Here is a 280,516-nt window from a genome sequence, read left to right as displayed (position 1 = left end):
TGTTTTGGCTCAGCCATTAGAGCAGAATGTTATTTCCATAGTAAAAGCAAGCTCCTATCTGTAAACAAAAACAGTGTGATAATATATGCTGAGGGCAGAGGATTTTTGTCTCAGATGAAACAAATAGAACTCATAAACAGGAGAGAAGCCAGTCAGTGAAAAAGGAGGAATAGAAAAGTTAAAGAACAGCTGTAAATGATGCATAAGCAAAGACAGTATTTACCTAAAACTGTCAAGAAAAGCTTGAATAAAATATAAGGTCAAAAAAACCTCTCTGAAGAAATTGTAAACTGTAATGGAAAGAGCTGAAATCTCACAATGTAAGAAGTCATTTGGAATGTAAAAGGACACAGGACAGGGCTCCCTCGGTGCAGGTACACCAGGCAAACACTGCCCTGGGGGCTCAGGTGAGCAGGGGCAGCTGAAGGCACAGATGTGGAAACTCCTCCTCGCTCTCTCACTCTCACCACGAGGCACAGCCTGGGCCGATGGACTCCGACGCACCACCCTGCACTACGGGAAAGGTGGATTTTACCCTCCTGGGGACCAAAGCCCAGGCAAACCAGGGAAGAACCTCCACTGAGCAGGAGGATGAACACGTGTCCCTGCAGTGAGTACCACTAGCAGGGCTCTACCTTCCACCAGAACACGCTCCCAAAGGAGCTGCCCCGGACAGGATGCACAGGACATTCCCAAAGGGCAAAGGGGGATTTCTACAAGGAGAGACTTCAGAGCATTCACAGTGCTGGAAATCACATACACGGGATGAAGAGAACAGAAGTGAGACAAGCTCAGCACACTTAGAGGGGGTGTGTAGTATTTTATAGCCATTGTTTTGCATCATTCCCTCACCTAAATCAAGAACAGCTGTGACAGAAATAATTCTTTAAAGTATGAAAATAAGGAAAATAAGGAAAATCATTCTACTAGTTCTGAGCATTTCTGAATACTTTCCAGAGGAACTCTTGCTGGAGTGAAGGTCAAATTGTAACTGTAACAGTAGTCTAAGACAAGAAAATCTTAAAAGTCTATGAAAACGTGGAAATTACATCAATGCATGACTGTATTTCATAAGAATCCAATACTACCATTTCCAGTCCTCAGAAATGAGGAATGGATGTCACAATTTTCACATGAAGAAATTTAACCAAGCATATTTTCTAGACCTTCACACATGGTAGGTAAGTGCTCTTATCCCTTACAAAAATAAACATCAGGATTTGCTCTTCCACAGGACCTCTGCTTGGCAAATGCAGACCCAGTGTCCACCATCTCCCCCATCAGTGAAGAAGCAGAGACCTAAACCACTTAAGCTATTTCTTCATGGCCATCTTGTTGAATTTTGCCGTGGCATTCCCTGGGGTTCTCTCTGAGGGAGAGAGAAAAATCCCCACTCGTGGGGCAGCCTCGGTGCTCTGGCCAGACCGCTCTGTCCTCCCACAGGAGCCACTCCAGATCCCCCAGGCTGCTCCACAGCTGGGGGTTGGATCCTTCTGGCTTCGAGCTGGGCTTGCACAGTTGGTACCACCTGCTCTAAATTCTTCAGCCCTTGTTATCTCTGCAGCAGCTCTTGGCCTTTTCAAAAGCTAATTCAGTGAAGAAAGAGGAAGGGACACTTTGTGCTTCATGTTTGAACTGCAAATTTGTTTTCCAGCTTTTCAGATTGATAGTTTTGATGATATTTTAAGAGCTCACAGTGTGACACGTTGAACTGTGGGTTCCAGCTGCAGCTGTCACTCACAGAAACCCAAACTCTGCTTCAAGTCAGAGAGCAGGGGTATAAATCCAGTGTAGTGCCAAGGACCATCATGGAATTACTCTGCCCACAGGTGACAGAGCTACTCTGAGGTAGTGTAAGAACAGCAGTAAAAGTTCACTGTAGCTCTTGATAGAGATAAACCCCAAACCACTAAGCCCAAGGAAGACTCCTGTATTTTTCTTTTATCCCACTTCTCCCAACGTCAGCATTTTTAGAAGCACATGTTTTTAGTGCTCAGGATGCCATCAGTGAAATTATGTTGTAATAGGTACAGAAACAGCTGAATTTATAGTCTTGTATTTAAACAAGACTTAAACTCACTGTAACTTCCAAACTTTTCACAGGAGCTAATCAATTTGACATGAGCAAGTGCCCTCGGATTGCTGCAGTCAGGAGACATGGGTATGGGCTCAAACCACTCTGAAAGATCCTGATATACATTACAGTTACAAGAAAATCTGAATTTGAGCTTAGAACCCAATTTCATAAGTCAAACCCACTGCTGATCCAAAACCAAACTTGGATAGGTCAAATTTCCAGAAAGTTCTACACTCCCTTTGCTGCACAGGTAAGCAGACTAGTTTTTATTGCTGTGGTCTTTTTCAGAGTAATTATTGAACAGAGAGAAGAAAGTTAATTATGGTTTGGGTTTCTTTAACCTGGAAGAAAAAACAGCAATTTTGTGCTACTATGAGAAAACTGCCCAGTTGTTTTCTGCCTTTTCTTATCCTCCACCCTGCCCAAGCTCAAAGCACCGAGACATGGGGTAGGGGGAGGAAGGTATTTTTAGGTTAGATGTAATTTTCCCTTCCTCTCTGGAAAGTAAACAACAACAGAAGTTTGTGCTTGTCTCAGTTATGAGTAAAAAATAAACCAGGGCTTCATAATAAAATCACCTGGCATTTAACAGACACTGATCTCCCCAAAACACACAGAAAATGTGATGCCCCAGAACCTTATAAATGGCAAACAGGTAGGATGGAGGAAAGCAAAGACTTCATCATTTTTTTAAACACAATTACATATTCCAAGATCAGAAAGCAGCAGTGGTCACATATACCTACATTACAATGCATACACAGAGCCTGGTTAAAGTGTGTTTTAATATTCATGTCTTATCAAATATGTAAATATGAATTCTCAGGGAAAACACACCTCATACGCTCTAAGCCAGGCCTGCGTTACCAAGATAATGCTGAACATCTATTTCTGCATTTCAAATTATAAAAACTTTGAAACTTTTCCTTGTTCTTTACAAAATAAGTAGTTTTCTACTTTTCATCCCCCAGTTCTATGTGTATTTAGAGACATCCTAGTTCCCTGCCAAAATCAGTGGTGGCTTTAAGACTTCTTAAGGAATGTAATAGGTCTGGAAACTCTTAGTAGGCTACTAAATCCCCCTGTAAATCCTGGCGAATTCCCAGACTGCCCATTCTCACAGGGATACATGGCCTAATTACAAACCCATTAAACGCTGTGAGTTCAAGGGTCTGCTTTAACCCTGCAATTATTTGATCCTCCTCACAGTAAAAGCTTCAGTGAAACAGAGACAGGCAAAAAGAGACAGAGCCAACAGAAGAGGTAAAAGCAGGATCAGAGAGTAGGCAAACTGAAATATTGAGGCAAGTGAATGGCAGTGGAAAAAGACTAAACAGGGAGGGAAATAACCCTCTGGAAAGGGGAAGACTTTCAGCTCCTGGGGGAAGAGACCACTGCCGGCATTGTGTAAGGGCTGCCCAGCCAGGGCGAGGGGAACAGAGGCGCTGAGTTGGCAATGCCAGGGCACCTCTCTGGTACTGAAGGAATGGGAGCAGCTCTCTATGGCTTGGCAGGGAGCAGGGATCCCTGTGGAGCTCCACCTGGCACAGGTGTGCTCATGCCTGGGCAGCAGAGCGCAGAGCAGGCATTTAATACTTGAGCTTAACTGTAAGAATGCTCGGACATCTGCAGCTGAATACACAAAGCACGAGCACCTACCCGAGGGGGCCCATTTCCCAGGGCACAGCCATGTCCTGGCTCTTGATGTCACCCATGAAGTTTCCAGAAGCTTTGACACAGGCCCAAGGGAAGGCAGGACAAGTTCTCACTGAGAAAAACAATAGAGATTTGTTTTCCCATTTTCGCATTCACACATACAGCACATTTGCCCTTTCATATTTTAAGATAGAAAATCTAATGCAAAGCATTCGGAAAACCTATTGGTTTTCTCTCCCAGATCTGCTACTACCACAGTGCGACCTAAGAAGGATGTCTTGGAACAGGACAACTCTCCCAGTGTTCTGACAGTCCAGAGTCAGCACTTTTTCCTCCCCATTTTCCATATGTACTTGTGCTATACAAGCCTTGTACTTTGTCATTTGGGATTAAAAAAAGACCAGAAAGAGACATTTAAGTCATGGACTTGGTTCAAATGATCTCATGTGCAGGGCCGTGGAGCCAGATAATCTGTGACATTGACACACAACCCATTTTTCTTGCTGACTATTTGCTTATGTCATTTGGGTGGTGAAAAGAAACTCTCATCCAGGGTGCCAACAGCAAGAAAGAACGGAAAAATGGGACTTATTTTCCACCAGGCCAGGCAAGGTGTCACTACCCACTGCTTTGTTACGTTATGGCTGATTGTTTTCCAGTGGCCTAGACACTACTAATGAATATTTTTAATCTGTCATCCTTAATTTAAACATTTCTTTCCTCTCTTTTGAATATCTCCCAGCCTTAGCAATCTTCTTGACTGTAACTGTACTCCAGACTCCAGCAGACACAGCCTGTGGTGCTGAGTATGTTTATCAGCCTTGCAGTCCATCAGTGGCTCGCTGTAGTAATAGACTATGACACTGAAAACAATCACAGCCCTTGGCAGGGATAACCTGATTAGTGGCTGTACCAGGCTGGACATTCTTCCAGCCTGCTGAGAAAACACACACCTCAGGACCTGTCCCTCAAAGAGTTCCTCTTTCCTGCTAACAGCCTTCTCATCCTTCAACCATCTAATGCGGCCAAAACAGCACAGATATGCTGGATGCATGTACCTTACACAATGCCCTCACACAGCACTGCCATGCCCTACTAGTTATATTTAGCTATGAATAATTTTATATTCTGAACAGTAATTCAGAGTGTTGTTGGACAGGATACTTCAATAAAGACATAAATACAAAAAGGTCACCACTTCACTCCACTGACATAATCAGGATTTTTCCTTTGCTTCTTTGCTGTACTTTTAATTTCCCACTAACATATCTGGTAGATGCCATGTATTTGATTTAATATTGATGGGAGATCCCATACCTTTGATTAAGTACTGACATTCATTGCATTCGTGAGGAAGAATGAGGCCTGTGTTTTTCAGAGGTGCTGCAGCTCTGTGAACTCAGCTTTACCTGGTCTCTCAACATGGCCAGACTGTCACACTAGAAGAAAAGTGGACCTTGAGCATCCACCAAGATGCTTTCACCATCCTCACTTCTGTAGGTAGTTTAGGCACTCCACTGGACTTCTCCAACCATTCAATGCGCCTTTACAGCAAACAGCAAAAATACTTATTATTCTGATACTTGATGATGAAAAGATTATTCTATCATTGAGAAAATGGGTGATGTTCATCTCATTATCTTATAAAGAAAAGACAAGACAGAGTAAGTCTGCAATCCTGTTATCCTGAGGGCTGACGCTGCCAGAGTAGCTTTGGAGCATGTTTTACTCTGTAATGTTCCCCTTATCCTTTCAGCTGATAACCAACCCCCTCCTCCCCAGCTTCCAGATTCTGCCATATTCTCTACTTTTTAATAATTAAATAAATAAATATATAAAATAAATAAAAGTGCTACAAGTGCATCACAAAGATATTTGCTGCAGAACTCTGGGCTCCTCCGATGCTCTCAGAGTATGGAATGACTGTAACACACTGTGATTGTGGCTTCCAGCCTCAAATCCTCTGCAGAGCTGAGCAAAGCTGCTCAAGTAACAATTCCTAGACAACAAGTCATCTGTAAACTATCACATGGACCCAAAAACCTATGCTCCTTTATTTGTCAACTTTAATTATTTTGTACAGACACCAGGCATTACAATTCAGCTTCAAACAGCACCATAGTCCAACCTATTATCAGCCTTAATCTTGTTACTGAGTAGCTCAGTGAGCTACTCTCACTGAGCCAGGAGAAACAGCGACCAAGCACACGCTTTACAAGTCCCTGATTCAAAATACTCCCCACAGTCAGGGTCCCCTGCCTGGTTCAGTCTTTGGTCTGTGCTGCTACTAAGTTGCTGGCACTTCCTGTGCCAAAGCAGCTCCAAACACACCCCACAGGATCATCCGACTGCCCCTGTGCCAGCCCCTCCCTGGCACAGCACTCCACTGCCCAACCACGAGGCTCCTGGGCAATGCCAGCTCTGCAATAGAGGCACCAGGACACTACTGGATGCAAGGCCTGAGAGTAATAAAGATGGTGATTACACCAATAAAACACAAAGTTTAGGCTTTTGAGATGACAGCATCAGCAAACACTTCCAAAAGAGAAATACCTACATTTAAACATGAACCACGATGGCAGGAAAGACCAGAGCTGGAGCAGCAGGGCTGGTGGTCATGCTGGGGCAACAACACCACTGCTGATGGCTCCTGAGGCTCCTCCTGCCACATCCACGTCCCTGCAGCAGCTTCCAGCACATCCCTGCAGGAGCTCCCAGCTGGGGATCCTGAGGCTGTGTTGGGATGAGCTGCAGGCCCCTGCCCTTCACCAACACCTGGCCGCTGCCAGGGCACACCAACACACGGGCACTGTGAGGGTGCAGCATTCCCAAGAGGTCAACACCCACTGTGTGGGCTGTGGGAGTCCAGCCCACTTGCAGCCCCCCAGCCCCCACCTCAGGCAGCCCAGTGCACAAGGCTTCAATGTTCTGGACTCCCAGCTGCTTTGGATTCCCAGTGCTTTGGAAGCTCTGGTGTGGATCTCCAGCGCCGCAGAGCCCCGGTGCCACAGGGCCCCAGTGCTGTGGAGCCCCAGTGCAGACAGCTGCTTGGAAACACTGCAGGGTGTTGATTCCTTGGGTTTTGCATGTCCCTAGCAGTTCCTGCTCCAGTTTCTGCTGCAGTAAAGGCCTCTCTGTGCTTGTGCTCTTTTTTTTCTGAAAGCTGTGGTTTTAAAGCTAACCAGAAAAGTGTGACTAAGCCTTCACAACTGTATTAGCACTGCACAGGAAACCTGTGGTTAATGTATCTCAATTCTCTCCTCTCTTTTTCTTCTGGGTTTACACCATTATCAGTTATCATGCCATTTGCATATGGTACATGCAGTTTTACATCACCTCTTTTGACAATATCACCCAGTATTGTCCCAGTAACATTTAACACAATGGTTTCTGGTATGGCTGCAGAGATTCAGGACCCCGAAGAGCATGTTAGCCAGTGCTAGCTGCAGCAATGTGTGTGGCTCTTAGGCAAACTCAAAAACAGCCAAAAAAAAAAAAAAAAAAGAGGCAGCTTTTTAGGCTTTTCAGCCAAGTGTTTTATCAGGCTTGCAAACACCTGCAAATCAGTTGCACTGCAAAGCCTGTTGCCTAACAAAGACAAAGCTTTGTAATACAATACAATTAGACCTGAATAATGTAGGCACTGAAACAAATATTTTGAGACCTACACTGTTTGCTTGCCTGAATGAGAAATTACCCAGGCTTGGATGCATTACAAACCTACAGAGAAACACAACCAGACTCAAATGAGGAAATACTCAGTGTGGTAAAACTTTACCACCTAAATTCTCACAGTCCAACTGCACTGAACATGCACAGGGCTAAGGAGGGAAGGCAGGAGGTTCCCCATTTTCCTCTCCTATAGCAGAGGACATGACGGGGAAGGGATCAGCAGGATTGAGCGGGGTGGTCAAATTCACACAGCAGCATCCATGTTGTTTGTTCCATGAACCCTAGCTTTGCTGCTTTGAAAAGAGAGCTTTTCCAAAAGGAAATAGATACAAGTATCAATAATGTTGTTTCACAGTACTGTAAATGAGTCCTAATGTCCCAAATGTCACACAGAGGTCATACTGGGAATGAGGTCTTACTGTGGTCATTTGGACCACAGGAGAATACAATATTGAATGGGTCATTGGCTTTTCTTCACTCTGTGAGGAATTCCAGGTGAGCTGCTGAGATGCAGTTTGTTTTTCTGAAGGCTGGACGGTGAATCCATTTTTGTATGGATTGTACTTGTGAGCACAGGTTTTGGAGCAGCTTCCTTCCCTAGCCAGATTTTTAGGGGATAGTACTGCTAAGTATTGCTATCTCCTCTCAAATTAGCAGTGAGCAGCAGTCTTTATTTTTCAAGGACATGGATTTAACAGTGTGCTTTTCCATATTAACTCCCTTTTTTTTCATATTCTGACTCTAAATTGTATGTTGAATGTTATTTGGTTCTATAAATTTACCATGTATTTGTTTCAACCTGGTCCATCAGAAGTCCAGAGAAGTCCATTGTGAGCAGCAGTGCCAGACCCCTCCAAACTTGTCCCTAAAGGATGAAGCTGCAGACTCTTCCTCCTCCTCCTCCTTCTCACTGCAAGCAGTAAGATCACTTGAGCAGCACACCTCAGCAAGAAGTAAGGACAAACTATTTACTCTTATCTCTAAATTTGAGGGTAAATTGTTTCTTTCAGTTGTGGTGTGAACTTTCTGTTGTTGGTCTGCCTTTTTGTTTCTTATCTTGGTGAAATCACAGTCCTAGCAGGGGAAGGTGAGTAAGAGGGAAGCAAACACATGGTGTTTAACCGGAATCAATACAAGGGCAACGTGCTCCTTGGTTCATCTTGGCATGGGGGGTTTGCCTTCAGGAATCTGTAGGGCATGTCCATTAGCAGAATGAAGCTATAGGTCTGTCATCCCTAAAATGATAGGGTTGGAAAAGCCCTCTAAGACCATCGAATCCAACTGCCAAGGCCACCAATGACCATGTCCCCAAGTGCCACATCCACACAGCTTTTAAATCCCTCCAGGGATGGGGACTCCACCACTGCCCTGGGCAGCTGTGCCAGGGCTGGACAACCCTTTCTATGAAGAAATTTTCTCTAATATCCAAACTAAACCTCTCCTGGCACAACTTGAGGCCATTTCCTCATGTCCTATCACTTTTTATCTGGGAGAAGATAAGACGCCCACCTCACGATTGTCTCCCTCTGCAAACCTCACTTCTCCGAGTGCCCACTGATACTATTCTCAAGAAGCATGTCACACTATTGACTTGCTGGGAGTTTTTCCTAAGAAAGACCCAAACAGGAATCTCAGTGCTTGACTCACAGATCACACCTCTCACAGCCTGTGTCACCAACGTCTGCTCTCTCTTTCCAAACACGAGGTTCGACAAGAACAGAAACTCTCTCACTGCCTGTCAGGTACGTTAAGTCCTCTTTGGGCTATTTACAGATTGCCGGAGGAGTTTCTTCATTTTCTGTCCCTTTGTGGTGAATTAGGCAGTTCTACGTTTTTTGTTCATCTAAAATTTTTGAAACAAGTCCTTTTATGCCATTTTAGTTCAGTCTGTTTACACATCACCCTGTGCTTCCCAAGCTTTGTTGCAGTGAAGGCTGCAATAGGCATCTGGTTACAAAATTACATGTATTTTTAATGCCTTCTCTATTCTTACTTTGCTTGGTGAAAATTGCTATTGGTTAAGGCATCAGGACATGGAGCAACCTGCAGGAACACATGGCTTGTCCCAGGAATCGGACTGGAACTCTGTAAGAATTACTGCAGAAAGGGTGAAACTGAGATATTTATGATAATTTGAACACTGATCCTGGAAAGGATGTAATCAGCATTTCCCTCACTCCTCTCTGTAAGAAAATGCAGTGTTTTTGTTCTCTAGATCTTCAGAATTTTTTTTCTTGCCCATTTTTGAGACTTCTATTGCTTTTTTAGTAAATAAAACCTCATTCTTCAGAGGTTCATGTTGCAAAAGTGCTTCATTTTAATAGCTAATGCCCAGTTATCATTTTCCCCTCTTCATTGCATCTGCCCTGCGGATCACTCACTGGGCTGTTCCATAAAGAAGTGGGGATTCAGTTTTCACCTTTCTTGGTAGGAGGAGGTTACCCCCCTTAAGCCGCAGACATTTTAGTGTGTGTAGCTGGTAATAAAAGATTTCAGAAATTCCTGCCATGTCTGCCTCAGAGGTAATAAACCTCTAAAGGAAGGCAGCAGAAAGGAGCATGGTGTCTGGTTTGAGTGAGAGGAATGACGGCAACTCATATTTCTGCTGTTGATGTTTGTCACTCTCTTAGTAAAAATGAAACTTAATTAAAATGAAACTTTGTAAAAATGAAACGAATATCTTTTGATACGCAGTTGGCTGGGAAATCTTTTGACAGAGCTCAGAGCTGCCTCTCCGTGCAAGAAGTCACAGCTATCTCCCTCCCGAGGAGAAATCACTCGGTGAACGAGGATGTAAGATCTTGCAAAGCGTATGTGACTGCATTAATTTGACAAAGGCGATGAGTGTGCGTGGAATCAGGCACCGAGACGCAGACATGCAGCCGCTAACATTCCCCGTGCATCCTCTCCCTCCTTCTCCTGAACCGCCTGGGGAGAAATGAGAAGCCGGCGCGGGCGGGCAGGTGCAGGGGCCGCTCCATCGGACACGGCGCTCCTCCGCCCCGCCCGGCCCCGCGCCGCCGCTCCTGCCCCCGCCGCTGCCCCGGCGCCGGGGGAGGCTTGGCGAGGTGCACAGCGTGCTTCGGCGGGGCGGGGGGGCTTGTTTGTTTGTTTCCTGCCCCATCCCATTTTTATGATCGCGAAGAGGAAGAAGCCTTCAGGTCAGCCGGAGAACTGCTCGTCCGGCGGCCGGCGGACAAGGGCTCCTTTGATCGGCGGCGGCGAGCGGCGGGCGCGGGCAGCGGGGAGCGCCCCGGGCTCTGATGACCCGGCGATGCGGGCGCCCCGCGGCCCCGCCGCTGCCCGCGGGCGCTGAGCCCCGCCGGCGGCCGCCCACCACGGCCCCGCCAGCCCGAGCCCGAGCCCGAGCCTGAGCCCGAGCCCGAGCCTGAGCCCGAGCCCGAGCCTGCGCCGCCTCCCCCCGGGACCCGCGGGCGCGGACCCGCCGGCTCGGGGCTCCCCCGCCGCCTCCGCCCGACGCCGCCCGGGGATGTGCGAGGCGGCCCCGCGGCCGGACCCCTGCGAGCGCCAGCGGGTGAGTGCGGAACGGGGCTGCGGGGCGGGACGGACGGACGGGCGGACGGGACCCCGCGTGGCTCCCTAAGCCGGGAGCTCCCAGCCGGGAGCGGTGCTCCCTAAGCCGGGACGCTGGGTCTGGGGCCAGCTCACCCTCGGGGGGCCGCGGGCCGGGTTCGGCCGGGGCAAGCACCCCGGGGCAGCGCCCCAAGCCACCCTCGGCGGGCAGCGGCTGCGGCGGGAGCCGAGCGCCCTCCCCGCCCAGGGCGGCCCGGCCCGGCCCAAGGCGCCTCCCCGGGGGCCGGAGGCGCGCTCGGAGGGCGGCGGGGCTGTGCCGGGCTCCGGGGCTGTGCCGGGCTCCGGGACTGTGCCGGGCTCCGGGGCTGTGCCGGGCTCCGGGGCTGTGCCGGGCTCCGGGGCTGTGCCGGGCTCCGGGACTGTGCCGGGCTCCGGGACTGTGCCGGGCTCCGTGCGGCGGAAGAGGTTCAGTCTCCGAAGGCTGCCCGGCGATGCCCCGTGGCACCGCCCGACCGGCACGGGACAGGCTGCACAAGTTAGTGAAAAAATAGTAAAGTATTCCCGTGACGTGCTGCATTTTCTGTGGAGGCGACGCTGGGAAGCAAATAAGCACAAACCGATTTTAACAAACCCATCCCAAAACCAGAAGCCAATGCATTAATTAATTCCCTGTGCCATCTAGACCAGGATCCGTCGAAACATCTTCAGCTCTCTGTGGTGTCTAAGCTTCAGCAGGCAGAGCAGAGGGGATCACGTAAGCACCAGGATAAGCGTAAGAAAACCACAATACCGAGGCTTGTATCTGCTTAAATTATTCCTACAGTTTCGCTGTGCTTGCAGTAGCACATAAAGCAGCTTCTACCTGGTGGTCGTTAATGCAGATGGGCTCAACTCTCTAAATAACTAGAAGTAAAAATTACTCAGATGCCTTTAGACACGAGGAGCGCTCCTGCAGGAACAGAAAGATTAGCTCGCTTGGAAAAACTTAGATGACTGCAAAGAACGTATTTGCACATGAAAGGTACAGTGTTTCCTGCTGCTCTGTGGAGCTGTTTTCAGTGCTCAAAGTCACCACCAGAGTCAGGAGATAAGCATCATTGCTTCGATGAGGCTCCAAGTACTCAGAGGATTCTGGAGACTCGGCAGTATTTAGCCCATATAAATAACATTTTTTTGCTGCTTAAAATGACTGGAAGTGAGAAGGGGATAATGGTTAATTTGCTTTTTTATTACCTATGAAGTTTTAGCTCATAGTTAATGCAGGGCAGATTTCTCATTCCTTTGCACAGTTCATTGGGATTTCAGTCCTGTGCCTGAGAAACCACTGGCTCATTTGACCAAAAATCTTGTTCTTCAGAGAAAAAAAGCAGCTCATGAGGCACGTGAAAGTAGTTCTGATGGTCCCTGTAGGTGCAGAAAGACAGAGGCTGGGCCGACCTCAGGATTCCAGCCTCCTGAGCCATGGAAGAGCTGCAATTCTGGCACAGCCAGTCGCCTCCTGAATCTTGAAGTCCCGGGAGTAGCAACAGAAGGGCAGATGAGAAACACAGAAATAAAATGTCCTCTTGTTTATGTAGAGGAACAGTGTGAGAATGTCCAGTGAGCCACCAAGACAAGTGCTGGTAAACTCATGGAACACAAAATCTCTCTTTACTTACATCTGTAATACTGGGTTATTTGACATCTTCAGTTTATTAGTAAACATACACTTTAGTGACCTGTTTTTGCAGCAGAGGGTCCGCATTCTAGGGGAGGTGGACATCAGAGGGAGGAAGAGATTATTGGGAACTAATGAATGTGAATTGGGCAGAAGAGGGAGGTCCAGTGGAAAAACAAAGACTGGAGATGTGAGAGATTGCAGCAGTTTGAGGAGAGTTTGAGTTGGGATGAACACAAGTCAGCAATACAGCTAAGCCAGTTTAAAACAGTGAAGTTCAGAGTATTAGACTTAACTGGATGCAGAGCCTGAGAAGGGTCCCTCACTGACTTAAGGAAGGGTGACCTTTGTGTGAGGGGTCTGGTGAATGTAGTGTTCCCGTTATTTATCCCAGTGAAATTTTCATGTTCTTTCCCATTGAATGGAAAGGGTGTGTACAGCCTGTGGATGTATAGAGCTGATGTGTATCCCAGGAAATGCTGTGAGGGATTTTCATTGTGAGATACTGAGAAATACATTGCTGTGTGTGTAGGGACTGGAATCTCAGTTGGCGGAAGAGAGTCTGGGCCTGGATAAGTAGGAGCAGGTGAAGGGAGAGCACAGAGCTGCCACCAGCAGCACTGCAAAGGTGGCCCAGTTACCTTTGAAGAGCAACAGAGGGACAATGTCCAAACGTACTGCATGAGCTGCACGAGTGAGCGTGAGCTCGCTGCCACCGGCATTGCGTGACTCCTGTTTCCTGGTGCTCTAACCTCCAAAGACAGGCCTGCTTGCAGTTCTTTAAAAATTACTGTGAAGACTCCCTGTCTTCAGTGTGAATTTGACAGGCTCCCAGCAGAGCCTGATTTTTTTTTTCTATTTTTAGAGCCAGCTGTAAAGCTGTAGTCAAGAACTGCTTACATAATATTTTAGAAGTGACAGCAAAGCACAATGGCATATTTTGACCTTTGGCATTAGATAAGTAATTGGCAGGTTAAGTTAATTTTTATTCAAGCAAAGAGACTTGCTTTTTACTGCTTGTGAACTCCTGTACCTCCACACAAGATTAAACCTCACGGGTACGTTTTAAAAATAGGTTTTGATTTGTTGGCCTTCCTTTTCTGTGTGGTGTGAAGGAAGCTCCTCCAAGTGAAGGAACTCCACTCTTCTGCTCTCCATCCATGACACGAAGTGCATGGTACGTGTGTGTGTGTGTGTGTGTGTGCACGCCCAGGCCTGGCAGAGGGCAGGATTCTTCATTTCCTGACTGACAGCCCAGTAGTATTACAAATAATTGGAAAACTCACCTAGAAAACACCTTTGTTACAGTGCAATTGAGGAGCCGGTTTCAAGCTATGACTCAGGGTAAGTGCTCAGTGAATATTCCCTTTTCCATTCCAGACGCTGGGTTATGGGCAAGTCAGAAAGCCAGATGGATATAACTGAAATGAATACTCCAAAACCGAAGAAGAAACTGGGATGGAGTGGCCTGGAAATAGGGCTGGCTGTGGTCGTGGTGCTGCTGGCCATTGTGGCCATCACCATGATTGCCCTGTATGCCACATATGACGGTGAGTACACAGGGACTGACTGCATGCACAAATACGTGGGAACAGGGAAGGGGTTTAGGATGTTGGCTGAAATGTGGAGCTGCATCCACACGTCGCTGGAAAAACTCAGAAACTGCGTGTTTCCAACTGGGACTGGGTAAACCCATTTGTTCATGCAAAGTTGTGGTAAACACAAACCATCTGCTTGTTCTGACTTAGGAATACTTCTGTTTGTAATTAATGCTTCAGTAAGCAAAAATCCCAACAAATTACAACATTGCTGAAGAAAACCAAACTCCAGGTCTCCTTTGTGTTTTTTCTGTAGATGTATGAAAATCCTATTTTTTCAGGCTGTTGCAGTAAGGACTCTCAGAGAGTGTAGTCATCCTGAGAGGTTTTGTGCTTCAGCAGCCAGAGCAAAATAATTTCATTCAGGGGTAAATATCCTGATAATTTTTGGAAAAGATAATACAGAGAAGCTAAAATTTCCATCTAGGGTCAAACTAGAATGTTTCCTTATATTGGGAATTAAGTGCTTTGTTTGATTTTGAAGTACTTAATAGATTTGTTTAAGCTTTTTACTGATGTGTAGTTCAATTATGGGATGGGAAAATGCCACTGCGGGGAAAAAAAGAGTTTTATTTCCAAGGTCTCAAAAGGAAATATTTTCATGTTCCTGAATCCTGTATTTTGTTTAGAAGACTTCAAAGTGAATGTCTCAGAATTTTCATATAATTCCTTGAAAAGTCCTTTTGTCATTGTAAAGTATTGCTAAATTCAAACTGGCTTTGTAATTCTCTCCAGTCCTTGTGCTATTTTTCTCTAAATTGCTTCTTTGTTATAAAAATAGTATTTTGCCCACTTCCAATTGATAGGACATTTTCCTCTTATGACTACAAAAATTCCACATGATGAATGACTAGCACTGAATGACCCTAAAGGGTTGAAGATGATGATATTTTGAGAGCCTGGTCCTATAAATATTCCCTTACTGAGTGTAAGGTGTCTGTTCCTATTTATCTTAATGTACACTACGATTAAATTGACTGTCAATGAAAATATTTACAGTAGATTTTATTATATTGACATTGAGTAAAGAATTAAGAAAATGACTGTATTCTCTTTTAGATGGGGTTTGCAAGACACCAGACTGTATCAAATCAGGTAAGAATGAAAATACATATGTTTTAAATTAATTTATGTGTTTTTAAACCAAATTATTACCACGGAATGCTCCTATCTAACTGCAGACAAGTATGGCACATAGAAGCATGTGCTCTGCTACCCCACGTGATTTTCTTAGCATAGTTCTTCTACAAAAGTAAAATCTTGTGCTATGATGTTGTCAATCTTGCAGTCATCCTCCATGTCCAAAAGATTCTGAATGTTATAGTCTGACAAGCTACTTCATCCTTCAGTAACAAGTGCATACGAATTCTTGTTTACATCCTGATCTGAACTCTACTGGAAAGCTGCTACAAAGCATCAGGGAAATGCTGAGTCCCACATTCTGTATCCACTCAGAGTAGGTGAAAGGGTTATTATCCCTGCCTTCCCTTTCCCCTCACCTCTGGTCCTCTTGGCCTTTCTGTTTTCTCTTCCAGAGCAATTAATGCTGCTTCCCTTTTTTGCCTAATTTATTTCTAAATCATGGAATGATAGAATCACAGAAGGGTTTGGACTGGAAAGGACCTTAAAGCTCATCTCATTTCCTGCCATGGACAGGGACACCGTCCACTATCCCAGGTTACTCCAAGCCCTGTCCAGCCTGGCCTTGGACACTTCCAGAGATCCAGAGGCAGCCACAGCTGCTCTGGGCAACCTCTACCAGGGCCTCCCCACCCTCCCAGGGAACAATTTCTTCCCAATACCCTGTTTTCACTTAGAGACATTAAATATCCCTGTTTATAACACTTCCTCCACCTCAATCCTAGGCTCAGGAGCAGCCTCTCTTGGCCCTCAGAAGACAGGAGCATTTACCTGTCTGTGCCAACACAGGTTTCACAGGGGCTTTGTGCTAGCTCTTCTTTCTCCTTTTCTGCCCCTTTCCAGCCTCAGCTGACAGCTCTTCATGCCCTTACAGAGTCCTCTCCAATGCAGGAGGAGATCCCAACTCTGCCAATGGAGGATCACCTGTTGTGTCTGAACACCCCCACAACAGGACTCTTTTGGTTATGTTTTTCTGGGAAGCTTCTAAGATGGGACCCCAGCAATCCTTCTCTTGGTGTGACCTTGGGGCAGTTGTTCATTCCTCTTTTGCTTTCTCCAGCCCTGTAGGATAACTGAGCTCAGAAAGGCTGTGGCCCGGTCACAGAGGGTGCCAAGGCACCTAAAAGAGAAGCTCATGCCATGGCCCCTTTCCCAGCACCCCACTGTGACCTGAGCTTCCTGAGCAAACCCCATGCCTGTTGTTCAGCCTTGGTAGCCTCCCATGAGAAGCATCACAAACATCCCAATGGCTCTGGGGTATCTTTTGTCACGAGGAACACATAACTCTTATGTAGGTTCTCTACATCATGACTGGCCCCTATGGAGCCTAAGAAAGTTCAGCCCTGGGAAGGGGGTGAGGAGTCACAAAGGATTTGACAGTCAACATGCAAGACAAATGTATGTGCTTGCAAGCAAAAGTGTATGGGATTTAAGTGCAGTTGTTAAAAGAATCCCAGGTACACAGCATCCCATGGGAGGCTCCCAAAAGGTTCTGATTCGTAGACACCATTTAGACTTGCAGATATACCAGAAACAGCACAGGAAAGTCAGTATATTGGTTTCCTTACTTCCATGGGACTACTGGTTTCAGGTCTCATTTTAGCAGCTTGGGTCGTTGCCGCACATTTCAGCCCTGTTGGTCACCCTGGGAAAGCCCCAGATCCCAGGAACTGCATCCTGTCATCAGCATGCGCCAAACATAAGGTTTATTTCAGGTGGCCATCACTGTCTTTTCATTCCACTTCCAAGGTGTTCTTCTCCCACCATGAAAGCTCATGCTGTGGTTTGGAAAATGATCCAATTAGTTCTCTAGTGGATTGTTTTTAATCTCTGATGATGCTCATTTTCAGCTAAGTACACATTGCTAGAAGGAAGTTCAGACAGACTATGTGATGATGAATGAACTCCAAAAGGAAAAGCAGGAAAAGTTCAGAGAAATGAGGCATAATGTAGCGAGAAGTGCCTAATTAATGAAACAGAAAAATTTTGCTCTTTTATGCTTCTGTTAAAAGCTTTAACAGCATTTAATCACTGGAAAGGGATAAAAGGAAGATGCTGACAGAATTGATGGTTCATTTGAGAGAAGAGCTGCAAATAAATGACCAGAAGAGAAAAAATATAGTAAAATAATGAATAAATAAAGAAGAAAAAAATGTAATGAGAAGTCATTGGTTACCCAGGGTAAGATACCAGTAACTGCCTGGCAGTGTTATCCATGGATTTGTGAGACCCACTGCAATGTAGCACAGAAAGATACCATGCAATTTGTACATTTGAGCATTTTTTGGATAAGCTGACACACTCTGCTAACTTCCCTGAGCTCAGGCAGCATGGCCTGATGGAACAGGGGATTTTGATCTCTGTTTCTTACCTAGGTAAGCACATTGTGTTGCTCCTGAATCCTCCCCAGGTCACTGGTTGCTATGCCAGATTATATTAGTTTATTTGTAAGCTATTAAAGCAACAGCTGACAATCAGGAGTACTACAATAAGATTAATCATTACAAGTAATTGATATGAAGCTCTACATTCTTGGTGGCAGGTAGGAATTGAGTAAACAAGTGACAGTAGGAACAAAGCCAAACACTGGTTTGTCACAGCAACACTGAGCAGTAATGAAAAGTACACCATGTGTTACCTGTATTCATGTAGGTATCAATTCACCTGGATTAGAGATAAAATAAAAAAATATTCATATCATAATCACATTTCCTTGATTTTAGTCTATCTGTGGTATCAACCAAATAATGAATGGTTATCTTGGGGCTCAGGTGTGCAAATAACACTCTTGAGGAGAGTATTCTGCATGGTCATACTTAATGTATGTACTTCACATACAGGCCTAATGAAAGACCACAGTTCCCACAACTGAGCTCTTTCTGGTACTTTTGCATTATTTAAGCTTCAAGTTCTGATAAAAGTTGGATAGCTAATACTGGCTGGCCTGGACCTTGGAGCAGGAAAGTGATGAGAGATGATTATTTTGATGTGACACGAGTAGGCACAATTACCCAGGTGCTGACTCCAAGCAGAGCAACCCAACTGCACAGTTCAAGCCAGGTTTGATATTAGACTGTTAATGATTTCTCAGATTTAAGCAAGATATGGATTTCTCCTGGGTGTTTTGTTGTGAGGTTTTCCCCGAAGTGACAAGACAGCGGATAAGGGCCATCTTTTCTTGGTGGCAGAAGATGTTTCTGTCCTACTGTTACTGTTTGGCAGGGCTGTGAATGAGCCAGCTGGGCTGTCCACTCCTGGCTAGGAAAGTCTGTGCTGCTGGACTGACACATGCCAAGGTCATCCAAGGGACAGTGATGCCCTTTAGATGCTGCCCCAGCCTGGCAGAGAGATTCAGAGGGATACCCTTACAGCAGGAGATGTTAGAAATAATAACAACTTTCCTCTTTCACAGCAAATAGGTGGAGTTAGGACAGGAATAAACTGCAGCATTCAAAACACTCCTCTAAATTAAACAGTGCAAAAAAGACAGAAACCAGTACCAGAGCTTCCACAATCCCAGAACTCTTGGGGCTGCAGCGAGTGTCACACTTAGTAAAAACATGACTGAATATCCCAATCTCTGGCTGTTGGCATGATCCTGTATCCCTTTAATAGAAGTCACCCTGAAGCCATTGACTTCAGAAGGGAAACCACCAGGTATGAGGCTTTGTATCTATTTCCACAGCAGGTTTTATGCTGCTGAAGGAGTCTGAGGTTGAAAATGCACCTGTCCATGGCTTTTTACATCTTGCAGGCACTGGGACCACCAGATGTTGGCCTAGGATGTAATACTCCTAAGGCAACTGAAAAATGGAGGCAGGCAAGTCAACACAAACACCACAGACTGTCTCTCCATTTCCACCAGCACTAGAGACACGGAAAATATTGAAAGTACTGGAAAAATAACTATAAATATTTGACTTGCCCATGTGGAGGAATGAACACTTGAAATCACAAGCCTCATAATTTACTAAAAATAATGTCAGGAAAATGGGAAGAATATTCAGTATCCTGGGAAATTCAGAGGTATCCCTAGCTCTTGCCTGACTCCTAAGATCTCTCCTTTCTGTGAGAGACTCTGTTCTGGCATATGGGTGGTAGAAGCAGTCTGAGTGGAAGAGGAGTAGGTATAGGAAAAAGCCCAGAGGGTTTATGGACAGCAGCTGGGAAACTGTCATCAGGGAATTGGATTTCACTGAGAATCCCTGGCACTATCAGTCAGTGACCGGCCAGTCTTGGACAAGCCACTTCCAGAGGGTCAAAGGGATAGCAAGAGTCGGTATCAGTTCTAGAGTAAAATGTGGAGCAGGTCTAAAAATGAGTGTGGCTTCCAGAAGGCATTAATACAAAAAACTTTCCTGACAAGAACTGAAATGGTCCAAAAAGTCAGTATTTTATTGAAATAGACAGGATTCAGTTGAGTCTAAATCATACTTAATTACCAAAATCACATTACAGCAGATACTTAACCTCTGCTATGTCTTGTGCTTTTAATGTCCCTTTCCACCACATTTCAGTACGAAGAAGGGTAAGTGAAGGGTAAATGAAACATCCTACATTTTATTTAGAACTGAGTGACCACTCACAGGGAGCAGGAACATCTGTCAGTTTACCACCAGTAAACAGCCAACTGGAAAGTATGGAAGTTGTGGTCAGCACATAGTAATTCCTTGTTCACCGATGAGAACTTTGTTTGGTCTAGAACATTCAAGTAAGCTTGAGCCTATTCTAAACTAAATATATTTATAACTTCCCTCTTCAGAGGAAACAAGTGTATTCCTGTCTTTCTGTAAAGACTCTTTGTGCCATGTGTCCATGCAGCTGCCCGGATCCTGGAGAACATGGACCCCAGTGCCAGGCCCTGCGATGACTTTTACCAGTACGCCTGTGGGGGGTGGCTCAAGAGGAACGTCATCCCCGAGACCAGCTCCCGTTATAGCAACTTTGACATTTTGAGAGATGAACTAGAAGTTGTTTTAAAAGGTCAGTGGAGTTTGGGGACTAAATAAAGTTTCTTCTTTGCCTTACTTGTTATCCTAAGAAGTTGTGGTTTTCTAGCAAAGCTTAAAATACTACTAGATATTTCAGGTTTTTGTGTTTGGTTCAGGACAAATTTGCCCCAAACTGTTTGCTTGGAGAAGGCTCTGGGAGTTGTGCTGCTGTGTCTGACACTGGAGTAGAGCTGAGCAGACCTGCCCTTGCTGGTATCTGCAGATCAGACCAACTGCAGTCCCCACCCTAAGCCTGCACCAGCAACAGCACCAGGCAGGTGAAGGAGAAGGAGAAGGAGAAGGAGAAGGAGAAGGAGAAGGAGAAGGAGAAGGAGAAGGAGAAGGAGAAGGAGAAGGAGAAGGAGAAGGAGAAGGAGAAGGAGGAGAAGGAGGAGAAGGAGAAGGAGAAGGAGAAGGAGAAGGAGAAGGAGAAGGAGAAGGAGAAGGAGAAGGAGAAGGAGAAGGAGAAGGAGGAGGAGGAGGAGGAGGAGGGGAAGGAGGACGTCTGTCTGTATCCACATCAGCTGAAATTCTGGAAGCTGCTCTCTGGCAGCCTTATGTCCTGCATATCTGTGTTCCATCAGAAATCCCAAAGAGCAGGCAAGCCAATTTCCTACCTGTCACATGAAGAGTATGAAATTGTTCATAATCCCTTTTTTCAGGTGAAAATAACAGAGTCCAAGAAGTCAGTCTGTACTCATATAACACTCTCCAACTCACTCTCTCCAGGCTAAATATCCTTTTTTTTACTTTGCCTATCTCCTGGTTTTGCAAGCTGTGTCTTCACAAAATAGCCTGGTTGCTTAAAACCTGTCCCTGAGAAGTCAGAGCATTTGTCTTTCACCAAGGGTGACCTACAGAGTATCTACTGACTCCTTTACATTCCACATACTAGCACAGACTGAAGCCATTGCAAGGCATTTCACCTCCAGAGCTTCCCCCCTCAGCTTCTGAAAGGCAAAGCCTCCCTGGAGTTAGCAATGGACATGGAGCACTCCTGAGCCAGCCCTGCTCCTCAGAACCCTGCCAGGACAGAGCAGGAATGACCATTATTTGCTGTGTGTGTTTCAGATGTCCTCGACACCCCCAGCACTGATGACATCCCAGCAGTGCAGAAGGCAAAAACTCTGTACAGGTCCTGCCTAAATGAAAGTAAGTGTCCCCTGAGTCCATTGCATGCAGGATATCTAATAGCAACCACCTCAGTCAGCTACACTTGGGTCCTATTCTGTGCATAATTTTTCAGATATCCTTTGTGAAAACTAAAATGTATCTATTTCATAGAGTCAAATAAGAATGTAATCAGTAAAATTGGTATTGTACCTCCTGCTTTACTACCTCGGGTATTTTAGGTAACTCTACAGTTACTAATTTGCTGCAGATACATAAACTCAAATCCTTTCAGTTAAATGGGAGTTAACTTCTTTTTGTGGAAATTACCAGGAATGAGGTGAAAGCTACCTGGCACATCAGGCTCTGCCACTAGAACAAAGAGCAGTAAAACTGTTTGCAGTGCTTCCTAAATAGTATTTTTATAGTTTCTGTAATACTATGAATACTTTTCAAAACTATTATTTCAAGCTATCTGCAGAGAGAAAAAAAAACACACAATACTTCTGTGTCATGGTCTCAAGGATCTGCATATGCTGTTTGTGACTGGAACATTTTTACATTAAATGTTAAAGCAGTCATACATCAGAGCAAACTGCTGCTGTGGTGATGGGGGAAATAGTTCTCAGCTTCATTGTTCTGAACTCATTATAATATATAACATTTGTGGGGTTTAAAATGTCATGGTAACTCATTTTATTTTTTCCAAAAGCTGCCATTGATAGCAGAGGTGGAAGGCCTTTAATTAGTTTATTGCCAAGTGTGTCTGAGTGGCCTGTAGCAACAACTAACTGGAATGCTTCCTATGGTAAGATAACTGTGCTTATTTCCTTTTAGTTAAAATATCTAAATTATTTAATTTATTGCTTACCAAAGATAGAGACTGACTATACCTTTCATTTGCTTAGGTACTGCTTGGACAGCTGAGACAGCTATTGCACAGCTCAACTCCAGATATGGAAAAAAGGTCCTTATTAATTTTTTTGTTGGCACAGATGATAAAAATTCCACAGCACATATCATTCACGTAAGTCTGCCTGGGTGCCATGGCCTTGTTGATCATAAAAGTGCAGCAAATAACTGGAAGCACAGACATAAATGTTAACAAAGAGAAACATCAGTGATCTGAATTTGACCCCAGTACTTTGTAGATGAATTTGTGAATTAATGTAATTTTCAATTGAAATTCTGGGTTTCACAGTACCCTGTCTGTTCTCCAAGCTGACATCTTTGTTCTGTGCACTCATACACTGTTACTGTCAGTGAGATGGGAATGACAGAGACAGAAAGGTCATCTCTGAAACTTGAACATCCAGACAAGGCAGGAGAATGTCTGGTGACTGCTGAGATGCAGCAGTTAGAGGAGCAAAGGGCCAATCTCTCCTGTCAGTGGGTAGACAGATCCATGAGCACTTCACATGTAGGAATTTTAGAGATGCAGGAGCTGCCTGGCTTGTCTCTGAGCTGTTTTGTCATCTGTACTTCACCCATTTTCACACTGGCTACCAGTGGCTTGCAGTGTTCAGCAACAGGGAAAAAGAAGACTGAAAAGAAAAAGTCTAAAGAGAATGAAAATAATTAAAGGTGGGCAACAGGATGAGAGAGGAACACTCCTGTGGCCAGCAGATAATTTGGCTAGTGAAGCATCAACACCTGTAGTTACTGAAAGAACAGTACAATGCTCTGCCATTTCCCCTTAAGCACTTCTCAATTTTTATTTGTATTTACAGATTGATCAGCCTGGGCTGGGCCTGCCTTCTCGGGACTACTATGAGTGCACTGGCGCATACAAAGAGGTGAGGGGGAGCTGACACACCACTGATGACAGTTCTCGTGTTTTAGCCTGTATTTCCAAGGCAGCTACTTGACTTCTTAAGACCTTTTGGAAGGAGATAAACATGAAACAATTTAGCTTTGTTATACAGCTTCTGCCAGGCTTCACAGCTGGATCAAGAGCTATTCCCTGACTGTCAGAGCTGTATTAAGACAGAATATAAGTGGTCATGATCAGCCCTGTTCTGTCACTGCAAAAAGGAGGCCACTTCTGAACTGTGATGGACTGGGAAATGTTGCAGATGAACTACTTCTACCAGTAATAGGCTTGGAAAGAAAACCAGAACCATTCAGAACCAAAGAGACGCTTTGCTGTATGAAGGATCTGAAAAGATCACCCTCTCCTACATCAACTGCTGAGCACAAACACAGCAGCAAAAGGATGTGATGCCATAGAAATGGCTCAGATACCTGAAACCTCATATGGTCTCCTTTAATTCTTGTTTACTCATTACTTCTATGGGTCTCGTTAACCTGTTAGCACTGACACTGTATCCCTGTTGCTAATCTTGGATGTGCTTTAAGTCCTTGAGAGATGAAGTGTCTGTGCTGAAGTCATGGAGCTGAAACTGCTACTACAGTGACCTTTAATTAACCACATTCCTTCTGTGTAATTAAATGCAGAAGCAATGAGAAGGTGTACAGACCATTTGGGGTTTGTAGGTATTTTGCTGATGAGCCAACAGCTAAAAGTGATTACACTTAATTACAGATCACATGCTCATTAAGACAATCATTGCCATCTGAACTGCTCAGTTCCATGTGAGATGGCCTTTAGGAGCTGACTCACACAGCACAATCTGCTCCTTCCATGTGTTGTGTTGACTGCAGCACTGAGAGACAATTCCTGTCCTCTGACCTACCTGGATATCAGCTGTGCACTGCTGAAAAGTAGAGGAGGAAGTATTCTTGAAAAACAGCTCTATCACTGGCAGTCAGGTTCCCAGTGTCCTTCCAAGCATGACTGCTCCAAGCGAGAGCTGTTCCCCTTCCATCCTCGCTCTCTGGCAGAGCCTGCTCTTGGCTCTGGATCCTGCTTTGTTATTCCACTCCAGGAGCTGTGCACAGCAAACACCATCTCTGCCTCCTGCTTGTTCCAGGCCTTTGCCTCCATCAAGACTTCCCACCCCAAAGCTACAAGTGGAATCTGCCAATAAGATAATTTTAAATCTTTTTCTCTTGTAAGATACAGGATGGCTCTGCTCAGACAGGAGTAATTCCGATGTCTTAAGTTTCCACTGAAATTGCTGAGATTATTTATACAGTCCAGTTGAAATTAGCTGACTTATTTCCTTGCTACCTGACTTAAGAGCTGCACTTAGGACAAAAATAAAGTCACTGATTGGTACCTAAAAATCTTTGTTAACTTACTGGTTTGAGGTAATAGCTATATTGAATTTTATGATGGTTTTTGCAGGGTTGGTATGCACTCTCTTTTGTGACTTGTAGCTGTCAGTTTCTTCATGGGCTTTTCTCTTTCTGAAAGGATCTCTCTTGCTTGCAGCTGGCACTGGGAGTTCAGCCCTTTGGGCTGCTGTGAGCCCTGCCCCTGTCCCTTCTGGCAGCTCTGTGCAAGCTGCCCAGTCCCACGGTGCCACAGCCCCAGCTGGGCACAGCCTGGCCCTGCTGGCAGGGAGGGATGCCCAGGACAGGGAATGGCTGCACACACGGAGCATTCATTAAAGAGGTGCGCTCCCTGCCTTAGGAGCTGAACGTACCAAAATCCTTCTATTAATAAAGATGATGACATGCACACCTTATTAATCCTAGGTTTAATCACTGCTTTGGTAGATTACATTGCATAAACCAGATTTGTTACTTGATAGCTGATCCAGCAATATGTATGGTTTTTATTTGCATTGAAAAGGAATATTGAAGCATTTCTGTTGATAGAAAAATGAGTGTGACTTACCAATGAGGAATTAGAACTACAAATAATAATGGAATTAGAAAAATACTGAGGTTCCATAAAATATAATGACACCTTAAGATATTTGACAGTGTGACATTTCAGAGAATTTGCTGCTGTATTTACATTCTTAGCATTAGTGAACTCTTTAATGTTCAATTCATATATATTGTCTATAGTATACCTAACTTTGCATACAGCAATGTCAATTCTAACTGTTCCAAGAGCACTGGAGGAGGTTCACAGCTTCTAAGGGTGCTTTTCCCACAAAGCCAATTCCCTCATTTTATGTTCCTGGGAACACGGCTCTTTGGAAGCGGTACTTTTGGAAGCTGTAATTAAAGTGAGCTAGAAAAAACATGGGTGATGGTTTAAATATGGACATACAAATGTCTCATTCTAAATAATGAAAACACAGTGCAGTCATTGGGAGTGTTTAGCTTTGAACAGTGCTCCAATCACGCAGTAGTGCTCCGCGAGGGAATGTTCAAAGTTAATTTCTAGTTGTGATCTAACAGTATTTCCGATAAAATCAAACTGTTTCAATAAGGGATGAAGAACTGTAGTTCATAAAAATGAAGATGAAATCTTGAAGGTAATCAAGGTATGCTCTGCTTTGAAGAGTTGTGTCTTTAAACTGTTCCTATTTTTTCCTGCAGGCATGTTCTGCCTATGTTGATTTCATGATTTCTGTAGCTAAACTAATCCTACAAGAAAGAAACATTTCTATCAGTGAGAGTGAGATTTCTGAACAAATGGGAAGAGTTATGGACCTGGAGAAAGAGATTGCCAATGTAAGAAAAACATCTTTAAACTGTCCTTTAAATAACTGACTTTTTTCTTAATACCTAAGAGAGCTGACTGTAAACTGAGTTGTTAACTTCCTTGCTGATGCTATTTTGTGGGACCAGAAATGTATGGAGCCTGCTACACCTGAAGGAACAGACAGTAACACAGCTTTGTCCTGGGAGGAGCAAGGGAAAGTATTTGAGCCAGCTGTTTGCCAAGCAACAAAATGTTTTATCCTGATGTGGTCACAGAAGCCCTACAAGAGCAGAGAGAGACAGGCTTGGATTTTGTTTAATGTGGTTTAGAGTGTGAGTTTTGGGAGATGCTTTGGGACCTCTCCTCCCTTTGTCCTGTTTCCCCGTGGGCTGTTTGGATCCCAGAGCAGCAGATTCCCAGCCCTTGGCCTGCTGTGAACACAAAGTCATGTTTGTGCTGCACAAGCTGCTCCACAATGCTGATTGTTCCAAGGGCATTTTTAACCAAACACTGTTCTCCCTTAAAAGAAAAGGACAAAGGAAAAATAATATAATGAGTTTGACTCTGGAGAAATAGTGGGAGTTTGGACGTGCATGGAGAAAACCAAAGGCATTCATGAGCAAACCATGGCTTATTATTATTAACCATTGCAGCAGGACCTGAAGGTGAGGATGACCATGAAACAGGCTGAATTCATACTTTATAGCTTCAGCTATTTTTGAAGTTATGCTGATAGTAAGGTCACATACTTGGGAAAACCATTTGTATAAACTTAAACTATCTGATTTTGATTTTCTTCATTTTCCTGAGAAACACACCTCTGGGCTTGGATCAGAGATGGGCAACTACTATCAAAAAAGGAATTCACTGAAGAAAGGTTTTAAAGAGGAGTATGAAAGGAACCCCCACCTGCAATGTCCTTGCAGCAGTTGCTGCTGGTGGAGTCCAGCTGGTGCTGGGGAAGCTGCCACTGCCTGGGATTTTAACCTTTCATCCAAAACTCAGCATCAGCTTGAATGTGACTGAAGAGAGCTGGCATTGTGCTCTTCGGATTTTGTTAAAAAAAAAACACAGAAAAAAACCACTGAATGAACAATAGAATAGGAAAGAGGAAGTGGAAGAGAAGGATAGAGATAAAAGGAGGCTTGGCATAACTGATTTTTCAAAGCACTTTAAAAGGGTAAAATCTGCTATTGTGGATGCAGATGTTTAACTCAGCAGTGCAAACTCCCAGTGCCCAGAGCAGCACAGAGCTGTGTGAGCTGTGGGTTGTGCCTCCCCAGCAGTACAACAGGTCACAAAGAACAGATAGGGCAGCAGTGCATCCCGATCAGAACTGACTCAATGTACTTAGAAATTTTCTCCTGATTAACTCTGACAGGCAACAACAAAATCTGAAGACAGAAATGATCCACTCCTGCTGTACAATAAAATGACCTTGGCACAACTCCAAAACAACTTCTCACTGGAAATCAATCATAAGGTGAGTGATCAATAACCTGGTATTTTAACCTCTAATTTATCACTGATGGGATTAAACAATGAAGCCTGAAATTTTTTACTGTTAAAGACATGACATATTTGCAATTGAACAGGATCCCTGATGTGCACAGTCTTACCTACTCTTCCGATGACACTGGACTGTAAGCACATTCTGTACCCACTGCTTCTCCTAGCCTGAAGGCCCATCTTCCCATCTGCCTCAACATAAAGAGATAGGAAAGCACAAAGGAAAAAAAGATATCCAGTGGAAGGTGCCTCTGCTCATGGCAGGGGGTTGGAACTAGATGATCTTTAAGGTCCCTTCCAAACCAAACCATACTGTGATTCTGTGATCCTATTACTTATCCTCATGGATTCAGGGCCCAGGACAAAAGTCCATCCTGTAGCCACCAACTGGTTCAGGGATGCTGTAGTGGACTACTCATCCCCACTCTGTTTATCCAGAGCTGCAGATTCAGAACAAAAGTCCTGTTTGTCCAACATTCCTTCTGTAAATATTGCTCCCAGTGCAAGCAGACAGGAGCCCAGGCTGTCAGGCCCATGGAACAGGACAATTCTCCACATCCCTCCCACTGCAGCTCCCCTAGGATGTGTCAGATCTGCTCTCACCTCGAGCCATGTGCTGTTTGTGCAGGGCAGCCTTTAATTCATGGCACCAGAGTCCAGCTGAAAACCAGCCCAAGCTTTGCTAACACAGCTCTGTCTCCTCAGGAGCATTATGTCATACTAGACATGGGTAGGTTTTATTCTCATGACTTTTACTGAGGTTTCTGAGGCCAGTGAGGTGCAATGAAACACTGTTATTCTTGGCACTTTTTCATAATCACTGCAATTTTATTGACTGTAATTCTCTGACAGTTCCCTCCTGCCTGGTTTAATTGGTTTCATAATTCACCATCTCCCACAGGTGTAGTTGGTTACCACTACAGTCATCCTGTCAGAAAACAACAACTCCTGTCATAGAATGGCATTGCCCTGGTTATTATTAGTTCCTGGGGGGATGCTGCAGATCAGCACTAATTTAAATTTATTCCAAAATGCTCAAAAGACGCTTGATGGGAGTTGGTAGCATTGTAATGTCTAAGGATAGAACAGCAATTATTCCCAAGATTAGCCTGAAGTTTGCTGCTTCTCTCTCAGACCTGCAGTGACTGTTCCTGAAAGCTTATCTGCTCTCCTCAGCTACATCCATTTGTCTGATGGAAGACATTACCTCTTCCAACAAACCTTTCCAAAGATACAGGCTGGGAAAAATCACCAACACTTTTCAAAGTAATAGGCAGAACAAAACTTTAAAAATTAAAATAAAATTGTGTTTGTTTGAAATTAAAGCAATTTCTCTACCCTTACTGCCAAATATCCTCTCTGTTAACAACATTTTTAGAGCTGTAAATGATCTCAGACCAGTTATTATTACAATGACCCCATCTATAAGTAGTGCAAATATTAGGGAAACTACAGGCAGGGCATTTGCGTCATGCAAACATATTTAAACTGTTTATGATTGAACCATATAATAATGCATATTGATTTTCCAGGTGTTCAACTGGTCAGAATTCATAAATGCTATCATGTCAACTGTCCAAATAAATGTTGACAACACAGAACATGTCATTGTTTATGACCCTGACTACCTTATCAAGCTCAGGTCTATTCTTGTAAAATACTCTTCCAGGTAGGTGTGTTACATATTCCTGGTATTTGCATTTTCTTTCCAGAAAACTTAATAAGCCTCAAAACACTACCAGCTTATTATCATTGTTTTGTTAAACAGAGACCTTCAAAATTACATGACCTGGCGATTTGTGATGGATCTTGTCAACAGCCTCAGCCGGGACTACAAGGACACAAGGAATGCTTTCCGTAAGGTGCAGAAATTCATCTCTCCATAAGTTTTAATGATGGCTTTTGTGAGCCACAAAAGATAGGTTTTTTATGTAGGTGTAGTATATAAATATTTAATGTATTTTGGATTTTGCACACAAAAGCCAGATGTGTTTGCTGAGCCTCTGCTGGAGTGTATCTATAATTTATGGGATTTATGCCTGATACTGAGTGGATTTGAAAGCACTGCTCTGGTACTTGGTCTCTTGTTTTTTCTGAATCTAAGTGAATCCCCATTTTGGTATCAGAACAGTTCCATTTATGTGCAAGGGATTACAGTTCTGACTGACTTGTTACAAACTCTTCATCATCCAAAGGAATATATTCCAAGGCAAACTTTATGGCCCCAGTCTTGGTTTTCAGTCATTCGATCCCGCTGATAGCTTAGTGCTTTTACGAAAATGCTGAGCAATTTCAGCAATTGGACATGGAAGTTTTTTGTATTTCCACAGCAGAGCTTCTTCCTCTGTAAGAATTTTGCTAATGCTCCTCCCATTACAGAGCGAGTCCACCTAAGTGCCCTAACGAGGAGTATGAATGAACTAGGTGTATTGAAGGCCAAGGAGGCTCCTCTGAATCATAGAGCTGCCCCTCAGTCGCTGTGCCCGTTTGCCCTGATGTCTGTGTCCCACAGGCCCTTTATGGCACCACCTCCGAGACTGCTGTGTGGCGCCGCTGTGCCAACTACGTCAACGGCAATATGGAGAACGCCGTGGGCCGGCTCTACGTGGAGGAGGCCTTTGCTGGAGACAGCAAACACGTGGTAAAGCCTTCAGCCACTCAGCCTGAGTGCCACCAAAGTGGCCCTTTATCATCACCATGCACTTCTTGACACAGATTTGATTGCACTTTTTATTACAGTGTAATCAAAGTAGGTTTGATTTTTAAGTTTTATTGAAGTGTTAATAATGGTTATTACAAAGGTTTAAAAATTCAAGTTTTTATTACAGTACAGTGTGAAATGTGAGGCTTGCACGTGCACAGCTGGAGGGAGAGAGGCACCTGCCTGCTCCTGTGGCTCTCTGAGCCAGGTCCATGGGTGGGCTGTGCATGAGCTAATCCTCACATCCCAGGAGCAGCACTCGCTGGCACCAGCAGTCACTGCTGTTCTTTGAGACTAATTCACATCCTGCTGCCACTGGGCAGGGGCAATTGGTTATTTCTGTTTGCCTTCAGCCACACAGAAAATTCCTGAAAATGGACCTGAAGTGAAACCTTAGTTGACTGCAATCACCACTGGAATCCTGGTGTGAAACAACCCATTTTTGGGGCTGGCATAAACACAGTGATTCCATCAGATGCACAGCGTCCAGTAGGGCGATGTCTGTCAGGTTTTGGTAACCTGAATGACTGAACAGCATTGCCTGCCATCTTACTCTGTGGGTTTGTAACATTCTGATGTCTTTTCCAGGTTGAAGAAATGATTGCAGATATACGTGATGTTTTTATAAAAACCTTAGATGAACTTCCCTGGATGGATGCAGAGACCAAAAAGAGAGCAGAACAAAAAGTAAGTTCTGTCTTAAATATTGGTAATGTGTAGTTCTATAAAAATCAGTATTTCAATTGTTTGTCCCAACAAAAATTAAGCAGTAACTTCTATCACTATATTATAATACAAACACAGTTATAGTTGTGTTTATAAGGCACAGCAGCTTAGGATTCCGTGGGGAGGGGCCTCTGGAGATAGGCACCCAAAATAGGAGGAACTTGTATACAAGGTTAAGACCTTTCAGGCAAATCAGTTATTAAGGAGCTAGATAATTAATATCTACAGGAAAATAATACTGAAAATGAGAAGGAATGATTTCTGGTGATTTGACCAGCTATTAGAAGCAACAGGATAAAAACCATAAATTAGTGCTTTCAATGAATAAAAAATGTAAACAAAACCTATATATAATTAACATCCTGTGGTTTCTGCAGTAGCTTCCATATTGCCTTTCTTATATAATTTATGATTTAAAAACATGGCTGGATTTGCTATGGATGTCAAATTCCCTTGTCCCTAGGCAACAGCAATTAGAGAGAGGATTGGTTATCCCGATGAGATCGTGACAGATGACAACAAGCTCAACAGTGAGTACCAGGAGGTAAGTTTGCACAATAGGCAGGAGAATTAGAAAACGGTCTTCAGAGAAAAAAATGTGCATTTGCCTTCCTTACCACACCAAACCTTGTGTACCTGCACAGAACAGCCCCATGTGTGCCCAGCTGCAGGGGGAAGGGAGGAGGTGTGACCAGCCAGCCTGGTACAGCTGACCCAGCACCGATGTGCCAGGATCTGATGGCATTCCAAGGACATGTATACATTCTAGAGGGATTATGTGAGGATAAGCATGGAGCCAGTGGTGTTCTGTGCAGCACTGCATGTGGCACAGACTGACCCAACACTGGGTGCAGTGGATGCCCAGGCACGGAGCTGACTTGTGTGTTTTGTCAGAGGTGGAACTGCTCCTTACCAAACTGGCAGCTACTGGTTTGCAACAGGCAGCTCCAGAGGTTAAGGTCAACAGCAAAAATTGCTGAACTCCACTCAAAGTATGAATAGAAAGAGAGAATGAAGAGCTCTGGAAAAAGTACCCAGCTGCTAACATAGACCAGCTACAATACCAACTCTGTGATGTAGCAGAGCTCTGCAAACCAAGGTCTAATTGTAGATCAAAAAATACTCTTAGAAATGTGTTGCTTAGCTCATCATGCTTAAGACTAGATTTTCCTGATCCATGTGTCTTTTATCCCAAATCAGTAACACCACCACTAACTCCTTTTCCCCCTTTCTTTTTAGTTGAACTATAAAGAAGAAGAATACTTTGAAAACATTATTCAAAATTTAGTATTTACCCAGAAGAAAAGGTTGAAAAAGCTTAGAGAAAAGGTGGATAAAGAGGAGTAAGTATTTATTAATATTTTGTCTAGTCTTTCATCCAGTTTGCACAGGAGAAGGTACCTTCCAATTTCAAATATTCTGTGATTCTCTTATACAGTTTCTAGGCTTATTCTAGCAATCATTAACTTTGCCATTAACAACTGAAATTCTAATGTTTATTCTTCTGGTGTTACCAGGTGGATAAGTGGAGCTGCAGTTGTCAATGCTTTTTACTCAGCAAGTAGGAATCAGATAGGTAAGGTTTACCAATTTACTGATGTGATTCAGATTTAATGTCCAAATTATCCATTTTATATATATGTATGTATGTATGTATGTACTTTTAAAACCAGGAAGTGAAGCGATCTTGATATTACACATCTGAGTATAAAGATTCCTAATGTCAGCCTACCCAAAACCATCCATGGAAATAAAAAACCCCATCCGTTCTGGCTAAAGATTAGAACCAAATGCAGGCCCCAAGGCTTCTCACATTGTGAACCATCCCAGCTCCCTTCACAGTGCTGCAAGGCTCACAAGTGTCACGAAACATTTCACAACATTAATTATGCTTCTCGATATTTCTGTCACATCCATTCTGCAAATAGCATTTAAATTTTAGTTATCCAAATGTCACAGACTGCAGTGTCCTTTCTAGGCCATCAGTGAGGTATTGTGATCCACCTGTAACTCCTGAAAACAAATCTAAAATAATGGAAAAACCTTGTCCTGCAGGGCTCTGCACAGAAATGAAACATTATTTCTTGATGTGAGCATTTAGCTCTTTACGGAACAGTTAACACAAAAACTTTCAGAAAGCTTTGTTTAAAATAGCTTTGTTCAGTAATTTGTAGGAAAGGAATGATGTGGAAGACTGAAACTGGTGACTGGCAGTTAATGTGAGTCATAAATTCTTACTTCATCCTTTAACTATGGCATGCACAGGATAATTAAAGCAGTCTGATCTTTAGGGTGATGTCTGAATTAGCTTAGAACTAGACTTAAACCCTCTAAAGAGCAGTTCTGTGCATGATGTGTAGGGAACTTGGAGCTCTGTTACTACCTTTGAGTGTGGTCTGACCTGCACTGCTCCATCAGCAGCTCAGACCATAAGGAAGCCACTCAGCTTCCAAAATCCAGCTGAGCTGCTGCTACCCAGGCAGCCCCACTGTGTGTTCCTTCAGGTAGCAGCTGGCTCTGAGGCTGCACAGCCCTGAGTCCCCATCCCGCTGGCAGCGCTTCCACAGCCAACAGCTCCAGAGATGGCTCCTCTGCTGGGGCCCTGCACACACCGTGGCACCTACACTGCTGTTCCTATCGGTGCTTTCTGGTAACAGCATGGAACACTGGGATATTTAATTCCATAGCAAACGAGCACTCTACTGGGATTGCTGTGACAGCAGCTTGCACAGGCAGCGGAACTGGGTTATTTCTAACCTGTTTATTATTTTCTAGTTCTTGCATGGTTCTTTCTCCTCCTGAAAGAAAGCCCTAGAACCGAACTGGATTTATACTGAAATTCAAGAAGTATCATTCTTCTTTCTTTTGCTGTGTGAGAACTGTCACCCAATTCCTCCTGTCTGTTCAATTTCTGTAGAGTTACATCCACCTCCTTCCTAGGGAGAATTAATACTTTATATTACGGTGGCAGCAGGGGAAAGGAAAAGACCTTCACGAGATACTAAAGTGGAACTGAATATTTTATAGTATTTTATTACTCTTAATTTATAAAAGATCATAACTGCAACATGGTTTCTTTTTAACTGAATTGTTTCTTAGAAGCCTAGAAAAATGAGTAGAGTAGTGGGTAAAAAGAACTGCTTTGTCCCAGTTCTTTTATTGCCAGCTTGGCCTATTTTTATTGATTCTAGTGGGAGTTACTTGTATTTTCATGGGAAGAATAAATTCCTGTCTCTGAGATTGATTTGTGATGGAATGATCAAATAATTTATTCTTCTTGGGGGACACCCTCCCACTTCTCACAATGTTGTGAGGTTTGTTTAATGATGAGACAGAAGTCTGTGAATGCTGAGTGATATAAATTGGAACAAACTGCTTTTTTCGCAGAGCAACATAGTAACAAAGCAAATGCTGGTCATGGTTTTGGAAGTGTCTGAAGAGGGGAGTGATCCTGCTACTCTGTTCCTCGTGCCCTACAGCATTCCCATGTGTCAGTCACTTAGTGCTGCTGGGAGAGCAGAGGGAACAGCGTGATTTTGGTTGAAGCCCATAAAAGTGGTCTGGCCCCACTGCACGTGCAGGATAACGAGGCAGGGTCTTAACTGTGCTGTGGCTTTTTTTTCAGTCTTCCCTGCGGGCATTTTGCAGCCCCCTTTCTTCAGTGCATCCCAGCCCAAATCTCTGAATTATGGTGGCATAGGAATGGTCATCGGGCACGAGATCACACATGGCTTTGACGACAACGGTGAGGCACTGAGCTTCTAGTGACAAAACACTCAATGCACAGGGTGTTTTACATGCTTTAGTGCTCAGTCCTTCCAGGGAGCACATAAAAGGGAGATGAATTTCTGTATGTAAGATCGAGTCTGGATTCTTGAGGCATTACAGTATTGCTCTCCCAAAAGCACAATCCAAAGCCTTACTTGCTCCCTCCTCACTGCACCAAACCCTGTTTTCCTGTATAAATAATTCTGTTTAACGTACTGTTACAGGCAGGAATTTTAATGAGAATGGAGACCTTGTGGACTGGTGGACTGAAGAATCAGCACAGAATTTCAAGGAGCTGTCCCAGTGCATGGTGTACCAATATGGGAACTTCTCATGGGACCTGGCGGGTGGACAGAACGTACGTCCAGTTTGTGTAGCTCCCCATGCTGGTTTGATGAGACAGCACTGCTTGCAGTGCTACTTGGAAGGAACAAGAAGTTATTTCTCTCAATTCTAATGGCTGTTTTTTTACAGCCTGACAATGTATTCCATCGCACAGGATAGGGAAAAGATAGAACTCCCAGCCCTGAGGTTCTCCCAAAACATGTGTTGAAGTGTTGGGACTCAGAGAGAGGCCAGTAAAAATAGAGAAGAAAATGTTAACATATTTTTCTGCCCTTTTATTCACACGTTAAATTCAAAGGATGATTCTAGATTTTGCAGCTTTGACAATCATAAATCAATATGTTGGGCTAAAGGTTAAGAATATGTTTTTTGAAAAATAAAAGTAGAGATTTCCCATTACCGAAGCTTCATCATCTTTGGTAATATTTGACTGACTTAGGAATCTTCAGATTTTAAGGTAATTCTTGCCTTTAGAAAGTGGAAAATGCACAAAGCTTGGTGTTACAGGTTCCGGATGAGCTCTTTTTTCAGAAACCAATACTTTTCCTTTCTATTTTACAGCTGAGTGGAATCAACACACTAGGAGAAAACATTGCTGATAATGGGGGTGTGAGACAAGCATACAAGGTAAGAAGTATCCATTTTTCTGTTTTAGCTGAAGCTGTCAGAGATTAAGAAAATCATTTTCAGAGCCTTGGAGGAAGAAACATGATTTCTGTGTTAGGGACAGGACTAGACCTACTGTGCCATCAAGACATGGATTAAAGCTCTTGGCCAGCTGAAGTATTTCTCTCACCCTGTTAATCATGTCAGGCTACATATTACCTGTTCCTAGGGAGCTCTTCTTCAACTAACTTTTTTTTTTTTTTCCTTCGTGAATGAGGAATGTGTGGAATGGAAACATTCACTGGCTCACACTTGGACCATGACCTAACTGAAGTGCTGACACCAGCAGCTGTCTGCTGCTGGCTGTCTTTTTCACCAGCTTTTTTATGCCAGGAAGGAGGAGCAGAATGACTTTCTTCTGACCCATAAACATAAACAAAAACTTTGCTGTTCATCTTGTAAAGGTGTCTTGCGTCCTCTGTGCTGGTATCCCAAGATGTCAGAGACACTGGACTCCCTGCACTGTGCCTTCCATGGGAGCTGGATGCTTTTTGGCTTTCCTTTCCTTCTCTTCCTGGAACAGCTGCTGGACTCCGTAGGTTGGCCACCGTTGAGACTGACAAGTCAGAGAGACACAGGTTCTTTTTGTGAACATGGTCTGGAAGAGAGTAGCGAGTCAGCTTCTCTGTCAGCTTTTCTTGTCATTTACAAATCTGATGGCTGCAAGCCTCAACAACATGATCCTCCTTCTCCTTCCCTGAACACCTTGTTCTGTGGCAAAATACTCAACACTTGACAATGGACTGCTGGCACTGCTCAACAAAGAGCCCCTGGGATGCATGGGCCAACTCCCGCTTCTCCAAGTTCTCACTGGAAATGGTTATGTTTGAGGGCAAAGACAATTGTTAATGAGAGTTTAAAGAATGAGTTGGAAGCCTAAAAGAGGCGTCAGGCTTATTAGATTAGACTGATCTTCAGTTACTGGAACATTTGTGCAAAGTACAAAGGCATGAAAGGGGACATGCTTTCTGAAAGGAATGGGAGTAGCCAAAAAAATTAGGTCAGAAATATTAAAAATTATTATGACATCATATAAATAGTAAAAAAGGTCCAAAAGGAATCTTGAGAGGTCAATATTCCACCCCTCTCTCCATGCAGGTAGAATCAACCCCTTCTGTATCCTTCCAACCTCCCACAGGAGCATTTCCACTGCCTCCTCATGGCACTCCCAGTGCCACCATGGCTCTGCTTCCAACAGTGCAAACACAACAATCTGCTCCTTTCTCTCCTGTGACCTTTCACGTATTTGAAGACTTACATGCTTCAAGGCCCAGACTTCTCTCCTTTAGACTAAACAAACCCAATTCTTTCGATCTTTCCTCATAGGTCATGTTTGCTAGACCTCTGCTCATTCTTGCTGCTTTCTTCTGGACTCTCTCCAGTTGGTTCACGTCTTTCTTGAAGGGCAGTGCCCAAAACTGGACAGAGTGCTCCAGCTGAGGCCTGGCCAGTGCCAAGTGGAGTAGCAGGATTACTTCATGTATTTCATATAAGCCACTCCTGTTTACACATCCCAGTACAACACTTGCCTGTTTTGCAGTGCTGTGGCACTGTTGGCTCTCGTTCAGCTGTTATCCACGGAAACTTCCAGAGCCTTTTCCATGGACCTGCTATCTGCTTATTCCTCAGCTGCGCTTGGGCAGTACTCTGTCACTGACTTCAGGCAGAACATTTCTCCAGCATCTTTCATCAGTGATGATACACTAACAACACATCGTTTGACATGTCTCCATAAAAAACATGAAAGCAGCTGTTCTTACTATGGCAAGGTTTTAAAGTCTTCTGCAATTCACTTAAAAAAAACCAGACCCCAAAAAACCCACAGTGGAAAAAATCTTTTCCATAATGCAGCATTAGATAATTGCCAGCACAGTACTAAGAAATGGCCCTGTGGTCTTGTGCTTCAAGGTGGCACATGTGGGATGGATGGCCAAGGGAGACAACGATTAATTATGTCAAAGAATCCATGTTCCTCCTTGTCATCATTTCATTTTGACTGTCTGGGCTCAAAGTGGTAACATTTCTATTCACTTCATTCTACAGGCTTATGAAAACTTTGTGAGAAAACATGGAAAAGAAAAACTTCTTCCTGGTCTCGACATGAACCACAAACAGCTGTTTTTTCTGAACTTCGCACAGGTATCCTTCTTGTCTGAGGGCTTTGAAAACCACTTGACATTACAGTTTAACAGCAAGTCAGAACAGGCTGACTCCCATGGGCTAACTAAGAGCTGGCAGAGCTGCAGAGCTGAGCAGTGTTCACTGCAAAGCAGTGAAAATAAAGTCTTGTTAGGTGATTTTTATCTTCCGTAAAGAAATTAATTCAGCACTCATAAGCCTGGTAGGGTTTCTTGTGCCCAAGTGCCTTTGTCTGAGGTCAATGAAATACTTTTTTTAACAAAATGCACCTTTTCTTCTCTATGTTGTAATGTGGAATTTATTCTCATGAACTTTAGGTGTTTCGTAGTTAAATGACAGCAGGTCTCTTCCTGTACAATCTTAGGGCTAATGATGCTTTCCTTTGTTACCTGTGCAGGTGTGGTGTGGAACATACAGACCAGAATATGCAGTGAACTCCATCAAGACAGACGTGCACAGCCCAGGCAAATTCAGGTCAGCACAGCCAACAATGCTCAGTGCAGTCCCAAAGTGTAACACCTCTGTAACACGGCTGTTTGTGGTGGAACTGAAAGGACCCTGCCCAAGGGCTGGGCTGCCCTTCCCAGGGGAGGTTTAACATACACACATTGAAAGGCAGAGCACACTGGAGCTGTTTAACAGGAGACAGATGGGCTGGGCTGTCCCTGTCCCTTCCAGCCCAGCACTGCCCTGTGCTGCACCAACAGGCAAAGCCCTTCCCAGGAAGCTCCACAGGCAGAGTAAGGACGTGGGAGAGTTGTCTCATCCTTGAGAAGATCCAACTTAATCCAACAGGACACACACAGCATCACCTGGCTGTCACTGTGCAACTGTTACAGCAGAGTCCCAGTGACTGTGTCTGGAATCCAGGCCTCATTCACAAGTCCCCTGGCTCCCGCAGTTGTTCCTGGTAAGGTTCTTATCCACCAACAGCACAGATGGAGTTTTGTCCTCCACTGAAGTTGCAGGTAAAATCAGTGAGAGATCACTGACCCTCACTCTTAACAAACCCATGTGCTGTGGTACAACAGCAGATGTGTGTTTTGTGTCTGGTGTGCTCAGCCCTTCCCAAGATCTGCTGGGCTCAATTCAGTAGAGCCATGCAGGAAATGTGCCTGCTCAGGGTGGAAGGCTTTGGGCCAGACTAGGATTTTTTTTTTTTTATCTGAAGTCAGAGCAGCCTATTCATCAGCAGTGTAACAATGTGCTCTAATAAACCTGTTTGGTCCAATGCCACGAGATCAGTGGTAGTGCAGCCATCACAGCATCTGCTGGCTCTGGAAGGCTGAGTCATCTCCCAGCTCCATGTCCACAATAGCCAAGTTCTCTGCTGATACAATCCACTACAATTATTTAAATATCTTTCTTTCAACAGCCTTTCACCAAATCTTGTTTATCCCACACACTCAAATATTTAGTGAAAGCAGCGACTGTTCCCTCACTGTTCCTTGCCTGGTTTCATTGCGGGTGGGTTGTACTATTTGGGATCTCTCCCAGAGGCAGTTTGTGCACCAGATCCTACAATCACTCCTGTCTGGTCTCAGTGCTAATGAGGCTCCAGAAGCTCTTCAGAGCCTCAGTACATCTGATTTGGATGAGGCACAAGGCCTTTGAAGTTCACTAGTTCAGCATCTCAGTGTAACAAGCTGTGTTTGTGTGTACCCTGGATAGATTACGTTGTGTTGTGCTGTCTGTACCTCGGTCGGACAGGCTATAAACTTTATATGCAATGATACAAGTGTTCATGAGAAACCAGACAACATTCTTAGAATGGGAAGTCATTTACAGGATGAGGCCCCCTAAGAGCTCTAAAATAGAAAGCATGTCATGAGACATACCCACAAAATTAACACCTAATAACATACTGTACAAGTGTCACAAAGGCTCCCAACATGCCTTTTTCGATTATTATTTGGGGAGTGGGATGAGCCTTTTCAACACCTGTTACTGCAGGCTGTTTCTCCTTACAAGTAGGACAGGCAGCTCCTTAAAAAATTGTTAATTGCAGAACATCCCATTTTAGCAGTTCTAGTTCATTGGAACAGTGAAGTACAGCTAGATCACCAAAATACATGACTTTTTTGATAACCCTTTTTCTGTGCCATCTCCTGTTCCACTGCTGGCTCCCAAGACCAGGGAGTCACTTTTGGCCTTGTACAACAATTGAAGTATTGCAGTGTTGCTGAACTTCACCTCAGCTTCTGTGGGCATATCCTGGTTCTAATGATCAGCATAATTCTCAGAATAATCATTAATTACTCAAAGAAAGAGTTCTTTAAAGAACTGGGCCACAATCAATGTCCCTCAGTATCTGTATTTGACACTGGAGGCTGTTTCCCTGCATAGGTATGTTCCTGAAGGAACAAGTGACTCTTAGCAGATCTACTCACACATGTTCACAATTACACATACAAAATCAGCCTTAGCTGGAATGGTCTCATACTCACTTCCCATGTTCAGTTGAAAGCCATTGTTTGTATGAATCTTTTTGCCAGGAAACTCATTCACTGGAAAATCTGTGCAGAATGCCCAGAGGAGCAGTATGATCTCAGTTAAAACTTGGTTGGTGTAAAAATGTAAATGAACATTCACTGACGAGTTACCACCACAGACCGTGACCTCAGGGTCTTGTTTTCCCTTCACCAAGAAACTTGTCAGCAAAACGTAGCTGAAAAAATCCTTAGTGACAACTATTGACAAGCAAGAAATCTGTTCTAGGTGAAAGAACTGGCTTGTGAGAGCCAGCCATGAGGAGAAGACAGGTCCTGTATTTTTCGGGTTGCAGTAGGGGCAAGACAAACTGAAGAAGAAAACACAGCCAGCCCTTGAGGTGAAATGAAGCAACAGTCAGAGCTCAGCAACAGGGCATTCCCCACACTACTGTGAGGTGACAAAAAACGAGTTACAAAATATGGGTCACGTTGTATGTTTCAAACCAAGGCGAGCAGCAATGACAGCATGTTGCTTTGTTTTAAAGGGTCCTGGGATCACTGCAGAACTCCCCAGAGTTTTCAGAAGCCTTTTCATGCACCACAAGAGACAACATGAATCCTGCTAAGAAGTGCCGTGTTTGGTGACGGACTGCAAACCTCACATCTCAAGGACCTTTCCAGGAAAAGAGACCTTTCCAATTGATTTTGGAAAGGGGAGGAGGGAAGAAAACTGAGGGGAATATGCTAGAGAGATGACTGTAATTTTTGGTAAACATGCAAACCCCAAATCATCACCCATCACAGCACTGAAGAAGGACTAAGGCAGCGCTGAGCTGCTTCTCCTCCCTGGAGCCTTGTAGGACTCAACTCACCTGGCAGTGCTCAGCAACACTTCACCTGTAGTTTTAATCCTGCCCCCACAGCCAGTGGCTTTTTGGATTCATTTTAAAATGGCAAAGTATAACACATGATCTCCCCCCGGTCGGTGAATGCAGATTTCTGACAGGGGGAGGAAGGAAATACTCAGTAACACACATTTTAGCCATCATGACATGATAGAGAGATGACAGTTTATCTCCCAGTGTCAGACTTTGTACCCTGTGCTGTTACGGGAAATCTGTTCTACCAAATGTTTTCATTTTTACTTGAAACCATTTATATAAGAGGAGTCCAAAGACATGCTGTACTTAAGTAACTTCTCACTAATTACTCCAGCGTGTATTACCTGAAGTCCCTATTTACAACAGTTTATTTACAGCTTTCCAGCCGAACTGAAATTGTAGGTAATTTATTAATTTCTGTACCTATAATCTGTAAGATTGTGATCAAAGACCCTTTCACAATTTTCTAAGCTTTTTCTTGCTTTCTCTAAAGTTGCTCTTTTTTAAAGTTTCTAGTAATGTATAAATCATAGTTTTTATATTTAAATCTTGAGCTACACTTTTGACTTGAAGTATTGTAACATATTTTATCAGTGGCTGCATAGAACTGGGAAATTGGAGTAAAGCATGGTATCAGGCAATAAGATAAAGCCTACAAAATTGAGTTCTCCAATGGAGGGCACCAACATTGGAGTTTTCAGGCTGACTCTGTCAGTGTTTTAGGCTCTGATCCTGCACATAACTTGTACATATTCTGATTGATGTCAGTCCTCTCATCAGGAAAGCTGCACAACTGATTGCACGAGTCTGAAGGAGCTTTAGGTAAGAAGGTAAAAGGCTTTAAATCTGCAATGATAGGTATTAAACATCCTCATGCAGATTTCAAAGGAATTTACTGCTTTGTTTATCAAAGCAAAGACATTCCCAAACCAAGTTCCAGATACCTCAGATGACTGCTACAATAGGTCTATTTAAAAACCTATGTCCTTTTAGCTTTCTGAGTTTGTCATCTGATCAAAACATTTTGATAATAAACTGAAATGATGAGCCAAATGCAGTGTGTGTTCTTCATAGGAATTATAAAAATACAAAACGAAAATTCTCTGCAAATGAATGTCTGCACTTGCCCCTGAGCCCCGCAGCTCAGGAAACACAGACCGCAACAAAAAAATCCTTCACACAACTCCCAGGATTGGCTTTGCGCAGAGAGGGGAAACCCAGAGCTCCTCTGTTTTCACACAGAAACCAACACTTCCCCCAGCTTTGCACAGAACAAAGACAAAAAAAGCCCCCAGCGCTCTGAGGATGCTGGAGCGGGGCTGCAGACTGAGGGCGAGCAGCGCCAGGCGGGCCCTGCGCAGGTGAGGGAGCGCCCTCCCCTGGGCTGTGCCCTGCGGCCCCGGCCGCCGCCAGCGCCGCCCGGGGCTCCTACCTGAGCCGTGCCCGCCGCGGGCCCGGGCGATCCGGGGCTCCAGGTGCCGTGCCGTGCCGTGCCGTGCCGTGCCGTGCCGTGCCGTGCCGTGCCGTGCCGTGCCGTGCCCTGGTGGGGCCGGGGCTCGCACCGGGGCAGCCGCTGGAGCGGGGCCGGGGCGGCTCCGAGGGGCTCCTGAGGGCCCCGGGCGGGTGAGGCAGCGCCCCCCCGCGGCAGCGGCGCACGCACGGCCGGAGGGGCTCGGGCTGTGCCCCGGGCCGGTGCCGGCTCTGCGGCAGGAGAGGCACGGCCGGAGGGGCTCGGGCTCTGCCCCGGGCCGGTGCCGGCTCTGCGGCAGGAGAGGCACGGCCGGAGCCGCTCGGGCCCTGCCCCGGGCCGGTGCCGGCTCTGCGGCAGGAGAGGCACGGCCGGAGCCGCTCGGGCCCTGCCCCGGGCCGGTGCCGGCTCTGCGGCAGGAGAGGCACGGCCGGAGGGGCTCGGGCTGTGCCCCGGGCCGGTGCCGGCTCTGCGGCAGGAGAGGCACGGCCGGAGGGGCTCGGGCTCTGCCCCGGGCCGGTGCCGGCTCTGCGGCAGGAGAGGCACGGCCGGAGCCGCTCGGGCCCTGCCCCGGGCCGGTGCCGGCTCTGCGGCAGGAGAGGCACGGCCGGAGGGGCTCGGGCTGTGCCCCGGGCCGGTGCCGGCTCTGCGGCAGGAGAGGCACGGCCGGAGGGGCTCGGGCCCTGCCCCGGGCCGGTGCCGGCTCTGCGGCAGGAGAGGCACGGCCGGAGGGGCTCGGGCTCTGCCCCGGGCCGGTGCCGGCTCTGCGGCAGGAGAGGCACGGCCGGAGGGGCTCGGGCTCTGCCCCGGGCCGGTGCCGGCTCTGCGGCAGGAGAGGCACGGCCGGTGCGCAACGCGCCCCGCAGCCTCTGTCCTTGGCGTGGGACCGCGAACGTCCCACAATAAACCCTGGTTCACAGGCAGGTGTTATCCCCACCGCTCCACTCTGCACCATGGACAGGAATGCAGTCATGCTCTGTGTCCACCAACACCCTTAGGTGGGATTACAAGCCTTGAAAGAATATAAACATGAGCGTGGAAGAGTTTCCAGGATGCCACAGGCAGCATCCCAGGACAGGGGGACAAAGACTCCTCCCCACTCTATTTACTCCAAGAGCTGTTCAGGGGAAACAGGGAAAGCCAGGCAGAGGCCATGGGGCAAGCCTGGCATTATACTGTAACAATATTGTAGTGGCCTGACACGGTAACAAAAAATGAAACTATCACCTCACTTTAATAGTGTAGCCCCAGCATTTTGCAAGAAATCTGAATGTGCATGGTTTTTTCCCCTCAATCACCAGCATCTCTGTGAGAGAAAAGAACCCAGCTCTGAAACACTCGTTTTATTTTTCAGGAATGAAAAGCCCCAAACCTTTTGCTGCCCCTTTTACCCCTGTATGTAAAGGGGAGCTTCACGCTGTACAGCTGCACCACGAGCAGACACCCGAGTGGGTTGTCTGAAGGTGGTTACAAAAGGTCACTCTGCAGAGTGCTCAGTGATCTTCCAACAGCGTGGGGGATGCATATTTTCTTGGAATAATCCTCTCTTTATTACCCCATAAAACTGGCAGAAACTTCTCCTTTGTATACAGCAAGTCAGCTCGATGACATTGAAGCCAGCCTAGAAAGTTATTTTGGTTTCCTCTGCCAAATCAGATCTCAAAAGTCAGGTAAAGCTAAACCAGATTGTAGTGTTTATGTTTTAGCTCTGTAACATTTTAATTGGAAACATTCGATTTCCAGCATTGTTAGACACCCAAAGAGCTGTTTGGGCCAGCGGGATCTTTCAGAACTATTTCCCTCTGTGCCTGGTAAATGAACCGAGTTGTAAAAACATGGACATGGTCACTGTGGAGTCATTGCTGGCCCTGTGTCAGTCACAGCTGGATCAGTCTGGGTGGGCTCAGTCTTAGACACCGAGGAATTGGTCCTGAAGGGGAGACCCTGAGGTGTCTGCTCAGGGTGGGCTCTGAGCTCAGCCAGCCCTCGCAGGGAGGGGGATGTTCCCACCTGCGGGGACTCCCTGATGTGCTGCTCAGGTGCTCAGGGACACTGCAGCTGTGCAGGGATCGGCAATCTCCAGGACTTAGCCCCTCTCTTTCAAGGCATCAGATGAGACTGGATCCTCCCTCTGCCCTCAGTTCATTCACAGGTGAAGAAACCCGGTGTTAAGACAATCTCCAAACAGAATGTCACACTTCAGTGCTCCTGCTGACTGCTGGAGAGGCCCAGGAATGTTCATGGCTGCACTATGGTCAAATCTATTTGTGTTTCCATTCCTAAAGCTCAACAGACAGTGCCCACAGATGGAGACAGGATGTCGGACTGATGTGCCTTCCTCACATTCTCAAAATTATACAAATTGTGTGAGCAGGAGTCAAAAAAATAGCTTCTTTCTCTATTTAACCCCATCAGGGATCATTAAGATTTTTTCACATTCCCTTAAGCATACATCTTGCTGGGATCTTCCAGACATGCCTCTCACAATCAATTCTCTGCTTTAACTGGGGGTTAAATTATTAATGATTTCATCTTCTGAGAATGGCAGTTCTTCAGTATAAAAATCTTCATGCTCAAAAACCCAAAGCTGTCTGTGAAAATGCAGCGATCTGATGCTCAGCTGTGATTTAAATGGCAAAGTCACTGGAAGTTCACAAGGCTTATTACTGACTGGGGGAATATAATTATCTCCAATTACAATTAAAGAAAGCAAACCCCCCAGTACAAGACACTCTGGGCCCTCAGTGAGCCTGAGACTGCAGACACACTCAGCTGTACGACCCTCCCAGCCCCGAATAAGCCTGAGGTTTTCTTTTCGAAGGACATACATGTTTCTGTTTCATAACAATAGATTCCAAGAGATTTTCCCCATAATAAGGCTAAAAATACTTGCCCAGGCCCCATGAGAAATTAACCCTTGCCTGTTTCTAGCAAGCTTGTAGTTCCTTAGCTGATAGCAGCTATTTTAAAAGTTTGCTGTTCAGCAAGCAGGCAGGTATCTGACCTACCACAAGATTCCAAAAACCACCCCCTCAATTGCAAATAATCTGAGAACAGGGAAATTGGTTTGGTGATTCTTCCTAATGCTGTGGATAAAAAGTGTGCATGGCCTTTACATTATTGGTATTAAAAATAACTCATTTTATACTTCTTTTAGTTATTAGAAATCTCAAATAAACTTCCGTGTTCTTCTAATCAACATCATTGTGGGTTCTTCTGACCTGTAAGACACAGAAAATTCCATTTAAAAGGGTGGCAGTGCCAAGCAGGGCAGGGGAGGCTGCTGTGTGCCACTGCCCTCGCTTACCGCAGGGCTGCTGTGTGACTCTGCCATCCCTTCCTGCCTCAGGAGAAGACAATGTAGACCATGAGGGCACAGCCCACGATCCAGCCGAGCGCCAGCAGCACAGGGACCACCAGGCGGGACAGCGGGGCCTGGGCTGGCACAGGAAAGAGGGGCACGTTACATTGACAGGGAACTTGCTAAATGAATCCCACCAAGCCCAGGACTGTCACAGAGCAAAGCTCAGGCCACGCAGGCTGGGATGGCTGTTTCCAGCACGGAGTCACCGTGTCCTGGGGCCTTCCAGTGAGAATCCAAAGCCCAGAGGGGACAGGGAGGAGACGAGCACAGGGCTGCCCTCCGGCTCCACAGGAGAACATCCTCACTGGACTTACTGACAGCAGAGCCCGGATCCGAGCCCTGACACCTGCAGCACCTGCCAGGAGCTTCACTGGGCTGGTGACAGTAAACCAAAAATAGTGATTATTTAACATTGCAGCCAGTCCAGATCTGTGTGCCTGGGGCTGCAGTGAGGAGAGGCTGGATGGGGTCCCACATCCCAAAGGGAGGCTGGCAGCGGCTGCACACCAGGCATTCACAGCTCATCTCTCTGCCCACCATAGCCCTCTCCTATCCTGCCTCCACGGTGTTATGGGGTAGCTCAGGTTGAGGTAATTACCCACTGCAAAGGTGTTCCCTCCTTTCCAGAAGGAAAATACCACAAGTTTGCAATGGGGATGTCCCAGGGTGGCTGAGCCACCACCCCTGTTCAGGCTGCTCAGTGGAGCCCAGCGCAGGCCATGGTTCTCTATGGAGCACATGGGAAGCAGGACTGGCTTTACATAAATAAATCTCCATGCAACATCAGAATTTTAGAGACCCTTCTATCAGTTTCCAGCAAACAGCAGACTCTTGCCAGAAAGCAGAATAACAACCTTTGAGATCCTATTACTTACCAATATATTACAGCCTCTTACAGCACATCTTTACACAGTTAATAGAATTACAGGTTTTTGAAGGGATCAATAAATTATGTAAAACACTTCACAACACCTTGCACAGTTTAGATCAACCAGGCAGACTCGGAGGGATGCTTAATAATTTAAGGATTGCCACATTGTTCTTCTAAAGCTCAGCAAACCTGTCTCACCATGACACTGCACAGTGTGTCTGCCAGAGGGGGAGAGAGAGCACAGAGAGAGATCTGCATGTGCTGCCATGAAAACATTAAAAACATTAACAACCACACAGCAAACAAATCCTGCCCTGAAACTGGGTGTCCTCTTGCCCCAGGGGAGTCCCTCATGTGTTTCATTTAGAGACAGCTACTGCTTTGACACTGTGTACAGTGAAGCTGCTGGGGATCATTTATTTCCCTGTACTTGCCATTTCTCCAAAGGTCTAATCACAAACACAGGGCTGGATTCTGCTGGGCTGCACGGAGGGGTTAGTCAGAGCTCTGCTGATGCTGCTGAGGCTACTGACTATGGGGGTTTGTAATGGGAGCCCCAGTTTAAACCAGTATCAGGGTAATTTCTGGGGCTATCAATGAAAACTCAGATAAATAAACAGTGTTCAGCATCCTGTTGTACCTTAGCAAAACTCACTCTCCCTAGATACCAGAGTCAATGGTGAACAAAACCAGGAGATAAGTCCTTAAAAACTTTGAACATAGCTAAGAAGACATATTAAAAAGTTCCCTTTACAAGTGTTACCTGAGTAACTGTGCACACAGCACACACCACAGCTACAGCTGTAAATGTGAAATAAATAAAAAACGACAACAGATATAAAATGCATTTTTATGAACTGCCTTTTCTCCTTGGAGAGAGTGAAGTGTGCTTACAATGTAAAGGTCATTATTAAAATTTCATTTTGCTCTGACACTTGAGCTTTGTGGGGTTAAAATCTAAATTATTCTGTGTTCACTTGGCACTACAGTTGGAGCTCAGCTACACACAATATAACCAAAATGCTGTCAAACATAACTCATTTCACACATTGTTCTATTGTATTAGCTAACTTGGAATGACAACTACAGAAAATAAACAAAACTAGTAGGAGTCAAAAATACAGGAGGAACCCAAGCTGTTAATAGAATTAGCTTTTAAAGTGATTACACTTTCATACTGAAAAGTAAAATATATATAGTGCATCAGACAAGAATACAAGTAGCTGAGTATGTTCACACTGCATTGCTCAGCTCTATTAATTTCAGTATATTATCACATTCACATCTAATTGTGCCTCTTACCTGGTTCTGCCATTCCCCCTCTGCTAGTTTAATGGCAGGTTAAGGTTTGCCTCTGCAGTTGCTCTGGGAGCCCTGGGATGCTTTAAATAGAGCAATATTTGGAATGTGCTGCAGCTGCCTGGCCCACTGGTGCCAGGGGTTGGCTATAAGCATTCAATTGTCTAAAAAGGCAGGAATTCAGGGGTTCAAGGTTACCTCTGCCTGTTCCTCCAACTGCACCTCTATTTCAGAGAAATCTGACTAAAGAGGGGTCAGCTTATTAAAGAGGGAGGGAAACAAGGGTGAAAACTGCTTTATGGTCTCTTTATAGCCATGGTAAGGTCAGACATTCCTCCTGACCACCCCTGTAATTCCAGTATGACAGGGATCTGGTGTGTTCTGAGTCCTCCAGTCTTCTCTCATCCCGCTCCTGTGAAAAGTCCAGCCAAGCCCTGTTCAGGATCCCTGTGCAGGATTCCTGTAGTTGTTAGTTCTCTGTTAAGCACCACCAGCTATCTCATATTTGCAGGAGAAGTTCAGTCCCAAGGAAGGGCTGCTTTGCAGGGATCCCTCCACAGGGGCAGAGCAGGGGGGCAGGAACACGTCCAACATCACAGCTACAACACACCTGGGAGGGACAGCCCTTGCCCAGGCACCACCTAAGGAAGGGGATTTCATTACTGCTTCTCCAAAATGGGAGCAATCTCACAATAAAACTCAGGGCTATGTAACACTTTATTATGCCATGCACAGTTCAGCCTATCATAACATTTTGAGACACGAGAATAAACTCTGAGCTTTACTTTCTTTGTCTGGCTTCGCTATAAAGCAAATCCTTTTGGGATAAGATCCAATTTGTTGTAAAAAGAAATATGACTCTGTGTAAAATATTTATTGAAAAAAAAATCTCTGATACAGTAACTTTGTTGGCCGCACAGCTGCTCCTGTAAGAATCCTATCTGGTTTGGTTCTGCTAATTATATATATCCATCTGATCTCATGGAAATAATTTCCACCAGGAATCATGTATTCCTGACAAAACCATCTGACCTTCAGGGATTGGGATCCTTCCAGGCCCAGTTGCCACTGGGAAGCAAGGGCAGCGAGTCATTGCTGCTCACACCAGTTTGGGTAACTGCTCCCCAGTGAGTGCTGTCCTGCACGTCCAAAGCTGGACTTAAAGGAGATAAAAGCTGTAACTGCAGCAAAGAATAGAGTAACAATATAGACATTATTTTAAACAACACATCTTCTGTTGCAAACTGAGGAATGAACTGCAGACATCAATTCTACAATAGAGCTCAGTCCAACAGCCAAAAAAGAGCAGAGGGACAGCTTCAAAATATAAAAACAAGGAGAGGACACAAGGCTTAAGAAAATACTCAGAATGATCCGTGGCAAAACGCATCTACTGCTTTGCTGATGAACAACAATACACAAGAACAACAATTCCCTCATTTCTATTTCTGTTTCCAATTACGTGATCTTTTTTATGTTTTCCCTCTGTGTTTGTGCTGGGACACTGAGATACTCAACATCCAGAGTTACACTCACAGGGGCAGTTGGGCTCAGAAATGAGATTCCTTTCTAGCCTCCAGCTCACTGAGGTGCTCAGACAGATTGGTCTCAGGGCAACCCTTGGGGCAGCCTCTGGGACTTCATTTGCATTAACTGCTTGAAGCTGGGAATCACTTCAGATGCTTGAAATGTCTACAGTGCTTTAAGGGAATTGGGGCCAAAATTAGGAGGAGGAACAGAGTAAGGCAGCAGGGCTGCAAAGCTTTCTGTAAGAGAAGTGATTCTAAGGGGAAAAATCCTTTTAGTGCCTGGTGTTTGGGCAGGAACTGTCAGAACCTCACTGACCTCCCCCCACTTTGCAAGGCAAGTTGGCCATTTTTTGTGTTAAAATACCCAATATGTTTAGAGCACATCCCAATCTTCATCACTGCACCAGTACCCAGAGATCAAATACTGGAATGTCACATTTCTGTCTTTGTTCCTGTACTTGTAACCTCTGGGAATCTGCACCCACATGCAGGAGGCTGGCAAAGAAACGCTTTGTTTTACAAATTCTATATGATCCCTATAAATAACTGCAGCCTACACTGCTTTACAGGAGATTAGAAGGACAGACCAACTCATCTTCACAAAGGGAATGCTCCAAGTAATAAAGTCTTTATAGCTTTGTAATACTGGTATTAATTTTTAAATCACATTTCTTTCAATTGATCTTTTTCCTTTAGGAAAAAATCCTGATTTACTAGCAAATCAAAAGCCAAGTTTATATGCCTTGAATTATTTTATGACTTTACCATACTCTCTTGTGACCTGCAGACTAACATACAAGAATATAATATTATTGCATTCTCAAAATAGGTTTATGTGTGGAAAATTTTTCTAATTTTATTAGTCACACCAATCTTAGCATTTGAAAGGTCCCTTACAAATTGCTAGACATTACTTCTAGTCATATTTACATCATGAAAATAAAGGCTGATTTATTTGATAACTATGCAACCGAAGACCTGAAAAAATCCATATATTAAGCTACTAAATAATTAATTCCACATGCTGCTTCCTGGGGTTCTGGGTCTGCACATCATTTCTCCCGGCAGAGAGAAGCATCACTCAGCTGAATGCTGAGATACCTGCAAAGAACAGCCACAAATATGACGGGGAAAAGCACCATGGTGTAGAGACCTCCATGAGCCGTGCCATTCCTGGATCAGTCCCCACTGGTGTCTCAGAATAGCATCGATAACGAGGTGGGCTTTGCCTTTGTACAGCTCCATCCCTGGCAGCTGAGGGACAGCAAATTCCTCTGGAGCCGGCGCAGGGCACGGCCCCATCTCCCTGACCCCTCATTCACCCCCGGCATCGCTGGGGCCCTGCAGAGCCGGCGCTGGCTGCCAGGTGAGGAGCAGCACCACGAGCCCAGGGCACAGCCCAAGTCAGGGCACAGCCCAAGTCAGGGCACAGCCCAGGGCACAGCCCGGCCACGGCAGCAGCTGGACACGGAGCCCAATGTCCGTAACCACAGAGTGTCAGACCCAGAGCAGCTCTGCAGCCGTGTCCTTCCCCTGAGCTGAACTGGCACTGAGCCCCCCCAGGAACAGCTCAGCCTCCAAAGCTGCCCAGCTCAGGGCCAGACACGGGACAGGTTTCAGATTCTTCATATAAAAACTTCACCCATTTCTTCCTGTCCTGTTATTATTATTCTGGAAGGGAACCCAGCCCATTGCACACCATAAATCCCCAGGGATTTATGATTTGAGAAATGACAGCTTTCTGGAGGATGTGAGTTATGATTTATACATTATTGCAACCTGTTGCTGTGGCTTTTACTGTCTCCTTGGCATTTTCTTCAGAACTGAAAGGCATTTAATGTGTCACTTGGATTTGCACTGAATCCTAACTCCTGGACCAAGTCAGAACTCCAGGCTTACCATGCTGCATTTTCCATGTGATTTTTCTGCTGCGACAGAGCAATGAAGTTAATAATTACTCCATTCTGTTTCTTTGGATGAGAAAAAATAACCTGCAGTGCACACTGTGTGCAGCAACGTTTAAGGAAGACTGCCTGGTGCAGGCACAGGGAGGTGTTTTTGGCCAGTCATCACCTCTTGCACTGCTCCATGGTGGTGGCACAAAGCTGGGAGGAGCCCCAGGGCACCCCCAGGACACACACACAGCCCCCAGACTGCCCTGCAGCAGTTGCAGCCAACTGATCACCACCCCTCACCTACCACTTGAGGCTCAGCGGGCAGGGAAAGGTTCCTCCAGAGCGGGGCTGAGCAGGGGAGGCAGCAGAGCAGGAGGCAGGAGCCGCCTGGGACACCCCAGCAAGGGTTTCACCAGCGTGCTCTGGCCTGGACACAGCAGTGGGAACAGCTGGAGACTGGATTACATTTTTGGCTGCTCCTTTGTTCTAACTTCTGAAAAACAAGCGACTGAACCGCTCAGCTGGGATGCGTGTCCCAGTTGTTGGTTCAGCCCTACATTTCCTGGTTGAAGACAACTGACCAGAGTGAAGATGCTGTGCTCACAACCAACCACTGGCCTGTGTGATTTCAGCTCATGTGCTGGGCAAAGTCAGACACGGGCTGAAAACATCTTTATTTGATCTTAGTGTGTCCTCTGAAAGAACACTGGCTTGTGCCAGCAAGGAACACAACGGCAAAACACAAACTGGCTGAAGAAAAAAGGGTATGTTCATTATCATAAATTGTGAAAGACTTTCTAAAATGTTGGGCTTGTCTAAGATTTAGCTAATTTATTTCTTGATCTGACCATTTCAGTTGACCATAAACACCGGATAAAATGGAGCAAGTTAATTTCAATGTCCTCTTTAGAGCAAAATGAAGGATTTCTTCAGAATCTTTTATTCTACAATTTTGTAGAATCTGGTAATGGTTAATGTTGGAAAAGACCTTTAAGATCACCAAGTCCAACCATCAGCCCAGCACCATCAAGGTGGTGCTACAGCTCAGGTGGGTACAAGCCAGCCCTAAAGTCACCTTCCCCAGCAGAGACACCTGCAGATATCCTGCTCTTACCTGGTCACTTGAGGACTCCCTGTTCTTAAAAACTTGGAAAAGCAAGGTTGGGACAAAATTCAAGAGCTGAAGAAAACTTCAGATAAATCCAAGGCATACCCTGGTGCAGGGACCCCCCAATGTGTCCCAGCAGTTCCTGTGAGTGGCAGGGAGCTCCACACCCTCCGGACTCACCGCTGGGAATGCCAGCTGCACCCCTGGGATCCTGGTGCCAGACAGGCACTGTGTTCCTGGAGGGGCTGCCTCACTCCCACCCATTTTGCAGACAACCAGACAGGTCATCTTCTCCTGCCTTTTCCAGGTGATTCTGGCATCAGCTTCTCTGACTCCATACCTCTGTGGAGATGTTCCCTCCTTTTGCAGTCCACCTACATGAGGGAGAAAATGAGAGGGATCCTTGTCCTTGCTTTTCCTGTAGCTTATATATTCCTTTTTAAATGAACCCTCTGTGCTGGGAAAAATACACTTTTAAAATTACCATGGCAAATCACTTAATTCCAAAAAGTTTTGCAAGCCTTGAAGAGCCTTGAAGATATTACCAAGTTTTACCTGACCAGAAATAAAGTTCTCAAAAGCAATAAAAATGGGCAATTTCATGCCCAAATTAAAAGAGAATCCTATTTGTAAGAACAGAGCAGTTTTAGGAGGATGACTGAACCATCGAGTCCTTAGAGAAAAGGTGTGTGAAGAACAGCAGCTCCAAACTGGTGCTGCAGTTCCCTCTTGTGACAGCCAGAGCCAATTCCTGGTTGCAGAGAACCCGGAGGTTCTGCTGCCTCAGTCAGCAGAGCCACTGCAGCTCTGTGCACACAAAAAGGTGTGGGCTGGGGATTTTAAACAAACTAAACCTGCTGGTATTGAAACATTCCTCAGGAAAGATGTATTCACTGTTTTGAGGCTTTGGAAAAGGAGTTTCCACACCCTGGGGTGCCGTTGCCCCTGTTCACGTTAATCCACAACAGTTACAGAAAATGAAGCACCTGAACCCCCTTCCTCAGCCTGAGGTCCCTCTGGCACTGGCCAAGGATGCTCCAAGGTGACAGGCATGGGCACTCTGGCTGCTGTTCAGATCACCTGAGTGACCCAGAGCAATATTTACAGGCACAAACAGAGACTTTGCTGCTTGTTTGACATTAACTCTCATTTCTGTAGGTTCTTCACTGTGTTTTGCCCCAAACTAAGCTCCCAAAATTGACTGGTTTTAGCTTTTGGAAACCAGTTCTTGGTTTGGGTTGGAAGAGACCTTAAAGCCCATCTTGTTCCACCCCGTGCCGTGGGTGGAGACCAGGGTGCTCCAAGCCCCGTCCAGCCCTTTAACACTCCAGGGAGTGTCACTGACTCCCAGATCACTGGCCCACAGGCCCAGGGGTGCACGCTGGCTCCTGGCACACTCTGGTTAGCTCAGGCCGTGCCCCTGGCATCACCCCCCCGGGCACTTCGGCACACGGCGCTCGGGGGCTTTGTCCCTGCCCGTCCTTTGTCCCTGCCCGGCTCAGATGGAATTGCTGGGGTCTCAGCAGGTCACACAGCTCCTCCAGGACCTGAGGAGTGGGAATCTCTCCTGGAACCTCTGCTGCTCCAGGCAGGGCTGACAGCCAGCAGATGGCAATCCCTGCCCGCAGTGCTGGGCAGCCAGGCCAGTGAATGTCTCAGGGTTTGGGGAAAAGTCTTCTGAACGATTAAAAAATGAAAAATAATGAAGCATTGCTAGAATTAATTACATTACATAATGTTTACAAAGGAGAAATATCATTTTGTCTTGGATTTCTGGATACAAACCCCTTCTCTTGGGATACAGAACCTACAGGCAGAAAATAGTGAGGCAGCTCTCCCTTTTCCCTCAGCCACCTCAATGATACCTCACAGCCACAGACTCCAGGAAATAATGTAGAATAATCACCACACTGATGAGAGAAGATCAGCACTGGGAAGGGAGCTCCTTCTGCAAGAGCCCTGCCCTGGAAAACATTTCCATGATCCACATTTCTGTTACTCCACCTCTCAACCCCCTTCCCTTGTTTTTAGGGAGCAAAGAATAATGCCTGAACTCACCCGTCTTTCCTCAAAAATCAGCGTTTTGCAATGCACCTCAAATGACAAAGGAGGTCACAAGTGAAACTTCCCCAAGTTGGTGTTATATTTTGAAGGCAAATGAGTTTATAAAATCCTCATTCAAAAGATAAAAGGCCAATAGTCCTTTTTCCAAGCCCTTCTCTCCACACAGAAATTCACCACTTTAATTACTCCACTTTTAAGTCTACAAAAAGGCAGAAATTCCTAGTTCAGTAAAAGGCTTTCCTCAGAGTCAGTTTATTCTTGGTTCATTTAAATTAATCTGAAATAATCTATCTTTAAACCTCATCAAGAGCATGTTATCTTTTATAAGGGCTTAAGAGCTTTAAGATCATGCTGCCAGTAAAAGGACAGGCAAAAAAGCTTGAAGGCTAGGGGGAAAAAGACAGTTTTGAAGATTTTTATAGGAGTATAATCTCTAAAAATAGTCTTTTGATAAGTTATCTTGAAGTATGAATTTAAAGCAAAAATGGAGGAAAAGCACCCTCCTGGGGGTGTGATAATCTCTGCTGGATCATCTTATCAGCAGATAGCAAGAACTTCATGTTTGCTAAATGTGTGTCAGAATTTTTCATGGATTTTTACCTGGTCATCAGCCTTTGCTACTTCAGCAGGTGAACTGCCATCGAGTTTTCTAGGCTACAAAAATCACTAAAAATACTGAAGTCAAAATATTGCACATGTTACATGTTACCATCATCATCAACCAGCAGCAATAGTCTAAAATACACAAAAACCCTAAAAGAAGCACAAAAATCACTTACTTCTGCTCTCCAGAGAAACTGATGCTGCTGATAACTGACACAAATATATTCAGTGAATATTACTATTATCATTATCTGATACATTCCTTCATGCAAATTGAAGATTCTAAAACCCCAAGGTTTATTTTTGCATGAGCAGACGCATGGGAAAGAAATTGAAGCAACAGTTTAATTCATAAACAGTTTGGGATTTTTCAGACATTCCCTAAGTGACTTTTTTCCCTCGGGAGTTATTTCTGAACAAGCAACATAAAGCTTAAATGCTGTCAAATGCCAAAGGATGTTCCCTTCTAAACAAATGCTAATTAAATTAGTAGCAAAGGTAATTACATTGACCTTAAATTCTGGATGTATTAAGCCACATTCAAATGGAAACAATTAATATTCAGTGTCATGTCTTTCTGTACTGACATATTAACATCTAATTCTTAATGGTGTACAGTTATTAAATTAAGGATCTGTAATGTACTGACCATGTCCTTGATCTCTGTTTGTGCAGCTCCTTGAGCAATTGACTGTGTCACTCCCAGTGCCAGGTGCCCCCATCCCACAGGTGACACAGGACAGGCCTGCAGGTCAGTGCAGGATTTGGTGCCACGGCTCTGTCCTTCTAAAATAAGCTCAGGTGAGTTAAAATTGATCCCAGAGAATTTCATTTAAAACAGTGTCCTTCACACAGCTTAAAGGAACCTTTGGGTCATCCCTTCCAGGAGTTACCAACTGTCACAAGGATGCCACCCTTGTCCTTCCAACACCTCCATAGCAGCAGGACTTGGGAAAGGAACCAGGGAAAGAACATCAGGAGCTGGAGGGACAGGACAAGGGGGAATGGCTTCCCACTGCCAGAGGCAGGGTTAGATGGGATACTGGGAAGAAATTGTTTCCTGTTCTCCTTGGAGGAAGAACAAGGGCAGCACAAACCTCCGTTCAGATTTAGTCAAATCACAACCTCCAACATGCCACCACTCATGGCAATGACAGCAATAAAAAACCTACTGAAAATAGAGTAGAACAGTCTTAAAAGGCCATTCTTTGGCCTTTGTCCTGTGCCTGACAACTGTCCCCTGCCAGCTGGGGGGGGGGGGTTGGTTTGTGACACCGGCTCCTCCCAAAGCAGCCCCGTCCCTCATGTGGAAACAATGCCCAGCCTCTTGGCAGGGCTGCATCTCGGGCAGCAGCAGCGCTGAACCCTTCCCTCGTGGCCAGGGCACCCGGGGCTCCTATGGGGACTGATGGCTGACAACGTGTCGAGTTCCAGGTTTGTCGACGCACAGTCTATTTTTAGTTGATTCATTTTTAATTTGCCTTCTGTACTACCCTTACTGCTGCAAGATCCCTGGACTGCATTTCCCGTTGCAGTGCTCACCCCTGTCCCACTGCACCTCACCCCCAGGAGCATGCAGTTATGCATATATTATATATTATGTTATATTTTGGTGTACACAGGAGTCACTAAGATCACAGCTTTGGTCCCTCTGTGCTCTGCCCTGGGCTCTGACGCTGGAATGATGACATAAAAAAACCTGCACAACTGAGATATTTCAAAGTATTATCCTCTAGCCTCCCCAAAGTAGTTAATATGCTTTAAAATGTCAATAAATGAATTTTCTCCTACTAAAATTAAAAGTTTTGGATGGTTCTCTCCAGATTGGTCAATAATACTGACAGAAGGAGCTATTTTTGGAGCTCTTCACTGACTTCAATGAACATTACAGGAGAGCCTGGGCCTTAAACCACAACGATTTCTAGTCACTGACAAATCATTGATTTCCTCACTCTTCTGGCTGTGAGGAAGAGTTCTCCCCATCCATCCAGGTATATCCACCAAGCTCCTCCCAACATTATCTCACCACAGCAATATCCACCCATGGCACAACATTCAGTGCCATTCCTAAAATGACAGCTCCCAGACACAGGGAAGAAGCCTATGATCCCATCATTTAAGCAGCCTCATCTTTAAATGCCGCACCTGGAAATGCATTTTAAAATTTAGCATGAGATAATATTAACAAATTTGCAGTATTGCACTTATCCCTTATTTAAAAGGCTTAAGATATATCCCTTTCTCCTTGTATAAACCAATTCAAGTTATATAATGTATGTGGATTTACTTTGCCCCGGTTCCAGCTGGCAATATATTGCTAAGCCAAGGCTGTACAATTGCAATTTGGCAGAAAACAGGTCAGGATTTTATTACACATCAAAACTCTCAAACTGTTCTGAATGTTTCAAATTAAAAAGGCAAATAGAAAATAACCCTTGTGTCAGAGTGATCCTATTCCATTACCTTGCTCATAAATTTATATTGGGGATACATTTTATTAGTTTTTTTGCTGCTTTTCCCCATCTGTACGTGCAGTTTGTTGTGACAAATCCTGGGACAAAGCAAGGGTGGGAGTGCACGGATACAGGAGGAGGGGGCACTGGGCCACTCCTGCCCCACCCAGCCACGGGAAGGGCTCCAGCTCAGATCCTACAGGGAAAAGGCAGCTTCAGGTGAAGAAGGAGCAGGAAGACAAAGAATGATGCGGGAAAAGCCTTACAGGTGGTGGGCTGAAGGTTTGGTGATCCTGGCAGGACACTGGGCTGTGACCCAGGCAAACGTGTGGCTCCCCAAGCTCATTAACAACGAGCTCATCTCTGAGCAAAGATCTCCCTGCCAGCAACCCGAGGGACATCGCTGCCCTTTCAGTGCCATGTCCTTGGAACCAAAGCATGTGGAATGTCAGACTGCTCATTCCCCCTGCAGCTCCAGGGCAGCCCTTGCTAACCCAGTAGATCCATGAATTTCCAGCCTTGTCCTTCCCTGGCACACGGGGTCAGTGCTGCCTGTGAGCCGTGGTCGTGGCTGCTTTGGGCAGATTCACTTTGCCTTGTGCCACCCCACTGCTCAGCCACTTCCTGCCCTGCCCTAATCCTCTCAGCATTATATTTTTAGCATAATTACAGCTGTTCACTAATTTGCTGCTAACAGATGATTCCAAGTTCATTGAAGGAGATACCAGAACTACAAAGAGCCTCTTTGACTCTCCACTGCCAATTTTAACAAATATTAAGGAGTCTTTAATAAGTCATGTTAGTACTGAAATCAAGCTGCATATTGGCTCTTTTGGGAAAAATATCTTCATAACAACATAGACCTGAAACTAATTATAGATCTTAAATGATGGGACTGTCTTTCACCAAACAAGACATCCCAATATAAGCATGTCCCAATATAAGCTCCTATTGTCTCTGAACTCTCCTTTCTCCACCCTTCTACCTGTGTAATGTCACAGTGTTGTGTGCCTCAATTTCATAAACAGCAGCTGCTCCAGGAAAAAAAAACATCATTTCCTTCCTTATTAAATCTCCTTCCCAACTTGTCTTCTGGATTTTTAAACAGCCTATTACTGAATGATCCCTCTACACCTTTTGATACCGATACATCCTGAGCCTGAGACTGCTCCCCTGCCACATCTGTACATTGACTTTTTTAAGGAGAAAACCAGGACCTTTTCCTTTCCTCAATCCATTGCAAAGCTGATCATCTAATCTTAAAGTTTAATGCAAGCATATAAACCCTGGAATGCTGTCATTCCTGGCTCAGAGGCAGTGGGATGTGTTATGGGTGGCACCCCAGGGGTGGGTACACAGGGTTTTGGGAAGGAAGGGAGACAGGGCTGGGAGCAGACAGAGGCAGGCACACGAAGCAGCTGGAGGAGCAGCCCCTGGAGAGGGTCTGCAGGGGAAGGGCAGGATGGAGTGGTGAGCATGAACTGCTGACCACTCACTTTGTCTCCTCTGGTTAACAGAGAGTGCTTTCCTCCAAGGACACAGTGATGCCCCCAATCCCATCACTCAGTGGTGTTTTTAGGGCAAGGGAGGTATTTTTTAGCCTGAAATGAGGCAGAACTCCCCAGGGAGAAGAGGAAGTAGGCAGCACCTCTGTCTGTGCAGCTGCACAACCCACACCTGAGGCTGCCCACCCAGCCCACGCCCTGGGCAGCATCCCAGTGTAATTCCAGGTACTGCCATGGCTCCTTGGCTTCAGGGAAGAGCATTTACAACTCCCCCTGCCATTAACATGCTTGGAAGAGTAAGGGTAGCTCAAGCCTGTCTAAACAGTTGTCATTTATTAAGTTATGTTTTATGGCACCAGCTCTACTGCTGCAAGGAATTAGTCATTTATTTAGTTCTGACATTTCCTCTCCTGTCATTAAATTCAGTCTTCTGTATAATACAGAGAAAATAAAACAATTCCCCCATAGCTACTCAAACTTTATGTGTAACAATTCTCTGAATAAGATGATGATTGTGTGGGCTGAAATCTCACAGAACTGCAGTGGGACTCAGGATCATTTCCAGATAACTTTAAAAATCCTGTTAAAATTCATCCATATTTTTTATTTGTGTCTCCTGACATGTGACAACTCATTGCACACAAATCAATGAATTTTCATTGCCACAAATGCATTTCCCCAGCACATCCTTGCACACAGGGCCTGATCCCTGCTCCCTCCCTGCTGGGTATGGATTGCTGCCATGCACAAGGACCTGTCAACAATCTTGGTACACACAAGGCAGACTTGCATGTTCTTGGGGTTTTGTGACTCAGTAAAACACACTTTGCTGCAGAATCTGCCATTTCCTGCTGGCACAGGGAAAGGTGCTGGGCATTCCCAGTGTGAGGAGTGAGCCAGCTGCTGGACAAGTTAAGCTAAGGACAAGGAGCAGGAATTCATGGACTGTCCTTAAGGGATGGCTTTATTGCTGCTTCACAGAACTATTTGCTCCACATCCAGGAAACATTCTCTCCTCAGTTTGCTTCCCTCCATGGAGGGAAGCCAGGACTGCTGGAGGTGAGAATGGCTGCTGGGAGCTGGGCAGGGCAGCTCAGCTCCCTCAGGGATGGGCCCTGGACACTGAAATCAGTGACTCCAGAGATCCCAGCTCTTGAGGGCACTCATCAGCCACAGTCAGGACTGAAACTCAGCTCCTACTTTGAATTACAGAAATAAAACCTCAAACATTTTTCTCTGTTTCCATATCCCAAGATTAAACACACTGCAATTCAATAAAGCAAATGCTGAGGAAATAAATTCTCCTCTCTAAACACGAGTGTAAGGAACTGAGGATGACAACAAAGTTGTTGATCATCTAACAAACTAAGGCAGAACCATGTGTACATTTAGCAAAATAATTAGCTCAAGATGCAGGAATGCTAAACAAAGTCAGGCTTCACTGCATTGATCCATCAGAGCTCTTGCCTTCAAACTGGACCTGGCACAATGCAGTCCTGGCACAGTGGGAACAATTAATCATGGGAAGTCAGATGATAGAGACTTTTCTATCCCTATCCAACAGCTCACAGATTTAAATATATTTGACTAGTGAGATATTTTCCCATCTCCTCAGTTTCTGTCATTTCCAGGTACAGGTCCTCTTGCTTTTGTTTTATAGAGAAGGAAGAGATCTGCTGTACCTGCTGATTTTCTTGGCATATATCCTCCATGTTCAGAGCAGGGGCTGCGGCAGAGGGGCTTTTGAGAGTTACCCTTTGTTTTCAAATGCAGATCCACTCACGTTTATCCCACTGAATTGTAATTTGAAGTGTACTATTCTGCATATGGCACTCTGATTCTTTGTTCTAGTTTCCCGAAAGCAAAAGGATTTGACAAGGGGCCAAAAGAGGAAGAAATGTCTGAGCGAGTTCCAGCTGCACCTCAAGAGCGCCTGCTTTGCTTTAGGAAGCTCCTGGTCTCCATGGTTACAGAGGAGTTGAAAAATAACAATCAAATGTTACCTGAAATGCTCCCATCCAGCATGAAAAATAACCCTGCTCAGGATGCCCCGTGCTGACAGCCCACTGGAGCATGACCCCACATCCTGCACATCCTGCCCCGGGGGCTGGCTCCAGCCCTCTGCACGGGGTGCTGCTGGACATTCCCTTGGCTCCTGCTGGACATTCCCCTTGCTCCGGGCACACCCAGCCAGGAGCTGCCCAGCACCCCAGGCCCAGCCCCACGGGCCAGCCCAGACAAGGCACCCCTCACCCAGGGGCAAAAAGTGCCATGAGCTGGGGCAGCAGTGGGAAAGCTCCAGTCACACCCTGTGCCAGACCCAGCCCTGGAGGCTGAGAGCTGCTCATTAGGCTGAGCACACAGAAGGCAAAGACGCCTGGAGAGCAAAGCCACCCCGCAGCTCCTCCGATACAGATGGCATTTGTTTCATTTATAAAAGGGCAAAGAACAGAGTCTCTGATTCACATTAAAAAAAATCCCAAAGAACCAAATTCCAAAACCCAGACCAAATCCCCAAACATTTCAGAGAGCCCAATTCTCCCCACGCTGCTCTCCTGGCTGTCCTGGAGCAGCAGGAGCTGTGATGGAGCCAGGGAAGGGAGGGACACCCACGGTGGGAAGGGCTGACCCTGCACACCCGGTTTGACTCAAAGCCCATCTCTACTGCCACGTGTTCAAGATTCTCTGGCTCCTCCTGCCTACACCCGGGGTGAGGATGAGCAAGGGACAAGTGTCCCCAGGGTGGAGGGGCACTGACTTCACGTGTGCCACCAAGGAGAGCTCACTCATCTCTGGCTTCTAAAGATGCTGACTGCTTTAGCAGATGATTTCTGTTTTCCTACTATCCCTGCTGATCAACAAGTGTAATGAATCTTGACAACACAATAAATTCACCAGTGAGAAGTGACATTCACCAGTGAAAAGTGACATATGCCAGGGCTGCCACATGGAGAGGCCATGAAGGCAGCCCAGTGACAAAAAGAAAACAAAACCAGTTTTTGCCTACAGTGCAGAATAGCAAAAAAAAAAAGGGGAGCCACACGAGAGATGGAGGAGAAAAATTCCAAACAAATTCTGACCCCAGAGAACATATGCTTTCAAGAAGTCTTACAAACCTGACACCCCTAAGCATCTCCAAATAGGTTTATTAAATACACTGAAGTTTAAGCTGTCCCCTAGAAACCAAAGGATCCATTTCAGTCTGGAGGAGCTGAGTGTTACTCAGACACTGACAGGCAAGTACAACTCCCAAAGAGCACGAGGCACCAGCGTGACACCTCAGCTGTGACAAATCTGCTCTGCAGACACTCAGGGTCCCTGCCAGCACTGGCAGCAGAGACCCGTGACAGTGACAGAACCCGGGTGTGCAAGTCCAGAGCTGGATCCACCCTCCATGTCTGAGTGATTAATTAAACTTTACAGGTGTCTGTCTAGCAGCTATTTAGTTATTGTGCCCAGCTCCATACTGGTGTTTGTGTGGCTCAGGGGGCCAAGTTAAACCCAAGAGGTTTCTGTCCAATCCTTCCCCGCTGCTGCTGCCACCCCTTGGTCCCTTCCCGCTGCCTCTGAGTCCCCCAGGCCCGGGTGTGCCCAGGTGTGCCCAGGTGTGCCCAGGTGTGCCAGGCCCAGCGTTCAGCAGAGAGGCTGCAGTTGCTGAATGGATACATGATCTGGAGAGGTTGCCAGCTTTTGCCAAACAAAGCTTTGTGTGTAATTCTGGGTAGCTCAGGAGCTGCCTGGATAGAAAAGCCTTTGGCAGAAGGGTCAGATCCATATCAGATGGGCAGCCCAGGGCTCCCTCAGCCCCTGAGCTTCCCCATAATACTCTGGATTGGTCTTGGCAAGGTCTCCAGCAATCTCTGTTCCTTTTTTCTTCTTTATTTCTTTAGGCTTAAGAAAAAGCTGCTGCCGATGCATTCAGCAAAGCCCTGTCAGCCAGCCTGCCTTGCTGTGGAATATTAGCAAACAGGCACTTATGGTAACACAGCCAAGTTTAACAAGATCTCCACTTATTATCCAGTCATTTTTGGTGGGAGAATATGGCACTGCTGTCAGATCCATCTGTTCAGTGCACAGCCCATGCATAGAAATCACCTCGTCTCACACATGGGGAAAGATTGGGGAGAAATCTCAAGGTAAGAGTGAAAGATTAATTAAAGATCTGTTAATAAATAGTGAGAACTCAATTAAGATAACTGACAGTCTGAGAGCAGCCAGGGTTTGTTCTGGTGTGGAGAGGGTGAAACTTCTGTCTCTCTGGCCCAACACAAATAGGATTTGTTGCAGCCTGCACAGATCAAATGCTATCCACAGCTTGGATCATCACAAAGTGATACAGACAGGAGGCACAAGAGCATTGCTGGGAAAAGCCATGGAAGGAAAGCCTCTAAGAATGTATCAATTTTAACTTTTTTTTTTTCAAAAAACAACAAATTAACCTGATCGCTTGCCACAAAAAACGCTGCTGGTGTAGCTGAGTTACTTCCTTGGAAGAAGTGGAAATGGAATGAAAAAGCTAACAAATGCTAGAGAAGCTTCAAGGGACAAATATATATCCCTAGCAATATTCCATTATTGTTTATCCTTTTACATCTAAGAGGTTGAAGGAAAGGTGGTTGGCAAGAGAACAGCTGCTGGAATGATTTCCTCAACAAAAGCAGGAGGCTGCCATTGGATTCTGCTGGGGGTGGAAACTGTGAGCTCCGAGGGGTTGTGTTCCTGTCCGTCCTGCAGAGGAGATGCCTCAGGAAAAGTAACTGAGAAATCCAAACTGGATATCATATTCCAGTTCTCACCAGTCAATCAATAATGGTTTGACTAACTCTAAAACCATTCCAATAAAAAATGAATATAAATCCATACAGCAACTGCAGCCTCTGGACTGTTGAGCCTGGGAAGGCTTTGGTGGATCAGCACCCCAGGACTGCCATCACTCCCCACAATTCTTTCACTTGATAACAAATGAAAATATATGGGATGCATATGACCAGCAACTCAGAATTTTGGTCTAATTTAGATTATTATATGCCTCAAACAAAATACGTGGAGTTACTCCTTGTTCAAAGCTTCCCATCAGAGCAGCACTGGACCTTGCTGTGTGAATTCCTCCTGCTGAGCTTTCAGCATCTCCATTATGTGCAGCAGGAGGTGCTGCCAAAACCATCCCAGAGAGAGGAACCATTTCCTCTGGCTCTGGACTGAATCCCTCTGCACCATTCCCAGCACAGACCTAGAGCAGAGCAGGGCCTGCTGGCCTGATGATGGATGAGCCTGAGTTACTGGCCAAAGAAACACCTCCTTTCAGTCAAAACAAGGGCTTTTCTGCAAGGAAATCAAAGGGACAATTCCTGGACACGTGTGCATCAGCCCTTTTCCCTCACTCCTGTTGTCAGTCCAGCAGCATTCCTGCTGCAAGGCTGGCTCAGCTCTCTGCCTGGAGCAGGGGCCAGAGGAGGATTCATCTTTCCAATAAAAAACTATACTGATTGGTAAACCTTGGTTTCTCTCATGAAAGCACATATTGGTTTCAGGAAATGCTGAAAGATGAAATCCTCTGCAGTCTTCTCTCTCAGCTTGGATGGGGAAGGATGCCACTGCAACCAGGGCCTCATAGTTTCCAAACCAAACTTCCATCTCTGGTGCCTTCGGAACAGCTTTAGATGGACCAAGTCTGGACAAGCAGGCAAGAAACAGACCCCACCCCAGAACATGCCTGGGGAAACTCCACCCACTGCACCAGTTACACTGGATGCACACTGTCTAAAGCACCCAAATTTAGCACTCAGTTGTGTTGCCTCATCCTGTTGAACTCTGCACTGCAAGAGGATACTCTCAGATGCAGCTGAATTTTCATGTTACTGAAAAAATGTTACCAGCACTGGAAATAAGAAAGTCAAATTAACATGACTTGCAGCACTCTGCAGCTCTCCATATTCTGTTCTCTGAGCAGCATTCATTTGCAGAACTCCACTGAATTTAAAAGTATCACTTCAGACAAACACATCTTTAACTGAAATAAGATTTTGACTATAAATGTTTAAGATGTGAAACACTAAATTAAAGAATCCACTTTAAAGAGCTTGTAAGTTAAAGAGTGCTTGAAAACTCATCACAAATCAATCATCTATTTCCAGACATCTGTTTCACTTAAAAATGTGCTTCCTTAAGTCTATTACTCCTTAAAATGGGATCATGTAAGTACTGTCTGACTGCACTGGCGAGCTGAAGTCTCCCCCCAGCTGTACTTTATCACCCACCCAAGCCACGCCACTGAGCAGGGCTGGAGCAGCTCCGGGAGTCGCTGCCACACCGGGGCCTTGGAGCGCGTCTGACTCGGTGCCCCAGCCCAGCACTGGGCCTAACAGACACTGCAAATCCCACACAGGCTGCAGCAATGTCTGATCCCAGCTCGGGGCTTCTCCAGGAATCGTCTGCTCCTCACGCCACCGCACAGAGCAGTGCACCCAGCGAGGTGGTTCCTCAAGGAAGGAGGTCACAGCCCTCCCTCACAGGTACAGGGCTGTCCCACACCCAAAGTTTTGGGCTGTCAGACACCAGCGTTCCCACCCCTGGTGTCACTTTGTACATGGCTGCATTCCCTGTGTGCTGGGATCAGAGAACAGTGGAGTTTGGAAGAGACCTCACTGGTTTGAATATAAAGGAACTATTTCTGTGTTGTTATGAAATCTGACATGGAAGTTCACATTTTTTTTAAATGCACCCACCAGGAAAAAATGGGATTTATCTTTATTTGCAAGTGCCCAGCCAAGCAACCAGTGAAATTCAGGCCATTCAGAACCTCAATCTCCCTTTTCACCATCCTTTCCTGTGTTTTCACTGCACACACACACGGAACCAAAGCAGCAAATCCACGTGGCTCCACCTGCAGAGAGGCTGACGAGCTCCTCAGGCTGGAGCTGGACCCTCCAAACACTGCTGGGACTGCAGCACTGCCAGGGCAAAGACAAGGCTCTGCTGCAGGGGGTTTTCACGTTAGAACCCCAACTGTTCCTAAGGCAAGGACTAACAAAGCCCTGCACCAGCTACAGCGGCTCTCCCTCCCCTCCACAGCCCCCCGTACACACAAACAGCCACGTCCATCTGCCAGGCCAGCCCTGGGAGCAGAGACAAGGGAGGGCCAGGTAACTCAGCTGCACCTGGACTGCAAACTCTCCTGCTTTGGTCCATAGCTAGACTAAACTCACATGCAAAAGAAGGTATTTCCACTTCCATGGCTTTCTACACACACAGAATTCCACCTCAACTAGGCCAGCCAGGCACTGCGCATTTTAATTTCTTTCTGTCTCAACCAACACAGGACTTCGAAAGATAATCTCTGGTAGAAATTCAATTTATTTCTCCTCCTGCACATCTAAGCAGATCTGTAATCAGTGTAATCACTGTGCCACTGTCTCGTGTGTGACTAAGGGTCCTGCACATGATTTTCCCTGTTGCAAACACGAACAGCATTAAAATCTTATCAAAACAAATCCAAATGAGCATCAGTCCAAGATCAAAACTGACCCAGCATGCTCCTGGGTGAAAATGTGGCTGTTCTTTCATGAAATGTTTTATTCTTACATAGCTTAATCTTATTTAAGATGCGAATGGGAAACTCAGGATGAAAGTCCTCCCACCAAAGCATCAGCACAGGGGCTCCTGTGCCAGGAGTGAGGAATGTGGAATGGCTCCCTAACACCTGGAACATTCTGTACCACTGGTTAAAGCAGGGGCAGTTGATATTCCAGTAAACAATCATATAAATGTAACTGAAGACTCTTTCTGGTTTTGAATTAGAAAATACATAATTTCTCAAAAGTAATATTCCAAACCCATCTGTTCTCTGCAGATTCTTGAACAGCATAATTTATGCCTTCTTTCATAAATTAGCAAAGCAATTTAAGCCTGCTAACCCAGGATGCGAGCCACTAGCCTTTGGTAGGCAAAAGTAATTGTTTATTTTGCATTGGTACAGAGTCTGCACCAAAAAATGTCCTCACTAGATGGATTTTCAATAAGCTGCAGCCTCGTTCAGACAGTTTAATTAATTTTGGGAGAGGACTAAAATTGAATGGCCTTATAGATGTCTGAACTGCAGATTGCTGGTCTCTTCCACCCATATGTCTAAAACCCCTGGCTCTAAACAATGCTGCTTGGAATCCACACACCAGATGTTCCCAGAGTTTAAAGACTGAGTTCTGGAAGTGCTGAATTTCCAAACTCAGTGTCCTTTCAGTTTATGATCCAGGGCACAAAGCTGGACAAGGAGGCATCTGCAGTTTTCCCAAAGTGTCCCATTCCCACTGAGTTTCAGAGTTGCTGCACAGAGCATGTCACCTCCAGGCTGGATTTTCTGGGACCCCAAATCGCTGCTGCAGCACCACTTCACAGTGACACAAACATTTCTGACCCAGAGTGCCCCACACCAGCTTGGGGCTGGTATCACCAGTACTCACCAGTAACACCACATCACCCAGACACAGGAGGATCAGCAGTGTGGCTCAGGTATCCCAGGAAAGCTTCATGGCAGGAACATCCCTGCTGGAGCAGCTGGATTGGCAGCAGGTACATTTGTTTATATTGCTTCCACTCCATGAAAAAAAAGAAGCTTGTTCATTTAAACTAAAAACTGAAGAAATATGATACATTGATATATATGTATATATATATATGTAAAGATTATAGAAATCTTGAATAGATATAAAATCCATTGGAATTGAGACTATAACCTGGTACAGAATGCAGTAAATCTCCCTTAACATAATGGGTTTACAGCAAGTGACTTCACTGAAGAGTGACATCTGCCCATCTCCAGTTCACCTTAGCCTCCCAATTAGCACAGAGAAAACTATAAATTAATCAAATAAATGGTGCCTTTAGCTTTCTGTTCCATCTTTTGTCCTTGCCCTACATTTCTACTATTTGCAAGTTCCAGATTCAGAGCAATATGGAGAGTTCTAAGCAAAGGATAAATTACTGTTTATACCGACTCTGATCTGAAAAAGAAATTGAAATTTTGAGGTTTCAACATCTTTATACACTTATAGACCAGTTCCTAACCCTGTGAAACCTTGAGCACTTATTTAACAGTAGGCCCAGAGCAGCCCCCGAAGCTGTGGGGGTCTGACCCCTCCCTGTCCTGGCCCCAGGAGGAATCCTCACCTGCCTGTGCTGCAAGGACAGCACAGACTCAGCTCCTCTGCATCTCATCTTCTTCCTTGCAAGCTCTGAATGATCTCCATTTCTAGCAAATTGAGAGATGGTCAAATGATTATCTTGTAGACACCTGGTGCACTTGCTTTAATACAAAATACTAAATTTAATCCAAATGTATTACATGTGCAAAATAATATATGTGTTAAAACACGTGTTTAAGGACCAAATCCAATTCTAAATACAACCTATTGAAATGTAGGTTCTGCAGACTGAAACCTCCCTGTTTTACCATCACCTTTGCAAACAGACACAAGAATGGTCCTTCCTCAGTGCTCCATGTGCAGGCCCAAACTGCAGAGCCCTGGAGAGCAGCAATCAGTGGGAGTTGGCACAAGCACCCTCTGCCCTCTCACCTGTGCTACATCCCAACAAGGCTGGGAACTCCCTGAATCCTCTGACTCCAGTCCCTCCAGGCTCAGAGGCCCCAGCACTGAGAGCTGAGAAGGTTTGACACAGCCCAGTGCTACACCACCAAAACCAAACTGGTGCAAACAAAACAGAATTTGAATCTCAGTGAGAGGAGGGGAAAACCGCACAAGCACCAAGTCCAGTGAGACAGTAAAAACCACTGAGGCTGATGTGCCTTTGGCTCCAGCTACACTACAGAAACCCTGCCCTGCTCCACTAGCCAAATGCCACTGTCTCACAAAGAACTGTCCCCATCTGGATTAACTTCTAAAATTAAGAGGAGAGTATAAGAGATTATGTGTTAAAACAGTGCTGCAATAATCTATCCTGACCTCCTGCAAGCATCATACAATTTTCCTAAATTAATTCCAATTAAAGCAAGTTTTTTCACCTCCTGCAATGGAGATCTTCTCATTTGCTTCCTTACAAGGCACTTTTACTTGGCTTCAGCCACACCTCCCAAACTGCATCCTGGGTATGAGACAGAAATTCAGGTCCAAATCTTAAGGGATTAATCCAGTGTGTGGTTCCGTTCCTCCATGGAAAAATGCTTTTTGTTTAGAAAATCCACTGTTCTCTCCCAAGCGATAACACAGCCACTCTGTGTTAGAGCCTGAGTGGAACAGTCAGACTCAAACGTGGCTCCTGATCCACAAGGGAGACCAGAGCTCAGCTGCCATCTCCAGCCAAGAACCACCGTGTGAAATGAAGGATCTTCCCTTCCTGCATCTCCTGCCAAGACAGGTGTGTGCAGTCACTAACTGCTGCTGGACTCAGCACCAATCTATCTGCTGAATAGACCCTTTTCAGAAAACATGTAACCAAGTGCTTAAAAATCTATTTTAATGATGTTTTCAAGAATAATAATACTCTGCATTACAAAAGAAAGAGGTAAAAGGTACGTCTTTGACATATCAGAAAAACTTACAGCAAAGGCAAAGAATATCTTCCAACCAAAATAAAGCTATGTGTTCCCTACAGGGAAGCTTCAGGTGTCTGAGAATCTTTCACCCAATTCACTTTCAGCCTTCAAAGAAAAGGGTAAACAGTCAAAACAGTCTCTCTACCATGTCAGCTTTAAATATTCCACTGACTGTCGACAATTTAGCAATTACAAATATACAGAAAATAGATCTGCTGTACCAAAGCTACTCACACAACCAAAAGCAAAAATACATAACGAAAAAAGCAGAAATTAAGTGTTTTCATTCGTAAAAGCAGAATTACTCCCACATTCCACTCTGTCCCAAATCAGCATTCAACACAGTAACCAAAAAGGAAGACAACTGTTATCATATATTGTAGAGAGGGCAGAAGACAAATCTACACATGACTCACAATTTTGGACTAACCCTAATTCTACAAACCATTTGCTGTAGAATCACAGTTCATACATGAAAGCATGTAAAATTAATAATAACAATTCAGGACAAGTGATGCTAATGAAGGGTCGCTGCCTGTTGGGCAGAACAAGCCCCAGTCCAGCATTCCAGACACCACAGTGCTTTGGAGAATCCTCACAAAAGGCCAAAAGTGATCACCAAAAGTGTTTTTCCAAGCAGGAGGACAAGACACAAGGAAACCAGTATTGCCTTCAGTGCAATGTCAGGCTTTGGAGCACAGCATTACAGACACAGAATGCTACAAATGCACACACGGCCCCACACTCCGTCAGGTCTGGCCCAAAGGAAGGCAGTTCCTACTTCCCTCAGCTCTGACAGGAAGGGGCACGTTAAATCACCACTGATTCACGGGCACGAAACTGCATTCAGAAATAACTTAAACCCTCCTTACAGCTCCTCGCTAGCCCCGTTCCCTGCAGTGCAGCAGCCGGGAGCCCCGCGGCTGTACCTCGGCACAGCCTACAGCCTGAGCAAGAAGTACACCTCGGGCTGCTCCTGGGCGCCGGGCGGCAGGCGCAGGCCGGGCCCGTGCCCGCAGAGCCCCGGCCCGCAGAGCCCCTGCCCGCAGAGCCCGTGCCCGCAGAGCCCCTGCCCGCAGGGCCCGTGCCCGCAGAGCCCCTGCCCGCAGCCGCGCTGCAGGGCGGAGCAGGCGCCCTCCGGCGCTCCCCGGCGCTCCCCGGGGCAGCCGCGCAGGTAGCGGCCGATGCAGGAGCCGGTGGAGTGCCTGTTGGCGTGCGGGGGCCCCGCCGCCTTGTTCCGCAGCACCACCCCGCTGACACCGCTGCCGCCGCAGGGCCTGTGCTTGCCCGCCGCCTCCTGCCGCTCCCGGGCGCGGCTGGCGATGTTCCGCACCCGGCTCTGGCTCCGGGATGACAGCTTCCTCACCAGGGCCCGGGAGCAGTCCTCGTCCATCTGCCTGGAGCACAGGGACTCCCGGCTGTCCTCCTGCTCCAGGAGGAGCTTCCGCAGCTGCTCCGTCAGCGCGTCCGTCGAGTGCGGCCTCACGCCCTGCATGGCAGCCGCTTTCCTGTCCCTCAGGCCTGAGGAGATGAAGCTCCTGCTGATGTACTGATACTTACTCTCAAAGTTGCAGGAAATGTCCTCCGAGGTCAGGTCTCCCAGACTCTTGGACTTGCAGGGGCTGCTCTGCTGGATGGCCGGGTGTGGGGGGAACGGCAGAGCCCCCGGGAGCAGCGGGCAGGCTGAGCTGAGCTGGGGGGCACGCACTGCATCCTTGTGCTTCTCCGAGTGCTGCTGACACAAAAACCCAACATTCTCACACGTGGGGAAACGGAGCTGGCTCCCGGCAGTCCTGAAGTTCTTGGAGCAGTGCTGGGCAGCAGCACAGAGCCCGGCAGTGGTGCTGCTCCCTGAGGTCCTGTCACCACCCTGCCCAGGGTCCTGCTTCTGCCTCAGTCTCAGAGGAGAAGCCAGCTGGCTCATGTCCTCCCGTCTGTACTCACAGGCAGTGACCAGGAGGTCCTGGGAGTCCCCATCCACCTCTACCAGACTGCTGCTGTCCGAGTGCTCCCCAGTGACAGGGGGCCCCAGTGCCTCCTCAAAGATGAGGCCGCTGGAACCAAAAGAACTGGCACACTCAGGGGCTCCCCAGCTTGGTCCAGATTTTGTACCACAGTTCCTTTTGGGATTTGTGTTTAGCATAGAGAGGGATGAAGAACAAGGAGAGCCAGGCAAATTATTTTCTAGACTATTTAATCTTTCCTTGCACACTAATTCCCTGTGGCTGTTACATTCAGAAGCTGGAGATGCCTCGTGGATAATTGCGTACGTGGAATACTCTGCATCCTCCAGGCTGGAGAACATGGCTGTATCTGGAGTGGAGAATAAAGGGGATTTGCTGGATTTGGTGGGAGTGAAGTTGTGCCTACAGGGGCTGCTCAGGTCTGCAGCAAACACGTGTGGGAGTGCAGCCCCGAGCCTGTGGGTCTGGCTGCTGCTGCCATGGGGGCTGGAGACAGGGGGAAGGGGAGTTTGGTCATCTGTGCCATCAAACTGCCCAATGAGAGCAGACACAGCGCTGTCCAGCTCGCTCTCAGTCGAGAGAGAGACTTCATCAATGAGGTGAGAAATGTCACTGTCCTGCAGGGCCACTGTGGGGTGACAGTCAGGGCCCTCAGAGCACACAGCAGAAGTAGTATCAGTCAGGGAATGAGGTGCTGCAGTGCTTTTCCTCATATTGTATTTGTGATCCTCCACCTCTGCTTTCTGAGAAAGAGAAGTCCCCATGAGAGTGATTTTCCCTTCCTTAGACCCTTTTGTGTCATCTTCCTTTTTACTGTCTGCACCGCTTTTGTGGTGTGATTTTTCTGTGGGAAGTTCAGAGTCAGAGTCCTGCATTAGTGGGACAGCTCCATCAGAAAGATTATTCTCCTGATAGTCCATGAGGTGATTTGCTTGAGCTACGCCATTTGCAAAAAGCAAATGTTCAGGTTGCTCCTGTGGAGGTGGTACTAAAGAGTCAGCTGTAGAATCCCTCTGGTCATTCTCCTTCTGGAACTGAGATGCTAAATTTAAAGCATTTGCCTTTTGCTCCGAACATGGAAGAACCAATTCTTTCAAGCTCGTTTCCTTCCCATTTGTATTGTCATCACTGTTGGCTAAATTAAATGAGAAACATATTAGTGGCATAGAAGACTCTGCTCTGTCTATCAACAGCTATTTTGTCCTTAGACAGACAAATGGAGAACGCAAAATTAGGTACAGTTGTGACAGAACTTAATCATGGGGTTGTGCAGGTTTAGTACAAATTATCTGAGTGATATGAATAAATGGAAAAATACAACTGCAGGCACTTCATTGAAACTTCCTTGGAATGTCTATTACATCAAGCAGGTGATGTAATATTTGTTTTAAGTAATGTTAATGAGGTACCACATCATGGCTTGCACGTGGCATTACCTTCAGCTGTGTTCCTAGTCACATTTGTACTATAAAGAAGCGTGGCAATAAAGACAGAACAAAACAGCTCTGTTAAAACACACAACACTTGGAAACAAGATGCATGCTTCAAGCTGAGTCAAAAGCATCGAGTAGATGGGACTCCAGACTGCTTTACACATGTGGTTACTGCAAAGTGTTACAATACAAGGATTTCATTTGCATCTTCTACCAGCAAGCAGCATTCACAAGGGCAAGGGTTTGAATTCCTCAAAATACACATATTGGATGTTTTCTCCACCAAATCCTCTTGTCTTTCTATGCCAGATCTGAGCTCTGTGACTCACTCCCTTGGAGATTTAATTAAACAGGGACTAAAGAAGTAAACTTGGCATAACAGATACTGGTTTTAATGCTTGCTAGAAATCAGGTACTCTTGGAAGAAGCAAGGGGAGCCCTGACCATTCACTGGCAGCGATTGAACCCCTTGGTGGACTAGGAACTGCTGCTAATGAACATGGCATTAAATGCCCATCTCCAAAATCTGGACAGTTCCCAGGCTTTCCAGTGCTCCAAGAGAAGGGTGGAAGAGATGCACATTTCCTTGATTTGCAGATTTATTTTTTTCTATAAAGAATGGAGGACAAAACAGACAGCACCCTGTCCCCCTGGCATAATTGCGGAGCAGCAGAGACATGTTCAGCCAGAGCATTTTAGGAAGAAAGATCTCCTTGGGACAGCGTCTTCCATAGGGTATGAACCAAGCCTTACAGAGGCTCTAAGGGACAGGATCCACCCCTCTCACGGTTAAGAAGGGGCAGGATTCAACCTTGTGACAGCTTTTTAGCTCGCCTCCCAGGGCCTGTGCTTTTGGCAAAGGGTTCCTTTGCTGGAAGTGTGTAAGTTTCCTTGTCTGTAGCACCCTTGGGAAGAAACACGCAGGAAACTGTCACAGCTGCTGTGATGAATGGCTGAGCTGTATCATCTTCACATCTAATTCATGTGCCTGGTTTGCAGAGTAGACACCTTTCCAGGTGTCACCCATGTAAGGAGCTGATCAAATATTAAAGAGATGTGATTTAGCCCACTGACTCTTCCTTGAGTTGAATAAAACTACTTGCACAGAGGCTGCAGGACTAATCCTTTTGAACACACTATTTCAACTTGCTACACCAAAAGGAATTTTGGAAGCCTCTTACCAGATGTGTTTTCCTCTCCCTTGGCCTCCTGAGCAGCGTCCTCTGCTGGGCAGGGCAGCTCTACCATGAGGAATCTGTCCACGGGCATGGACGCAGGACGCGCCTGCAAACTCCGGTTCGGCCGCCGGACCACCCCTTCCTTGTCCTTCAGGTCTGTTGGCTCGGAGGTGCTGTCCTTCATCTCAGCAGCTTCCAGGAAGCCCATCTTGCTCTTCTTCCTGCCCTTGGCCGGGGCGCTGGCCGTGCGCCGCAGGATGCGCTCGCCGATGGAGCGTTTCCGCACGTGGTGCCCGCTGGCCTCGGCAGCGCCCGCCTTGGGCGCCTTGGAGAACAGCCCTCGGAGCCCGATCAGCTGCTTGCTCTGCAAGGACAACACCACCACGGTCTGGGCTGAGCTCACACTCACTCACAGGGAGCACGAGGCAAAGAGCTGCTCTCACAGTGCTTATGAGTGATGATGACAAAGTTCAAAACGCAGCAAAGCAAAAATTCACACCAAGCCACTCACATCTACTCTGACCAAGGAGCTCCCAGCACAGGTCTCCACGGATTCATGCATGCCTGGCTTTCTCCTCATTAGGATGGCAGCCTGGCACAGTTACAAGAGGGCTTTGCTCAGTCTCCTAATGGGAGCTGACAAGGCTCTAGCAAGTGCACGCAGTGACAGGCTGCACGTTAACGTGGAGGTTTATATGCATGGCTTTCATCAAAGCAAAATTCAGATGTTTCAGAGCCTGCATGGAGAGTGGTGCAAGTTTGGCAGTTGCAGATCATGCGACTGGGAACCACTGGGAAGTCTGTGCCCAGCAAGTGCAAAGTGCATGCTCATGAGCTCTACCTTTGTGGCTCCTAGAAAGTGCATTATTGTGTAACTGGGATTGAGGATTAAAGGGCTCCACTGAAAGGCAAAAAGAAATGCAAATCCATTTGGCTCATGTTTTCAAGACTGCCACACAAGCAAATAAAGTAACAGTGCATCAGCTGTAAATAGAACCACCCTACAGCAAAGCATCAAACTATTTATTAGTTATTAATGTAAGTGTCCCCCAGAAACTGACCAGATCTCCCTCATGGATGCAAACTCAGCCAATTAGAAACAGCAATGCAGCCCATCATTCATTCAGAGCAGCATCAGGTGAACAGACCCAGTGACAGAGATCAAATGCCAGTGGGTGTCCCCTGCTGCTCCTCTTGCCTCCCCTCTGAAGTTACTCTCTACTGGTTTTCTTGAGCATATTTGTTCTTACAAGAGCAGCAGCCAGATGGGCACCTGCAAACCCTCCCCAAGGAATGTGATTTCACAGATGTGCACATATCAATACATGTGATCCCAGCCAGTGATCTGATGGGATCAGGGAGGAGAAAGGAAGTGGAGCTGGGAGAAGATCTGGACAAGAGCAAACCTCAGCCCTGGGCCCTTCTCTCTGCTGTTCTCTCCCTGTTCCCCTGAGCTTGCTGTGGGTGCTGCACAGCTTTGTGTTCATGTTTGTCATGACATTCTCTGCATCCTCTCAGAAGGCACAAAGACCGAGGGCTGAGTGTCCTCTGCAACCTCAAACCTCACAAAGGTCAGGTTTTTGTGGATTTTTGTGTTTATCTTCATTTCTTAAATCACTGCAAAAGTGCTATTTTACTTTAGCATCCTGCTGAACATGGCCTTAATTTCTTTGTGCTGCTTATCTCCAAATGGAAACAGCTAAGGGAGGCAGCTGAAAACACAGAAAAAGCGCTGTGCTTTCACTTTCAATTTAAAAACCTTCTAAAATTAGCAAACTTGCAGAAAAGCAAAATTCATGCACTAAAACCTAAAATTAAATTACGTTAATCTAAATTAATTAAATTAGCTGCTAAAAATAGCTTGTCAAATGCCATGTTCTGGTGCAGTTACAGTTCTCAAGATCTACTTCCAAAATAAGACCATTTTAGCACACTAAAGGAATGTACCTCCTGTACCTAGACAAGATAATTGTTTGGTGCTAACAGTGAGAACATCTGTAAGTATGTGCACACCAAGAGTGGAGTCATGGTGTGGTGTAAGCCCCATACACACTCTGAGCCTCCTGGGCACTCCAACAAAAATCCTGAGAGGTTCTGGGGTACATTCAAATCCATTTTTATCAGAAGGAAGATGTAAATTTCCATCTGTACCTACCTTCCCATAGGTCTCATTAATGATTATATGAACAAATATGGAAGCTTCTGTCAGCCCCTCTAAATACACATGGCGATAGCCTGGGGAAACAGAAATAGAAATATTTCCACACAAACCACCACCAAGAACCAGCAGTTTGCATTTTATGCCCAGCTAGCAATGATTGCCTATAAAAGTGATGTATACACAGGAAGCCACCTTTTGCCTTTAGTAAACTTCTCTGGTGTTCTCACAGGTTTTCCAAGCCCCCATTATAAATTGCATTCAAGTTATAAAAAACACCAGCAGTAATTTCCAAAAGCACAGACAACCAAACTCCTTTGAGGAATGGTGCATAAAGCACCCTAAGAGAGCAGAAGAGTTGTCCAAGCTTCACATCAAGTCACAGAGATAAACATTTATAAAATCTATCATCTCGTGCTGGTAACATCCTCCTTGGGTTTGAAGGTGGATTTCCATGCCCAGGAGAACAGAGGGACTCACCAGGCACAAGGCTGCTGAAGGCCACAGTTCTCTGCCCCACAAAGTCTCTCCCGATGGGATCGTGGTCCCAAACCAGGAACCGCACCAGGGCGATTTCGGGCATGTGGATGGTGAAGGTGAGGGTCTCCTCCCAAACAGGATTGAACCCTGCCAGGCAAACAGGACACACTTTGGGAAACAAGTCCATGGCCAGTGCTTGCCTCAGTTCCCAAGAGGCACAAGACACAAGCAGCAGCAATGAAAATTCCACCATGTCAGTCACTAAATGTGACATATCTGCCCCTAGGACTGCTTTAAAAACAAAATGGGTCGGCCTGGGAGCCAGCAGGGATACCCAAGGCAAGCTGCTGCTTGGAGGCACTGAGATAGATACAGATACAGACATAGATAGATTTGGAACTTCTGCATAAAGGAGATTTAAGAACAATTCGGTTAAAAGACAATGTGGGGAACAACTCCTGCCCTTCACCTCTAACTTTTTTGTCTCCCCACACCAGAAATTCTGTCTGGGAAGCAGAAATAATTTGTTAAAATACAATCATTTGATTTCATCAGGTAAGATGCTTTGCAATTTAGAAAGCAATAACAGACACTGAATCATTTATAATTATTTCATATTTTACTCAAAGAAATCACTTAGATTATCTTACCATTGTCGTCCACCACCCTGGTCTGATCTTTACAGCAGTCAACAGGTAACCCAATAATCTCCACCTCAACAAAGGGATCTATTATCTGTTTTTCAAAAACACAGTATTTTAAAAACAAGCCAGTGATACGAATGAAGGTGAATTAAAAAAAAATTAATGGTGAGAGTTGATTTAAATTCATATGAGAACTCAAACCCCTTTGATTGACATGAATTTTCAGGCAGCACTATCATGGGAATTGGTTCCATGAAGTCCATGTTGATGTATTGTTTGTATCAAGAGCTATGGACAGCTGTCAGTAATTTTCATAAAAGTCACCTTTTAAAATACAAAACAAATCAGTTCTTAAACATCACGAGTAGGACACAGGCTGGGGGAAATGTAGTATTTAGTGACCAAAAGCTTGACAATATCTGAAATGCACTGGTATATTTGAATAAGGAGAAGGTATCACTCCAGGAGCTCCCGTGGAAGCATCTGCTGGGACCAGAGTATCTCACCTCTCCTCTGTCCCCCAGCATAGAGTCAGGAGGCTTGGGGAGCTGCTGGCCACTGATGATCTTCAGAATAAGCTGCTTCTTAGGACTGGCAGGAAGTGGATCAGCAGAGTAGGGGTTGAATGTGCCTAAAAGATGGCAAGAATGAGAGTGTAAGGAAAAAGACATGGACAATAATTATTACCCCCAAGACAAACACAGACAAATTCAGTCAGAAATAAGAAACTATGAGTATGGAGCAGCTGTTCAGTAATTTTAAAATTCTCATTCTCTTTCTTACACCCTTTTCTGAGCTGAGCAGCCCTTGTTTATGTGACTCCAAGACAGAGCTGGACCAAGCCCTGGATGGCCTTGCTCCTGGGCCACTGCAGAGCTTTTTATACTTTCTTGCAGCTGGTCATCCTAGGACCCTTTTTACTTCTTTTCAACACATTAATAAGACAAAGACCTCAAAATATACATATATATATATATATGATCACAGTAAGGGATTGCACACTAGTACAAGTCTAAGAGCTGTGAGTGCATGGAAATATGAAAGATTCTATATTTGTTTGCATTTTCCTTCCTTGTGCCTTCACTGTGAAGGACACTTTATGAAAGGCCTGACATTTACAGTGATAACTACACTGGAACCTTACCTTTGCACATCTGCTGAGGTTTGAGGACGTAACCACAGTTGCCATTTACCCTGAATTTTGCTTCATTTAACTGCATCACACGTCCCTCAGACTGGTAGTTTAGGGCCACTGAGAGAGAGAAGCCAGGTGTCATTAATGAAGACAGTGTTACTTAGCCCACACACTCCAAAAGGGAAGGAAATCTTTCATGCAACTCTTACCTAACTGGCAGCCCACATTCCAGTAAGGAACAGGGTTGAAGTTGCTGGAGTCGATCCGATAGGCTGAGGGGTAGACCCTGGTCAGCTGCCTCTGGTTGTAAAGCATGAACTGCTCAGCCTTCTGCTGCACAGCCTGGTGGGCTCTGGTCTCACTGAACGACAGCACGTTCCCTGTGGAGCCTGTGCCATGGTACAACCGACAGACAGGTGACAAACAATCCCAGGGCACGGGGCCTGAGCCCACACCTCATCACCTGGGGACTAATTGAGGGCAACGTGAGATTTTGTCCAGTGTTACAAGGATAGATTGTCTTGTCTTACACAAATCATGTACCTTGGATAACTGAAGGGCACCAGCTCCCACCTCCAGGAGGGTCTGTTGTTCTCCCCTCAAGTTTGCAGATTTGAAAGGAAAGCCAAGCAAGAGCTCCAGCTAAAGAGCCCAAGCTCAAGAACGCCTGCTGGGGCCTTTCCTCCTGCAGACCCCTAGTGATGGCTCTGGGGAACCTACAGCGAAATCCCCTGCTGGCAGTGGGGGCAGGAGAGTCACTGCTGGCAGGGATTGCCCCACTGGGCCCTGGCTTTGCCCTCGTGCCACAGTAACAGCAGCACTCTGCCCCCTCCTCTCTCACGAGTGACAGGGACGTGCCAGCCCCGTACCGTCATCCACGATGTCCTGGGCTGCCACGGAGTTGGTGTACACCACCAGGTCAGACAGGGCCCGGCACAGCTTCACTGTCTTCCTGCGGCGGGCCAGCCTGCAGGGTTCAACCAAACAACACCAGGCACTTGCACTATTGAAGGCATATTTCAATCCACCTTTCTGTTGTTCTCAATCCCCCTTTCTGTTCTTTCAAACAAGGAAGTGAACAATTGTGAGCAGGGAACCACATGTGACAAACCTCCCCTGAGAGGGTTCTGGGGTGACTGCTCCCCTCTACCTCCACAGCCCATCCACACAAACAAAATGTTTCATTTAAAACATAATGAAATAGCTGCACCATGGCTGTTCTAGACAAAACCAAGGAGCATTTCAGTGACAGCAGACGCATTCTCAGTGGCAGTTTTTTGATTGCTTTTTCTTTCCATTCTCAGATGCAATAAGGTTGCCTGGGCTGTGATACACCTTCTTTAACCTGCACAGTTTGCTCTGAGCACTGTTTGCAGTGGGTGAAATGGGGCCTGGCATCTTTCCATGAGCAGTTACTGTCACTTCTCTGCAGTTTCAGGGTTAATTGCTGCTTGCAGCCTGTGACAGGTGACACAGCCAAAACACGGGGCTCACAGCAAACCCACCCCGACAGCTGTGTCACGTGTGAGACACATCATGTGTGACACACACGACACATGTGACACACGTGACCTGCTCTGGCACAGCCTCACACGCTGATGGCAGAGAGCAGCCCGTGGCTTTACCTGAGGGGCTCCCAGCTCACCTGTGGGGCTGTCCCGGCTCCTTCCCAGGAGGGTGCTGCTGGCTGTCCTCGTCATCCGAGGCACCGTGGGCTTTGGCTGCTGCCTTTGCAGCTCTCTGTGGGGAAAGAGCCAAGCAGGGCTGGGTCAGTCGGGGCTCCAGACACCCCCTTCCCGTGGCTGCTGCTGGGCAGGAGGGCAAGCTGGGTTTGCAGCTCCAGGGACAAAACTGACCCCTGGGGCTAGGCCAGCAGAGTTTCCCTGCTGTGGAGAAGGAACCTGGGGCTAGGCCAGCAGAGTTTCCCTGCTGTGGAGAAGGAAAGCCAGCACAGAGCACCACTCCACCCCACAGCAGGGACCCAGGCTGCAGCACGAGCAGCTCTGTGTGCTGGCCAGCCCAGCCAGGCCTCACAGCGTTATTTCTGCCAAGGGTCTGTCCAGCACAGGCCACTGTGTGCTTTGTGCCTGCCCTGCTCCCTCCCAACATGAGAGGACAACGCTGCTCCCTGGCTCCAGGGCACTGCTCCTGCTGAAATCCCAGTGGTTGTGTCATATTTAACAAACAGCAACACACAGCAGGGTCTAAATACACAGAGCACTGCTTCTGCCCACCTGTGCTTCCCCCCAGTTTAGAAAATTAAACATATTCTTTAGTGAAGGTGTGAAGAGAGTCTGGGCAAAATGCTCAAACATCATCTTCCTACTCCCTTTTGAGCCACATACAAATATTCACGTGATTCTAAATTACTACAGTATAAAGAAAATAGCTATGATAAAATAGATTAAAACCTCAAAAATCCCCTTTTTTCATAAGCACCTATGATTTAATACCTTCCAATTTCAGCATTACATCTTTTGTAACACTAAACACAGCTTCAAGTGAGAGTAAGTTAATTCCCTTCTCATCAAGAGGTAATTAATGTAACTAGGAGCTCCTTATCCTTTTGCATACAGCTCACTGAGCACAGATTTCTTTCCTCCTCTTGTCATACAAAGTATTGAACATAATTTAGTTTGCTGTGTTTAGTGCTGACATGAAGTTGACTATATTGGAAATCATTTGCATGGTTCACTTTGGAGTCTGAAGGTCTGCACTGAGGATGTTCCATGCAGTTAACTTTCAGGAACTGCCAATTTTAGTGTCTTTGTCCCTCCCCTGGTAGTTTTTAAAGAGGTGATTCATTTGGCACAAGAGCTGGCTGAAAATGTCACATATCAATACTGTTGGGTGGATCATTCTATATCTGCAAAAATATCCATAGTAACCAGTCTTCCCAGGCATCCCTTCAGCTGGAAAGGCATCAGGGGGCAGTTACAGGATGTCCCTGTTGCCTCAGCCTACAATACAGTCATTATTTTTAAAAAAAATCTGTATACACCCGTATTTTTTTCAGCAGAGGTGAAACGAACTGGCTTTCCAACCTGCTACATCCATTAGGATAACTAGCTGAAGTAATTAAATTATTGACAGACTTTCCAGCCCTTAGCATAACCAGCAGATTCCAGTGGCTGACGTTTGCCTGTGACATCTCACTCCACGGCATTTGTCTGGCCAGCAGCAAGCACAGGGTGCTGTGGGCAGTGCCCACTCTCAGGGACCACAGGCACTTGGAGCTCTCACCCCACCCTGAGTGGGTAACGTGCACTGAGCTGAAGGTGCTCAAGGAAACACAGCACTTCAAACTGATGTAAGCTTGGAACTGAAGTGTAAATACAGTCTGATACAGTCTGCTTAGGGAATTTTTGATGGCTCCTAGCTGGCTTCAGGGCAGATGGACTGATGGCTGATTAAATTCTTTGAAATGTCTCTTAATCACAAAAAACTGCTCAGATTATCAATCCCAGAGTTTGCTGCAGCCCTCACCATGGCTAGCACAGACCAAGAACAGCAGGGTCTGGCAGGCTGGGGCAGAGAGGCTGCTGGTGGCACAGGGACTGGGCTGCAGAGCTGCCCCTCTGCTCAGTCACCCACTCTACAGCACTCACTGACTCCAGGAGGAAGGAAGCTGGCAGCTGGATCAGCTCAGGCCAAGGCTGTAAATCCAAGGCTCAAGGCACTGTGGGAGTGTGGGAATAGGGCAGGCAGATGACAGGAGCACATTTGTCAGGATATAGGAACGGGAGGAAACGTGTGCACTGTCCCTCGTGGGGGCTGCTCCGTGCCCAGCTGTGAAATGAGAGCTCTCAGCTCTGCCTGGGTCGGTGCAGACATCACTGAAGAGCAGCAGAGCAGGCAGCCCACCCCAGCAGCTGCACAAACATAACCAGGACATGAAAACCAGGAAGAGATCAGGGAAGAACACATCTGCACAGAGCAGGAGCACAGAGCCAGCACTTGGCCACAGCAGCCCCTGGGAGCAGGGACAGTCCCAGCATGGTACTGCCCAGGGGGGGACACAGCAAAACTGGGCTCTGACTGAACAGACACCGTCAGCTGTGTGGGAAACAAGATATGCCAAGACATTTGTCTATGCTGCTCTTCTGCTGCTGCAAGTTTGATCAGAAAATCAGCAATTCCACAGCACAAGTAAAGATGATATTTTAGTCATGTGAGATGTTTTTGTTCATCCTTAAAGGTTCTCAATCTTCTGAACAGTATTAGGACACCAAGTGTGAACACACAGGCTCCCTCCTCGCTGCCCCCATGCCCACCAAGCTTGTCTGGAGCAGTAAAACACTGCCAGGGTCTCTGGAATGCTGCCAGTCCCAGAACAGCAACCTGAGCTCTCATTTATTCCACTCACCTTGTGTTTACCAAAGTTGCCCATTAATGATCGACCGTGAGACTTTTTTCCTCCTTCTTTTGCGTCCAGGTTCTGTGCAGAGAAAGTGCAATAAAAAGTGTAACTAGATACCTTCAGAAATGTCTTTAAAGAGTCTGCTACAGTCTCTAAAAGACAGAATTTCAAGCTCATACAAGTTCTTGTGTGTCACCCGTGTTCACTATCATGAAAGTACAGTTATTGCAAATGAGACAAAGTGAGTTAAAGTCTGATCTGTGCACACAAATTGAAATCCAAAATCCCATTACAAGACTTTTCTAATTTCTTTGTATACTTACTTGTTTAGAATCCTCTAACTGTAAAGAAAAATATTAACATTAGCACTCAAGACAACAACAAACCATGTAGAAAAAGCAGTCTAGCAAAACCAGGCAAGAAACAACAAACTAAGACGTCTGAGTGCTCTTGAAAGCAGCCACAAAGGAAAAGGGGAGAGGAAAAAGAATCTCCTAGCAGATAAATGTGGACTTTTCATAGGCAGCCTGCAGGCTGAGTTTCACATTGCCAGCCATGCCCCTAGACATCAGCTGGATAATTCCTGGCAGCATCTCGCTTCTTCTGTCAGGAACACACAGCTCTTCATCTTCTGAAGAGCAAAACAAAACTGAAGAATATTCCCCTAGCATTTCAGCTGGGTGAGTACTTCAGTGCTATGAACTCCAGCTACTCCCTGTTCAGTGCTGAGCTGGAGTCACTCTGGGCTTTCATGACGGTGAGGGCACTGGGGGCCCAGCAAAATCAATAACCTGTGTTCAGAGATTTGCTCAGAGCTCAGGCTGGAAGCCTCTGTAACATGTAGAAAGAATCTTTAGCAGATTTTTATTTCTTTTAATAGCAATTATTTGGGAAAATCAAAGGCAGATCAGTAAGGAAGGAATATAAATAACCAGTAAAAAAATAGGAAAATATCCCAACTGCTCCCTTTCTGGTCCATCAATTACACAGTAACTCCCAGAAAAGAGCTCTGTGACAGCACTACGCAAAGGCAGCTGATGAGCCACACAAGCACCAAAGCAGCATGATGTTTAACCAGTTAGTTTTTTCCCATCTAGTTCAACACTGCTATAAACTAATCTTCCAATTGTTTTAACTTATTATCTCTAGTTACTCAGCTCTGAATTTCTTTGAGACCCTTGGAAAAAACAACCTTCACACGGGTCACAGCAGGGGAAGAGATCTCTAAATGTTCCTTCATAAATTAAAATAAATCAATGAGAAAATTCCAGCACTTCGTATTACCTGAGAGATGTCTGAATAATGCACTGGCATTACTGGAGGATCTCAGTATTCTGGTCATGTGGATGACATGTGATGGGCAATCTCAGGTGTCACATCCAACCCCCCGATGGAAATTTGCATTCTTTAACCAAGACTGCCTCAAATGCTCTCCAGGGGCCAGTCCCTTCCCCAATACCATGGAGCCTGTCAAATGTAATTACCTCAACACAAAATGATACTGAAATGCTCTCCACTGACCATATTTACTGATATGAGGAGTCTGCTCTCTGCAATCCCACTTTTCTGACCTTGGAGGCCAAAGGGAACCAGCAAAGTGACTGGGTCATGCTGCAAAGCCAGTCTGAAATAACTCCTCTCCTGGGGCAGATGCTTCATCCTTCACTCTTACAGCCCCTTCCCAGCACAGCAAAACCTTCCCCAGACACTTCAAGCAGCAGCACAGGCCAAGGGAGTTTTCTGTCATCAAGGAAGGCTTCAGGGAAAAGTCTCCCAGGGCCAGTTCTGGAAAAACTGATAGGGGATACATAAACCCCACGGAGTGGGAAGACATGCAAAAAGCAGAGCTACACATACATGACTCTTCTGGCTACACTGGTTCCAGAGCAGGCACATCTCCACAGAAAATTCACTCTGTATTTAATGTCCCTGGAGTTTGCATCCAGTTCCTAAGCTCTTGGCTCTCTCATCTGAAGCCGTGGGCAGCACATGGCCCTGTCCAATCCTCACAGGGGCTGCGAAGGGAGAGCCCACGTACCTGCTTCAGGTTCACATTGAAACTCTGGTGAGTTGCCTTCAGCAGGGCTCGCACAGTGAAGCTGTCAGGATCCTCTTTGTCCCTGATTTGGGATTCTTTTAGCAGAGATTCCAGTTTTGTTCGTATAAAAGATTCCACCTGGTGCTGAGTTGCACCATTACCCTGAAAGACACCAGGAAACCCAGCTCAAGTAGATGCTCAAGTCCACCCCATTGCACACTGAGGGTCACACATTTCCTTCCTCTGCAAGGAAAGACTTCTTGCATAATCCTGCCTGATTCTGCTCTTCTACCTGTGGTTTAACTGCCCTTTCCCTTCTCCTTTTCCCCTCAGTCCTCCCAACACAGCTCACAGAGCCCCCCACAGACCCCCCCAGGACCTGGCCATGGGCTCTCTCTGCCTCACAGCCCTCACGAGCCCCACCTTCTCTTTCAGAAGAGCATGAATTCTCAGCTAATGCACTTAGAGACAACCTAAACATTAGACTCCTGCTCCAAACAGTTAAAAAAGGAAGCACTTCCTGTTAATAGTCATCCAGACTATACAGACTCAAACCAGTCTCTTACGTAAGGCACTTCAAGTAAAAATGAATCCTATGGAACAGCATGAATCTGACACAGGAATTAAAAACTTAGAAATTAAAAACTCTGCTAACAACTGTAAGTAGGACATGGAGTGTGCATGTAAGAAATGCAGAGCTGTCACACTCTGGAAGCTGACTGTGTGTACTGTACATACAAAGCAGGGCTTTAACTTGCAGTCATCCTCAATTTCATCAGCACTGTCCTCTTCTGAAACTTCTCCTTCCTCAGCATCTGCTCCAAGGCTGCAGGGCAACTTCTTACCCTAAAATGAGGAAAAAAACACCCCCAGTAAATGTGCATGTGGTCAGTGTTAGTTACTGCACCCAGTCTGCTCCTCTTGCTTTACCATCTGCTCCGAAATAAATCACCTATTAAACTTCTGTGATATTGCTTCAGTGCACAGAAATGTTCTCAGCCTACCTGCTTCATCAGTGGGAGACAGGAATGACATTCAAGATGCAGAAGATTGATTTTTAGGCTGCATTTTGAAATTATTAATGCTGCTGCTAACGAGTGGGTCAAATTCACTTCATGCTGGTACCTTTACACTGGCTTAAATCCATGAGTGTTGTTAGAATGACTCTTATATACACTTACAGGATGAAAATGATTATTTGAAATTGTTTGGCTAGTGAATCAATACTGCCTTTCAAAGGAAAATGTATAAAAAGAGCAAAAAAACCAGCAAAAAGATGAGAAGCTGGCTTACTTCTCAACAAGGTACTGATTCCTAAGTCTGATTTTATCTTTTCCAATAGAGCTGCTTAAATTGAGCAGGAGATGGGAGACAGAGCTTTGTGCAGGGATCCTGTGATGCTCGAGATAGAATTTCTCATTCTGAAAACAGCTCAGCTCCACAGCAGTCTGCACCCACAGGGCTCCAGCAGTGAGAGCTGGAGGATCACACTGAAATTACAACCTCAGATGTGCTGAAAAGCCAGCTCAGAAGCTGAGGTAAGAACCCAGAACACCCAGCCTCTCCTGCCTTTAGTGCAGGGCCGTGGGATTTCTCACGTGAGTGACATTACACACAATTCCCTGTGGATCCCTCAAACACCAGCCCCACGTTTGCACAGTTCATTAAGCAGCAGCTACCCCAGAAAACCGACGCAGTGAAATGCAAAATCACGGCTGAGCACTCAAAGGGCTTCTAATTCAGGGTCAGCTCTGTACTGTGCCCTGCAGTGTGTTCAAACTAACATCAGACTGGAACTGTGAATCCCTGTAGCCAGACTGATACCAAGGAGAGAGGGAGAACCAGAGTTTCCTGAGAGTTCACACAGAAGTAATTGCCCCTGGTGTCTGGGTAAATGAGACAATCTAATAGGGCAGAACTCTATTAATCATCCTCTCAGAGGTCTGCCTTGTGCTTCTTTCCTGTTCTATCCATCCTGGCCTTTGAAATTCCTTTCAGAGAAAATCTGTTTGGAGCAAGAGGCCCACACAATTAATCCTGCACAGAGCACCAACTCCAGGGCTCCGGGGCCTCCTCCAGCTCCCCCTGAGCTGCTCTTCTCCCATAAACACAGCAGATGGACCATGAACAGAGCTCCACTCAGTGAACCACAGCTCAGAGCTGGGTGAGGGGAAAGGCAGGAAATCTTCACTTTTCTGTCACTCCAAAATACTTTGTCCAAGGAAGGACTGTCAGATAATGTTTAGATACTAAAGGAGTATGAGCTGGTCCTCCAAAGAAAATCTACAATAAATATCACAAGCTGACTTTGTTGCATTCTGAACATGCCCAGCAGCAAGTTACCTTCACTAGAATTTTCCCTTTTAAATCCTGAGGGCTGGGAAGCTGTCTGGGATCTCCAGTGCTCACAGATGACAAGTCCAGTTTTTCACCAAATATCTCCTTCAGGTACTGGGCAATCTTCTTTTGCTGTTGAATACTGCAGTGGTTTTCAATGGACAGTATCACTGGAAACCTGGAAACAAACCCCCAGACACTGTCACAGCTGTGTGAGGAGAGACAACACCTGTGGATGGAACAGCTGAGTTCTTCCACAAATTTGCCCCACTGCTTTCTAAACTCGTGGTAGCCCAAGGGTTCTATGACAAGGAACCCCACACCAAATGAAGAACCACCTCCTTTAGTTCTGAAAGTAACACCTCGTATTTCTCATCAGTAACACCAAACTTTTGGGCTTGGTTGTTTTTTTCCCACACAGCCACTGTTGGGTGGGTTTTTTTTAAATAAAGAGAAGGAAGTATTTTCCTTTTATTCTCTTAGACAACTCAAAATTCTCTACACCCACTCATGATTTGAGACTGCTGTGTGTGTGTGTGTAGATGTATATATATATATATATATATATGGCTTAAGTCCACAGTTTTCATAATAAACTGTTATAAAGCACCATGGCAAATCAAACAGATTCAGAACGCTATCCCACACCTCAGTATTTCCTCACACTACACATGTGACAGCTTTTCAATTTTCTTGCTGAAATAAAGTATTTTCAGTAGGTAGAGAACATCACAGTATTGATTTTTCATGAGAATTTCCCTGTGGATGCGAGTGGGAAGTTCTATGGAAAGATATTCAGCAGTGTCAGACTGTCCAAAGCCTTACTGAGTTTAAGAGCACAAAAGGTTCAACTCAGGCAGAGCTCTCTGTCAATTGATGGGAAGAGCTCGTGCAGCTGAACAATAACAACATGGGCAATAAACAGGGGAACAGAATCAACCCTAATGTGTTTAAAGGAATATTTGCACTCCCTGGGCTCGATGGTTGTTTCCCATGTGGGATTAACTACGGAAAAACAGGTGTAGCTTCAAACCTGGCTCCACACTTACTCATTTTTGATGAAGGCGTATTTATTGATGGTTTCTGCCACGTCCCGGAAGAGGATTTTGGAAGTCAGGGTGTAGCCATGGTGCACCACGGGCTCCCCATCCGGGCCATCCCAGCAATCCACTGTTAAGACCAGAAAAGCCATACATCAAGAGATGCCCCCAATCTCAACCATTCCTGTGCTCCCACTGCCAGCAGAGCTCACCTGCTCAACCATGCAGGGGCCAACAAGGTTCATCCCACCTCTTGCCACCTCTCACTCCATCTCCTCTGACCTGCCAGCATAGCTCAGACTAACATGACAGTCAGTCAGATGAGAATTCTGCATCCTAGAACTGTTTCTTTCCCTTGTATTAAATTGAGGTTTTTTTCCTCATGTATAAAACTACAAAGTGTAATAGGTCAAATAACGTTTACAGCTACCTTGGGAAAGCAGTTTTTGCTTCTGAAGACAAACTATTTAAAAAGAATTTATCTTTTCTCACTCCCAATTTAACTTGCAGCTTTACAACTGATTGTATGAAGAGTAGCATCAAGTGCAGCACATGTAGAATGGACCAGCATAAGAATGCTTTTCCTAAGGAATGCCTGTACCCTGAATTTGCACCAAACTTGTCACTGCTGTTGCCTCTACAGGCAGTTAAACTTCCCAAGAAGAAAGCTGCAGAGCTATTCCCCAGGCTCTGAAGTAGCTATGATAGCTCTGAGGTCAAGCAAAATAATGCTGCTGAGTGTTCTGCAGGAGGCAATCGCCCAATTTTTTCAGGTTCATTTTCTCTAATTAATTTTTAAATAGAGATGAACAATATTTTTTCTCCAGATGACTTTTTGTAATGCTAGTCATAAAAAATTAATATTGAGTCTAACTTTGTCAAAAGATTTCATTTATTTCTGGAAAAGAAAAATACAAATACTAATCTAAAAATACGAATTTTTTTTATTATTTAAATCACGCAGGGCTTAAACAAGAATCCAGTGTGATCTCCACGTTCCCCCATGGCAGGGGGTTGGAACTGGATGATCTTTAGAACCCCTTCCAACCCTGACCATTCTGTGATTCTCTGGTGCCTGTGGTGCTTGCCTGAGGTGATCATGTGCAACAGAAAAATTCAGTTTTGCGTGGTGAGAAAGTGCTGCAGTGCCTGAGCCAGCCCAGCATCGGGCTGGGTGTTTGGCCCTGGCCTCATGCCCGGAGCAGCAGCCCTGGGAGCAGCAGCCCCTGGAGCAGCAGCCCCTGGAGCAGCAGCCCCGGGAGCAGCAGCCCCTGGAGCAGCAGCCCCTGGAGCAGCAGCCCCGGGAGCAGCAGCCCCGGGAGCAGCAGCCCCGGGAGCAGCAGCCCCGGGAGCAGCAGCCCCTGGAGCAGCAGCCCCGGGAGCAGCAGCCCCGGGAGCAGCAGCCCTGGGAGCAGCAGCCCCGGGAGCAGCAGTCCCGGGAGCAGCAGCCCCGGGAGCAGCAGCCCCTGGAGCAGCAGCCCCGGGAGCAGCAGCCCCGGGAGCAGAAGCCCTGGAGCAGCAGCCCCTGGAGCAGCAGCCCCGGGAGCAGCAGCCCCTGGAGCAGCAGCCCCGGGAGCAGCAGCCCTGGGAGCAGCAGCCCCGGGAGCAGCAGCCCTGGGAGCAGCAGCCCTGGAGCAGCAGCCCCGGGAGCAGCAGCCCCGGGAGCAGCAGCCCTGGGAGCAGCAGCCCCGGGAGCAGCAGCCCTGGGAGCAGCAGCCCCAGCCCACCTTCGACGCAGCGGCAGCCGGCCTGCAGCACCCGCGCGTACATCTCGGCCCGCGACTGCGACAGCAGCTGGTCCCCGCTCAGGTAGGTGTTGTGGGACGAGGCGATGAAGTAGTGGCACAGGGGCTGCTCCATGTCCTGGTGCACCTCGCGGTGCAGGGGGTTGGACACCTCGCACGCCGGGCTGCGCATGAAGTTGGTGAAGCCTGGGGGGCAGAGGGACACGTCAGCAGGGCACGGGCAGGAAATGGGCACGGACACGGCAGAGAGAACACTCTGCCAAAGCTGAGGATCAGTGGGTACAGGCTCTGGGACGGAGTGGAGGCAAACTGACTCAGAAGCAAATGCCTTGTTCTTAAGAGAGTTCCTTGCTGGCACTCCTGGGCTGTGAACGGCAGTGCCCTGAGCGAGTGTGGGGACACACAAGGCAGCAGCCACCCAAAGGAGAACCGTGGATCAGCAGCCAAGTCACTGACCCAGCCACCTTCGCTTCAGTTTTCTTCTTTCTGCAAGCTTATTCAAGAAGATGGTACTTGATTTATAACCCTCTAAATGAGAGCAGCACTAAACAGAAAGTTCTAAAAATACCTCTTTTAAGAATTAAACATGTGAAATATTTGCAAAGGACAGTGCAAACAATACCAGCCCTGAAAGGAGCTCAGAGATAAAAGCAGCAGCAGCAGGTTAAGAGGAGCAGAAATGCTTGCAGAAATATTTTTTAAGTGTCACTGCTTGTTTGTTTTACTTTCCTCATTTCAGCTGGAGTGCAGCACCCTGGGTCACATCAGAAGCTTGTTGAAGGGAGGCCATACCCAGGATTTAAATACCATGTGGAGGAAGATTCCTACTTTCCCCCTTTGACACTGAGCCATGCCATAAATCAAATCCCTCCTGATGGGAGAGAATTTTCTAAAAGTCCTTGCAAGGAGTTTCAAAGATAAACTGAGACTTTTCCTGGAGTTTCAATGCTGCCAGATAGTTGTTTATTAAGTCTTATCAGAGGAACAGAGCCACCAGCGTGACCCAGGTACAGCACAGAGCACTGAAAGCAGGAGAGAAGTCTAATTATCAAGATTTACACGGCCTTTTAAAGATAATTTAACCAATAGTTACTAAAAATGTATATTATTTTCACTTTCCTACCAATTATTCAGTAACACGGGCAGGAACTGCGGAATTTTCTATCCAATCATCCCAAACTACTTTTACTGCAGAGCATGGAGCAGGAGAAGAAGGAGAAGGCTTAGAGAACAACAACAGTCCTCCATTTTGATATTTTTTACTCTTATCTATTTACCACAAAGAGAAGCCCAAAACCTCTAAATTTTTCACCCTGTGACAATCTTACATCGTAGTCTATCACCTAATTCACACCACTGTATTTTCTAGTTCCTGTCTGATCGTTGGTAATTTTTTCCAAGGTTGGAGGTTAAAACAGTGTTGTTCAGGGGGGTAAGAACCCTTAAAAACAGGCAGAGAAATATTCTTGGCACTCTGGGTTCCTACACCCCTCCCCAAATCACCATGTACATTATGCTGCTCCATGGAAGCTTCCTTCTGGGCAAAGGAACTCACCATGGCATTTAATCTATTTCATCCCAGCTCTGAGTCTGATTTGATACTAAATTGGATTCTGAGTAAACATACAATTTGCAATTGTGAATCAGGTATTAAATTGCATTTGTGAATATGTGAATCATGTATTAAAACCCACTGAAAATGCAACTATCCATACTTTATTTCACAGAAGCATAAATGAATGGATTGTGCAGGATCCCAGATCTCCAGAGCGAGGGCAGAATGAACACTTGGCTTTCATTACCTCACTGGGAGCAGGCTATAACATAAACTACATGACAGGACAGTTTGTGTTTGTCTTACAAACACAAAGTGAGCAATAAATCCCCACAGCCTCAGGCATCCATCCCCACTCCTGGAGGATGGCTGTGATGGATGGCTGGAGAGCTGCTGCCTCACCCCACCTACTCACATCTCCCCGGCTCACAAAAATGCACCCACGCTCCCAACTGTTGATCCAGGGGCCTTTGTGTCACAGGCAAACAGCAAAAGCCTCACCAAAACACCATCAAAGCACTTCTACTCCACTGCAGTGCAGCAAGACAAAACTCACTCTGACATCAAAACTTTTACCTTCAATCCCAAGAACATTTTGCTTCTTGTTTTCTTCTGACACTTCAAACTTCTGTATGATGTCCAGACAATATTCTGGTGTCACATTATTCATCTGCACAAAAACAACAGTAGTGGTACACTTATTTTTAATGCCATGTCACCAGCATGTGAAAATCTACTTAACTTGGAGGAGACAAATAGGAGTGAGAGATAGCCATCAATTAAAACCTATGACATTTTAGTCACAAGATTAAAATTAGCTGTTTAGCAGCCTTAATAATTGTACTGGCCAATACTGCTGAAATGAGAACTATCACTTTATATTCTTTAATATAATCTTCTTAGACATGCAAAAAGATTTGGCAGGCTCTGATTTCATTTTCATGCATTTTCCACTCCTATGATTTCATTACTTCCAAGGGAGTCCACTATAATACACAGGCTAGGAGAGAAATAATTAAATTCTGAAATGAAAACCAGCAGCTTTTCTGAAACAAATAGGAATTTTGTCAACAGCTTCAGCTAGCCCACAGCTGAGGTTCTAACTGATTTGTGGGGCACTTACAAGTAGACACTTATATTTCCTTCAGAACTAAAGGAAAGAAGCAGCTTCCATCACTCATCTCATCTTTCCTCACTGCCTTGAGTTGTAGAGAACCAAAGGGAGAACGAGGACTGGGTGGATTTCATTTCTCCACGACCAACACCACAGGAAGACAACACTCAGACCTCTGGCACTTTACTTGTGCCATCATCCTGTTCACTGTACAGATAAGCCAACCATCCTAAGATACTGCAGGAATTACATGGGATAATATAAAAAAAGAACAATTCAGTAGAAAAAATAACTGATTATCCTTACTCAAGTTGGTGTTTGACTGCAAACACTGCTCAGAGGAGGCCCTGTTCTGGCACGAGCTGGCTCAAATTAACTTTTCCATTATCCCTCATGGCTTCTTGCTGGCCCACTGTGGGGGTCTCACATGCTCTAGGAATGGAAATGTCTAATCTAGCCCAAAGATGCATCTGCTGGGGAAAGTCCACTCATTTGTGCTTTTTTAATTGCAGCTGGAGAGATGATAACTTTGGCTACTCGTTTTTCTGTTACAATTTAAAGTACTCCACTAAAAATAATAAGGGGTATTCTCCTAAACAGGGAGTTCTCCTAAAAAAGAAGCCAGTTTAGCAAGCTAACAAAAACCCCAACCCGCTTTTGTTCTGTCCTCAGGCTGCAGAATAGTGAACATCTTGCCAAATGAGTAGCAGATGGAGCAGGACAGACTGTCCACAGATTTCCAAGCATCCAGACAATAGCAAAACCAAAATGCTGTTTGGGTGAGGGCACTGGGGAGCTGCCTCCTGGCTGGCAGCACGATCAGCTTTTGAGGCAATGCTGCCCTGCCCCAGGATGTTGTTGGCACTGGGTACATTCAGGGGGATCTCCCTGATCTCCCAATGCTGGGTACTGGGAAGGGGCACAGGAGAGCAAGGAGCTTCCAACCTGCCCAGCCAAGAGGTTCATCTCCAGGAGCTGCTGGTTTCACTTTTTTTATGGTTTGCTTTTGGAGCAATGCTGAGCAGAGCAGTTCCCCAGACAGCTCTGCCCACTCAGTGTTCTCAGGAGGGCACACAGAACAAAAAGAGGATGCAGAACGTCAGACCTGACCGTCAGCTCAGGGTTTCTGCTCCCTCAGGAGTTCCATAATGTCCTTGTACACCCCCCTGTCACGTGTTCCTCTTCCTGCTCCAGCTCTCTGAGCACCCTCTCACATCACTATCCTGGGCACTTCAAAAATCATCCAAAGGAGCTCCAACACTTTCTAGAAGCATTTCAAAAAACAGTAAAACCTTCAGAATTCTCTTCTGCTACATCTGTGCTTTGCCCTCCACCCCAAGTTAATATTTTCCATAAGATCCTTTCTCTATACTGGAATGTGAGTACATGGCCATAGACATGGAGGCAGATATTGCCATACCTTCTGTTCCACCTTCAGAAACTGGGCAAGCTCTTCAGCAGTGAGATGATCCTTCTTGTCACTGTAGCTTAAGAGCAGTAGGTAGAGATCTCGACGCAGGGACATCATCTTGTAAAACACAGAGAATTCTTCAAAGTTCAGGGTTCCTTGGTTCTCATCTGTGTCTGCCTCCTAAGAGGTAAAGGCACTCAGGTAAACATGCTCAACACAGGAGAAATCAGGGAATAAAACAGATCAAGACTTGTGTACACCAACAGAAATCTAATAAATTCTAGTCTGCAAGACTGTTCAGACACAAATTCTAAATGCTAAAATAACTGCAAAATTACATCATCTCTTGGGTTTTTGGTGAAAACAGTTACCAAACTAAAGCCACAGATTCCCTATGAGACTCTAGTTTCCTTCTTTAATTTCAGATTTATTTCCCCCATAAAGAGGTTCACCCTGGACTTCTTTCTGATCTCTTGCCCTCCTGTATGCCCTGCAGCTAACCTGGATTAAAACACAGCAACAGGCATAACAATATCACCCCACGGCTTCCCCAACAACAGTCTGGTGTCTTAAAACATTCAGGACATCAGAGTCTTAAATGCACATTAATTTAATCTGCAGCACTCTCAGCCCCAGCAGCACTCTGCAGAGGGGACAACTCTGCGGCAGCACTGAGACTCCACACCAAAATATACACCCAACATCTCCAGTCTTGATTTTCTGTTTCTCCTCAGAGATAGGAAGAGAAGAAAACAGTACTTAGCACACACTAATATAAGCTTTTTCCTGTGAACATCTGCCTAAGAGGATTGCTTTGGATTTTCAAAACAAGGAATATATTCTGGAGAACGGCTGGCAGGCACTGTGTGGGTCTCCATGCAAAAAAGAACTGCAAACTCCTATCACAGCAAGTCAGCTGAGAGGAAAAGAATTCCCAGCTAAATGGTGTTGAACGGCATTTTTAATCATTATATCTATTACATGCCTTTATGACATTTATAATCTGTGGGAACAAGTATAACCCAAATTCATCTCTGCAACACCACCCCACCAGATTCCACACTCCAGGTGTTTGGGAGTAACTCCAGACTTCAAAGATGTATCTCTAATGGGGATTTTATGCCCAACAAACAAAGTACTTTTGACCATAGAAGATTCTTCAACTTTCCCATGTTTTACAGCAAACCAGCTTTCAGCTGGTACTGGTTTGGAAAAGTGAAGAAGACATTTTCTGCTCTCCATTGTGTCCTTGGCTTATCTTTCCTTTCCTACAGTAAACACAAGGACAGGTGGAAGGAGCTGTTTTCAGACAACAGAAGTAAAAAAAAAGAAGTTTCTAAATCAATCAAATCGAAATGGCTAAATATGAGGAAATCGTTAAAGAAAACCTAGTTTCTTGCATAAAGCCAGTTTCTATTAAATAATTTTCCCCAAAGGAAATGAAAAAATATTTCAATAGCAACAGAGTAGCTTCATTGTCCATCAATGTCAGCATTGAACAATTCAGTTCACAGAGCTGAAGCCAACAATGCAGCTGAAAGAGTAACACCGATAACTTGTCTTCGGTGTGCTCCTTGTCATTGAAACAATGTTCTGATGCCTCTGCCTACAAAAAGGTAAGACTTTGAAAAAGCCTGTGAGGTGCTGGAAAGAACAGGGTTTTTAGTCCCAAGCTGCAGATCCCGCTCTGGATCTGCCCAGAAATGGGCCTTAACTGGCCCAGTCCTCCCCCAGGCACCGACCTGGAACATCTGCCGGACCTTCCTGCGGGGCAGGTTCACGTTCAGCTTGTGCATCAGCTGGTGGATCTCCTCGATGTTCAGCAGCCCATCCCCGTTCTTGTCTGCCTCCTCAAAGGTCTGCTTCACCCAGCTGCCAGCGTGTCAAGGACAGGCACCACAGGTGATCTCTTCAGAGGAGGGAGGCAGGGCAGCTCAGGAAAGAATCCTTTTTGCCCCTGCCCTCACTACAGCTCAGTCAAATGCTTAAAACCAGAACTGGTTTATGGCAATTATTTACAGCTCAGTTCACAACACCAGCCCCTCTGCACTCCCATTTCTGCTACTGATTCCTCCCCTGAGAATGTGCTCTAAAGTTTTCAAATACTGCTGGGCTTACTCTGGGATCTTCTTCCACCTCTCTCTTCATTCTACCTGAGCTTCACTTCCCAACCAGCACCTTTCACCCCCTCCTTGCACAAATATCCCTCAGCACCTCCTGCTAAGTTCTTGCAGTAGCTGGGAGTGGTACAGGGCCATGCTGTACACAGTCTCCCAGCTGCCACACTGGACAAAACAAACAGGACTTGCAGCAATGTTTCACCAGGAGAGAAGATACAGCGGATAGGAGCAGCTCAGAAAAGTCATGGTTAAATATAGCAAGCTGAGGACATGTGCAACGGAGCGTGCAATACAACCCCAATGGACCTGTGCCTGCTGTGGATCAGAATCAAACACGGGAGATAAAACACCTGAAATATGTATATTCTCCAGGAGTATTCACAAGTGACTGCTGGAGATTTCCACGAGGCAGAAGAATAGACAGGTTACAGTTTTAATTAAGATGGCCTTGGGTTTGGGGTTTTTTTTGTTTAGGGAGAAGAGTGTTCTTTGTGTACAACATTTTAGTCAGCTCTGTCGTTAAAAAAAAGGCACATGAAGAAAATATTCAGTGGACATGAGGTTCACTTTGGCTACTGGTCTACACCAAACATTTAAGAGCTTTAAAGATTTGTGCTCCTGACAAACAATAGAGGCTGGGAAGGACACAGACATCTGACTTACACAAGAGAAACAGAGATGGCCAGGAGTTACTGAGATATTGAGATACCTAGAAATAACTGGTTTGCCCCTTCAAAAAGGAATTAATTAACAAAATGCAAGCCTATCCCTTGACTCCCATGCAGTTTGATCCAGTCCCTAAGGCACAGCCCATGTTTTATCACACACGTAAGTGTCCATGTCAAACCCATTGCTCAGGTTTCCATTGCAGTCAGTGGAAGGGTTTTGGTCACTTAATAGGAGGTGAAAGGACACCCTGTGCTGAAGTGACTAAAAACCAAGGCAGGAATATGAACCAGGATGAAGGCCCAGCTCTCAAAGGATACTGATTGTGGGTTCTCTGGCGCTTGGCGAGCGAGTCCTCGTCGCTGATCCCGGCCATGAGGTACTTCAGCCCCGTGATCCAGGTGCGAGCCTCCTCCGGGTTGGACGTGATCAGGTCCAGGGTCTCCAGGTGGTTGCCATGGTAAATGGTGAAGCAGCAGCTGGGGTCGAAGCTCCCCTCGGCGTGGCGGTGGAAGATCTCCGACTGCCGGCCCTCGCTGACTTTGTAAATGGAGTCGATGACAACTGGGGGGAAAGGGAAACAAAAGGACATGCTGGGACAGCCAGCCAGCCTCTTCCTGCTTCTAACAATTCTGAGTTATTCAGGCTCAGAAGCATTAAACTTTATTAATGTTACATCTACACATCCAAAAGCCCCGTTGGACTGAAGGTTTTCCTTGCCATGGCTGTGCCAAGTGCCGGCTGCCCCGGAGGCTCCGAGTGCTCCCTGGAACATCACGGGGCTGAGGCTACAGAAAGGGAGCAGGAGAGACAGACACCAAGTGTCTCCCCTCAGTCCATGAGCCCCTGCATAGCTCTGTAATTCACATTCTAATAGTGAACTACCCCAGAAATTAGAAGGAACATGAGGAGTTTACTTTTTGCCTTTTCGCTCTTCCGGGAGGGTCTCCATCGGATGCAGGTCCTGTGCTCGTCCAGGTAGAAGAGACGGACCAGCCCCTTGGTTCCACTCTTCAGCTTCACCATCTGCGTCCCAGACTGCATCACACTCATGCATCTTTCAACTGTGAGGCAGAGCAGAATAAATTCAACTGAGCAGCCACCTCATCCGCTAATGACATGACTAACGGGCTTCCAGCATCTGCCAGGCACACAACAGTTCTGACCCGAACCTCGAATGACAGAAAGTGGGCAGTGCTGGGAGACTATTCCTTCTTCACTGCCACCTTCTCCACACAGGAAAATGGAACAGATCATCTGTCAGGACACCCTCATGACAAAGGAGGCAAAGAAACCTTTAATCTATGTTGAAGAAAAGTATTTTCTGGTTGTTCCATGCTTTTCTTATTTACATTTTTTTATATTACTACACACAGTTCTGTAATTTTAAACCCCAGCACTCCATGTATTTGGACTGGTGAGATGCTCATTCAAACCCCACAGTCCTTTGGGCTCAGTAACCCTGGAGTTTGTCCCTCGTGCTGTGACCCTGGCAGAGCTGCTCACAGAATGACACAGACACGCATTCACACCCTCTCCATGCTGGCACCGACCTTTGAGCACACACTGGGATGATTTCCTTTTATCCACCCATCCCATCCGGATGATAAGGCTTTTTTCCCCCTCTGTGTTTTGACTAAAATAAACCCATTTCTTCCATTTCATCTCACATCTTCCCTCCTGCAGCCTTCCAAACACGAGGATCAAGATAACATTTCCTCTTGATCTCAGTATATATCCATGCTCTTAAATTACCTTCTGGTTTTATCCATTCACAGCCTCTCCTCACTTGGTATCACTCCAAATTCGCCTCCCTGGGTGATTTGTTTACACTCTGGCTGGCTCCCAAATAAACTCTCTGGGTCTGTCTTTATTTCTTATCACCCTTCCTCTCTCCAGCACTTCTCTCTGCAGTGCTCCTCAGTGTCACAGCAAAGACTAACCCACGCTCCCACTCCTCTCTGCCAGAGCTGGGATTTATTTATTCTCCCAGCTTCCAATAGCTCTGACACACTCACAGGCAGTCAGAGCACCATCTACACATTGGGCAAACAGTCCGACATGAACAGTCCTTGGCACTGGAATAACCTCCCCTGGCTCCCTCACACACGGGGAGCCTGCAAGGCAAACCCCACATGGAATAAACCCCATCAGAAGGAGCCTTTTCCCTGAGCTGTCCTTCTTGGAGGAAAGAGGGGACTGAGGTCGAGCTGAACAGAACCAAACTCTTCTGAAAGCATCACGTGAGTGCAATAAATGTGTCCTTTATTGTGTCCATAAATAATGGCACTCCCTGGACCAGCACACGCACTGAATGAAGGTGAGCTTGGAAGGGCGTTAAGGTAAACCACCAATGTGACATAAAACAAGCTAGAAGGAGATGTTACACCATATCCACATGTTGGCTGGGGTAGCAGTAACTTGGATCTATCTGAAGATGCACAAAGAACCAGGAAGACAAACCTTTATTCCACGAGGGATGGAAAACTCAGAACCTGAGAGAAGAAAGATGAACAGAAGCAAAAACAGTCTCTAAAACTCCCTAGCTACATCCATCCGTACAGGAATGCCTGTTCTTGGCAGACCCAGCCTTTCCCTGTGGAAATGAGTTTAGGTCAGGTTTGCCTTGGGTCCCTACCAAAACAAACATGGCTTGTCCCAGCACAGAAATGAGGTCCTCCCTGTGTCTGTGGATACACAAACGTGCCCTGCTCCATCAGCCTGGCACACACACCACAAGCACCTTTTGATTTCACTAATAAAGAGATCACTTCCAGCAGGGCTTTAGCTCACTAAGAGGTTTAGCAACAAGCTACTCAACACAGAAAATCTGCTTCTTTGCACTTAAGGTTAGCAGTTACTGGTGAAAGTCTTACAAAAAGAACTAATTCTCAAATAAGTCTCTCTATTAGCATCAGCTCAGTTGGCAGAGAAAAAATCCCAGCCTGGTTTCACTAAGATGCTGTTGAGGACCGCCAGCAAAAGGCAGAAGGGAGAAGACTGCATTTATTCAATATAAGAAAAGCAGAGAATGGGCCACAGGCACATAACTGCAGCCAACAAAACTGTGGGGGAAAATAAGAAACATAAAAAGCAATCCAGTTCCTTCTTCACCATTTCAACTGCGTAAACATTTCTACATCACATTTGTAATTGTTATAGGTGCAGTCACATTCACGCTTCAGGCAGACTTCAGTTGTAGGGAAGAGATTTTAAAACACTTTCTTTCACAAAGTGGAAGAAACCCAGCTCCTGCCCAATATCTCAACAGCCTCCACTTCCCAAACCCCACCTGCAGTAGGTCCAGTGCCCCAGGGAGCACCATCTTTGCTGCTTGTGCTTTCCCAATTCCAAGGAAATACCGTGGGAATTCAAACATTTAAAGAATAGTAAACGTGTAAGAGAGTTCATGGCATCATTCCTGCTATGTAGGTGTTAATAACAAGGACTCCACGTTCAAGAAGGGACTGGGGTAATGGAAATGCCACAGCAATCATGGACTGGATTTCAGCTCTGCAAACCATTTACAAAACACCCCATCCTCCCCTTCAGGCTATTTATAAAATATAAGCACGCAAATAAAAAAGGTCTTTTTCGAATCTATTCTCAGTATGCTAATGCCAGTCCCTTGCCAGACACCACACATTAGCATCTGAATCAGGAAAGGTATTGAGCAGTGCAGGGCAGAATAAAGCTCCAGAAGAGCAGTTCAGGAAGGATTTCACTAAGGAATAGGGAAGCTGGTTCCAGAAAAACATCTAATCCTGTAGATAAATCAGGAATACAAAGTAAATGAAGCAGCTCCTCAATGCAGACATAGATTAAAATTTGAGGAAGCAAGACATGTTTCCCATTAAAAGATTTTTTTTAAACACAAGGACTAGCCGTGCATTTTTTGCCCAAAGTCTGAAAATTAATTAGGTTAAACTAGAACATGATGTAGTTTATGTTATAAGATCAAAGAAAATTAATCTGGAAGATTAAATAAAAAATTATGTCTATGCAATGTCTAAGGAAGGTGTCCCTGCCCACGGCAGGGGGCTGGAACTAGGTAGTCTTCAAGGTCCCTTCCAACCCAAACCATTCCATGATTCTATGATATTTAAAGCATTAATTTAAAATTTTAAATCCCTGAATACTACAGTCACTTCTGTTTCCAGAGTTATGCAAACTTGACAGTCTAAAATCATCCCAACAGAGAGACTAGAGTTTAATGGGATTTAATAATGGAAGACCAGTCTACTTTTTTTCCTCCCAAAATAACCCTTTAAAGCAATACAGACCTGAATTCAAATAGCACTTTTTAATCCTTAGCTCAGCCATGAGAATCACTCCTAACAGCACAAACCTCTCCTTTGGGGAGGAACTGCTCTGTAGCCAAGGGTAAACCAGATACAAACCCATCTGTGCCAGCTCGACCTTCTCCGGAGTGGCCACGCTGCCCAGCACGTGGTAGACCTCTGAAGCCAGCAGGAGAGCCATGGAGCCCCTGGGCAGGCGGGATGCTCCTGAGATGCGGGATGCTCCTGAGATGCGGGATGCTCCTGAGATGCGGGATGCCGGGCAGATGCTGTTGGTCCTGCTGCCCACGCCGCTCTGGCTGCTGACTGACCCGGCTGCTGCCGGCCACTCTGAGCCACAGCTCTGGCCGCTCCAGAAGCGCTAATCCCCCAAATCAGCCCGTGCTACCCTCCATCCCCTCGCCTCTAATCCACCCCTGCGCCCTCGGGTTTAACGACCAGGGAATGGCTCAGCATCAGCCCCGCCAGAATCCCCAAAAACCTCCTGGCACCGCTCCCAAGCCACGGCCATTCCCTCGTCCCCGAGAGCTGGGAATTCCTCCGACTTGATTCAATTCCCAGCAGTCACAGTGATGAGGACACATCTGCCTGCTCTTGTGCCTCACCACAAAGACTTCAGGGTGTGCAGGACCCTACAGCTGATACCGGAAGGAAATCATTTAGGGAATTAAGACATTACACTGAGCAGCATTTTCAGGCAAACAGAAGAGCATTTTGCTACCCAGGGCACATCCCAGCAGTGAAGCAAACACCCCCTCCCATGAAACATGTTCTCCAAAGTTAAATAAATATCCTGGCCATTTTTTACTGCTGTATTTTAGGGTTCAGTTATTCAAGAAAGCACTGTTACCTAAGCATTAGCAGCAAAACTCTATTGCCAAGAGTCTACAGCAAAATCTTGATGGAACGCAGGTTTTGGGTGAACTTATTTCCTTTTTTAGTGAGTTTCAGCAAAATTTCACTTAAAAAACATTCTCTTTTTTCCAGCACTGCATTCAAAGAACCCTTTCTTGCAAAGAGATGTTAACTGTTTGAACACATAAAAGCTCCAGAGGTCCCTGCACACACTTCACACTGTGGCTCTTCAGCACTAAGGCACATGCAGGGGCAAAGTCTCAGCTAAATAAATCTGATGTTTCTCCTAAGTTTACTCCACAGGGGCATCAGCTCCCCCTGAGCACCATCTCACCCCCATCTCCATCAGCCTCTGAGAGGCAGCACAACAAAGCTGCCAGAGCAGGTACCTCAGGCTTTAAGCAATTATTATTATTTTATTTATTAGTTATTCATTCCTCATTTGAGGACAGCCAGTAAAAGCTATTTTTGCAAGGGGCAGAGTGTGTGACATGCTACATGCAAACAGTTCAGGTGTGCACAGCAAACCCTTAGTAAATTAATAGAATTAGCCCTTAACAAACCAAATACAGCACAATGTGAATATATTTAATAGTTTTAGGAACAGTGTCCTGTAACTGAGCATTAAGGTTACACCACTCTTATGAGACAGATCATTTTTCTTTAAAATCAAAGATCGAAACAAATTTCTTATTGCTGCCTACAAATAGTTCTTTTGCTTTCCTATTATACTACTGTATGTTAAGGAATTAATATTTCAAAGTGCAACCAAATGACAAAAGGTCTGGTCTCGTCTTGCTTTTATGGACTTACTGTTACAGCCATCTGACAAAACAAAAAGATTAAAAAAGGTATAAAGAGCATTACCAAACACTGAGAACTATAATTATGAAAGAGGATATAAACTGGGTTTCTAAACGATGGGCATCAACTGCATTAAGCCAACATTAAGCTTGAAGAGATAAAAGGAACCCATAAAATACAGGAGTTACTTTTATAACTGCAGCAGCAGCTCTTCTGCCCTGCATGCAGTATTTTGGGGTTTACTATGTATTTTGTGAAGGGTTGTCAAGCCCTGGCACAGCTGCCCAGGGCAGTGATGGGGTCACTGTCCCTGGAAATGTTTGAAAACCATGTGGATGTGCCTCTTGAGGAGAAAGTTTAGTGGTGAACACTGTTGTGGTGCTGGGCTGATGGTTGGACTTCATGATCTGAAAGGTCCTTTCCAAACAAGCCTCCACCCCTGCACAGGGACCAGCACACAACTGAACTGTCCCGATCCCCGTAGTGAAGAAAGTCTGGATCCAACCAAACCCCAAAGCAAACCCCAGAACCCCACAACGCTCTCAGCTGTTCTCACCCCCCCGTTCTGCATCATTTACTCATCCTGAGCACTAAGTTTGCCCTTCCAGTAATGCCATTTAAAGCCATTTTCTCCCCAGGTCCACCTCCAGAGAGCACATTTTATCTAAATCCCACAGAACAGCACTAATATCCAGCACACCACTGATGTCATCAGGTTGCTGATTGTTGGGGTGTTACATAACAGCCAAAAAGCCCGGGGGCAGAGAGGGCAGATGCAGGTCTGGGGCAATCCACAGCCCCTGGCAGGGTTGGTTTAAATAGCCACAGTTCCTGTTTTATGCCAGATTTTAATTTGCTTCACAGCAGCTCCTCCAGCCTCACGGAATTTCACATTAAGCTTCTTACAGTGGATTTAATGGTAATCTCTGGGAAGTCCATGGACATGAGATGGACAATCTCTCACACTTCTGCAAATCTCAAGAAACCCTCGAGGAAGTCACACAGCACCAGCAGAGACACCAGAGGCTGAAAAGGGCATGGGCAATTCATCTCAGCCCTGGAGATGCAGAGCATCAAAACAAGGAACCAAACACAAGCTGAGACTACTCAAAACAGCTGTGAATGGTGTCTAAGCAAAGGAAATCCCTAACTCTGGGAAGTAGCTCATGCTTGTAAAGTCACTAAATAATACGCAAACAAAAAAGGGGTGAAGCTTAAGAACAAAACCATACACTACCCAGAATGGAGAAACAACCCTAAGCACAACCAAAACCTATCAGCATGTTTCAGCTCTTTGTAGATCTGGTAACTGTCTGGTGGCATCTTTTTTTCTTTCAAAAATTCCAAAACAAAACCAAAAACTTGGGAGCAGCAGCTCATAGAAGTCATGCCTGAGTAACACGTTTCACAGAACTGCTCTTTCAGCCTCCCCTATTGACATTGCAGGTCAATGCTTCCAGGATGACCAATACCTCATTTTCTCATTACAAGTGAAAGGTTTCTGCTCTTCGCCTCCTCAAGCTGATCCTTGACAACCCTTAGTTATTCTTGCCATGGGAGAAGTCCCCTCCCAGACTGAGGCCCCCTCCTCTTTTGCTCTTACAGATCAGAAAGGAACCAGAAACATCCAAACAGAAACTTGGCACTACAGTATAATCCCAAAAGAGCCTGAATGATCCTTAATCACAAGCTTTGTTCCCTCATTGAGGCTTCACAGAGCACTGTGCAATGCAGAAATGTCCTGCCAGGACAGTGCCCCTTTTACAGGGGCTGTGCTCCCCTGTTGGAGACCATAAATAATGCATGTTTTCCACCCCTGCCCAAGGACCCCTTCTTCTGCCAATTCAGCAAAGTTCCACTTACTATCTTCAAGCAATTAGCCCAGGTTTCATCCTTTCTTCAGAAACAACTCCACCAGAGCTGTCCAGAGCTGCCCACCAGTGAGAGCCGTGGTGCCACTGCAACACAGCATCGCTGAGGACTGCGAGTTTTCCATTAGGACTGTGGAATCAGTCCTTTGTCAACACTGAACAGCACAATCATTTAAGCACAGACATGGCAAACTGCCAAAGCACATTGTCACATCAATGGGGTGAACAAGGAGCACAGATTTATTAAGCAAACACAGTTAAGTTTGCACATCCTAATCCTCTTTCTTTCTCGAGGATCCCTCAGCAGGGAGGGCACAGCAGTTGATTATGACACTACAGAGCATGTGGAAAAAGCAGGAGGTGGAAGAGAAGGAGGAGGAGAGTTTCCACTGCCCCTGCCAAGGGGAAGATGAGCACACAGGTGTGTAGTGTCACTGTGCCAGATCGGGCTGGCTTTCAGGACAAGCAGCACCCTACCCCTGTGTGACCATGACATGGAGCACCAGGCACCATCCCGAGGGTCTGTGTCCATGTCCCCGTAGGAAACCCCGGGGGCTCCCCCAGCCAGGCAAGCTCTGCTCGGAGGGCAATCCCTCCTCACTGCAGCTGAGTCACCTCTGCAGTGCCAAGACAGGGGTTCCTCCTTTGAGGCCTCACAACTGGCAGAGCAGTCTGAAAGGCATCCCAGGAGCCATGCCTCTGGATGCAGAGGTGGAGAACAGTAAGCCATGAGCTCCTTCTCTGCCAGAATCCCATATTGCCGTCTAAAACAATCAGTAAGTACATAAATAAGGTTCATAAAGCTGTGAACCAGACCTTGTTCTCAGCCTGCCTATGTTATATGATACAGCAAATACAATTCCCACCACAACATACTGAGCTAGGGCAAGACCCCCTCATTCACCACACCCCCCCTTATATGTCACACCTTCCACTTCACCAATTTAACAAAAGATAGGCAAAAACCGCCCCCACCAGAAGACCCTTCCTAAAGCTTGCTCCTGTGCCCACACAGAGACATGCAGAGGATGAACTGTCCCAGCCTCAGTGCAAGCAGTCAGTTGGGATGTCTGCACATTTATCAGCAAACAGCCGTGTGTGACAGCAGCCTCGGCCCCTGCCCAGCACCACAACCTGCGGAGGGGAGCGAACACAGGGCACAGGAACAGCTGGAAGAGGGACCCAGTCCCCAGGGCCTGGAGCCAGGCTGGAGGGAGCACTGCTTCCCTCCAGGCTACCAAACAAAGCCACACCTGGGGCTGGGCTAGAGAGTAGGAAGAGGGGGAAAAAAGCAGAGTAGAATGGAAGGTGAAGTTAATTAACCTTTAAAAGCAATGAATGGAGACTGCAGTGAAACAGATGATATGAACTAATTTATTCACACTCCTCAGAAATAGTCGTTTTCTAAAGAAACACGTTTATCAATTCTATTTTAAATTACCTCGGTGCAAGTCACCGACAGTGAGTCATCTGTGGGCAAACAATGAACTGACAGTCTCAAACACCAAAGTGATCTTATTACTGAAAATGATGCTGTTTTGTGCATCTGAGTTTCAGGCTGATCAATGTTTCTATTGGTAACATGGGAACACCTCTGAGCCCATTCTCTGCTGTGCTGGTATCGATAACCTGCCACAGCACAGGCTCGAGCTCCCTGCCCCACAGCCGGGTTTGCTGGCACTCCCAGGGAAAAGCCAGCTTGGGGCTCCTCACAACTCCCACTTCAGTCACACAAGGAGCACACATAGCAGCACATGCTCCCCCGAGGCACGAGCTTCTGAGGAAAGAGGAAAAACCAGCACACACACCTCCTGCAGCAAGCTCAGTGCTGGACAGAGCTGGGAAGGTTTCTTCCAGCACGTTCTGGTCACCAGCCCCTGGTGTCCCCAAGCTGCTGTGTGCCACCACAGTGCCAGCGCTGACCCCAACACAGACTGGGCCAGCTCAGTCTCCAGCAAAGCACCGAAGGAGTTACCTCAACGGTTCTAATCTATGCCCCAGAGTTTTGGAAAGACAACAGTTCTTCAGCAAACAGCAACAACATTTCCCCTTCACACCATGGCAGTGTTCTGTAGATTTCATTCATAAGCACCAAAAACCACTAACGCTAAGTAGTTAGCAAGCACATAACCTAGTTACTACCTGGCCAGCCACATCCTCTGCAGATCTGATCAGATACTGCCCCTGGAGCCATCAGCATCCAGCTCCAGCACCCTCGGAACCCTCAGCAGGGCCATGGCAGGGACACTTTGAGGTGCCCCACCTTGACACTCCAGTCAGGTGGCACTCAGGGCTACACTGGGCAACCTCTTCAGGACATGCCAAACCACCTCGAGGCTTTCAACCTGACAAAGCTGCCATGTGCATGTGCTAACTTACTGTGAGTGCGTTTATTGCCGAGACGGATTTAAGCTGTTATTGGAATGAACCCTGTGGATGACCGAGTTCTTCCCAGAAGAAGATGGATGCCTTCCATATCCAGTCAGACCAGTCTGCTGTTCCAGGCTAATTCCTTTACATATCAGTATTCCAGAGTCTACACTCAGTGCCTGTTTTACAGGTGCTTGGACAGCTGCAGGCACAGGAGTCCCAAAGCAGCACTAATAAGGGCATTAAACAAGCCACTGCCGTAGTCCCTGGGTGAGGGAACGAGCCCTGGCGGGAACAGCTGATGGCTGTTCCTCAGCCCGGCCGTGCCAGCTGCATCCCTGGTGTTCTGAGAAAACCAAGCACCACGACCCACAGCCAAAGGCCCAGCCCCAAGGTAGGTGTGTGCCCCATGTCCAGTGCTGATCCCACTCCCAGCTCCAGCGTTTCCCACTTGCAGTGGCCACAGCCACCCAGGAAGTTACGGCCGAGCTGCTGGAGCTGCTGTTTCCCACGGGCGCTCATCGGGGCCGGGTATCCCTTTCTGCAGGGTTATCCCACGGGCACCCTTCGGCACACCAGCCATGAAGGGTGATCGGGGTCCCAGCCAGCCTGAAAACGGGGCTCACACACCCTGCCTGCTTCCACCATCCAGTATGGGAACACACTCCTGGTGGTACAGAGCCGCTGCGAGGGCTGTGCCCGCAACAGGTCACCTCGGAGCCCGGCCACGACCCCACCTCCGAGCGGCCAAACCTCGGGGCCAGAGACACCCTGGGACACCCACTCACTGCTCTGCAGCCCTCACTGGCCTCCCCACACAGAGATGGCACTGCCCCAACCAAGGATGGCCAACTGGAATTTGGCCTTGCTATTACATCTGGATAAGGAAGGGACTGAAGAATGACCTCGAGCAGAATTCCACCGTTCGCCGAGTTCTCCGGTGTGGAATGTGCTTATCTACACATACACTGCCACAAGATTCAAAACTTGAACCTGATGCTTTCCTTGCAGGCCTGTTCCCAAGCCCTCCAGGAGAGCTGGCTGCTGTGAATTATTAAATGGGGCCATATCCATTACCTCCTCCACCTCGGAAGGCAGATGGAGTAACACCTGCCCTCCTTTAACCATGGCCACCAAAGCTCCATGGAGAGCTCTGGGTACCCAACACCTGTGAGAGCGTTTGGCACTGCAGCTCAGCAGCTCCAGCACAGGCAGCCCTCCCTGCAGGGCATCCACAAATAACTCACTTTTGCCTAAAATAGGCTCTGTTTCTTGTACAATAGCTCTGTCTATTCCCAGTAACTTTCTCTAGATAAAAAATATCCAGTAAAATCAACTATGACAGATACAAAGAAAAAAAAGCTTTTTTTTTTTTCCACCAACACTGCCCTGAAATTTTTTAACATCTTATAATGGGCAAGATGATAGTTCAAAGTATGATCCATGACTTTTGGTGGCTTTATTTTAGATTAGTTTGTTTGATTTTAAATTACATATAATCTTGTCACAAAAATGTCTTCTGAACTACACAATTCTGGCAAAAAGCTCTTTGCTAAATGTATTTTCTATGTGTTTTCTTTAAAAGAACATAATCAAACATCCCTAATAATGAGCAAAATACAAAAATTAACTTTAATCTACCATGATTTCTCCTCTCTACAGCATTTACTCTCTATCCACTTAGAGGCTTAAGCTAATTGCCACTTTCCATTCAGCACTGACTTAAACTGAACAAAATTGGACATTATAAACTACAAGATACTGAAGAAAGTTATTCAAGATGTCTTCCTTTCTTGTACCATCTCCTGCAATTCTTGAAAAGGCATCTTTCATCCAGTGCTTTCATTCAAATTTTACACATCACTTGCAAATGTGTTATACTATTTATAAGTGCTACTAGAAAAAAATCAACAAGCTCTTCTCCACTGAAAGCCACAGCAAAATTCCCAACAGATGAAAAGGTCAAGAATGTTTTTATTCAAGGCAAACACATTTGTAATAATTTAAGCTAACACAGAAGTGCAGTTTTTCCTCATCATAAGAGCAGTATCTCAAATACAAGATACATGTTTTCATGGAGAAATGTGCTTTCAAGTCAATACAAACCCACCAGGTTTTCTTGTTAAACGTTCAGGAATAGATACACATTTGTTATACCAACAATGTCCACACAAACACTGTATACAACTTACCAATCACAAGGGTTAAGTTACCTGATTTTTCTATAAGCATTTCCAGAAATGTTATGAGCTCGTCCTATGGAAATTCCAAACTCAAACATCCTTACCTTTTTCTGGACTTAAATTTTTATATACTTCCAGGTCTGCCATTAAATTTGTAACTCGTGCATTATTGGCAAGCAGAATGGAAATTCTCCCTTCAGGAAAGGCTCCGTTTCATCTTCATATCTTCAGAGCCAACACATTTGGAAAGCAATCCTTGGAAGTACAGCCGAGCACTGCTCCTCAGGATGAGCGAGGAAACCTCAGTGAGCCACAGCGCAGATGCAGAGGCGAGAGCAGCTAACTTCGTTCACGCCCGAGGAGCGCAGGCTGCGAGGGAGCCGGCGGCACCGGCTCGTGCAGCAGCTGCGGAGCGGCGCTGCTCCCGTGTCCCCGCGCACGGCGCTCCGGGCACCGCCGGCGCTCCGGGCCCCGGGAAGCGCTGCTCGGCCCCGGGAAGCGCAGGGAAATCCCGCGGGCAGCGGGGCGGCTGGGCGGGCAGGGATTACCACACTCCGGCTAAGGAGCGGCAGAGTGACGCAGGCTGGATGCAGGAGGGGAAATCCAGCCCCAGTCCAGAGTAACCCCCCGCATCTGCAGCCAGGGGTTCTGCGAGCGGGAGGGGAGAATCCCTATGCCTTTGCCCTGGGTCTGTGCCCAGTGGGATGGGAGACAAGATCCAAGTGGAGCTGACATGTTTTGCTTCCTGAGAAATCATTATTTCTTAGCTGTTGCTAACATAGAGAGCCTTCCCACAGCCCCCACAACAGAGCTCAGCACACGGCAGGGTATCCATGGTCTATGTCCAGCACCCTGGAATCTGAAACAAGGCCCCGGACCCAGGGCAGGATCTCTTGGCTGCTCCCAGCTGTGGTTCTAATGGCACTCTCAGGCTGGGATGGCAGGAGGTGGCACAAGTCCCACTCTGAGAAGTGAACGCGGCCACGGCGTTACCCCAGCTCTGGTTCCCACCTCAGCTCACCACATTCATGGCTGAAATCACCATGCTGAAGCCTCTAGACAGTCACCAATGTGTGTACATTGAAATGACCTGATGTGCTATAGCTGCAATTCAACAACAAAAAATAAACTGTCACTGCTGTATAGTTTAATCATTGATATATCAGATTGCACCTGATAATGTGTTAAATGAAAATTACTCACACTCCTACCATTCTGTTAATTATAAGACAAGCTATACACAAGCACCTTCAACACCACAGCTGCTCTGTAAGAAACCTTACACAATCACCAAAACATTTTTCATTATTTTGTCTTCAAAAGAGACTTCATTTTAAAACCAGACATGCCTAAAGGCTACATGCCTTTAGAAATTCAAGCATGTTATATAGGTTAGAAGAACATGATAGCAGACAAATGAAGACTTTATGTAATTCAGATGACATATGCCAAATGGTATGAGAATATCTGTAGGTTTATTCAACTTAAAAAAAATAATAAAATCAATCCCCATGACAACTCCTCAGTGCCAAGCCAGGTTTTGCATCTAATCCCAAGCCCTACTGGTTTGCTTGGCTTTTCCTGGCTCCCAGGGGTCACAGGCTCCTGCTGGGAATGCTCTGCAGAGCCACAGCACACACCATTCTAAGAGTCTTAGAGGTAACAGGTGACAAACAAGCTTTCTGAACAAAAAATTCATTTTCCTTTACCTGTAGTTGACTGCCATCGATGATCACCATAAGACAAGATCTTTTCAACCACCACTGCTGTCCCATGGGTATTGCAGAGTCCCAAGCTAAGGTTTGGCAGGAAAGGTAACAGCCTCACCTCCACTCCTGTTTTTCCTACTTAGGTTTTCTGCCCACACCTCACAAGGCTCAGATTACTGGACAGAGACACAACCCTGCAAGTTCTACTGCAAAACATCCATTTTCCAATAAATGAGAATATGATTTAACTAACAGTTTGGAAATTACAGCATCAGAGGCAGGTTCATTTTCTAGCTCATTGGGTTTTCCTTTATCACTGTCAAAGTAGCTGAAAACCAGTACAAAGCTAATTCTGCTAAATAGCAAGAAAAGCTGATTAGAGAACTAACACCTCTTACAGGGAATAGATAATGAAATAAGGAGATAACAACATCTTCATAATCATCATCCAAGTGTAATCCTAGACCTATACTGTGAGACAACCTCCTTGTGAAAAGTCAGTCAGCAATGAATAAAACTTTGTATCAGCTGCATGGAAAACTTATCATTTTTATCAGATTTAAGCTTTTATCAACTCATTTATCATTAATGAAGACACGGTTCTATGGAAAGTTGAGAAACACAAAAATGGAAGAGGAAAAATACTAGGCATTAGAACTCAACCATTGTCTGGAGACAGATCCCACATGAGACTCCTTTCATGAACAGATCCAGAGACAGACAGTTCTTGAACAAAACAGAGAGAGTTTTTTCAGGCATTTTAGGCCCTTTTTTAACCTAAGTGGACTTTAGTACATTAATTCCTTAATGCTCTTCTTGCAAACACATTTTCATTTACATCTGTTTGTCTGAAGGAATGAATTGTGGATATTTCACCAAGTAAATCAGAATATGATCCAAAATACAAATTCCTGCACTACTAACTCATTCTGCTTTCCCAGCATCATTATGAAACTCCAGCTGAAGCAGCTCTGAAGATAAAAGGCTGAATCCTGCAGCCCACATCTGGCATCTGTAGCTGTGCCTCCAGCCTTGCACGAGGCTTCAGCAGAGCTAATTATAAAGCACTGCCCATCAGCAAACATCAGGCCTGAAGGATTTGTGCAATTTGGCAAAGCTCTAGGACTGCTCCCTCAAAACTCTTGTGCTCCAATAACCAAAATAGACCATTTGACTGCATAAAAAGGAGAACAGAAGGCATTTTATGTCCTCACTGGGCACAAAAGCCCAAGGTCACTGAAGCAAGGAAAGGTTCTCCATGGTTTCCTCAGCAGGATGTTGGACAGCCAGAGCCACCAGGATGTGTCCAACAAGACTTAAGGAGCTGTGTCCTGTCAGGCTCAGCCCCCACTCACACCTTCCAGGCAATTCCCTTTCCAAGGTGGAACAATGGAGCAACACAACCTGCTCCATCCGTGACAGCCTGAATTCCTGCTTTCCTCCAACCTGAAGGTTCACACCAACCACCACAAGTTTTGGAGTTAATTCCCACAGATCGTCACAAGCATGAACGAATTCCAAAATTCTTATGGAAAAAATGAAACTATCACATGCAATGATTAAAAACTGCAATTATCTAGATGCAGTTTTGGCTGGGGAAGTACTTGCCTTGCTGACTGGGAGGCACTGGCAGCCACAGGAAGGGCTGCTCCATACACTTTGGGGTTTTTTTCCCTTTATACTTTTAGCCCCGACCATCTAGTAGCAAAGCAGATGAATGTTTGCTCACAGCCATTCCTACATTGTTATTGCCAGCAAACAAACAAAACATGATGCACATTTACAGCTTAAAACCCCTTCAAAAATAAAAAAAAAAATCTCTTCTTCCATGCCTAGAGGGATGCTGTACTTTGTATTTTGGAACTGCTTGCAAGAGGAAGTAAAAGGAAAGTGGGTTCATCAAATCCTCAAGGCTATTCCAAACATTCTAATTGCTTGTCTTCTCCGTTCTGCAGAAACTGCTAAAGCAGCTCACCCGCAGCCCCGTGTCTGGTCTGTTATTCTCTGTGTGCACACACACTGCTCTATCTCGCTGCTGATGCTGATGAAGAAAACTGACATTTTTGCTTCTGGGCAGATAAGACTCCCCAGAGTACAAGGCACAGCAGCAACCTCCACTTCTGTAACCAAAAATTTCAGACATAAACAGATAATAATTTTAATATCCTGCAAATGCAGCCATTAGCAGCTTCTCCTAATAACATTATAAAATGATGAGAAAGCCTTAGGCAATGTGGATGCACACAGTAGTTCATTACACACATGAACGTCAGTCATTATTTAAAGACAACCCGTCAGAGCCCCATGGAAAGCCCCACAATTGTGTATCGATACTTCTTGTCTAACAACATGCAAGTGTCTCAAAGCATCATTAGAACCTGGTAGAGAGCAGCCTGATACACGTACAGCAGCATTCTCCTGAATGGAATGGGAGCACTGCTGTTTGTATTTGAAGTTCACTGGACACAGGAACTGAATTGGGACCACAGGCAGTTTCCCAAGCCTTATTTCCCATTAGTCAATACACTGCTTACTAATCACATTTACAACTTCAGAGAAAGAGCACAAATACAATGCTCTAACAATTTTTCCAAAACTAGTCAATCTCCCACTCAAAGTACCTTAGTTTTTCCTGTGCCTGTTTTATACACTCGTGGACAACTTTCAACTTGCTCTTGTGCCAACTTCCCCCATCAGTTCAAATAAGCCTTTTCCTCCCTGAGCTTTCTCTTTGCAATGCACTCAGAGCCAGCAGTCACATCCCTTCTCAGTCTTTGATTTCTAACAAATCTCATCTCCACTTCTGTAGCCCTTCTCTCTGCTCCTGAGCTCCCCCTGCTCAAACACTGCTGCCCAGAACTGCATTTGGCTGGGCCTTGAGGCACCACCACCTTCATCTTACTCCTGAACACTCAAAATTGCACCTTCCTTTGCCTGATTACAGAATCAGAGTGCTTTGGGTTGGAGGGACCTTAAAACTCATCTTCTTCCACCCCTGCCATGGGCAGGGACACCTTCTGCTATCCCAGGGTGCTCCAAGCCCCCTCCAGCCTTGAGCACATCCAGGGCTGTGACATCCCACACTAATGCATCCCACGAGGCAGGTGCTGTCCTCCTGCTGCAGGGGCACTACACTGCAACAGGGCTGCAGGCTCAGTTGGGTGTTTCTGGTGCAAGCTGAGCCTTTTTTCTTTTTCTAGGGGGAGGTTTGGTTTTGTTTGGGGTTTTGGTGGTGGTTTTTTGGCCAGCTTTTGGGTTTTTTACACAAAACAATTAAACCACTCCAAATAAACACAGAACTTCAGCATTTTTATTTATGCAGTCCACGAGTTCTTGCATTTGAACTCCTCAGCAGGAGGTGAACAAATGGGACATCATCTGCTCAGGTGCTTAAAGCAAAGCAGGTGCCAGAAGGGTGTGAAACAAACACCAGAGAGGAGCACAGCTGGGCAGCAAAATTCCTCTTGTGCACCTCTGCAGACACTTCCAGTCCTTCTAAAGATACTCCTACGCTTTTTAAGAACACCAGCCGACCCCGTGGGATACTTTCACCTGGCTTGCACCCGAGGTGCAGCAGTTCCTTCAGCTCACAGGTTCGATTCCAGACAGCCCTGAGGCAACTGAACAGTCCCACTGCTCCCAGTGAAAGGGTACACTTGGATAATACGGGCAGCCTGAATTATCAGCACAGCCCTGGAGGAACCCAGCTCCTCTGGAGCATCAGAACACCACACTAATTCCTGGACCATGCACACATCCTCACACCACGCTGTGGGAACTGTCACCTCTGTCACTGTCCCACGGGGACTTCAGCCCCCTCAGTACACTCAGAGGGAAAGGAACTGTCTCTGCAGTGTCTTGTTTAGGTTAAAGGAGACAAATGGGAAGCCCTGATGGATTCTGTCAGGGAAAAATAGTTAATCTTATCTGGTCATGAATCAAAGATAAAAAAACTAAGCCGTGAAGTCTTTCTGGTCTAGGATTCCTGCTAATTATGCCTTGAGCTGTAGATGATTATCACTTTGCAGACTCATCTCTCAATAGCTGGTCATGGATTACTGGACTCTGTGCTGATGGATCATTATCCAGCCTTTGCACCATTAGCAGGGTAAAGACATGGTGCTGCTCTGTGATTAAATACCACCTCAGGTCACAGAGCATGGACCAGACTCTTCCTTCGCTACTCTGGAGTAGCAGAGCTGCAAATACAGATCTGTGTAGCTGCTCCAGTTACACACTGGTGCAGGAGAGCAGGGAGCTGCCTGGGGAGAACACGGACTAACAGGTATTTCATAAGACACTGCCACAGTGCTCGGGGCACCTGGGTGAACACGGCCCTTCCACAAGGTCAGAAGGAACTCTGAAGAAACATGACCCCACCAAAACCAGTGGGACAACACGAGTGGCCTGATAAATCCCAGGAATTAATCCATTTCATTGGAGAAGCAGAACAGTTGTGCCTGGAGATGACAGCACTTTCCCTCTAACACAAGTCCCAAATGCAGCACACACATGAATTAATGTGACAACACCACTGTCAGACTTACTTATAGAAAGTTATTAACATTCTTCTGGTGTCCCAAATAGAACTAGAAGTGCCCATGGGCAAGGAAAAAAGCAGTACAGGGAAAAATGGGGCTCTCTCTGAATTGGCTTTCATTAGGAAGATTCACAGACTGACAAATGATTAATTCTCCCACTAAGCCATTAACTTCATCGATGGTGACAAAACCACAGTGACAAAAATGCAGATACAGTTTGTTTTACAGTGGGCTGCAAACCTCTCCAGTCCTAACAAACACACTGAAATGGAGATGTATGTTCTCTAGGGACAAAAATTACCTTTGCTTTGAATGAGACAAGTATTTCTATCTTCAATTCATAGCCATTCCGTGCTGCTGTTATTAATAGTGCCATAAATCTGCCCTAAACTGATGGGTTTTAATTACTGACCTCAAAGGGAATAGAGAATACAAGATCTGGGCCTCTCAGAACAGCATTAGGAAGTCACTCCCTCAGCAGACAGGGGTCCAGCTGTCTGATTAGATGAGACCTGCTGGAGCCCCCGAGCCCATGTCATCCAAAGCACAACCAGCACCGACCCCCAGAGCAGCTCTGTCCCCAGCTGTGCTGCAGCTGCTGCTCCTCTGCAGGGCTCGGTGCTTCAGGCAGCACCGCAGCCGAACTTAAGGAGGGGAAGTACTCCCAGCCAGTCCCCTCCATCTGCCCGGGAATGCCGTGCGCTACGGGAGGGGCGAGCGCCGGCAGCACGGGGTGGGACCCAGGGGTCGGTCGGACCGCGGTGGGTCCGTCACTGACAGCGCCGGGGGGGATCGGGGGGAGCCGGCCCCGGCCGCACCGGAGGGGATCGGGGGGGATCGGGGGGAGCCGGCCCCGGCCGCACCGGGGGGGGATCGGGGGGGATCGAGGGGAGCCGGCCCCGGCCGCACCGGAGGGGATCGAGGGGGATCGGGGGGAGCCGGCCCCGGCCGCACCGGAGGGGATCGAGGGGAGCCGGCCCCGGCCGCACCGGGGGGGGATCGGGGGGGATCGAGGGGAGCCGGCCCCGGCCGCACCGGGGGCGGCGGTCCCGGAGCGCCCCCTGGCGCCCCCGCGCGGCGCCGCCGCAGCCCCGCCTGTCCCCCGCAGTACCGGGGGTCCCGCCCGCCCCCGCAGTACCGAGGGTCCCGCCCGCCCCCCGCAGTACCGGGGGTCCCGCCTGTCCCCCGCAGTACCGGGGGTCCCGCCTGCCCCCGCAGTACCGGGGGTCCCGCCCGCCCCCCGCAGTACCGGGGGTCCCGCACCCCCCGAGCGCCGCCCGGCAGAGCCCCCGCTCGCTGCGGGCACGGCCGAGGCTCGGCCCCAGCACGGCGGGCTGAGCGGCCCGGGAGCAGCGGCCCCAGGGAGATACAGGCGCGGATAGAGAATGTCAGGGCCCGCGGGCCGCAGGAAACACAAACAGCGACACTGCCGAGTAAGTCTGCAGCTCACCGTGGAACACGCCGTTGTCCGCTAGGAAGTGCCTGCAGTACTGCAGGCAGCTCTTCTTATCCAGACTCCAGTAACTCATCCTGAGGCCGCTTCCCGCTCACCATCAAAGGCTCTGACCCTGCAAGGGAAACAAGAACTGGTCAGTGGGACTTAATTTACAAAAAATGCCCAACTACTGCAAGCACTGTAGTTATTTGAGCCCTTTATGCAAAATGGTTGATTGGCTTCACGCAAAGATGACAACAAATGTCGTTCTTCGCTCTCCAAACGTGCCCATCTCCATGGACATCCAGGCAAAGGGCACGGACACATCACCTGGACAGAGCCAGAACTGGACTGCACTGGTGCCACCAGCCAGCAAGTCCCAGGCTGCTGCAGGGAGCCCGCCCCACCCGGCACTGGCTGAGCCCGCAATGGGCACCTCTGTCACCGTCACCCCCCCAGCCACTGCAGGCCGCTGTGGGGCCTGGAGAGACGATCAATTTAATCTATTCAGTGATGCTGTCCCATATTTAACAAGCTACAGGCACACCCGACAACACCACAAAACTATAAATCCTCCCCAAGAGAAGGTTACTGTAATTAAAAAGGTGACTCAAAGGTAATCACCCCCTGATTTCAAGACCAGAGCAGAGTTACGAGCACTCAGGGTCCCTGTGCCCGTGCCCTTGCCCGACATTGCCCTGTGGCGCTTGGGATGAACTTGCCCATGGACGGGCAGTTTGAGCCTGAGGAAGAGCAGTTACATAAACCACCCAAAATTAACACTTATGGTTACAGGCAGACACACCAGCATTTCATACTTCTTTGAAGCCATGGAATCCTTAATCTCCTGTCCTGACACCAAATCCTTTCACTGGATCCTCCTTCTCCCTTCGCTATTTTATGAAGTTCAAGTTCTGGTTTCAGCAATCCAGACACCCCTTCCTGTTACAAGCCCACTTTGGTCTCCCATTTTATCTCCCTCCCACCTTCACTCTGGTCAACCCAGCTGCTTGCTCGCCCACACTTGGCACAAACAACTCCAACTGTCTTCATCCAAGCAATTCTAGCAGGATGTAAGGACACTGCCACCCAAATCTCCTCATAAAACTACTGCCAGGGGGCCTTAGTAACAAACCCACCCCCAAATGAAGCACCACAGCACACGAAGTGCTTGACCTGCAGCTCTGCTGAGGGACACAGATCCATTTCATTCAAAACAAAAAGGACAATAAATAATCTGAAATCCCAGCCAACTGCACTTCTCTGATCCTTAACAACCAATTTAGCTACAATCATTTCCTGGGTGCAGCAACTGCACTCAGCTAATAATGGAACAGAAGAACCTGGAGAACTTTTCCCATTTCCCCATGCAGCAGTGTGGTGAAGGTGAAGGAGACGATCATGAAGAGCCCAGAAATATCTCCTGATTCTGGTCCTCCAGTCTCAGTTCTATTGCAGTCCCTGCCGGGGCTGAGCAGACCTCCTCTCCCACCACTTTGGTCAGGCACCAGGACAAACCCAGGCTGCTCCTGCGGGGCTGGGCAGCCAGCTGAGCTCAGGGAAGGCTCGGCAGCAGTGGCACTGAGGAGGGGCAGCAGCATCCCATGATCTGGAGGTGAAGCACAGGGGACCCCCAGAGAGCTGCAGGGCTCTCAGGCTCCAGTCTGGAAGGTGTGGAGGTCTCCTCTGCTGAAGCAGGACCAAGCACGGGGCCGCAGCCAGTAACTCGTGCCTAAGTATACTGTTCATGGTTACTTGCAAGCATTAGAGACCCGCAGGCCAGTCCCAGTGTGACACCCGGGCTGGCCAGGAGGCTGTGGCTGCACATGTGGGGGATTTGCCTCTCTCTGAGGGGAGCAGGGATGGTCTGGATGCTGTGCTGCAGGTGGGAGCCAAGACCACCTGTTTGTGGTTTGCTCCATCTTATAACTTCCCCAGGCTCCACTGGGGGTGTGTTTTGGGTATGGCCCGTGTATGGTTTACACTAAAGGCATATTTTGCCAAACTTTGGAACCCAAGCAGCAATAGCTACTACTTCTGCCAGGCTTCATCTTCTTCCTACATTTCCGGTACTTTTGCCCCAGCCGGCCACGAGCTTTCATTACAGCCTGCACTAAGGCCACTCTTCCAGCCTTAATTACTAAGACACAAGCATTTAGTTACTTTTAAAGCACAGGAATAACCTCGCAGTCCAGCCTACTGCCAGGCTTTTTGCTTTAGGCTACAAAAGTACAAGAGGCGCCATGTTTTAATTAAGGAAACCGTATCAAATATTCACCACTAAGAATTTGCACACAATAAAAGGAGATCTTATCTCCCGCCTGGCTCCCACACAGAACCCGTACCACAGGGGAGATTTACAGGGAAACGTGGCTGTCAATACATCCCTGCAGTGCCTCTGAAAGAGCCCCTGAGCCCCCTCCCCTCCCTTTCACGGCCGCTGCTGATACAATCCTCCTTTGTTCCTGCACAAAGGGTTTTCCCACACCACGGTGGCCCCTTGGAACAAAGGTTCTCCCGGGCACATCAGGCATGAAGGCAGGCTCCCGAAGGGGCTGCATCAGCTGACACAAACATCCCACAAGAAAACCTTCCTAAGAAACACCAGCAGCTTTTTGGACAGTCTTCAAAGTTATTTGCTGTACAGTGTTCCAGGAGAGCCCAGCCAAGATCATGCCTTACTCTACAGTACAAAAAAACCCAAACAAAATCCCAACCAACCCCACACTTGGGCCAAATACCATCATTTCAAAGGAACACGCACTTAGGAACTTAACACAAATTTGCATCACTTCAATACAGGAGAAAAAGAACATGTTGTCTATGCCACAGACTAAAATGCGGGCTGTACCTGTCTGTATCACTTACTTTGTACACGTAGAATAAACTACTAGAGTAAAAAGTGCCCATAAGCATATAATTAGGTATAATTAGGACTGTAACAACAAAACTATTTTGGCAAAAATTTACCAAAATCCTGACCAGATATAAATCTGAGTTGAAAATCAGCTTGTGTAGTTACTTGATAAAGCAGCCAAGTCAGAGAGAGTTGAAAACACTCCTCACTTTTCCACTCTGCAGGTTTCTCAGCTTGGGGTATCACTTTCACAATAAGCAAAATTCCTGCAGGTTCAGCCCTGAGCCTGCCACATTCATTCCCAAAGGTAAAACAATCGGCGCTTCACTACGTGAGAGAAGAGATGCTACTCCAGCCTGTCAGGAATCCACCTACTTTGTATCTGGATAAAGTAATTAATCTGGAAGTTGAGCAAGGAGTCCATTATGTGGTGTGCAGAAACATAGCAACTTGAGAGAACTGTATCTTCTATTTCAGCTGATTAATTTCCATTAAACCTGTCAGCTGCCTTATTTTAGTGCTTTGAGCACTGTGTTCCATGAGAGACATTTCTTCAAAGAGCTTTGATTAGTTGTACAGAGGTGTACTTCACAAGAGAGTTCTTAATGGAAGGAAACTGATACTGCTCAAGTTATTAATGGAAGTAAACTGGTATTGCTTGTTATTAATAGAAGTAAGCTGACATTGCTCAAACTTTGATGCAAAAGTAAATTAACTTACATATTCATGTGTGCATGCATGAATAAACAGTGCAGATATAGACAGATGAGATGAACAAATATTGATTCTTTTTGTAATCAGAAAGTGGGTAAACTCCTCACAGGGAAAGTTTCATTCTATGCATGTTTTATGAAGTTATTTGATTCTAAAAGTTGTGGAAATGAATGTGTAAGATATTCTGAATGCAGCAGAGGATGCATATGCCCTGCCCAGGCTGGGAGAGATGCTTCTCATGGCAAAAGGCTCAACACCAAGAACAATATCTGACCCCCCCCATGTCTCACAGTACTCTGCAGTTTCCCCTCTCACACAGAAAAAAGCCGTGCCTGAGTGCGCTGTGCAGAGAAGCAGGGAATTCCCTCATTCCAGGGAATCACAGTGCGTGTTACCAGCAGCTGCAGGCTGAGCCGCACTCAGCAAAACATTTTCAGCTCGGGCTGCTGGACTCAGCACAGAACTGTTTCGGAAAGCAGCAGCACAATCCAAATATTTATCTGCAGTGTTTAACCTGGACACTGAGCAGGTCCCAGTGAGAAGAGGGTGTAAGCACACGGGCACTGAGCACGGCCAGGAAGGTGTCTGAGCCCTTCGGGAGCGGGCACAGGGAGTGAGATCACAGGCTGACACTGCTGATGGCTCTCTGCTCGCCTGCCCTCTCCCCTGCTTGTTCCCGGAGCACTTCCACAGACAACTGCGGTGACTCCATCAGATACCATGGATCGTTCCTAATGGCAGGGCAGGTCCTGCAGGACACCGCCACTTCCCTCGGACAAAACCACAGCTCCAGTTTCAGCGCTCGTATCTACCCAGTGAACACACGGGGAAAGTATGATTTATAAAACACTGATTCCTTTCTTTAGCCCCAAATGGTGTATAAAGTGCATGTCCCTGGTAATTAAAGGAAAGTCCAGAAAACACTGAATATTGAAAGGGCTACTGATTTTGGAAGCTTGTGCCCGTTAATGACAAATTTTAGCATGAAAAATTGTTCAGAGATACTGGGCTCTACAACTGCCATAAAGGAAAAGTATAACAAAATAATAATTAAGAAAAAAGGTAAGAAATGAGAAGAGCAATCCAGAGTCACACAAAGGCCACCCCGAGTGTGTGGTGGAAATAATGCTGTATTGGCTCCAGCTATGCCCAGAGCCCTCTGATGAGCTTTAGAGATCTCAGTATGGGAGGGAGGACAGACCATCTGGCTGGCACTAAGCAGCAGGAATATAGCCCAGAGAGAAAGGCTGGGCTTTAGTGTGGCAGCTGGGATTGTGGTGGGGGCACAGAGCATCTCTGATGACACCATCTCGTGTGGGCAGCTACCTTCCAGTCACTGCAAACAGAAAATAAACACCAAAGGACAAATACTACTTTGAACTTCCCCTGGAGAATCCTGAAGTGGCATTGAGAACCTAAGCAATTCAGCTTCACAACAAACCTTCAGTATTATTAGAAGGAAGGAAGTGAAGTGCTTTATCTGCAGTTTGAGAATAAGCAAGAGATTTACTTGCTGTCCTCGGGAACAGAGAAAGGGCTGCCCAGAGGGGATCGCTGGGCTTTCTGTACAGTTTCTTAGCTCGATAAAGAAATGTTCCACATAAAGCTCTACATCATTTCCCAAGGTGCCATCAGCACTCAGCAGCTTGGCAAACACGCTGCAGAGCACACAGACACTTCTCCAGGACATGCTCTCCAGAGCCCAGGGCTCAGCCCTTTGTTACACTGATATTAGAAATAACAGGTACTGACCAGAGGGAGAGAAGTCATTTGCATTTCTGTTCACGCCACAAGATGCAACTGGGAATCTTTATGCCCTCACCAACTTCCTTTCCCTGGATCATATTAAAATATGCTTCAGGTTTTCTCCTAGTTAATCAGTAGCCACCCACAGGAACTTCCCAGTCCATGTTTTTACTTTCTAACCAAAGTGACAACTCTGGTGGAGCAACCCTCAAGCTTTCAGAGACCTGTTCTGCACAACATGGGCTGGGTTTTTTGAAAACAGTATCCACAAACCAAAGTAGTTCTTGGATGAGAAGCTTAGCCATAGTTAGACCTAAAAAACAAATCTGATGAGATTATAAAACCTAATATGACAATATTTCATGGGGCATTTACCCATCTGCAGTCTTGGGCTTCTTATTCCACTAAGCCACTAACAGTCACCCAAATATTGCTAAGCATTTAAGCTGGTCTAAATTCATGCAGATTTAGATTTAATTGTCACACATGCCAGGCTCCAAGGGTTCCACACATCATCTGTGCAAATCTCCACTTTAATCAGCATCAAATATCAACATTCACTCAAAATAACTTGCATAAACGTTGCTAAAGTTACACATATGGGAGCCAGGCAGAATAAGCAAGGCGTGCAAGATGCAAGTTCCATACTGCTGACACAAAAAGACATTTTTTCCAACAAATTGATGTCATTTTGATAACTTACAAAACAAAGTTTTACCTACCTATAGTATAAACTATGTCATTAATGTATGGCTACTTTCCAGAGTTAAAGCATCTTGTATAAAACTTAAAAAATAAAAAGCTTTAAAAATCCCCCCAAAATTACACTCCCTTTTGAACAGCAAATATTTAACCATAACTATTACCAGCACGGAAAAAACATCAACGATACTTGGTAATAGAAAACAAAACCATGCAGTATAGGACCCTTTTCTTATTTCTCTAGGAAGTGGTCTGGAGGAATAAAAGCAGAGATTTTTGCTTGGTTTATTTTTCTGACAGGTGAGTTCCCTACTCAAACATGCCACGAGGCCAAAACAGCTGTGCTGGCACCATGCTGCCAGCAAAGGTGTCAGAGGGGGCAAGACAGAATGGGAGCAAAGAAACATCCTGTGGATTTCCCTGGGAGCTCTTGGAAACTCTGAGAATTCAGAGCTGTCTAATCAAAGGGAAAAGGTCACAACAGAGTTTAGGATACAGATCCTGCACTTGCACACTCTTAGATAGATGAGACTTCTTGAAAATGCAGATTTAAAAAAATTTTTACTGGGTTTAATCAGATACTTTGGCTATTCCCCCAGGAGAGCACTAAACACATCTTGCATCGCTCACCAGATGAGGACAGAGGCTCAGCCCAACCCTGACTGCATCCAGCTTGGGTCCTGGTAGAAGACAAATTCCCAGGATTTGCTCTTTAGAAGCAAGAGGAACAGGTTGGGCTCCCTGCACAGCACCACACCAGGGTCTGGCAGACAAGTTCCCTGGAACCCATCCCTCTCAGGTGGGCAGGACACTGAGCTGAGCTCCCTGTGCAAAGGACAACTCCACCTGTGCCAGCCCAGCCAGCCTACAGCCACCTCTACTCTTCCCAGGGCTGTTCATTCCCATGGAGCTTTTGTTCCCAGTCATTTCTCCACTCCTTCTGGCATCACTGGAAGCCATTAAAAGCATGTGTCAGCACAACTTGCTGCTGAAGAAGGCATTAGAAAGGATTTGAACTGACTCCCCATGGCAACAGACCCTGAAAGGGAATTAGCATTTGCTCCCCATTCCTTGAGAGGCCTAAATGGAATTTGTTGTTCTCCTCTTTAAGGAATTCTTTCCAGGAGGGCAGCATGCTGCTGCCTCTGAGGTTCAGCAGGCACAGCTTCAGCTGGCACCTGCCCTGCACACCCTGTTCAGGGTGACACTCATCCCACCAGACATGGGATGGGTCAGTATGAGTGAGAGTCCATGCACATTTTCCTTGCACAGATTTCCAGTGCTCTGCACACCTTTCTGCTGCCTCTGCCAGCTCTCTGTACACCCATTCACCAATCCAAATCAGGTTTGGGTCTGCTGCACAGAGGGTTTCAAACTGCAAGTGAATGCAGGAATCTTTCTACAAATAAAAATCTAAAATGTAGAGAGACGACTCACCATGTGATGAACTGCGAAGATAAAAATAAGATGCCTGGAAAGGACTTGTGCCAATGCAACCAGGCATGGACATGGATGACCTGCACCTTGTGTACTTGGCCTCTTATCAGTGGGTGTGTGGCTCCCCCAAGGAGTGGGCATTTCACACCACAAGACCCTCTGTGCCGGACATCAATTAACACAGTTGGTAATTGATAACATTCTTCCTTTTTTTCACCTCTGAGTGGAACAAAGATCAAGCAAAGAAAGAAAAGCTCGTTGAGACTCAGCATTGTCTGGTGTGACCCACGCCTTCCCAGCCAACACATCCCGTATCCCACCTCAGCCACACGCTGGGTCACGCTCAGTGTGCAAAGGAACAGGAAACTCCGTGTCAGCTCCAATACATCACATCTGTAACCGAGCACAGACCACTCTGCACCACAGCCTGTCTCCACTTGAAGTTTCTTGCAAGCAGCCTTGAGTTACTTCAGGCTGAAGAGACTCACATGGGCACCTCATGCCAAGAACTGTAACACACACGGCCAAAGGCCCTTGGAGCGGTTTTACATCCTTCAGTGGGTGACTGAGCCTCCACCGGGGCACGTGGCATCCTCAGCACCCTGTCCCTCGCTTTTTCTAGCCCTGCAACAGGCACCTGCCCCAAACTCTGCCCACCTCTCCTTGCCCCTCCCCTGCACATCCACTGCCCCCGGGGGAAGCCCTGTAAGCACCCATCTGCAGTGTCAGATACTTCCTCGCATTGTGGATCCCCCAACCTGCCTTCCCATCCCTCAAATCTGTGCTCCACTTCACTCCGAGCCACCCAAGTACACTAGATAGTCCTTCTGTGTGTCAGATGAGTAGCAAAAGGCTCCAAAGTCAGGAAAGCTCAGATCAGAGGGCAAGCTCGGATCTCTGGAGTAACAACACTGCCCTTAGTGACCACAGAGACTGGAACAAGAAAGCCACCTTTGTTACAGAAAACAGTTCCAGTTTCCTAAAGTAAACAAGAAAGGAGGAAAACAAGCCCAAATAAGTACACAAGAACACACAGCTCCCTCCTGGCCGTTAGATCAGTCTGCACCAGCTGACCCTTGCAGGGCTCCACCAGAAGCACCTTCTGCTTGTGGGCTGGGAAGCAAGCCAGATTTATCCCTGGCACAGGCCAGACCCAGAGGTTCAAACCCATGAATCCACCACCCAGGGAACCACTGGCTCTAACACCCTCCCGGTACAACAGCCATGACTGCTCAGAACATGCTCTGCATCCCACTGTGCCACGAGGAAAATGCCAAAAAACTGCTTGTACAGCACCCTCACTTCAACACAGTCAAGAGCATTTGAAGCACTCATCGAAGGAGTTTCTGTAAGACCCTCAAAGGCAATTAGGCATGACCGTCTTACCTCCTCTGAAGGCACAGGCAGAAAATGCTGTCCTGCTGCAGATAGTGCAGCAGGTCTCCAGCAAACCTGGAGACAGATATTTGCTTTCCCAATTCGGAGAGTTGGATTTTGTTCTTTTTAACATTCAAGCTTGTTTAAACTTACAGAAAAACCCAGAGCAAACAAACAAAACAAATCTCTACACCACCACACAACTCCATGTGGCTGTGCCCTGGCTCTGCCATCAACGTTATCAATTTAAATTGAATTGGATCTTGGCTGACACCTTAGAAAAAACTCAGCTTATTCAGATTTCATTAAAGGAAAACTGTTCAATTTATAGAAGGATTACTTTGTAGAGCCAACAGAAACACACAGCTTAGGTGTTAAAGCCTTTCTCAGAAGTGAGGGGAAGCCAAATATTGAACAGAGGACTAATTTTCATTCTGTATTTTGATGCTCATGAAACTGTTCTACTGCCACGGGTATGTCTTGACAGTGTTTTAAATTACAGATCAGCTCATGCAAAACTGGGAGCTGTTAGTAGCGGGTGGCCTCTCCTTTGCTTTTATGGAGTGAAAATTTTATTCTCCTTCTCAAATACCGGTGATTTTGATCAAAGTCATGGCGGGACATCGCCTCAACGGCTGAAAGGACAAGCAGCATTAAATCAATTCCCTAGGCAACCTCCCAAGCCGAGCCCCTATTGTTAAAATAATGAGTTGTGCACCACTTGATCCCAACCCACCAGCTGATCCCCCATTTTTATAGACAATGGGTAGCACAGAACCAGAAAGCACCCGTGAACAGTCGCGCATCTTCAGCTGATAAAACTTAACATTTCTTTCTCTAACAGGCTACAGGCATTTTTAAATGTAGGGGAAAAGCATCCTTCAGAGCTAAAAACAAATTCTGTAAAAGTAGCACTCTCAAACTTATTCCAGGGAGCTGATGCTTTAAGAACCAGGAAGATTTTTAACAGTGTGCATGCACTCTGCTGTCTCTCACCTCCCAAAAAGCCAGAATTTTCTTTCCATATCCCACATCTTTAACTCTGGTGCTTCACTGCAGGGTTGAACCCTGCCTCTCTTTTCAGTACTGTTACCTGCAATTATTCTTTCACATTTCAGAACAAACACATAAGTTTACTTTCATTTCCTTTAAGTTTTGCAGCCTGTGGGCCAGAAGTCCCAAGGACAAGTAAATCAGGAGGGCCCTCTGAAAACAGGCAAACATTGTGTTTTATAACACAGGAGTTAAAGCACACTTTAAACAAAGAGCCTATGACTGGTCCATCAGATAAGGCTTATATCTTTCTCCCTGGAATTTAATAACACTTCTTCTAAAACACTTTTCAGCCAGCTGGAGTTGAAGTTCCCAGAATTGCAGAGTAGCTTAATTACAACAAAATGTGCACGGAGTTTAATTTCCACATCATTGCACTTCCTTTTTTTTTTTTTTTTTTTAATGGTTTATGGAGTAGGCAATTAGAAATAAGGTATTCCTACGGAGGACTCAATCCAGCAAGAGGTTTGACTCTTCTCAACCCCCACCTTCCCCAGCACCTTCCAGGTGGGGACAGGCGTGCTCCCACCGTGCGGCACTCCTGGCTGCTGTCCTGCGCTCTTCACGGGCGTCGGGATTTTCCGCTAAGCCTCTTTTAGCACGGGCTGGGCTCGGCCTAGGGCGAGCCCAGCGGCTGCAGCTCGCTCCGGTTTCACTGCCCGCGGCCCAGGTGCTGCCCTGGCACAGCCGCGGGGCAGAGCCGCCCTGGCACATGGCGAACGCGGGGCCAGCCGCGGGACAACGGCTGCAAGTGCATCCCGGCGATCCCTCCTTATCCAGCAGAACAAACACGGCCGGAGCAGCGGCTGCGGCAGCACCTCGGGAGAGCCCCGGAGCGGCTCCTTCGCACAGCGAGCGACCGGGGCGAGCGGAGCCCCCCGGGCCGTTTGTAAAGGAGGCCGAAAAAAGTTACGCCCTGTAAACCCTCACCTCAACTTTCGGCCGCAAACACCGGGAGAAACCAGCATCAACCGCAAGAGAAAGCCCGGCGGAGGCTCGCAGGAACACAGCCCCGTCCTGCCGCAGGAGCGCCCGCGGGGCCGCACACAGGAACGGGGCTCGGGGGTCCCGTCCGCCCTCACCGCGGCCGCTGGCTGGGTCGGGTCGGGTCGGGTCGGGTCGGGTCGGGCCCGGTCCAGCCCGGTCCGGTGCGGTCCCTCGCCACCACAGCCACACGCACGGCCCCAGCCCGCTCCGGGCGTGCAACCTGCTCCCGTTCAAACCCCAGCGCTGCCGCCCGCCCCGCCCGGCCCGGCGCGGCCCGCCCCCGCCACGGACCCTGCCGAAACCCGGAGCGGCTTCCGCGGAGCGGAGCGTCCCGTCCGCCGGCGGAGCGGCTGCGGCGGCCCGAGCCGAGATCCAGCCCCGGTGTTGCCGCGGCCCCGCGCCTCTTCAACCTGCTCCATTGTGTGTGCGCCGCGAGCGGCGGGGCAGCGCCGCCCGCTCCCCTCAGCGCCGCCCGGGACTGAGCCCCCGCCCGCCCCGCTCCGCTCCCCTCAGCGCCGCCCGGGACGGAGCCCCCGCCCGCCCCGCTCCGCTCCCCTCAGCGCCGCCCGGGACGGAGCCCCCGCCCGCCCCGCTCCGCTCCCCTCAGCGCCGCCCGGCCGGGACTCTCCGGTCCCGCTCCCCTCACCGCCGCCCGCCCCGGCAGTCTCCTCCCGGCAGGACTCACCGAGCACCCCGGACCGAGCCGTGGGGAGCGGTGCCGGTGGGACCCGCTGGGAACGGAGGGAGAAGCGGAGGAGCGCGGCGGCCCCTCGGGGCGGCCCCTCGCCCGGCGGGTGCCATGGAGACCCCCGGCCCTCCCGTCCCACCCCTGCCGTGGGCAGGGACACCTTCCACTGTCCCAGGCTGCTCCAAGCCCCGTCCAACCTGGCCTTGGACAATCCCAGGGATGGGGCAGCCGCAGCTTCTCTGGGCAACCTGCGCCAGGACTTCACCACCCTCTGAGTAAAACAGTTCTTAAATCCAATCTAAACCGATTTCCCTTCAGTTAAAGCCATTCACCGTTCTCCTATCACAATAGCCCTGCTCAGAAGTTTGTTCCCAAAGGATGCAAACAACAGCCCCGTGCCCACGCTGCCGGTGGGCTCCGAGGGGCCGGGGATGTTTATTGCCATTTGCCTGACATGCCACACCAGCAATAAAAAGTCTGTGCAGGGTCGGAGGTATTTTTCTTGGGCCATTTGGGGCCGGGTCTCTCACGCCCTGTGATCTTTTGAAGACGTTGCATCGCTCACGGCATATGCAGTTGCAGGGGCAAAGGCACAAGAGCTGAACAGTTTAGTTCTTGTCCTCACTCCCAGTCAGAGAACTGCCTCCTCTCTTGGAAATCCTCTGCCAGGCCTTGCTGCGGGTGAAGGGAGGGATGGGGGTCCCGAGAGGCAGCGTGGGGGTTTTATGTACTGGAGCGAATGCTGCTTCTCCCCCAGCCTCCCAGCCGGCTCGGCCGGGTTCTGCAGAGATATTTGTCTCTGCTCCTATTACTGCCTTTCCAATAGCCAGGCCTCCCACAGAGACAGGATCTGCAACCTCTCAAGCCCTGCACAGATGGAAAGCACAGCTTTGAACTGAATTGGGTTTTTCTGAGGGGGGAGGGTGTGCTGGTGGGTTGGTTGTTTTTGGTTTTTTTAAGATAAGCCCTGCATGATAAGGAAAGCAGCATTAACAAATAATTACAGGACCTGACCCTCAAGAAATCATTTGTCACTGCAACCCCAAATCCATGTGAGGGAACAACACACTCGTTCACATTCGCCCACACCTCACCTCTGCTTGCTAGAAATATAGCATGTGGCTTCCTGAGACTTTTCTCTCAGCTTTAGAATGGATTTTTGTGATAAATCCTCCTGTGACTCATCAACACAAGTGCAAAGTCCAGAATTACATTTAATTATTACAGAAAATAAACCATAACTGTTCAATTATGCCCAGCTTGGAAAAGCTCCTCCTACTTCCCAGACATAGGAACAGGAACACCTATAAACCCCCAGGAGAAGTGGATTTTTGCTGAGCCTGAATGTGTACTTTGGGGTTCAAACTCAGCTTTGAGTTTTGCTCCGGAGGGTGCCATGGCCAATCCTGAATCCCTGACTGTCTGACGAGTTTCATGTCCAAGAACCACGGTGGTGGCTGGCCCAGCCCTTCGCTGTCTTATGCATAAACCCAGAATCCCACTTTTTTTATTTTTCATTTTCAAACAGGCACAGACACCTGGTTTGCTGCCCCAGAGCTGCCCCCCACACTGGGTTCCAACACACTGCAGGTGTTTCATGGCTCGCTGCTCCCTAGCACCAGCCTCACCCTGGGAGGACCAGGAACAAAAGGAGTAAAGAACCACTAACATCTAGTCTTGCCCAAGGAAACTGGGTTTTTTTTTAGGATCTCAGGAGTCACAACTTTGCCCTGAAGTCAGCAGAGAAAATGCTGATGTAGCAACTAATTGCCAGACAAGCAGTGCTCAGTTATTAAGGTTTTTCTGTACCACACTCTTCTCCCCAGTGTTTCACTGGAAAGCAATCACACAGAAAGGAAGAAAATCTGTAAAACACTTTAAATACATATTGGGACTGTGGGAGGTTAAACAAGGGCCAAAAGCTTGGTATATAAAACATGTAACAATGAACTTAAGAAATCCAATCTTTATTCTAAGAATATTTACAACATAAATAGTAATACACTCATATACTTCACACGTGTATCAAAAATAAAGCAAGAATTTAAGTTCTTAGCACAGTCTGATCCTCCTTGTCAAATTTCATGGTAATGTTTTATATTCATCTAATTTTAGATACCTACAGAACCATCAGAAAGAAACAACATAGGTTCTTCCTCTTCAAATGAAAGGTGTCTTTGAAAAATTTGGATTCCTGACATTATATTCTTTGATACACCAAGTGGTTTTTTTACCCCGAGGAACTTTAGTTATTACAACCTTATCAGCTTTTGAAGATCAGCCGTAACAAATCACCTTTTATATCGCTAACAATGCAACCCGTTATTCAAGATGAATGAGTTTTAAACCACAAATTACACAAAAAAAATAGCACAAGAACAGAATTCAAACAAAAAGTTTGTGTTTAAACCCATCCCACGAGCTTTGTAAAGGCCTGACATGAGGTTTCTGTCCAGTGTGAGCTCAGCAGCAATGGCACATTACAGAGGTGTGAACCTCCAACCTGCACTGTCCCTGCTGCCCTGCCTGGGCAGCACAGGTTGGAGGGGTTTAGCAGGTGGGAAACGGGACAGCTAATTTAGGACATCACTGTGGAGAAGTCTGGCATCAGAACATTTTCATTGGTGGCCTGCACGCTGCTACTAAAACTTCAATCCCATGTGGGTTATGATATGGGATAGATTCCATATAACCCATGAACTGGGGGTTTATGTTCTATGTAAACTGTGAGGTTTGTGTTCCAGACAGGGACCCTCAACATCACAGCACTGTTTGTGATCACAAACATACACAAATCCCACAACCTGGGGAACTGCATTCCCCACCTCTTTACCTCTCGGTGGAGCTTCTAACCCAGCTCACAAACTGTTTCAGCCTCAGCAGGAATTTATTGCTGCTTATGCGCTCCTGGATTCTTTCAGAGTAGCTTTGGTCTTTCCATATGCCTTTATTTTTCTTCACAGCCTTTAGCTCTGCCCGGAGGAGCCTTTTGTGCAGTTTCCAGTAGAGGCGGGAGTGGTGAGGCAGTCCCTCAATCCGGGCTGCTCTGCCCAGCCCTTGGCTCAAGAGCTCTTCATTCAAGCACATACTGAGAAGTCCGCTCTATGAAAAATAATAAAATAAATAACAGATAATTATAACAGATAATAACAGTAAACAGATATTCACCATTGAAACGGGGTTATTTGGGGTTTGGTGTGAACTCCCCCAGAGGTACAAGCTTTACTCATGGCTAAATCTACGCTTTGGCAGAAGAAGTTAAAAGTGAAGAGGAATCCAGGTGACTTAAAACCCAACTCCAGTGTGAGGGTGGGCAGGCCCTGGCACAGGGTGCCCAGAGAAGCTGTGGCTGCCCCTGGATCCCTGGCAGTGCCCAAGGCCAGGCTGGACATTGGGGCTGGGAGCAGCCTGGGACAGTGGGAGGTGTCCCTGCCCATGGGCTGGGACTGGATGGTTTTTAAGTCCTTTTCAACCCAACCCATAGATTCTATAATGCAATGCATTTGTGAGGGAACATTGGATAACCCAAACACTAGGCTAATCAGAACTACAGGATGCCTGTTTGGCACTGGCAGAGAAACACATTCCTGCCACGAATCAGTCTGAAAAACTGTTGCTCCTGCAATCAGATTTGCAAATGCAACATTTAAAATTCACAAGGAAGATAAATCATAAATAATAACATTTGTTAAATGTACGGAGATAACCGTGTGACTACACTCACATTTAAAACCACAGATCAGAGCCAGTTTTTGTCTCTCTCTTTACCTTATGGACTAAAACAAGACACTCCAGGGCTGAGCTGTCCCTTCCCAGGAGCTGGAACCACAGGGGCTGTTTGGGGAGCAGCTCCCGCTGCAGCCAGGCCGTGCTGCCCGGAGCCAGCTCCACCCCGGCCAGGCGGATCAGCAGGAGCCCCTCTGGCTGCCCTGCAAGGGAAAGGGAGAAATCTGGTGCTGGGGGAAAGCTCAGGCTTTGCACAGACTCTCAGCTGTTGGTAATGAATTGATTCCCATGGACTAAAAGAATCCCTTTTAGTTCCTCAAAGCAAACAAGAATTTGGTCTCATCTCTTCTTCAGGAAAGAAAAAAAAAATTCAATATTGCCTAATTGAAAATCAATTTTGGTTTATTTTGCATGTAGAGAAAAGGATCTGCTCCCACTCTCAGCCACTATCCTTTATCCAAAGGGGTGGAAGCATCAGCACCTGCTGGTGTTTGCAAAGCCACTTTGAGAGTCACAGAGGTGAAGGACAGTTTGTTTCTGACAGAAAAACTGTCTCCAAAAATGGGTGTCTGCAAATAAAAGCACAATCCCAACAGAGGCTTTTTGCCAGGAATGAGATGAGCTGTGCCTGAGTGCACACTTCTGCTGCTGGAAGGTATCACAGTAAGGATTAACACAAACACCGTAGTTACAAACTCTCCTCATGTCTTTTATTCCCCAGTTTCCCACCTGTAAAGCACGGAAAGACCAAAAGGCAGAGCTGGAAATGTGCCTCAGCCCTTCCTCTCAAGCTTGCAGCCACTCTAAGAGCAGCAAATTTCATTTCTGCCCTTGCACTTCACACTCTTTTCCTCATTACTCACATTTTCTCTGGATGGCTGTGATGAAAGGAATGCTGATGGGAATGTGCTCAACTTCCAGGCCCTTCTCTGTGATGTGATGTAATTTCCCTCTCAGTTTTACATTCTTTTCTACGAACTCCACAGGTATATCCAAAGGACTTGTGAACTTTGTTGTCTATTGATGGAAGGAAGAGCAAGACAAAATTTTAAGAAAAAATGTAGAGCGGTTACAGCCACACTAAATCCAATCTCTTAAAACAGTTTGGGAACTTACACCTCTATTATCAGACACCATGGGCAAGAAAATATAGATATATATTTAATAGTGATCAGTTGCAGAAGCTGTGCCAGCCTCTCCTGCCATGTTCCCTGTTTTACAGGACTTGCAACATCGGTGTGGACATAAAAACCAGGCTTAGAGAAAGAACAGAAACTGCCGTTTTTTGAGCAATGCCTATTGAAGTTCACTTGATTCCCCATAAAAAGAGTGTTTTAGAAGCAGCCTGAATGGGGCTGGGATAGGGGTGAAAGGAAGCCAAAGGACAGACACGCTGAAAACAAAGGCGGAGCAGGGAGGGCAGAAACAACCCCACCTTTGGTGCGGGAGGAAACGAGGAGACAGACAAAAGCAGGTGAACAGCTTTGAGAAGATCACAAGAAGATTAAATTTGATACTATAGCCTGGGAGGAGCCAAAGGGGATGGTTATGTGATCACACAGGAAAACCAAGCTGAGCAGCAGCAAAGACTTGGGCCGTGACACAGGAATGGAGCAGCCACAGGTCTGGGGTGAGGGAGGATGGACGGGTGAGACCCCAAAAAATTAGGACCCCCAAAATTTGAGACACTGAAGTCTCACTGTAAGAGGCCTTAGCAGAGTGCTGACCTACTTCTACACAGCTGTGAAACCTGTGAAACCCGCTGACCACTGATGTACAACTGCTGGGAAAAAACCCACCAAAACACAACTAAAGATGTGTCTCCTGTGTGTTATTTATTTAGCAAACCTCCCCCTCTGCGGTCCATAAGGCCTCCCACTAGGAACACAGGAATTTGGGACCTTGCAGGCAGGAAGCCTGAAGGTTTTTAAGCAAAGAAGTTGTTCAAAGCTGAACTAATTTAAAGCTCTGGAAGCTCCACCAGCCAGGATAACGCACTCACAGGCCCTTGGGTCAAAAGCAAACAAACAAAAAATAGAGAAAAATAATTCTGGTAACATTCGTAGTTCAGGTTTTCTGGTATGATTTTAAAGCAAAAGCTCCACACCAATGTTCTCTTGTAGCATTTGGGATTGTGCAGAGGGAAGATGAGGGTAACTGTGATTTTTTCAAGCAGCTGGAACCCTGTGGGAGCGCGGTGGCTCCTGCCAGTGGAGATTCAGGTTTTCCAGGAGTGAGCAGCGTGGTGTTAGTGCAGCGTGACCTGACCATCCCGGGAGTGAGGGAAGATTTGGGTGATGTTTAAAACCATTCAGAAGCGGTTCTCAGCGTGGAAGGGCAGAGAGTACTCGAGGAAACTCCTGTTTCAGTTGTGTTTGGACAAACGAGGGATGGGGAACGGGCCATTACCCCTCCAAGAGGCTTTAGGAGCAGACAAACACAAGGAACCCGTGGAGATGCCACATGACAGTGATATCGAGCCCCCCAAGATCTGAATCAAACTTTGCTGGTGTTGTTCCGTTGTTAATCAGTAGCTGTAGCAGGACCATTATGATTAAGCAATCGCATTGTCAACCTTGCATGCTTGGCTAATCGTTTGTTTTAAGGAAAAGTGAAGACAATGCCAAGATGAATGGGCTGTCTGGGCGGGAGCCACCAGGAGCGGAGGCAGCAGAGCGGAGCCGACCCTGGGGAAAGGGAATTCCAGCAGTGGGACAGCGCGACCACTGACCCACTGACCACCCAGGCCTGGGGCACCCCGGCCTCAGACGGAGGGAAGGGCTGGGCCTGCGGGCTGATTAACATGGAAACCGGAGGTACAACTAACACAAAGCGGGTTGAGTACGAATTAATAGAAAAGTCATGTAATTTGTAAGCAGTGAATGCTGATGCTTTGTTAAATACATAAATAACGCTAAGTATTGAGGAGTGGGGAGCCTTTCGGGGGAACCACCAGCTCCTGCTTTGAGCAAACCAGAACAAAACACAGGAATGCTTTGGCCGTGCCGGCGGGAACAGCCCGCGGGCGGGACAACCACGGGGGGAGAGGCAGGCCCGGCCTGGCCCCCTCCGCCCGCGGGCCCCGAGCGGCCGTGCCGGGCTCCCCCCGCATTCCCCGGTTCCGAGCGGCCGTGCCGGGCTCCCCCCGCATGCCCCGGTTCCGAGCGGCCGTGCCGGGCTCCCCCCGCATTCCCCGGTTCTGAGCGGCCGTGCCGGGCTCCCCCCGCATTCCCCGGTTCCGAGCGGCCGTGCCGGGCTCCCCCCGCATTCCCCGGTTCCGAGCGGCCGTGCCGGGCTCCCCCCGCGCCCCCGGGTCCGTGCCAGGCTCCCCCCGCGCCCCCGGGTCCGTGCCGGGCTTCCCCCGCATGCCCCGGGCCCGGCCCCGCACTCACCACGCGGAGGCTCCGCGCCAGCAGCAACACCCCGGCCACGGCCGCGCCGGCGATCAGGCCCTGCGGAGGAGAACGGGGCTCAGCGGGGCCCGGCCCGGCCCAACGCGCACCCCCCCGGCCCGGTTCCCGCCCGGCCCCGGTACCCGCAGCAGCCCCAGGTGCGCGTCCGCCCACTCGGAGAGCCGGGCCAGGGCCAGCGCCGCCCGCTCGGAGCCGCCGCCGCCGCCCCGCTCCGGCATCGCCGCGTCCCGAGCGCCCCCGCGGGCGGCTGCGGACCCGCCCGGGGCCAGCGCTGCCACCGAGCCACACCGGGCCCGGCCAGCCCCGCCCGGACACTGCCGGGGGCCAGGGGCAGCCACAGCCTCTCTGGGCACCCCCTGCCAGGGCCTGCCCACCCCCACAGCCCGGAATTCCTTCCCGACATCCCATCCAGCCCTGCCCTCTGGCAGTGGGAAGCCATTCCCTGTGTCCTGTCCCTCCATCCCTTGTCCCCAGTCCCTCTCCAGCTCTCCTGGAGCCCCTTTAGGCCCTGCAAGGGGCTCTAAGGTTTCCCCGGGGCCTTCCCTTCTCCAGGTTGAACTCTGCATTAAGCTCCTCAAAGCTGTACCATATCTTCTCTGACCCTTCAGATGCTCCTTTCTTCTTGACATTTTAAATTTGTTTGGTTTGTCATTCTTGTTGGTTTGGTTTTTTTTGTTTGGTTTTTTTAATGTTAAATATGTTTAAGTCTGCAATAATTCTAATGTTAAAAAGAAAAAATCACTTTCAAACAGAGCTGGTAGAAAAAAAAGTAGCAAGATCAAAATATGGATGCTCTTCAGGAGCCTGCTAAGGGGCTGGCACAGCAGTAACATTTCCAACTTACAAAATTGTTATTTAAATTAAAAGCACAAATCCATCACTTGTTTCACTGGTTTGAAAAAGGACACAGTTATTTATTTCAGGTAACATATCTATTCCTACTGATTTGGAGTTTATGTGCAATTTTGATGTTGTTGAGATACTCTATTGAGAAGCAATCCTCAACCCATCTTTATTAGAGACAAGTTTCACTCATACCTTCAGAAATAGTGAAGCAAAATTGCAAAGTAAAACCCAACTCTGATACACCTGCAAATTTCAATTCTCAGCTTTTGCATTTCAAGTTTTTCCTCACCATCAGAAAAGGTAAAACAGTTCCTCTGGTTACGGTCGAGATGCAATTACAGAACTGAAGTGCCTCACAGAGTTAATGCAGTGGAGATGGTGGGACGGGGGCTGAAAGGTGCAGCCATAAATCTGATGTATTTCTATGTTGACTCTGTGGCTTACACAGAGGAGAAGCTGGAAGATGTTCAGCTTGGGCAGTAAAACCCATCTGATGTCACTTAGCACGACTGGTTTTGCTGTGCTTGAAACGAAGTGTGAGGTGTGTCCCCCAAGGGAGAGGGAAGGGACAGAGAACATGAGGTGGTGTCCAGGGAAGCACGAGGTCACAGCGTCCTCTTCCAGACCCCTCCTTAATCCTGATGCCAAGGAGACCCTCGGTACACCCACCCGCCCCCCCCAGGCACTCCAGAGGTGGTACTGGGTCACTTTTCCCCCAAAACACACAGTAACAGAAGATCCCAGCCCCCTCCCAGCCCAATCCTTCAAATATTGACAAGAAACATGGCAGAGAACCTCGTGCACCTTTCCAAGGGATGTTTAATAGTTTTGCTTTTTAATAGCAATGTTCCACATACACCCAGCGGGGTCCGAGTGCCTCTCCAGCACCTGTGGGTCCCTAAGGCACTCAGGAGGAGCTCAGTGGGAGAAATCCAACGGGACTGTTTCCACCACATGGCACCAGCAGTGAATTCTGTAGCAGCTCTGCCACAGGACTGTGCCCGTTGGATTTCTGAGGGCGAGTCCCGCACCAGCTCACTGGGAATTTGGCAACTTTGTCATCACCAACTCACTCTTCTCACCCCCAGCTGGGGGTAGTCTCGGTGTTCCCACTGCTTTTGAGAATGAATATTCAAATTTTAGTAATACAGTTTGGAAAACCAGTGGATTGGTTTTCCTCTCTCAACTCACCCTTCCAAAGGCCCACATGCCCTCCCTTGGAAAGCACCTCCAGTTCCAGCTGCAGGACTCAAGGCTCAGAGGATTGTGCGTTACTCCAGTCCTACCTTACAGCATTTTGCCGTCAAGAAAGTACCTTGAACGTAAATCAAACTGCCTTGAAACAGCGGAAATAAATTAAACAAATGTAATTTGTTTATAAAAATATTTTCTTATAAATCTTTAAAGCTTATAAAAGCCAGAAAATACATTTAAAAGAATCTCCGGAACATTTCATCCTTTGAAGCGTGGTTACAGTTCAGAAAGTGAGAAGAAGCAAAGCCCACAGACATCTCACACTGGTCTTCCCACAAAGAAATCCACAGTACCATGCTTAACCTCAAAGTCAGAATGCCTTGGGCATCCTTCCCCGGGTCAGCTGCCCTGTCAGATCATTTCTGTGTGAAAATAAAAGCTGGCACTCAGCTGGTGATGCTGCTGCCTCAACAGCCATGGCACAAAGAGCTTTTCTAGAGGTGCCCTATGGAATCAGCAGCTCTGGAGTCAGGGATAAGCATGGAGCTTTGAGGTGCTGCTTTAGGCATTCCTTTCTGAACTGACCCTGTGCTCTGGGGAGGGCAGTGGTGCCACACACAGCCCTGCCTCGGCCACACGATCTCCCTGCGTGGCACAGAAACACCGAGATTCCGGGGTGCTGATTATGGGATATGTCTTTGTAATAAAACTAAAACCACCTTGCTGGTCCATCCAACACCTAAGTGCATCAATTGCTCCTCTTGCACTTCCACGAAGACTGTCCTTCGTCCTGCAGCTTTTTGAATTTTGGTCCAAGGAAGAACCACCAGGCAAAGCCCAGGATGACACAGACGACGGACTCCACGTAGTAACCGTCCAGGGTGGTGACGCAGGAACCCCCAGCTCCTGTGCACAGCTGCAACAGAGCACAGGTTAATGCACTGAGCGCTTCCAGACAGCACTCCAGAGCTGCTGGGGTCTCCTTGCTCCTGGTCATGACTAAACAGAGTTGTTTACTCTTTGTTTCCCATGCAGTTGGTCAGAGAGGCTTTTGAGCTTATCAGCAGAATGAAAAGTAACAAAGTAACAAACCTGCTCTAAAAGGGCAAACTCCAGTAAACACAAACTGCCCCACTGCCTGGAGCTGCAACCACTGGTCCTGATCTCATGGAGAAAGATGATTTTTTTTCCTAGCCATCCACGTTGTGGACTCCCCAGACCTGGAAGTGCCCAGAGCCAGGCTGGACAGGGCTTGGAGCAGCCTGGGATAGTAGAAGGTGTCCCTGCCCCTGGCAGGGGATGGGACTGGATGGGCTTTAAGGTCCTCCCAACCCTTCTATGATTCTGTGTTCTGTGTCCGTGTGATTCACGCCCAGGATGATTTTGAACTGGAAGACAAACCCACAGCATTCAAGGGGTGAGTGTACAGCACGGGATTGTTTCTGCTATTGTTTGGCTCTCAACACTGCTCTAATCCCAGGATTAATCAATCCTCTGATCTGAGGCTCTGCCAGCATTTTCATTATTCTGAGACATGTCAAGATCAGATTAGGAATAAGAAGGGAGTGGTGTGGTGGAATGTCACCAACCGGGAGGATGTGAGAAAAGATCAGAGTGAGGTGAAGGAGGAAGGACTCAATTTCACACAGGGAACCTAATCAGTGACAAGCTAATGAGTGAGAGGCTGAGAAAGCACCTGCTGCAGAAGCAGTTTCCCCTCTGCAGCAGCAAAAACTGCAACTCCAGTTCAGACAAGTCATGCTGGACTCCAGAACACCTTGTTCATTTAGAGAACCTCCACATCGTAGAGCATCCTGGCATTCAGGAGTGAAATACATCTCAACCATGAGCACAGAAAAAACCCCCAAACATTTCCACTCCTCATCCATGTCAAATGTCTCATTTGCTGTGAGGAGGTGAATTTGAAATGTTGCTTTCCCAGCAGTTTTGTGTCCTGTTGTTTGATTTGTGTACAGCAAGTTCTTTGTTCTCTTCCACAGGGCTCCCAGAACTGGGCAGGCAGCCAGTCCCACTTGATTTCATGGGGAAAGTGGACACCACAGTCAGCAGAGCAGCATCTTGGAGGAGGTATTAAGGCAGGCAGATAAGAAGCCTCCAGGGAGACAGGAGAAAGAAAAACCTACCACAGAAATGGAAGGGCCTGAGGGACAGTGAGCCTGCCAAGGACAGAGCCCCTGACTGCACAACTCAGAATCATCCCGACAGCCTCCTCACACTGCACAGAATGTGGCACCAGTCTGGTGCTTCTACCCCAGCTCAGCACGGGAAGAAAGGGCCAACTACTCTGCAGCTGTAAACCCTTGGTGAGGGGTTGGTTATTCAGAGTGTGCAGGTGCTAACAGACTGGAGTTTATCAGACAGGAAAATGAGCTCCATCAGTGGGAATTTTTAAGCACAAGCTATACATTGTGAACGTTTTCAAAGGCAAAAAAAAAATACTGCAAGAAGCAATTTGAGACATTGAGCAGAGACCCCCCCCCCCAGGCCCCCAGCCTCACCTCTGCGGCCGCTGCAGTGGCACAGGTGTGGCCCTGGGCCCCGACACACTCCTTCACTGTGAGGGGGTCCACCAGCCACAGGGCCACCGTGGAAGGCCAGTTCCCCCCCAGGTTGGACACGGTGTTGAGCAGGGTCATGTAGGTGCCCCCGATGAGCGGGTCGCTGACCTTGGCGTTGAAGGCCATGATGGCCACATACATGCTGTACAGGGTGATCTGAGGGACAAACACAGGCCAGAGTGTCCCCAGTTGCAGCGACAGCTGAAACCCCCAGCATGAAAACCCTGCTGAGAGATCCCCTGAACTGAGCAGCACTGACTGAAAAATCATCCCAAGAGCAGCAGTTCCTCCTGCAGCCTGTCTCTGTGCTGACAAGTGGCCTTGCTGCTTGTCTCAAGCCGTGCTGCAACAGACCCAGACTCACATGCACTGGCATGACTCAGGTTATCAAACTGAAATACAATCAGCCAGCTAAAATAGCACCTGAACACAACACTTCTGCATTTAAAATCACCTCTCAAGGCACTGCATACATTTCAGTTCTGATCCAAAGACCATGCTGTATCAGGTATTTGTTTTCCAAGTCTTTGGATCAGATCCATTATGACGTTCCTCCAACAAGCAGGTTTTTTTTCTAGGACCAGGACCACGTAACTTTATTTATCTGCACAACCAGCACGTTCATCAGCACACCTATCCAGCTCAGACACAGTTCTGGGATTTCTCCAGCTCCTCTGTGCTTTTGAGCTTCTGGGTCTGGGGAAAAAGGAATCTGGGGAACTACACCAGATATGAACAACTAAAAGTAGCTCTCCAGATGATGTCCAGTGGAGCACAGGAAATAGGGAGGAGTAACACTGGCAAGAGCATTAGAAGTCAATCTAGCCACACAGCACAGGTGAGGCTTGGAGGGATTCCAGTGTGAGCCAGGACAAGGCAGGTAACAGCATTTCCCCTCCCCACACAGTGAGTGTTACCTGGTGTAGAGCGTAACTCAGCACCACCACAGCGTAGTAGTAGACAGGAAATCCTCCTTCATGCTTTACTTTAGGAGCCCACCACACCAGAAAAGCGAATTCCAGGCCAAGCAGCAACCTGGAGGCATGAGAAAGAGGATTTGTTATTCCAAGTAATTCCTCCCATGTGTTTCCTCAACACAAAGCAACTACTGAACAATCAGAGAGAGCACATTAAAATACTTCAGATCTGAATAGTTACAACTATTTCCATCTCAGAATTAGACATTAAATATTTGACAAGCAGTGACATTGTTAAGTAGGAGCAGGAGAGCACTGCTCTAATGCTGCTGTACATGCACGTCCCAAACACTTCTGATGCCTTAGGTTTTAACTTTTGTATTTTTCAAATTCTGTACTGCCTGGTGTGTAACTCTGAAAGTTTCTTGTAGCCTGTTAATTTCTGCTCTCTCCTGCTGGGCAGACATGACAAAGCCTCTCCAGGCCTGCCCTCCAAGGACACCCAGACCATCCTAGGCCCAAAAAGTATAAACCAAAAGCCCCTAAAGGGGAGCCAAGCTTGGGGAAATTACATCCTTAACTGAAGCTTTAATTGGAGAATTAACCCTGATATGCAAATGAACCAAACCTATAAAAGGATGAGGAACTCGTGACCTGTTGCCCATCTTGGGGTCCATCTTGGGGTCCATCCTGGCAAAAGCCTCTGGCTCCCCAGGGGGTACCTTTGAAGGCCTTTCAAATAAATACCTGCCTTTATTCCCTTACTTCTGCCTAGTCTCTGTTTCTAGGAGGCCTTTTAAGGCACCACCTCATGCTCTGCTTTCACACAGCGACACTGCATGAATCAGACAGTCCAGCTCACTGCGAGAGTTCTGACACACTTCTTTGGACCTGGAAGTCAGAAAGTTACACAAGAAACCCTACACATGGTCTGAACACACAAATTGAGCACACAGACTACTGTGTTTCACTAACATGAGGCTTCACCTGTAAGGCATTGCTTTGTAGAAGGTGTTCAGGGGCTGGGGGCCCGCTGTGTATTTGCTGATAACCAGAGGCAAGATGATCTGCAAAGGAACCATTGGAACTGCCAGCAGAGCCAGGTGCTCTTTGGGGACTCCCTCCTCTACCAGTTTGAGTCCTGTTACAGCATCTGCTGCTGAAAACCCAACCTGCAATGTCAAGGAGACAAAATAAGCTGAGGAGAACAGGGAGTTTGGCTAGAAATTCAATTTACTCACTATCAAAAAAAACTGAGAAATGGGATAGAGGAAAAATAATTTCTGCCTCTGATTTCATTTCCAAATTAGTTCTACATGTTCTACACTTGCACACTCTTATTGTCATCAGAACCAAAACTATTCCAAGAACATTGAGTAGCACTGCCACTCATTCCAGTGCCTGCACTGCTGTTGGCATCCCCAATGTCCAACAGGGAGCCATGGAAACCCAGCTTGGACAGAGCTGGGGATTCTGAGAATAGTGTTGCAGTTAAAAATAAACATTTTCTGTCCTTTTAACTGCAGGCTACGCAGCCTGTTTAAAAATGTACTTTACTTTAATACCACACTGCCACCAAACTTCTCTTCAATGCCTGTGTTAAACACAAAAGCTCACACAAAGCTTTTCTGCTGCACAGCCCTGCTCAGCACAATGAGATAAGCCATTTTGTGTAAATTTCATGTGAAAATTCCCAACTCTGGTGACAGCCAATAGCAAGACTAAGTTACATCCCAGGGACTCAGCAGCCTTCCAGACTCTGATGCCAGCATTTAACAATTCTTAAATGTATTTACTTACTTTTGAAGTGAGGATCAAGAGACAGAAAGTAAGAACTGCTGGCATCTTGATTATTGAGAATAGCAGCCTGTATGTGTCAGTGATGCCTTTTGTTTCTTCCTTTGCTGGTATTAGCTCCTGGTTTTCCTTTTTCAAAAAGGCAACCAATGTAGTGGTAACTAAGAAGACAGCTCCCCAGAAAAACAAGAAATCTGGAGAGGAAAATAAAATAAAATAAAAATTTCTTTGTAGCACCCATGATTGACAGTTGTAAAATATAAACCTAATAATCAAAGTGGAATAAAAACAAGCAGCAAAAGCAAACCACAAGCACAGAGCTACATACAGTGAGTGACACAGCTCTGCCCTCCTCTGAAAGGAGGTGTTTGCTGGAGCTGAGGCAGAGGAGCAGTAGCAAACCAGGTCACCTCCCTGCTGTTTGCTGGGTTATTACCACAGTGAGCACGCTGGAGGAGAAACAGAAGCGAAAATGAATGTGTTGAAGGATTACACACACAACCACTAATGGCTGATAAAGGAGAAAAAAACACGTCATAGTTAGAAGACAGGGAAGAACCTCCAGAGGCAGAATTCCTTCCCAGCTCCCCTACTGTGCAGTCATGGAACCCCTCTGTGCCTCAGCTCTACATACATGTCTGTCTAATATCCATCTCCCAGCTGGATTTACGAGTGTGAAGACGGCCTAAGGAAAGTTTTTACAGAGTTGTAAGGAGTCCTCAGTTATGTCTGGTTGAAGTGGAGACTTGGCAGCATTCAAATGCTCTGTTTAAAGCAGATCAGTATCTGCTAAATCATGGATGTGAGAGCAGTGAGAAAACACCAAGACAGTACTTTTTGATTCAGTGAATGGGTAATTCAAGATAATCCTATCCTCTGCCTCTATGACAGAGGCAGGAAAAAACTCAGCCACGTGCAGAGGGTAGGACAGAAGCAGCCTTTAATCTTCCTCTTCGGGAGCAACTCCAGCAGCCTCTGGGAGACTTGAAAGGCAGCAGCAAGGGCTGGTGAAAGGGCAGGGACAGCGCAAAGGTTCAGTCAATTATCGCCTGCTTCTCATGCACAGGAGGAGAGCAGACGAGCAGGGAAGAAAATGTGCAAGGACTGCTCGAGGTGTGTCCCACCATTCTCAGGGCAACAGAGAAAAGGCTTTTCAAGCCATTTCTGCTACTTTTCCCTTTCCTAAAACAAACATGATCTCATAACCAACACTGTCAGATTGCTCTCTCTCTTAAAGAAAAGGTGACCCAAACAGCCATTGTCAAGGAAAGATGTATTTTCTGAGAGTCTCACTAATCACAGCTGCTGGCTACAAAGGACACAGAGGAGCAGCTCTCTAATAATAACCCCGAGCATTATCACTGCACTGAGAGACACACAGTGCAAGGATGGGGATAGAAATAGCTCTGAGCATCATCACATGAGTGCTCCTGATCAGGCCAGCCCTGTCAGCTGCAGCACAGCACTGCAGGGGCTGCATCAGCAACAAAGCAAAGCAAGAAAAAAAAACCCACCATGTATATATACAGTAGTCCAGACAAGAAAAATTGGGTTTTTTTGAGGCTGTAGGCAGTTTACACAAAAATAAGGTACATTTCCTTTCAAATACAGTGAACTTCACCAACAGGCTACAAGCAAAAGAACTTTGAAATTACAGTTTACATAAGGGATTTCAAGCACAAAGTTTCTGGTCCCACCACTGCTGCTTCCCCCATCCCTCTTTTGTCTCGGCAGCTACACTGCTGGTAACAAAATAAACCACTGAGATGGGGCAAAACAAGTTTTTGAACTGAGTCAGGGATGGATCAGGCTGGAACACAACCACAAAGGTACCCAGGTGGTAGTACAGGTCCCAACAGCTGTACCTGCACAGGTACACAGGATCTCCTCCCAGGAGGAGGGGAGGCACAGCTGGGAGTCCCTGGCACAGCTAAGTGGGGGTGGCCTTCAAGGTGCACCTTTGTCCTGTGCTCACTCTTTCCCTGTCCTCCCTCATGCTGGAACAGGCAAACCAGGTAGGAATCACAAACCCAGCCAGGGAGCTTCCCCTGCTTTTAGAAAAACAAAGGGCACCTGAACAGCAAGTGCTAAATAAACCTCTGGATGTGCCAGGACAATCAGACCACAGAAGGGTATTTCCCATTTCCTTCTCTGGAACTTCAGCCTGACACAGCCTCACACAGCCTTTGGTTTGGTGAATTTGATGATGGTTTTACATTTGTCTACATTATTTCCTGAAGTTAATGAGAACCCTGAATGCTGCTGCTTCTCAGCAACTCAAAGCTGACTTAGGATCACGGAATATCTTGAGTTGGGAGGGACCCACAAAGATCATTCCAACTCCTGGCCCTGGACAAGACAAACCTGGGAGTGTTGTCCAAACGCTCCTGGAGCTCTGGCAGCCTCGGGGCAGTGCCCATTCCCTGGGGAGCCTGTGCAGAGCCCCATCACCCTCTGGGGGAAGAATCTTTTCCTGATATCCACCTAGTCAGCTCTCCTGACACAGCTCCAGCTGTTCCCTTGGGGTGCTGCCCCTCTGGATCATGGAGTGCTGACTTGTTCTTTCCCTGGCACTGGGCTCAGCCTATGACAAAAGTGCTCAGAGATCTGAGCTGGCAGAAAACATTCACCCTTTCCAGCAGTGAAGTTTTCTGCTGCTTTACCTGCCCAAACCTGCTCATCACGAGCCCATTACAGCCAGGGCAAGGACCAGCGAGCCCCTGGTGAGCTCCTCGGTGAGCTGGTTACTCCTGCTGCTCTCGGCTGCTCCAGGGAAACACCAAACTGTGCCAGTCACACGACCAGGAAACAGAATTCCTTACAGTTTTATCACCTGAAAAACCATATCCTGCAACTACAGTGTCAGTCATCTGCTGTTCTTACTTTACCCACATCAATACTCCAGGGCAGGTTAAGGAGGTTGCATTGGTGCTATTTGGGTTTGGGATAGTAATCTTGTAAAAACAGCACTTTTGTAATAGTAACAAATCCATTTATACAAACAGCCCTGAGAGGAAAAATCCCCAACAAACCAAAACCCTGGGCAGTGAGGGAAGTGCAGCCAAGCCAAGCTCTCTGAACACCAGCGCCTGCGAGTTGCATCAGCAGCAAAGACGTCAGTGTGCACTGCAGTGAGAGGGAAGGGACACACCAGCCCAGGAGCTGCACAGCGCCAGGGATAGCCAGGAACCAGCTGGGATACCTGGAGGGCCACTCTGTGCTCCTTGACACAGGCCAGACACGAGGCTGGCAGCAGGGAGCAAAGAGGGGGACCAGTCAGCAGTGGTCGAGAGCTGCAGAGACAAGGCAAGCACAGCAGTCTTGGAAACTGCTGTCCTGATTCACCCCTGAGGAAGGGGCAGGACAGAAAGCAAAACGACCCTTTACACAACAATTCCAGCCTGTTTTGGCATACCTGATCTCTGAGACGGCACAGGCAAGGCAACCAGTGTAGGAGGGGGAGATTGAAACCATGAGGATCTGCTCTTCATTCACTGCCAGGGTCACCCTGAGACTGCAGCCAGAAGCGGTGCCAGGATTTCCTGTCCTCCCTCAAACTTGCAACCAGCCTAGGTGCACTTGAAGCATCTCCTGGGTAATACCCCAACATCAACCACCACGTAAAACCTTTCTGAGAAAAAACCCAAACCCCAGCAAACAGAAGCATCCCTACACTAACAGCTAGTTGTGCTTGGATTACCACACTCCATTTAATTCATTGAAGACAAAAATCAAATCCCCCTGAATTTACTAAAGTAAGGCCTTTGTTCAGAAACTGGCTACATGCTCAACCCTGAATACTTTCACTTCTACTTCTGTGAAAAATATCATATTGGAAGAATCTTTTTTTTTTTTTTAATTCCCCATTTCCCTCCTCCCAGATGGAGACTTTGGCTTGCTTTTTTTAAAGAGTAATCTAGTCCATGGCCATTAAACTAGGAGGAAAAAAAAAATTTCCTCCCAAATGCTTAGGTCAGCCAAGATAATGACAAGGCAGGTTTCCCACGCACGTAAGCCCAGAAAAATCTGAAGTCCAATGCATGTAGCAGTGGGCTCTGCCAGCCTCCAAACAGGCTGTGCTTTCCCACTGGGCAAGGGACAAACCAAAGCTGTTTGGTTCCCAGCGTCAAACCACAGAGGGGTCCAGGCTCAGGGAAGAACCATCCTGAGGAAGATATAACCACTATTATTAGGAGGAAATCCTTCCCTGGGAGGGTGGGCAGGCCCTGGCACAGGTTGCCCCGGAAGATGTGGCTGCCTCTGGATCCCTGGAAGTGTCCAAGGCCAGGCTGGACTTTGGGGCTGGGACAGTGGAAGGTGTCCCTTCCAAACCAATGCACTCCATGGCTCTATCCCGGCACACCCGGGCTGCGGTGCCCCGGCCGTACCTGAGAGGGTGACGATGCCCTGGGGCTGCGGCTCGAACCGCAGGTACTTGTTGCAGAAGGAGGCGGACTCGAGGGCCAGGAACAGCACGTTTCCCAGGAAATAGCCGGCCGTCTGCCCCACGGAGTTGCAGGTGGAGGCGTAGCCCACGTTCTCCCGGGACAGCATGGTGAGCGCCCAGCCGTCCACCGCGATGTCCTGCGTGGCCGCCAGGAACTCGAAGAGGAAGAAGGTGACGGTGAGGGCGGCCACGTCGGGGCCGCGGCCGTGGCCGTCGCCCAGCAGCGCGTCCACCTGCGTGGACATGTAGATCATGAAGAGCCCCAGCACGTACTGCGTGGGCACCAGCCACGACTTGCGGCGGCCGAAGCCCCGCACGTACACGGCGTCCACCAAGGGCGCCCACAGCAGCTTCAGGCTGAAAGGCCAGAACACGAAGCTGAAGAAGGCCTGGTCGGTGTAGCTGGCGCTCTTGCTCTGCAGGATGAGCGGCACGCTGCCCGCCAGCCCCAGCGGGATGCCCTGCAGCACGTACAGCACCAGCAGCAGCAGGATGCTGCCCAGCTCCGCGCGGCACCCCCGCGCCGGCGCCGGCAGCAGCGCCTCGGTGTCCCCGGGCAGCCCGTCGGGGGGAGACTCGGCCGTCACGTCCAGGCTGTGCTGGCGGGTGCCGGCGCGGCGCTGCCGCCCGCCCTCCTCGGCGGCGATGGCGGGCGCCATGTCCGGGAGCGGCCCGGAGCGGCCCCGGCGCGGGCGGGAACGGCCCGGGAGCGGCCCCGGCGCCGCCGCGCTGAGGGACCCGCCCCGCCCCGCGCGCGCCAGGCGTGGCCGCGCCTCATTGGTGCACGCGAGTGATGTCATACATAGCCCCGCCCCTGGCCCTGATTGACGGGCCCCGGGACCGGGACCGGGACCGGGACCGGGACCACGATCACTAGAGCATCTCCCTGCCCAGCACAGGCTGAGGGAGCCTCAGCCTCGAGAGGAGCCCCAGCTGAGAGGGGCCCTCAGCCCTGGGTGTCCCTGTGTGCGGGAAGGGCTCAGGGCAGGGCCCGGGCTCTGCTCCGGGGCCCGGCAGCGGCACCAGAGCCACGGGCAGGGCCTGAGCCCAGGGAGCTCCACATGGGCAAGAGGAAGATCTTTCCTATGAGCACTGGAACAGAGACCAGACAGGGTGTGGAGTGTCCTCACTGGCGATATTCCAGATCCATCTGGACACAATCCTGTGCCGTGTGCTCTGAGATGACCCTGCTTGGATGACAATGTAAATAGAACTGTCAGAGAATGACACCATCCCAAAAAACAACAGAACAAGAAACCCGATTTGGAACAAAATCGTAAAAAACCCTGTTCATTTCTGTCAGCCTCAGGATGGAACTGTTTGGAATCTGACAGCAGAACCAGACGCTGGTGTGTGGCTTCACCTTAACCTGAATTCCTTCATTCACCCCTTCTTTCATTCCCTCTATTTAAACTGATGTTCAGGGAAAGGCATCAAAATCATCCCAGGACCACTCCAGGAGGGTTCCAAGGATGCAGTCACCTCCCCCCGTGTCCGCTGGGGAATTCACCGAGCAGGCACAGCAGGTTCATCGTCCAAGGCCAGCTTGGACGGGGCTTGGAGCACCCTGGTCTATGGAAGGGGTGGGACGGGATGGGCTTTAAGGTCCCTCCCAACCCAAACCAACCAGTGATCCCATGATACCATAGGATGCTGACGCACAAAACCCCACTCACTGCAAAGCTCTGATTGTTTTTACCCTGATAACAGACCAAAATGAGCCCCCGGAGCCCAAACACGCCCAGGGGTGCCGGGACGCGCACGAGGGTCTCCGGGAGCGGCCGGGCCGTGTCCCCGCCGTGTCCCCTCCGTATCCCCTCCGTGTCCCCGTCCCGCCCCTGACCCCGCCGCCGCTCCTCCCCTTCCGCCGGAGCGGCCGTGCCGGGCGGCTCCTCCTCCCTCCCGGGCGGCATTAGCTCATCGCGGCGCGGCGGCCGCGGCTCCTCGCGGCCCTTTCTTCGCGCTGCCCGCCGCCCCCATGGCCCTGTGCAACGGGGACACCAAGGTCAGTGCTGCGGCCGCGGGGCCCGGCGGTGCCGCCCGACCCGGCCCTGCCCGCCCCGGCCGGGCACATGGCGGGGCCCCGCGGCCCGGGAGCGGCGCCGGGCGGGGAACGGGGACCGCGGGGAACGGGGACCGCCCGCGCCGCGGCCCCGGCTGCTCGCAGGGCGTTAATTCGTTAATTAGCTGATTAATTGCCCGAGCAGGGCTCCGGCGGGGCTGTTGTGCGGCGCCCTGCCCGGCCTGTGCCGCCGGGGATTGCCCGGCTGCGCCCCCGCTCCCGGCCGGGGTTCGGGTCCCTCAGAGCTGCCAGCCTCGCCCGGGGGCCGCTGCTCCCCCGCATCGCCCCGTGCCCGTGTGGCTCTGGCGCACCGCGGCAGGGAGCGACCCGCGCGCCTCAGGAACTTGCAGCTCTTTTTGCTAATGCAACTTCTCAACCAAGCCCTGCAAGCTGCCTCAAGCCGCTGCCATAGCAGGATCAAAGACTCGTTCTGGCTTTTCTGTCTAGTTTGCAAAAAACCGTGATTCTGGGGCGGTTTGAGTGCTCGGTTTTTGAGTGCTCGCTTGGTCACTGTGTGAGCTTTCTGACGCGCTTTTCCTTGGCCGTGTTCACAATCGCCTCTCCTGCCCGGGGTTGCTCCTGGGTGCTGCTCTCCTGCCTTGTTCTCGGCTCGTTATCTGGTTTGTAAGAAGCTGTGGCTCTGAAGGGTTCTTTGAGTTATCAGTTAGTCTCTGTCTAAGTTTTCTGCCACGTTTTTCCCCGGCCATAGTCACAGACTCCTTTCCTGGCTGGGGCTGCTCTTGGGGGCTCCAGTTCTCTCTGCCAGTGCTGGCGATGGATGTGGAGCTCATGGCTCATCCTGAACGAGTGAGAGCAGTTTCTGCCGGCACCAGGTCCCAGCAGCCCATGGACACCTGCATGAGACTCATGTCTTTTAAAGTTTCCCTGAGATAATGGGTTGGGGGCTCTTGTCTCAGTCTGGGGGATGGCCTGAGTTTGAGGGAGCTACTTTCCTGTTATACTTTGAAGTGTGAGTGAGTGTTCTTAGACCTGCTTAATTTTAATACCACAGGGAAAAAATTAAACTCTTGTAAAAACCTGTGCTGGCTTGAAAGTGTGAGATCAAGGCTCCTGGTTTAGGCTTGTCCTGCGTTACTAGTGTGGCTGAAAGCTCAGGGCTGAGGGCTTGGACAGAGGCGCTGCTCCTGCTGAGACCAGTACTCCAGGATGGGACTGGTCTGTATGGAAACGTGGTCTATAAATTGCATTAATGACCAACCTGCGAGCATGTGGGTGTGTGAAATGCTGAAAAATCCCCTGATTCTGCACAAGTGGGCTGTTAGGAACCTGCACACTCGGTTTAAGGCACTAGGCCGGTATGTGAGGAATAGGATTTGTGCTGTCCTTGGCTGGTAGCACAAGCCTGGTGCCAGTTCTAGAGAGCTAGTTCTCTCTAGCTCACTAGAGAACTCAGAATTATTGGGTTTTGACACTAAAAAAACAGCAGTGATGGAAGATTTTTGTCCTCCAGTGTTACTGTGGTAGAGCTGAGGTGGTGGAAGGAGGCTGACCCTCGGTGTGGCAGCACTGTCGGGGTGGCCACACGGCTCAGGTGGCACATGGGATCTTGGTGCCATGTCTCTGGTCTCTGGTCAGGGTGACTTGTGATTTGAATTAGCTGAATAGAGGCTTTCTTCTCTCAGCGTGCACAAGCTTTTAGTCCTGCTCTTGGGACACTAGCGTGGTGCCTCTACCCCAGCACCTGGACAGCCTGGGACAGGTGTCAGAGCAGCTGCCACTGATGCCTTAGGTTTTAACTTTTATATTTTTCAAATTCTGTACTGCCTGGTGTGTAACTCTGAAAGTTTCTTGTAGCCTGTTAATTTCTGCTCTCTCATGCTAGGTAGACATAACAAAGCCTTTCCAGGCCTGCCCTCCAAGGACACCCAGACCATCCTAGGCCCACAAAGTATAAACCAAAGAGCCTCTAAGGAAGGGGGGTAAGCTGAGGGCAAAACTGAAGCTTTAATTGGAGAATAAACCCTGATATGCAAATGAACCAAACCTATAAAAGGGTGAGGAACTCGTGACCTGTTGTCCATCCTGGCAATAGCCTCTGGCTCCCCAGGGGGTACCTTTGAAGGCCTTTCAAATAAATACCTGCCTTTACTCCTGTCTAGTCTCTGTTTCTAGGAGGCCTCTTAAGGCATCACCACAGGAGATCTCAAAAACAGTGAGTTCTCCAGATATTTGTGCGAATAGACCAGAGGACAAGGAGCTCTAGCTATACCTGTACTGAGGGGAGAAAGAGCTTTCCTCAGAGACTGTTCAGTCCCCAGCAGGAAGAGGTGCTGGCTCCATAAGCCCTGTCCCTGCAGGAGCTGGGCTGTCTGGTGTCCTCTTAATCTCTGCTGGCACGCCTGTGGTGTACAGAGCTCAGCTGCCATGTTGGCTGCACATGAACAGCATCTGTTCCTTTTTGGATTTCATTAAATGAAGTTTCCCTTGGTAATTTTGGGTTTAAAACCCCTAGCCTTGGAACTGTGCCTTTAAATAAGTAAAGCCAGATCCTGTGCTGACTGCTGCCTTTTTTCCTTCCCTCCTTCTGCCCGTGATTTATGGTAGCGTATGTTCGGCTCTCTTAGTCCTGAACCTCCTTGCAGTTATACTTGTCTGGTTAGTTCAGAGGAGTCTGGATCGCTGTCCTGCTTCTGCTGGGATCTGAGAGAGGTGCAGGTTCAGGGTACAGACCTACTTATGCTGCTTTAACAATGTTTCACAAGCTCCTCCTGATGTAACTTTGGGCTCTTTCTGTTTTCACACTTCTGTCTCCCCCACAACTGTTGCTCATGCTCCTGTTAACCACACCTGCCTGCCTAAAAGATCCGGGGGTAGGGCACTGAAAACCTGATTGATTGATTGATTAGTTACAGGTGTGGATGCTCGGCTGTCAGTCCAGCTGAGCTGACACCAACAGTAACTTCTGTTTAGTCTCTCTTTATGAGACGGCTGCAGAGCTCTGTCCCTAAATGACACAACCTACTGCTCTGAAACAGTTAAAGGCTTGAAATAAAAAACCAGCACTGCAAGGAATAGTGTCTTCCCCAGGATGGGCTCAGGAAAGAATAAGGATGTTGGTCTGTCTTGCAAGAGCTGTTTATTTAGAAATTGCCAGGTGAAAATGCCCAGGATCACTCTAAAAGTGATTCCCTCCCGTGCACTGGAAGGGAGAACAGTCCTGGTGACTCTGCCTGACTGGGGGTGTGAAGGGGCCTTTGCTGCTGAAGTCTGCTCTCTTTCTTCCTACATGTTCACTTTTTGTTGTGTAACCCAGGACTGAAAGCCATTAAGCACTCCCCATCAGGCAACTTGGCTGCTAGCTGAAGGACAAAATTTAGATATCTGATTTTAACCTGGGTTTAGGCTTCTGAGGGATTTAGCACTATTTTTTTTCCCCCACTTATGTCCTTTAATTAAGATAAAACCTCTTCCAGCTGGTGTGAATTTTGGAAGGTTCCAATGTGTTTGTTGGGAGCTTGTGTCCTAGCAGGGTGATGCTCTCCAGAGTCACCTGTGACTGGTCTGGGGTGAATTCCTGCCCCAGGTGGAAATGCCTGAGCAGCAGTGATGAGAACACAGGCGAATTCTGGGTTGGAGGTTCTGCTGCCTGCTCCAAATGAGCAAAACAACTCCAACCTGCCATCAGTAAAACTTGAAATGGAGCTCCAAGATGTTTGGAGGCAGTGTTTGCCAAAGTAAAACCCTTCCCAGTTTGTCCTTCATGAAACTGCATTGGCAAGGAAACAGGGTAAGCTGTTAGTTAGGGGTAGAACACCCCAAAAGAAGTAAATTCTTTAGGCAGCAAATTTTTGGTGTTAGAGCGTGGTTCATTCTTCCTTGGAGATGCTCTGATAAGGACACTTCCATGGAACAACTGCCTCTTTTCACAGGTTTTTTTTTTTAATGAAAAAACTTGGCCTTGTGTTTTTTATCACTCTTTCAGATTCAGCCAAAGTTGGCCAACCAGCTCAGACATGAGGGGCTCAGAGAGAACCACTGCTTTGTTCTGATGTGCAGTCTGCTCAAATGCTGCGTTCAAAATGTGTTGGGATTTTTTAAAAACATTTAGCAGCAACATTTGTTCTCAATTTCCCCTTTTTATCCTCTCCAGGAGGTAATGTCAAGTGAAGTTCAGAATATGAGGCAGCGTGACGAGGAAAAACAATTTTTGTTTGATTTTGTGCTGCTTTGCCTGAGAAAAAGGCTGATGCTCTCAGTTCTCATGGGCTGTGCTGGGGTTCATGTGGAACTGGAAAATGGAAAAAAATGGAGAGGCTGCAGGTGGTGATCAGGGTATATGAGCTCTTGCTTGTAGAAAGCTCTGCCTTCATTAGATCATTAGCATTTTTCTTCTGTAATTTGTGCCCTGTTTGGTTTGGGGGATGGGGATGTCGTGTCTGTGTGGCTGCTTGGGGTGGGTGTGCTGTGCTGGTGTCCAGCCCCTTTATCTTGCCAGTGCCTCAACTGGTCCATATAATCTTCAAGATTTTTTTTTTTCATTTTCAAGTTTCTTGGCTGGTTTTTGTCATTTTTATCATAAATTAGCATTGCTAATTAGCAAAGCCTTGCACATGTTAGCTGTTAAAGAGATCTGGCTTAGTCAGTGGGCTGTCAATGTAAAGCCAGAGGAGGTTTAGGCTGGATATCGGGAAACAATTCCTCACAGAAAGGTTTGTAAAGCACTGGTGCGGGCTGCCCCGGGCAATGGTGGGGTCCCCATCCCTGAGAGGGTTCTGGAGGCGTGTGGAAGTGGCACTTGGGGGCACGGTTCAGTGGCACGCACACTGGTGGGCTTGGGTGGACAGCTGGGCTTGGGCCGCTCGTAGAGGCCTTTTCCAGCCCTGCGGCTCGGTGGTTCCGTGGGGTTGCTGACGCGGGTGCCGTTCACAGCCCGAGAACGCCGGGGCAGAGCTCAAGGATGGGCAGCACCACTACGAGGGCGCCGTGGTGATCCTGGACGCGGGCGCGCAGTACGGCAAGGTCATCGACCGGCGCGTGCGAGAGCTCTTCGTGCAGTCCGAGATCTTCCCGCTGGAGACGCCGGCCTTCGCCATCCGGGAGCAGGGCTTCCGGTACGTCCTCCTGCAGCCCTGGCCTCTGCTGCTGCAGGCACTTGGGCACAGACAGCGGTGTTGTACGTCTGTCTCTCAATGCCTTTTTGGACATCGGTTTCGTAATGTCATTTTAATCATTTCAATTCCCAAGTATCATTCAAGAGGTTGCGTTTTAAATATCTGCCAAAATGTGGATGATTTTGCTGTTTTACCTGTTGAACTGGGGTAGCTGTTAGTCAAGGAAAAAAGGTTTTTTGGCTTCTAAAAATTATTTTCTTACTTATTTTTTTTAATTTAACTAACTAACTTGGATACTGAAGATATAATAAATCATGCCAGATGTTTCTGGGAAAGCAGCTAAAAAAACCCCTTAACTGACACTGCCACTCATTATTTGCAGAAAAAAAAAGGTCTCACAATTATTTAGTACTTTGTACATTAATTTTTCATGTTTTACAAGGCTTTTTAGGATATACATCTCTTCTGGGTGGGGAGAATAAATACCCTGAAGTCTACAAATCACCAAAGATTTGTACTTACTTGTCAGTTTGGTACAAATCCAGAAATACAGTGCGCATGGGATTTTGGTTGTGCTCAGTAACAGATAAAGACAGTGCTGCAGAAGTGCCTTTTTCCAATCAATGATAATTAGTGAAGCAGTAAATAGTGTATGTGTTGATGCAGGTTTGCAGTGGGAAGAACTTCAGAACAGTTGAAAGTTCTTGAGAGTGTTGGGATTAGACCTGTAGGACTTGTCATTGCAAATAGTTGCTCTGAAATGTGGCAGAGCCTCTTCGTCCACTTCTCAAGGTTGGGGTGGTGGTTTCAGGTCACCCAGGCTGGTCAATCGCTGTGAGTGTCCACAAAACCTGTTTGTGTCCTCAGTGTCTGTCAGTCAACAAACCCAACAGATCAACAGTGGTCACTGTAAAAATGAGCCTGTGGTTTTACTGCAGGGTTTTGGTGTGTATTCCATGTCCTGGGAACAGCCAGGCTCCCATGTTACAGCTCGTGCATGGAATGGGCCGAGGAGCTGCGCGTGGGGCTGTGCTGAGGTTTGAGATGGGCAGCAAGAGCCAACATTTTGCTAAATCCTATTTACATGCCGTGTTTAAAAAGCCAGCCCCTCAATGCTCAGAACGCTCTCTAGTGACAAACAACATCTAAATGTGCTGTGAACATGAGCATTTCCCACAAGATCCTGGCTCTGCTTTTAGTCTGGACTCTGGCAGTGAGCTCTGGCAGGAGTCCTGATGCTGGGGTTTCAATGCACACATTTTCCCCTTGGTGTTTTTGTGTGGTTCCTGAGGTGCCTGTAATCCAATGCAAAGGAGCTTTCCAGAGCTGGGTCAGGTTGTTTGGGAAGGGGTTTAGGGTAAACCAGAGAAAGGTATATTCATACCAACACAGGCAAGTGTGCAGGAAATTACAGGGTGCTGCAGGAAAGCTTGCAAAGTCTGCATCCTGTGCTGGTTCTGACTTCTCTCAGCCTCAACTCTTTTTAATTTTTTTTTACTGTAATACTTGGGCACATTGCAAACCTCCCCATATTATGTTAAATTTCAATTGGTATGGAAAAACCCCAGGTTTTTAAGACTCTACTTTTTGACTAGAGCAGAGTATAACTATTTTGACTTCTCATAAGAATGCTCAATCTATAGTGTGGCTGTATTCCTTTAATTCCTTCCTAGAACCCAAGGGAGCAGCTGGAGCTGTGTCAGGGGAGGTCGGGCTGGAGATCAGGGAAAGGTTCTTCCCCCAGAGGGTGCTGGGCACTGCCCAGGCTCCCCAGGGAATGGGCACAGCCCTGAGGCTGCCAGAGCTCCAGGAGCATATTCTGTGATTCTAATTAATATTAAATAGTGTTCAGTACATCTGGCACTCGAGCAAGTGCTTCTGCACGTGGAGTTATTTGCAGCAGTAATACCAGCAGGCGTGGACGCTGCTCAGGCTCTTTAGGGCAGCTCAAGTTTAGGAAATCCAGCGTGTCTCCAGGCTGACCAGAAGTGCCTGTGCACCAACAGCAGGGAGGAGCTCTCAGGATGGTTCAGTGTAAAACTACACCCACGTCAGCTGTGCTGGTTCCAGAGCTGGCCTGGAGATCCCAGCAGGCAGGGAAATAAATGCTGCCTCTACCAGCTCCATCCCTCCAGCTCCTCGCTCCTGGACTGCAGGGGAGCTGGAGGGGCTGCAGGTGACCTCCGTGCCTGGGCTTGCTCCTGCAGGGTTGTTTCTGTTGGTGGCACAGGCAGGTGTGGGCAGCAGTGCCTGTTCCTGCTGCTCAGAACCAGAAAAACTCTGTTTTGTCAGTACTTGCATGGAACTAATGCTGGGAGAATTATTAGATACATTTAATCCCATTTATGCAACTTCTGTCTCGTTGGTTTTGCATTTCTGGCTCGGCACAAGTTTGGTGTTCTCTGTGAAACAAACAGTTCTGAGTCCAAGGTCTGGCACAGCCCTGCTCGATCCCGGGCCGAGGCCAGAAGTGTTGCCCAACTGGTGCTTCTGCAGTTCATGGTCTTGTAAATCATTATGGTTGGCAAAAACTCTCTCTTCCCCTTTGGGACGGTTTAATTTTCTCTTATAGTGTGAAGTATTAACTCCAAACCCCACACGATTGCATGTATTGCCCTTGGAATTCTCAACTTGTTGCTAATGCCATCTCTGCATAACCAGAAAGGTTTAAGGGACTTTTTTTTCCCATCAGATTTAGGAATTTGGGAGTGGATTTTTTGACTGCAGCTCCCCTCCAAACGTCACAGACTTCATAAACTGTGTGTGTGTATATATATAAATATGTATCTTTGTGCTAGTACTCTGCATTTATCCCAGCCATCCTGCTCCTCTTGTAGCTGATGGTTGGCTATGAGGAATTTAAAATACAGGAATTTTTTTGATGGTTTATATTTATCTTTGTTTAAACTGGGGAGATACTTCCCTGAAAACCTGCTGGGTTTGACAACAAAAATCAAGCCACACGTTATGATATCTGTGTTAAAATGTCTGTTAGAAAGTATCTGTTCTACGAGTGGTTTGAGACAGTGTCAATGCTTAAAGTAAACAGTGTATTTGTATTAATGATCTCTTCATGTTCTGTCTGCAGAGCTATCATCATATCTGGAGGACCAAACTCTGTGTATGCAGAAGATGCACCATGGTTCGACCCAGCCATATTCACAATAGGAAAACCAGTGCTTGGGATCTGCTATGGGATGCAGGTGCTGTTGGGAGATAACACAGAGTCCTTGGGGTTGGGAAGGAGCTCCAGGAGCGAGTGCAGCCATTAAATCTGCTTGTCCACAGCCACCTTCTAGGCCTCATTTCTGCATGAACCGAAGGTGCAGTGCTGAAGGAGCTGCTTTCCAAACAGGCGGTGCCACAGGGGCATTTAATTCTCAACCTGAGCTCACTGTGTGTTCCTCTCTTGGCTCTGCCTTCTCTTCTAATGGCCTTAAACTGACGGAGGGCAGATTTGGATTAGAGATAGGGAGAAATCCTTCCCTGGGAGGATGGGCAGGCCCTGGCACAGGGTGCCCAGAGCAGCTGTGGCTGCCCCTGGATCCCCGGCAGTGCCCAAGGCCAGGCTGGACACTGGGGCTTGGAGCAGCCTGGGATAGGGGAAGGTGTCCCTGCCCATGGCAGGGGGTGGGATGGGATGAAGTTTAAGGTCCTTCCAACCCAAAGCAGTCTGGGATGAGTTACATAAATGGTTTTTCTTTGCTGCAGTGCTGTGAATTGAGTTCCACACTCCCTGTTTTTGCCAGAGTAAATATAACCTGTCAGTCACTCATTAATTCTGCCCAGCTGGTACTGAAGAAGGCATCTCTCCTGGAAACAGGTGGAGCAGTGTTTCAGACATGGGCTGTTTCTAGCATAGTTCTTGAGAATGCTTAACACTCCCTCACAAAAAGAGAACTAACCCTTACTTACCTTTGGACTCACTGGTGATCCTGCAGGGATCTGGTAGATCCAAGCTGAGCACAAGAAGCTTCCAGGGAGACAAGGGCTGCTTTAGGTGCATGACTTCTGCTCGTGCATCTTGTTTTTTCCAGGGTTAGTCACAAAATAAAACTTTTATTTTATTCAAGGGAAATAATTCAAGGAAAAACTTTATTCAAGGGAATAAATTCAGGTTTTTGACGTGGCCTCAGATACTCAGCTGGTTTGCAGAGCAGCCATTTCTGAGGGAAGGAGCTGTGCACTATGGAATATACATTATTTTGCACATCTCTGCCTCTGGGTTTCTGCTCCTTGTGTGTGGCAGTGGCCCCCAGCTGTGCTGGCAGAGGGGAGCGAGCCCAGTACGGAGCAAGGATTCACTCTGAAGAGAATTCTTATAACTTTGGAAAACAACAGGAATGTGGTGAGCTGTTGCCAGTTGGAGTGAGGGATGGAGTGATGCAGGTTGTGAGGTGCTTTCTCATGGGGTCCTTTTGCTCTGCAGATGATGAACAAGGTGTTTGGAGGGACGGTGCACAAGAAGAGCGTTCGGGAGGATGGAGTGTTCAGCATTACCCTGGACAACACCTGCTCACTCTTCAGGTGCACAGACATTTCCAGTTCTCAAAGCAATATCAGTCTGGGAAAGGGTGTCTGGATGAGAGGAAGGTTGTTAAAAAAAGAAAAAAGAGTGAAATGAGCTGATATTTGCTAATAAGTCTTTTACAAGTGTGGTCACAAATAAGCAGGTTACTTGTTGAGACAAATACTTAGGCATAACTTTCCAGTTGACTCTAGAAAAGCAGGTGTATTTTCTGAGAATATTGTGTAAACCCCTTTTTTCAGAGTCTTCATTGAGATGCTATAAGTGCACCATGACCTGAGAATATTTGAGTTAAGCTCTTGTCTCCTGCTCTGCTGTGCTCTTGTATTTGTTGGTGCCCATCCAATTTTGGAAAGGGCACAGAAAATCCGACCCCATTCTTCTACCTTCCTTCAAAATTGCATTGTGATGTTTTATAAACCAGAATTAGATTTCTTGATAATTTTGTCGATGGCTCTCAAGTTCCTTGTAAAAAGTCTGAACATTTACTCATCCCTGGTGTTCCAGTTCTATTATCTTCCCTCTGTAGGGCTCCTGCAGAACAGTCTGATGTGCTCAAATTGTCCTGAAAACACATAGTTTTGAACAAGAAAAGTTCACTTTGTTGAAATAAAATGCAAGAGTCCCAGCATCCTGATTGACTCCAGATGGCTCCCCAGGTCCAGCAAGGGACTTCAATACTGAGGTGTTTATAAGGAGAAACCCACAAACCCTTCAGAACTAAGATCAATTCCCTCTTGCACGAGGAGTGTGTTGTACAGAGACTTAGGCAGCTTCCAAGGGAAGCATAAAGCTGCAGATAGCTGTTCCTGGGAAGGAAATCCTGCAGACATTTCAAATGCCCTGGTCTGTCGAGATGTGCTTTTGTTAGAATCCCTCAGGGCATCTCTTGGAAAGGCAGGGAGTTAGGTCTTTGTTCGTTCTTGGACTGATTCTAGTTTTTGATCTTGGTGTAGGGGCCTTCAGAAGGAAGAGCTTGTGCTCCTCACTCATGGAGATAGTGTGGATAAAGTAGCTGATGGATTCAAAGTGGTGGCACAGTCTGGGAACATCATAGCAGGTATTTATCTTATCCTGAGTTTGTCTTTTGATAATGTTGGTTAAAGGAAAGAATTATGCCAGACAGGAGTTAGAGCCAAATGGGAACAGAGTAATAGCTCTTGTTACTTAATTGCCAAATAAATGAATTGTTTTTAACAATTCCTGGTGTATGTTTGCATGTCGAGCTGTCATGGTAATAAAGAAATAGGCTTTGCAAGGAATGGTCCTGATTTAAATGTGGTTAAAAGTAACGTTATTTATATAGTTTGTGTTATTTTAAAGCATGCATGTGTTGTTTGTCTTAGAAATAAAATATTCTGTGCCCTTCAGGCAGGGGAGAGGGAAACCTGCACTGTGGTGTGCAGTGCCAGTGGGGTTTGGGTTTTGCACTGCAACAGTGCAAGTCAAGCACTGTTTAATTATTAAAGCTTTATTAACTTGTTATGTATTTAATATTGCATGAATGTTCAACTGAGCAAGAGTAATGTAGGTACTGAAAGCAGGGTTTTAACATCACACAGAGATTGTCAGAGGAAATTGTGGGACCTTAGAATTTGGTTTTGAAAGCCACTGGAGTTACTGAATCCCAGAGAGCCACTCCGAGTCTCTTGCTTGACTTGGGCATGTATTCAGTTCCAGCTTATTTATTTATTTTTGTTTTGTCATGTATACCAGGCATAGCAAATGAGTCTAAAAAACTCTATGGAGCACAGTTCCACCCTGAGGTGAGCCTCACCGTGAACGGCAAAATGATCCTGAAGAATTTTCTGTACGATATTGCGGGATGCAGCGGCACCTTCACCGTGGAGAACAGAGAACTCCAGTGCATCCAGGATATCAAAGAGAGGGTGGGCTCCTCAAAGGTCCTGGTGAGTTGAGTCAGAGCTGGGGGCTGATTTGCAGAATCACTGGCAGTTGCTGGGGTTTGGGAAGTGGGGAATTGGCGTGGTTTGGGTCGTACATGGCCAGGTTTTTGGGGAGTTGCACAGCTGGGGCAGTGCATTGTCTGTGCTTTCCTTGCCTGCTCTCCCCGTCCTGGCTGCACCTCAGCTGTGTGCTAACACGTTCCCCATGGCCAGCTGACCCAGTGTGGGGTTTTTCCCCTTTCCCCTGGCCAGGTGCTGCTCAGTGGGGGCGTGGACTCCACGGTGTGCACGGCGCTGCTGAACCGGGCCCTGAACCGCGACCAGGTCATCGCTGTGCACATCGACAACGGCTTCATGCGCAAGAGGGAGAGCCAGGCCGTGGAGGAGGCCCTCAAAAAGCTGGGCATCCAGGTGAAAGGTACCACATTCCTGCTCAGTGTTCCTTACACCACTCATGACTTCTCCCAAAACCTACCCTTAGTGCTGGGTTTCATTGATCTGCTGTCCCCAGACTCACGTACCGCGGCCAGGTTGGTGATGTGGAACCACCTCAACCTGTTCACAAAATTTAAACCTAAAATGTTAGGCCTTATTTACTTGATTGGAGCATGCAGTGAGCTGCCCCATCTCTTTGGGTGTTGGTGTCTGGTATCTGCAGGTGGGCCACCGCAGAGCAGTGGATTTGTGCCTTGGTCACTTCTCTGCTGAGGGAACCTGTGCAGCTCCTGCAGAACTCACTGGATTTCCATTTTCTCCAGTATCTTGATTAACACTTGGGGCTTCATTTCTTATCCTGACTCTCTTTTGTTGTCAACTATGAGCTCGTTTGAGTGACTGAATGATACTATAGCCAAAATTACTTTTTCAAGGCATTTTTTTCTTGCTTTTAAAGAGGTGCATTTTAGTTGTTTTGGAGTGGCTTTTTGAGAACAAGGTGTTGATTGGCCAAAGGTTGGACTCAATGATCAGGGAGGCCTTTTCCAACCTTCATGATTCTGTGAAGGAGTTCACTGAGAGAGCAGAAAGTGCCCAGATGTGGCTGATGAGAAGGTTCAAAAGCTTTTTGTACCTCAAGTATGAGGAGGTCCGAGAAGACCAAGTTTGTGCTAGCAGCACGAGCTGCTCTGTACTGCCTGTCTGGTGAATTAGAGCAATAGCTGCCTGTTCTGGGTCTTGTCCAGGGGTTCTCCTGTGTTCTGCTCAGGCAGTGTGGCACTGGGTGAGCAGTGCTTCCCACTGGCCTGGCCCTGGCACAGTGCAGGCTGGGCTGCAGTGTCCTGAGCTTTATTCCAAACACATTTTTCTAAATGTATTTTATTTATACTATTTTTTTAAGTGGAAAATCCATGTCTTATTCTTGCACTCTGTGGAGCAATAAACCTGGGCTCTGGCAGGCAGCCAGAGGAACAAATTGAGGGAATCCCTTTGCTGCAAACGCTCCTTCTGTAGGTCATGGAGTTCAGTGCTGCTGAAGGATGCCAGAGAGCCTCCCAGCTGATCTCTGGGTTGGGAACCTCTCTAAATTAAGAGGCATAATGTAGCATGAGTAAATAGTGCATCACTTAATTTTGGTTGCAGAAAGGCCTTGGGGAAACACTGTCCTGTAAACTATTTAAAGCAAGTAAATTATAATCTAAGAGGGGAAGCAAGAACTGGACTTGCATGTGGCTGCCTAACCTTACAATATGGAAAAAGCAGTAAGTTAATAAAGGAAATAAAAGGCTTTTGTTAAAATTAATTCCTGAGGTATTGAACATATTCAATGCATTTAATAGTCAAAGGACCACAATGATTTTTATTTTTGGGGTTTTTTTTTAAAAGCAATAAATGGCAAGTTTTATTTTGTATTTTATTTATTGATTTTGTCAAAACAAAAATCCCTATGATTTTCTGCAGTGGTGAATGCAGCCCATTCATTCTATAATGGCACAACAACTCTGCCCATCTCAGATGAGGACAGAACTCCACGTAAAAGAATTAGCAAGACCTTAAATATGACTACAAGTCCTGAAGAAAAGAGAAAAATTATTGGTGACACCTTTGTCAAGGTAATGTTTACTTGTTGTTTGGTTGAATTTTTTAAATATTGTGATTCCTGGGTACATCATCTACTGTTTAATCAGTGGCATCAGTGCTTGTGTAAGCTGTGGACGACCCAAGAAGCCTTTGGTAGGTGACAGGGAGAATATTTAACAGGCACTGATGTTCCTGTACTTTGGAGATTTTTTTTTTTCCATCTTCTGTTGAACAAAAGCTGGGGTTACAGGACTGCTTGAGCAGTGGGACAGTGCAATCATTAGTTTGCTGATTGATTGTGATCCTTTTGCAGCTCTGTACCATTTGCTGGACAATTTGTTGTCTTCCTTGAGACCTCTGACAGCCCCAAAGTACTGTTTGTTTGTTTTTCTGCCCACCCTGCAGATTGCCAACGAGGTCATTGGAGAGATGAACCTGAAACCTGAGGAGGTTTTTCTTGCTCAGGGAACCCTCAGGCCTGACCTCATCGAAAGCGCTTCCCTGGTGGCCAGTGGCAAAGCTGAGGTGATCAAAACCCACCACAACGACACCGAGCTGATCCGCAAGCTGCGCGAGGAGGTGAGGGCAGGGGCTGCGTGCTCCTGGCTCTCCCGGGAGGCTGAGGATCCAAAAACTTCTCTCTTTTGCTGCTCTGACTGTCCTGCACTGATGGGACCCTGTTGGGACAAGGCCTGTGAGACTGTTGTATTTTGTACTTCATTGCATTTCCTTTGTTGCCTTGGGTCTGTTCATCTGAAGTGCAGAAAAGCTTTTTAAACACCTTTCTGTGCACAGCTCTTTGGTATCAGCATGTGAGGCAAAGGTAGGAGAGTGCCCTGATTTGATTTTCTGGCATCAGAATGGTGAGTTCTCTACCTGTATTGTAAAATACCCTAAGAAAGAACCAACACAGGAGAGAGACCTCACCCAGCAATCTGATTGGAGGTGCTCAGTTAACACCAACTCCACCCACAGGAGAGAACTAATGATCCCCATGTCAAATACTGATCCCTGCACAAAGTGTTTTCAAGGCTTTGGGGTTGGCTTTGAACATCCAGCAAAGACGAGAAAGGTCTGAATTGGTGCAGACAGAGCCAGCCTGAGCTTACAGCTCTGTCTGCTCTGCTGGAGCCATGGATTCTTCTGGCACAAGCTGGAACTTCCAGGTCTCACCCTTTGTCCTGCAGCTGTTCTACAAAGCCCATGTTCACATGGAATTTCTTTCCAGTGTTTATGGAATCCTTGGCACTGGTGCTGTGAGGTCAGGCCAGCTCCTAAACATTTGAGGTTTTCTGTTTGGTTATATGAGCTGGAGTGTAAATTGCCTTTTTTATTTATTTTTTTTTTTCTTTTATAGGGTAAAGTAATAGAACCACTGAAAGACTTTCACAAAGATGAAGTGCGAGTGCTGGGAAGAGAACTTGGTCTTCCTGAAGAGCTGGTTTGCAGGCATCCCTTCCCAGGTAAGGGAGCTGGGGGATCACAGCAGGGTTCTTTAGCAGATCCAGAATAACTGCAGTATGTTGGAGTATAAAGCTGATCTCTAAACACAGAAAAAAAGCGATTTAGGTTTTTACTTAAGCACAGTCTTTCAGGAAAAGATTATTTGAGAGCAGCTTGATAAATTTACGTAATGTTTTATAATTGAGTTCACTGCCTTTGTTTGGTTTTGGTGGGAGAAGCCAAAGCAGGAGTTCTCAAAAAGTGCAGTGAGCACTGCCTGAGCTGCCATGTGGACCTTCCCTGCAGTAATGGCCTGGCTCTGCCTTTCCAAGGGGCATTTGCTGTCTTGGAAGTAAATGCTCAACATTTCTAACATGAGTTGTCCACCAGAAAACAGCAAAGTGGATAATTGTGGGTTGGTTTCTTTCTGTCTTTGAGGATGTTAAGATAACTGAAGCTGAGATACAATGGCAGAATACACAGTGCTCAGTGACTGACTCACTGTTCCACATTTTCAGGTGAAAATTAGCTTCCTGTTATTTAGGATAATTTTTTTTCAATGTTGCTTTGCAGGGCCTGGCCTAGCAATCCGTGTGATCTGTGCTGAAGAACCTTACGTGTGCAAAGACTTCCCAGAAACAAACAACATCTTGAAAATAGTTGCAGATTTTTCTGCAAGTGTGAAGAAGGTAAGGAAATTCTAAATTTAAATTTTGAGTGATGGTTCTGTAGTGACCTGCAGTGAGGTTTAGTCTGCTAAAAGGTTAAAAGGACTGGTTTGTGCTCTTTAAGGAATGCTGCCTCCCAGCACAGCTCAGCTGAAGCTGTTCAGTGGAATTTTTAGTGCTGTGACTGGTGCATGTGTTGAACCATTTCTGGAAAATGGAACTTTATTTACCTTTCAGAAAATAAACAGATTCTGTTGTAATTAAACTTCGTGCAGATGAGATCACAGAGTCAGGAAAAGATCTTCCCTCCTGAAAGAGTTGTAACATTTTAGGTTTGCACACCCCAGAAATCACTGGGTGTGTAAATGTGAGTGCAGGAGCTGGTGCTGGCCAGGTGCCCTGTTCCAAAACCTGGAGTTTTTAATGGGTGAGGTTTCACTTCCACACCTCCTGACTGTTCTGCCCTTTGTGGTGGCTGTGAGTCATTAGAGGGGTCTGCTCTGAGGTGTGAGTTCAAAACAACTTCCAGAACCTTTTTGGTAAATCCTGAAGGGCAGGGATTTCCATCTGCCTTTCCTTTAAAACACAAGGAATTGTGGTGCCATAAAACTGAAAAGTGCAGCTTTGTGAAGGAGAAAATGAGCTCAGGAAAAGACCTTCCCCTATGGCCTTGGAGAGCTGCAGCTTAAAATGCAGTGTAATCACAGGAAAGTGCTTTTGCTAATGCTTGATTGTCAAATGAGAGGTATCTTTTAAATAGTTCCAAGGGGTAAATGTAGACTAAGCAAACAGTTACTTAAATAACAATTTTATTTGTGCTGTGCAAGTTCTGTTTGAGGGCCTGGGAGCTTTATTTAATTCCAATTTATTGTTCTGCATCCTTGCCCAGCCTCATACGTTGCTGCAGAGGGTGAAGGCGTGCACGAGTGAGGAGGACCAGGAGAAGCTGATGCAGATCACAAGCCTACATTCACTGAATGCCTTCTTGCTACCAATCAAAACTGTGGGAGTGCAGGTACAGGGCTCTTTCCAGGGGTGTTCTGGGAGCTGCTTCCCAGCAGGGGCAGCCTGTGGGGAAACATCTCTGCTGCTCTGGGGCTGGGAATACAGAGCTTGGCTCAGGAAGGGGTCCTGGAGGTGCTGTGCCAGCCTTGTCCCGTGTGGGTGGGAATGCAGGGCAGGTGTTGGGATCCCTGAGCAGTCAGTGCCAGGGGCTCTTTGGGGCCCTGTCCAGCCCTGGGGCTGCTCACTCACAGTCCACTGCTGCAGCCCCCCTGAGCTCTGCTGTCACCCTGCTGGCCCCACTGAGGCTCGGGAGTGCTGGGCTGCACTGGGTAAAAGTCCCTCTTTCCTACGTTTGGATGTGGTTGTTGCCCTTTCCAGTGCTTTCCAGAACTGTGCTAATCCCTCTCCTTGGGAGAGGAGGAGCTGGAGCAGTGCAGGGAACACTGGGATCTGTGCAGCAGCTGGGCTCCCTTCCCTTTCCCTCCCTGTGGGCACAGGGACACGCACCAGGTGCAGGTGCTGAGCTGGCACTCTCATGGAACTGTGTGCAGTTGCTTGGGAGATTTCCTTACTGAGCACTCATGGCTGTACAGCACCTTGCTCTGCACTCTCAGTGTTGAATTCCTCCTCATATTTTATTTTCAGCTGCATGTGGCTCCCGTGGCTCTTTGCAGTCAGCTTTGGTTACTGTTTCAGGCTGCAGTGTCATCAGATTTCTGTGCTTTCTCACCAAAATACCAACACTGGCCACTGCAGATGAGTCTTGCCAGTCTGAATATTTCTTTTTACAGCTCTGTCATCTTGCTCTTTGTTTTCTCACCCACTCAGTCTCTCACTGATGTCACCAGCTCAGTGTCTGCTAAATGTTGGCCCACACTGTGGTCCTGTCACCTGCAGGATGGACAGAAAGGCATTATGAGTTGTTCTGGCAGCAAAGCTCACATTCAGTGTGGTTATTTCTGTTCTGCAGGGTGACTGTCGCTCATACAGCTATGTCTGTGGCATCTCCAGTAAAGATGCTCCACACTGGGAGTCCCTGATGTTTCTTGCCAGGCTCATACCACGCATGTGCCACAACATCAACAGGTGAGTACTGAATTACCTTTATTTTTAATTATCTAGTTCATGTATAGAAGTTTAGCTGGTGTAAACATTTCCCTGTTTAATCTGGGGTGTACTATTTTTGTGTGTTGGACAGGTGTATCATACAGAGGTCACAAATACTCTATAAATCAAAATATGGATTTATTTCCAGCTTGAAAAGAAATTGCTGGCCTATATCCTTGGATTAGGCAGCATCCACTATAATTTATGCAAATCTCTTCTGCAAGACTCCAGCCTGGTGCTGAGCTGTGGTGTGCTGCAGTTTGGTTTGCCTTTGTGTCAGGAGGGATTTGTGTGGGGCTGTCAGCTCTGATGGTGCAGAGGGAGCTGCAAAGCTGGGCAGTCTGATCGTAACTGAGCTCTCTGAGGATACATTTTCTCCCTACTCGAGTCTGTAACTTTTTCAGCAGCTGAAGGTGCTTAGACATGAAATCAGCTCTGGAGAATTATACCCTCCTTGCCTGGCTGTGGGATTTCTGCCAAAACTGCTTAGAACTGCTTGTAGCAAAACTTCATTTTCTCACATAAGTGACACCTTCTGACAGAGCTTTTACTCTGAAGAGTGAGACCTGGAATTGCAAGATACCTGTTTAAATTAAGTGCAGAGGGGGAAAAAAGAAGGCATAAATCAGGATTGCCTGTGCAGTTTCAGAGTATGTCAAAAAAGGAAAATAAAAGCCAGTTTCTGGCTTTAGAGCACTGCTGATTTCTTTAAGCTCTGCTGGATTTGATGCTGCCCTCCTGAACATCCCACATCTCTGGGAGTTCTGCTCTCCCTGGAGTCTTTGCAGGCTCCACTGCTGTTACAGGGACAGTGAGGAGGGCACTGCCATAGTTGGTCTCCTGCCCAGCTGTGCTTGCAGGCCTTGTATTCCAAACAAAAATACACAGTATAAACTGGCATATCTGTGTGCTTTGGAATTTAGACAAGTGCTCCTGGTTTGTATCTCCAGACTCCAGCAGCTGCTGTGGACACGTCATGGTAAATCTGTGCACGAGGCCACTCAAACTCTGCCTTTTCTTCTGCAGCATCTGAAACACAAGGGATGAGATTAAAAACGTAAAGCTGGTGTGACTGCTTTGAATTCAGATGTTTTGGTGCAGATGTACTTCTGTAGATCCATAAATTGCAGTTAGTGCCCTGTGCTGAAAACTCTTCATTAACAATAAGGTGTAGCATTTGATGTGGGGTTTGGTGGTCTCCTGTTAAAAACTGTAAGCAAGATAAAACATTTTGCTGTTTCTAGCTCTGATTTCTCGCTGTAGCACTGAAGATGCAGGTTTTAGGCAATCTGGTTTATTCTGTGTGTGGAAAATGTGGTTTTCTCCACCCTGTGTGTTGCAGAGTCGTGTACGTGTTTGGCCCCCCTGTCAAGGAGCCCCCCACGGATGTCACCCCCACCTTCCTGACCACAGGAGTCCTCAGCACTTTACGTCAGGCTGACTTTGAGGCTCACAACATTCTCAGGGAGTCTGGTAGGTGCTCCACCTTTACCCCAGGGGTCAGACTCACGGTTGCAGATCCCTGCAAACCTCATGGATGTAATTAGAGTGGTACTGTCAAAACCTACAAACAAATGTCTCCAAAAAAGTCATCAATTAATGGGATGACAGTGAAAAGTTGTGGAAGCTGATAGCTAAAGGACAGGAATTAATTTTAGGGGATTTTTGGGACTGACCTGCTTCCAACACACCATGAAGCTCAAAGCTGTGGTGCTTCACTGCAAACCTGTGCCAAAAGTACTGTCAGGCAGCTGAAAGTCACCCAAATCCCTTCTCTTTGCTATGTCAGTGTTCACCTGGGCTGAAGAAACTTGACATAGTGTTGGTTTTGGGGAAAGCCCAGATGCCAAGTTTCACATGGGGGTGATGATTGTGGCCTGTAGTGGTTTCAGGTTTCTTAACTTGAAGTTAAAGCTGTGTTTGTCAACCCAAACCCTGCACAGCCAGGGAGTGTGGAGTCCCCTGGATGTGCTACGCAGGCAGAGCCTGGGAATAAATAGTTCTGAGGTTCAGCCTCTTTAGTTTTTTCTTAATTACCTTTGGAGATGTGATCTGTGTGGGAAGCATTGCATCAGCCCTGCCTGTATTTCGTATAAATCAAGTTACAACAGATCTCTCTCTTTGAGGATCCATACTCAGGTTACAAAGCTGTGTGAACAGAATTTGTGCAGAATCAACCTCAAAAGGCTGAGATAACACTGTCGGCTGTGTTGGTAAAGCTGTAGCTGTGTCTCGCTAACTTTTGGTGACACTTGGCTTTGTGTGAATGAATCGCTCCTAAAAATAAGCCTGGAGTTATGGTTTAGTGAAAAAACCTCCCTGTGCAGCAGCTCAGGCCAGGGCTGGCAGAGGGAGAGCCTGAGCAGTGTGAGCTCCACACACCTGGATTTTGGACCTTTAGGTCACCGAAATGGGGAAATTGGGGGCTGTGCATTGCCTTTCAGGAGATGTTAAAAATCAGTGAAATGTGATCGTCTGGAGGTACCTGCCCACCACCAGCCAGGGACACTGGAGAGCTTTCTCCTGATTAAAGACTATTCAAAGAATATTTCAAAGAGATATTTGTGAAGGGCTCTTTATTGGGATTGATATGGGGACAGATAAAAGCCCATGGTTTTATGTTATGTGGGAAGGAAAGTGGCTCTTCAGTAGATGCACAGTGAATTACAGGGTAACACAGATTAGCTGGAATTTTTCTGCATGCCTGCAAAGTCTGAGGATCATCTCAAGTGGCAGTTTCTAGAATCCCAGAACGGTTTGGGTTGGAAGGGACCTTAAGGATCATCTGTTCCCCCCCATGGGACACCTTCCACTAGCCCAGGCTGCTCCAAGCCCCATCCAGCCTGGCCTTGGACACTGCCAGGGATGGGGCAGCCACAGTTTCTCTGGGAACTTGAGGGCCTGGTGAGCACTGAGTGCTGGTTTGAGCAGCTGTAGAGCTGCAGCACTGCCTGTGACCTCGGGCTGTGGGACCAGAGGGAGCAGATCCCACGGGATGCAGAAGCAGCTCCTGGTTTAGAGCTGGAAGCACACATGGGAGTTGTGCAGAGCTTGTGTCACTCTTGTGCACCCAACCAATGCCCTCTGTGTGCTGCAGGCTATGCTGGGAAGATCAGCCAGATGCCAATCATCCTGACCCCGCTGCATTTTGACCGGGACCCCCTCCAGAAGCAGCCCTCGTGCCAGAGGTCTGTGGTCATCAGGCCCTTCATCACCAGCGACTTCATGACGGGCATCGCAGCCACGCCGGGCAGCGAGGTGCCCGAGGAGGTGAGGGGGATCCAGCTGCCTGCTCCGCGAAATCTGGGCTCTACATGGCTCACTCTGACTTTTCCTCTCACTCTCATTCACTTCGATTTTCTTGTGATTTTTTTCTCTTTTATAAATAATCACTAGGAAGAATATTGTGGCGTTTTGGGAAAAAAGCTAACAAAATGAGGGGCTGGCAGATGGGTATGACAAACTTGAAGGCTTTCCAGCAGAGCTGAGCCAAAATACCACCAATTAAAGAAGAAAGAATACCCCAGCCATTCCTGGGATTTGGAATTAAATTTTGCATCAGTAATTGGAAACTTCCTGGCGTTATGAATTGCCTTTGTCTGGCACTTCTGCTTTCACTGGAACTTGCAGTTTAAAGTCTCAGTGTCTGTTTGCTCTTTAGGTCACTAAAAGGACTTAGGAGTCAGTTTCCTTTTTTTTTTTTTTTCCTCTGGGAAACTTTATCCATGTCTAGTCAAGTACTTTGTCTCTCTGGGAATGCTCTGTAGGAGCAGGATTGACCTTTTATTTTAAACACACTTTAGGAGCATATGAGCATTGTTTAGTAATTGTATATACCTGAGCTCCTCTGCTTTAAGGCAGCCTATCCATGAAAAAAAACCAATCCAGGTTGCCATGTGAACTGTCCCCTTGTATAAAATGAGGATTCATTTGACCCTCAGTGTTTGTGTTTAAAAACAACCAAACACCACAAAATCCACCCCCAAACAAAAACCCTGCATTCTTCAAAATGAAAAATGGTCATTTTAAGGCTAGGTAATAGTGTGGTGACTAAATAACAGAGGTTACAGAGAATAATCATGTTTATGGGGGAAATAATAATGTTTTTCTATACAGAGCAATGTTAATGTTAATTTGTGCTTGCACTATAGACAGTGTGTCATGCAAGGGGTGTTGGGAACTGTGGGATTTTCAGGGAAGCTGAACTTCTGAGGATCATCAAATTCTCATCTAGAATATTCCTGCTAACATGGATTAATTGTGAGCTCTGGAAGATAATTCTCACTGGAAATGATAATTCTCACTCTTTCCTTTGGGTATTTATTGAATTTTTTACCTTGACAGCTTCTGGTTTTCTTTTGGCAGGGGTTGGTTTCCCCCAGCTGTTCTCTGTGCTTGGTGGCCCAGCTGGAGGTGCTGGTGCGAGGGGAGCCAGGGAGGGACTGGCAGGAACAGCCAGCACAGTGCTCCTGCTGAACTCCAGGGAGCAGCTTTGAGCCTGGGCAGTTCTGTCTGTGCCAAACTCAGCAAGCCCCAAGTGTAGCTGTGCCACAAACCAGAGGTTTTCTTTCAGCTGATTGTATTTCCTGCCTGGTGGCACTGTGCTGACAGCAACAGGCTCTTCTCTCTGGTGTCCAGCAGAATTGGTGTGAGCAGTTTGCCCTCAAGCTTTTCGAGGATGATTTTCATCAGGTCTGTGTCACATGCTTTCTTCTGATATTCTGTTTCCCCTCCACCACAGGTTGTGTTGAAAATGGTGGCAGAGATCAAGAAGATCCCTGGCATCTCTCGGGTGATGTATGACTTGACATCAAAGCCACCAGGAACTACGGAGTGGGAGTAATTAACTGTTCCCTATCCAAGTACTGTGTGCAGTCTAAATCATATCAGAAACCATTCCCAGTGTTGACATGCAGTACTGTGAAAGAGTGACTGGAGCTGCTACATCGCATCAGATTCCTCTCCTGGAGCATAATCCTGCAGTTCAGAGCTGTGCTGGGGATGAGAGCAGCGTGGGGCTGAGGATTGTACGGGTAAATGATGGTGGCAGCGCTGCCGGGACAGGCCCCTCTGCTTTGCCTTTGTCTTTCCAGTCCCCGTGTTCTCCTGTGTTCTGTTACTGTCATTTTGGTGTCTCTTTGTTTTTGTACACTGTGTAAAAAGAGACAGTTTATTTACTTCTACCAAAAGCATTGTTACAGCCCAAACATGTAAAAGGAGTTAATTCTTTGTGACCAACCGCTTTGGGACGGATTTATTATAAATAAATATTTTGCCAAATGGAGTAGTGGGTACTGTTGAGTCGTGGAGTGGCTGTGTATGCTGTGTCCTGTGTTCTGTGCTCCTGGACCCGGCCCGAGGCACCAGGGGTGGGCAGTGCTGACCTCTGTGGCACCGCCGTGTCCGTGTGTCTGTCCCTGCTCACCGGGCCCAGGAGAGCTCCCGGCTCCTTCCCGTGGCTCACCCGGGCACTGCAGTGGCTCTGAGTGCTCTGGGGATGGCAGGAGGGCAAACCTGGCAGCGCAGCTGGGCAAGCTGTGGCAGCCGAGCTCCTGCACCTGTGGCTCCTGTGTGTCCCCAGCGCTGCTCCTGTGCTTCCCTTGTACTTGATGACAGTTTATTTTCTACACATTTGCTCTGACAGGGTTTTTTTGGGGTGTGTGTGTTGTGCTTAGCTTGATCTGTAAGATCACTCTAGTTGTTAGTGTGGAGCCCTGGTCAGGGTGAGCTCCCCATCCCTGTAGATCTCCTGTCGCTCGTGTTCTGCTGTTCGTAGTGAAGCAATAATTTGAGATGGTTACTGGACAGGAGCTTTCCAATGTTTTGAGGCAAAGCCATTTCCATCCACCTGTCCTGTGGCAGGAACAGTTGGATTCTGACCTGAGCAGGTTGCTGGGTGCCTGCTGGTACCCCCACTGGGGGAACTGGAATGTGCATTCAGGCTCATCCCTCTTATCCTGATTTTTTTGTTTAAGCAGTTGTGTTTTGTTCAGCTGCAAGATCACTGTAGTATTACGGGGTAAAATATTTGGTTTAAACTGTTCAGTAACATGGAGTATTTCATGGCTGTAGCTCCTTCTCCCTGCCCTTGCCTGGATTTGTGAACTGGAATAATATTGAACGTGTTTGTTCCATATTTTTGGTCGCACGCATTTTCCTGTTCTTGCATTCCCTGCCTACACACTATGGAAATGGGGTTTGGAAATCTCTGCTCCTAGGAAATGGCCAACTGGTGTAAATGGATTGTTTTTGCCTGTGTCACTGAGGGGTGTTTTGCATGAGGGGGAGGAGGTGGTGTGTCCCAGCTCCGAGGGCTGCTGGGGACAGGGGCTGCAGGAGGGCAGGAATTGGGGTGGGGAGCTCTGCCTCCCCTCCAGCCCTGCTGCAGGAGGGCTCTGCAGCTTAATTGACGTGGGCAAATTGAGCTGAATTGATAACTCAGTCACCTCCCTTTTAGAAGGGGGTGGTGATTTGCACCTACACCTGTCATAAGCTGTCTGAGCTTCAGTGGTGCCAGTGATTTTTGATTCCTTTGCTGCAGGAAGGGGATCTGTGTTTGGTTAAACCCTGTACATAGGTGTTTGCTGGGGCAGGACCTGTCCCAGCAGGTAAAAGCTGATCTCAAAGAGAGCTCCCCAGTGAAGTTCCAGTGCATTTAAATTTGGCAGGAAAGGCTGAGGGCAGCTGTTGTCATTTCTGGGTGGTATCTCGCTCAGAAGGGTGCAGAGACAAGAGCTGAATCTCTGGTGAGATGCAGAACCCCCTCAGTTCTCACAGCAACAGGCTCATCCTCGTGGCTGCCACGGCTGTGTTGCCTTGACAGCAAACAAGCAGAGCTGAAGGAATCACTAAAAATAATGCAAATAATACAGAGAACTCTGAAACCCAGCCCCTGCTGGATTGTGCCCAGGCTGTTGCTGTGTAGCTGGAGCTGCAGTTTGTGTGCTGTGGTTGTGATGTAGCTGGGGTAAGGTGTACCCACAGTGAGGGCTGGGGCTGCAGGGGAGGTGGTGCCTCTGGGACACACCCTGCAGCTCTCCTGGGCAGGAACCTTTTATTCCCTGCATGCTGCACCCTTGGAAAAGTCCTCCTTGGAGCTGCATCCTAACTCTGGGCAGGATGTCTGCTGTGCACTGTGACCATCCTTTAACCCCTGAGCTGCTTCCCCTCTGCAATCCTGGAGCTGGGCAGCAATTCCGTGCTCTTCTTTAGGTCAGAAAGTTGGATATTGAACATTTTAGGCATAAACTATTGCACTATAAATCAAAATGTCTTACTGAAATGGAGTCTGTGCCCCTCAGCCCCTGCCCTGTGTGCCAGCTGTGCGTCGTGGCCGTGCTGGGTTGTTCTGGGAAGGTTGGTGTGCTCATCCCAGCAGTTCTGGGTGTTTCTGTGGAATCCCTGTGTCCTGGACAGCCAGAGTGGAGAGAAACATCATACTCTGTTCACATTTCTTAAAAACCAGTTATATTTAGCACCTAGTTTACAAACTAATACCTGTAGCTGCCCTGTACAATTGTTCACCTCGAGTCTTCAGTAAAACATGTCAGCAATTAGAGGAATTTGTATCGGGGGCACTCCCCATCAGTCTCAATTTTTAACATTTTTCTGCTTGTGAAATGATAAAGTACTGTGAGCCTTAATTTTTATCCACAAATAAAAATATTATGTTTGAACCTTGGTGTGGCTCTTTTTTTTTTCTTTTTTTTTAGGGGCTTATGTGTAGAAACTATATTATGAATGGGAATGTATTTGGGGTTGAAAAAGCTGGTTTTATGGATGTAATTGATTTAAATGTGTGCTCAAGAGCCCCTTTACAGCTGGGATATTTTTCTTGTGGTTCCTGCCCTAGAGTGGTTTGGGATACAGAGGTCAATATAAAGCTGCTTGCAGGATTTCTTCCCTTTTTTAAATGTTATTTAGGGTGGAAAAAAACATTGTGGGATAAACGAAGCTTTGTGGGGAGCCAAGTTTGAGTTGTGTGTTCATTAAGAGAAGTGTTCATTAGGGAGAAGGGTGTCTGCCTTTGCAGGGTGTGGTGGGCTGGGGACAGTCCCTGGGTGTGTCCCACTGTCCCCACCCTTCTCAGGAGACAGCAGGAATCATCCAGGGCTCCCATCCATCATCCATGGCCCTGCCACCCGAGTCCTGGGCTGCGTTTGTACCCGGGAGCCTGTGGAGCCTTTGGGATGGGGATGCTCTGGGCTCCCACAGCTCTGCCCTGGTGGCCCTGGCTCCTGTTGGGTTTGTGCCCAGGAATGATGTGGCTGCCCCTGGGAAATGCAGCTTTTATCCCCGGGAAATGCTTCCAGCGCTGCTCTTGCAGTAATTTTGTGATAGTTTGGGCCAGTGCCGTGGGACAAGTCACTGTCAAGGGCCCAGCCTCTCCTCTAGTGGCTGGAGCTGGCCCAGCTCTCAGGGTTTTGTGGTGTGGAGGGGAGATGCTGCTTGGGACTCTGGGAATGCAGGAGGAATCAGTTGGATTTGGGGGTTTTAGAGGAAAAGAGGAGGTTTTCTGGATGAACACTGGAGTGATGCCCACCTGCTCCCGGGCACTCTCAGTGGCAGAGCCCGGGGGTGGATCAGGGCTGAAGGAAAACCTGTGCCAAGGGAGCTCCGCAGCCAGCCCTGGATGGTGGAGGGGATGGGTGGGAACGTGGAGGAGCGGGCACCCAGCAGCACACACCCCCAGGCTCGGAGGTGGCTGAGTCAGGGCTGGGATTCAGGGTGATCTTTGTGCTCTGCAGAGCTGGGGTTTATTTTTAGTCCCTGTGTGGTGCTGATTGCCATGGCAATGCCACGGCACAGGGCTCCATGGATGCGCTGGGTGCTGCTCCGGGACCGGGAGAGCCTGGGGTGGGGACAGGGCTCCGGGCCGTGCTTTGGGATGGAGTGACAGCTCCGTGTCCCCTGTCTGCTCCATGGTGTGGGTACAGCTCACAGCCAGAGCTGGGGCTCCCCAGCTCTGGAAACCAAACACAATCCTCCAGGAGCCTGGCCGGGAGCAGGATCTGCGCTGAATTCATCCTGGGAGCGCTCACCTGCTCAGCAGGGATCCGACTGCTCGGCACCTGCTGGGCTCAGCAGCTCAGCCTTCGGTCTGAAATTCATGCAGAAGAGTAAAGAGCGTGGGTGGCTCTGCACCTTCTCGTGCTGTTTGAGCAGGTCAGGGATCGTCAGGCTCCAAGGCCTCCTTCAGCCCTGCCCAGCGCAGCCACGTGCCTCCAGAGAGGTCTGAGTGCCTGGACCCTCCTTGACCTTGGAAAACTTTCCCCTTTCTAATCACGGGTTGCTTGGTCACTACTTGGTGCAACTCAGAGCAAGCCCAGAAGAGCTGCTCGTGAGTGACCTCCCTGAACTCAGCAAAGAGGGAAAAAAGAGGTAATTAACTAACCAGGAATTTTTCTCTTCACTTGGGTGTGCTGGGACTGGCCTCTGGCCCTACAATCCCATCTAGAAATTATTGGAGAAGATAAAAGGCTGGAGAGAGCCACTTCCACTTCAGATTTTAATTTCAGCAGATTGGCTCACTCGAGGCTGCTGTGACCTGGTGCCCTTCAGGGAGGCAGCTGGGAGCTCTCCGAGGGGCTGCTCTCGGGATTTGGGTTAACAGGTGGACTCGATGATCTTAGAGGTCCTTTAAAAGCTGGCTGACCACGATTCCATGCTGTGGAAGCAGGTTTGCTGAGGATGCCCAGGCACAAACCTGCTGGCCGAGCAGAGGTTCATAAGCCACCACATTTGAGCGCTGTCAGAGCAGGGCGAGCCACTTAAACCCAATTAAACACTTTAATGAATCTTTCCCTGATGGGGTTTCAATTACCTGGAGCAGAGGAGAGCTGGGAGCAGCAGAGCCTGAGTTCCATGGCTAATTGGATCAGGAGGTGGGAATGACTGGGCTCCTGTGGGACCAAACTCGTTGGTTTGCTTACGGATCACTGACAACTACATCCCAAATCCTTGTGCCTGGGCAAGGCTTGGGGTTTTCTGCTTAAATCTCTCTAAACAGGGCCTTCCAGGTGATTAACTGCTGCTCATTTGTGTGTCTCCAGAGGATCCTGTCTGTGTGTGCAGAGGTTTGGGGTGTGCGGGTACGGAGCTGAGAAAATGTGGGGAGCAGATACTGAGAGGCTGCTGTGGGATGTGCAGAGCAGGGGTGGATTTTGAGATCATTCTGAGAGAGGATGAATTGTAAACGTGTTTTAGTAGAATTATTGGGGAATTGCAGGATCAGACCGTGTGTCCTGCATTCCTTTACTCTGGAACGAGACACTGACAGGCTGGGAGAGCTGGGGGTGCTCACCTGGAGAGGAGAAGGCTCCAGGGAGAGCTCAGAGCCCCTCCAGGACCTAAAGGGGCTCCAGCAGAGCTGGAGAGGGACTGGGGACAAGGCATGGAGGGACAGGACACAGGGAATGGCTTCCCAGTGCCAGAGGGCAGGGACGGATGGGATCTTGGGAAGGAATTGTTCCCTGGGAGGGTGGGGAGGCCCTGGCACAGGGTGCCCAGAGCAGCTGGGGCTGCCCCTGGATCCCTGGCAGTGCCCAAGGCCAGGCTGGACACAGGAGCTGGGAGCAGCCTGGCACAGTGGAAGGTGTCCCTGCCATGGCAGGGGTGGCACTGGGTGGGCTTTGAGGTCCCTTCCCACCCAAAGCATTCCTCCACTCTATCAAAATAAATTTGTGGTGCAGGAAGTCAGGATGGGCTTCCTGTGTGTGACATTGCAGGGTCTTGTTGGCCAGCACAGAGGTGTCACTGGAACGGCACATCCTGCTGGAAAACTGCTTAGGAGATTTTAAACCAGGTTTAAAAGGGGCCCTGTGTGCGGTGCATTAACTCATCCAGGCGACCTCCTGCTTCCTCGAGCAGAAAACAGCTGCTGCAGGGGCTTTAGAAGCTTCTCTTATTTACATCTGAAAACAGGAGGTTTGGCTAAAAGGGTGCCTGAGCCAGCGGAAAATGGATTAATCCCGAGCTCTGATCCTGGCGGCTCCAGGCTGGGTGCTACTGAAATGTTCTGCTTTAAAACCAGTGGCACAAACAGCACTGGGGGTTTAAGGCTCTTTTAGGGCTGGTTTAGGGCTGGTTTAAGGCTGTTGTGTCCCTCTGCACCCCTCGGTGTTCCCGGGCCCTCCCTTGGCTCCAGGAGCTCAGGATTGTGTTTAATTCCCTGTACATGCAGGGCATTGCTCTGGGCACAAGGAGATTAACACGGGGCGGGGACAGGAGAGGGGAGTCCCTGGGAGACCCCTCGGCAGGAGGTGGTTCCCCTATTATGTGTGCAGCTCTAGGGACTGCAGCTGGAATAAAAATCAGATTTTAGAAAGTGTTTTAAGAAGAGACAGAGAAATTTTCAAAACCTAGAGTAATTTATTAATAAATGTAAGTTCTATAATATTATATAATTAATATAATAATCAGTTATAATTTATAATGAGCTCCTAAAGATGTTTCTGTGTGTTTATACAGTGTACAGATAAGTTAGAAGTGCATAGTTATAATATTACATATTACTTTAACAGATGTTTGCCTAGAAAAAGGACTATAAAAGGAATACAGAAGGCAGGAGGAGCCCCCAGCCCTGAGCAGGGATCGGTTTGAAATGTTGCTCACTCGACCATCACACCCTGCTCCTGTTTTTGGTACGGCAGCTGGAGGGTTTTGGGGTGGGCTTGTCCCCAGCGCTCCGGCGTGTCCCGCTGGATGCCCGCGGCGCTGGGAACCGAGGATTCCAGTATCAATATTTCACGGCAGCTTTGCTTTCAGGAAATCAATCGTTCTGCAATTTTTATAAGGCGAGCCGGGCTCTCCTTACGCGCCAGGCTATAGAATCACCCGGGACACGATATCCGCTGGCCTAAGTGCCACATTAGGGAACATCCAGCCGCACAATGGCCCGCGATACCCCAACAATGCCCCACTGAGAGAGGGACAAATCGCCAGCAGCTGCTTTAATTTAATTTACCTCTGAGGTGACTGATACCTTTCAGCGTCTTTGGAAGCAGCGGAGTGTTTCTGTGGTTAAGAGAATGACAAACACGGGAGGCTGAGGAAGCACAATGCGCCTTTTATGCAGCTCTTTGAGAACTTTATTTGACTTGTGATAACCAACTTCTTCCACACGGAAGGACCTGAGGGATCTTACAAGGCTTCCACTCGAGCACGTGTAAAATAAGTATGCACTGCCTCACTGCTCAGGGTTGGTTTAAAGGCTCTGGAGTTGCTGGAAACCTTTTTCTTTCTGGGAAAGACTTTAAGGATAAAGGAGGAAACACGTTGGATCAGGCACAGAGCTAGAATGTTTTAACAGCTCAAAGTTTGAGTCGTTTTTTTTAGAGTTTTGCAAAACTTCCAGTGAATGTTTTGGTGCCATGTCTGCTAAATAGGTCGGATAGCACCAGTTCTTGTCGGAGGTACATTTTATAGGATTTATTCCTAAAGGTAATGGAACTGCTTTCTGGAAGAGCAGCCAAAAAGGGGGGGGGGGGGGGGGGGTTGTCCTGTAACTCCTCTGGAAGCACGGTGAGCAGCCGTGTGTGGCTGCAGAGCAGGACGGACCCTGCCGGGCTCCCAGCACACCTCACCCGCCACTGGGTCTGGCTCAGAGGGTCCCCAGGGCTGGGGGGACCCCGGACCGGGGGTGGTGAGAGTCCAGCTGGTCCCACCTGGCTGAGAGGGGACCCGGCCGCAGCCGGGAGTGCCCGGGGGGGAGGGACGGAGGGAAGCGGGGACCCGAACCCTCCGGGGAAGCGGTGGGGGAAGGCGGGGCCACCGGGCACTGCTTGGAGCCTGGCAGCTTTGGGATGGGTGTTGGAAAGAGGCTGGGGGGGCTTCCAGCCTTGGGGATCTGCAAGGCTCAGGTGGGGCACCAGAGACCTTGCCCTGATTCCAGGAACCCTTCCAGCCGGCCCCCACCCCCGGGAGACCCTGCGGGGCGCAGGGGGGTGACGGCTCCGCTTTGGGGTGATTGCAAAGCTTTTGAGGCGATGGCTTTAAAATGCCGCTGTGTTAGAGGGGGTTTTGCTCTGCCTGCTCTGTCGGCACACGGCTCTGCCCGCGCTCCCAAAGTGGCTGCTGTGATTAGAGCTGTAATCTCTGTATCAGCTTTTACATTTCAGACCGGAGATGGGAATTAATGCGATTCCGGTGTCTGCCCTTTCATACATTTTCCAAACACCGTTTGCTCGGGAACACTCCGAACTTTGTTCTCATCCTAGGGGTGACCAAATCCCCAAATTTCTACAGATGCCTTGGAGAATGGGAGTCCCTGCTGGATGGGGTGACCCGAGGAGCTGCGGGAGGAGGAGCAGGAGGGCAGAGCGGCCGGCTCAGCGCCGGCGTGGCCAAGCGATGGGCACGGGGATGCTCCGGGTCGCGGCCGGCACGAACAGCGCCGCAATTTGCCCGGGCCAGCCCACGTGGGCGAGGGTTCGCCCTCAAGGTGACACGTGTGACTTCACCTCCGATGTTTACGGCGCTGGGGAGCCGGCCGGGTTTTCCAGAAGCCTCCACCGAAAGCCCTTGTCCGTCCGGGGCCAGCGGAGGTGCGATGCGTTTGGGGACTGTCCCCCGCCCCGGCTGCGGAGCCGCTGGCATGCGGGAGCCGCTACAGATGTCTCCATGAGAAGGTTGCAGCTCTTCTTTCTGGTTAAGCCCCGCAGACACGTCTCTAATTACAGCTTTGTGGCCGGCGCGAGGTTATAGAGGGAGAACGTGCGCGCTGAAATCACTTTCAATGATTTGAGGGCAGCGGCTCAGAGCCGTCGCACCGAGGCAGGACAAGAAATGCTGGCGGCACGCACGGGGACCGTGGGGGGGAAGAGCGCCGATGAGTCCCTGAAGCTGAGGAAGCAGTCGGTGCTGTCCCTGGGCAGCAGGGACCGAGCCCTGAAGAGCTCGGCCGAGAGCAGCAAGGAGGGCCGGCCGCGGGCCGGGCAGCCCCAGCAGCGAGCCCGGCGCCTGGCGCTGCTGCGGGAGCTGGAGATGAACTGGTACCTGCGCGTGTGCGAGCTGTCCCACGAGTACACCATCGCCTACACCACCGGCATGCCCCACAGGTACGTCCCTGCTCCTCCCGGGGCACGCTGCCCTCGGGAATGCTGCTGGCCGGCATGGTCGCGATAGTAGTGATTATAAGAACGGCAGCAGTAATAATCATAGCAATAGTAATAATAATAGAAAGGTCTTTGTCTTTACAAGTCTGATTTTTCTGGTTATTCACGCTTTACAGAGCTGAATATCCTGCAAACTTGTCTCTTGATTCCCATAACTTCTTCAGCACAAGCTGCGTGTGGTTGTTGAGCCTTGTTTCTAATCTGTCCAAGTGATTGTAGTTTTGCTTGAATAGAGTTGAAAAGTTGCTGCTGCCGAGCAGGGACGGTGTGGGTGCCAGGAGGGTCCCTGTCCCCCCCTCCCTGCCCAGGCAGCGGCGGGGCTCAGCCTGGGAAGGAGCCCCCCGGGAGGGGGAACCTGCAGCTGCTGCATCTCTCATCCCATCGGTCTTAAATGTCGTAGCCTCCAGAATCCGATCTTGCTCCTTTAAAAAAATATAAGGGGATCTTGGTATTAGTGGAAATTAGACGTGCGAGTCTCCAATCTCCTGTGCGGGGTCAGACCCTCTCTGAAATCGAACCTCAGCAGGAACTGCCCGGGGTGCCGCTGTCCCCGTCCCGAGGAGCCGCACCCCGGCTCGGAGCAGCTCTGGGACCGGCGAGGGAGGGTGGGGGTTTCCTTCACCTCACTCCGGGGGTTTCCTTCACCTCACTTCGGTAGCAGCCGGGATTTCAGCTGAGAATCGGCCGAGATCGTCCCTAATCCCAGGCAGGATGGGGATGCCTGCAGTGCCCGGCACAAACCGAGCTCTTGCAGATGCGCTTGGGTAAGAAAGGAATTGGAATGTCACGGCAATAAAAATTAGGAAGGGGATAAGTGAAAAGAAAAGGGAGTAAAACGGAGAGAAGGAGCAAGTGGGTATTAATGCAGGAATGTTCACAAGCACCTGAAGGGAGCACGAGGGGTCTGAGGGCTGGGAGGGGGCAGATTCTGCGTCCGGTGCCCACCAGCCCCAGCAGCCCGTGGTTCACACCCGGGGGCTGGAACAGCACCATAAAAACAAAGTCCTGGGGAATAACTTCTGGGAGAGCTAAGTTTCTAAAGATGCTGATCCAGGTCGAAAGACCCTGATACTCCAAACCAGCAAAACTCTTGGGTCCAAAAAACTCAGAGGAGCTCGCAGAAACATTTCTTAGCACTGGTTCACCTCACATTATAGATGAGCAGAGAGCTGGGGCTGGCAGGAGGTGAAAGCAAAGGCAGCTGCAGCAGAGATCACAGGTACAGCCTTGGAGTTACACTGCGGGGAGGAAACACAAGGTCCCCACGAGGAACGGCCTCGGGACACGCTGCCCTCCCTTGAGTGTCCTTGGGCTGCAAAGAGCTGGGCTTGAAATCCCCCCCTGCACCCCACGATGGGGTCAGTACTGTGGGAACAGGACCCCCATCCTTGGGCAGGACCCTCCTGGGGACACCCAGGGCCACCCGTGCCCTGATCCGACAGTCACACAGGAAGAATAACGGGGTAATCCCACAGTCCCTGCCAAACTCCCCTCTGTGACATTGAATTATGAGCTTTTCAAATATATTCTGGGGTTGGGATCAGTCTTTCTTTATCTGCTTTGAAAGATTTAAGGATTAGCTGAGTTCATTATACATCCATCACTTGATTATTTAACTTATTTTTCTGAAGTATTTGGGGCTGAAATGGGTGAGTTTTGAAAATAGAAGAGTCTCAGACATCTGCCTCAGTGGTATGAACCACACCTTGTCGGGATTGTTTGCTGTGGCCAGAAAATGTCACTGTGTCCCTTCAGGGTGTTTCAGGGATGAAGACCATAAAAGCCATCCCTGGATTGTTCAAGGCCAGGTTGGACAGGGCTTGGAGCAGCCTGGGATAGTGGAAGGTGGCCCTGGCCACAGCAGGGGAGTTTGGAATACGATGGCCTTTAAGGTCCCTTCCAGCCCGAACCGTTCTGTGAGTCTGTGAACCAGAACCTTTTTGTTTGCTGTTTAGCAGTGGTGAAATCATTGTTAACATCATAATTAATAATTGTCACACCCCGGGAGGCTGCAGATGCTGGGGAAGTTCCCAGACCAGGTAACCCCAGCTGTGAGAGCTCGCAGTGCCCTGTGAGAAAACAAGATGTTCTAGGGAGTTGTAGAGGAGATGCGTGCAGTGTTCATCTGGCCAGCCCAGGGCCTGAAATACACCCTGTGAGAGTATTTGGTTTATGTTTATTGGCCTTGGATTGAATCCCAAGCAAATATTTCTCATTATCTAAATATAAGACCTGGGAAATGGGGTCAGTGCTCTATTCCCACCAGCAGCCCTCATCCCTTGGAGTACTGGCCCATGAGAGGTCTCAGCAGATGAACAAGATTGCTGATCTTGGCCAAAATCCATCCTGGGCATCAACCAAAACGGGCCGGCTGCAATGATGTAAAGAATGTCTGGGAGAAAAACCCCTCCGGAGCGCCGGGATCGTCCCGGGCAGCGCAGCCCCGGGGCGGGGATGGCTCCGGGCTCTGCTCCCGGCGGGCCCAGCGGGAGCCGCTGAGTGCCCGGGCGCATTGGGCGGCCCCGGTGGCACCATGCACCTGTACAAGCCGGCGTGTGCCGACATCCCCCCGCCCAAGCCGGGGCCGCCGCGGGGCCGCAGGGTGAGCCGGGGGCCAAGGGCGCACGGCCCCGCCGCCGGCTGGCCCGGGGCGCGCAGCCCCAGCGCCGAGAGGAAGCAGCTGGAGAGGTTCCTGCACCTGCACGGGCTGTCCCTGCACGACAGCACCCGCGCCCAGAGCGGCATGAGGTACAGGTAGGTGGGCACAGCCTTGGGCTGCTCCGTAGCGCCCGGAGAGCCGGGCTGAGGGAGGAACCCGGGCGCGCCTCTGGGTGCGCTGGCAGCGGCTGAGCCCCGCAGTGACTTCTCTGATTTTTCTGGGCACTGTGAGAATTAGGATAACTTCGAGCAAAGCTGAATGCATGTGGCCTCTTCTCTTAAAACTCTGAATTTGGTCCTTCTCTTCTAACGTTAATCGCAGAATCATGGAATGGTTTGGGTGGGAAGGGACCTAAAAGCTCGTCCAGTGCCACCCCTGCCATGGGCAGGGACACCTCCCACTGGAACAGGTTGCTCCAAGCCTCGTCCAGCCTGGCCTGGAACACTGAAATCACACTGAATTTTGCTGCTCAGGTCCTGAACCTTGAGACCCTCACCCTCCCTATGGAGCAAAAGGACTGAGAGCCCAAAACCCTGGCTGGGTTCAGGCTGGGAAATATGTGGCTTTCGGGTTGGAAAGGGTGTCCAAGGGAAAGGGTGTCATCCATGCAGGAAGCTGGAACAGCCTGGGGACAGAGGGGTTGGCTGGGGGTGGTGGGTGAAGAAGACATCGGCGTGCTTAGTCCGGCAATTGTCGTTGTGCTTTGCTGCCAGAGAGGTTCCCTTTAAAAGGATGACGTCCTCTATGGAAAGTCAACAAGTTCTCTCTGCTTCTAATAAAAGCAAATTTTCTTTGAAACATTTGCTTTCCCAAGAGGTTGATCTTTGCCTGTGGCTGGTCTGAGCTTAAAACTGAAATAAGACACCGTGACTGGTATTTTTATGGATCCAGCACAGTTGTGTCCCAGCTTTCACTGCTGGATGGGGAAATTTGGTGGTGTTTGGAGACAGTGTCCAGGGAGGAGTGGGACTGTGAAAGAGCGGCCTTGGAGTCAGGACCGGGAGAAATGGCAAAGGCCTTTGTGCCACCATGCTGCTGGGCTGGCTGGGCACCCTTGGAGCAAGTTGGGGTTACAGAGCTCGGAAAGAGAGAGGGAACTGAGCCCACAGTGCTGGGGGGATGAAATGGGAGAGTGTCCCAAGGCTTGATCGGCATCCCAGGGATGCCATGCTCGGAGCAGAGCTGTGCCAGGAGCAATTCCCGGGCTGGCAGGAGCACTGCCGTCCCCGAGCAAGATCCTCTCATTACCTGGGGCTTCTGGCCTGGAAACTTGCCACCCTTTAATGGGAAATCCCTTTGCTCCTTCTGATGATCCTAGTCCCACATTGCAGTTGTGTTTGAAAAGGTTGGTGTCAGTAGCCACAGAAAAATCCCCATTTGCCTCGTTTCTCTCTAATTATGCCCTTTCCATGGTGTTAGTCTGTGCAGACATGATTTAAAACTTGTGCCCTCACTGAGGAGCACAAGTGTAGCACGCAGTGTTCCCATGAAGGGTTGTGATCCCCTGTCTGAGGCGTCCTCCACAGATTGCCCTGCAAAAGCCCTGGTGCAGGGACACATCCTGACCCAGGACCAGGCTGGTGCCACGTCCAAAAGGCATCACCCAAAAGCTGACAGCGATGTTCATCTCTCTGTTCTGCTGCACCAAAACGTGCCCAGCCTGGGGGAGAAACCTGCAAAGAGCTTGGGGAGAAAAATTTCTGTAGGGTTGGATACTCCACCCCCAAACCTGATGGAGAGGGAGTTTTTAAGCCATAGAAAAATGTAATTAATGAGAGATTCTGGGATGGGTGTGGGGGTAGCTGGGCTGTGCCCAGGGCTGTGGCTGCAGGAGCTCCCTGCACACACCTTCAGCCACCTCTGTTTCTTGGCTTAGTAAGTGGAGTATCCCTCATTTAGCAGATCCACCAGTCACAGGGAATAAAGCAGGTGCTTAACTTCTGTTGCAGCTGATGGATTTGAGCCTCTGCTCCGTTTTAAGTGTGTCCATTTTTCACAGCTGACAGAAGCAGCCATAACTTACTGCGTTTTCCATGTACCCAGAGATTTATCCTGTGGGAGAGGGGCTGTGCAGAGGCCTCTGCTGAGGGCAGGGATGCTCCAGCAGCCATCACCTGCTGCTTTCCAGGGGGTATTTTCTCTTCCAGAAGTACAGGGACTCTTCTAGTCTGCCTGTGAGTTTTCTCTTTCTTTTTCTGCCTCCTGGATGTTTCTTCAGCTCTCCTGGGTCCAGTCTAAAGCCAGCACAATAGAACCTCCTTTTTTATTAAGATTTATTCAATTACATGTGGGAAGTAATGAATTGTGAACAAGAAACACTTACTAAACACTTACGAGCTGGTTCATTTACAGGCTGATCAGTTCTTTTCCCTTTCATTGCTTCAGCCAGTGCAGCACAGTTCAGCTATTACAGAAGACCCTGAAGTGCAGCAGTGCGTGAGCTGGGCTGGTTTCTGATGACAACAGAATTTCTCTCAGATGGAACACCATTTACAAAGCAGATTTGGTGCCTTGTTGCCCAACGAGGTGTGCATTGCACAGCTCCTTTCCATGCACACTTTGCTGGGGCTCGAGGTCTGTCCTCGCACTGGGAGGCTCTGACTGTAAAACCTCCCAATGTTCTGCTCCTTCCTGATTCCAGCAGGGTCTGTGAGCTCGGGCAGCTGCGCTCGGAGGGCCTGGGGGGGAAATCCTGTATGAGTAGATGTGTCTGCAAGAGCACCCAGGCAGCTCTTGCAAAACATGCTGCTGGCAAATGCTGGGGTGGAAAGTATTTATGGAGGTCACAGAGCCCCGAGGTGCTGCTGGATTAACCCATTCTGCAGCCGGCCTGGGGTTTGGGTTCCTATCTTATCTGTTTTATGTTAGCTGAAGTTCTGTTCCAGGAGGGCGAGTTCTTCCCACAGCACACAAATCCCTGGCAAAGCCACTTCACTTGGCATGACCCCGCTGGGGTGTCCTGCAGGGAAACCCCCGAGTTCCTGCATCCTCAGAGAGTTCTGTCCTCTTTCTGTTGCTTTCGTTGGTTCAGCAACAAATTAAAACCTGGGAATTTAGGATTGTGATACTGGATCTTTTATACAGAGGCTGGCCAGCAGCAGGGTGTTCCCTTTCCTCTTACTCCTTTTCCCTTTCTCCTTCCCCATTTTGCCTCTTCCCTTTTCCCTTCTCCCTTTCCTGATTGCAGCGGGAGCTGCCAGGAGCTGACCCAAACCCTTGGCTAGCGCTGGCCATCCCATTTCAAATGGATTCAGCAACCTGGGCTCTGGGAAGCAGAAGGGTCTGAGGCATGGGATTGTCCCTGCACCGGGCGATTAAACAGGCTTTTGGCTTAGGGAAAAGATGATGGACGGGGATTACAGACATGTTTAAATCAGGAACAGCCTGTGGCCAGTCACTCACCGTCTCCCACAACGCAGGAACTGGGGCAGGGGGGAGCAAAGGACATTTTGTACAACAGGTTTGAACACAAGAAACCCTTTCCCAGCCTGTTGGAATGGAACTGGGGAACTCCCCAACACGGGATGGTGGTGTGGATGCTGGAAGCACCAGCAGGCTGAAGATGCTATCAGGTATCAGCCAAGGCCATCCAAGGTGTTAAACACCAAGGGGGGATTTAACCCCGAGCAAGCAGAGCCCCCTCTTCAGCCCTCTTATCCCCCCACAGAGCTACCCCAGAGGAGGGCAATTTGGGAATGATCCCTTCGCCATAGCTGCTTTCCCAGGCTTCCTCAGTGAGGCTCATTTTATGCACTGAAGCTTTAAAATATCTAATCTTTAGATGGCAAAACATAGGAGGGCTCTTGATGGGGTCGTGTAATCCTGAGCTGTAATCCTGTCATCTGCTCCGTCCCCAGTGCTGCTGCATTATATTTATTGGGATATATCTTACAGCCTTAATGTTTTCCCTATTTCCTGTGCAGATTGATCCACAGAGCTGCATCCAGCTGTGCCCTTTCTTTAACAGTCACATCTCCTAAGTGGTTTTTTAATCTTTTTTAGTCTGTTCAAACTACACAGCAGCCGCCGGGTGCAGTGGTGATGGGAGACACCTCCCCACGCCTGTCCTTCTTTCTAATGATTTCAGTTCCTTGGGTTTTTTGGTATTTTTGCAGGATCCTGTCCCGGCGCATGGATGAGCTTTAAAGTCCCTTCCAATCCAAACCACGCCCTGATGATTCCCTGAAGTCCTCACAAAGCCACGCACAGGCTCAGGCTCAGTGTGCTGGTACTTCCAGGGTTATTCCCACCTTTCTGTGGGAAGTTCCTGTGCTGTAGGTGCTTGGTTTTGAGGGGAAAGCAAAGCAGATTTTGCCCTCCCCGTTCCCCACCACCGCAGTAAATCCCAGCTGACCCTCAGCTGCTCTGGCCGCTGCCCAGCAGGAATTTGCAGGTTTGCTGCTTTTCTGCCCACACCTTCTGCTCCTGTGGAGGTCTGGCTGCCAAGCCTGGGCTGGCAGATGCTGCTCCAGCCCCGATCCAGGGCAGGTGCTCCTGCTGAGCCTGCTCCTGCAGCCGCTGCCCCGGTGCACAGCGCATCCGGCGCCTCTCCGGGGGCTGACTCCAAAGTTTGGGATATTTCTGGATATATTTATAGACAGGCCTGAAGGATGCAGTCTGGGATGAAACTCAGCCCACGTGGTCCTGGTTAAAAGAGGTTTTATCTGGGAGTCTTTGGGCTGACTTTGGGTTCTGCTGAGAAAGGGACGCTGCCGGATGCTGCACCGACACAAACTGCTGAGCAGAGGGCGAGTTTGGGAGCAAAACATCCTCTCGTGGCTTGCAGGTTTATTTCAAGTAGGAAACAATGATAAATCGAGGCTCTGGCAAGGCTCTGGTCAGTCTCAGTGCCAGGGGAGAGCAGGTCCCTGTGTCACCAGCCTTGGTGCTCCGGTGATGCCGACCGTGCCTGGCACGGCGGGTGGGCATGGAGCACAGTGGGGCTGTTCCTCGCACCCATCCTTGAACCAGAACTTGTTTTTTCACACTCTAAGCCAGTCAAAACACTCAGCTGAGATGTGTTTGTATCCCTCTGTGTTTTTCCCCACGCTGGGTTGAGCACCCCTCTGTTTCTGCCTCTCCCCGTGGTGTGGGGAGGGCTGTTGGCAGCTGGGGAGGGGGCAGGCTGGATGAAAGGCAGCTTTTCCATGGATAAACCTCCCGTGCAGACCTGTGACTGCCTGATAAGCCTTTTCTTCCTTGTTTTCAGTGTATTTTCATAGTTGCTGGCTTCATCCCTGCGCCAGAAGGGCTCCAGAAGCCAGCACAGCGTTTCCCTCGTTCCGGTGGCACGGTTGCTGCTTTTTCCAGAGGTGTTTGTGGAGTGCACGGGGATCCTTGGAGAGTCCACATGGGCAGGCTGAGGCTGTTGGGGGAGCTGCTCCCCACGGTCCAGCCGCCGCTGGGCTGAGGGTTCCCCCCCAGCCCTCGGTTTCCCACCCCAGCTGGGGAGATGAAACCGTTTTTCACTGCAGAAAAAGACACAATCTGTAGATTGCAGGAGTAATTATTCATTTCCCCTGAGGGCCTAATGAGCGGTTATGCATTTGGCAGTAAGTAATGATCCTCTCACAAATCTTTTTGTTAATTAAATGGGCGCCATTCCAGGGTGAAAGTGGTTGTTGAATGTTTGGGATGTGCCCAGAGATCAGGGACTGCTTGCCCGGCCAGCACTGGCCTGGGGAATGCAGAAATCCTCGGCTTGGAAGTGCTTGGCAGTGGCTGGAGGTCGCCTGAAGGCTTGACAGTGTCTTGCACTTGATTTACTGAAATGGCATTGCCCCTGGATCCCTGGCAGTGCCCAAGGCCAGGCTGGACACTGGGGCTTGGAGCAGCCTGGGACAGTGGGAGGTGTCCCTGCCATGGCAGGGGTGGCACTGGATGGGCTTTAAGGTCCCTTCCAACCCAAACCATTCCATGACATTGTGCTGCTCTGAGGTACATTGTGCTCTTGCCTTGTGGGCCAAAAAAAAGTTAAAAAAAAAATAAATAAAAGCTAAAAGCCTTTGCAAAGAGTCCTGGAAGTGAAAGGAGGAAAGGAAGATTTGGGAGCTAAAGAGTCACCACAGCCCCTGGCTCCTCCCTGGCAGCAGAGTGCTGTGCCTGCACCTGCTCAGGTGGAAAGCAGATTCCAGAAGTCCTGAAACGCAGATTTGTAACCGGCAGTGGGGGCTGGTAACCGCGTGGCAGAGGAAGTGCTGACACAGCAGGTTTTGCTGAATCCCTTCCCCGAAGAGGAGCCTGGCAGTGGGAAAAGGATCCATTAAAATTAATGGGGCTGAAGATCGTTCCCTGGTAATCTGCTGGATTTCAGCAAACGGCTTTGTCCTGGGTGATGTGCTAATTCTCCTCAGCGATTAATTCCAGCAGATGCCTCATTCTTTTGGGATGCTGGTCAGGGTGAAGAGTTTTGCCTCGGGAGCAGGGAGCAAGGTCTTGTGCCAGTTCTGCTGGATGCAGCTGATGGGATTCGTACCCTGTGCCACTCACTTTAATAATGAGAAATGCTGTTGCAGCTGAAAGAGAGACTCTCGGGAGAAGAATTAAAATTCTTCTTTGAAAAATGCTATTTGGGAAGGTGATATTTTTAATAGTGCTTATTATGCAGCGGTGACTTATGTAAGATAATGACTGATGGAGACACTTGGCTTTCACTGAGTTGCTCACAGAGGGGCCAAGTCCCTGCATTGGCTGGAGGAGGAGGAGGTGAAAACTGAGGGTTCCCAGGAGGGGGAGAGGTTTTTTGAAGGGGTAGTCATTGGAAAAGTTTCCCAAACAGCACAGTCTGCTGTAGCTCGTCTTTGTTCTGACCCTCTGCCAGTTAACCTCAAAGAATCAGAAGTTGTTGCTCCGTAATTGCTCCCCCATCTGCTCCAGCGTGTCCCGGAGCAGGGCAGCTCAGAGCTGTGTGTTTGTTACCCAGAGCCAAACCCCACACCTGCGTTTCTCCATACAAGCTAATTTAGAGCTCTAAGCTGCTACAAGAAATGCTTGGGTGAGATCTGTCGCGTGTGGATAACAGAGCAACGTACATAATTGCCTAAAATCTACTATTCAACAAGCACAGCCAAGCTGCAAGAACACAGCTTGGGCTGAGCTTTATTTGGAATACATTTATCCATCAGGTGATGCGAAGCACACGGGGCAGATCTGCATTTTGTGCGTGCACGGTGTGGAACACGCGGATGGCAAAAGGGAAAATCGTTTCTTGGCCACGAGCTGGCACAAGAGCCCTGAATGCCCGAGGGTTCTGCTGCTGCTGCCGGGGATGCTCCCCTGCTCTGGGCCTGGCACGGATGCTCAGGGACTGGATACCATGTCAGGGGCTCCCGGGGGGAATAAAACAGAAAACCCTCTTGTACTGTGCAGTGGAGCTTCGTGCAGCCCTGAGTGTTTTAATCATATTTAATCACAGAATCACAGAATGGCTTGAGCTGGAAGGGACCTTAAAGACCATTAAGTGCTCAGTGTAGCACGATACATTAATATAATGGTGACTTCTGGAGCCCTTCATGTGAGGCACCGGCTTGCAGTCAGCTGAGAAATGGAATAGATAGCATGGAAAAATTAAATTACCTGCTTTGGAGCGGGGGATCCAGCAGCTAATGGGCAACAGGCACTGCGGGGGGGTGTTCTCTCCACGGGGACAAGCGGCCAATTAATGGGATTGGGCACCCGATGAGTTCCACCCTCCGTGTCAGACACAGAGAGCTCTGGGCTGGGGCCCAGCATTGATTCTTTCCTGTTGTATCAAAAGATGAGTTATTTAATATTGCAGAGCTGCCAGACCCAGGGTACCCGGGGTGCTGGGGGCTCCTGTGGGTGCTCCCACGCCCAGGCTGGGGCTGGCCTTGGACACCCGGGGGGGGGGGGGGGGGGGGGTGGGGATTAGACGGGAGTTTGTCCAGGAATTTAGAGCAGCACAGAATCCCAGCCTGGTTTGGGTCGGGAAAGACCTTCGAGCCCATCCAGTGCCACCCCTGCCATGGGCAGGGACACCTCCCACTGTCCCAGGCTGCTCCAAGCCCCAGTGTCCAGCCTGGCCTTGGGCACTGCCAGGGCTCCAGGGGCCGTGCTGGTGCCGGATTTATCACACCCCAGCCTTGTCTCAAGCCCGTGCTGGCAGAGCAGCGTGGCTCGGAGCTGTCACACTCCCAGGTTTGGTCCATTCCGGGTGGATGGAGCCCTCCGGCGGGGATGACAGATCTCGTGTGCCATCACAGGAACCCCGGGCTGGGCACCGCCCCCAGCCTGGCTCAAAACCTGCCAGAACGACGCCTTTTAACTAAAAACCATTTAATAGGAATTTTGATCAGTTTTCCTCAAGTACAATTAAAAATGCAAATGGAGTTTTTGATGTGAAACCAGCGGAAATGCGATGGCTGTGGGCTCGGTAAGCGCCGAGCTTTTGCTCTGCAGCTCATTTCCTCGCCCAGCTCCCAGCAGTGTTATCAAAAAGAGCCATTCCTGGCGGGTTTAGATCCACCCCAAAGCGCTGCAAATCGCCGCGGGGTCCGGTGCTGCCGCTGCCGGCAGGAGCCCTCCTCGGCTGGGCTGGAGCGGCTCGCCCTGGCCCTTAACTGGGATTAGTGCCAGGGAAGCCCGGCTGGGAGCTGCCTCCCCGCACAGCGCTCCTTATCTCACCCGTGCCCGTATCAGCCCCGTTTAGGGAGATGCAACGAACCGCCGCAATCCCCGGTAATTATCCCAGCGGGAAGCCTGCTCCCAGCAGCTCTGCGGGCGGAGGGAGCTGGCTGAGCGACAGCACGGGCCGTGTTTGCCATTACAGCTCTTGGGGCCCGATGAAACTTTTATTGGGACAGAAGGTGGGATCGCCCTGAGCGCGTCCTGCTGCGCTGCGGCAGAGCTGCGGCCGGGAGCCTGGAAATCAGGGATTTGTGGCAGCATATCGAGATAATTCTCGGGAAGGCCAGTCCTGGAGAGAGGCTGCAGCCGGCAGTGTCTGCTCTGGATTTTGGGAATGTGGCTCTGGGGCTGTGGACAGGCTGTGGACAGAATGTGGGGGCTGTAGCCAGGTCTGGGCTGTTGGGTTAAATAAAGAAGGGTGTTTGTTTGGGTGGAAAAGCTCCAAGGCTCCGGTTTTGGAGCAGGATCCTGCCCTCATGGCTCTGCCAGCTGCATTTTCAGTGCTTCCATGCAGTCTCCTGAGGTCTGGCCCATCCAAGGGCGTTGCATGCAAACTCTCACTGAGCATCTGTCTGAGTGTCCAACAGGGTTAAAGCACTCTCCATGAAGGCTGAAACCATATTTTTGATGTGTCTCCAGCCTGGAAGCACTGACTGTTCCATCCTGCTGCCTCTCACCGGCCCTGGGGCTGCTCTGGCCAAGGTGAGGGCAGGACCCTCCAGCACTGGGAGCAGAGGGAACACTTCTAACATTAATCACAGAGTCCCAGAACGGTTTGGGTTGGAAGAGACCTCAATGTCCTCCTTGTTCTACCTCCTGCCACGGGCAGGGACACCTTCCACTGTCCCAGGCTGCTCCAAGCCCCAGTGTCTGACCTGGCCTTGGACACTGCCAGGGATCCAGGGGCAGCCACCACCTCTGTCACAGGCACTGCTGCAGGTTTGCTGCTAAATTCAGTTGTTGTCTTCTCCCGACATGGAAGAGTTTCAGTTAAAGAGCTCAGACAGGCTGGGTTGGCATCATTACTGTGAGCTGGATTGCTGGAATCACAGACTGGTGTGGCTGGAGGGGGCCTTAAAGACCACCCAGTCTCAACACCCTGCCATGGCAGGGAGGGTAAATAGCCTGTGACTACAGCCATGAGGAGCAGAATCTCCAGCCAGGCTTGGCATCATATTTCAAAGGAGCGCCACTGTAAGGTGAAATATAAAATAAAAAAGGAAGGAGCAAGCAGTGTGCTCAGCTCCGGCCGTGCTGGGCCAGGGCTGCAGCAGCCCACGAGGTTTCACCCAGCCCAGACTGCAGGACCTTGATTCATGTTCGCATTTCGGGCTGCAGAAGCGTCTTTCCGCCTCCGGTTGCAGCCAGAGCCGTGCTGCCGACTGACCCTGGAGCAGAGTCCCTGCAGGGGCACTGGGAAGGGCTCCTCCCTCACCCCCGTGCTGTGCCCGGCCCCACTGCCCCTTCCAGCCTCCACAGGGGCCTGACGGGGGCTGGATAAAGAATTTTTTGCTTTTTGAAGGTTTCCATCCTGCTCCCCACAGGGTGTGCATCATCCTGCCCCTGCAAGGTGCTGGGACAGAGCTCCGGGCAAGGGATGTGTTTGTGTAGAGCCCCAGGGCAGCTCCTGGGCTCGCCCTGCCCCACAGCCCCTGCTCGCCCTGGGTCTGGTGGCTTTGATTTGGCCCCCGGGGTGGCTGCAGTGGCTCCGGGGCCAGGAGGGTCACAGGGTGGTCACAAGCAGCTGTGTTAAACCACGTTTGCTTGATGAAGCTTTATGAGCAAGTTATTTAATGAGCGATTGTCTTGCTCAGGGGGAAATGCAGGCGGGCATCTTGTCACAGTGATTTGGTGGCACTGAGGTGTCACAGGCAGCCTGGCCACAGGCTTGTGGCTGAGTCCTCTGCCAGGGTTGTCACGTAGCTCCTCTTCTATAAGCTCAGGATTTTCATCATACAGAATTATGTTACTCCAACGTTTTACTGTAGGAGTGATTATCTTGCTCGGGGAAATGAAATAAATCCCATATTTAAATACATACTCTGTGGAGAGACTGTAACCCCTCCAAAGCTAAGCAGCTTGAGGTAAGATGCTCTGTGGGATGTGCCAGTGCAGAACAGGACTGTCCCTTTCTGTCCCCTTCCCTGGCCCACCCCGGTACCTCAGGGCACGGGCAGCCCTGGCAGTGGGGATGGTGACCAGGGCCTGGGCTCATCCCCAGGACCAAGGCACAGCATTTGGCAGATCTGGCTGCAGTGGGACCTCTCCAGAGATGTACAGAACAGAGGTAAAAGGCACCTTGGAGTGCCTGTGCCCAGCGAGGGGGTGTGAAGCCATCAGAGAGGGGAACATTTCCAGGTTTGTCAGTCCGGCTTTGGGCTCTGAAACACAGAACAGGGCTCCAAAACCAAGTGGGTGCTACCACCAATGCTCCAGCTGCATCCCCCAGGACCATGGAGACCCTGAGGATGTCCTGCATGCAAGGAGCACCTTGGTGTCAGTGCCCCCATGGCTTGTGCCCCCCGATGCCTCACTCTGCTGGGTTTGCTGGTGGTCTGCGATACCGACTCACTGATGAGGTGTCTGGAAACTCTCCAAGGGGTCCTGCTCCCCCCAAATCCCTGCCTGAGGGTGAGTCCAAGGAGACCACTGACAGCTGGGAGTTGGTGGGTCTGCTGTGTGATTAACTGTTAATCCTCTTTGGGAAAATACCGTACAGTAACTGTCTTTGTCCGATTTAATGCTTTCCATCCTCAGAGGAATGTGCTGGGTACCTGTTAATGAGCCATCAGGAGAGGAATTGCAGTGAGATCGGCAGAAGCTCTTCCCCTGTCACGGGGTGGTGGGTGGCCTCGGCTGGCTGCCAGCTGCCCCCCCGGCGCTCCCACACGCCCCCTCCTCAGCAGGATGGAGGGGGGGCACCGTGGTGTGCCCCCGCTGCAGGGCAGGGGTCAAAGCTTTGCCACCCTGAGCCCAAAGCAGGCTGTGATCGCCCCGCCAGCATTCCCAGCCCTCTCTGCCCCTGCTCCTGCTCCACTTCTGGGTGCGTCGGGCGGGTCACCGGAGGAGGGTCCAGTCTGGGAGCTGCTCACACCCTAAGGGGATGGGGCCTGGGCCTGGCAGTGAGTGGGGGGTGGGCAGGAGGAGCTCCGGAGGTGCCCCCTCGCCCCAACCCCTCGGGCAGTCTGGGGCAGACGAAGGAGTGCGGCGCCCCGAACCATTTTTCAGGGCCTGTGCAAGGTGGAAAAGGGACCACGGGTGACCCTGCCCTCACCCACCTGCCCTGCCACACTCGGGCATCCTCTGCTGTGGGGCTGCACCCAGGGACACCCACTGCCTGTCCCTCCCAGGGCCGCTCTGCTGGCGACAGTGACGGGCGGGGGTCCTGCGAGGCCTCCAAAGCGCCCTGTCCCTGTCACCCTCCCACCGCTCCCGTGAGCAGCTCCCAGCCTGGGGGTCCCCTGGGTGCCCAGAGCCAGCGCCACAGGAGAGGTGGCACCGGGCAGTGCCAGGCTCCGACCGCAGCCTCGGCCGCAGCCGGGGATGGGGATGGTTTGCTCTGCTGAGGGACGCTCTGGTTTTGCTCTGAAGCCTTTGCGCTGCGGCTCATTCCGCTGGCGATGCTGGGGGAGCGGGATTAACCCCGGCCCTGCTGCCAGCCGGGGGCTGCGGGCGGCGGCTCCGGGTGCCAGAAACACGGGATTAACGTGTTAACTCCCTCACACACCGGAGCACAGCGATTTTCCTCCCCCTCCCCCTTATTTTTTTTTTTTCCTTTCCCCCATAATTAACCCATTTTAACACCGAATTGCTGCCCGCTACAGAAGACCTCGCTTAGCGATGCCGGCAGCGATTTTTCCGGGCGGATCTGCCTGAATCGCCTGCCTTCCCTCCGAACACAAAGGAGGCCCGTCGTTCGCATCCTTCCCATCCTCCCCGCAGGCTCTGGCGGGGGGATCCCGGGGCCGCTGCGGAGCCGCTGCCAGCGCTCGGCGGGCTGCCATGGGTGGGAGGTAGCGCTGCTGCGCCTGGGCGAAGGACACCGATGGATGCTGCCGCTCCTTAGGGACGCGCTGGCGAGGGACGGGGCTCGGCTGTGCCTGCTCAGCACTTCGCGGTCCAGCGCCGCCGGAGCCAGCGCTCGCAGGATGCCCGCAGTGATTTAAAACCAGCGGCCGGGAGCCTGCAGCGAGACAGAGCGGCTGCGGAGCGATCACCATGAAGGAGCGGCGCTCCGGGAGCACCTGACTGGATGGATGCTTCTGGCTGAGCAGCAGCATCGCCGCGGAGAGCCCGGAGTGAGCCCGAAGCCGCTCGCGCCGTTGCCGTGGCAAGTTCGCGTTTCTCTGCCGCCGGCATCGCGGGCACGCAGCGCGGCTCTGCCGGAGCCCCCGGTGCTCGGGGAGTCCCAGGTCGGAGGTTTGCCGGCCGTGCTGGGCAGCTGCAGCCCGTGGGGGGCCGTGGGTCCGCCCGCCACCTGGCCGGGGCACCGCGGGCGCGATGCAAGTGTCCATCGCCTGCACAGACCACAACTTGAAGAGAAATGGTGAAGACAGGCTCATCAGCAAGCAGAACACCACCACCCCGAACGTAGTGAATGCAGCCCGGGCAAAATTTCGGACAGTGGCTATTATCGCTCGCAGTTTGGGGACATTTACCCCGCAGCACCACATTTCATTAAAAGAATCCACCGCAAAGCAAACGGGCATGAAATATAGGTATGGGCACGGTCTCGGTCTTTGTTCCCTTGCAGTGTAATAGCTCTTTACTTTGCCTGCCTGGATGCACCTGGTTTTGCAGAGGAGCTCTCTCCTCAGGTTATTAATAGATTTTTAAACTTGGGCGTAACGGGGAAGCTTTGGGGTGTTTGTGTTTTTGCAGGCAAATGTGTTTGTGATTTTATACCAAAATCCCGCTTGCTTGGGCAGATTCTATACAACGTCGTGAATCTGTGACAGTGGTGGTAAGATGGTTCCTATTAAGTGTTCAATATAACTAATATTGGTGCTAATGGGTAGAAAAAAAAATTAGCAAAGCATGCTTGGGGCTGGACAGGGAAAGTTGGTTTGCAGTGTGGAGCAGAGGCGTCTGCCTTGGGTATCAATCCACCGTGGGGGTGGCTCACGGACTTCTCACCTGGTTCACTTGGGGAAGATGAGATCAAAGCCAATTTTAGGCAAATGCAGAAAACAAAATCTCAGGCATTCTTATGGAATGCCTCCTGCCTCTCACAGGTTTTTATTCCTCCTAACCTAGGCAGGAAAAATAAGGAATGGCTGTGAGTTCAGTCCGAAGTGCTCGGTGTGGGCAGCTGATCAGCTTCTCTGTCCTGCCTTCGGCTGTAAGCGAGAAGGATTTGTGTGCCTTTGGTGCTGGCTTTTGCTTGTTCAGGGTGTCCCTTTCAGCCACTAATGGGTGACGTTCGGACTGGGAGAAGGGGACAGCCTGGGATCTCTGCACCCCGTGCCTGAGGTGGAGCTGCTGCTGGAGGAGGTAGCTGGCACTGGAGGGCTCCTTGGGCAGGCTGGGGGGCGTGGGGCTCCAGGCAGCTTCATCCTGCTGGTTCCCAGCCCGTGGGATACCAGCCAGGGCTCCTGTGCCACCAGACCTGCCCAGGGGAGCTGCAGGATGCAGTTTTGTGTTAATGCTGGGTTTGGGGTCCTGGGACGGCTGCAAAGCCACTCTGGGTTCAGCACCCACTCTCGGATCCAGGGGTGCTGCAGCCAGTGCAGGGCGATCCTGCACCTCGGAAAATGTCAATATTAACTCTCCAGGAGCTGCGCAGACTGGAGGCACGGTGGATGGGGTGCTCAGATGTAATTTTCTGTGCTTTGCATGGATGGTTGATAAATGGCTGGGAGGCTTGGCCCAAGTGGAAGCCCGGCCTTTGCAGCTGCTTGTCCCTGTCCTTCAGCCATGACCAACTTTCAGCAGGGACATTGCACCCTCCTGGCATGGTGCTGGCAGCAGAAGTCCTTCGTGAGCCTGTGGCCAGGGCAGAACTTCTGGTTAATAAATGTCTCCTGGAGCCAGGTCCCAGCCGGACGAGGGGCTGGGGGTGGCATGGCAGGGGCAGTGTCCAGGGGGATCCCGGGTGCTGCGGTCCAGCCCCAGCTGTGGGGAGGGCAGTGTTTGGGGTGTGGCAGAGGGTCCTGTCTGAAAACAGGACACTCAAAATCGGTGAAACTTGTCCTTTAAGCACCTTCCCAGTGGAGCAGTGGCAGCCAGCAGCTCCTGTGACCCCTGACCCCTCTGGCAGCCCCATCCAAGCCATCGTGCCTCAGTTTCCCTGTAAGCTCATCTGTGGGAGACGAGTCTTTGATGGTGTCTCTCAGAGGCAGGACCTGCTCCCAAGCCGTGCTCATGGGGTGTCTCTCAGAGGCAGGACCTGCTCCCAAGCCATGTTCGCTGGCTGCACGGGCACTGTGTGCTAATTGCCCGCAGTTATCCCCTGATTTCCCCGGGCTCCCGGCGGCGCTCTCCCCCGGGGAACCCGCACCCTGGGTAACCGCAATTCCTTGCTCCTGCAGCCTCCACAGTTGGGCCTTTGCGAGTCCTTTCTGCCTTATTCCTGGATAAGGTTTGGAGAGTGAGGGTGGATTGTCCCACCGGAGTTCTCACAGCCCCGGCACTCCGTCTGCCCCAGACCTGGGAATTGCACCAGGAATAGCAGCTCGTTGGCGACAAGGCTGAGGATTTATCTTTATGACTAATCTCTGTTTCTTCTCGCAAATCGCTCCGTATGCAGAGCTGATTTCTCTCCCCCAAGAGAAGCAGCGCAGGGGAATTGGGAGGAAGAGCTGAGTAACCCTCGGGCTCAGCTGCGACGCTGCTGAGTCGCGATAACCTTTGGGTAGGGAAGCGCCTACCAACCAGTGGAGCTGGAATTTCGCGTTCACTTTGGGACTGATTCCTCAGCCCGAGGGAAATCCAAAGCCAAAGGCTTTTCCCAACGGCTGCAACAATAATTCTGCAAAGTCCTCAGCTCCCTCACATTTGAACCTGAAGTCCTTCCCAATTCATTTTCTGCCTGAATTATGTCCTTGATGCTGAGCTCTGCAGCGTGAGCTGCTCCAAAGGCCACGACAGCCACGCTGGCCCTCGATTCACGCTAAAAATACCGAGAGCCGCCCCCCTGCGCCCCCGGGCGCTGCGCCGCCCCCGCGGCAGGGCTGCCCCGCAGCTCCCGCTCCGCTCCCGGGATGCTCCCGACCCCGGGCTGCCTCCCCCGGCTGCCAGGCGCTCCCGATCCGCTGGGATTATGTAAAAGGGAGAGACAGCGACTACGCCTGTGACAGGGGTGGGGGCGGGAGAGGAGCCAGCTCGGGGGCTTTTCACCAAATGACATGTTTCTGGCCCCGCTCCAGCTCAGGGACCGAATTGGAATATGAAAGGCAAAAGTTTACGGGAATAAATGCGTTCGCCGGGAAACAGCTGCAAATACGAGGACTCAGGTGCGTCCCCGCGGCTCTCACCTGAGCAAACCTCGGCTCTGCCTTTGCAGAAAGAGCTTTGTGTTTGGCATCTTCCCCGCGGGCTGTGGCAGGAGCCGGACAGGACCCCCCAGGCATCACCGCCGCTGTCACCGCCGGGCACAGCCTCGCTGCCTCCTCCTGCGGAAGGCGAACGGGCAGAGGAGTGCTCTCTTTTATCCTTTTAAATGCTCCAGTTCAGTCCCACTGGGGAGCCTGCCCAGATGCTCGGGGAGAATATCTGGGATCACTTCAAGCCTTTCTTTGAAAATGGTGTAGTTGCAGCGCTTGGCTTGGAAAATTGCAATCTGCCGCACCGCTGCTGGAAACAAAGGATGTGGCTTTGCTTCCCTGAGATGATGCACAGCAGGGAGGAGGGACGGCAGCCCGGGTCTCCACCTGCTTTGGACCGTGGAGACGTCACAGCCTGGGTTCTTCTCTCTCCTAATTTGCCATATCTTCTTTAAAGTTCTTTTCAGTAAAATGGATCCAGCCCTGATCCTGGTGCTGGGGGCGGTTTGGGATGTGGTGCTGCTCCCACAGGGAACAACTTCTCAAAGTGAGACTGGCACCAGCCTTGCTGTTCTCAGACTTAAAATTACATAGTAGGAAGAAGTTTTTACAAGGAGGCTGGTGAGGCCCTGGCACAGGATGCCCAGAGCAGCTGTGGCTGCCCCTGGATCCCTGGCAGTGTCCAAGGCCAGGCTGGACATTGGGGCTGGGAGCAGCCTGGGACAGTGGAAGGTGTCCCTGCCCATGGCAGGGGTGGAATGGGTCTTAAAGGTCCCTTCCAGGCCAAGCCACTGTAGAGTTCCCAGATTCTTTGATACCAGCCCCTTTCCATCACAGCTGCAGCAGTGCAAAGCCTTGCCCAGAGCACCCCAGAGCGTGCTCCCAGGAGGAGGAGCTGTGCCCAGGAGCGCCTGGAGCCAGGCTGGGATGGGAGCTGGGCTGTGCTTGGAGCTGGGCTGGAATGGGAGTTGGGCTGTGCCCGGAGCTGGGCTGGGATGGGAGTTGGGCTGTGCCCGGAGCTGGGCTGGGATGGGAGCCGGGCTGGGATGGGAGCTGGGCTGGGATGGGAGCCGGGCTGTGCCCGGAGCTGGGCTGGGATGGGAGCTGGGCTGTGCCCGGAGCTGGGCTGGGATGGGAGCCAGGCTGGGATGGGAGCCGGGCTGGGATGGGAGCCGGGCTGGGATGGGAGCTGGGCTGTGCTCGGAGCTGGGCTGGGATGGGAGCTGGGCTGTGCCCGGAGCTGGGCTGGGACGGGAGCTGGGCTGGGATGGGAGCTGGGCTGGGATGGGAGCTGGGCTGTGCCCGGAGCTGGGCTGGGACGGGAGCTGGGCTGGGATGGGAGCTGGGCTGGGATGGGAGCTGGGCTGTGCCCGGAGCTGGGCTGGGATGGGAGCTGGGCTGGGATGGGAGCTGGGCTGTGCCCGGAGCTGGGCTGGGATGGGAGCTGGGCTGTGCCCGGAGCTGGGCTGGGATGGGAGCTGGGCTGTGCCCGGAGCTGGGCTGGGATGGGAGCTGGGCTGTGCCCGGAGCTGGGCTGGGACGGGAGCTGGGCTGTGCCCGGAGCTGGGCTGGGATGGGAGCTGGGCTGTGCCCGGAGCTGGGCTGGGATGGGAGCTGGGCTGGGATGGGAGCTGGGCTGTGCCGGGCTCCGCCGCTGCGGGGCCAGTTCGGGGCCGTCAGCAGTTCAGAAATAGCCCTTTGCCGAGCCCTGCCCGCGCATGGGCACGAGGGACCCAATTTACAGAGCACAACTATCTATTTGTGCTCATCCATAATTGATGGAGGCAGCTTTGACCATTAACTCCGGCGCGAGCCTCAAGAAAAAATTTTATCTGCAAAGGCAAATGGGTGGAGTTCATATTCCGCGGGGCCTGGGCAGCGTGAGGAGAGGCCGGGCACCATCCCCCGAGAGGAAACCCATCCTTCCCACCCAAAGGGGTGAGAATCTTCCGTCATTAGAGAAGTGTTATTAACGTTTGTAAGATAAGAGGTGAAAAACAATGGAGTAAAGGGGGAAGAAGGGAGGGCAGAAAACAGTTTCCCTCCCCAGCATGGTTTTCAAATCTGGGGGGAGCTGAGCATTTAGGGATGGCGAAGGTACAGCAAGGAATCTCGCTGTAAATGTGGAAGTAAAGCTGCTGACATTGGAATTACGTAAAGGTGATCTGGGCAGATAAACCTTGAGAAGTAAAGTTTGCTTTCTTCCTCATCCCCTGGGAAACAGGAGAGATTTAGAGTAGATTTTAGGAAGAAATTGTTCCCTGTGAGGGCGGGCAGGCCCTGGCACAGGGTGCCCAGAGCAGCTGTGGCTGCCCCTGGATCCCTGGCAGTGCCCAAGGCCAGGTCGGACACTGGGGCTTGGAGCAGCCTGGGACAGTGGGAGGTGTCCCTGCCCATGGCAAGGGTGGCACTGGATGGGCTTTGAGGTCCCTTCCAAACCTGGGATGATTCTATGATTCCATGGAACATCCCTCAGCTGTTCCCCCTCCTGGAGGGGTTCCTGGTGCAGCTGCCAAGCGCTGGCAGAGCAGGAGGAATCTCAGCCTGGGAGGGGCTGGAGCCCTGCAGGGCCCCCGGGTGTGAGCACCATCAGCATCCACCATCCCCGGCAGTTCCTTCCACTGCTTTGAACATGCCCGGGTCACCCACGGGCTGGAAGCAAGGATGCTTTTATTAAAATACAAATTCCCTCTGTGGCATCGGGGTATTATTGCTGCTGGAATGGCCCTGCGAGGCACGCGGTGTCCTGGACTCCGTGCCACGGATGTGGGCTTGGAGGAGGCCAAACCAACCCCAGCCTGATGGGTTGGGAAATGCACCCAGGTCACCCTGGGCTGCAGAATTCCTTTGGGAATAGGAGTTGAGTCTTGTGCTTGCCAAGGGGTGTAAGTGGAAGCAGGTATTTCTTAGCAGTGTTCCAGGAGCTGTGTCTTCTTTTTCCCCACGTTTCTTTTTCCAAGCATTAACCATAATAACTACCTCACATATTTAGGAAACTGTGGTTTATTTAAGTCTTGCTGCAATTATGAGCAGTTTTAAACTCTCACATGCAAATGGTACAATTATTTTGATATCAAGCTCCATGTTGTTTCAGTACTCTCCACATCAGGCTGACTTTTATGGCTCATCGCCTGATCTTCATTTTCTTGCTGCAAATTAAGACTAATCCAGTGAACAGAATGGATTTATGCTGAATTCACAATGCTTTTCCCCCCAGGACAGTAGCTTATAATGGCTACAAAGGAGGCAGGAATAACTCAAAAGGGAAGGAAAAGGAACCAGTTGAGTAAACAAAATCTGCTGATTTGTGCTGTTTTCACATTCCCAGTGGCTCCCCAGGAGTTTGCAGCTCTGAGGTGAGGCCGGGGCCTGGTGGGGTCTGGATTTCTCCCCTCTCATCACACTGCAGTGTTAAACCAGCGTTAGGTTTGGACACACATTCATTTTCCAGCTGCACTCCAAATCCAGGGCAGTGCACGGGATCTGGCAGGGCACCCTCCTCCCTGGCTGCCGCCCTCGGTGCAGCCAGTGCTGCCTCTGTCATCCTCCAGCTCCTTCCAACCTCAGCGATTCCAGGATTCCGTGATAAATGAGGACTTTGCAGGTGCCCGGGCTAGTGTGAGCACCGGAGATGGATCTCCTCTTCCAGGTGTTGGATAAAGCAAAGTTGGCTTTGCTTTGCAGTACCTGCCCAGCTGCTCTGGCTGCTCCCGGCTCTCCAGCGTGGCTTTGGCCCTGGAGCAGCGCTGCCCAGCCCTGTGCACGTGCAGCCCAAGGGGTTTCTCCTGCCCAGCCCCTGGGCCGCCCTGGGGACAGCCCTGCCCGCGGTGCGGGTGGCACTGGGAGCAGCGGGCGGCACTGGGAGCAGCGGGCGGCACTGGGAGCAGCGGGTGGCACTGGGAGCAGCGGGCACGGCTCTGCAGGCGATGCCCCCCTTGTAATCCCGAGGGGGAGCGATGATCTGGGGAGGGCAGGACTGGATTCAAGGACAAGTGGTGCTCCAAGAACACGACTCTCATGGTGCTCTGCTTAAGCGGAAGCAAAACGATGATATTTTAAGGAGGCTTTTAAATAATGCAGCGGAGCTGTGGGGGCTGAGCCGCGGAGCCGCCCACAGCCACCCTGGCCGAGGGGCACGGGGAGGGCAAGGGCACGCAGCAGCCTGGCTGGGTGTCCCTGTCACCCGTGGGTGGGTGTCCCTGTCATCCATGGATGACTCTCCCTGTCGCCCACGGGTGGCTGTCCCCGTCACCACTGCCACTCCCGTGCCCCCAGACCCGTGTGCCCTCTCTGGGCAGTGGCAGTGGGTGGCTGTCCCCTGCGTGGGGCACCTCCCTGCCTGGTGCTGGTGGCTGCAGCACATCCCTGCCCCATGGCTGCTCAAACTCACCCCGCTCCTCCCAAACCCTTCCCTGCAGCCTGGTATTTTCCATCTCAAGGCTGCCTGACAACTTTAATGCTTAAATGGATGGAAGAGAAGCCGTCGTGCAGGAACGCTGTAATTTAATTACTTGGGAAGTGCACAGTTTAAGACATTTAAAATGTATTATTTTAGCCTGGCTGCTTTGGCAAAATCCAATCAGAGTTTTGAGCGTGCTTATTTTTATTTCAGACTAACTCTACAGAACGCCTCCTGCAGAATGTGTTTGTTAAGAAATTAATTGTCTTTGAGGAAAGGAAAATGCTGTGGTGTGACTGGGTGTGAGCCCAGAGGTCACAGCCAGGGTGACAAGTCCCTGCTGTGCTCGGGGACTCTCCTCTGTGCCTGGGGCCCGGCGTGTGCCCAACGCTGTGGTGAGGAGGGACATGCCATGGACCTGTCCCCACAGCTGCTGCTCCAGCAGAGCTTCCCTTGCTTTAGTGTTTGGAAAACACCCAGCAAGGCGGGCTCTGGTGGCGTTGGGTGGTGGGCAGATGTTGATGTAAGGTCAGTGGAGGGTCTGGATGGTGTAGAGGGGTAGATTTGGATGCTGTGGCCTGTGCCTTGTCCTGGCCCTGTTCTTCAGGGTGCCCAGGCCATCCTTCCATGCCTCTGCAGGGGTCAGCATTTGACTGGAGCCTTGGAAGGGGTTTGCTCCTGAACAAACCCGTTTTAGAAGTTCACAGGATCCCAGAATGGTTTGGGTTGGAAGGGACCCTAAAGCCCATCTCATTCCCCCCCTCCTGCTGCTTCCCAGGGAGCCGCTGCCCTGGCAATCCGAGACGTGCTCCTCGAGGATCCAAATGTATAAGAAATTCTCCTCAGAGGGAAGCTGGAGCAGGTTTCTCCTTGGTTTTGGTGACAAAATGCAGGATTGGTGTGAGAGTCTATGCAGGGCCCCCAGCAGCTTAAATCCAGCTGGATGGAGCACACGTGGAGAGCCTCGGGTGCGATGGATGGGATGGTGCCTGTGCACGGGGGAGGAGAGCGGGGCTGGGGCTGTTGGATCTCCTGAGAGAGCTCCTGAGATCACCAGGAGAACATGCCCTCTACGTAAACAAGCTGCGTTGGAGATATTTTGAGGATGAAGTCATAAAAATTTTATGGCATACCTATATTTTCCTTTTGGCATTGAATTTGCCATAAAAGCCGACACAGAAAAGCAGCTTCAGCTGTGCTGGCTGTGAAACTGCTGCAGCTGCTTCTCGGAGCTGTCAAATCAGCCCACAATGGGCTGGGTTGGAAGGGACCTTAAAGCCCATCCCCTTCCACCCCCTGTCGTGGGAAGGGACAGCTTCCACTATCCCAGGCTGCTCCAAGCCCTGTCCAACCTGGCAATTTCTGCCCGATATCCCATCTATCCCTGCCCTCTGGCAGTGGGAAGCCATTCCCTCTTATCCTGTCACTCCAGGCCCTTGTTCAGCAATACTTAAAATCTTTCAAAAAACATATTTTCTCTGTCAAAAAGCAGAAGTCCAGCACAGTAATCAAAACATAAATTCCATTTTTTCCCCCAATGGTTTCCCTACCTCGGGCTGCTTATTTTTATAATAATTCCTGCAAATCTCTGTTACCTGAATGTTGTTGCAAGGATAAATTGCCCCTCCAAAGTGAAGTCTCCCCTTCCTGGGCCATCCCTGCTGTGGGATGAAACTGCCCTGGGCTGTGCTGAGAGCCCAGAGTTATCCCGGGACTGCTCAGATTCCTTCCCCTTCCCCAGCCTCAGGATTGTGTCAGAACCAGCCTCTCTTGCCTGTGGAGAAAGCACCTGTTTTCCAGCTCCAGTTTATTCACCCACTTCAGCTCAGTGACCAATACTTTCCAAGGTGGATCAAGGGGTGGGGAAGGCAAACCCCTCGACAGGCTTTTACTGTTTTTATTTTGCCTCTTTGAGTGTGAGGTGGCACCGAAAGGAGGGAAAATGGCATTTTGTAATGCTCAGCCCTGTGGGGTTTGTTGGCTGTGCCCTCTGCACACAGGCACGACTCGGATACTGACTCCAAAGCGTGGGATGTGCAGTCAGTGGGACAGGGGCAGGACGTGTCCCAGGCTGCTGGCTCTGTGTGCATCCCCCAGCAGCACCACGGGGCTGGGGACCACAGTGGGATGATGGGGGGGCTGCGGATCCCGCCGCACACAGATGGGATGGAGCTCTCCCTGTTCCTCTTATTCCTGGAAATAACTTGACCCCATCCAGATTTTTTGCACGGATAACGTAATTCCCTCAGACATTTGAAATCCCACACTTTAAAAGCCTGGCTGCAGGATGACAAAGAGTTTTTCTCTGGCTGCCGGGGTCGGACGGTGACGAAGCGCGGCGGGGGCTGCGCTCGGATGGGGCTCTCCAGCAGGAGTTGTTCCCCTGGGAACGCCGCTGCCAGCGCTGCCCCCGCTGCGGTGTCCCCACCTGGTGACCCAGCAGCTGCCACAGCTGCGGCCGAGGGGCTGCCTGGGCAGGTGTGCCCGGCTGGGCGATGGCTCCGTGCCCGGCCGGAGGGCTCAGGGTGGCCACAGGCCCGGGGCCGGCGCGGGCAGGGCCGAGCACCCGGCACGGCTGCGCCGGGCCAGGCCCATCTCCTCTGCCTTATCTACATTTTAATGCGTCATCTGCAACTTCTGTGGGGATGCAGCCAAGAAAAACGCTGGGGAATTTCAGCTGAGGCGACCACCTACGCAGCCGGTGGCCCTACGAGTACGGGAGAGGAGCTGGGAAGTGAGAAGGGAGCCAGGGAACGGGGGCTGGACGCCCTTCAGGCACCTGCTTGTCCCCTGTGCCATCCCTGCCTGGGCTGGCTGCCCCTCCTGCGGCCCAGCTGGGTTGCCACTGCCCAGGAGCCACCTCCTGCCTTCCCCACCACCCTTCCCCAGCCCATCAGCGCTGCCCTGTTTTGTCTCTGCAGTTATTCCACGAGTAGCAGTTTTCTTTCCTATTTTGTATCACTGACCTAATCCTGAACATCACTGCTCTGTGCTGCAGGACCTGCATGGTGAGGACGATGCACAGGGAGACACCTGGGACTGTGTCATGGACTGGAAGTGTGCCAGGCCAGGCTGGATGGGGCTTGTAGCAGCCTGGCACAGTAGAAGGTGTCCTGCCCATGGCAGGGGCGGAATGGGACAATCTTTAGGGTCCCTTCCAACCCAAACCGTTCTGGGGTTCTATGATCCATCTCCTCCTACCCTGAGACAGCAGGGAAGCAGCGTTGCTCCAGGAGCACCTTCACTGCTGCCGAAGCACGTGATCCAAATCAGACTCTCTTTTATTTCTGTAACAGGTAGGAGATCACAAAGCAGTTTGCCGAGCAGCAAACACGAGCACAGTCACACAGTGCAGGTGTCAGATTGAATGCCACAGCAAAGCAAAGGATGCACGTGCTCAAGCAAGGGAAGAAATCTGTGTCTTCAGCTTGCACAAGTCGGGCCACCTACGCTGGTCCAGCTGCTGCAGCTTGGCATGTTTATCTGTGCTTGTCATCAGTTGAGAATAGAGGTAAAAAATTCCTGAGAGTCAATGCTTTGCGTAAATACCTGAACTTCATCGGGAAGCACTTGGACAACGCTCTCAGGGAGGCACAGGGTGGGACTGCTGGGGGGTCTGTGCAGGGCCAGGAGCTGGACTGGATGATCCTTGGGAGTCCCTTCCTGCTCAGGACGTTCTGTGATTCTGACTCTCTGCTGCAGCTTTATGGCCTGAAGCTGTCCTGACTTCTGTCCCCACACGGAGCCTTTGTTGGGACATGCTGCCTTGGTCTGAGCACCCAAAGGTCCCAGGGCCATGGGCTGCTGTGGGGACGAGGTGACACTGTGGGGATGAGGTGACACTGTGGAGATGAGGTGACACTGTGGGCACAGCCTCAGCTGGGCCATCTCTCGTGGATGGTAGGGAGCATTTTGGGTCGTATTAGGGTGAAGCAGGTTCCATTTAGAAACAGGGAGTATTTCTGAGGGACAAGCAGGAAGGTGGGTTGTGCCAGGGCAAGGAAAGCTGCTCAGCAGGGTTTGGTCAAACCCACCCTTTTTATTTCCATTAGTGAAGGTTTTAACCCCATCCTCACTAAGCCGTTTCTCCCCAGCAGTGACCACTTTCTGTGGCATCCCCCCAAGCACTGGAGTGCTGTGATTTGTCCCTGCCCGAGGTGCTGCGGGTGTCCCAGGGCACTCAGACCCCCCTCACCCCTCATCCGTGCGGTGCAGAAGGGTTTGAAGTCCCTGAACCAGCCCAAAGCTGCGGCTCTGCTCGCTGCAATCACCGCGGCTGCGGGCGGTAATTTAGTGCGAACTGCTGTGCGTGCTGGGAAGTGTTTTGTTCCCAAAATGAGAGACAGAAAGCATTATTTGCCTCTCCTGCCACCCACGGCACTCAGAGACACCCTCCTGCCACCGGAGCCTGGCCCGGGGACAGCTCCTGGTTGCCCGAGCTGCGCTGGGCTCGCGGAGCCAAGGGAGACAAACGAAGCCCGGCCCTGGGAGCAGGAAACCACCCAAGTCAATCCAAGGCGAGAATTAGCACCTCCATCGGGCTCACCCTCGGCTCCCGGCGAGCCTGAGCCCCATGAATCGTGACAAATGGATGTGCTGGAGGTGTCAGGACGAGCTGAGAGCTCAGCATCTTCTGGGAAGTGCAGGGGGCTCGTAAAAAACAGGGAGAGCAACTTTTTAAACAGGCACGTAGTGACAGGGCACGGGGGACCAGTTTTAAGCGAAAAGAGGAGAGATTTAGATTAGATGTTAGGAAGAAATTCTTTACTCAGAGGGTGGTGAAGCCCTGGCAGGCTGTCCAGAGAAGCTGGAAGTATCCAAGGCCAGGTTGGATGGGGCTTGGAGGAACCTGGGGTAGTGGCAGGTGTCCCTGCCCATGGGAGGGGGTGGGACTGGATGGGCTTTAATGTCCCTCCAACCCAAACCCTTCTGGGATTCAGGGATTCTGTTATTTTCCCGTGCAGGAGGCAGGGATGGGGTTGGGGCCAAGGCCAAGCCAGGTGTCACTGTCCCCACTCCACAGGTGGCAGGTGAGGGCCATTGGATGAGCTGCAGCGGGAGAGGGAAATGGGGAGGGTCTCTGCTTTCATCAGGATTTTGGTGTCTCTTGAAACAGCCTCTTTTTTTCAGGGAATAAATTACATATTTTATTCATTTTCTGTACAGAAAGGAGCGGTTCTGGAGCCCTGATGGGGATGTTTCTAAGCAACGTTGTTTTCCCACCACCAGCGTCAGGAGCAGTGACTTTTTTACTTTTTTTTTTTTCATATTTTTGTAGCAATAAGACAAACTCTCTGCAGTTTATAACAGGAAACCCGTGCCATGATTTCCCTGGTTTGGCTGTGTCCCCCACCTCTGAGGGGGGTCCCCTGGGGGTCACCTACCCCAGGCTGCTGTGCTGGGGCCATCCCCTCGGGTTTGTATTTTGGTAGGGTTTGGCTGCCGTGGGCACAACCAGGGACACAGGGCAATGAAACCAGGCTTGGAACAAGCCAAAAGCAGCTTTATCTGAATTCTGTGGAGCTCTCCCAAGCCTGGTGATTCTTCTGTGGGTGTGGACTAGAAAATGTTTTAGTCATTGTATGTGTTATTGCAGAGATTTTATTTAAAACTTCTGTTTTTCCATGGGGAAAAAAAAAAAAACAACCTCTCTCTCCTTGTCTGTCTCACTTCTGATAGACAGAGATGGATGGGTGAATAAAGAATGGACGGGGAGATGGATGGATAGATGGATTAATAGATAGATAGGCAGATAGAAGGGTGGATGGATGGATGGATGGATGGATGGATGGATGGATGGATGGATGGATGGATGGATGGATGGATGGATGGATGGATGGATGGATGGACAGATAAATAAATAGAAAGATAGATGGCTGGATAGATGTATAGATAAACAGGCAGATAGATGGATACACAGGCAGATAGGATGGTTGTCCTGCTCCCTTCCAGCTGGGAATACTGGAAGGGAAGGTTTGGGCTGATTTAGGGGGGTGTTAATTGATGTGGCCAAACCCAAACTCTCCCTGCGCCAGAGAAGGGCAGCAGGGAAGCAAACCCCCACCTGGATAAACGGGATGGATTGTGCTGTAATTGCTTTGTCCCTGAAGGACAGAGGAGCCAGTCGTAGGTTAACGAGGTACTTAAGCAGCACAGGTGTCTCAGGCCATAAATCTTTGCCAGGGAAGGGGTGGGTGTTGGTGGTGTTTCTGTGGGTGGGTGGAGGAGGTTTGTGCTGCTCTCCCAGCTCCGTGTGATCCGGAGGTGTGTGGTAGTTCAATGGGGAAGGTTTTCCTGCAGGGGGGACTTGCCCTTCCCCACTGCTGGCTGAAGGCAGAGGGGTTTGCCCTGTGCCTGGGCTGGCTGCTGGGGCTGCTCCCGGGTGCCTCAGCCCAGTGCTACAGAGCACTCACTGCCACTGATGGGCTCTCACTCACACCCCTGCTGCAGGATCAATTACAACTGGATAATTACCATTGCTTTCTGCTCCGTGCCACAGCAGACAGCCCCATTCCTGCCACGTAGCACAGGCTGCTTTGCAGGGATGTTTTACCCCACATTTTCCCCTTTTCTTTATTTGAGCAGCCTCTTGGCTCAGATCCTGGGCCCAGCAGTGCCAGTGTCCCACTGCAGGGCTCTGCTGGGCACGTGGCCTCAGCAGTGGGTGGTCACAGAAACGTTGCCACGTTGGCCTTTTTCTCCTAAATCCTCTCTTTGTCTCTGTCTGCCAGAGCTGAGCCTCATCCTCCCCACAGCTCGCTGCTCTCCGGTCCTCCTCTCCTTTCTCCTGGCTCCCCAGGATCCCTGTGCCTGCTTCCCTGGGAGCTCTCTGCTCTGGGCTCATCCCGCATCTGTATGTACATATATAAATTACACATTCCTTTAGCTCTCCTTCAGTTCTGCCTGCACAGTCAGCCCTCACCCTTCCCAGGGAATAATTCAACTCCAAATTCCCATAAAACCCATGCAGGAGGCATGGGGTGAGGGAAGAGGCAAAATGAGGACTGGGAATTTTCCATGTCTTCCACGAGCCTCGCTGCTGCCCTGTGTTGAAGGAAGTTTAGGCTGGGACTAAGCTGGGCACTGCTGGTTTAAGGCAGGATTCTGAGCAGCATCCAATTCCCAGGAGCAAGGGAGGGTGAAACCCAATCCCAGGGGATTTTTCCTTGTAATGTGGCCCCGTGGGAAGATAAGACTGTGTGTAATGTTAACTTTAGTTAAAAGAGTCTTGAAAACCTGTGATATTTCCCCCCTTCTTTTTGCTGTCAGGTTTTATCCCAGATGTACTGCTGCAGGATGTGTTAGTCCTCCCTTTCCCTTTGTGTCACTTTTTGACATCCTGGTGTTGAACCATGGGGTTCTTGAAGCCAAAAATTGTCACCTTGACCTTTTGTGTGCATGTTGGGCCCTGGTGCTTTCTTTGGACACAGACGGGGCTCTCCTTACCCAGCACTCCCACCGGAATGCATCTCTGTCCTGTTTTCCTTGTTCTGCCCATCATCTGTTTGCAGTTAAGAGACTAACCAGCAAAATGATGGGTTTTCCCCCAGATTTGAGGAGCTGGAGGCTTTTGCAGCCCTGAGTGTGTCCTCAGGGCTGGATCTGCTGCCTCCCTGTCCTGCACTGAGTGGTGTCAGCCCCCGAGCCCATTACTAATAAAACAATTAACTCGGGCTTATTCAGCTCTGCAGCAGAACCGAAGTGTCTCTTCTGAGCAGCGTTTCCTCCGTGTGTAAAGGACTCGGTGCTGTGGTGGGCTTGGGTTGTGGTTTTCCTCTGAGCAGCCAGGGTGGGCTGTGGGGAGCCAGGTGTGGTCCCCAGCCAGGCTGAGCTGCTGATAAGGAGCCGCGTATCTGCTAGAAACGAGGAAAACGGGAACGATTCACAGGGGCAGGGAGAATCAGAGCCTTTGAGCCCCAGGGATGTGATACCTGCTGCCCAGGCAGGGGCTTTCCCCTTGGCTGCAGGCTGGGAAGGGCTGGCAGCAGCTGAGCAAAGTTTTCCAGGTCTCTGTGCCGCTGGAGCGGCCCCTGCAGCCGCGGAGCTGGTGCCCAGCTGGGACACTGCCCACCAGGCCAAAACCTGAGCTCATCCCAGGGAAAATCCCTGCAATCGCTGGGCACGGAGGCTCTGAGCCTGCGGGTGATGGAGGAGGATGAGGAAGGAGCGGGCACAGATGTGGCAGGAGAAGCACGGCTGTGACTCTCGGAGCAGACCTGCCGTGCGGCGGGGGGGTGGCCAGCCCTGTGGCTGCGCCATCCAGAGGGTCCTGTCCGGCAGGAGGGTGCCATCCATTCCCGCTGTCCGTGGGCTGTGCTGACACCTCCTTCCCAGCCTTTTCCCTGCCGCTGGCACGTGTGTCTGGCTGGATCTGGCGGCAGCTCCCGGGGATGCTGCCCCGGCACCCCGGAGAGCTCCTGCCCCACGCCCGCAGGATCCCTCGGGAATGACGTGCCGCGCTTGGAAAAGCCTAGTCAAGGGAAATGTCAGCGCTGCCCGACGCTGTTGTGGTGGCTCGGGGTATTTTTAACAGCGTGCCAGGGCCCCAGGCTGTGCTTGCCGTGATTCAGAGCCTCGCTCCGCGCTCGCCAATCTGGCACAGCCGCTGGTGCTGCGGGGACGTGGTGCCGGCCCCGGCTCCTGCTGTGCAGGGAAAATGTCACCCTTGGATCCTGCCAGCGAGGCAGAGCCGAGTTAAACCCACCTGCAGAGCTGGGCTCTGGGCAGGGCTGAAGTCCCCTCGGATTTCGCTGTCCCCTGTTCGGTGCAGGGCACCAGGACAGGAGGGCACGGACGCTGCACTCACCTGTCCCAAGGCTGCTCCCTGGGGAAGGAGACTGCAAAGTTTTGCAGTTAAGCTGAAAATACATCTTAGAGCTACAAACAGCAGAAAAGCTGGGGTGTCTCTTCTCTCCACGAAATAAACCAGTGCCCTGTGGTGCTGTGTGCTGAGGGGGCTGTGACTGTCCTGCCTTGGAGGTTTGGGTGACCTCAGCGAGGTTTGTACAGCTCCACTGTGTGCACTGAGAGGGGCTGCCCCATTGTCTGCCCCAAAACCTCTCCTTCCTGCCCCTTTCCCCCCCCCATCCCCCTGTGAGGCCTCTCCAGTGGCCAGGCTGTGCTGTAGCCCAGCTTTGGGCACACACCAGCATGATGCTGTTTGGCTTTGGACTCTGCCTTTGAAAGAACCCAAAGCTGAGATGTTGAACACCTTCAGGCCTTGCTTGTGGTGCAACTGTGGGGAAAAGGGCGAGGAAAAGGAGGCAGTTCCAGACTGGGAGGCAGGAGCTGTGCAAAGGGGACCAGGGTGGCTGTGGGGATGGGGCACAGCAGCAGGTAAACTCTGGGTGCTCTCTGGGTGCTGTGGGTTGGGCAGTGATTTGTGGGAGCAGAATCATTGCTCCACATCTGCAGAGCATAGGGGACTCCCAGCAGGAGAAGCACGTTTGCTGTGCTGATGAAAAACCAGGAAAGGAGGCATCAGAGCTGACTTTTAATCAGCTGCTTTGGCTGGGCAAAGCGATCCTCAGAGACCGGAGGCTCCTGCTTGGTCCTCTCTGATGGCTGCTCCACCCCTTGGCTGCACTGGCTTCCAACTGGAATTTTCCTTCTGGAAGAGTGATTCAATAGCAGCAGGATAACCCTGGGAGCAGTGGCAGTGCCGGGTGTTTGGGAGGCAGAGCTGGGGCTCAGGGATGGAATGACACCCTTGGGACCTGAACAGCAGCAAAAGGCTCTGCTGGCCTGGTTCTCAGTGTCAGGGACACCACTGGGGGATGCTCAGGGCTGGCTGGGGGTGGGGACCCATCTCCCACCCTGGTGTTGGCAAGTGCTGAGCAGAGACCGGTGACCAGGGCAGCAGCCCTGTGCACAGGCTGATAATTGCTGTCCAAAAATCAGTCATGGAATGGTTTGGGTTGGAAGGGAAGCTCAACACCATACAATTCCATCCCCTGCCATGGGCAGGGACACCTCCCACTGTCCCAGGCTGCTCCAAGCCCCCGTGTCCAGCCTGGCCTTGGGCACTGCCAGGGATCCAGGGGCAGCCCCAGCTGCTCTGGGCACCCTGTGCCAGGGCCTGCCCACCCTCAGGGAGGAATTCCTTCCCAATATCCCATCTATCCCTGCCTTCTGGCAGTGGGAAGCCATTCCCCATTGTCCCAAGTCCCTCTCCCTTTAGCCCAGAACCTTCTCTCCTCCAAGTGAGCACCCTGAGCTGCCTGGCACAGGCACTCCAGCAGTTTTTCCAGGAGGATGCTCAGCTGTGCATGGCCAGAGCAGGTGCTCCCAATGAACTGGGATGTGCTCCCAATGAACTGGGATTTGCTCCCATCACCGTTCCCAACACCTTCTAACCCCCACTCCCAGCACAGCCATCCTCAGGGATCTGTGGGGCTGCTGCCCGTTCAGCTGCAGGGACGGAGCTGGTTCATTGTCTCAGAGCCCGGAATTAGTGCAGTGGAAGCTCGAAGAGCTTTTACTGCCCCGTTACTTAGAGACAGCCCATTGATTTCACTTGGCAATTGTGCAGCTGCAGGCACGTGTCTGTGTGTCTGTCTGTGCGTGTCTGATACATCTCCGTATGCATCCACCTGGGCGCTGCAAAATCGGTGCAAATGTAGATTATACCCAGCTATTTCCTTGGTGGGTTTTTGTATTTTTGTGGGGGTTTTGTTGGTTTGTTTCTTCTGTTCTGGGAGGCAGAGGAGAAGCAGGTCTTGAGTGACAAATTCCAGACAAATTCCTGCTCTGCTGGAGGAAGCAGTGCTGGGCTCAGGGAGCTCTTACACAGCCCGAGGTCTGTGCTGGGGCCCAGGCACCCCAGAGTGACCAGCTCACAGCTGGTGTGGTGGCTCCCCGTGCTGCTGTGGCCTCGGTGCTCTCCTGTTCCTGTGCGGCTGAGGGCGGTTCCCAGGGATGGGAGCACTCCTGGGGATGTCTCCAGGCTGGGCCGTGGCCTCAGGAATCCTCCTGCCCAGCGGCCTCCCAGCTCCCTGCTGGAGCAGGAGGGATCTTGCCCTTCAGGGATTTGGCATTTCCAGCATCGGCTCCCACCGTCAATGTTCCAAATATCCGGGTCAGGTGTGTGCTGAGCAAATGGCAGAGCTCTGGAAATCCAAACACAACATTTCTGCCCGGATTTGTTGGCTGAGCAGACTCTTCACAGAGCTGGGTATTGCTCCCTGGAGCAAATCCTGATGTGTTTTACCCCAAAAAACCTCTGGAGTGGGGAGGCACCAGCCCTGGTGTGGCTTCGTGGCACAGGGGAGCTGTGGGGAAGGACAGGACAGTCATTGGGGTCTGGGCTCAGACCCCAGCGCCGGGGTGGTGAATCCTACAAATGCAGGGAAGCACCACAGGGATTCACTCACTGTGTGTCCATACGTGTACATTTATATAGGTATTTATAGAAAAGGGTGTTTGGAGGGGATCTGTACTTGCATGCAGATAGTGGCAATACGTGTGTGTGATTAAAAAGGGGTGTACACAAAGGGTATGGGCATGAATATACCGATTTAAAGGGGTGTGTTTGTGTTTATGTGTAAAGGACGTGCATATAGCTGTGTTTATAAAGAATATATATGTGCAGATCTATCTATAAAGGGTGTATGTGTAGATATATATTTATATTTATGTGGAGAGAGGAGTTCATGGATGAGCTGTGCCCACAGAGCCAGACTTTGAAAAGCAAAGAACAGGTCAGTGAGAAACAGGATTTAAAACCCCTTCTCCTATAAAATAATTGGAATCTGTGTGGGAATGAACAGCAGCACTTGACTCCAAGGAGCATTACGGGGTGTTTGGGCTGTGTCCAGAAGGAACGCAGAGATCCCAGTCCCAAGGATCTGGAATTGTGGAGTTCCTGCCCACCGTGCTGCAGCTCTGGGGCTTTGCCTTTGAACCTCCCAGGGGTTCCAGTGGTGCTGGGGAGGATGGGCATCGTTTGTGCAGTTCTGGGCATGGATGGGTTTGGTGGGCAGGGTCCAGCTGTGCTTGCTCTCAAAAGACTGGGAAGAAATAAAAAGGGAGGAAAAATAGAAAGGGAATAAAGAAGAAAAAATAGAACAGAAAAAAAAAACGAGGTCAGTGCCTGCCCCAGCTGTGCTGTGAGCCTGGGGGCCCGTGGTGCTGGAGATGCAGCTGCAGCTTTTCAAACAGACCTGCAGGTCAAGTTCCTGTGCCTCCCAACATCTTAAATTCCCATTAGCAGCACTAAATTTTGGGTGCAGCAGTGCATTAAGGGGTCCTGGAGGGGTGGGAGGATGGGCACTTCTGCCCCAAGGTCTGGCTGGTGTTGGGCTGGTCCTCCTGCCCCTCCCAGGGATGCTCCAGTGGGAAATTGTGCCAGAGGAATGAACACCTGAAACGGCCAGGAAATCCAGTGTGGAAAAATGGGACGAGCTGAAAGAACAGGGCACAACCTGGGGTGTTTTGTCCAACCCCTTCCCTGACCCTGCCCCGGGGCCAGCAGAGCTTTTTCTTCTGTTTTATTTTATTTGGCTTCAAATAACTCACCAGGAGTTGCAAAAAGCTCAGGGACTGTTTGAGGTGCTCTGCAGCAGAAGGCAGACGGGTGGTCAGTAATTTATACCTTGATCCTGCCCCGTGGCAGGGGGTGGAACAGGGTGAGCTGCAAGGTCCTTCCCACCCAAACCACTCTGGGATTCTGTGGAAGTGCGGGGAGTGTTTGTGCCTGATTTGTGGGACCCCAGATGGATGTGAGGTACAGCTGAGTGTATCTGGGTTTATTCCCAGGCCTGAGCACTCAGGGAGGAGGATGGCAGCACATCCCCCCTTGCCCAGCGTGGGTGCTCAGATCCCACTGTGGGGGATCTGCCCCTTTGCGAGGAAAACACAGGATCTGGACAAAAGCAGTGGCTTGTCTTCTCCAGCTACTGGCTTCCCATAGGGTTGATCTCTGTGTCCCTTGAGGGCTGAACTGTATTTTCTAATTATTTTCTTTTCCTTCCAGGAACCTCGGAAAGTCCGGGCTGAGAGTGTCGTGCCTCGGGTTGGGTGAGTACCTCTGGCCTCTTCCGCAGCCCGGCACTCCCGGGGAGCTGTGTGAGGGTTTGGGGTGTGAAACCCTCTGCTGTGCCCGCTCCCTGTGAGGGGCAGCCTGCAGGGATCCCGTGTGGGTGTCCCCAGGAGCCCCGAGTGCCGGCCGGGGCGCAGAGATGTGCCCGGGCTGGGGCAGAGCTCCGTTCCGTTTCATCCGCCCTGTGCCTCGTTATCCCCGCTCCACGCCGACTCCAGCACCACGGAACGCCTTAGGAATGCCTTACTGATGTTTCATCCCCTCCGTGTTTTCTCTCTCAGGAGGGGCAGCTGCGGGCGCTGCTCAGCTCATGAGAGCTCCTGCTGGCTTTGCTCAGGCCAGAAACGCCCTGATGGGGCTCCGTGCCTGAAATACAGAGATCTGTGTTTTGTCCCCAGTGCTGTGGGGAGGAGGAGGCTGTTTGCTCACTGTGAGCTCCTTCCCACAGTGCCAGGCTGAGCATCAGGAGCGTGAAGCCCCCAGGATGTGCAGAACCCCCCAGGAATGGATGCTCTGGGCTGCCAGAGCCTCTCCAGCCCCATTCCCTGTTCCTGGGAGGTCAGAGGTGCTGCCACAGGGAGGTGGAGGCACCACTTTAGGTTGCTGAAGAACCACTGAGAAAGGCATCAGCAAACCCAGGTTTAATACAAATTTATAAAATCATAGAGTTTGAAGGCAGAGTTCATTTCATTGCTACACAGACAGAGCACTTGAGGGAAAATCAGGTTAAAATCAGTCTGCAGTGATTTAAGGGGATGCTGGCCCACAGAAGGGTGGGGATGCAGAGGGGGAAGGAGACCCTCCTGTTGAGTCCTGGGGTTCAGAGCAGCCCCGGTGCCAAACTCAGCCTCAGACGGGATCAGTGCTTTAGGTCTGAAGGATTTAGCAATGCCTGATCAACACAACAATAGCGGGGCTTAATCAGTTGACTAATTTAACATTTATAAAGTGACTCAATAGGATTTGCTATAAGCACAACAGTAGCTTAATTATGAATCTAAGCTAATTATGAATCTGAGATGGCAACATTCATGCTACACTTACTCAGAGTATTTAAATCAATTCATGTACACACAGATCCAAGGAGCCTGTACCAAGCCATAGACCTGTGAAGCACTTCAGGGAAACACTGCTGTCGGTAGACTCACAACCTATGGCATGCTTGGATTTCCATCCTGGATGCAATTTGGCTTGGTAGTTACTGGAATTTTCCTTGAGAAGCCCAATAATAATATTATTTAACAATTACATTATTATTAGGTCAGAGCAACCTGGTCTAGTGGGAAGTGTCCCTGTCCAAGCCGGGGCTGGAATGGGATGAGCTTTGAGGTCCTTCCAACCCAAACCATTCCATGGTTCTGTGATTATTCTGCTCAGGCTGTTCAGACAGAAAAATAAGGTCTTGGTGCTCTTTGTTGGAAAACAGGAGCACAAGTTCTGAGAGCAGAGAGGGTTTGGGATAAGTTTGGGAGGGTTACCTGCCCAGGTGCCATTGGTGAGGGCTGAGCATTCCCAGGGTCCGAGGTGGGCGAGGAGGTGCTGCTGCCTTGGAGCAGGTGAGGACCTGGGTTCTGCCTGATCCTTCCAGCCCCATCCCTGCCAGGGCTGGCTGCTCACAGGGCAGGTGTCGGCCTATTTTTCCAATATGCTTGGGGATTTGATTTTAAACTGGAGGGAATTGTGAAAGTCACCCTGTACCACAAGTCAGAGAAACAAGGCCCCTTCTGCCAAGAGCTCTTCTGGTTAAAATAGCTCCAGCCTTGGAAAGGACTTGTCTTGTCTGTGCAGAGGTTTTATTTATCAGCTTCACAGCTTCCCCAAGTGCTGCTCTGTTGTGGTGGAGGAGAAAAGCCACGGGAAGGAAGTAGCAGCAGGAAAAGAAAAAAACAGTTTTGCAGAGCTTTTCTTTGATTTCAAGCGGGTGGAACTGCAGCAGCATCTAAATATACTGAGCCTTTGTGAGTGCAGCTGTGCAGGGAGCAGGGGGGCTGGGGAGGCTGCTGGGCACCTCCTCCTGCTCCAGCACAGTGAGCCCTGCAGTCCCTGCCCTGTGGGCAGGATTTGGGGAGAGGGGAGCTGGAACGCCTGAAACCCAGAAATTCCCTGGGATGTGCAGGTATTTCTACTGCGGCACAGCACCTTTTGTTTTGGGTTGGAAGGGCCTTAAAGCCCCTCCTGCTCTCTTCCCTGCCATGGCAGGGACACCTCCCACTGTCCCAGGCTGCTCCAAGCCCCAATGTCCAGCCTGGCCTTGGACACTGCCAGGGATCCAGGGGCAGCCACAGCTGCTCTGGGCACCCTGTGCCAGGACCTCCCCACCCTCACAGGGAGTAAATTCTCCCCAATATCTGATCTGAATCTCCTCTCTTTCAGTTTAAAACCATCCCTCTTGTCCCACCGTTCCCTCTGCAGATCCATCAGGTGTCTGCTCCGAGTGCTGCTGTATCTGACTTTCCTAAGTGGCTTCTCTCTTGCAGTTCCCCAAAAGATAAATGTGTTTCCCGGTGTTCTCTGCAGCATGAAAATCTAATTTAGGGCTCACTAAAGTTTCTGAAGGCTCAGCAGTCTTCCTCAAAAGCCTGGCAAAATCTCAGCAAGGTGGGAGTGTGCTTCATCCTGCAGGATGAAAAGAGGGAGGAGAATGGGAAGTGGGGCAGAAATCAAATGTGGGCAGGGCTGAGGCAGCGGGGACCCTTCAGTGACATCCTGCTCCTCCCAGCTCACGTGTGAGTGAACTCCTCTGCTGGGTCCTGCCTGTGCTGCCAGAGGTGCTGGCAGTGTTTTCCCAGGCAGGGATACCTGGGAAGGGCCCCGAGCCCCTCGGAGCAGTGGCTGAGCATCATTCCTGGGTTACTGGAGCTCCTGTGGAGCTGGAACTGCTCAGCCAGGCTGAACTTCCCTGGGACCCAGCTCCTGCAGTATCCCAGTGTCCTGCTCCTGCCTGGGCTGAGCTTTCAGCTCCTCCTTTGGGTGAGTTTCCTCCAGGTGAGCCTTTAACTGAGGATCTGCACAGCCTGGCCCTGGGGATGGTGTGAGGCTCTCTCCTTGATGCTGGATCCAAAATGTGGTCCCAGGGAAAAACAAGGTCACGCTTCTCACGTGTTTAGTTGAGGGAAGATCCCGAGCCTGTGGGTTCCCGTTGATTTTGGGAGAATGCTGAGGCTGTCTCCACCAAGGTGATGGGCCCTGACTGCAAGGAAATGAGCAGGACAAACCCATGTACAAAAGCTCATAACTGGCTGTAGAAATTGGTGTCTTGTGAGCCCTGAGGAGTCAGGTGCTGCTCTTGCCCTTTGCTCTGGGGATGAGATTTGCACAGCCCTGGCTCCCTCCGTGCTCAGCACCAGCCCCACGTGCCAGAGCTCCGTGTGGCACCATCCCTGCCAGGAGCAGGACGGGCATCCCACGGGGCTGGCAGCAGCAGCAGAGGCTGTGGGGCTCAGCCAGGAGCCCTTTGCTCCTGCAGAGGTGACATTCCTGCTGGCAGTGGCACTGTCCAGGGGTGGGGTTTGCTTTGGCACTGAGCATCACACCCTGCTGGGCTCAGAGTGTGAGGGAAATGGAGCCAAACCTGGGCTTACGGCAGGAATTCCCATTAAAGGTGAGGATATCCAGTTGGAAAATGGTTTTTCAAGGCAAAGGGAGCAAGGTGACGGGCAAGAGGCAGGAGTGGGAGGTGTGTCTGCCCCTGAGTCCTGGGGCTGGGGATGCCTTTGTAAACCATGAGCTGGGATATGTGAGAGAGAGACAGGGACTTGGAACGGGGAAAAGGAGCAATTTGAAAAACACATCTCTCTCTCCAGTATATTTTTCTTCCCCAGTGCGTGTGTTGGCTGAGGCTGTGAATCATCCTTGGCTGTTGTTTGAAATGCCAAATGTGCCTTGTGCTTCCTTTGCCTTTTTTTTTTTGATTTCCAAGGGGAGTGGAGCAGCCTGTGCCACGCTGGGCCTCTGCCTTGGCTGTGGGCGCCTTCCCTGCCCCTGACTCCTGAACCAGAGCCCCTCCCTTCCCCAGCCACACCCGATGCTTTAGAGCTCACCTTGCTGAGCCAAAACTCACATCCCTGCCTGGTTTTTGTGATGATCATGGAAAAAAAAGAACCCCAAGGATTCCCCACCCATGTGCTCCTGCTGATGCTCCTGTCCCCAGCCCCTCTGACCCCCAGCCGGGGTCTGGGAGCACAAGGTGGACACAGGGGGACCTCAGGCAGGGCCATCCAGTACCACAGATATTTATTCCTTGCATTTAAAGGGCTTTAAGGTGCTTGTTATTCTCACTCGAGTCATCGTGAGCTCTCGGGCCGCTCTCCCTGTGCCCAAAGCCCCAAGCACGCGGTCACTCACTGCGACGTGGGTTGTGCCAGAAGGTAAATTCCTGAGAGGATGTGTGCTCTGTGGGGAGGGTAAACAATTCCCTTCCTTCTCACCTGTGCACCTGTGTGCTGCTCATGCAAAAGAAAAAAAAAGTCCCCTTGAGATAAATAGTCTCAACCCATTTTTTGGTACAAACACGTTTTAATGTACTCCTGGAAAAATAACACCTCCGAAGCTTTAACATGGCAATCGGGCTTTGTCTGGTTACTTTTTTATCTGCATGAAGAAGCTTAAAGATAAAATGAAAACAGGCTTCAGTTTTATCTTTGTTATGCAGGACCCGAGCATTCTAACTCCAATAATAAGAGAAAATACCTTCCCTGAGGTCTGCAGCCAGCAAGGTGTAGCAGGGGTAGCTCCTGCCCCGTTATTGTTGTCCTTATAGAGCTGAAGAAAATATAAAATTAGCTGGAAAATGTGTGCTCTTTGCTCATTTATTTAATTTCCATTTCATCTCTGATCTGTGGCAAACTTGGCTTTCCCAGCTCGGGTTGTTCTGCAGGAAATCAGGAGTTGCAGTTTGAACTCACACTTCGTGCATCTTTAAATAGCTTTATTTGCACTCAGAGAAACCTGATGTATTAAAAAATTCAGACTGACCTTTTTTTGAGGGAAAGAGAGCAAGATTCCCCTGCCAGAGATGATGACTGTGGCTGTGCTCTGAGCAGGGCTGATCAAAGCTGCCCGAGCGTGAGCAGCAGGCACTGCCCGGGCTCTGCCTCTGCTGGGGTTCGTGTCCCAGCACCGAGGGACCCACTCCCTCTTTGATCAGGGCCTGGGAGCATCTTCTGCGTCTTTTCAAGTGCAAACAGGCAGAGAACATGGGATTTCTGCCCCTTTGCAGCATCAGAGCTCGGTCCCTCAGCGGCGTCTGTCCTGTTCACATCCCGATTCACGGGCTGGGCTGGGCTGGGCTGGGCTGGGCTGGGAGGGACTCCCCCAGTGCCACCCCTGCCATGGGCAGGGACTCTTTCCACTGTCCCAGGCTGCTCCAAGCCCCGATGTCCAGCCTGGCCTTGGGCACTGCCAGGGATGGGGAAATCTCACTGGGTTTTCCAGCTTGGAGCTTGAGCCCCTTTGCCCTCCTTAAAGCGTCCCTCCACTAGAGAGAATTTTCAGTTCTGGGGAGTTTTGAGAGAGCCACGTGAGCTCTGACCCATCCACTCAGGGAATGCCATCTGAATTTCTGTGGGGCTCTAGAGGAGCGTGAGGAGAAGCTGTGCTGGGGATCAGAGGGATGCTGTGACAGGCTGGTACAAGGCACAGGGGTGTCACAGGCTCGCTGTGCCGAGGTCAGAGCAGCAGGGATGGCTGAGCAGCGTCCCACGTGTGACCTGCTGCTCCCCCAGCTCCCTGCTGCCTTAGGAAATACGTATTCCTAAAATAAATATATACACATAAACTATCTATGTAGGAAACAATGTTCCTATAGGAATTCCTGGGGGTTGGACCAGCTGACCTTTAAAAGTCCCTTCCAACCCAAACTGTTTTATGATCCAGTTAAATCCACACACTGCTTCCACCACAGGATATTGAAATTTAAAATTTTTTTTTACCAATGATCATAAAGAGATAATGCCCCAAGTTTTCCTAATAATAGACCAGAGTCAGCAACTGAGCCTAAACTGCAGCTGCTTTAGGAGCCAGCCTAGGGAAAGCACTGCCCCTTGGCATGCTGGGGCTGGACACTGGCTCCACGGAAAGGTTCCTGGGGAAAAGTCACTTTGGGATGGAAATCTCTCCTGTCACAAGAAATATTTCTCATTTTTATTTATTTAATTTTTTTGTTCTGATTTTGACTTGCAGGATGCTAAGTGCTGCAGTACGTATTTAAGGAGACTTGCATTCCCCAAATGATGTGCTGTGGCAGCATCACAAATTTTTTTCCAATTTGTCAAAGGGAAGCTTTGGAAAATGATTTCTGGTTTGGAAGGAGCTCCAGATTTCAGGGCCTGGCAGTTCTCAGGGCCAGGCTGGACATTGGGACTGGGGAGCAGCCTGGGACAGTGGGAGGTGTCCCTGCTCATGGCAGGGGTGGCACTGGGTGGGCTTTGAGGTCCTTTCCAACCCAAACCATTTCATGGTTGGAATCCAGCTCTGTATCTTGGCAGCACAGCATCCCCTGGGGGGTGCCCTGAGCAGCTCCCTGTGCCAATCCCACCCTGGGAGAAGGTGCCAGCCAGTCCTGCCTGGCTGCAGGAGCTCTCTCTTGGGGCTGCAGCACCCCCTGAGCCAGTTCACCCCATTTTAAACCCATTGAATCCCCAAGAAAATTTTGGTGAAGTCTCACTTTTGATGTCAAACCCCGCTTGTAGTAACAGATTATTTTGTTTTTTCCAGGGACCTGGGTCACTTTTGGAGGTCAGATCTCAGACGAGGTGAGTGCTGCTCTGTGTAAGTCCACAGCATGGAACAAAGCCTGCTCTGGGATATTTTTAAATTAAATTGTGGCTCCTGGAACTTTCCTGCACGGAGAGACAGCAGCGAGTCACTGCACAAAGCTCTGCCCCAGCCCCCTAATGAACCTGACATTTCCAGGGATCGGCTCTCATCAGCCCCATCCACCCCTCAGGGCCATCTCCTCTCCCGTGCTGTGCCCTCCTTCCCACGGGCAGCGGCTCCGCTCCTGGAGCGGAAATTGGGAACTATTTTGGTGTGTGGATGTAATGGGCAGCAGTCATAAATACAGGCAGGGGCTGGGCTTGCAAACGTGATTTATTTTTGGCATAATAAGCTGAAGCAAATGAAAATGAGCTCGTGTTTGCTCCGTGCTTTCCCCTGGAGCAGATGGCTCCTGATCCAGGGAATCATCCTGGGAGCGCTGGGCTGCACGTGGGCTCCCCTCCACCCCAGGTATGCCACAGATGTGAGAGCCCAAGGGAGAGCAGCTGCCTTCCCCCAGGACGTGGAATAACCCCCAAAATAACTCTGGCATGAGGAAAGGAGCCCAGGAGCCTGAATTCAAAGGGTTTTTCCTTTCAATTCACTTGATCTTTCACGGTGTCCCTGCTTCTCCCGGTGGATCCCCAGCTCCAATGCTGTCTCGTGGCACTGTGGGGTGTTCTGATGGTCAGCCGGGGCTTGTTTTGATGATCAGTTTGCTCCCTGGCTCTCCTGCCCTCCCTGCTCAGAATGCTTCCATGCAGAGCGGTCATGCGTGGAGAAGCAGGACAGGAACACAGCCCTGTCCTGGAGGGCTGCCCTCCCTCGGGATGCTGAGCCACAGCTTTCAGCCCCTCGGGGTGCAGCACCCCCGGGAGCAGCAGGAACCCTGGGACTCCTCCGGGGCTCCTACAAAATGACCTCCAGGCACTTCCATACCCCACGGCATCTCTGGAGAGCTGCAGGACAACCTGGCAGGGAGCCAAAAGAACATTAAACTCCCCCCATTCTGTGTTAAACTCGAGATTTGCAGAGTATCTCCTGTAACCCTATTAAATTCTTGGCTGCCTTCCTGATAGAAAGCTCCTGTGAGAGGAGATTAATTCCTGCCCGGCTGGGTCCAAGGCAGGTTGATGTAAATCCATGTTTTGGTGTCTCTCTGCCCCTGTCAGAGGCGTCCCCTGGTCAGGGGCTGTCACAGCCCTCCCGGCTGTGCTGAAGCCTGGTGTGGGCTTTTCCTGGTGTGGGATTTTCCCTGCTGGCTCGGTCTGTGGTTGGTCACCCCTCACCTGTCCATCCCTGCCTCCCCAGGTGGCCGAGCAGCTGATGACCATTGCCTACGAGAGCGGCGTGAACCTGTTCGACACGGCCGAGGTGTACGCGGCCGGCAAGTGAGTGACCACTGCCCTCAGGGCAGGGCTGGGCTTGGAAAGGGCTGGGAGAGCTGGTTCCACCCTCACTGCCAGGGACCTGGGCTTCCCTGGGGTCTCTGCTCCCCCCTTCTGATGGAGTGGGCTCTTGGAAAGCCACTTATCCCTGGGTGGGACAGGAAAACCTTTGTATTTGAAGCACTCATAAAATAAATTAATCCAAAGCCTCTTGTACCCAGCAAAGGCTGGAGTGCAACACTCGTGCTACTTGCTGTTGGCACAGGGAGAAAAATACCCTGAATAAATGAAAATTCAGTGCAGATCTTAATGGTGATGGATGGCCAGGGGCTGTGGCAGCTCCAGGCACGGATCCCAGCGGAGCTGCAGCTCTTAGAGCCGCTGTGGGATGGGGAGAGCACGGTCCTGATAAGCGTGGCTGGGGTGGCTCCCAGGGCTCAGCCTGAAAGCTGGGCTGGGACACCGAGCCCCGCTGTGGGAGCGGAGCGGGCTCTGGGAAGGGGCACTGGGGGGACAAGAGGCGTTGGGCTGGAGGATGGGATCTGTCCCAGCTGGGGCTCACTCTCACTGGGGAGGCCGGGCTGGGTGGTGGCCGTGGCGCTGAGCATCCTCTGCCTCCCTCACGCCGGGCTCTTCCTGCGCAGGGCCGAGGTCATCCTGGGGAACATCCTGAAGAAGAAGGGCTGGAGGTACTGAATGGCATTCCCTGCCCCCTGACGAGCGGGACCCCTTGGCTTAGGGCAGTCCCCCTGGATTTTAAGGATTTCCCGCGTTGGGTGCTGCTGTCCCAGGCAGCTCGTGGGTGCTGCTGTGCTCCCTCAGCAGCAGCCACACCTTCCCAGGGCCAAAGCAAACAGCAGCCCTGGATTTCTGGGTGTGCACAGTGACTCCATGAGGCTGTGACCACCCCCTGGGGCCACCGTGTCTCAGTTGGACCCCTTGGGAGTGCGTCCATCCCCCTTGGGAGTGTGTCCATCCCCGTGGGAGTGCGTCCATCCCCTTGGGAGTGTGTCCATCCCCCTTGGGAGTGCATCTATCCCCCTGGGGAGTGTGTCCATCCCCCTTGGGAGTGTGTCCATCCCCCTTGGGAGTGCATCCATCCCCCTGGGAGTGCATCCATCCCCCTGGGAGTGCGTCCATCCCCTTGGGAGTGCGTCCATCCCCCTTGGGAGTGTGTCCATCCCCTTGGGAGTGCGTCCATCCCCCTTGGGAGTGTGTCCATCCCCTTGGGAGTGCGTCCATCCCCCTTGGGAGTGTGTCCATCCCCTTGGGAGTGCGTCCATCCCCCTTGGGAGTGCGTCCATCCCCTTGGGAGTGTGTCTATCCCCGTGGGAGTGTGTCTATCCCCGTGGGAGTGTGTCTATCCCCGTGGGAGTGTGTCCATCCCCTTGGGAGTGCGTCCATCCCCCTTGGGAGTGCGTCCATCCCCTTGGGAGTGTGTCCATCCCCTTGGGAGTGTGTCTATCCCCGTGGGAGTGTGTCCATCCCCCTTGGGAGTGTGTCCATCCCCCTGGGAGTGTGTCCATCCCCTTGGGAGTGTGTCCATCCCCTTGGGAGTGTGTCTATCCCTGCTCCCCGGGGGAGGCAGCTGATGGGTGCTGGCACCTTATCCCTGCTGGGAATGTTGTGGATTAGGGATGCAAAGCTGTGACGGGCCTTCATCTCGGGCAGCCTGGGAGGAGATGATACCTCCTTGAAATGATGCACATTAGCATACCTTGTGGAGTTCTCAGAGATTTACATAATCTTTAAAGGCCTCCTGTGTGGGCTGTAGGCAGGTTCAGCTGAAGGGCGGTTCTAGCAGGGCTCTCTCCAAAGCCAGCATCCCTGTCTCAGGGGGGTGATTGATTATTTGGTAAGAAATATTCTGGATGAGGTGGAAGAAAAAAATTAAGTCAAATAAAAGCTGTGGAAATTGTGTTGTCTGTGTCTGGTGATGCAGCAAGGTAGCTGGAGGATGATAAATCTTTGATTTGATATCATGAAGGAGTTCACAGATTAATTCAGATGTATTGCACTCAAGTTTAATAACTCTGGGAATGCTGCATGGTAATGAGAAACACTGGGCATGGACAGCAGGAGGGAATAGAGCTGCAGCCCTTGGATAAAGCTCTGGATGTTGCTCACTCAGTAATTAAAAATGTTTGGGGGTTTTGGTCACTTCACTTGGATTACCTTTGGTTTCTATCCCAGTGTCCAATCTGAACTTCCCCTGACTCCATTTCACTCCATTTCCTTGTGCCCAAACTATTTATGAACATATTTTGCCAAAACACCTGCAGGATATTTCACTTTCCATCTTCTAAAGGAGCTGAAGCTCGGATCCCCTCTGCTGCTTACACCACGTGGAGAGGGATAACTCCCTGTGCACAGTGGTGCCATTCCCTAATGCAGGTGGGAACTCCTGGGCTCTCAGTGACTGCCAGCGTTCACAATTCCTCCCCAAATCAGCACTGGAGTCAGTGTCTCCTCAGTTTCACAGCTGCTCTTTCCAGTTTGAGCATTCCCAGCAGAAATCCTGCTCCCAGGTTTTAGCAGTTGCTGATGGGCACCATCCTGCTTGGTTATTATTATTATTATTATTATTATTATTATTATTATTATTATCATCATCATCATCATCATCATCATCATCATCATCATTATTTTTTAGTAATAATATTACTTTTTCTGTTCTTTTTGCAGGAGGTCCAGTTTGGTGATAACCACAAAGCTGTACTGGGGTGGCAAGTAAGTGTGACAGTCACTTGTCCTGGTGTTTGCTGCTCCAGCCCTACAGCCAGGGCAGGTTAACAGCACCTGGGGATGCTTTGCTGCTGTCACTGTGTTTCTGTTTATTTTGCTAAGTGTTTTAAGGAGCTCCTCTCTCTCACCTGGAGAGGAGAAGGCTCCAGGGAGAGCTCAGAGCCCCTTGCAGGGCCTAAAGGGGCTCCAGGAGAGCTGCAGAGGGACTGGGGACAAGGCATGGAGGGACAGGACCCAGGGAATGGCTTCCCAGTGCCAGAGGGCAGGGCTGGATGGGAGATTGGGAAGGAATTGTTCCCTGGGAGGGTGGGCAGGCCCTGGCACAGGGTGCCCAGAGCAGCTGTGGCTGCCCCTGGATCCCTGGCAGTGCCCAAGGCCAGGCTGGACATTGGGGCTGGGAGCAGCCTGGGACAGTGGGAGGTGTCCTGCCCATGGCAGGGGTGGCACTGGATGAGTTTTAAGGTTCTTCCCAACCCAGCCAGTCTGTGATTCTGTAATTTTGGGGATGTTTAAATCAGAACACAAATTAGTGCTCCCAAGCTGTTGGCACCTCTGGCATCTCCCAGCCGTGTTCCTGTTCTTCCCTTGCAGAGCTGAGACCGAGAGAGGCCTTTCCAGAAAACACATCATTGAAGGTACCTGGGCTCGGGGTCCGGCCGTGCCAGGGGCTCAGGCTGGCCATGGGGTGGGATGTATCCAGCTGGATTCCAGAGCAATGCTCTCCCGTGAGCTGGGGCTGTTTGATCCCGCTGCTGCCTGTGCCAGTCCCACGGGGGCCATTCCCAAACTCGGCTGTGAGGTGCCCAAAAGGACCAAAGGATCGTTTTGGCTCCCCTCAAAAAGTGTGAGCAGATGGATTGCACTAAAAGCCCCCCAACGTGCCATGCTGACCGTGGGGTTTGCTGGGGGAAGCTCTCTCTGCACAACCCCAGCCATGGCCAGGGGTGCCTGGGCTCCCTTTGGAGCCGGGAGGGACGAGGATGAGGATGTGGGCATGATGTCAGCCTGCAGAAATAGCCCCTGGAGGGGTGCCAGGCCCCAGCTGGCACGGCTGAGGTTTGCTCTGGTGCTGTTCCTGCTCAAGTGCTCGGTTTTGCTGCCCATTCCTCACCTGGCTCCGTGGATCTGTGTCCCGCCTAGCGCTGCCTCACTCATCCCTCGGGGCTTACTCACCCAAACCCCTGCTCCTCTTCTCCTTCCCACCGCTTTTTTTTGTCCTTTTGGATGTGTTGCTGCAGGAGAGGGAGGAGAGCGTGAACACTGTGTTCTATTTATCCACACACAAAACCTTGTCCGTGCCTGCCTGGGGCGTACCCAGAGCTGGCTCTGCGGGGCTCTGCCAGGCCAGGCCTCCGGGCACGGCTGCAGCTCGCAGCACACAGGCAGAGCAGTGCCCGTTCCCATGGAATTAAGGATCCCATCCAGGATCAGCAGTGTCAGCTGTGACCTTGTCCCTGAGAGAGGAGCCAGCCTGGGCTGGCTGCCCGCGGCGCTGGAGCGGGAGCATCCTGCAGCACAGGGCTGGGGCTGCTCTCCGCAGGAATCGCGAGGGAACCGGCCTGGGGGTGGGAAATGCTGTGGAGGGGCATTCCAGGGGTGTCCAGCTCCCAGAAAGGCAGTGCCAGGTCCCTGGGGAGGACTTGTCCCCCACCTGCTTTGCTGTGTGACCCATTTGTGCCTTCTGCCACCACGGGATGTGCAGAACCTCTGCTGTTTAGGGACTCATGAAATCCTCCGGGTCAAGGTCCATGGAGGAGCCCAGGGCAGCAGCTCCTCCTTTCTGGGTGCTGCCCACCTGGAAAATGCAGAGCTGAACCCCAGGGGAGCCCCAAGGCAGTGCCCAGGTCAGGTGGGATCAGTACAGGGGAGAGCAGCCCCTCTCTGGGGTGCAGGTTTGGCTCCTTCCATCCTCCTTCCTGCTCCTGGCGAGGAGCATCCCTGCAGCAGGGGCAGTTTTCCATCACAGTGACCAGCTGGGATTGCCCTGGAGAGTTTTATCTTGGAGTGTTTGCAGGATCCAGCTGTGTTGGGATGTGACTTTCCCAGTAAGGTAATGCTGGAGGAAGTTTTTCTTGTAGCATATTTTGTTGAATTTTCATCTAAATAAGCCTCAGTGAGGTGGTGGCACTAAAGGTGCTCAGGGAGGTGGCAGATGTGTCACAGGCACTCCAAAACCATCCATTTTCCATTTCTTGTGGAGCTACTTCAGGAAATGACAGAAAAGCACTGGCAGCAGTTGGGATAATTTCACAGAACACCCTGCAAACAACATTAAGGTCAATGGTAGATATTTTATATATATATATGTATTTATATCTATCTGAGTGAGAGAGAGGATTTTTTAACAGTTATTTTCTACAAATCTTCCCAAGAACAAAATGTTTTTATGAGTATGCATGAAGAATGAGTCAAAATAGAGCAGGCTGAAAATGTTTGCTGAATTTTGAGATGGATAAAATGCCCATCCTCTGCTCGCCCTCTCTCATACACTCATCCACAGACACATAAATATATCTGTAGGGGTTTGATGCCATCTCCCATCAGATCCCCACAGGAAGGCTCTCAAAACCTGGCCATTCATGGACTGAGCTGCAAAGGGCCTTGGCTTGCTCTGCCCAAGTCCCTCTGCAGTGCAGGTGGGCGCAGCTCACCCTGACAAGGTAAAGCCCTCCCTGGTGCTTTACCTGCTCTTCCTAAGGCCCCGACCCCAGTGCCACCATCCTTCCCTCTGGGATTGCATCTCTGGAATGTCCCCCTGGGACCGGGCGTCAGGAGCTGGCACTGGAGCACGAAAGGCTCTGTGGCAAAATTCAGATTGAATTAACTGCCAAAATAGTCCCTGGAAGCTGCCTCTGCCAGGCTGACACAGGCACGCTTGGTAACCAGGGGCTGGTCAGCCCAGATCCTGGGAATTCTGAAATAAAGCACCTTCTTGTGGAAGGAGGGGCTCTGCATGTGGCCAGATTGGTGCTTTCTTCTTCATATGGCAGCAGGACATGGGACAACGTTATTCAGCATCCCTCTCATATCCTAAGTGGTTGTGTGTGTGTATATCTATAAATATGTATATTTAAATACACCAAGCTGTATTTGAGTCCCATTTTGGCTCCGTTCCGTGCCTCCCTCTGACCCTGCCTGTCCTTGTCTCTGCTTTTCCATTCCCAGGGCTGAAGGCTTCTCTCCAGAGGCTGCAGCTGGAATATGTGGACGTGGTCTTCGCCAACCGGCCGGACAACAACACCCCCATGGAAGGTTGGTGCGAGCTGCAGTTTAACGTTTCAGCGTGCCTGATCCCAGCTTAAGGGCTTAGACTGAGGAGGGCAGGAGATGGAAAACAATTTGTAATTAAATGTTCAGGTGGGGCAGTTTAAATATGAAATATCTCATTTGTGGTGTCCTGTTCATGCAAGGTGTCCCTGCCCACAGCAGAGGGCTGGAATTAGATGTTATTTTAGGTTCCTCCCAGCCCATTCAAAGTTTCTATGTCTACCCTGCCACGACATGAATTTATATGTTTGGGAAGGAAATGGAAGTTTCCTTTATGTCTCAGGAGTGGCTTTAAGGTTTGGAGTCTTTCCTTTCCCTGATTCCTTCAGCTGAAGTGGATTTGTGTTTGGATTTAAGGCAGGTGTCCCTGTCAGACGGCTGCAGGAGCTGCCGTGGATGGTCCATGGGAATCACAGACCTGGAGCTCCATGTCAGGAATCCTGACACCCATTTCCTTGCTGTGCCACCCAGGGTGACCCGTGGGTGCCACCCAGTGCCAGCAGCTGCGGGTCAGGGACCAGCCTGGGATTTTAGGAGCAGTGCAGCTTCCTCAGGAGCTGCGGAGGTCGAGGAAGATGCCGTGTTGTGTCTGAGAGGGAGGAGTGACCTCTCTGCTCAGTCACTTGTCACTGAGCAGTGTGGATGGGTTTCCCGTGCCCACAGCACAGCTGATCCCACATTCCCAGCGTTGCAGGCGCCGCGGATCCCGCTGGCAGCGCCGGCCCTGGCAGCCAGGCACAGGCTGTGGTGCTCGGTGAGGCTCGAGCAGGGTGAAAAAAGGGACATTTTTGTTATGAATGGCATGGTGGAGATACTTCCCATGTTCTTCCTGCCTTTTTTATGGTTCACCTACTAAGCCACTTCCATCCCAGAGCATCTGCTGGGCCATCTGTCGGTGCTGCGCTGCCTTCCCGAGCCACTCCATCCCGGCTCAGCACCACACACGCCTCAGCTTCTCCCACAAGGGAGTCATGGAGAGGTTTGGCTTCGAAGACACCTTTAAAGTTCATCTCATTCCAGCCCCCCTGCCATGGGCAGGGACAGCTTCCACCATCCCAGGCTGCTCCAAGCCCCATCCAGCCTGGCCGGGGACACTGCCAGGGATCCAGGGGCAGCCACTCCTGAAGGAGAAGGTGACTTTAAAATGTTCCCTACTTGTGGCAGCACCTGTGGGCCCTGCTGGAGCAGCCAGCACGTTGTGTGCAGGGGGGCACAACCAAATCAAAACCTGGCACGGTCCTGTTTGTTTTCCCCGCTTGCTGCTCGTGGGGTTTCTGCCCTGTCCCTCAGACTCCTCCCTCTGCTGCCAAGTGCCCATGGGCAGCAGCAGCAAGGAGCAGCTTTTACAGATCCTTCTCTGCTCCACCCCAGCCAGAGCAGATCCCTTCTCTCCCCAGGCTGTCCAGGCTCTGTTCCTCCCCTGGGGAACGAGCATTCCATGGGGATTTCCGTGCTGTCAGTGTCTCCGGGCCTCAGGGCACCTGGCAAATCTGCTTAACCTAAACCCCTGAAATGTATTTACTGTTCTTAAAGGCCTCAGAGCAAATTAAAACAGTTTTCCATTGTAAAAGCAATGGGTGTTGGAGTCAGGGAGCAGCTGGAGACGAGCACCTTGGGAAGCTCCTTGCAGGTGGGTCTGGCCGTGTCCCCCACGCCCCGGAGCCGGGCTGGGATCTGCCAGGCAGGGGGGATGAGGGGTGAGGGGCTGCCCATCCTCACTGGGACCAGGTCAGCCGTGTGTGGGGTGTCCCTGCCATCCTCTGCCACCACACAGCCCCCTTGGTCAGGGACGTTGGGGGATGGGTGATGGGAAGGACCCGTCCTCTCCAGAATTCCCGTGTGTTTCATGCCTTGTTACTCGGGCTGAAGATCTCATCCCCCAGCTGTGCAAGTAGATGCTTTTTCTTCTTCCCAAGGGCCTTTTCCAGGAGTGCAGCTGGAAAGGAGGGTCCCTGGAGTCCCCTAGTGTGACCCCCCATTGTCACAGTGCCAGGTGCCCACAGTGTATCCAGCACCCGGGCACAGCCCTGGCACGCGGGGAGGGAAGGTGACAGCGTTCCTACCAGGGAACTTTAAGCTACTTCAAAGTTATCATTATTATCATGCTGCCAGGGGCTGTTATTTGGGATTTGAAGCATTGATTTATATTTAAAAAAAAAAAATCTCCTGTTCTTAAGTGCTGCCTTTTGGGCATCCAGCTGGCAGGACAAGAGATCCGGGCGTGTGCTCTTCCCGAATCCCATTGCCGTCCTGGCTCTGTAAACAAAAGGAGATATATATATATTTATATACATTTTCTGCATTGACTTGGGTGGTTGTTTTTTTTTTTTTTGAAAGGAGTAGAGGTGGGAGAAACGAAAACAAGCACAGGCTGAGATGTGTAAGAGGCGTGTGACGAAATGTTTTTCAAAACTCTGAAATGGTGGCGGGGCAAAAATAGAAAACTAACCCAGGGAGAAGCTGCTGAGGAGAGAGGGAGGGAGGAAGGGAAGGATCACTTACAGGCTTAGACTGATGGTGGTAGGAAATGAAAAACAATTTTTAATTAAATATTCAGATGGGGAAGCTTGAAATAGCTCATCAGTTGTATCCTGGAGCCCTGGTCAGGTGGAAGGTGTCCCTGCCCACGGCAAGAGCTTGGCAGTAGGTGATCTTTAAGGTCCTTTACCACCCCAACCAGTCTTTGATTCTATGTTTACCCTTCAGTGAAATGCATTTATATATTTTCGTGAAGAAATGGAAGTTTCCTTTACATCCCAGTGCTGGCTTTAATGCTGCCTGGGGTTTTTATTTCCTTTCCCTCATTCCCCCAGATAAAGTGGATTTGTGTTTGGGTTTAAGGCAGGTCTGTGTGTCAAACGAATCCCAGCCCTGCAGGTTATAAATGGAGCCTTCACCCTCAGAGCTGCCTGTCAGTGCCTGCAGAAGGATTCACAGCAACGCCCAGCTTGGCACCGAACCCTCCTCGCTGCCGAGCTCCTGCTTTTGCCTTTCCAGAAGTAGGACGAGAATCCTGCCGATGTAAAAGGCAGCGTGTCTCGACCTGCCTGGAGCCCCTATCCCAGTGGGAGCAGAGGGGTTCTCTGGGCACTGCAGAGGGGTTCTCTGGGCACTGCAGAGGGGTGCACTGGGCACTGCAGAGGGGTGCACTGGGCACAGCAGGCTCCAGGGCAGCCCCTCCAGAGGGGTTTGGGGTGGCCAGAGTCACAGGAGTAGGTGGGGAGTGTCAGGTCCTTGACTCTCCCATGGGAAGAGCACATGGAGATGTGGCAGTGCCCGCTGACTACGAGGTGCCATGGGCAGCAGTGCCCCAGAACTGTTTTCTTTTGCTTCTCAGAGTGAGTTTAGCCCATTTTTCCCATTTTGTGGGCAGTGGCCAGGGTTGTGTCTGTGCTGCAGCCCTGTCAGAAGTAGGGATTTGTTACCACAGCCAGGGCAGTGGTTCTGGCTCGTGGCTGCTCCTGGGGACTGTGACACAGGGCAGGGATGGATGGGATATTGGTGAGGGTGGGCAGGCCCTGGCACAGGGTGCCCAGAGCAGCTGGGGCTGCCCCTGGATCCCTGGCAGTGTCCAAGGCCAGGCTGGACATTGGGGCTGGGAGCAGCCTGGCACAGTGGGAGGTGTTCCTGCCATGGCAGGAGTGGCACTGGATGGGCTTTAACATCCCTTCCAACCCAAACCAGCCTGGGATTCCTTTAAACTAAAGTGTGAGGGTTTTTTTCACCCCCAGGCAGGCAGGGCTGCTCAGCAGAGGTCTGAGGGATGAAATCCAAGATCCTGTCCTGGTGTGTGTAGCCTTGCAAGCTTCCATATCCCAAAGAACAATGAGGACCATGGCACTGCTGTGCTGGGTTTTGCAGAGGTGACACCCGAGGCTGACAGGGCCCTTGGTGGAGTGGGGTTCAATCACCCATTTTTGCAGGTTTGTCCCCAGTATTCCTGGTGAAAAGAAGCAGACCCAGACACGTGTTTTCAGGAAGCAAATTTTGAAATAAATAGAATTAATTTTGAAGTTTATTTTTCCACTGTGCTGCCCTCTTGTGTTCCGTTTCGAAAGATGTTCTCCTACGGCTGTGGTAGGCAAGAGCCAGGTGGGAAAAGCATTTTTTAACCAGCTGCAGGGTCAATGTCTTGACGTTTGCACTGAAAATGCTTTTCCAGCCACACCTGGGCAGGAGAGCACAGCAGGAGCCACGTTCAGGGCTCAGGGTTGCCAGCGTGTGTGGCATTTGGAAGTGGATTTGGTGCTGGAAACGTGGCCTCTGGGCACTCCTCACACCCCTTGTTCTGCCTTCCTTCAGAAATCGTGCGGGCGATGACGCACGTGATAAACCAGGGCATGGCCATGTACTGGGGCACATCCCGCTGGAGCGCCATGGAGATCATGGTAAGGGCTGCCATGGGTGGGGATCATGGTAAGGGCTGCCATGGGTGGGGATCATGGTAAGGGCTGCCATGGGGTGATCGTGGTAAGGGCTGCCATGGGGATCATGGTAAGGGCTGCCATGGGTGGGGATCATGGTAAGGGCTGCCATGGGTGGGGATCGTGGTAAGGGCTGCCATGGAGATCATGGTAAGGGCTGCCATGGGGATCATGGTAAGGGCTGCCATGGGTGGGGATCATGGTAAGGGCTGCCATAGGGGGATCATGGTAAGGGCTGCCATGGGTGGGGATCATGGTAAGGGCTGCCATAGGGGGATCATGGTAAGGGCTGCCATGGGTGGGGATCATGGTAAGGGCTGCCATGGGGTGATTGTGGTAAGGGCTGCCATGGGGATCATGGTAAGGGCTGCCATGGGTGGGGATCATGGTAAGGGCTGCCATGGGTGGGGATCGTGGTAAGGGCTGCCATGGGGTGATCGTGGTAAGGGCTGCCATGGGGATCATGGTAAGGGCTGCCATGGGTGGGGATTGTGGTAAGGGCTGCCATGGGGATCCCTGGGCAAGCTGGGGTTTCACTCTGTCCAGTGCTTCCACCTCAAATAATATAGAAGCCTGTCCCAGGATGAGCCCAATGCTAATTAGCAGAAGATGGGCTGATGTTTGGGGGTTAGGGTGGTTAATTTGGGTCTGTGTCATTCTGGTTTGACTGAAGTCAAGTCCTTCAGTTTGATGTCAGTGCTCATGGCCAACCTGGCCCATGGAAGGTGTCCCTGCCCACGGCAGGGGGTGGAATGAGACGGGCTTTAACGTCCCACACCAGGCTGTGATTCCAGGAGATGCCAGGTTTGCAGCATACTCATGGTCCCCGCTTCCCCTTGCCAAGGGACAGCAAGACTTGCCTTGGCCATCTCCTGCACACTCAGAGAACATTGCCTGGTGCATCCTGCAGGATATTTTCATTTACTGAAGTGTTTCATCCATGGGTTTCTCCTCTGCAGGAAGCCTACTCCGTGGCCAGGCAGTTTAACATGATCCCACCCGTGTGTGAACAGGCCGAGTATCATCTGTTCCAAAGGGAGAAGGTGGAGGTGCAGCTGCCAGAATTGTATCACAAAATCGGTGAGTCTGAGCCTGCTGTGCCTTCTGGCTCAGGCATTCCCAGAAATGAATGGACAGCAGGGTGACCTAGGGCTCCAGGTGGGACCAATGACAAAGCCACGTCTCTATCTAGTGACCTAAAAGAAAAACCAGCTTACTGTGCCTCTGATAAAGAAGTATTGCTTAATATTATATATTAATAAATAAAGTATATTAATAAACATATTAAGTATTAATTGGCTAGGCTGCTCCTTACTCTCTGAGATTCCTGTGGTCCATTAAGTAAAATAAATCCTTAATACCCTTAAGGGCATCAGCAGCATCTTCCTGGAACACCAACTGAGCGTTGCTGCCAGTGGCAACAGAAACAAGCTGCAATTGTTTGGTTTTGTTTTAGTTTTTAGCTGAAAGGCATGTTTTTGCTACAAGTGTGACTTACCCCACTCCCCTAAAATCCCCTTTTTCTGTTTCCTGTGCAGGGGTGGGAGCGATGACGTGGTCTCCCCTGGCCTGTGGGATCATCTCAGGGAAATACGGCAACGGGGTCCCTGAAAGCTCAAGGGCTTCACTCAAGGTATTTCTTGTGGATGTTTGAGTTGTGCTGCTTTTGTGAGGGCAGGAAAATAACAAAGGGGAAAGGGCTCCCTCGTGAGAAGGCTGGGCTGCGTATTGATGGATCAGCTCGGTTTCTCTGGCAACCACACTCCACAGAGCAGGAGAATCTGGGTTAGAACGAGCTCAGGCTCCCCACGCAGCGAGCTGAAGGCTGAGAGGGGTTTGGGGCAGAGTTGGGGCTGGAGCCAGGACTGGGGGCTGCATGTGGATGCTGGATGCTGGCACCACCCTGCACTGATGGGCATCACCGAGGAGGAGGCACGAGCCAGGGGCTCTGTGGCGCTCCAGGCCCCTCGCTGATGTTAATCCTGGAATCGTTAAGGTTGGAAAAGACCTCCAAGGTCACGGAGTCCAACCATGAGTGGATGCAGCTGCTGCCACTTCAGCCCCCTGAACCACGAAGGTCAAACAGACTTGGACATCAATTTCCTGGGCACCAGCCTAGGGCATGGGGGTGCTCAGCCCCCCAGCATCCCCCCAGTGATCCCAGCATGCCTCCAGAGAATCCCCCCTGAGACAAGGGCAAGCCCACTGAAGACCCATGGGCTGCTGGGGGCTGCCCTCTCTAACAGGTTTTGGCATTCTGGTGTCACCACAGCTTGGTTTCTCCACAGTTATCCTGATTTTATTCTTATTGGGGGTTATGGGGTCCAAAAAGAAAACTGAGGAGATTCCAGGTTCTGGAGCGAGAATAAAACCAGAGAGCTGAGGACAACAGGAGACTTTCTGGTCCTGCCCTAATTGCTTTGGGCAGCCCAGCTTTGTGTCACTCAGCCTCCGCGACCTTCTGGGTTGGACGTGGCTTTTCAAGTGCTGCTATTTATATATTTATAGATTGTAATTATAAATTGCCTTAAACTTCCCGTTTTGGAGGATGAAAGCTGACAGCCCGATGTGCTGTGATTGCTCTGCAGTGCTACCAGTGGCTGAAGGAGAAGATCATCAGCGAGGAGGGCAGGAAGCAGCAGGGGAAGCTGAAGGACCTGTCCCCCATCGCTGAGCGCCTCGGCTGCACGCTGCCACAGCTGGCTGTTGGTGGGTCCCTGCACAGCTCCAGGGCTGCTCCTGTCCCTCTTCAGGGGTCAGGGCTGGCTTGGGAAAGGCTAACACAGAAAATGTGTTTTCTTTCCATCATGGTTTGGTCTGGGCCTGTAGCTAGAGATGTGTTTGTTATTTAAAATGTGTAAATCATTATTTATCCTGCAGTGGTTTGGTTTAGAAAGGAACTTAAATCTCATCCAGTGCCACACCTCCTGCCATCACAGGGACACCTTCCACTAGCCCAGGTTGTTCCAAACCCCTTCAACCTGTCCTGGGACACTCCCAGCTTCTCTGGGTAACAATTACTTAGAGCAGGATTGCTTCCAGCAGCAGGCTGTGACTGCAGGGTCTGAGTATCTTGGGCATCCCCAGGGCTCCCACCTCCCTGATTCCCTGGACACTGCCTCCCCCGATGAAGCCATCACCTTTGGGGTGCTGGGCTGACAGACAAGAGAGTGCTGTGCAAAATGAGTTTTGGAGGTTTTTTCTAATAATTATCTTTATGCTGCTGAGAGCTGAGGCTGGAAAATAGCAGGTGTCTGTCAGAAAGGTGACCCCTGGCTCCACAGCCCAGCAGTGAATCCTTGTGATTCGTCATCGGGAACAACCAAACCCCACAACGGTGAGAAGCGCTGGGGCAGCGACCAGGCTCAGGTGGGGTCCTGGAAGGTCTGTGGGGTTTGTTATCTGATCCCTGCATCTTCCTCCTGGTAGGCCAGAGGAGCAAAGCTGAGAGAGATAATGTGATTATTTCCAAGCAGAGACAGAGGCTCTGTCAAACAGTGGGGTCTGGAGCGAGGCTGTGTTGTTCCATCTCTGTTCCTGACCCCGCTGTGCCTTTATTCCCAGCATGGTGCCTGAGGAACGAGGGGGTGAGCTCTGTCCTTCTGGGATCCTCCAACCCCGAGCAGCTGATCGAGAACCTCGGAGCCATACAGGTGAGTGCAGGGGGGGTGGCACCTCCGTGGAGGGGGTGAGCCCTGCTCAGCTCCCTGGGGGACAGCACCAGACCTCAGCACCCTCCTTCCCTCAATAGTGGGAGCACTTGGGATATTGTCTCCCAGCTCTGTTCATGCCCCTTCATCAGGCACATCTCTGGTGTCACCAGACTTGGCACCACTTGGGGTCATTGCAGACAAATCCAGTGACACCAGGGTGGCATCAGCAGCTTTCACCTATCTGAAAATGCAGGTGATTCCAGGCCATGTTGTGACAGATTCTGTGCTGTCACATGTCACCTGCACTCCCTTAATTATTCCCTGTGGTTTTTCACAACCAGAGCTTCCTCTGCTGTCCTTGACACCAGCTCATGTCCCACTGCAACCAAGCAATATTCCACACAGAAAGCTGAGAGGCTTTGCTGTGATTCTCTCACTGAGTAAAGACACTCCAGTGTTTTTCCCTTCAAGGGAGAAAGTTATTAGGTGAATGTTTAATATCTGTCACACAAAAACCCCAGAGGAAATGTACTTTGATAAAATCTAGGTTTCATTTTGGAATGCTCTCGATTAAACATCGCTTTCTTCCACCCCAGGTCCTTCCAAAGATGACATCCCATATTGTAAATGAAATAGATAATATCCTGGGCAACAAGCCCTACAGCAAGAAGGACTACAGATCCTAATGCAATGCATGAGTTTCCTGGACTGCATGGTTTAGAAGTGCTCTGTACTCCAGTACAGCCCCGAATTACTCTCATGAGAATCATTCAGCACTTGCTGCTCGGTGTCTACTGTCACTGGATCCTTCGAGATGTGTGCTCTTGCTACTACTCTGCAGTGAATTTAAAAGCACAGTTGATCTCTCTTCTAACCAAGAATAACCTTGTATTTTCTTACCTTCTTGACCGAGTTCATTAATTTTTACTTTACTCTTTGCACCTCATGCTTGTGCTGTGACAAACACTTGTAAAGCAAAAAAATAATTTATAACCTTCAGGTACTTGGTAATTAAAGAAGGATGTACAGATCTATTTTTTCAATGAAGAAAAGCCAGATACAACTTCAGGTTTTAATAAAACCATGTTTGGGAAATCTCAACTATAAAGTTTCTTCAGGTTAACAGATGGAAGGGGCAAGCTCAAACTCTGCTTTTTTACGTTGAATATAAGCTCTAGGATTTCTTTGTAGTTGAATAAAGGCTAAGACAGAGAACTAGTTAGGAATTAGATAGTTCAGCTCCTAATTACGCAGCTCTTGCAGCTGTGGAGTGCTCCTGGGCAGTGTCAGGAAGCCCAAACACGCATGTCAGGTTACTGAACACAACAGCTCTGCGAAGCTCTACTTCTCCATAAACCTTAAACCAAGAAAGCCATGATTAAATACTGGGTTTTGCATCTATAGAAACCTGCCTCTACTTCTGCCTGCTTGTAGACAGAGCTACTGCAAATTTCAATATTCAGGAGCTTTTAAGGATATAGATACTATAAATATATATAATATATAGCTGCTGAGAGCTGCAGAAACAATCAGGTACGTACTTCAAAAGGCTACACCTGCTTTCACCTGGTTTGGAACCAGGGATAAGTAAGTGCACAGACACATTTTAAACAGATTTTTGTGAGCATTTACAGGAGTTGACAGGAAGAATTTCCATCTTAATTTGCCCAGCTCAAGACCCACGTTGTATCTTCCCATGGATTTGCTCTGCACCATGCTCCTATGATTTCAGTCTGTATTTCTCCCATCCCTGCTGGGATACAGCTCTGTACAGTATTTGTAGGACCCTTGTACTCCCTTCCCCCCCTGCAGTGCTCACCTGGGCTGGTTGAGCAGCTCCCCACACCCGAGTGGTCTCCTCCTGTATTTGAAGCTGTGGTGTGTGTACATGACTCCTGCTGTACATGAGAAATGCAGTCTGACTGGAATTCTGCTTGGACACAATAAAAGCATTTTGTGCATCTACCCTGAGAGCTGCAGACCTGTTACTGACACCAGAGCTGCTCTGGGCCAGCAGGGGTTTCTGCTGAGGATGGGGGGTGTTGTTCCCCAGGGCAGCATTCCAGCTGTGCCCAGGAGGGGCGAGGGCCGGTGCCAGTGCAGCAGGGACAGGAGGGAGCTGGGCTGGCTCTCTCCCGGGACAAGGTGCTGCTGCAAGTCAGTCCCCAAGCAGCACACACATCCTAGATAAGGTCTGTCCTGGCCTGAAGCTGAGGGGGGCAGTGTTGGATGGGAGATTGGGACGGAATTCCTCCCTGTGAGGGTGGGCAGGTCCTGGCACAGGGTGCCCAGAGCAGCTGGGGCTGCCCCTGGATCCCTGGCAGTGCCCAAGGCCAGGCTGGACACTGGGGCTGGGAGCAACCTGGGGCAGTGGGAGGTGTCCCTGCCATGGCAGGGGTGGCACTGGGTGGGCTTTAAGGTCCCTTCCCAGCCAAACTGTTCTGTGATTTGGCCTGAAATAAACCCAGCACAGCTGTCCCCAGCCTCTTCAAGGTGACACTGGCCAGTCAGAGCCAGCTGAGGAGCCCACCTTCCCCTGCCCTGGGAACACCCCACGCTGCATTACCATTAGCTATTGTTAATTTTACAAAGGCTTCAACCATTACACAGTTAACAGCTTTATTAATTTAACATAATTATCCTCCCAGTAGCAGACTAATTTCTTTTCCTCCCTCTGGAGGTACAATTTAATGTTCTCTCTCCCCCTTCTCATGTACTTGGGAATCCAAGAATGTGTTAAAACTAGATCAATTCCCAACTTTTTCTTTAACTGAGGAGATGGCATTGTCCCTCACTTGGAGCAAGAGCTTCAGATTCTGAGGGCAGTGTGGGGCCAAGCAGCAGCCCAGCTTTAGCTTAACCCTCAGCATTAGACTAGAGAAATATCGTTTAGTATGTTATATTGAATTTTTTATTTATAATTGCAGCTTGCAGTGGGGATTGCAAAGGAAAAACCAAACATCACCTCTAAAGAAATAAAAACAACTGAAAAAGTGAACAAAAATCCAAATGCCAACCAAAAAAAGCCCCGAACTTTTCTGTGAAGGCTCAAGATTAGTTTTTTTGCAGAACACAACCCACCCCACCCACCCACCTGCTTTTGTTTCAGGCTGTCAGTGCTCAGTGTTCCCTCTCCAGGAAAATTCTGACACTCACTAAGCTCCAGGCCTCAGCAACTGTCAATACCAAAAAAAGCCCTAAAAGAAGATGAAAAGCAGTTAATAAAAGACTCAGTGAGCTGACAGTAATGGCAGAAGAAAGTGCTGCTTCCAAGCACTGCTCCAGACAGCAGATTTTCTGCAAAATACACCTGCTAGAGCCCTGCCAGGGCAGGCTGAGCCTCCCAACCCTGCCAGCCAAGTGAGTATAGCATGGGCTGTTCAAGGGTGTCACTTTCAGCCCTGGGGGTTCTGAGAGGAACACAGGAAAAACAGCAACATCCAAGTCCTGCTGCTCGTAGAGGAGCCAGCCTGGCTTTGTGTTGGGCTCTGGCTCTTTACAGATGGGTTTGTTAAAAATCTGCTTCATGTGTGCTAAGTACTTGGCCTAAAATCCATCAGTTATATCCCTTATAAGAAGTGAGGCCAAGGAAAGTGAAGCTGTCCAAGGCAGGCAGCAGCATTGTGCAATGTCTCCTTCCAGTGGTGAAGAGTCAGGCAGAAGGGATAAAGAGAAATTCATGCATTTTGAGAGAAAACAGTTAATTTAAAGAGTATTAAATGACCAGAAGTACTTGAATTTGTCAGAAATAGAGCCATTACTGTCTCCTGGTCTTCAGATTCTCCATTTTCCTCTACTGTCCATTAATCCTATTGAAGCCAAGATTAGCAGAATAATTGTTACATTAAATCTGATTATAAACTTTCTCTTTCTTCCCTCTTCAGGATCTCCCAAGTCTGTAATGGCAGGATCTGTAACTGGAATTCCATTAATATCAGTAGAGTTTGGCATTTAAGTGAACAGCTGCTCCAGTGATAGCCAGAAAAGAAGGCACAGGATTGTCTGATAAACCCATTATTAAAAGCCAGCTAAAGCATTTTTCTTGAGCTCTGCAGGGAAACTGGCAGGGTTTTTTATTTATTTACAACTTTGAAGATGAATGAAAAAAATAAGTACATTCAAACCACTTCAAAAGCGTTTTTCTAGGAGATTTAGGTTTTGTCCTGACTCCAAGTTACTCAAAAATGAGGAGTGCTTCTAATGAATACAGTACCTCTGTTAGCTTGTACAAGTCTCCTCTCTTCTGGAAGCAGAAAGAGTTGACAAACCCAGATATGAAAATCCCCATTTTTAAAAATCGAAGAATGAAAATACATGGAATTAAATGGCAAAAAAAGCTCCTTTTTATTACAACTTTTCAAGTTACAATGATAAAGGGATTGTCTGGTCTATGCTCAGTGAGCTTGGCTGAGGCCAGTCACCGAACTGCCAGGGGAATTCTGCTCCAGGCTGCAGGTACAGCTGTGTGAGCAGAGTCCCAGGGTGGAGCTGCAGCACCATCACTCCTCTGTGGTGATGTCTGCTCACAGCTCACACCCCATTCCCTCTCCTCACTAAGTAAAAAAAAAACCTGAATAACTCCAATATCGAATACCATGTAAAGATACCAAAAGTAAATATAATTCAACCAGTTTGGGTTCAAACCCTCCCCACATTTTCCTCATGCTTAAAGAAAAATATTCCTATTCCACCCTTAGACATTTTCATGGCAGTTGAAGCCTCTCACAGGAAGAAACTGCTGTGGGTTTTCTGTCTACTTGGATCCTGTGGACAGCAGAGCAATCAGTCCTGAGGAAGCACTGATAGAAAGGATGTAGTTTCTGTAGGGAACAGGTTAAGGAATTGTCAAGATACTTCTTTGGTACAGAACACTGAGTAAGAGTTTTATGAAAAGGAAGGAATGGAAATGGCCTTTCTCTGTAGTTTTAAAACTGAAATACTGCAACGTGAAACACAGCTCACAATCAAGGCATGAACTCACCTGCAGAATTAAGACACCTGTAAAGTTAAGCCTGTTCTCTCACAAGTTTTACAAATACAGCTCTTGAATTAACAGCCCTGTTGGCAATGCTAATTTCCTTCAGGAACAGAACATTTTACTTGTGAAGTTACTGAAACTAAAGCATCCAGTCAGGTAAGAGCTCCAGGCAACCAACACTGACACAGTGTTTCTGCAGGAAACTGAGCTGTGTCCTTACTCCAGAGTCACAATGGGAACGGCAAAGACATGAGAATTTCTGTATATTGTCCAAGTAATATCCTAAAACATTTCATGTCACATTTATGTGATTGGGAGACTTTTTTTTTTGTAAACTCTTCTTTTTGTTACAACATTCTAAGCTGATGCAGTACAATGAGCTGCACTGACCAACAGAGGAATGCCACAGCCCACAGGACAACTACAGCTAGTAGTGACAACTAAAAGGAGTGGGGCTGTGGGGGTTTTGGTGTGGGGATAAAGGATACACAGTGGGGTTGAAGTTCTTCAGCACAAAGAAGGAAGCAATGATGACCAGGACCAGAAAGAGGGTGTTGTTGTAGAAGATGGAGAAAGTTGTTGCTTCATAGTCTGCAACTTCATTTTTCTTCCACAGAATCCTAGGAGCAAGTGGAGATAAAATTTCTAATATATTCAAATCAATGGATACCACAGAATGCTGGAATGGTTTGGGTTGGGAGGAACCTTAAAGCCCAATCCCATTCCACCCCTCTGCCATGGGCAGGGACACCTTCCCCTATCCCAGGCTGCTCCAAGCCCTGTCCAAGCTGGCCGTGGACACTGCCAGGGATCCAGGGCATGTCCTGGCACACCCACATTCTGAAGTGTGCAGTACTTCTCCTAGAAGACAGAGGGTTTGGCTCCAAAGCTCCCACCCCACAGAGTCCCAACAGGGATCCCCTCTAACACCAAGTGCATCTGAGACCTTCCCGTAACAATTCGCCTCAAAAAGGCCTGAAGCTGAACCAAGAGCTACACTGCAGCTTCTGCTTGCCAGAATACAGAAAAAGCAGTGCCAAGCACAGTCCCTATGACCCTACTCAGAGCCTTGAAGAAGACATTTAAGGCAGTGCTACAACAACGGAGAGAAGGAAGAGGACAGAGCCATCACCTTTCATCCTTCTCCTTGCGGGACATCTTCCTGTTGTCTGCCTCAGACAGCTTGCGAGTCACCTCTTTGGAAACAGCATCTTCTCTTTTCTGGGCTACTCTGTAAGTAACACCACTCATGTCACACTTCAGAAACGTAAAAACCCCACAACCCAACCCTGAGATTACAGGAAGTTGTATTTACAGTGAAGAATAAAACTTAGCCAAGATATTGGACAGTTCTGTCAAGGTGAAGGGAAGACAAGAAATAATAATAACAAGTACTAACAGTAATATAATTTACATATAGTAATATAATTCATAATTGAAGCATAATTTGTGGTAATACCCCCTGAGCATGAAGGTGGATTTGCTGTATTACTGTACTCTTAGCTGACAAGATTTGATTATAATTACAAGAGAACAACAGAAACTAATTAGGAGATACTTCTGTCCAAAGTAATTTTTGGAGTAACATTTCAGGCATTCTTATTAATAAAAAATTACAGTAGTAAATTCTGGTTTTGTTAAATTATTAAATGATAAATTCAAACAGGCTCCAAACTTACTTGTGTTTGAGGACAAACTTGACGTTTTTATATGCAAAAGCCACAAGATAGGTACTGATGAGAGTCATGACGCTGTACAGGACTGCAGACTGAACAAGATCCATATGCCATATTCTCCAATAAAGCCCTTAAAAAAAGGAAGAATGGTATTTGAAGCGATTTCTCTCCAAGAAAAACACCTTTACTGGAGACCCATACTGAGATCTGAGCTCCGTAATTCCACATTGGCTCTGCCAGACCAAAGCCAACTCCTCCAAAATCACCTGGGGGTCTTTCAACTGCATTGGAGATATTTTGGAACGGGGAAATGAGCTTTGCGCGTGGCTGAAAGGGGCTTTGTGAGAGCAGCGCAGCGCTGCCCCGGTGACACGTCAGTGCTGCTCCACCGGCCGGGGACCGGCACCGCTCCGGGCTGGACCCGACACGGCCGGAGCCAGGAGCCCACAGGGCTCAGATCCAGGATCCCACAGGGCTCAGAACCAGGATCCCACACGGGTCCGATCCAGGATCCCACACGGCTCCGATCCAGGATCCCACAGGGCTCAGAACCAGGATCCCACACGGCTCCGATCCAGGATCCCACAGGGCTCAGAACCAGGATCCCACAGGGCTCAGATCCAGGATCCCACAGGGCTCAGATCCAGGATCCCACACGGCTCCGATCCAGGATCCCACAGGGCTCCGATCCAGGACAGCCCCGCCTGCGGTGGGCTCGGAGCGGGGCGCGGCGCAGCAGCCCCGGGATCCGCCGCGGGCAGCGGGACAGAGCCCGCGGTGCGCGGTGGGGAATCCTGATCCCCTCAGGGGCTGCTGATCCCCCTCTTCCAGGGTATTCCCACCCCAGGGTTGCCGATCCCCCTCTCCCAGGATCGCCCTCAGGACCCGCCGCCCGCCCTCGCCCGCTCACAGATGGGGATGGCGGAGACGATGAAGGCGTTGCCGAAGAAGAGCGCGGAGGACTTGGCCGAGAGGTTGCGGCTGAAGTCCTGCAGCAGCAGATCCTCCTCGGACTGCTGCCGGCCGCCGGGGCCGCCCTTGGGAGCCATGGCGGGACAAGGCAGCGTCAGCGCGGGCCGAGCGGCTCCGGGTCAGGCGCCACGGGGCGGGGCGGGCCCGGCCGGCCGGGAGCGCTTCCGGAGCGCGGCCCTCCCTCAGCCCGGCCCCGGTCCCAGCCCGGCCCCGGTCCCAGCCCCAACCCGATCCCAGCCCCAGCCCGATCCCAGCCCCAACCCGATCCCAGCCCAGCCCCGATCTCATCCCGGCCCCGATCTCATCCCGGCCCCGATCCCAGCCCCAGCCCGATCCCAGTCCCGATGTAGCCCCGCTGCCCGCGTGGCTGAGGCAGGTGAGTCCCCGGCGGGCGGGATCCCTCCGGGGTGTCACTGTTCGGCTGGGAAGGAGTGGAAATTTGCCGTGTTTTCTCTCGTGTTCTCCCACTCGCCAGCCCCCACAGAAGAGCGTTTCTGTCTTGTTTTAGGCTTTTAGAGCCATTCCTAATCTCCCCAGCTCCACCCCAGCTTGGGGAGCCGTGCAGCGTGCCCTGCTTTTCACTGTTTGCCGTGTTCCCTCTGCAGTTTGTGGTGCCGGCCCGCAGAGATTTCGGGGTTTAACATCAGTGTCCTGCACCAGTGGGGAGCGCTTGCCAGTGGGGTACAGGTGTTGTCCCAATGGCCTGGGCTGGCTGCAGCACTCCTTGTCCCCTGGACTGCCAGTTCTCTTCGTATCTTTAACATTTTGATGTAAACTTCGTTTAGCAAAGCATGTATTTCTCTAAAATTTAATCCGAGTCATTTCCCCCATTTATTTCCCTCCAGTTACTAGTGTTCTCTGCTTCCAGAAAACACATGAGGTGCATGCCATGAGGAAATGCTACGTGGAAATGAGAGTAAATTTAAATGAGGTTAAATAAGATCAAAATGAATTCATTATGATAGAGCTTTATACAACACTTAAGTGCAGTAGGACTCTGCTTTTTGAGCTCATAATACATTTCCAACAGAGCATATTTTCAGATGCAGAGTGTGTTGATGCAGTGTGCTAACAGGATCTATTGATGTCATGTTATCTGCAGGCAGCTATGGGAGTTACACTTCTGCTAGCCAGACCTCCCTGCAGGCTTGGAAATCTCTCTCCTGCAGGGATTCCCAGGCTGGATTTGCAGACACACCAGCCCGTCAGATGAAGCACAGGAGCTCTGAGGAGCAGCAGGAACACCTGTGAGTACCATGGAGGCCATACCTGTGCACAGAGGGCAGGTGTGCAGCTCCCCAGCTGCCACAGCCAGGGAACCAACCTTCTCCTCATCATGGAATCATGGAATGGGTTGGGCTGGAAGGGGCTTTAAAGCTCAGCTCATTCCAGCCTTGCTGTGGGCAGGGATGCTTTCCACTATCCCTGTCCAGCCTGGCCTTGGACGCTGCCAGGCGTGAACCTCTCCTGAAGTGGTTTCAGCAGTTCCTGGCTTCCACAGGTGGGAAATGCAGTTTGTCTCTTAGGTGGCATTCCCAAATGTGTGCTGAGGATGGCTCTTCAGCAAGAGTGGAGACCAGTCTTGGTTTCCTTGTAAAATGGGTTAAACCCACAATGTCCCTGCCCATGGCTGGGGGGTGGAACTGGATGGGCTTTAAGGTCCCTCCAAACCCAAACCACTTTGTGATTCTAGTAGGAAACATCAGTAATTAATCAATGCTGCCAGTCATGTGAATTTTTTTGTTAAAGAACATGCTTAGAGTTGTATAAAGTAGTTGGAAACTGTGGGGAAAAATTAAGATTATTTCAGGATTAAGATAAGTCATTATCTCTGTCCTTGCCCAGATTTCTTCCTTCCCCTCATCTGGGAAAATTTGTTTGTGTTGTGGTGGGATGTAATTAAGTCCTTTTTTTCGTGGTTTGGTTTACATGGGAAGGATGCTGTCATTTTGGAATGAAATCTGCCCAGTGACCATCTGTCTCCTCATTAGGATGAAACAGGACATTGATTTAGGCAGTGGAATGATGAAAGATTTTCATGAAAAACAAATGAGCACTTTGCTTTTTTTAAAGCTCCTGGCACTGGCAAACTGTGGCTTCAGGCAGAACTCTGTGTACAGTGAGAGCTTCATACCCTGAGTGTTTCATAGATGCTTCCCCAGAAATAAACTGGGCCAACACTTTATTTATTTGCCAATAAATAAAACAATTCCAGGTTTTGTTTAAGGGCCTAAATTTGTATCTTGGCTAAATCCTTACTCAGGAGCTGTTGAGAATGTGAGGCATCAGAAGCAGAGGAGCAATGGCTCCATGACCCAAAAGCAAAAGTTCTCCTGGTAACAGGAAAATGAATGCTGCTGTCTTTGTAACTTAGAAATTAGGTTTCTAGCCAAACTTCTTCTGAAGCACAGCAGCAGCGATAAATATTCTGAAAATACATGGATTATCTCTACTGCTCTCACTTTTTCTCTAAATTTATAAGGTGGACTAAGCTGAAAAATTTAAATGAGGGCAGCGACCTTTCCTGCCAGGGCTTGTTTTGTGTATTTTATTGTTGCCATTTACGTGTGGGTAGACTCAAGACACCTTTGTGTCAGGTTACTGCAATCTATCATGCAGGAAGGGATTAATGTGCTGAGTTTGGGATCAGCTGATGGGGAATTGTTTAAATACAAAGGAAAGCCTCCTTTGGATGAGCATGACACTCATGAACTGAGCAGCTTCTCCCTGTGTATGAGAACTGGGTGAGTGAGAAGCTTTCCAGTTCTCCTGTGTGCTGTGCTTTTCCTGAAACATTCTGTGGTGTCTGAGGTTTGAAACTGGAGCCATAATCTGGCTGTGTTATTTTCCAGACAAATCAGTCCCTTCATGTGGTTTAGAATCCCAGAGTGGTTTGTGTTGGAGGGGACCTTAAAGCTCATCTCGTTCCAAGCCCTGCCATGGGCAGGGACACTTTCCTCTGGAATGTAGCCCCCAAAAGAGGTGCCTGTCATTTCTGAAGGCTGGGAATTGCTGGATTTCTGTGGCACTTGCTGTTGGTGAAGGCAGCTCAGTGAGTAGCATATGTGACCCATTTTTGATGTCTTGAAATGGTCTCATCTGCTCCAGTTTCCTTCTTTAGCGTTTTCAAGGGTCTTGTGCCTCTGGACCACATGAATGAAATCATGTCTAGGAATAGATTCAGCCTTGCTCAGCATTTATTCTGGGAAGAGTTTGGAACTGACCACTTTTGAAAAGCAGTATCAGAGGCACTGTTTGGGAAATAACCACATCCCAAAGGCAGTCAAGCAGCCGTGTTCATGTGGGATACTGAGCTTGTGTCTCTTGAGCAGCAGCCCACCAGTGGCTCTGCCATGGTCCTCACACTGGGGCTTTGTGAGGTGATGTGCAGTGGGATGATCCCAGTCCAGTTCAGCACTGATCCCTGCCAGTGGGAGGGAGTCAGGCAGATGGGATTTCTGAGCCTGGCATGTGTCATCCTGGCACCCACCCACCGCTGCTGCTCCATCCCTCAGCAGTGTGGGAGGGGTTCAGGGTGCTTGGTGCCACTTCCCACCTGTGTCTTCTCTGGGGTTCCCTATTCCTGCAGCCTGGAGCTTGGCAAGCACCTGGACTTGAACCACAGGAAAATTTAACCTAGTGTGTAGTCAGAAGAGTTGACCATCCCTGTGCTGGTGGTTCCTAAAATGCTAATACCTAAAGTAAGAAGGATGAACTAAAACTGAAGTGCCATGTGAGGGATGTTTGGCTGTGGGAATAAAAGGGGGTGTAACTGACTACTCATCTCCTGGAACAGTTGGAGATTAATGCATCCACAGAAAACTTTGTGTTTTACAGCTGGCCAATCATGGCTCAACCTGAGCCTGCTTAGAGAAAATTCTACCAAATTTTTTTCCCAACTTAAAAAGCCACTGGAAATGTGAAAGACAAAAAGTCATGAACAGAATGAATGTAGCAAGGCAGTGTCCTGTACCCTTCTGGAATGCTGAATCCAGCAACACACAGATGGGTGAATCCCAGCAATAAAGCATTTCTAATGTGCTCCCACACAGAATTCTTGTGGAAAGAAATAATGTCCAAATGCAGATTCTCATTTGCAGAGCATCTCCTCCTCGCAGCACTTCAGGCTGTTTCCAAGAGCAGCTGCTGAGCAGAGCAGGCATGTGGCTGTTTTGCATCATCCTAGGGCTGGTTCCATTTAGGTGTTCTGCAGCCTGGGTCCACCCAGCTGCTCCCTGAGCTTCAGATTTTGGTTCTTCAGTTCCTGCATTTTACAGGAAAAATGTTTTGTTGAATTTAGCATTAGTTTTGTCCGTTCAGGTACTTTATTCTCTGTTTAAGGTGTGTACACTCCTGTTTCCCTCCTTGCTGAGTCATGGGAGCTTAGGAGGAATTCAAATTTTCGATTCCTCTCCCTCTTCTCTTGTAAGGATTGACCTTTTCCAGGGATGTCTACAGAGATCTTCAGTCACACCTTCAACTTCTCCAGGGTGCTGCAGCTCTCAGTGTTTTACTGGATAACTAAAGGTTTGCTCCAGGGAGCAGCTCTTAGCTGGTTTTCAGATGTAAAACAGGACAGTGCTGTTACCTTCCAGGCATCCTTTTTTTAATGTGTTGGAAATTTTGGTTAAAGGATGGACTTTATTTGCATGTAGATAGTGAACTACTGTTTGCTAAATAGAACTAGGTGTTAATTACATTATTTGAATGCAGATAGTGAACTGTGTGCTAGGTAGAACTAGCTGGTGATTTTAGAAAATATTTCTATTTTAGTTGGCCAACACTGCATTGTAAAGGAACATTCCTGTTTTGTTTAGTTTAAAAAGGAGTTGGCCTAAAGGAGAAGGACCAAAGCACTGCTGTCCACACATTACTGCTCACCTGGTGCCAGAATCCACCTGGGAAGTGTTCCAGAATCATCATTATCCTTGAAAAGTCTCAAAAGTTCAGTGGTGTTCTATGAATCAGTTTGTGTTAGTTAAGGATTGGTAAGTGTTGCTTTGGCCTTAACTAAATTTTCAGGGTTTACATGAATTTAAGAGACTTCCACGAGAGGGTGCAGCAGCTCAACAAAATCCCATCTAAACCAAAGGAGCCTGTCCCCACTGTGGGTATATTTGGACTCATTTAATGTATTAATTTGTGTATTTACATCAACTTCCAGATTGGATGGGTGCTTCAGCAAATCAGTTTAATGTCCCAGAGTGTCCCTCCAGTCTGGTACTTTCTGGTGTACAGTGTTACCTGGTCTCAGTCTGTACCTGATTCCCTGCAAATGCTCACTGCATGCATTTTAAAAATAAAACGTAGGGCTTTTAAAAAATATTATTGTTTTAGTTTGGAAGCATCATTAATTTTCCCCTCAGACTGGTCCAGCTGCAGAAGGAAACTCCACCTAGAAAACTGAGTTCTGGAGAGACTGCTGACCTGAGTGTGTCTCATAGAACTTGTTTCTGTTCCGTGCTAAATGATTTCTGGTTCCATAAGATAGGACTCCATAAGTGGGGAGCTCTCAGGAGTGACTGAGCTGCAGCTGGACGGTGCTGCTGTGCTGACATCCTGAAAGCACAGAGGTGCTGGCTGCTCACACAGGCCAAGGGTCAAGGTCCATTCCTCTGGCTGGGGCACTAAAATACCTCTGCAGAAATGATTAACTCCTAACAAAATTTCCAGGCAGAGAGCCCACCTTGGAATCATGTGTTCCCTGTCTGAATTCATCAGTCCTAAATCACTTCCTGAGATAAGATTATGTGATAGTGAAATAACCAGAAGTGTGGTGATACTCACGTATAATACATTATTGTTTTTTCCTGATAAATGCTGTTTTCACCAAACTTGAGGTATATTCAATAGAAGAAACAGCATGCTGTGCTTTCAAAACTTTTAATTACAGTACAAGATATTAAAAGAGGTAGAATTTGAGACCAAGGAAATGAATCTGGTTACTGCCAGCTGCAGATGTAAAAGTTGAGTCTGGATTTACAAGGTTCCATTGATGAATTGGAACCACTCGAGTTTTGAGACTTTTCTTTTGTGCAGTGTAAAAGAGAAAAATAGGTTTACTAAAAAATCCCCTCCACACAGTGAATATGTCAGGTAACCAGCAAGAAAATTTTTATTTTAAAGATTAGAGCCACCTTCTTCCATTTACCTGCTGTAGATTATCATTTATAAACAGATAAGGTGTGGAGATTAATAGAATTAAATTAATTAATAGAAGTTAATTAATAATTTAATGAATAGAAAATTTCATCTTGACATATTTGGACTGTGACATTTCTGCTTTCCTTGTCTTGAGGACCGAGCACAGCAGGTGGAGCCCAGTAGGTGTCAGTCCAGCCAAGGCTTCCTGAGTACAGGTGTGACTAAACCTCTGCTGCCCTCCTGCCTCTTCTTTCCCATTAGTGAAACCTGGCTGGCATCATTTCCCTGTCACAGAGACACAGCCAGCACATCAGAGATTCCCTTTTCCCTTCTGTTAACTTTTAATAAATGTCTGCATCGCTGACCTTTCCTTTCCCTGGGTGCTCACCTACTCTGGCTGGCTGCCAAAGGGTAGAGCTTGCAGTGGTATTTGCAGGGGATTAGCATTTGTCATCAAGCATTGGTATGGAAAAGCACAAATCCAGGCACTGGGAGCTGCCCTGAGGAGAAGAATTTGGGAGCTCAACATGACCAGACCTGGCTGGGTGTGCTGGGCTGACCCCCCAGAACCTCCCATGCCCTGGGCTGAGCCCCAGCGTGGGCAGCAGGGGAGGGGAATTCTGCTCCTCTGGCCCCTCAGGTGAGACCCCACCTGCAGAGCTGCCCCAGCCCTGGGACCCCGCACAGGAAGGACCCGGAGCTGCTGGAGAGAGGCCAGAGGAGGCCACAGAGATGCTGGAGGGCTGGAGCCCCTCTGCTTTGGAGGTGGGCTGGGAGAGCTGGGGGTGCTCACCTGGAGAGGAGAAGGCTCCAGGGAGAGCTCAGAGCCCCTGGCAGGTGAAGGGGCTCCAGGAGAGCTGGAGAGGGACTGGGGACAAGGCATGGAGGAACAGGACACAGGGAATGGCTTCCCAGTGCCAGAGGGCAGGGCTGGATGAGAGATTGGGAAGGAATTGTTCCCTGGGAGGGTGGGCAGGCCCTGGCACAGGGTGCCCAGAGCAGCTGTGGCTGCCCCTGGATCCCTGGCAGTGCCCAAGGCCAGGCTGGACATTGGGGCTGGGAGCAGCCTGGGACAGTGGAAGGTGTCCCTGCCCATGGCAGGGGTGGAATGAGGTGAGCTTTAAGGTACTTGCAACCCAAGCCATTCCATGATCTCTTTGTTAGTTGTCAGCATGTTGCTGTTTGTTGGCTTGTATAAAACACTAGAAAGGACAATGAACTTTCCTGTACTGGGATGTGTTTTAGGAAGTGAAGAATGTTCATTGTGCAAGAGTTGAGGTAGAAAAGGAGTTCTGTCACTAGAAAAAAATGAGTTGGAGCCTGAGAGCTTTGTTGTTTTATCACAAACATTTAAGTCAGATGTTTCCCCTCTTTCATCAGCAAATCCAAGTGTGCATACTGATTATCCTGTTATTTGCAAGTCAGAGTTGTAAATTGCTGCATTCAGCTGGGGCCGTTTACCATCTGAAAGAAATAATTAAAAGCTTTCTTTCTCTTGCTTAAGATTTAAACATGTATTTAAAGATGAGATCATGCTTTCATGGTGGTCAGATTTTCTTTCTATATTTGTGTGGGGTGGCCTCAGAAATGGGTGTACGAGGGTCTGGTGTGCTGTGTTTCCTTTAATTACATGTTTGTTTGGGGAAAGATGGTTATTCCAAGCCTCTGTCTTTGCCTGGTTCCATCCTCCCAGCCCCAGTGCAGCAGGAGCTGTGCCCACCCCAGTGTGCAGTTCAGCCATATGTGCCTCTTATTTATAGCTCATGCGTGAAGGGAGCTATTCCAAAGTGGTAATTTCTGTTCTGGTGGTGGCACATAAATACAAGTGTATGTGAGCAGCTCCTTCTCCCCGAACGAGGATGTGACACATCCCAGTCACCCTGCTCGGGAACGCTCGAGTCCAGACAGACTGGGAGGCTCTGTCTGATGCTTCAGACACTCAAGAGCTCAATTAATTTACAGATGATAATTTGTCTTCAGCTCCTGCAGATACAGATGCCACCTTTGCTCAGCCTCTCTTGAGTCATTCTCTCTCCAACTGCATTGGAGAGAGACTTATTTACAAGGACATGGAGTGACAGGACCAGGGGGAATGGCTTCAAACCGACAGAGCGCGGGTTTAGATTGGAGAAAATTCTTCCCTGTGAGGGTGGGGAGGCCCTGGCACAGAGAAGCTGTGGCTGCCCCATCCCTGGAAGTCCCCGGGCCAGGCTGGATGGGGCTTGGAGCAGCCTGGGACAGTGGGAGGTGTCCCTGCCCATGGCAGGGGTGGCACTGGATGGGCTTTAAGGGCCCTCCCAACCCAAACCAGTCTGAGATTCTGTGATTCTATGGAGCTCCATTTCTGTAATTTGTTGGGAAAATGGCATATCCTACTGCACTATAAATGCAGCTGTGCAGCATTTTCCAGCTGTGCTGTACAGCTTGTGCCACCTTAAAACAAGTTTCCTTCCAGCTGCCTGTATTTTCTGTATGTGTAATTTCATAAAGTCACTGAGCACAAGGAATGAAAGACTGGCTTTAAAAAGAAAACAAGAACACGAGTTGTGGAAGCCCAGAGTCGTTTGGGATGGAAGGACCTTAAAGCTCATCTTGATCCAGCCCCTGCCATGGGAAGGGACACCTTCCAAAGATCAGCTTGCTCTAAGCCCTGTCCAACCTGGCCTTGCACACTTCCAGGGATGGGGAGCTACAGCTTCTCTGGGCAAGTAATACAATAGGTGTTCCAGCAACATAAATGTTACATTCTGAAGTTATTGACTCCTTTTTAACTTATTTTATCTGACCATTATTAGTGCTGTGCATGCACTGGTTGTGGTTGGTGGCCGTGTGAACTGCTGGCCGTGCCCCGCTGGGGTTTTCTCCGGGAACAGGCAGTGATTCAGCAGGGAAGCATGCCAGGCCGGCACGGACAGCTGAACCGGCCCCGTGCTCCCTTACACGCACAGCCAGACGGTGACAGCACGGGCATGGCTTTGGGACAAAGGGAGGTTAACTGCTCTTAACCAATTCCAGCCCTAAAATGCTCTGTAAATAAACAATAGCTGCCTGTAGTGCGTTATCACAGGACGGGTTGGGGTGAGAAGGGACCTTTAAATTCCTCTCGTTCCACCACCCTGCCAGGGGCAGGGACACCTTCCACAGACCTGGTTGCTCCAAGCCCCCTCCAACCTGGCCTTGAGCACTTCCCGGGCTGGGGCAGCCACAGCCTCTTCGGGAAACCTGTTCCACTCCACGCTCGCTTTTCCGGAGTGTGTCAGCGGCAGGAGCACAGCCCCGATCCGGGCAGCGCCGTGCCAGGGGCTGCGTGTGGGTGCACCAAGTGAGTCAGGGTGACTTTGTTCCGGGATGGGCTCCGTGTTTGTCTCTTACTCATGAATTAGCGCAGCTGGAGCCGCTCGCACCGAGAGCTCGGCGGCGCGGGGAGGGTCAGGGTACCGTCCTTGCGTTCCGTGGGGACGGCGTGTTCCTTCGTGCTGCGTGACTGGAGCGCCCGGGCTGACACGGCTCATTCCCGGCGTGTTCCCGGCGTGTTCCCGGCCCGTCCCCGGCTCGCGTGCGAGCCCGACGCACGCAGTGCCGTGCTCGGGGACATCCCTCCCTGCCGGGCTGAAACGAAACGCTCGGTGCGTGATAAATGAAACGCGAAGGGGCCTCTCGTCCTATCGCTCTCGGGAACTCCTTCGGGCGGCGCTTTCGGTTCTCGCCGCTGACAGCGGTGCGGGGCGGGGTGCGGCGGCCCGGGGTGGGCACGGGGCGTGCTGCAGCCTGGCCGGCGCCGCGGGGGGACCGGCCGGGGGCGGGGGAACCGGCCCGGCCCGCCCGCGCTCCGCCCCGGCCGGCGCTGCCCTCGCAGCTCTCGCGGCAGCGATATTTAAGCGGGCGGCGGAGCGAGCGAGGAGGAGCGCAGCGAGTTGGGGCGGGATGTGCGGCCGGACGCCTCCCGTGGTGCGGACACGGCGGTGCTGACCCCGCACCGGCCGCGGTCAGCGTGTCCCGGCGCGGCTCCGGCACCGCCCCAGCGCCCGCCTTGTTCATTACATCTCCCCCCAGCAGAAAAGTGGTTTCGCTCTGGAGTTACCGAGGATTTGGGTCGGAACGCGGGAGCCGCGCCGAGGGAGCCCGCGCCGGTAGGTCCCAGCTGCGCTGGGCTGGGCTGGCTGCCCGGCAGCTCCGCCGTCCTCAGGTTCTGTCTCTGGGCTGGTGCTGTTATTGTTTATTGTTGAAACGTGTCTTAAGGCCAGCGGAGTGGCTTTCTTGAGCAGAGGAGGCGCGGCTCGCGTGCGATGGCGAGCGCGATGGCGAGCGCTCGGGGAGCGAAGCCCCCGGCGAGACATCGGCGGCTGCTGAAGCTCGGCGTGCGGGGAGCATCGCTGCGGGGATCGCTCCTGCCTGCTGCTCCCGGGGCCGGCCTGCTGGAATGCTGAGACGGGAATGCCGGCAAAGCCCCGTACTCGTCCTTCTTGCCGCTTTATTTTTAGAGTCGTTGGGGGATCCGGCTCTGCTCACTAAGGCAGTTCTGTAAAAATAGCAGCAAAACTTAAATGCTGATCAAGTGAGGAATATAAATATTGAAATAGCAGCAGAGGTATGGCTGAACAAGATCAGAAGTCACTTGCTCAGCACCTTGGCAATGCAGGGGTCCTTGAGATCTGGCCGATCCCCTTGCTCCTCGCCAGGGCGGTGAGACCTGGGCTGCATGAACGGGAACATATCATTCTCTTCGGAGTCGAGGATTTTTAAACCCTTGGAGTTACTTGAAGGTGCCTTTGGTGGTTTGGAGGAAGTGCCTGGTGTCTGTGGAAGAATAACAGATGCACCGATGACTTTGGGTTTAACTGCCAAACAGATATACCGGTTGCTTTAAATTTAATCTAAAAAATTGGATAATTTGAGAGGTACAACTTTTTTTTTTTCTTTTTCCTGGCAATCCTGACGTGCTGTTTCCCAGGGAAATGGGAAAGCCTTACAAATGAATGTTCCAAAATACGGAAGACTCAATGAGAAATTTTCCAGAGCAAATCATCAGTAGTAAGAGATTATTGCCAAATTTTCTCTGTTTTCTGGGATTTTGTTTTGAAGTGAGGAGTAACTTTGCTCGGAATGCATTTATCCAGGAAGTAATCCTTAATGTGCTGCACTCTGAGCATTGAGCCTGCATATGAGATTGAGGCAGGTTTAATTAAATGTAATCAAATATTACAGGATTCCTGATTAAAAGGCGTAGCACCTGCTTTTGGTGACGTACGAGACACACTGCTTATTTGTGCTTTAAAAAAATACACTTCTGCAGCTTGCAAATAATGTTTTTCTCAGTTCCTGAGTAACTACCACCCTTCTGTTTGCTTCCCTGCCCAGTTTTAATTCCTGTTGCCCAGCGTGGCGAGAGGCAGAGGAGCGCGGTGTGTCACCGCCGGGTGACCGGGTGCCACAGAGCGAGGGCCACGGGGGGTGCGGGCGGGGACGGGGCGGCGGCGGCAGGAATGGGCTGTGAATTGCTCAGAGCCACGCCACGGTGACATCCTGGCCCCCGCCGAAGCCCGTGTGAAGTTCGCCGCGGGTTTCCGCGCAGCCAGCGGCTCCCCGGCGGTGCTGCCTGTGGGAGTGGGAGGTGGCACGAGGGAGGACACATGCGAATGGAATGGGAATGTGTAGGTTTGCTCCTCTGGTGGGAGAGGAAATGGTGCAGGAATGTCTGAAATGTGGGGGGGGGACTTGTCTCATGCTCCTCAGGTCTGTGTGTGAGGGAGGCACAGAAATCAGCACTGTCATGTTCGCTTTTGTGGAGCAGAATGAATCCAAGTGCTCTTGTTTATTGAACATCCTGACAGGGAGGAGGCGTCGGACCACCCCCCTTTCCTGCCCACCCTCGGGGGACTGTGTGCGTGCCTGAGTGTCTCAGAGCCTGGATGTGCGGGGAGATGAGGAGTGTGGGTTTGGGATTAATTAGCCGGAGTTTAGCTGTTTTCAAGCTTTACGTGCCTGAGGGCTACCCGCAGTCACAGCGAAGGGAGGAGTTTGCTGTTGCTGGCTCGAAATCCTCTCCAGGGGTGATCTTGTTCGTGTTAACCATGAGCAATTAGAGAGATTAACTGTCTTGTTTTCTTTTCTGCCCTAGATTGATTCTTGGGAGGCTCTGGGACATTTGAAAGTGATTTGGAGAGAGCAAAGTCTGTGTCCGATGGACACCGAGCCCCAGCCAGCGTGTGTGGTGCCCCAGGCTCCCTGCCCAGGAATGAAGTGCTCTCCTTCAGAGGACTTTTCTCCTCAGGTGAGGCTGTCTGAAAAGATCCCACCCGTGAAGCCTTGCTTCAAGAAGAAGCAGCAAGTGCAGAAGAGACTGGACACACAAACTCTGCGGGCTTTGCGGCCGATCTTTACCAGCTTGCTGGGAGCTGGCACCTTGGGTAGGGTCTTTGTGCCCCGAGGCCAGCGTGGTGGCCATGGTGATTTATGTGAACCTGCTGTGAAAAAGACTCTGGACCTCGGTACCTCTTGCCCCCAGACAGAAAATAATGTGACTGTGCTGATGCCAGCAGCTCCAGATGTGCAGGGTCAATTGCCAGGAGCTCATCCTTCCCCCGGGCATCATGAGCAGGACGTCCAGTCAGGAGAGCAAAGTTTCTCCCCAGAAACGCCTGGAACTGCTGCTGATAATGGTAATGAATCATTCCAGGATCATCCTTTGCACCCAAGTGCTAGTGACGGTGCAGCTTGTCCTTTGTTCCCTGACAAGGTTCTGGAAAGTTACACATCTAGCTTACTCCAGGAGAACAGCTGTCCCATGCAATACAACTTGACCCCAAGCAATAAATTCAGTGCTGGGATATTTCAGGATAAAAGTGAAGAAGCTTCCCTTGACCTGGTGTTTGAGCTCTTGAACCAGCTGCAGTATCACACCCACCAGGAGGACGGGATTGAAATTTGTGTGGATTTTCTCCAGGGCACTTGTGTTTATGGCAGTGATTGTCCCAAGCATCACACAGTGTTACCCTATCACTGGCAGGTGAGGAGGACAGTAACTCAGAGGTGGCAAAGTGTGACCAACGATTCCCAGGAGCACCTGGAAAGGCTTTACTGCAACCCTGACAATGACAAGATCAAAGTCAAGTATCGGTAGGTAACTGAATTTACTCCTTTGCCGGGAAGGGTGCAGAAATTTAACAGGATGTGCCTCTTTTTTCCCTGATATTTGTGTCCAAGTGTGTTAGAAACCCTGGGATGATGTTTCATGATTTATATCCAACAAGTTTAACTCAACCAAAAATTCTTGTACACCTGTAAAACTGTTGTTTAGCATCTGGAATGTGCTCTTTGAGGACTTGGAGGGTGTGAAATAAGAAAACTTCAGCTCTGTAGGAATTCAGAGACTGTTGTGCAATGCTGTGCTTGTTCTTGGTGTTCCTAATTAGTCTTTTCTCTGCATTAGACAAAGTGGCAGCATGAAAGAGCCTTGGCAGCGCTGGGGACAGGAATGACAGAGCAGTTGCTCTCTGCCACTGTGAACACAGACTGGCTGTGCACTCCCAGCACAGTCTGTGCCATTCCACCCCAAGCAGCTAAACCAGAGGGGAGCTCTGGGGAGACCTTTGGAAATGTCGTATCACTGGGAGTAAATGGGGGTGTTTCAGCTAATTCCCTGTGAGCAACCTGAGCCACCCTGGCAGAAATGCTGATCATCTCCACTATTAAAGCAGCTACTGAAGTTATTGTTTTCTCTGTACAGAGCTGTATTTATTGACTCATTTTCTAAAATTAGCCAACAGCTGTTAACTTGATGTGGTTGTGTGACCGGTGCACCCCGAGAGCTAAAACTTCTTCAGCTTCTCCCCTGCAGGTTCCACTTTGAGGAGCAGTGGGGAGGAGTGATGTTTACAGGGTCCAGTCAGTGCAGGGTGCAGGCTGGTTTGGTTTCTTTTCTGGAGGAAGTGTGTGATGCACGTTGTGGCAGGGCAGATAAGAGAGGAGAAGTTTGCCAGGCTGGCACAGCTCCAGTTCTCAGCGACGCTTCTGTAGTGAAAACTTCACACTGCCTTTGCCACACTGCCCAAATCCTTCGGGGTTCTGCTCACTGCCTCTTCTTCCAGTTCCTGAAGGAGTTATATCCCTGCATTCTCAATATTTTATTTTCATTTATTAAGCTGAGGTTTCTCATTCGGCACCAGAGACCAAATCTAGTGCTTAAAGTCAGCATTAGTCTTTACTCTCACTTAATTTGATGCTGGATTAGACACTAAATTCAGCCTTTTTCATAGACTCAAACTGGTTTGGGATGGAAAAGACCTTAGAGATCACCCAGTGCCAGCCCCTGCCATGGCAGGGACACCTTCCACTGTCCCAGGTTGCTCCAAGCCCTGTCCAGCCCGGCTTTGGACACTTCCAGGGATCCAGGGGCAGCCACAGCTTCTCTGGGCACCCTGTGCCAGGGCCTTTTTAGTGATGGCAATATCAGAATATGGATACTCCACACTGAAAATGAAGTAGGATATGTAGTAGGGAGCAACCATATTTTATAGAATTGTCTTGAAGAAAAATGCCAGTCTTCAAAAAAATTGAAAAATCTTTTAAGTGCGTAGCAGATAAAATTTGCTGTATTTTACAACAAACTTCTATTTCCCAAGTATTTGAAATGATTTCTGAAAACAAAATAGCACAGCCAGAGCCAAGCCCATTAAATGATTTAACTTTGAGCTCTGTGCAAATGAGCAAATGGTTTTTCTTTTAGAAGTTGTGTCACCAAATCCATCACTGCACATGAGCTCTGTGTCCTAAAGGATGGACTTGGGAGTGTTACTGGTAAAGGACACAGTGCTTGGTCATGGCTTAGTCATCCCCAGCCTGGGAAGCTGCTATGCAGTGACATCGCCCTTGTGCTGGGTGTGCAGGTCCCAACCTGGTGGGGCTGCTGGGCCTGAGGAACACGGAGTTTCTGCCTGTCTGATCCAGCTGGGGACAGGGTTGGCAGGTGTGTGCCAGAGACAGAACGTTCCCTCGGTGTGAGGAAAGGCAGAGGAGCAGCGTGGGCTTGGGACAGCCTGGTGGGACACTGCCCTTGGGGTGAGGCACGGCCTGGGAGTGCAGACCTGACCTTGTTGGGCTGAGTGGGTTCTGCCAAACTGCAGATATACACTGGATATTGGGGAAAAATTCCTCCCTGGGAGGGTGGGCAGGCCCTGGCACAGGGTGCCCAGAGCAGCTGTGGCTGCCCCTGGATCCCTGGCAGTGCCCAAGGCCAGGCTGGACACTGGGGCTGGGAGCAACCTGGGACAGTGGAAGGTGTCCCTGCCCATGGCAAGGGTGGAATCAGCTGAGCTTTAAGATCCCTTCCAACCTTGGAAGAGCTTCACGTGTCGATAAGTGTCAGTGAGACCTTTGGAGTGAAGTTCTATTTAAGACCAGAGCTGCTGATTTCAAACTTTGAGTCTGATCCTCCTTAGAGCTCTGACTTGCCAAGGTTTTAAGCCAGGTTTTGAGGTGGGAGGTCAGTGTTCTACTGTGTATGATTGCCAGTTTTTTCTTATGCAACATCACGTTGTGTGACGAGAGCCTGGCAGGTGTGGGGAGCTCCAGCTGCCCGGTGGCCAGTGCAGGCAGCTGCCCGGTGGCCAGTGCAGGCTCTGCCCGGTGGCCAGTGCAGGCTCTGCCCGTGTCCCGCGTGTGCTGTGTCTCGGGGAGCCGGGCTGGCCGCGAGCTGCGAACGTGCCCCGCCAGCGCCGCGTCCCGTGGTTACGGCATTATTTGTTAAAGCCATTAATCTCCCGTGGTCAGACGAGCTTTGCAGGCCTGTCTGCTCCCTGGCAGCCGGCAGGAAACGCCTGCTCAGCACTTTGCGTGGCCAGCAGGGCTGCTGTTTATCCTGCTGCGTGTCCCACACGGTTTGGGCGGCGTGGCGAGTGGGATTGCAGCGTGCGGGCGGAATCCTGGCACCAGCGCTGCCCCCAGGGAGCTGGGCCCTTCCAGAAAGTGTTGGGCTATCAGCTCAATTAGGGAATGAGCTCTAAATTAGGGTGTTCTTCAAGGAGCTATTTATATAAACCTGCCTTCCTCTTAATTATTGGGATGAGTAATGATGGAGATAAGTTATTGAGATGAGTAATGTAAAATATACATTAAGCTGTTGCCTCTCACCTAAGGGAATGTGATCTCAGAGGAGTGGTAAACCTTGTTTAGTTACTTTTTAATGCAACTCCTTCAGCTACTTCTTGCAGTTTGGCCTCAAACTGAGTATTTATCATAAATTACTTATGTTTTTTGTATTCTTAAGTCTGCCAACTATGTAGAGCCACATACCAAGCTATCTGAAAAATGGGGGAACATCAACTTAAGCAGGTTAAAGTACTTAGAAGCACTCGGGTTTTCTTCCTAGATGTGAGGAGAGGCCCTGGAGAAGTTCCAGCTTGCAGCAGAGAGAGCAGTGCCAAGTGCTGCTTTCCAGCGGGAGATGCCCACGCTGGGATATTTTAAGATGCTCTTTGCTGAGGGGAAATACTTGGCTGAGGAGCTGAGCAGGTTTCCCCACACACACACACCTGTCCTGTCATGCACACATTGCTTTTCAAAACAAGCAACAGCATTAGAGATTACAGGAGGATTTGTTTAAAAAAACTCTGCGGTTCCTGACCCATCAGTTCCCCCCCGCTTTGGCTGAAAATTCCATTCTTTCTCTTGGCAAAAAGGTCTCCCAGCTCGCCTGACACAGCAGCTTCTTGCTGTTGCTTTGATTTCTTTCCTTTTTCTTTCTTTTTCCTGTAATTTCTGTAAATTTTATGAAATGGCTCCTTCGAGCTAGAAGAGAGGCCAGGGTGGAATGGCTCCAGTGAGGGAAAAGCAGGTGGGTCTGCAGTGGGACGTGTTCTGCCTGGGAGCTGTTCTCTCCATACGCACTCGGGGTTCCTGGGTGAAGTCCGAGTAAATAGCAACAGGATAAGAGGAAACTCAAGCTGTCCTGGGGAGGTTCAGGTTGGATATCAGGAGGAATTTCTCCATGGAAAGGGTGGTCAGGCACTGGAAGGGTCTGTCCAGGAGGTTTGGAGTCCCCATCCCTGGAGGTGTCCAAGGAACGACTGGACGTGGCACTCAGTGCTCTGGGCTGGGGACAGGGTAGGACTCGATGTTCTTGGAGGCCTTTTCCAACCGAAATGATTCCATGACTCTGTGACCACGGTGTGTTCCAGTGGAGTTATCAGTGGGCATGCGAAGGGGCTGGGAAGGAAGGGCATGGACACAGCGAAATGTACAGGAAACTGGTTTTCCTTCATTCCTCTGTGTGTGGGATGGCTGCGTCTCTGGTGCTGACAGAATGTGCTTGATGTGTTAAAATCATACAGAGCACAGTGGAGGCATTTCAGGCATGGAATCATGGAATCAGAGTGATTTGGCTTGGAAAAAGCCTTAAAGCCCATCCAGTGCCACCCCTGCCACGGGCAGGGACACCTTCCACTATCCCAGGTTGCTCCCAGCCCTGTCCAACCTGGCCTGGGACACTGCCAGGGATGGGGCAGCCACAGCCTCTCAGGACAGCAGCTGTTTGGGGAGTTCTGCAGGTCCCTGGCCCATTAAATAGTTAAATTTCAGAAGTTTTCTGTGTAATCCACACAGCTGCCACAGTGTGTGAGATAAGGCATGTGTTAGTGATAACACGGAGATGAGAAACCAGCTGAGAGTCCCTGTGCCTGAATTTGGGGGAGGTTCTTGGCTGTACCCTCTGAGAGGTTTGGAGCTGCTTTTCATTCCTTTCTAGGAGGAATGCAAGAGCCTCGAATGAAACTCCTGTGAAGTGATTCTGGCAGTGTTTCCCTTGTGCTGTGTGGGTTCCTTTTTGCTGCGCTTTGGAGCACCAAAAAAGCACCATTTCCGTATGAAATGAAACTAATTGGCTCCTAGCTGCACGAACGCAGGGAAGCCCTGAGTGCTGTGTGGAGCTGCCGAGGAACCAGCAATCACTGCCATCCCTCCTCTTGTTTCCTGTCAACAAACAGATTGCAGATTGGGGAACAGCTGTCACCTGGCTGCAGGTTGAGGTCAGGCTGTTCCCTGGCAGTCTGAAACAAAGGTCTGGGGTGGCTGCAGGGATTGCTCGCAGGAGCTGCTCCCAGGTAACGCAGCAGGCACAGTGCTGTGACAGGACTGCCCTGTCCGGGACCAAGGGCAAGCACAAAGAGGCTCTGACAATGATTTGCTCAGCAGGAGCAGTGATCGAGAAGTTCCTTCCTGCTGGGTACTCGGATTTGTTGAAATCAGGAGGGATTTGAGCTGAGTAGTAATTGAGAATCTCATTCTTGTAGTCATGTGTACACAGAAGTGCTGGGTTTTTTGGGGAAGCTGTTTGTGGAAGGTGTGACATGGAGCATTCATTTTTAGGAAAAGCCTGGAGTGCCAGGACAAGGGGGAATGAACTCCCACTGCCAGAGGGCAGGGATAGGTGGGATATTGGGAAGAAATTCCTGGCTGTGAGGGTGGGCAGGCCCTGGCACAGGGTGCCCAGAGCAGCTGTGGCTGCCCCTGGATCCCTGGCAGTGCCCAAGGCCAGGCTGGACATTGGGACAGTGGAAGGTGTCCCTTACCATGGCAAGGGTGGTACTGGATGGGCTTTAGGGTCTCTGCCTGTATCAGCTCTGCAGCCACTCAGAGCTGTGCTTGTGCTCCTCTAAAACATCAATAGTTTAGGTTGGAAAGGGCCCTTAAAGGTTATCCAGTCCCACGCCCTGCCAGGAGCATCTTCCACCGATTTAACAATGAAAGCAAACAAACAAACCTCTCCCAAACACATCCACATCCGGAGCAGCTCAGAGCCCTTTAACCCAGCAAGCCTGGACAGGGACACGTGTTTGTGCTCCCCTGCAAACGTGAGGCATAGCTGGGGTTTGAGTCGGGAAATAGGGTGGAATCCTTGGGAGAGGGGGATGTGTTCCACACCCTCATTGCTGTGGAGTTTTAGAACTTTCCAGTGCCTCACAGCCCAGGCCCCCCCAGCCCAGGACCTCGTGTTCAGGAGTGGGTTCTTGGGAAGAACAAACAACTTCTGGTACAGTCTCTTCTCCTCCAGCAGCCCTGCCCCAAGGGCTTCCTGATCCAGAGCTGGGGGGGAGAGAGCTGGGGGGCTTACTATTTTTATTTTTATTTTTATTTTCCCTGCCAGGCATTCATCTAAGCTGTGTGTATATAGGTACACATACACATATATATGGGCCAGTGTGTCAGCAATTGTTTCAGATTTACAAGCTGGCCCTCCTCACTGTGAAAATTTTCCAAGCACCCCAGTCACCAATTGTACAGGCAGGGAAAAACAGTCTTCCCAACTTCTAGAAAATAAACACGGGAAAAGCAGCAAAGCCACTGCTTTTGGATTCTTTTGTCCCCTAGGATGGAGCCTTTCAGCTGAGAGAGAAATCTGTCTGTAGCACCTCTGCCTTTCTGAGGTCTCACCTCCCACGTGGCCCACGGTCACCACAGAGAGAAGCAGCGTGACTTTATGAGGGGGCAGATTCAGTAAAATCTGGAACTAATTTGCTGCCCTGGCACCTGCTGTCCCTCTCTTGGGGTTGAAATGAGGACACACTGCTAAGATTGAGGCTCAGATGGGTTGTTTGTGCTCTTGCCCTGCTGCACAGGTTCCTGTGTGCCTTGCACACGCCATGCAGCCCAGTCCTGGTTATTGCTGTGCTTTCACTGCTGTGTTTGGAAGAGCTGTTGGTGAACATCCCTTGGGAGTGTTCCCTGGGCCTTTTCCTCCCACTGTGGCTTTCGATGGGAGCACGTTTGGCTCTGCTGTCTGAGCTCCGCTGTTGCTATTTCAGTACCTGTGCTTCAGAATTAAACTCTTGGCTGGGTGTCCAGCTCTGGCACAGGCTGCCTGCTGGAGTCCCCATCCCTGCAGGGATTGAACAGCCCTGGGGACGTGGGTCAGTGGTGGCCTTGGCAGTGCTGGGGCAATGGTTGGCCTCGATGGTCTGAGAGGGCTTTTCCGATTTAACCAAACCTGTGATTTCTCTGATCTTTTAAAGCCAATATCCTTTAAGAGACGTTTGGTTTCAGACAGGAGTTTAAACTCTCAGTCCCCCGCCCAAAGCTGGGCGCATCTCTGGGAGAGTCCTTCCCCTGCAGCTTCAAACAGGTGTACAAACAAGATGAAACCTTGCTGCTCTTGTGTGACCAGGAAGTGCAGGTGCCTGACTTGTCTCCTGCAGTAACTGAGCTCCGTGTGACTCTCCCAGCCCCGAGTGCAAAACCTTCTCGTGCCTGTTTGGCTCTTTGAAGCCCCTGAGGTCCCCGGGTTGTTGCTGGTGCAGAGAGGAACTGGCTTAGTCAGAGAGAGAACATGGCCAGTTTCAGCATGGCAGGGTGTCTGAGCGTGTGCTGAGTGTCACAGCTGTTCTGATGGGAACAGGGTTTCATTTCCTGCTCGGCCCCTGCTGCTCGCAGCGTTTCTGTTTTTTCTGAACCTGTTTGCGGTAACTCACGGCACGTCCCCGAACTCGGAGAGCAGTTTCAAACCACACGTATTTTCAGAGCACTTACAAAACAGATTTCTCTACTCATCTATTTGTACATAACATCTCGAGAGCGTTTGCCTCGCTGAAGGGAAAGAGCCCAGGGGATTCACGCATTAGGCTGAAGTTCTTCAGAAGGATGGAAGGAAGAGCCCAAATATCCTTATTTTGGCTGCACTCATCTGAAAAAGTTCATCAGTGTTATAACTCACCAGTCAATGAACCTTCTCAGTCCAGCGTCCTGGGAAGTTTATACCTTTGTGTTATTTCTTACATTTAGGGAGCAGAGAAAATGAACTTATTCGTGGGGTCATGTTCTGCTGTTGAGATCTCGTGGAGTTTTATTCTGAACTGTGCTGTTCTGCAGCACCAAATTTGGGCTGTGTGCCCTGTTCTTCCGAGAGTTCAACGTGCTCATTCTCTCTGTGCAAATAGTTCCACTGAACTGCTTTATTTTATAAATAGAGACCTTTATTTGGTGAGTTGGTGGGGAGAAATTCTTCAGAAATCTCTGTTCTCACCTCTCGCAGAGTCTCTGTGGGACCTTAACAAGAGCACGCAGTGCCAGGACAAGGGGAATGGCTTCAAACTGCTAGAGAGCAGGGATGGATGGGAGGTTGGGAAGGAATTGTTCCCTGGGAGGGTGGGCAGGCCCTGGCACAGGGTGCCCAGAGCAGCTGGGGCTGCCCCTGGATCCCTGGCAGTGCCCAAGGCCAGGCTAGACACTGGGGCTGGGAGCAGCCTGGGACAGTGGGAGGTGTCCCTGCCCATGGCAGGGGTGGCACTGGATGAGCTTTAGGGTCCCTCCCAACCCAAACCATTCTATGATTCTAGGACTTTGGAGAAGTAATTTTAGTCTGGCTGCGTATCCATCCTTCCCACAGGCAATTGGGAATAGTCATTCCTACCTCGGCAGTGGATGAGCTCAGGCTCTGTGGTGTTTGCAGGGGGGTTTGACAAACATTTCTGTGGGGAAGGGCAGCTGTGTTTGCAGCCCGGGTTTCACGCTGCTCGTGCAAGGGGCAGTGGGAGGAACCTGGGCCCCACCAAGGATTTGAATGCATTTCCTGCTTTCCAAACCTCTGACAAACTGCAGCCTTCAGAACCTGCTCCTGCCACACTGACTCTTCCAGGAATAACACCACCAGATATTATTTTACATCATGTTAGCTACAAAATTCTCCTTTACATGGAATCATCAAATGGTTGGACTTGGAAGGGACCTTAAAGCTCATCCAGTGCCACCCCTGCCATGGGCAGGGACACCTCCCACTGTCCCAGGCTGCTCCCAGCCCCAATGTCCAACCTGGCCTTGGGCACTGCCAGGGATCCAGGGGCAGCCACAGCTGCTCTGGGCACCCTGTGCCAGGGCCTGCCCACCCTCCCAGGGAAGTATTTCTCACTAATATCCAATCTAATCATGTTTTACACCTAATAATAAATTATTTGGGATAGTAAGATGGGATTTAAGGTCCCTCCCAGCCCAAACCATTCTGGGATTCTACACCTCAGACAAGTGCTGGGTTTGAGGTTTTGTCCCTCTGTGCTGAAAACCATGTGTTTAATGGGATACAAAAGGTGAGAATTGTCTGTTTTTCCCACTCTTCGCAGGGGCCAGGAGTTCTGGGTGGATCTGAACCTTATGAAATTATATGAAAGTGCAGAGTTCGACCAAATGCGGCGCCTGTCCACAGCCTCCTGCCCCAGCTCCAGCTCCAGCTGCTACACGGTGTGGAAGTACTTCTGCAGGGACCACTTTGGCTGGAGAGAGTACTCTGAGGTATGGCCCCCTTCCCTGCCCTGGAGCCCTGAACCCTCCTTACAGTGCACACTAAATACGTACATGTCCAGCCTGGTTCCTCTGCAGACACTCTGGGGGGTGGACTTACTCTGAGGATGAGGAGGGTCAGTGTTCAACTGAGAAAGCAATGAAGGGACAGCTCTGCTGGCCTGGGTTATGGTTCTGTGATCCTTGAATTAGCCCTGAAAGCACCGGGGGCATGAGGGCTGGCCAGGCTGTCACACTGGAGAGCAAAGCAGCTTGTGGCAATACCAAGGGAGCCCTTCTGGAGCCTGATCTGGTTTCGTGACAGTGGCACTGTTTCTGCAGCCTATAGGACACCACCTCCACTCACCTTGGCAGGTTTTCATTGATTTCCCTGTCCCCAAAGCTCTGCTGAGGCAGGACAGGCACTGCCAGAGCTGTGGGGTGCAGCCCTTGGGCTGGGCACAGCTGATGTTTGGAATGAAACCTCATCAGTGTAGGCAGTCCCAGAAATAATTCCTGAGTGTAAGAACTGGGGAGAGCTGGGCAGAAATACCACAAATGACAGGTTTAGGGTGTTTGAGCTGCGAGGAGAACCGCAGGGCCTGGCTTTGTGCAGCGTAGAACAGGAATGTGAACTTTGGAGCGTGTGGTTTCTCACGTGTGCATTTCCCTCCCCCGTTTCCCCCCGTTTCCCCCCCGTTTCCCTCCGTTTTCCCCGTTCCAGCCGGTGGTGAGGCTGATCGAGGAGGCGAGCTGCCGCGGGCTGCGCGAGGTGCGCTTCGTCACCTGGCACAACCAGTACATCCTCAACATCAAGGACGGCTTCCAGCAGAACTCCTGCTTCCGCAGGGAGATCAAGAGGAGGCCCCTGCTGCGCTCCTGCGTGCTGCTCATGCCCTTCCTGCAGTAGGTATCCCGGGAAATGGGCAATTCCCGCTGCTCCACACTGGGCTGGCCGGGGACTTGTGTTCCTGAGGCATGACGGGAAAGCCGCACTGCCGGTGGGAAATGGGAACGAGGATCCAAAATCTGGGTCATGCTGGCAACTCCTGCCACTTTCCTAAATATTACATACCTGAGGAACTCCTTACTGTTATTTAAATGTGTAATGTACCTTGGGGATGTTGGAACATCAGGTTTGCCGAATTCCTGTCCATTTTTCAGCATCCTGGGCTATGGAAGGTGTCCCTGCCTTGGCAGGGCATGGCACTGGATGAGGTTCGAGGTCCTGCCAGCCCACACCATCCTGTGGTGGTTTGATGGGTGCACTGGGTGTGCTCACAGAGCCCTCACCCCTCTGGTCCCGAGGGGAGGCTGGGTTTGGTCACAGCCTCAGCACACGTGGGCTGGGAGGTGTTTTTATGTAGGGTTTTACAGGCAGGAAACCCCAAGTTGTTAGAGAGAAACTGGAGGATGCCAGTAAAAACCAAGAGTGGACTTGCTGGTAGAGCAGTCCTGGTTCTCATCCTAATGAAAAGTGGGGATTTCAGGGGTCCTCCTCGTGTTTTGCTGCCTGGGATCCTTTTACCACAGTGATCTGCTAAAATGATGTAATTCCCAATTAATTCCCAGCTAATTTTGTTGGACCTTGAGGGCTCTGCACTCACGAGGGATTGACCAGAACTGTTTGTGCCAGCTACCAAAAACTCTGTTCTGCACCAAAGCTCATTCTGATTTTCTTTATCCAGAGCCCTTGTAAAGCTCACTTACACACACCAATTCTTGGCAAGAACAAGAGCATTTTAAATATTTATGGGATCTATCCTTAAGCAGTCAGTGTTGCCTCCACTTCCCACATGATGCTACCTGAGATTTGTTCTTTCCCTCACCTCCCACCTGCTTAAATCTGTTCTAAAATTGGAAAAGAATCCTTGAGTAGAAATGAAAAATGTTGACTTTTTAATGGCTTCCCCTGTAGAATAAATAATATAAATATTTTACACCAGTCAGAAGAACCAAACAAAGTACACCAAAGGATTGCAGGATTTTTACTGGATTTGATGTCTTCCTCATTAATCCATGATTTACTGGCAATCTCTGCTTAGTCTTCCAGTCCAGTGTGAGTGATGAGGCCCTGCAGGAATATTTTTTTACCCATTTGCCTATCAAAGAGGAAAAACAAATTAAAAACAAATGCACACTTTGGTATTTGATTGCTATTTTAATAATAATTCTTAGAACAAAATCCATTTTCTGGGTTTCTGCTCAACTGTTAATAAGCAGTGAGAAGAACTTTGAGTTAAGTCAGATCCATGCAAATGAAGGGAATCCTGGCCTTGGCCTCGAGCAGGAGGTAACAGCCACTGAGCACTCAGAGTGTTTCTGCCCTGAGAAGTGGGAGGTCTGTCACAGCTTTCCATGTGCTGATTTAAAAACAGACCTTTTTCCACCAGACTTCCCCTCTCCCAGCCGTTTTCCTTGGATTTGATTTGATTTCTGCCTATCTGTGGGGTTTGGAGAGCAGCTCCACCCTGGGCGCCTGGGCTCTGCTCTCCTGCTGCCTGCTCCAGGGCACAGGGGGGTTGGCAGCTTTTCCTAGGGAAATATTTTGGGAAAATACTTCTTGGTGGACTTTGGAGCTCGCTCCACGTGTTCTTGCAGCTGCAGGAGCTGTGCTGGTGTGAGTGCCCAGCAGGCACTGCACAGTCCCAGTGTTCCCCTTGGTGTAGGAGGGAGAATCCAGGGAGCAAGGATTTACTCAGCTGAGTAAGGGCTGCTCACTGAGGTGGGATCAGGGTAGCATAAGCCACAAAGGCCTCTTACCTCAGTGTAGCAGCTTCCAGAGCGTGAGGATTCTGCAGAGCTGCAGGTGGGTGAGAGCAGAGTCCTGCTGGTCTCCTCCACTGCCTTTTCCAAGGGTTTTTTCTGGCATCCATGGGGCTTCCTGGCCACAGCTCCCTCCCTCAGCCCTGCCTGTTCTCCAGGCAGCATTCCTAGAGGAGGGGCAGGAGAAGAACCAGCTGCAAATGCAAATCCACATCTGGCCGTGGAAATGGCAGTAAGAGTCTTCCTGGGTTGGGGAAGGGGAGGGGCCTTAACTCCCATCCAGTGCTGCCACTTGCCAGGGCCAGGGACACCTTCCATAGCCCAGGCTGCTCCAAGCCCTGTCCAACATGGCCTTGGACACTTCCATGGTAATCAGAGGCTTTTCAGCCACGGTGGGGATGAACTGGAGGTGACTGGAGGCTGCTGTGGGTGTCTGAGCAGAACCTTTGTCTGTCCCCCAGGACCCTGGGCGGCAGCTCCGCGGTGCCCTCCCTGTGCTCCGACCCCGCCTCTGCACAGGACTTGTCCCCAGCTGCTGTCACCTCTCCCAGCTTCTACCCCGAGACCTGGATTGGCATGGATCCAGCTCAGGACTTCATCCAAGTGCCTGTTCTGAAGGAAGACAAAAGCTATAGAACCATTTATAACCTGTTCCACAAGACTGTGCCAGAGACCAAATACAAGATTTTGAAAATCCTGCGAGTGCAGAACCAGTTCCTCTGGGAGAAGTATAAAAGGTAAGAGAATGCAATTCCAGTTCTTTTATAATGGATATTCCTAGAGGGGAAATTTTATAAGAGAGATTTGTATCTCCTCTCACAGTCCTGCTCTTCCAGAGGGTGACACCATAATGAAAACAGCTTTTCCCCGGCTGACCTGCAGCGAATACTCACCTTCACTTCCCACTTTCTGTTCCAGGAAAAAGGAATACATGTCCAAGAAGATGTCTGGGCTGGACAGGATCATGAACGAGCGGCACCTGTTCCATGGCACATCCCAGGACGTGGTGGACGGGATCTGCAAGCACAACTTTGACCCGCGGGTGTGCGGCAAGCACGCCACCATGTTCGGCCAGGGCAGCTACTTCGCCAGGAAGGCCAGCTACTCCCACAACTTCTCCAAACGCTCCCCCAGGGGCGTCCACTTCATGTTCCTGGCCAAGGTGCTCACGGGCAGGTACACGGTGGGCAACCACACCATGAGGAGGCCGCCGCCCGTGGAGCCCGGCAGCATCACCAGCGACCTCTACGACTCCTGCGTGGACAATTACTTCGAGCCCCAGATCTTTGTTATCTTCAATGATGACCAGAGCTACCCCTATTTCATCATCCAGTATGAAGAAGTCAGCAGCACTGTCTCCATCTGACAGCCTGTGCTGCTCCTTTGCAAACTCTCACCTGGCAGCCGTTCGTGGGGGGGAAATAAAATCTGGACACTTCCTAACTGCTGGAATGACTCGGAAGGAAGGAAATCTGAAGTGACCAACTGTGCACTTGCTGGTTGATTCCCTATGTGGAAATTGTACATATTTTTCCATTGTTTATAGTTGAAAATCTGTGCCTTTTGTTATAAAACACTGTTTATTTATGTTAGTAAATATTCGTGTTTCAGAATGTGTCTGTGGGTATCATTTCAGTGGCGTTCTGTGCCTGTCACACCCTGATCTCAGAATTTCACCATGGCCATTTCTAGGGAATCAGAACCACATTTCATCCCAAGGATATTAAATTAGACATACTCCCAACCACTACTTTTTATTATCATATTTCAGAGAGACTGGGAGAGAGATCACAGAACTACCCCCTGCTCATACTTTGCATTATTAAACAGGAGAACACAAATAGATTGTTTTCGAAAATTCGGAAGAGATTAGCATGGTCACTGGGGAGGGTTTAAAGCCTGGGACGGCTTCCCAGCAGCTGCTGGGACACACAGTCTGTCACTTGTTGGTGTCCCTGCTCGTGGCAGGGGCTGGGACTGACTCTGTAATTGTTCACCTCAAGCCCCGTGGTTTGGATGTACCTGAGGTGCCCTGTGCTCCCTGGGACCTTTACAAGGAAGGGTGTCTCCCTCTCCAGGCTCCTGCAGTAGCACAGGTGTGGCCGAGGAGCCCTCGCTGCCCTCCGGGGAGCTCCTGTGGGGCCCGGGGGGCTCCCTGGGATGGGAAGGGACCCTCAGGCTCAGTGTCCTGGGGCTCTCCCGAAGCTCAGCTGGGCCTGGCTGGAGCTGTGCCTTGGGACAGCCTGCTCCACATCTGCTTGCTGGGGCCTCACAGAAACGTGTTCTGCCATGGGAGAGAATTCCCTGCTCCCACCAGCACCCCCCTGCTGGTTCCTCTCCTCCGGATCACTCCTGGTTTCCTGTAGGTCAGCTCAGCTGCAGGTGAGCAGAGGGGGAAGACACAACCAGCTGCTTCCAGTTGGCCCCGATCTCCTGGAGGCTCTCGGCAGTGGTGGGAGAGCTGACACTGGGGGTGGGGACATTGGCACGGTGGGATGGGAGCTCCCAGCTGGGGTGTGCAACGTGGAGCTGCTCCTGCCCACAGCTCACATCCCATGGGATGGCTTTGGAAAGGTACCGGGGCCAGGGAGGAGGGGTGAGGGTGGCTGAGGAAAGGTGAGGTCACTGCTGGGCTGGGGGTGTCCGTGCAGCTCAGGGGGGTCTGCACCGGGGGCTGTGGTGGCTTCATAATGGAGATTATGGATTCACTTCAGAGCCAAAGCCTTGGAATGAGGGTTGCTGTTCCTGTGGGTTTGTGTTGAGTTGTTCTCTTGCTCGAGGCTCCTGACCAGGCTGGGCCTGGGATGAACAGGATGGGAGTGGGAGGTGGGACAGCTGCTCAGAGGGGGGAGTTTGTCTTCCCTCCCACTTTCCACAGGCAGGAAGTCAGTTGTGGCTTTTCCTTGGATGTCGTAATGGGGTTTTGCTTTTCTGGGTCCTTCTCCTCCGCAGCCCCTGCCCAGGGACACTCCCGGGGAGGGTGTGCCTGAACCTTCCCCTTCTCACCTTCCCTGGGGCTGTGGGATGAGGGAGCTCCGTGACGCCGCTGCCAATGCGCTGACAATATTTACGGTGTTTCCGTGACAACGCGCTGGGTGTCTGAGCCACCCTGCAAGGGCTGAGCACACCGGCGGCTCCTCCTGGGTGACACGGCCTGGTGTCCTCTTCTGTGCCGCCTGAGCCTGGCCCCACGGCTTTTCCCTGGGGATCCCGGGGATCCCGCCCGGTGCCGGGGCCGCAGCCGTGTCACCGTCACCGCGCTGCCGTGCCCGGCCAGCTGAGCACTGCTGTCCCTCCATCGTCCCTCCGCAGCGTTCCGGGCTCATGTGGGATCATTCCCGGCTTCCAGTTCCCTGGGCAGGGGCAGAACGTGCCCCTAATTAAGCTAATTGCCTCCTACGTGCGCCAGGGCAGCGCTGTCCGTGGCAGCGGCTGCTCGAGGGACACCTGAGCAGAGCCCTGAGGAATTGCCTGTTCCTAAATCCTGCTCCTGAGAGGGACACTGGGACAGAACGGGCCCGATCCCGCCTTTGCCAAGGGGCTGCTCCCGCTCTTTGTTCCCGTTCTCGCTCTGTGCCTGTTAAAATGACACGGGTGCGGTGACAGCCTGCGGGCCGGGATGGTGCAATAGTGCCCGACTCCGTGCTGAGCCGGGCTCTGCCTGTGCCCACACCCGGGGCACCCTCTGGCCCTGTCCCCGAGGGCGCCGTGGAACCCATAAATCCTCCTCGTGCCTCTCGCCCTGCTCTCGGTGCTGTCACCGGTGGAGAATTCGGGGATGAAAGCGGGTGACAAAGGAGGGGCTGCGATGCGGATCTCGCTGTGTCGCTGCCGGGATTGCCGCGGTGACACACCTTTGGGCAAGGCCGTGTGTTGTGAAAAGCCCCTCGGGGAGCTGGTGGCCCTGCGGGGGTGGCACCAGTGGTGGCCTGGCCGAGACGGACCTGCTGGGCTGGCTGGGCCATCAGTGGTGCTTCTGTTCCCGTGGGCAGCCGGGGGCTGTGGGCTGTGGGTGTGCCCCGTGCCCCTGGGGGGCTCCGGTAGCTTCTTGGGGAAGTTACCGGAGTGTTTGGGGACGGCCTGGCCGGCCCAGCTCGGCAGGCAGCAGCCGGGACAGTGGCGTGGGTGACAGAGAAGGATGAGGTCGCCTCTGCCGCGGTCACTGCTGGTGCCTGGGATTTGTCATGACACAGCCTGTTCTGGACAGCGGGATAAAGGTGCTCCAGGGGCCGGGAGGAAGGAACAGTTTGAGCAGGAGCTGATTTGGGAGCTGGGCAGAAGGGCAGGAGCTGTTCCTGGAGCAGACACTGGAGTGTCGGCAGCCCGAAGGTGCTGTGGGAGCGGCCAGACCGTCCCCCCTTCCCACACGGGCCAAACGCCGCTCCCGGGGCAGCCGCCCTCGCCAGGGGCCTGGCTGGGCTCGGGGACACCCCCGGGGACCCGGCTGTGCCCTGCTCCTGCCTGGGGGATTACCTTACGGTGGTTCTGGGGCTGTCCGGCCGCGGGACTGCGTCAGAGAACAGCCCTGGAGTGGGAAATGTTCCCTGTCCCCTCCTTCCAGGAGCTGGGGGCAGAGCTCTGCGGGGCTGTTTGGGGAAGTGGCTGCACGGAAGGTGCAGGCGGTGGGTGGGGAGGTGGGAAGGTTCTCTGGGAGGTGTCCTGTGAGTGGGAAGGAGCCCTGGGAGGTGTCCAAACCAACGTCCTGCTCAAAGTAGGGTCAGCTCTGAGGTCACATCAGAGAGTTCAGGGCTGCCTTGAGCCTGCACTGGAAAACCTGCAGGGCTGGAGCGTGCTTGGCTCCTGGACAACCTCCAGCCACGGCAATGTCCCTGTGAGGGGTAGAAATACCCTTAAACCCAGGATTATGGTGCCCCAGGCTGATACACCCCAGCTCCTGGTGTCCACGGCCTGCAGTCCGTGTATGTGACTTCCAGACTCGGAGCAGGGGCTGTAGGAGAGGTGCTGGAGATGAGCGAGACCATTAATGGATGCAGAGGGAGGTTTCTCGGGAGCAGGATGCCAGCGCTGGGTGCCTCTCCCAGAGCTTCCACAGGATTTCTGCGTCTCTCCCACAGCCCACTTGAGTTTTGCCTGGGAAAAAACCCCTTTCCTCTCAACTCTGCTGGGAGAAGCAGAGTGAGGCCGGCGTGCCCCGGTGCCACAGCAGGGTGGGCACAGACTGGCCCTCGGCTTCCTCCTGCTGGAGGGGAATTTGGCACCTCGTGAGGGGCTGAGTCATGGGAGGCGCAGAGCGCAGCGCACCACGAGCCTCCTCCAGCTTCCAGCACCAAACCCCTGCCCAGCCTGGGGGCAGGGATCTTTTTATTTGTAGTTTTTCATGTGTAAATCTGAGGTTCTGACACAGGAGTGAGAACTGGGGGATGGATGCAGGGAGCATCTCTGGCTGCCCCTGGGGTTTCTCCATCCCTGCCGTGTCATCACCATCGGACCATCACAGCACATCCTCTGCATTAATATTTATTTTTCTCTTATGGCTACAAAGTCTGTTTTTATGCGAATAATTTCCCACAGACCCAACAACAAATGTCAAGTTGACCTAAGGGTTGTTGTTGCCTCAACTTTTTTCGGGCTCCCTCTTGTCCAACCAGCCGGGTACAAGTTGTCTCATGCGTAATTAGCCTGTGATAAATCATCTCCTGCCTTCTCCCCGTGCACGAGGAGCACATTCCCATGTGCTGACCCACGCTGGGCTTTGTTTGTCTGTGCACTTTGTGCACTCCCTGTACCTCTGCAGCTGAGCAGGGCCCGGCCTCGCCCGCAGCCGCTCCAGCTCTCTGCAGCTGGATGGGGACAGGAATCCATTCCACAGCCACGGATTGCAGCTGCTCTGGGATGGGCTCGTGGGGGGACACGGGTTCAGCTTGGTGGAGGTGATCCAGAGCAGCTGGGGCTGCCCCTGGATCCCTGGCAGTGCCCAAGGCCAGGCTGGATGGGGCTTGGAGCAGCCTGGGACAGTGGGAGGTGTCCCTGCCATGGCAGGGGTGGGATGAGATGGGATTTAAGTCCTTCCCAACCCAAGCCATTCCATGGTTCTGTGACCCCTGATGTCCATGCGGACAGAGGGTGGATCTGCTGTCCAGCTCTGAGCCCAGCTCATGGGCCAGCCTGGAGAGTGAACACCTCATTCCCACCTCTGCTCTCCACCAGAGCAGGTTGCTCCAAGCCCTGTCCAGCCGGGCCTGCTCATGCTGCTGCCCCCAGGATGGGTGTTCATTAAGAGCCATCCCAAACACCGTCAGCCGGGTCACAGGAAGGACGGGACAGGGAAGTTCTGCAGTAAATACCACCATGGAATCAAATTCCTGTTTGTTTCCCATGAACTCGGTGTTTGCACAGTCAGACCAAAGGGCTTTGGCTTTCACTCGGATGCAGCACCGAGGCCAAGGCACCAACTGATGCCTTTTCCAGATAATCTCAGCTGGGATCTGCTGAGCTCAGAAGTCTCCTGCTGATGGAGACATTCCAGGTGCTCTCTGTCTCATTCCTGCCTATTTTCCAGAGCAGCAGGCATGGGAAGCACATTGTAGAACTGTTTGATAAAACCACACAAGTGTTTATAGTGCCCTCATTTGTACCACATTGTAGGGAGCAAAGAGCAATAATTACTGCAAGCAGTAAACCAGGGAAAGGAGGAATATTGGTTTGCATTCAGAGCCCCCCGTGTGTCCTGGCCTGGAGCTGCTGTGGGGCTGCAGGGCTCAGTCCAGAGGAGGCCCCGGAGCTGCTCCGGGGCTGGAGCCCCTCTGGAGCCAGGCTGGGAGAGCTGGGGGTGCTCACCTGGAGAGGAGAAGGCTCCAGGGAGAGCTCAGAGCCCCTTGCAGGGCCTAAAGGGGCTCCAGGAGAGCTGGAGAGGGACTGGGGACAAGGCATGGAGGGACAGGACACAGGGAATGGCTTCCCACTGCCAGAGGGCAGGGATGGATGGGAGATTGGGAAGGAATTGTTCCTTGTGTGAGTGGGCAGGCCCTGGCACAGGGTGCCCAGAGCAGCTGTGGCTGCCCCTGGATCCCTGGCAGTGTCCAAGGCCAGGCTGGACATTGGGGCTGGGAGCAGCCTGGGACAGTGGGAGGTGTCCCTGCCCATGGCAGGGGTGGCACTGGATGAGCTTTAAGGTCCCTTCCAACCCAAAACATTCCATGAGGAGGCACCTAAGGCTCCCTGCAGCTGGAAAAGCGGCACCATTGTCACCCTGTCCCCATAACAGTGACCGGCTGCACCTTTTTCATCAGCTCAGAGCTGCAGCCCGAGCCCTCAGCTGCTGAGACAGCCGTGCAGGCAGGAGCCGTGGGCTGCACTCCCTTCCCCTTCCCAGCCACGCTCCGCCGCATCTGCCCTCTCTCCCCCAGAGGAGAACGGAGAGCAGGAATTCTCCTCGTCCCGCTCTCTACAGGGCTGGCTTGGGAACGAGCAGTAGATGGAGGAGGTTTCACTTGCTGCCTGAGTTCTGACGCCTTCTGTAGAAGTACTGAGATTTCTTGCTCGGTCACCAGGCGATCTTTGTGCAGCCGGGTAAGATCTCCGAGGTGCGGGGCCAGCGGGCGCTGCTCGGGGCAGGTGTTAATGAGCAGCGCTGGCAGCT

At 49.6% G+C, this 280,516-nt stretch overlaps 9 protein-coding genes across 20 annotated transcripts; 4 read left to right on the top strand and 5 right to left on the bottom strand.

Moving 5' to 3' along the window:
* Positions 1–10,775: 10,775 nt before the first annotated feature.
* MME (membrane metalloendopeptidase) lies at positions 10,776–42,162 on the top strand. 3 transcript variants are annotated; one of them, XM_069024370.1, is made up of 23 exons: positions 10,776–10,940; positions 13,977–14,146; positions 15,254–15,289; positions 20,156–20,317; positions 21,397–21,477; positions 22,148–22,243; positions 22,344–22,462; positions 23,166–23,231; positions 25,837–25,971; positions 27,324–27,425; positions 28,984–29,120; positions 29,220–29,313; positions 29,964–30,092; positions 30,741–30,839; positions 31,342–31,422; positions 32,118–32,221; positions 32,396–32,454; positions 34,504–34,623; positions 34,871–35,004; positions 35,553–35,618; positions 37,701–37,796; positions 38,194–38,270; positions 40,774–42,162. In XM_069024370.1, the coding sequence occupies exons 2-23, from the start codon at positions 13,987–13,989 to the stop codon at positions 40,871–40,873; spliced, it is 2,253 nt and encodes a 750-aa protein (XP_068880471.1). In that variant the 5' UTR covers positions 10,776–10,940; positions 13,977–13,986; the 3' UTR covers positions 40,874–42,162. The 3 variants fall into 3 exon arrangements, with proteins under 3 accessions (XP_068880471.1, XP_068880473.1, XP_068880470.1); XM_069024372.1 differs by lacking the exon at positions 10,776–10,940 and adding an exon at positions 13,601–13,654; XM_069024369.1 differs by lacking the exon at positions 10,776–10,940 and adding an exon at positions 13,670–13,773.
* A 1,664-nt stretch (positions 42,163–43,826) lies between these two features.
* STRIT1 (small transmembrane regulator of ion transport 1) lies at positions 43,827–48,189 on the bottom strand. Its single transcript, XM_069024537.1, has 3 exons — positions 48,115–48,189; positions 45,885–46,017; positions 43,827–45,798 (listed from the first exon to the last, which is right to left on the bottom strand). Exons 1-2 carry the CDS (start codon positions 48,125–48,127, stop codon positions 45,923–45,925), a joined length of 108 nt encoding a protein of 35 aa, XP_068880638.1. The 5' UTR covers positions 48,128–48,189; the 3' UTR covers positions 43,827–45,798; positions 45,885–45,922.
* Positions 48,190–69,748: 21,559 nt separating this feature from the next.
* On the bottom strand, positions 69,749–128,327 carry PLCH1 (phospholipase C eta 1). 4 transcript variants are annotated; one of them, XM_069024533.1, is made up of 25 exons: positions 128,078–128,327; positions 117,277–117,394; positions 98,110–98,256; positions 97,513–97,756; positions 96,149–96,278; positions 94,416–94,586; positions 92,458–92,551; positions 90,309–90,512; positions 88,591–88,711; positions 87,548–87,719; positions 85,943–86,050; positions 85,205–85,366; positions 83,490–83,507; positions 83,173–83,244; positions 80,452–80,546; positions 79,676–79,773; positions 79,016–79,195; positions 78,816–78,923; positions 78,178–78,302; positions 77,678–77,762; positions 77,028–77,174; positions 76,545–76,624; positions 75,231–75,290; positions 74,393–74,753; positions 69,749–72,913 (listed from the first exon to the last, which is right to left on the bottom strand). In XM_069024533.1, exons 2-25 carry the CDS (start codon positions 117,353–117,355, stop codon positions 70,755–70,757), a joined length of 5,220 nt encoding a protein of 1,739 aa, XP_068880634.1. In that variant the 5' UTR covers positions 117,356–117,394; positions 128,078–128,327; the 3' UTR covers positions 69,749–70,754. The 4 variants fall into 4 exon arrangements, with proteins under 4 accessions (XP_068880634.1, XP_068880636.1, XP_068880635.1 ...); XM_069024535.1 differs by lacking the exon at positions 75,231–75,290; XM_069024534.1 differs by lacking the exon at positions 83,490–83,507.
* Positions 128,328–130,773: 2,446 nt separating this feature from the next.
* Positions 130,774–136,283, bottom strand: C9H3orf33 (chromosome 9 C3orf33 homolog). Its single transcript, XM_069024685.1, has 5 exons — positions 136,084–136,283; positions 135,941–136,000; positions 133,412–133,565; positions 132,591–132,751; positions 130,774–131,924 (listed from the first exon to the last, which is right to left on the bottom strand). Exons 1-5 carry the CDS (start codon positions 136,177–136,179, stop codon positions 131,652–131,654), a joined length of 744 nt encoding a protein of 247 aa, XP_068880786.1. The 5' UTR covers positions 136,180–136,283; the 3' UTR covers positions 130,774–131,651.
* A 1,325-nt stretch (positions 136,284–137,608) lies between these two features.
* Positions 137,609–148,474, bottom strand: SLC33A1 (solute carrier family 33 member 1). 2 transcript variants are annotated; one of them, XM_069024035.1, is made up of 6 exons: positions 147,683–148,471; positions 143,298–143,488; positions 142,485–142,669; positions 141,498–141,615; positions 140,521–140,736; positions 137,609–138,917 (listed from the first exon to the last, which is right to left on the bottom strand). In XM_069024035.1, the coding sequence occupies exons 1-6, from the start codon at positions 148,398–148,400 to the stop codon at positions 138,750–138,752; spliced, it is 1,596 nt and encodes a 531-aa protein (XP_068880136.1). In that variant the 5' UTR covers positions 148,401–148,471; the 3' UTR covers positions 137,609–138,749. The 2 variants fall into 2 exon arrangements, with proteins under 2 accessions (XP_068880136.1, XP_068880137.1); XM_069024036.1 differs by lacking the exons at positions 141,498–141,615; positions 143,298–143,488 and having other exon boundaries at positions 147,683–148,474.
* Positions 148,475–149,621: 1,147 nt separating this feature from the next.
* GMPS (guanine monophosphate synthase) lies at positions 149,622–172,833 on the top strand. Of its 2 annotated transcripts, none has more exons than XM_069025105.1 (16): positions 149,622–149,746; positions 154,694–154,875; positions 157,964–158,078; positions 159,305–159,402; positions 160,360–160,463; positions 161,120–161,313; positions 161,563–161,728; positions 163,207–163,358; positions 163,732–163,905; positions 164,684–164,789; positions 165,343–165,458; positions 166,327–166,452; positions 167,413–167,528; positions 168,892–169,022; positions 170,647–170,819; positions 172,291–172,833. In XM_069025105.1, exons 1-16 carry the CDS (start codon positions 149,720–149,722, stop codon positions 172,390–172,392), a joined length of 2,082 nt encoding a protein of 693 aa, XP_068881206.1. In that variant the 5' UTR covers positions 149,622–149,719; the 3' UTR covers positions 172,393–172,833. The 2 variants fall into 2 exon arrangements, with proteins under 2 accessions (XP_068881206.1, XP_068881205.1); XM_069025104.1 differs by lacking the exon at positions 149,622–149,746 and adding an exon at positions 153,326–153,551.
* Positions 172,834–184,127: 11,294 nt separating this feature from the next.
* On the top strand, positions 184,128–242,075 carry KCNAB1 (potassium voltage-gated channel subfamily A regulatory beta subunit 1). Of its 2 annotated transcripts, none has more exons than XM_069024086.1 (14): positions 184,128–184,417; positions 217,825–217,868; positions 224,605–224,642; positions 225,958–226,037; positions 226,679–226,723; positions 228,720–228,764; positions 229,371–229,414; positions 231,945–232,031; positions 236,349–236,434; positions 237,430–237,550; positions 238,009–238,103; positions 239,059–239,179; positions 240,035–240,123; positions 240,720–242,075. In XM_069024086.1, exons 1-14 carry the CDS (start codon positions 184,197–184,199, stop codon positions 240,807–240,809), a joined length of 1,206 nt encoding a protein of 401 aa, XP_068880187.1. In that variant the 5' UTR covers positions 184,128–184,196; the 3' UTR covers positions 240,810–242,075. The 2 variants fall into 2 exon arrangements, with proteins under 2 accessions (XP_068880187.1, XP_068880188.1); XM_069024087.1 differs by lacking the exon at positions 184,128–184,417 and adding an exon at positions 215,348–215,495.
* A 2,368-nt stretch (positions 242,076–244,443) lies between these two features.
* SSR3 (signal sequence receptor subunit 3) lies at positions 244,444–247,870 on the bottom strand. The gene is made up of 5 exons (XM_069023992.1): positions 247,688–247,870; positions 246,781–246,907; positions 246,234–246,332; positions 245,590–245,721; positions 244,444–244,943 (listed from the first exon to the last, which is right to left on the bottom strand). Exons 1-5 carry the CDS (start codon positions 247,824–247,826, stop codon positions 244,877–244,879), a joined length of 564 nt encoding a protein of 187 aa, XP_068880093.1. The 5' UTR covers positions 247,827–247,870; the 3' UTR covers positions 244,444–244,876.
* Positions 247,871–248,007: 137 nt separating this feature from the next.
* On the top strand, positions 248,008–274,533 carry TIPARP (TCDD inducible poly(ADP-ribose) polymerase). 4 transcript variants are annotated; one of them, XM_069023990.1, is made up of 7 exons: positions 248,008–248,125; positions 248,919–248,996; positions 260,012–261,009; positions 269,994–270,162; positions 270,875–271,056; positions 273,378–273,653; positions 273,835–274,533. In XM_069023990.1, exons 3-7 carry the CDS (start codon positions 260,075–260,077, stop codon positions 274,280–274,282), a joined length of 2,010 nt encoding a protein of 669 aa, XP_068880091.1. In that variant the 5' UTR covers positions 248,008–248,125; positions 248,919–248,996; positions 260,012–260,074; the 3' UTR covers positions 274,283–274,533. The 4 variants fall into 4 exon arrangements, with proteins under 4 accessions (XP_068880091.1, XP_068880090.1, XP_068880089.1 ...); XM_069023989.1 differs by having other exon boundaries at positions 248,852–248,996; XM_069023988.1 differs by lacking the exons at positions 248,008–248,125; positions 248,919–248,996 and adding an exon at positions 257,940–258,023.
* The last annotated feature ends 5,983 nt before the right edge of the window (positions 274,534–280,516 follow it).

The sequence above is a fragment of the Aphelocoma coerulescens genome, chromosome 9 (assembly GCF_041296385.1).
Source record: "Aphelocoma coerulescens isolate FSJ_1873_10779 chromosome 9, UR_Acoe_1.0, whole genome shotgun sequence".
Lineage (NCBI taxonomy): Eukaryota > Metazoa > Chordata > Aves > Passeriformes > Corvidae > Aphelocoma > Aphelocoma coerulescens.
Note: the sequence above shows the minus strand (reverse complement) of the source record. Positions and strands in the feature narration are given on the sequence as shown.

Bases quoted from the DNA above. Each gene is read 5' to 3' on its own strand.
- MME (XM_069024370.1), top strand. From the start codon at position 13,987: ATGGGCAAGTCAGAAAGCCAGATGGATATAACTGAAATGAATACTCCA. The intron at 15,290-20,155 runs GTAAGAATGAAA...GTGTCCATGCAG, and splicing joins ACCAGACTGTATCAAATCAG to CTGCCCGGATCCTGGAGAAC. The intron at 20,318-21,396 runs GTCAGTGGAGTT...TGTGTGTTTCAG, and splicing joins ACTAGAAGTTGTTTTAAAAG to ATGTCCTCGACACCCCCAGC.
- SSR3 (XM_069023992.1), bottom strand. From the start codon at position 247,826: ATGGCTCCCAAGGGCGGCCCCGGCGGCCGGCAGCAGTCCGAGGAGGAT. The intron at 246,908-247,687 runs GTGAGCGGGCGA...CCTTTTTTTAAG, and splicing joins CGTCTCCGCCATCCCCATCT to GGCTTTATTGGAGAATATGG. The intron at 245,722-246,233 runs GTGATGGCTCTG...ACTTGCTCCTAG, and splicing joins CGCAAGGAGAAGGATGAAAG to GATTCTGTGGAAGAAAAATG.
- PLCH1 (XM_069024533.1), bottom strand. From the start codon at position 117,355: ATGAGTTACTGGAGTCTGGATAAGAAGAGCTGCCTGCAGTACTGCAGG. The intron at 88,712-90,308 runs GTGGGCTGGGGC...TGGTCTTAACAG, and splicing joins CGGCTGCCGCTGCGTCGAAG to TGGATTGCTGGGATGGCCCG. The intron at 72,914-74,392 runs GTAAGAGGCTTC...CATTTAATTTAG, and splicing joins GGGAGAGGAAAACACATCTG to CCAACAGTGATGACAATACA.
- GMPS (XM_069025104.1), top strand. From the start codon at position 153,474: ATGTTTGGAGGCAGTGTTTGCCAAAGTAAAACCCTTCCCAGTTTGTCC. The intron at 153,552-154,693 runs GTAAGCTGTTAG...TGCCGTTCACAG, and splicing joins TGCATTGGCAAGGAAACAGG to CCCGAGAACGCCGGGGCAGA. The intron at 163,906-164,683 runs GTGAGGGCAGGG...TTTCTTTTATAG, and splicing joins TCCGCAAGCTGCGCGAGGAG to GGTAAAGTAATAGAACCACT.
- SLC33A1 (XM_069024035.1), bottom strand. From the start codon at position 148,400: ATGGCGCCCGCCATCGCCGCCGAGGAGGGCGGGCGGCAGCGCCGCGCC. The intron at 143,489-147,682 runs GTACGGCCGGGG...TTTCCTCTCCAG, and splicing joins GGGCATCGTCACCCTCTCAG to ATTTCTTGTTTTTCTGGGGA. The intron at 140,737-141,497 runs GTAACACTCACT...TTTGTCCCTCAG, and splicing joins TGAGTTACGCTCTACACCAG to ATCACCCTGTACAGCATGTA.
- KCNAB1 (XM_069024086.1), top strand. From the start codon at position 184,197: ATGCACCTGTACAAGCCGGCGTGTGCCGACATCCCCCCGCCCAAGCCG. The intron at 184,418-217,824 runs GTAGGTGGGCAC...TTTTCCTTCCAG, and splicing joins CAGAGCGGCATGAGGTACAG to GAACCTCGGAAAGTCCGGGC. The intron at 240,124-240,719 runs GTGAGTGCAGGG...CTTCCACCCCAG, and splicing joins AGAACCTCGGAGCCATACAG to GTCCTTCCAAAGATGACATC.
- TIPARP (XM_069023990.1), top strand. From the start codon at position 260,075: ATGGACACCGAGCCCCAGCCAGCGTGTGTGGTGCCCCAGGCTCCCTGC. The intron at 261,010-269,993 runs GTAGGTAACTGA...CACTCTTCGCAG, and splicing joins AAGATCAAAGTCAAGTATCG to GGGCCAGGAGTTCTGGGTGG. The intron at 270,163-270,874 runs GTATGGCCCCCT...TCCCCGTTCCAG, and splicing joins GCTGGAGAGAGTACTCTGAG to CCGGTGGTGAGGCTGATCGA.
- C9H3orf33 (XM_069024685.1), bottom strand. From the start codon at position 136,179: ATGCCGGAGCGGGGCGGCGGCGGCGGCTCCGAGCGGGCGGCGCTGGCC. The intron at 136,001-136,083 runs GTACCGGGGCCG...TCTCCTCCGCAG, and splicing joins CGCACCTGGGGCTGCTGCGG to GGCCTGATCGCCGGCGCGGC. The intron at 133,566-135,940 runs GTGAGTGCGGGG...TTCCATCAATAG, and splicing joins TGGCGCGGAGCCTCCGCGTG to ACAACAAAGTTCACAAGTCC.